We start from the raw sequence: 263,721 nt of genomic DNA, 5'->3' as shown, positions 1-263,721 counted from the left end.
CCCTCTTTCTCTCCTTTCCTCCCTCCTTCCCACTCTCACTAAAAAAAATCAATGGAGAGACTTCCGGTCAAGATGGTGACGTAGGAAAATGTGGTATCGCATCCTCCCACAACCACATCACAATTACAACTAAACTACAGAACAACCATCATTCAAAACCACCTGAAATCAAGCTGAATGGAAGTCCTACAACTATGAAATTAAAGAAGAAGCCACATCGAGACTGCAATCAAGACTCAATTACAGCCCTGGCCGGTTTGGCTCAGCGGTTAGAGCGTCGGCCTGCGGTCCTGAGAGACCCGGGTTCGGTTCCTGCTAAGGGCACGTACCTCGGTTGCAGTTTGTCCCCGGCACTGGTCGGTCGTGCGGGTGGCAGCCACTCGATGTGTCCCTTTCACATCGATGTTTCTCTCTCTCTCTCTGTTCCTCTCTCTCCCTCCCACTCTACCTGAACAAAAAATGGAAAAATGTCCTCGGGTGAGGATTAAAAAAAAAAAAAGACTCAATTACAATAGAACGGAGGATAGTCCACATGAGGGGTGCACCTCATGGGCCCAGATGGGGTGAATAGGGAGGCTGTACCAATGGATGCTACAGGACACCTACTATAATAGGCCACCCTATGAAGCTTAGGAGGCATAGCAACTCTACCTTATACAAAGAAACAAACAGAGGGAGGGCGCCAAAATGAGGAGACAAAGAAACATGCCCCAAATGAAAGAACAGAATAAAACTCCAGAAAAAGAACTAAACGAAATGGAGATAAGCAATCTAACAAAAGCAGAGTTCAAAACACTGCTTATAAGGATACTCAATGAATTTAGTGAAAACGTCAATGAACTTAGTGAGGGCCTCAAGGGTATAAAAAAAGACCAGTCAGAAATGAAGGAGGCACTAACTGAAATAAAGAATAATTTACAGCCTTGGCCGGTTTGGCTCAGCCATTAGAGCATCGGCCTGCAGTCCGGAGAGACCTGGGTTCGGTTCCCACTGGGGGCATGTACCTCGGTTGCAGTTTGTCCCCGGCCCTGGTTGGGTTGTGTGGGAGGCGGCCACTTGATGTGTCCCTTTCAGGTTGATGTTTCTCTCTCTCTCTTCCTCTCTCTTCCTCCCACTCTATCTGAACAAAAAAATGAAAAAATGTCCTCGGGTGAGGATAAAAAAAAAAAAAGAAGAAGAAGAAGAAGAAGAAGAAGAAGAATCTATAGAGAATTCAATAGTAGAGTAGGTAAAGCCAAGAAGCAAACCATCAATTTGGAATATAGGGACGCAAACCCACCCAATCAGAACAGCAAAAAGAAAAAAGAATTCCCCCCCCCCAAATGATGATAGTGTAAGGAACCTCTGAGACAACTTCAAGCGTACCAACACTTTCATCATGGGGGTTCCAGAAGGAGAAGAGAGAGAACAAGAAATTGAAAACCTATTTGAAACAATAATGACAGAATATTTCCTTAACTTGGTGAAGAAAACAGACATACAAGTCCAGGAAGCACAGAAATCCCAAATAAGATGAACCCAGGGAGGTCTACAAACAAGACACATCATCATCAAAATGCAAAAGGTTAAAGACAAAGAGAGAATCTTAAAAGCAGCCAGAGAAAAGCAGTTACCTACAAAAGGGAACTCTCATAGGACTGTCAGCTGACTTCTCAAAAGAAACTTTGCAGGCCAGAAGGGAGTGGCAAGAAATATTCAGAGTGATGAAAAGCAAGAACCTACAACCAAGATTACTCTATCCTACAAAGCTATTATTTAAAATCGATGACCATATAAAGAGTTTCTCAGACAAGAAAATGCTAAAGGAGTTCATCACCACCAAACCAGTATTACATGAAATGTTGAAGGGTCTTCTTAAAGAAAAAGAAGATAAAAAATATGAACAAACAAAATGGCAATACATACATATCTATCAACAATTGAATCTACAAACAAAATGAACAAGCAGAACAGAAACATTCTCATAGATACAGAGAACATTTTGTTGGTTGCCAGATGGGAGGGGGATTGGGGGAATGGGTGAAAAAGGTGAAGGGATTAAGAAATACAAATTGTGCTCTGAACGGTTTGGTTCAGTGGTTAGAGTGCTGGCCCGCAGACCAGAGAGTCCTGGGTTGAGTTCCCGCTAAGGGCATGTACCTTGGTTGCAGTTTGTCCCCAGCCTGGGTTGGGGTCGGGTGTGGGTGGCAACCACTCAATGTGTCTCTTTTGTATCAATGTGTCTCTCTCTTCCTCTCTCTGTCCCTCCAGCTCTATCTGAAGATAAAAGTGCAAAAAAAATGTCCTCAGGTGAGGATAAAAAAAAAAAAAGAAGTGGAAATTGCTTGTTAGACGGACAAACTTCAAAGGGAAGGGGGGTAGGGGGATAAGAAGAAATAAACCAAAGAACTTATATGCATAACCAATGGACACAGACAACAGTGTGGAGAAAGGCGGGATTGGGTGGGAGCGGGGAGGAGGGGTACAATAGGGGAAAATGAAGAACATCTGTAATACATTCAACAATAAAGATAAGTTTAAAAAAATAAAATGAAAAGTAAAGAGCTGCCTTGGCCAGTTTTGCTCAGTGGTTAGAGCATTGGCCTGCGGACCAGAGAGTCCCAGGTTTGGTTTCTGCTAAGGGCACATACCTCGGTTGAGGTTTGTCCCCGGCCTGGTTGGGGTCGTGTAGGTGGCAACCAGTCGATATGTCTTTCTCACATCAATGTTTCTCTCTCTCTCTCCCCCCACCGCCACTCTATCTGAAGATAAAGCAAAAATGTCCTCGAGTGAGGATTAAAAAAAAAAAAAAAGTAAAGAGCTAATATTTCCTTTAAAAAAAAAATCAATGGAAAAATATCCTTGGGTGAGAATTTTTAAAAAGTTAAATAAATATATATAGAAAAATACATTTTATAAAATAAGGATAAGAGTGAAAAAAAATAATGAAAGGGGAAAAAAATCCCAGCTCTGCCACTAGTTATCTGTATGATTATGGTCAAATTAACTCTTCTCTCTATGTCTATTACCTCTTCTTATAAAATGGAAATAATATTAGTGCTTGCCACAAAATTTGTTTGAAGACTAAAAGGCATTTGTATACGGTAAGTGCTCAGTGCCCATTAGCTCTCATAAGAAAGGGAGTTGCATTACTTTTGGCACCTGGATTCTTTTTAGGATTCTTACAATATTTGAGTAGTGGTTATTTTCTCCTGATATATCAAATCTATGTCAAAATTAAAATATGATGTTTCCTTAAAAAAGTCTTTCTATGTGTCACACATAGATTTCTCACCAAAAAATGATGGACATTTAGGCTGTTTTTCCATGAACATTCTTGTAGCTAAATCTTTGGTGCATTTTAAATTATTAATGGTCTGAATAATTAAGGTGGTCATAATTTGGATTAAGTTTCCAATTCCAGAAATAAAATTGATGGGTCAAAAGACCTGTGTGTTTTTCAAGCTTTTAACATATACTGTCAAATTACCACCATACAATCTAATGTTTGCCCCACACTGTGCATATGTATCATCTGATTCAACCTTTAAAATTCATTCATTCAGCATATATTCACTGAATTCCTCTTTGTGCCAGCTATTTTAGGGACTCAGATAAACAAAACACAACAAGTCTATGAGGTAGATACTATTATTAATTCCACTGCATAGATGAGGAAACTGAGACCCATGAGATGTCTTATCTACGAAGACAGGGTAGCTGTACCTTAGAACTGCTTCATCATTCGCACAAGAAAGTCACTGTAGGCTCTAGGTGGCCTCATGCTTTATTGTTCCATGTGAAAGGTCATATTTTAATTTGGGGAGTCGACTCTTTCCTCTTTCTTTCTTTTTTTTATTTTCCATCACGATACTGGAAAAATCAAATGAGGAAACATCCTGGCATATAGCTTAGGAAATAAAGCTCACCCGAAAGCTGCCAGGAATAAAAGCTAACAAAACTGTCTCAAATGAAGTTGATGTCCCACTCTTATGAAATTAGGTAGAACTGGCCCTCTTTGATCCCCAAGTTAGACTTATTAGGAAAACTAGCAAAAACCATGATAGATGTTTGGAGACATGTAGCAATTCATTCAAATCATTTTTCACTTTCCTAAATTAGCTCTAATTACAATTATTGTGTAGATAGCTTAGTGGTTAAGTGCAAAAGCTCGAGAATTAAACAGATTTGAAAAAGCGGAAAGTTTATAATAAAAATACTATTTTAATAATTCTTGTCCGGTCAAGATGGCGGCGTAGGTAAACGCGGTATTGTGTCCTCCCACAACCACATCAAAGTTACAACTAAACTACAGAACAACCATCATTCAAAACCACCTGAAATCGAGGTGAATGGAAGTCCTACAACTACAGAATTAAAGGAGATGCTGCATCAAGACTGGTAGGAGGGGCGGAGGTGGACGGGCTGGTCCCACACCCACGTGTGGCGGATAAAAATCAGGAGGACACCTCGGCTGGGAAGGTCCTTCCTGAGGACTGAGGGGTCCCAGTCCCACACCAGGTGCCCTGCTCAGGATTCCAGTGCCAGGAAGAGAAGTCCCCATAACTTCTGGCTGGAAAAACTAGGGAAACTGAGGCTCAGAAAGGCTGAGGCGGCTGGAACCCCAGGCAGCTCCTTAAAGGGCCCGTGCACTGACTTATCAGACTCACTCCCTCTAAGCTTGGAGGGGAGGCAGCTCGAGGGACACCAGAGACATACAGGGAAGAACTGAGCTGTTTGGCACTGGAGCGAGGGCTGGAGAGGAGGCTTTCTCCAGGACAAATGGGCTGTTAGAGGCCTATGTTCCTTTGGTGAGCCCTTCCCTGGGGCAGCAGACAGCCGCCATATCTGGGACTCCAGCAACCTGGCTCACACTGGTAGCCCCGCCCTGGTGACTCCCTGAGGCCCTGCCCCACCCAACTTTCAGGCCCACCAGAGCTGTTGCCACCTGCTTAACCGTAGGATTGGCCTGTCTTGGATCCTGCTTCAGGTTTTCCTAAATTCTTTCAAACATGCAGCATCTGGTCTCAGCTAGCCCCATACCTCTCGTTAAGTAATACACAGAAACAAACACAGGGAGGCAGCCTAAATGAGGAGACAGAGAAACAGGTCTCAAATGAAAGAACAGAACAAAACCCCAAGAAAAGAACTAAGTGAAATGGAGATAAGCAACCTAAGAGATGCTGAGTTCAAAATACTGCTTATAAGGATGCTCAATGAACTTAGTGAGAACCTCAGCGAACTTAATGAGGGCCTCAAGAGCATAAAAAAGGACCAGCCAGAAATGATGGATGCACAGTCAGAAATGAAGGAGGCACTAACTGAAATAAAGAATAATTTACACAGATTCAATAGTAGAGTACGTAAATCCAGGAAGCAAACCATTGATTTGGAATATAAGGAAGCAAAAAAACGCCCAATCAAAACAGCAAAAAGAAAAAAAATCCAAAAAATGAGGATGGTGTTAGGAGCCTCTGGGACAACTTCAATCATGCCAACATTCACATCTTGGGGCTGCCAGAAGGAGAAGAGAGAGAACAAGAAATCAAAAACCTGTTTGAAACAATAGTGGCAGAAAACTTTCCTAACTTAGTGAAGGAAACAGACATACAAGTCCAGGAAGCACAGAGAGTCCCAAACAAGATGAACCCCAAGAGGCCCACACCAAGACACATCATCATCAAAATGCAAAAGTTTCAAGACAAAGAGAGGATCTTAAAAGCAACAAGAGAAAAGCAGTTCGTTACCTACAAGGGAGTTCCCATAGGCTGTCAGCTGATTTCTCAAAAGAAACTTTGCAGGCCAGAAGGAAGTGGCAAGAAATATTCATAGTGATGAAAATCAAGAACCTACAACCAAGATTACTCTATCCTGCAAAGCTGTCATTTAGAATCGATGACCATATAAAGAGTTTCCCAGACAAGAAAAAGTTAAAGGCGTTCATCACCACCAAACCATTATTATATGAAATGATGAAGGGTCTTTTTTTTTTTTTTTTATCCTCACCCGAGGACATTTTTCCATTTTTTGTACAGATAGAATGGGAGGGAGAGAGAGGAACAGAGGGAGAGGGAAACATCGATGTGAAAGGGACACATCGAGTGGCTGCCACCCGCACGACCAACCAGGGTCGGGGACAAACTGCAACCGAGGTACATGCCCTTAGCGGGAACCGAACCCGGGTCTCTCCAGACCGCAGGCGGACGCTCCAACCGCTGAGCCAAACTGGCCAGGGCGATGAGGGGTCTTTTTGAAGAAAAAGATAAAATATATGAACAAACAAAGTGGCAATGAATACATATCTATCGACAATGGAATCTACAAACAAAATGAGCAGGCTGAACAGAACCATTCTCATAAATACAGAGAACATTTTGTTGGTTGCCGGGATTAAGAAGTACACATTCATTGCTAGACTGACAAAACTCAAAGGGAAAGGGGTTGGGGAGTGGGAAAAAATAAACCAAAGAACTTATATGCATAACCAATGGACACAGGCAATAGTGTGGGGAAAGGCGGGAGGGGGGCAGGAGTGGGGAGGAGGAGGTCAATGGGGGAAAAATGAGGAACATCTGTAATACATTCAACAATAAAGATTAAAAAATAATAATTCTCTAAGCTTTATTTTCCTCATCTGCAAAAATGGGTCCAGAAATACTCTCTTCAGATCTATGTAAGATCTAAAGAATTTAAGGGTAGTGGTCACCTATTCCCCCTTTTAATTCACTAATCTGACTTATGCAAAAACCAGATGGTAGACTACTACAAACTCATCCAAATATTAGCCCCAGTTGCAGCTGGTGAATTGGATGTGGTAGCATTGCTAGACAGATTAAGAAAGCTTCGAGTTAATGGTATTCAACCATAGATCTGACATACATTCTTTTAACAACCAGAAACAGTTAACTTTTATGTGGAACAGACAACAATATTTACAATCCACCTCAAGGCTAGTTAACTCTCCTGCTCTCTGTTATTACATATTCTGAATGAACTGAAACATCTGGACATTCAGAAAAACATCACATTGGTCCACTTTATTAGTAGGACTAGATGAACAAGATATGGTTTTGGAGAGCAGGAGATAAAACCCTACAAGAACTCAAGGGCTCCAGAGGATGGTCAATTAATCCTATTTTTAGGGGCTTACCACATCAGTGTAGTTTTGGGGTGAGGATTAGTGATCTGGGGAAGGTTGAAACAATCACTGCAGAGTAAAGGACATATGATTGTATCTTGTACCTCCCACCATTCAGAAGAAAGCACAACCTCTGGTAGACCTCTGCAGGCTGGAGTCAGCATATTTTATACTTGGGAATACTGATCCAACCTATTTTCTGAGTGACATGGAAGGCTGCCAACTCTAAGCAGTTCCTGGGCAGAAAAAAGCTCTGTAGTAGACCCAGGCTTTACTGCAAACAGCTTTGCCTCTTTGGACCACATGACCTGGAAGACCCTGTGTTATTAGCGTTACCTGTGATGAGAAAAGATGCCATGTTTTTATGGCAAGCCCCAAATGAGATAACTATAATTTAGAGCAAGGCCACTCAACCTATAGCAAAAAATTATCACCTTTTGAGAAACTCCTCCTGGGGTGGGCCCTGGCAGAGACGGAGCACTTGGCTATGAAACATTAAGTGCCCCTATAGCCAAAACAGACTATCACAAGCTGGGATCTGTCAGACCTACCAAGTCATAAGGTCAGGTGGGCTCAACAACAATCCAAATTTAAGATGATACATCTGGGACCAGACACAAATAGGGAAGAGGGCACAAGTAAACTGCACAAGCAGGTGGCCTAAACCCCCATGTCATTCACCAATGTTGCACTAACACCTCTCCTTCATCTCACACCTATGGCTGCATGGGGCTTCTTTATGGCCAGCTAACAAGGAGGGACAATGCCAAGCTTGATTCACAGATGGGTCTGCTTGATAAGTGGGTGTAAGCTGAAAATGGAAAACAGCTACACTATAGCCTCATTCAGAAGTAACCCTTTGCCCTAGCCAATATGGCTCGGTTAGTTGGGCATCATCTCCTGCACTGAAATGTTGCCAGTTCGATTCATGGTCAGGGAACATGCCTGGGTTGGTGGCTTGATCCCTTTGAAGGGGTGTGCAGAAGAAAGCCAATAGATGTTTCGCTCTCACATTGATGTTTCTCTCTCTCTCTCCCTTCCTCTCTCTAAAAATCAATACATATATTTTTTTTACAAAAGAAGCGAACTTGCCCGGCCAGTGTGGCTCAGTGGATTGAGCATTGTCCCATGGACTTGAGAGGTCCTGGTTCAAGTCCTCATCAGGGCACATGGCCAGGTTTCGAGACTGATCTCCAGTAGGGGGTGTGCAGGAGGCAGCTGATGAATGTTTCTCTCCTGGAATGTTTCTATCTCTCTTCCCCCTCCTCTCTCTCTAAACTATCAATAAAAACATACTTAAAGATAGTAATGAGATGGAATCTTCCCAAAGGCAATGCATGTAGGCATCTACTTTGCAGACAAGAGAAGTGGCCTGAGGTAAAAATAAATACAGATGTATAGGCAGTGGCAAAAATATGAAGGATACATATTGGAAGATTAGGAGGTCTAGAAAAGAGGGTTGTGTGGAAACAGGGTTGTATGGACCTATGGGAATGGGTACAAAGACTGAAGATCTTTTTTTAAAATCCTCACTCAAGAATATTTTTCCTTTGGTTTTCAGATAAAGTGGGAGGGAGAGGGAGAGACAGAGAAAGAGAGAGAGAGAAACATCAATCTGAGAGAGACACATTGATTGACTGCTTCCTGCACGACCCCAACCAGGGCCAGGGATCAATCCACAACTGAGGCATGTGCCCTTGACTGGAATTGAACCCGAGACTCTTTGGTCCGTGGGCCGATGTTCTAACTGCTGAGCAAAATTGGCCAGGGCTGAAGGTCCTTTTGTATCACATGTTAATGTCCACCAGAGAGCATCCATCATAGAAGATGTACTAAACAACCAGTGAACAGAGTGACTCAGCCAAGTCAGCAGTATGCCTCTGTTGTTGGCTGCTTCAGTTTTGGCACAATAGACTCATAATGGAGAAGCTATGTAGCAGGGATAGAGGTTTGCATTCACTAAGAATGATCTAGCTACTGCAACAGCTGAATGTCCAACTTTCCAGCAACAAAGATCATCATGGAGATGTCAATGTGGCATCATCCTTTGAGGAGACTTGGCAGATACTTGGCAGCAAGTTAATTACATTGGACCTCTTCTACCTGGAAAGAGAAACAATTCATCTTTAACTGGAACATCTATTTTGGGTATGACTTTGCCTTTCCTGGCTACTGGGTCTCAGTTATTCTAAAGACTTGCAGAGTGTTTGATCCGCTGACATTTGGTCTCAGATAACATCACTTTAGACCAAGGGACTCACTTTCTAGAAAAGGGGGTATAGCAGTGTGCACATGACCATGGGATCCACTGAACTTATCACATGCTGCATTGTTCACAAGCCACCGGCCTTTGGAGGACTTTGAACTTTGGAGGACTTTGGAGCTCAAACCTACATCTAAGCCAGTCAAACTGGGCCCCAAGGAGAGGACAAATTTTTAGTTTCTCCCAGCTCCAGTCCAGAAGTATCATCTCATTTCTACCTCACAAACCTATAAGAAGCAAGTACTACTTAATTCTTTAGTTCTTAGTTCTTAGTTCTTTCTGACTTGTGTCCTGTCTCTCTTCCACACATACAATAAATTCTGCATGAAAGCTATTGTACCACCACGATCTCTTGAGTACTATTGGCCAAAAGCTGCTTCCCACAGACCTCCCTGACCTGCCTGGAGGCTTTCTTAGTCAACACCTGACAAGGTATTATTGAGCCAAAGGATCTGTTATTCCTCCCCTTTTCCAAACATCTGGGCTGATGTAAAACTTCAGCTTTCTAGAGTCACAGATAAGGAATCTTGGTAGGAGGTAGGATCAAATTCCATTTTACCTCTTGCTAATCTAACAATCTCTAGAAAACTATTCTAGATCACCGAAAGGGTAATCAGCAGAATACTGAGAAATGATAAAGTTCCTCTCAGTAACAACCACTTTCCTATTGTCTCCTAACTATATCTGGCTTTCCCTAGAGGTGGTGATGATGTCATGTTGGAGGTGCCTACTGCACTCAGGCCACCTTAGGGTGGCCTCTCAGACCCCTATGCCTCTGGCTCCCCTGATTTTTCCTCTGCTAAGACCATGTTCTCAGAGGTACAAGGGTGACTGAAGGTGAGGGAAAAAGTCAGGAACCTGAAAACCTGCCCTTCCCCCTCATAACCCACTCTGCCCTTATTGTTCTGCAGATGCTGTTGTGACTGAAGTTTCTATATTAAAGAATTCTAATATTAAAAACATTTGGTAGGTCTAAAAATAAAAAGCACTTTAGCTAGAAAAATGATGCAATTGAGGCACCAACTGGGAAATGTCTGTGTGAAAGAAGCATCACCTTCCAGGATGCAGTATTCACCCTAGACCAGCAACCATGAGTGAGTGCTGTCTACAAAAAAGTAGAATACAGGCATACCTCAGAGATATTGCAGTTTGGTTCCAGACCATGGCAACAGAGTATCACAATAAAGTGAATCACATGAATTTTTGGTTTCCTGCTGCATGTTATATTTATATTATGTTTAATCTGTTAAGTGTGCGATAGCATTATGCCTGAAGAAGCAATGTAGCCTGGCCCGGGTGGCTCAGTGGTTGAGCGTCAACCCTTGCACCAAGCGGTCGCCAGTTCGATTCCCAGTCAGGGCACATGCCCAGGTTGTGGGCCCAATTCCCAGTGGGGGGCATGCAGGAGGCAGCCAACTGATGTTCTTTCTCATTGATGTTTCTATCTCTCTCTCCTTCTTCTTTCCTCTCTCTCTAAAATCAATAAAAAAAATTTTTCAAAGCAATGTAAATTATTTAATTAAAAATACTTTGTTGCTAAAAATATAGTAATCATCATGTGAGCTTTAAGCCAGTCATAATCTTTTTGCTGGTGGAAGTTCTTACCTTCAATTTGTAAAAAACGCAATTATGTATCTGTATCTGCAAAGCATCATTAAGTGAAGCACAATAAAACAAAATATGCTTGTAAATGGACCTGGGAATAGGGGGTAGAAGTAAGAGTGACTCCTCTCACCATACTCCCGGTGAACCTCTGGGAGAATTTGGGCTTCCTGCCCCGACAACTCTAGACTCTGTAAGTCTCAGAGGTCTTGGTTCACAGCAGGCAATGCTTCCACCAGGAGACACAAAAGTCCCATTATGCTTTAAGCTATAGCTGCTACCTGATCTCTTGAGGTTCCGTGTGCCAACAGACTAGCAGGCAAAAAGAGGAGTCACCCTCCTGGCAGGTGAATTGACCATGACATCAGAGGAAGCAGGGCTGCTGTTACACAACAGGACAGGGAAGAATACATTTGACATTGCAGGTGACCTATTCCAGTTTCTTTGTTCTTGTCTGACCAATTTTGAGGGTAAGTAGACAGATACAGCAACCATGATAAGACAAGCATTGTGACCGGGTCTCAGATTCCTTAGAGATGGAGGTCTGGGCCATCTGGCTAGGTAAGCTACCTAGACCAGCAGAGCTGCTAGCTGAGAGTTAGGGGTCTAGAGTGGGTAGTAGAGGAGGGAGGTAATGAGTAGACCAGCTGTAGTGTAAGAGCTATAGCTCATTCCACTAACTCTTTAATGTTTCTCCAGAAAAAGGAAATGAATCAGAATCCAGGAGGAGCTGTTCTCACATGGCATTAACTTATTTTAGGAAGCAGGGGATTCAAATACTACAGAATTGTAGTGAATGCTGTGTTGTGTGCCCCGATCTTCTCCTTCAGGACTAGGGCATGCACTCCCCAGCTGCCAGGAGTTTTGCCTTCTAATAGATGGGGCTGCTTTGTCCAAGGTTATGACCCCTCCTTCGGGGCAGCTTCAGGCAATGACTGACCAATAGAGGGGTACAAATGCCTGGCCCCTTTCTGTCATTTTCAGACTACTCTGAAGGGCCATCCTGTTTTTAGAGCTCAGGGTGACTGAGGGCTCTGTTACAATACAATGCCAGTTCATCTTCTTTCCTTGTGAAATTCTGCTGTCCTCACTCCCTCGCAAGTGTTGTTCCTCAGAGCACTGCCCATTAAATCTTCTGCCTGCAAACCTCCCCCTCAGAGTTTGTTTCCCAGGGAACCTGGCCCAACACACCGGGCACATCCCCAACCACACTAGTTAATATCAAAACCTTTCCCAAGAAGGTTGTACCAACTTAGACATTCCTACCAGCAATGCACAAGAGTTCCATTCGCTCAACATCCTTGCCAAATCCTGGCATTGTTAGGCATTTTATTTTTAGCCAATCTGGTGGGTGTGAAATGGAATCCCATTGTGGTTTGGGTTTACATTTCCCTGATGACTAATGAGGTTGAGCACCTTTTCATGGGGGTTCCTGGCCATTTGGTGTCACTCTTTGGGAACAGCCTCAGCTCCTTTGCCAGTTCCAGTGTCACAAACCTGCTCATTTAGTGCTGTCTAATAAGAGAGTAAGCCCAAATAGAATTTAAATGGCTTTCCTGAAGGCCACCAATCTGATGAATCCTTTGGTCCTCTTCTGACTTGACCTTGGGGCAGTGTGATATTTGGTGGACCACTCTCCTCACAACACCTTCTTTTCTTGACTTCCTCAACAATGCACAATCCTCTACCTCTCTGACTGCCCTTCTCTGCCCCCTTGGCAGCCTCAACCTCCTGTAAAGGTGCAGCTGTTAAATGTTGGGGTTCCTCAAGTCATAGTCCTTGGTACTCTTCTCATTTTACTCTGACTTCCTCCCTGGGCAAGTTCATGCATACTTTCAATTATGGTTACCATAGTTTTACACTGAGGATTCTCACATTCCTCTTCTTTGGCTCTTCCACATGATGTCTTAAAGCTCAATCTCAATCTATCCAAAGTGGAAATCATGACTTCCTTTCTGTTGGGAAAATTTCCCTGGGCTGAGACCAGAGAAAGAGGCTGACAACTCCAGCATTACATCAAGAATTTATTAAGGGAACTATGTAATGTATGTAATGAGGTTTATCTTAGGCAGCAGGGAGACAACATTGGGCAGGCACTAAAGGGTCAGATAGGACAGGGTAGGATGGATAGGAGTACTGGGGTGCCAGGTGAAAGGAAAATGTCTTATGTACTTGCCCACGACAGAACAAGAGCCTGTTCCAGAAACCAGCACATCTGGGGCATAGGGAAGGGGTTGGTCTGACACTCTTCTAGGGGATTTATAGGAAGCAGTCTCTGTTCTGGCTTGGATCTCACTGGATCTAGCTCCAGGGTCCAGCAGTGGTCACATCATTGAACACATAAGTGCCATTATTAGCTTCTATTCTATGGGTGAGGAAACAGAGGCACAGAGATGATAAATGAATTACCCAAGGTCACACAGCTAGAGAATGGCAGTGATAAGATTTAAACTCAGGTGGCCTGGTTCCCAAGTTTGACTGTAACCTTGGACACCACACTGTTCCTGTCAGAGACACTAAGCACTTTCCACTATTTACTTTTCTCAAACTAGTGTTTGATTTCTGATAATAAAAAGATATATGCTCATAAAAGATATACACAGGAAAGTTTAAAGAAGCAAGTGAAAAATGTTTCAAACTTTCACTCCCAGCCCTCCCCAGAAGTAGCATATGGTTCATCTTGACAGGTACACACAAATGTATGTTATAGAAAATGAGATAATATTCATAGGTAATAAAAAACAACAACTATAAGAGAATGATCTAGAGCTCACAGTTGGGAGCCGTTCAGTCGGGTTCAGACTGCCTAGATCATCCTCTGCCTGTGTGATCCTGGGCAGTTCATCTAAGTTTCAGTTTTCCCTTCTGTGAAATGGGACTAATGGTAGTCCAGCTTCATAGAACAGGCCTTAAAATTCAGGCAGATAATACCTACAGGAGAAATGGGTAGTAAATATGGTGCCTGACATCAAGTGAGCATTCAAAAAACTTTAGCTGCATTGATGATTATTCAGTGTTGATGTGTGCTCCTTAGGTCAGTGAGTCTCCAGCCCAAGGAAGATCTTAATTCTGGCCACCCAGAGAGAAGCAAAGGGTGAAGGCTGCAGAAAGTCTGAGAGCTGAGGTGAGGCCCTTATGTAACGCTGACTGTGGTCAGGGGTCCAGGAGCAGTTTAGAAAGTGAGGTGCATGGAGGGCCAAGATATGGATTATGTACTGGGGTTTGGGGTGAAGGCTGGCGATGTTGCTGGAGTGAAGACCAAACAGAACCTGCCCTCTGTTGGGGAAAATTCTCTCCTGTGTACTGAGTATAAAGCTCTTCCGGTGCTGAAATTTGCACTGCAGTCTCCTCCCTTCGAGTAAATAGGTGTTGCTATTCTGAGCAAGGCCTGTGATAAAAATACTTGCTTGGCTTTGGAGAGATTTTTTTTAAGCCACGAAAATAACAGGGCAGTAGGCTGTCTATTTTAGGTTGGGGCCTTTGGCTTGATTTCAAAGTCACGGCCCAAATGAGATCTATTTAGAAACAGGTCACTGCACACTTTGCACGCGTTGATCGTCCGGTAGAACAAGCCTGGATGGATGTACTCCGGGCCTGTTCCTGAGGGGCAACATTGGAGGGAATTTCGGGCCGTTGTTTACGCCCGAATGTAATTATGAGCCCTGGCTTCTCTCCTTGGGCCTCAGAGCACGCCCCTCTGCCCCTCCCACCCTCGCCCCCGCCCGGGTCCCCGTTCCACAGTGCTTCGGAGGCGGAGCCTGCTTGTCTGGTGTCTCTCCACTTTAAGAATCCTGGGTCAGGGTGGGGCTGGAGTATGGCAAATGTTCCCCATCTTCTCTATAAATCAGCAGGGCATGCTGTCGCGTCAGAACCAAGCAGGAGCTCTGGTTGGGCTGAATTTTTCCATCCTCGGTGTACCAAAGGGTGCCTTTGGGGACTGAGAAAGAATCTGGAGAGGATAGTGTGAGATAGAGTGGAAAAAACCTGTTCAGACTCGAGTTTAAATCTTGGCCCTGGCCTTCACTAGCTGTGTGATTTTAGGGAGGTAACTTCACCTCTCTGATCCCTTGTTTTCTTAGTGAAATGGAGACAATATAGGAAACCTTACAGGACTTTTGGGAGGATTAAAGAATCTGGAAGCACAGAGGAATTTTCAGAATAAATGGTTTATTTTTGTACTTGCCCCTAGCGGGAACCAAACCCGGGACTCTCTGGTCCGCAGGCCGACACTCCAACTGCTGAGCCAAACTGGCCAGGGCTAAATTTTCTATATTTCCAGACTTAAGGGTCACCCTATGGTAATAATGATTGCTAGTACTCATATGTTATGTACCATATGCCAGGCACTGTTCTAAAGGCTTTACATATATCAACTCCTTAATTCTTTTTTTTTAAATTAATTTATTTTTGTTACAGATGTTTCTCCTTTCCCCCCCTAGGCACCCTCTCCTGTCCTCCCCCCCCCCCCCATACACAGCATTGTTGTCTATGTCCATTGGTTATGCATATATGCATGTAAGTTCTTTGGTTTATCTCCCCCCTCCCTGCCCCCTCCTCTGAGGTTTGTCGTCTGAACCCTACTTCTTTCTATGTCTCTGGATCTATTTTGTTCTTCAGCTTATTTTGTTCATTATATTCCACAAATCAATGAGATCATGTGGTATTTGTCTTTCTTCAACTCATTCTTTATAACAATCCTGCATCATTCCCATTTTACAGATGAGACAACTGAGACTCAAAAGTTAAATGACTGACCCAAGGCCATACAGCTAGCAAGGGGCAGAACCAAGAATGAAACCTAGGCAGGTAATCATTACACTACAGTTAACTATTTTACTATAGTTGCTTTTTCTAATACAACTGATGTCTTGACATTCAGATAATGCTAATTGATAAAAATAATGACAATGACAATTATGATGGTCACAGAGTGCCAGCATTGCAAAAGGCTCTTAAGAGGTCATCCAGTGACTGTGGTCTTAACTTTCTGCCTTTCTCAGTCAAGAATACTAAAAAAAAACCAATAAAATAAAATAAAACTCTGAAAATACTTGGGAGGTAGTTAGCAAATTTGACTTTGCCCAATCAGATAGGTGAGAAGTGAACTCTTAGTGTGGTCTCTTATTATGATGGTGGCTGTCTTTTAACATGTTTGATTTAGTTTTCTGTGAATTGTCTTTTGATATCCTTTGATTATTTTTCAATTGGGCACTTGGTCTTTTCTTATTGATTTTTGGAGTACCCTTTTTATATTAGAGAAACCAATCCTTTGTCTACGCATGGAACCACAAATATTTTTTCCCAGGGTGCCATCTGACCTTTGATTTTGCTTAAGGTATATGTTACCATGCAGAAAGCTGACTTTTATGTAGTTGAATTTATCAACCTTTTTTTTTTCCTTTTACAGCTTCAGGCATTTGTATCATGTTTAGAAATGCCTCCCGAGCACTGGGGGACATTTTTTTTTTTTTTAATTTTCACACGTTTTTCTCTAGTATGCATATGGTTTCATTTTTTATATTTAAATTTTCAGTCATTTGAATTTAATTTTGGTGTAATTTGCAAGTTAGATATCAAACTTTCCTCCTTTTTTCTAGGTGCTAGGAAAACAGCGCTATGGGTCCCATTCTTCCACATGCCTGGTGTTTCCAAGTTCAGCATGGGATAATTTCTGTCCAGTTCTCCTTGGTTTCCATTTTAATAGGAAAATTTGGCCTTATTTTTGTGTGTTAGTTTCCAGGGCTGCCATAACAAAGTAACACAAACTGGGTGGTTTTAAAAAAAACAACACAGAAATTTATTCTCTCATAGTTCTGGAGGCTAGAAGACCAAGATCAAGGTGTCAGCTGAGCTGTGCTTTTTCTCAGACTCTGGGTAGAATTCTTCCTTGCCTTTCTCTTAGCTTCTGCTGGTGGCCGGCAATCTTTAGCATTCCTTGGCTTTCTGTTCCATCACTCCGGTTTCTCTGCCTCTGTTGTCACACGGCATTCTCCCTATGTGCATCTGCCTTCTCTTCTTATAAGGACATCAGTCATATTGGGCTACACCCACCCTACTTCAGTAAGACCTCATCCCTGCTTGATTACATCTACAAAGACTGTATTTCCAAATAAGGCCACATTAGCAGGTTGTGGGAGTTAGGACTTCAACATACCTTTTGGGAGACACAGTTCAACCCATAAGATTTGTTCTTCAAATTATCTAACTTCCAGCCCTGGCCAGTTTGGCTCAGCGGTTAGAGCATCGGCCTGCGGCTCAGAGAGACCTGGGTTCAGTTTCCGCTAAGGGCGCATACCTCGGTTGCAGTTTGTCCCCGGCCCTGATTGGTAGTGTGGATGGCAGCCACTCCATGTGTCCCTTTCACATCGATGTTTCTCTCTCTCTCTTCCTCTCTGTCCCTCCCACTCTATCTGAACAACAACAACAACAACAACAAAAATGGAAAAATGTCCTCGGGTGAGGATAAAAAAAAAAAATTATCTAACTTCCAGATGGGACAGCTTAAAAGTTATAGGATAAATCATAAAGAAAAACATCATTGGGGAGGAGGGGAATGGAGAAACATCTGTAACAAAAATAAATTAATAAAAGTTGAGAAAAAAAAGAAAAACATCAAGGGAGGAGGGAGGTGGGTAGAGTTGGAAAAGGGCATGGGGGAGGGGGATTAATGGTGATGGAAAAAAAATTAAATTAGTCCAGCTTGTGTGTCTCAGTGGTTGAGTGTCCACCCATGCACCAAGAGGTTGCCGGTTCGATTCCCGGTCAGGACACATGCTCAGGTTGTGGGCTTAATCCCCAGTGAGGGGTATGCAGGAGGCGGCCAATCAATGTTCTCTCTCATGAATATTTCTGTCTATCTCTCCCTCTCCCTTCCTCTCTCTCTAAAATCAATAAAGAAAAAATTTTTTAATAAAAAAATTAAATTAAAAAAAGAGAAAGAAAAACATCAAAATAAAAATGAAAGACTTCTGTGGCTTAAAAACATCCAAAATTACCACAACAATAACTATAACTACAAAATCACTAAAAATAAATAAAACAGTTTCAAAATAAAAAGGTAAACAAAAGACTAGGAACAAACATTTACAGTCTGTATATAAGATGTTAATTGCTTTCTCATAAAAAAGAATTTACATATATTGATAAGAAAAAATGCCGGTAGTCCGGTAGTCAAAGCTCATGTACAGATAAGTCAGAAAGCAGGGAACATATATGTGTTCCCTGCATAATTAATCAAAGATATATAGCTTAAAGCAGTGATAAAGTACTTTTCTTTTTCTAATAACCAGCAGAAGACAGTTATAATATTTTGTGCTGACAAAGGGATAGTGAAACTGGTGATCTCAAATGCAACTGGTGGCAGCACCCTTTTGGGAAACAAGTTGGCACTACAGATCAAGGGCCATAAAAAATGTTTATTCTGCCCTGGCCTGTTTGGCTCAGCGGTTTGAGCAATGGCCTGTGGTCCAGAGAGACCTGGGTTCGGTTCCCGCTAAGGGCACATATCTTGGTTGCAGTTTGTCCCCAGCCCTGGTTGGGTCGTGCAGGTGGCAACCACTCCATGTGTCCCTTTCACATCGATGTTATTTTTTCTCTCTCTCTCCCTCCCACTCTATCTGAACAAAAAATGGAAAAGTGTCCTCAGTTAAGGATTAAAAAAAAAAGTTTATTCTGGTAGATCTGGTGATTTGGGGATTCTGTTCTAGAGAAATAATCTAAAGTATTAAAGCTATTTGAAAAGATAGAGAAAAGGGACACGTATTAGATCCCTACTAGATGCCAGGCTCTTTACATATCTTATGTCATTTAATTCTCTCAATAACCTCATGAGGTCTATATTCTTTGCTCCATTTACAGATAAGAAAACCAAGGCTCTGTAAGGTTAGGCCCCAGTCCAAGGCCACATGGTTTATAAGCAATGACAGAGCTGGCCTTTGACCTGAGGTGATCCAGTTTTAAAGCCACTGGGCTCTCAGCTCTGCATGGCTGCTTGGGAGTCAGAGCACCCTGGCCCCTCCTTCAGACCAGCTCACCCATCTGCTGAATGTGGGAGGTAGTGGTAGGACGGTAGGGAGCAGTTTTCTCTAAAGAGTCTCTCAAATTTCTTTCTGTAAGCCCTGAACTTTTGTGAATCTATTGCTGTAAGTAAACCCCAGGAAGGATAAATACAGAAATGAGTAAGAACTGTGCAGAAAATATTAGGCACACTTCCTTTCCCCCTTTAGCTTTGTGACTTTCAGCCAAGATTAGTTTTTGTTTTGGATTTTCATTTTGGGTATATTGGTGTTTTCTTAATTAAAATTAGCTACTTATTATGTTTAAGCACCTATTTATTTATTGAACAAATATATTGTGATGTCAAAACTGCAGGTTTTTGCCCTGGCTGGTTTGACTCAGTGGTTAGAGTGTCTGCCCACAGACTGAAGGGTCTCAGGTTTAATTCCCGGTCAAGGGCATGTACCTGAGTTGCAGATTTGATCCTCAGCCCCAGTCAGGGCACACGTGGAAGGCAACCAATAGAAGTGTCTCTCTCACATCCATGTTTCTTTCTCTCTCTCTCTCCCCCTCCCTCCCTCCCTTCCACTCTCTCCAAAAATCAATGGAAAAAGTGAAGATTAATAACAATAAAAATATCCTGAGATTCACTTTGATTGGATTAAATTGGGTATGTATGTTCCTTCTGAACCAATTACAGTTACCAGGGACATGTGCAACTTTTCTTGGCCAAGTCTGAGTCACATGTTCTGTGTAACACTGACCTGTATTATGGTTGAGTTTCTTGCATATAGCTATACTTAATTTGTCTATACACACCCCTACACACATACCCACTGAGGGCAGGGACTGCGCTGGGAATCTCTACATCTCCAGTGGCTAGATCAGTGCCTGGCTCCCAACATGCAGTACATACTCAGTAAATGTTCATGGAAATAAACTGAATTGTAGATAATGGATTATGAACTAGAGAACTGAGATGTTTGTCCGTATGACTTATGCAAAACAAAGCAACACGAGCACACTTTTGGCCCCAAATATCTGGCTTTTATTCTCCCTTTGAAATCATCTAGCCCAAGCCAATGTATGTATGTATGTATATATATGTGTGTATATATGTATTTTAAATTTTTTTCTTTATTGATTTCAGAGAGAGAGGAAGTGAGAGGGAGAGAAAAATAGAAACATTAATGAGCGAGAACATCGATTTGCCGCCTCCTACATGCCCCCCACTAGGGATTGGGCCCACAACCTGGGCATGTGTCCTGACCAGGAATTGAACCAACGACCTCTTGGTGCATGGGTCGACGCTCAAGCACTGAGCCACGCTGGCTGGACTGGTATATTTTTTTAAATGTAGAAGTCCAAAGCCCATATTTAAAATGGCAATGATGGCTTCCGGTCAAGATGGCGGCGTAGTAAACGTGGTATCGTGTCCTCCCACAACCACATCAAAGTTACAACTAAACTACAGAACAACCATCATTCAAAACCGCCTGAAATCAAGCTGAATGGAAGTCCTACAACTACGGAATTTTAAAAAGCAGCTACAGCCCTGGCCGGTTTGGCTCAGCGGTTAGAGCGTCAGCCTGCGGTCCACAGAGACCCGGGTTCGGTTCCCGCTAAGGGCATGTACCTTGGCTGCAGTTTGTCCCCGGCTCTGGTTGGGTCGTGTGGGTGGCGGCCACTCGATGTGTCCCTTTCACATCGATGTTTCTCTCTCTTCCTCTCTCTCCTTCCCGCTCTATCTGAGTGAAAAATGGAAAAATGTCCTCGGGTGAGGATTAAAAAAAAAAAAAAAAAAGCAGCTACATCCAGACTGAAAGAATAAAAGGAAGGAGGACTTCACCAGTGATGTTGCTCCATTTCTACAGATCATCCATCATGCACGCATTTGTCGCCTCTCTGTCTCCCTCACTTGTCACTCACTCTGCAAGCTCCCGAAAGAAGTGAGAGGAAAGTCAGCTACTGCCTCCTTCCAGATCCAGTGGTTAAAAATTCCCATCACAGGAGACCTTCAGTGAACACATTAAAAGTTAAATTATCTTCAGTGAAAAAAAAAGATGAATATTCATTGTTTTTGAGAAAGTATGGAAAATATAAATTTTAGATTTTAAAGAATTTAAGAGTTTTGTGCCGATATTTTCCCCCAATCTCTGTAATGTAAAATGTAACCAAAGCAGTGTTATTATCAGTGCTAAGGTAGCTGTCACTGTTAAATGATTTCACTGCCTTAAATTTGACATATGATTCAAAATGGGATAGTTGCAGTGGAATTAAAATTATTTTAAAAATTGTACTTGACATGAGTTCCCCAAGGTCAGTGACCACGTAACTTATCTGTCATCCCAAGTCCCCTCACAACTGTGAGCATAGAGTAAAAGTTCAAAAGTGTTTGTTAAATCAGTGAAGAGATTAAAGACAAAATTTAGCTGTCTGTAAAATATATCAATCTAGATTTAAAATCAAGACTATTTTAAGGTCTATCTAAAGAAGTAATGAAAAAATTTCTGGAGATAAAGAGCTATGACCTTGACTTTGAAAATTTGGCATAGTGTTAATGCACATTGAAAGTTGAAAAAGGCTTGGAAATTAAGTGAATAAATACTGAGTAGTCAAAAAGGAAAACACCTTTACCACACACCAAAGAGGAAGTTATTTAGAGGAGATGATTTGTTTTTCAGGAATGGCAATGATCTAGTGTTCAATAAATGAAATTATCCACAAAATAAATAAATAAATAAATAAAATGGCAATGATAGCTCCGGCCGGTTTGGCTCAGGGGTTAGAGCATCGGCCTGCGGTCCAGAGAGACCCAGGTTCGGTTCCCGCCAAGGGCATGTACCTTGGTTGCAGTTTGTCCCTGGCCCTGGTTGGGTCCCTCGATGTGTTCCTTTCACGTCGATGTTTCTCTCTCTCTCTCTCCCTCCCACTCTATCTGAACAAAATATAGAAAGGTGTCCTTGGGTGAGAATACAAAACAAAACAAAAATAAATAAATAAAATGGCGATGATATATTTTAAATGTTTATATTCAACAAATTAATTATTTTAAATCATAATCCCCTGTTACAACCATAATAGAAATTAATGATGCTATTTGCAAGATAATTACAGGATTTATTTTAAAACTTAATTTATAGCTGTGGCTGATTGCACTTTCAAAGATAATTGCAACAATATGTCCCATCTCACACGAATTTCTGTAACAGTGTCTGATTCCCAAACCTGTCCTTTTCTGCCAATTGAAGCAATGAGAGACTGAGAAATGGCAGCATAAATGAGGTGTGGGCTGAAGCGGGAAACACAAAAGTTCAGAGAAAGGACAAACACTGTAGGTTGCATCTGCCAGAGGAGGTTCCATTGAGACATGGTCCTTGGGCTGGGATTGAAAGTCAGGAACAGCATTTTCAGCAGAGGGAATGGTACGAGCACTTCTCCAGGTGCACTGGGTTCCGCGGGCCTGAGAGAAGAACAGGCACATTTCCTGGGACAGAAGGAGTCAGGCCAGTGAAATAGGTGAGAACCTCAGAAGCAGGATTTCAACAGGAAAGGGATGCCTGTTACCAAATGCTATAAAGGCAGTGAGGGCTGGGCTTGGGAAACCCTCCTGGAGCAGCGGTTCTCAACCTGTGAGTCGTGATTCCTTTGGGGGTCGAACGACCCTTTCACAGGGGTCGCCTAAGACATAACAATAGCAAAATTACAGTTATGAAGTAGCAACAAAAATAATTTTATGGTTGGGCGTCACCACAACATGAGGAACTGTATTAAAGGGTCGCGGCATCAGGAAGGTTGAGAAGCACTGTCCTGGAGGGACGTTTTGGTGAGGAGAGGCTTGCAGGGGTGGCCATGGAGGCAGACTGTTGGGGCTTAGTGGAGGGATGGGTGAGAAAATGAGCCTAGGCCTACACTATTTTTAGATACATTTGACTCTAAAAGGGAAGAAAGAACTAGGGCAGTAATTGAAAGAGGGAAAGAATCATTTGAAAGTGCTGGTGCTTTACTTCTTCAAGACCTGGCAGACTTGTTTATTTAGGGCAGGAAGCAGAAAGTCAGGGGGAGATGTTGGAGAGGAAGGGGACAAGAAGAAAGACTCCCTGAGCACCTACTGTGTGCCAGGGCCTGTATTTTCCATTTAATTTCCTCCCAATAACCCCTGAAGGCAGGTGTTCCTACTCCTACATCATCTGAGGGAGAGGCCAAGAGTCACAGCAGTGAGGGCCCAGCTGGCATTTGAACGCCTACTTGTCTGACTTCAGGGCCCATGCCTACTTCTCTGTGAAGAGGAGAGAGGAGGGTTTTAGCTACCCCTGCATGCCTCTCCTCATCAAAACATCCCTCCAGGATGGTTTTCCAAGCCCAGGCCTCACTGCCTTTATGACATTTGGTAAAGGGCATCCCTTTTCTGTTGAAATCCTGCCTCTGAGGTTCTCGTCTATTTCACTGGCCTGACTCCTCCTGTCCCAGAAAGGTGCTTGTTCTCTTCTCAGGCCTGCAGCACCCAGCAAACCTGGGGAAGCAGCTCATACTATGCCCTGCTGAAAATGCGCTTCTCGATTTTCAATCCCAGCTCAAGCACCACGTCTCCATGGAGCCTTCTCTGGCAGCTGCGACCTACAGTGTTTGTTCTCAGCAGCTGCTAAAGTAGGAACATGGTGCAACGGTGGCAGCTCAGGCTCCTGTTGGAGGCGGTCTTTAGGCTGGAAGTATAGTCTGGGGCTGGGAGGAAGCCAGAGGAGGTGAGCCATGGAGGTGGTGGCAGAGGCCCTCCTAAGCTCTGTGTTGGCCACGACTGAGAAATAGGTGGACCCCATTAGTCTCTGTAAGTGAGGCTGCCTAGTCAGGGTTCCCATTTACCTCTGGCTCTGCAGCTGAGGAGCTAGAATGGAAAAGGATGTGGTACTGGGGGGCCTGGAGAGGCTGGCTAGGTGTCCAGGGGCCCAGCCAGCCAGAGAGCATTGCCTGAGGACTAGCCCTTGGAGTCCTGGGTGGGTAGTGTCCTGGTGGATAGTGTCACATTGAGTTTATGGGAAAGGGGGGGAGAGTGAAGAGTGAAGAAGGTGGTAGGGTTGAGGGACAGACCATTAACCCCTACTTCATCTCTTATTCCTCCATTCCCAGTCTTCATTTCCAATGTGAACCATTTCATTTGACCGCCAGGCCTTTTTATTTTTAATTAAACTTAAACTTTTTATTTATTTATTTGAGAGAGAAATGTCTATTTGTTATTTCACCTATTTGTTCTTTTTTTAAAAAATTAAACCCTTTTGCCCTGGCTGGTTTGGCTCAATGGTTATAGCGTTGGCCTGCAAACCAGAGAGTCACGGGTTTGGTTCCTGCTAAGGGCACGTACCTTGGTTGCAGTTTGCCCCTGCACCGGTTGGGGTCGTGTGGGTGGCAACCATTAGATGTGTCTCTCTCACGTTGATGTTTCTCTCTCTCTCTTCCCCCCTCTCTCCTTCCCGCTCCATCTGAAGATAAATGCAAAAATGTCCTTGGGTGAGGATTAAAATAAAATAAAATAAAATAAAATAAAATAAAATAAAATAACACTTAAAAAAAATTGATCTTAGCCCTGACCGGTCTTTCTCAGTGGTTAGAGCGTTGACCCAAAGACTGAAGGGTCACAGGTTCGACCCATGATCAAGGGCATGTACCTGAGTTTCAATTCAATCCCCAGCCCTGGTTGGGTTGTGGAGGAGGCAACCAATTGATGTGTCTCTCTCACATCAATGTCTCTTTCTCTCTCCCTCCTAACCTCCTTCCTTTCCACTGTATCAAAAAATCAATGGAAAAATATCCCTGGGTGAGGATTAACAACAACAATCAATCAACCAATCAGTAAGTAAGTAAGTAAGTAAGTAAATAAATAAATAAATAAATAAATAAATAAATAAATAAATTTGTCTTAGAGGAAGAGAGAGAGAGAACCATCAATCAATTGCCTCCTGCATGCACTTTGACTGAGGATCAAACCCACCACATTTTGGTGTGTAGGATGATGCTCCAACCAACTGAGACACATTGGCCAGGGCCATTGGTTGGTTCTTGTATGTGCCCTGACTGGGGATTGAACCTGCAACCTTGGTGTATCAGGATGACACTCTAACCAATTAAGCTACCCAGCCAGGGCCTGTTTTTTATTTTTATTTTTTATTTGTTTTCTCTGTGATAAACCTTCTTTATTATTATTATTTTTTGTTACAGATGTTTCTCCTTTTTTACCCTATTGACACCCTCCTCCACATTCCCCACACCCATCCCCGGCTTTGTTGTTCATGTCCATTGATTATGTGTACATGCATATAAATTCTGTGGTTTATCTCTTCCCTCCCCCCAACACCCCCCTTCTGAGGGTTGTCAGTCTGTACCCTACTTCCATGTCTCTGGGTCGACTCTATTCCTCAGACTGTTATGTTCATTATATTCCACATATAAGTCAGATCATGTGGTATTTGTCTTTTTCTGCTTGGTTTGTTTCGCTTAGGATAATACTTTCCAGGTCCCTCCATGTCGTCTCAAAGGATAAGAGATCTTTCTTTCTTACAGCTGCATAGTACTCCACTGTGTATATGTACCACAGCTTTGTTATCCATTTGTCTACTGATGGACACTTGGGCTGTTTCCAGATCTTACCTATTGTAAATATTGCTTCTATGAACATGGGGGTACATATATTCTTTCTGATTGGTGTTTCAGGCTTCTTAGGGTTTATTCCTAAAAGTGGGATCACTGGGTCAAATGGCAGTTCAATTTTTAATTTTTTTGAGGTAACACCATATTGTTTTTCATAGTGGCTGCACCAATCTGCATTCCCACCAGCAGTGTACTAGAGTTCCCTTTTCTCCACAACCTCGCCAACACTTGTTTGATGATTTGTTGATGGCGGCCATTCTGACAGGTGTGAGGTGATAACTCGTTGTTTTAATTTGCATCTCTCTGATGACTAGTGATGTTGAGCATTTCTTCATATGTCTCTTGGCCATTTGTATGTCCTGTTTGGAGAGGTGTATATTCAGCTCCTCTGCCCATTTTTTAATTGGGTTCTTTGTCTTCCTTTTGTCGAGTTATATGAGTACTCTATATATTTTGGAAATTAACCCCTTATCTGATGTATCATTGGCAATGATGTTCTCCCATACAGTGGGTTGCCTTTCCATTTTGATGATTGTATCTTTTGCTGTGCAAAAGCTTTTGAGTTTAATGCAGTCTCATGTGTTCATTTTTTTCTTTCTTTATGTTGCCTTAGGTGATGTGTCAGTGAAAATTCTGCTGCGTATGATGTCTGAAATTTTGCTGCCTACATTTTCTTCTAGGACTTTTATGGATTCACGGGTCACATTTAAGTCTTTTATCCATTTTGAGTTTATTTTTGTGTATAGTGTAAGTTGATGGTCTAGTTTCATTTTTTTGCATATAGCTGTCCAATTTTCCCAACACCATTTATTAAAGAGGCTGTCTTTACTTCATTGTATGCTCTTGCCTCCTTTGTCAAATATTAATTGAGCATAATGTCTTGGGTCCATTTCTGGGTTCTCTGTTCTGTTCCACTGGTCTATATACCTGTTCTTGTGCCAGTACCAGGCTGTTTTGATTACAGTAGCTTTATAGTATAACTTGATATCTGGTATTGTGATTCCACCTACTTTGTCCTTCTTTTTCAAGATTGCAGTGGCTATTCGGGGTCTATTTTGGTTCCATATGAACTTTTGAAGTATTTGTTCTAGTTCTGTGAAATATGTCTTTGGTATTTTGATGGGGATTGCATTGAATCTATAGATTTCTTTGGGTAATATGGACATTTTAATGATGTTAATTCTTCCAATCCATGAACAAGGTATGTGATTCCACTTTTTTATATCTTCCTCTATTTCTTCTTTCAATGTCCTGTAGTTTTCTGCAAATAGGTCCTTTACTTCTTTGGTTAAGTTTATTTCTAGGTATCTTAATTTTTTTGTGGCAATGGTAAATGGAATTGTTTTTTCAATTTCTCTTTCTGTGAGTTCATCATTGGTGTATAAAAATGCCGTCAATTTCTTGATGTTAATTTTGTATCCTGCTACTTTGTCAAATTTGTTTATTAAGTCTAGTAGATTTTTGATGGAGTCTTTAGGGTTTTCTATGTATAATATCATGTCATCTGCGAATAATGACAGTTTCACTTCCTCCTTTCCAATTTGGATCCCTTTTATTTTTTCTTCATGTCTGATTGCTGTTGCTAAGACTTCCAGTACTATGTTAAATAAGAGTGGCGAAAGTGGGCATCCCTGTCTTGTTCCTGTTCTTAAGGGAAATACTTTTAGTTTTTGCCCATTGAGTATGATGTTGGCTGTAGGTCTTTCATATATGGCCTTTATTATGTCCATATATGATCCCTCTATTCCCACATTGCTGAGAGTTTTTATCAGAAATGGGTGCTGGATTTTGTCTAATGCTTTTTCAGCATCTATTGATATGATCATATGGTTTTTATTCTTCATTTTATTTATGTGGTGTCACATTTATTGATTTGCAAATATTGTACCAACCTTGCATCCCTGGGATGACTCCCACTTGGTCATGGCGAATAATTTTTTTGATGTATTACTGGATCTGATTTGCTAGTATTTTGTTCAGTATTTTGGCGTCTATGTTCATCAGGAATATTGGTCTGTAGTTTTCTTTCTTTGTAGTATCATTTTCTGGTTTTGGAATTAAAATTATGCTGGCCTCATAAAACAAGTTTGGAAGTCTTCCTTCTTCTTGAATTTTTTGAAATAGTTTGAGGAGAGTGGGTATTAGCTCTTTTTTGAATGTTCGGTAAAACTCCCCCATGAAGCCATCTGGGCCTGGGCTTTTGTTTGCTGGGAGAGTCTTGATTACTTCTCTAATTTCCTTAGTTGTCATTCGTCTGTTCAAGTTTTCTATCTCTTCCTGGTCCAGTTTTGGGAGACTATGTGTTTCTAGAAATCTGTCCATTTTGCTTAGATTGTTGAATTTGTTGCCATATAATTGTTTATAGTAGTTGTTAACGATCTTTTGTATTTCTGTGGTGTCAGTTGTTACTTCTCTTTCTTTTCTGATTTTGTGTATTTGGGTTCTCTCTTTTTGTTTCTTGGTGAGTCTAGCTAAGGGTCCATCAATCTTGTTTATCTTTTCAAAGAACCAGCTCTTTGTTTCATTGATCCTTTGAATTGTTTTTTTGTGGTCTCTTTGTCATTTATTTCTGCTCTGATCTTTACTATTTCCTTTCTTCTACTTGCTCTGGGGTTTTCTTTTTGTTTGCTCTCTAGTTCTTTAAGTTGTGAGGTTAGATAGTCTATTAGAAAATTTTCTTGTTTCTTGAGGTAGGCCTGTAGTGCTATGAACTTCCCTCTCAGAACTGCTTTTGCTGTATCCCATAGATTTTGTGCTGTTGTGTGTTCATTTTCATTGGTTTCCAGGAAGTTTTAAATTTCTTCCTTGATCTCCTCAGTAACCCATTCATTGTTTAATAACATGCTATTTAGCCTCCATGTTTTCAAATGTCTTTGCATGTTCTTGTTGCAATTGATCTCTAGTTTCATGCCATTGTGATCTGAGAAGATGCTTGATATGATTTCAATCTTCTTGAACTTGTAGAGATTTAGTTTGTGCCCTAACATGTGGTCTATCTTTGAGAATGCCCCATGTGCACTTGAGAAGAATGTGAATTCTCTAGTTTTGCGCTGTAATTCTCTGTAGGTATCTATTAAATCCATTTGGTCTAGTGCTTCATTTAGAGTCTCTGTTTCCTTGCTAATTTTTTGTCTAGAGGATCTATCCAGTGATGTCAGTGGGGTGTTGAAGTCCCTTGCTATGATTGTATTGCTGTCAATTTCTCCTTTGAAGTCCTCCAGAAGATTTTTAATATATTTTGGTGTTCCTATATTGGGTGCATATATGTTTATCAAGGTTATATCTTCCTGTTGGATAGATTCTTTCAATATTATGTGGTGGCCTTCTTTGTCTCTAGTTATGGCCTTCGTTTTGAAATCTATTTGATCAGATATGAGTATTGCTACCCCAGCTTTTTTTGTCCTTTCCGTTTGCTTGAAAGATTTTTTTCCATCCCTTCACTTTCTTTTTTAAAAAATTGATTCATTTCTTAATCCTCACCCGAGGACATTTTTCAATATTTTGTTGAGATAGAGTGGGAGGAAGAGAGAGAGAGAGAGAGAGAAACATTGACGTGAAAGGGACACATCGAGTGGCTGCCACCCACATGACCCAACCAGGGCCGGGGACAAACTGCAACCAAGATACATGCCCTTAGCGGGAACCAAACCCAGGTCTATCCGGACCACAGGCCGAAGATCTACCCACTGGGCCAAACCAGCCAGGGCCATCCCTTCACTTTCAACCTATGTGAGTCTTTTGTTGTGAGGTGGGTTCCTTGTAAACAACATATAGGTGCGTCATGCTTTCTTATCTAATCGGCTACTCTATGTCTTTTTATCAGAGCATTCAGTCCATTTACATTTAAGGTGATTATTGATATGTACTTATTTATTGCCATTTTTGTTTAGTGTGGTTATATTTTTCTTCCTATTTCTTCTACTAATTACAGCAGTCCTTTTAACATTTCTTGTAGTGCTGGTTTGGTGCTAATGTATTCCCTTAGCTTTTTTTTTTTTTTTTGTCTGGGAAGCTCTTTATTTGACCTTCTATTTTCAATGATAGCCTTGCTGGATAGAGTAGTCTTGGATTCAGATCCTTGTTTTTCATGACCTTGATTACTTCATGCCATTCCCTTCTGGCCTGTAGTATTTCCTTTGAGAAGTCAGCTGATAGACTTATTGGGGTTCTGTTGTAGGTAACCTGTTGCTTATCTCTTGCTGCTTTTAGGATTCTCTCTTTGTCTTTAATTTTTGGCATTTTAATTACTATGTGTCTTGGTGTGGGCCTATTTGGGTTCTTCTTACTTGGGCCTCTCTGTGCTTCTTGAACTTGAATGCCTTTCTCCTTCACCAAATTAGGGAAGTTTTCTGTCACTATTTCTTCAAATATATTTTCTAACCCTTGCCCATTTTCTTCCTCTTTGGGGATTCCTACACTGCGAATATTACTATGTTTCCAATTGTCCCACAGTTCTCTTAAACTATCTTCCTGTTTTTTAATTATTTTTTCCTTTTCGTTTTCTAATTGATTTTTTTTTATCCTGTCTTCTAATTCACTGATCCGGTCCTCAGTTTCCTCTACTCTGCTGTTTAGACCTCCCAATGTGTTCTTTATTTCTGATATATCATTCTTCATTTCTTCTTGGTGGTGTTTTATTTTCAATTGGTTGATTTTCAACATTTCTTTTTTTTTTTTTTTTTTTTATCCTCACCCGAGGACATTTTTCCATTTTTTGTTCAGGTAGAGTGGGAGGGAGAGAGAGGAACAGAGAGAGAGAGAGAAACATCGATGTGAAAGGAACACATCGAGTGGCTGCCACCCACCCAACCGACCAGGGCCGGGGACAAACTGCAACCGAGGTACATGCCCTTAGCGGGAACCGAACCCGGGTCTCTCAGGACCTCAGGCCGACGCTCTAACCGCTGAGCCAAACCGGCCAGGGCGATTTTCAACATTTCTATGTCTTTACTCATGGTGTTGATGTCCTTACTCATGCTGTTGAGCTTCCTCAAGATCATGGCTCTGAATTCTAGCTCTGTTAACTTGCTTAACTGCTCCTCATTTATCTCATCTTCAGTAGAGGTCTCTTGTTCTTTCATTTGGCATTTGTTTTTTTGTTTCACCATTTTGGCTATCACAGTGGGCTTTGGAGTGTGCCAAATTTTCTCTTTGGGTGTTGATGTTCTGCTGTTTGTGGCTCGCTCTTCTGGGTTTGGATGAGCGAGGGAGGACCTACGTTAAATACCACTGTCAAGCTGTACTTTCCTGGTTAGAGTTGCTAGCCCAGGAATGGTTCTGTTATCCTCTAGCTTTTTGCCTGGAGGCTATCAGTAGCGGTTACTTGAAGAGCCTTGGGTTCTCAGTTGAATGAAAAGCTCCCTCAGATGCTCAGTGTAAGGGAATTTCCTGAGAGTGGGGCAGATGCTGGTTCTTAATGAGCCTCAATTTGCATTTCAATGGCCCACCTGGGTGGGATTGAATCTCTGAGGGAAGGGCCCCCACCTCTCCCCAGAGCTCTGGGAAGGAGTACGATGGCCACCGTCCTGCATGGCTGCAACTCAGCAGAAGCTCTGAGCACCCTCCAAATCCCCAGTGTCCCCACACAGTTCCAGTCCAGTCCGCCTTCCCTCTGCCAGAGCCCAAGGTGAGTGGCTGTGCCTATTTTAGCGTCCATTCTGGCTCTGTGCTGTGGAGCTGCTTGGGAGTGTAACCCTGAGGACACTACTCACAGCTAAGGCTGCTGCTGTCTGTAGGCTCCTAGCCCCCCTCTCACACTTCTGCAGTCCTACCAGGATCAAGTCAGTGTCCCTGGTTATATGGTCTTCGCAAGCTGCTTTTCTGTTGCTTTTTCCTGACGATTGTCTTTTAGTTGTAATTCCAGTTTGGTCCTGGGAGATAGTCTGTGTAGCTTCCATTCACTCTGCCACCATTTTGGAAATCCCTGTTTTTTAAATTATACTTTTAAGTGGTTAACACACTTACATGGTTCAACAATTAAAACTTATAAAGATTTCCTTTAAGAAAGACAAATAATTAGCCCTGGCCGGCGCTCAGTGTTTAGAGCGTTGGCCCGCGGACTGGAGAGTCCCAGGTTCGATTCCTGCTAAGGGCACGTACCTGGGTTATGGTTCATCCCCGGCCCTGGTTGGGGTTGTGCGGGTGACAACCAGTCGATGTGTCTCTCTCATATCAATGTTTCTCTCTCTCTTCCTCCCTCTTTCCCTCCTGCTCTATCTGAAGATAAATGCAAAAATGTCCTCAAGTGAGGATTAAAAAAGAAAGAAAAAAATTAGACACTAAATGAAAAGATATATTAAATTCAAAAGAAAAAAAACAACAACAAAGAATTATATAAATAAAAAGTTGTGCAGGGAAAACTATTTTTCCACACCTGTACTCCATCTACCCAGTTCCCACCCTCCTTGTGATCACTGTTAGTATTTTGTGTTCTTTAGACTTAATTTAAGCCATTAGAAGCCAATGTTTCCCTTCCTTTTCATAAAAAGTAGCATACTATTCACACTGTCCCTTGGGGTTTTTTTTGTTTGTTTTTTTTGTTTTTTTTTTTTGCTTTTATGCAACAGTATTTCTTGGACATCTTTCTATATCAGTGTGTACAGAGTTCATCGTTCTATCTTATAGCTGCATGATATGTCTTTGTTTGAATTATAAGCAACACAGCAAGGAAATAACCTTGTAAATATATCATTTCACAATTTTACATGTGTACTTGTAGGATAAATTCCCAGAAGGAGAATTTCTGGGGCAAAAGATATACACATTTATAATTTTGATATTGCCAAGTTGACTTACATAGAGATTGTTTCAGTTTATATACCCCAAGTAATTTATGAGAACCCAGGTCTTAATTTTTAACTGTTTTCCAAGATGACGGCACTAGGCTTTCCTACATATGACAACACAGCAGGTATTGTGCTTGACACCCCAGAAGCTGGCCCCTCACCTCCCATTATGGACTGCCCATTATGACTTGAGAAAGATTTCCTGGGTCAGACCCATTTTGTCTCTCCAGATCTCCCCTTCAGAATTCCCAGAGAGGCAATCTCTAACCCTGAGAACAGCTTGCTGTTTTCCAAACATATGCTAAATCATACCACTTATGCCTTTGCCCATATTGTTCCCACTTTCTACCCTGTTCTCCCTCCCTTCTCAGACTGGAAAAATCTGACTCCTCCTTTAAGAATTTTTTTCCCTTTATTGATTTTAGAGAGAGAGGAAGAAAGAGGGAGAGAGATAGAAACATCGATGAGAGAGAACATCGATTGGCTGCCACCTGCATGCCCTCCACTGGGGATTGAGCCCATAACCTGAGCATATGCCCTGATTGGGAATTGAACTGGCAATCTCTTGGTGCATGGGTCAATGCTCAACCACTGAGCCACACCGGCAAGGCTAAGATTAATCTTAATTTGGGGGGGGGGGGGTACGTGCCCTTAGTGGGAATCGAACCGGGGACTCTCTAGTCCGCAGGCTATTGCTCCAACTACTGAGCCAAACCGGCCAGGATAGATTAATCTTAAATGTTGCCTCTGCAGAGACCTCTCTGACCCTCCCTGGCAGAACTGATCACTTCCTCCCTCTTCTGGGTGCCCTTCCACAGAACTCAGACAGCTGGTTATTAAAGTACCTTTGGATCACCTGGTGGGGTAACTGTTTGTTTACTTGGCTCTCTCTCCAGGACTCAGTCCAGGACGCCCACACTTCATACCTATCTGTGACTAAAATTAAACTCACCAGAGAAGCAGGATGGTATGGAAAGGCCATAGGTGTGGGAGTCAAACTGGATATAACTCCATACTCTGTCCTCTTCCCACCTCACCAGCCTCATCTCCTCCCCAGTATTCTCTGTGCTCTAACCACACTGGCCTGCACTCCTTTTCCACTTCATGGCCCTTCAGTGCTGTTTCAACTGCTTAGAATGCTCTCCCCCTGGCTCTTTCTCATCCTTTAGTGCTCAGTTTAACTACTACCTCCTCAGAGAGGCCTTCCTTGAGTCTACAGGCATACCCCTTCCCATTCTATCATTCTCTAGTTATTCCCTTTGTTTACTTATCACAATCCTAACTCTTTTGTTGATATATTGGTTCACTTGTTTGCTGCTTGTCTCCTCTGCTAGACCTTGAGGGCAGGGACTTTGACTTGTTCACTATAGGGCCTAGCACACATTAGGCACAAAATTAATCTTCATGAGGAATAAACAAATGAACAGGTTCAGATCCCTGTTCCACCACTTCCCAGCTTTGTTCCTGGATTAATTACCCTCTCAGAAGGCTTCCTCATTTGAAGATCAGGCCTTTCAAGTTGAGATGAGTAATGGAGATTGTGTAAAATGTCTGATTATATGAAGAGACTTCATAAATGGTAAGTATTATTTGTGAAGTTTTTCTTTATCTGGAAAATGCACCCTTTTGCTAGGCTTAAAAACCTGGTGTTTTTCCAAAGAATTTTTATTGGAGTATAACAAATGTAACACACACCAATTACTAATATATATGTAGATACATATAATATACACACACCTATGTAACCACCTCCCAAATTAAGAAGTAGAACATTCCAACACCCAGACAAGTTTCCATGTTAGTCTTTCCCATTCCCTCCTCCTACCAAATGTTACCTCTGGTTCTTTCCCTCCTCTCTTTGACCCGAGATCATGGCATGTTCAGTCTTCCTTCAAGCCATTTCTGACTCATTTCTTTCCCCTTTTCCTCTCCTGAGACCTTCCTAATAACTCTAGCTCTCCTGACCTCTCCTATCACCAGTGGATGAAAACAGGGGTTCTATGGGAAGTAATCTCATAGGGTGATCTGATCATAAATTCCTAACTGGGCAGGTCATGGTGGGTAGTCATGCCCCAAGCATATAACTTCTCTACAAAAAGGCTTATCTTTGCCTTAAGTATGCCCTGTCCATTGTTGCTGTGCATCTAGGTTAACACACCTTTGAAATGCTCCCTTTTAGACCCCTCCTAATATGAGTCTACCCTCAAGAGTTCTACAATCTTGTAATCCAATCCCCACCTTGCTTTCTCCCTCCGTCATGTAATCTTCCTTATGGTCTCTCCATAATTTCAAATGCATAAAAGAAACTGCAAAGCAGTTATTCTCTGCAGCATTTGAGATCTTGCTCCCCGGCATATGTCATCAGTTTTGCTCAAATAAACTCATAAAAATTCGCTACAGGTTTGGACATTTCTTATGTCAACACACCAAACCAAAAGTTTCAAAGTGGGGACATGCAACGCAGTGGAGTGCAAAGTGATCCCTGCAATTCCACCTCTGAAAAAATTGAAAACAGGTTACTCAAACAAGTGCATATACAGGCATGCTCATAGCAGCACTATGCATAATAGCAAAAAGATGGAAACAGCCCAAATGAATTCATCAATGAATGAATGGATAAACAAAGTGGTATATACTTACATATTCAGCTATAAAAAGGAATGAAGTACTACATGCCACCACATGAATGAACTTTGAAAATATTGTGCTAAGTGAAAGGAACCAGACACAAAATGTCACGTATTGTGTGATTCCATTTATATGACATATCCAGAACTGATAAAGCCACCGAATTAGAACACATACTGGGTGGCTGTCAGGGGCTGGGTTGGGGAGAAACTGCTTAATAATGAGTAAGGGGTTTTACTTTTGAGTGATGGGAATGTTTTAGAATTAGATGGTGGTAGTGGTTGTACAACATTGTGAATGTACCATACTAATTGCTACTATAAAATGGTTAGTTTTATGTTATTGTAAATGTCACTTCAAAAATATTAATTTTGAAAAAATTAAGTAGCCACTCTTATTGGTCAGCTGAGAGGTTTGAATGAAGCATAGGCTCCTTAAGCTTTCTAAGCTGTGAAGTGCTGGGCAAATACCAGCTGGATCAACTGAAAGAAATGGCCTAGGGGTCAGCAGGTGTGGCTTTGTTGCTCTGCCCTAAGTAGTAATGATGATAAGAGATAGCTATAGTAATTACAGCTGACACTTTTATGTTTAATATGAGCCAGGCACGATTCCAAGTGCTTTACATCTTAAACTCACCAAAGCCTCACAATGCTAACAGGTGGGTACTGGCATGTTTTTATTGCAGATGAGGAAGCTGAGGAACTGAGAGTTAAATAACTTCCAAGTTACAGATGAGGAAGTGGCAGAGTCCAAATTTGAACCTAGGCATTTAGACTCCACAAACTGAAGTCTCAAACCCTAGGCTCTGTGCTAAATGCTTTCCCTGTTTTATCTCATTTAATTCCATGAAATAGGTGTTGCTTTTATGTTAAAGAAAAATACTACAGGCCCAAAATGTGTCACTCGTGCTAAAAGCCCAAGATACTAAACCTAGACTTAATAGGCCCTCTTCATCCATAGGCCCTCTCTATAGGCCCTCTTCTTCCTCCATGGAAAGAAGAGGTAATCTGCATAATAAAAACCCTTCTCCTTCTCTTCCCCCAAAGAAAAGATATCCCTGCCCCAAAATAATCCTTTCTTTTTTTTCACTAATAGCTCCCTTGCCCCACCCTCCTTCCTATAAAAACCTTCCATTTTGTACCCTTAGGAGCACCTTTCTAGTTGCTGTATAGGATGCTGCCCAATTCATGAATCCCTCAATAAAGTCAATTAGATCTTCAAGATTATTTTTAAAAGATTTTTTTTTATTGAACCCTGGCCAGTTTGGCTCAATTGGTTTAGCATCCTCGGTGCATTTAAAAGTTGTCAGTTGGATTCCCAAGCAGGGCACATGCTTGGGTTTCTGGCTCAGTCCCCAGTAGGGGGTGTGCAGAGGCAGCCTATCGATGTTTTTGCTCTCACATCCAAGTCTCTCTCTCTCTCTCCTTCCTTCTCTCTTTCTAAAATATAACAAAAAAAAAAATTTTTTTTTTTAAGATTTTTATTGATTTTTAGAGAGAGAAGAAGAGCAAGAAACCAACATGGATGTAAGAGCAAAACATCAATCAAATGCCTCTTGCACACCCCCTGTTGGGGATCAAGCCCCCAACCCATGCATATGCCCTGACTGATAATCAAACCTGCAACCTTTCAGTGCACAGGACACCCATAATGGGCTGAATTTTGTGTGTGCGTGTGTGTGTTTTTACAGTTATTCCTATTAACACACACACACACACACACACACCTCTCATGACTCCTCCATGTTCAATATCTTCATCTTTCCCCTGCATTTATTTTCATGTTGGTCCACATATTCCTGTAATTATCTCTTCATTTTGCTTCTATACTGCACATATTGCTATGAATATTATTTATACTTTATTTTGGTCTCTCATCACTAGGCTTTTATTTATTGTTGATTTCCCAATACTTAGAACAGTGTGTGGTGCATACTAGGCTCTTAAAAATTTAACTGAATGTTGCACACAGTAGTTGTGCTCCTGTGTTTGAATAAACATATGATACATGTTCTACTTTTGAAAATATATTAATGTCTTGGATTTTAAAAAATCAGTACATAGATCTAACTCATTTCTTTAAAAGATATGTTTTATTGATTTTATTATTTTTTTAATCCTCACCCGAGGACACCTTCCCACCTTTTGTTCAGATAGAGTAAGAGAGAGGAAGAGAGAGAGAAACATGGATGTGAAAGAGACACATCCATTGGCTGTCTCCCACAGGGCCCAACCAGAGCCGGGGACAAACTGCAACCGAGGTACATGCCCTTAGCGGGAACCGAACCCGGGCCTCTCTGGACCGCAGGCCGACACTCTAATCGCTGAACCAAACCAGCCAGAGCTGTTTTATTGGTTTTACAGAAAGGGAAAGGGGGAGGGGGAGAGGGAAAAACATTGATTGGTTGCCTCCTATATGGCCCCGACCAGGGTATGGAACCTGCAACCTAGGTATGTGACCAGAGGGGGAATCAAACCTGCACCCTTCCCAGGGAGGATGCTCCAACCAACTGTGCCACACTGGTCAGGGCTAGCTCATTCTTTTTTAACAAATAGATGCTAGAGTTTACATACTATGGCGGTAGCTCTGTTTAATCAGTTTCCTATTTAATCCACATTTTTCTGGGTGTATCTCTAATGCAAACAATATGGCAATAAACTTCTTAGCACGTACCTTTTTGTACATATTTCTCTAGAATTAGTGCCTAGCTGTATAACTGCTGGAAGGGCATCTAAATAAAAAAAGTCAATAGATAATCAGTTGCCCTCCAGATATCCATTCCTGTCAGTGCTGATTGAAAAAGAGTACACAGCAGGTTTTCATCTACTTTGGACCAGACTGGGTATTATTAGTCTTTTAAACTTTTTGCCAATCTGATTGGGGAAAAGGAACCACCAATTTACAGATCAGAAAACTGGGGCTCAGAAAAGTTTAAGGAGTTCCCCACATATCCGTAAGTGGCGGAGTAGCGATTTAATATCCCAAATGTCGGACTCCAGAGAGGATGCGCCCAGCTTGGACAATCTTCTCCGCTGAGCATCCTCGGGTACTTCTGGGCTTTGCGATGCTGGCAGGCTGGCCTTCCTCCCTTCTCTGGCCTCAGACTCCTTGGAGGCAGCCAATCGCTGGCCCTTCAACTACCGACAGCCTCTCGCCAGCGCCGGTCAGCATTGGCCCCACAGCCCGCCCCTTTCGGAAATGGCAACCAACTCTATCGCGAGACCACACCCCTTCTCCGGAAGGCGGGGCCTACATTTAGGCCAGAATGATAGATGCCCGAGCCTAGTTTGAAGTCGGCCGCCAGGCGGGTTAGCGCAGAAGCACAGAGCTGGTGGAGCCGCAGGCCGGGAGGAGGAGCACCGAGCGGAGGTCTCGCTTGCCGGGGCCGCCCGAGAGTTTCTTCATCGCGGGCGCTCGGGCCGCCATTTTAGATGGCGGGAGTAAGACGAGAACGAGCGTGAGACGGGAAGAGTTCCCTGCCGCTCTGCTTGGGCCCCAAGGAGGGCCAGCTGGCCGGGCTTTGGGGCGTGTGCCCTGAGGCGCGGAGCGCGAGTGCGACGATGCGGGGGCTGCCCGGGGCCCCGTCCCCTGGGCTGGGGACGCGCCGAATGTGACCGCCTCCCGCTCCCTCACCCGGCGCGGGGAGGAGGAGCGGGCCAGACGCTGCCGCCGGACGACGGGGCACGGAGGCGGCCCGGCTCCTTCAGGTAGGCGGCAGGGTCGGGGCCTGGATGCCAGGGGAGACGGGCAGCGGGGCCGAAGGGGTCGGTTCCCCAGCGGTCCGGACTGGGCGGCGCTGACGGAGGGGCCCCACGGCTGGTGGGTGGAGAGCCCAAGCCGGGCCGCTGTCACCCCGGTGGCGCTGGCGGGCGGGGACCCCGGGGCCCGGTGTCATGGCCGGCGAGCCGAGTTCCCACTTCTCCACTCTAATTTCCTTGTGTTTCGGGGAAACGTGCCAGCGCCACCCCTGTAACCGGTGCACATTCCTCATATTTTGGCAATGGGAAAATCCGCCTAGAGCTGCCCCGCATTGTGTTGTCGCTCAGATGGGCTTATTCCTTTTTTTTTTTTTTTTGGCCCTGGAGTGTGAGACCCGAGCTTGTATCTTCTCTCAGGGTCCGTCACTCAAGTGACAACCTTTTTAGGGAAGATGAGAGGAACTCAGGACGAGAGGAGGATATGGGTCACTGCCCCACCACAAAGCATAGGAACCTCGCCTTGGGTTTCAGGACTCTCTGGGTTACTAATGAAAGGTTTGGGATGCTTGTACTGACGGTTGGCCTCAGGATGCTTTGGAATGAAGATCGAGGGCTGTCTTTTGTGTGGAGTGAGAGCCACCAGGACGTTTCCGTTCTGCAGCTGCATCATAGGCTCTGCAGCGTTAGGCGATGCCCAGAGAGGAGTGTGGACATCAGGGGAGGCGAGGCGGCTGTGTTCATTCATTGTTCTCTTTCCAGGGCTCTGGGTGTGCCTCTGGTATTCATTCTCTGGTGGGAAGAATGATTTGATCTCCTATGTCTCCTTGAGACGTGACCGGGTTCTAGAGTATCACTTAATCTATGTAGGGATGAATTAATTCAGAGCACGTTCATTGAGTATTTCTGCCTAGTCCTTTGTGGCTGAGTGGAGGGAGTCTGCCCTCCGTTAGCCCCCAAGGCGTGAAAACAATGCGCTCTGATAAGGATGGGTTTACCAAGTGTGGGATTTTGGAACTAGTTTTTCCTTGTGGGAGTTGAAGAAGCTTGTCCACTGGAGGGGACTTTTACTCCGAGTTTTGGACTGATGAATAAGTGCTCACCAGGTGAGGAGGAACGCAGAGCATTCTAAAGTGAGGGACCAGGTGGTATAAAGGTATAGAGATATGCCAGGGTTGGGATGAGTTTGGGGAGCAGCAAATAAGTAGTCTGGGGTGCTGAAAGGAAGTGGTGAGAGATGAGGGCCTAAAAGAAAAGTTGTCTAGATTGTGAAGGATCTTTGTTGAAGATAGTGAACTAGTTTATTTAATTTGGATTATTTTAAATGTGTAGCATATTCTTTTTTCTTGCTGATAACGAATTTCCCCCTTCTCTTGATGATGTTGAAGCTAATAGTAATTGAAAAGATTTACTTTGTTAAACCCAGTTAAGAACTTTTTTGAGAAGTGCTTTACACAGTGAATAAATGAACTCATATTCCTAGGGATTCTTGCAGAAGATTCTTCTAAAGCAGCGACTGTCAACCAGTGTGCCATGGCATGCTGGTGTGTCTCAAGAATTTTTAAAACATGCAATACCTGCGGTTGCCCTGTAGCTCAGGTCGTTAGAGCCTCATCCATCCCCATACCCAAGGTTGCTGTTAGATCCCCTGTCAGGGAACATACAGGAATCAGCCAGTGAATGCATAGATAAGTGGAACAAGTATTCAATGTCTCTCCTTTTCTCTCTCCCTCCCCCCCTTCTCCCCCCCCCTCTCCCTCTTCTTCTCCCCTTCCACTGCCCCTCCCCTCTCTAAAATCAATGGGGTGGGGGGAGGCAATACTTGAATATTTAGTCAAGGGCACTGTCTCCCCCTTTTTAAAAATATGTTTCATTGATTTTTTTAGAGAGGAAGGGAGAGAGAGAGAGAAAGAGAAACATTGATGTGAGTTTACTGTACAAAACACATTTACTAAACAAAAAATGCCCACTTGCATTCTACACTTTTTCTCCTGAGTTTTTTTTTTTTTTTCCTAGTTAAATTTTTGGGGATAACATTGGTTAATGTTATATAAGTTTCAGGTGTACAATTTTATAATACATCATCTATATATTCTATTGAGTGCTCACCACTTGATGTCTAGTTGTTGCCACCTGCACCACTTCGACTGGGGATTGAACCCACAACCTGGCCCTGACCGGAATTCGAACTGGTTACCTTTCAGTGCACAGGACCATGCCCAACACACTGAGCCAGGCACTATCTCTTAGATTATCAAATTAAAAAAATGACAACAGCCCTGGCTGGTGTGGCTCAGCGGTTAGAGTGTCGGCCTACAGTCTAGAGAGACCTGGGTTCTGTTCCCTCCAGGGGCGAGTACCTTGGTTGAGGTTGTCCCTGGCCCTGGTTGGGTCTTGCAGGAGGCAGCCACTAAATGTGTCCCTTTCACGTTGATGTTCCTCCCTCCCTCCCTCCCTCCCTTTCTCCCTCCCTTTCTCCCTCTCTCCCTCACACTGTATCTGAACAAAAAATGGGAAAATATCTTCGGGTGAGGATAAAAAAAAAAAAAAAAGTAAAAGACAATAGCTATCACAATAATAGCCGGCTGGTGTGAATGAATCAAAGTTACACCTATTTTTTGTCAGACAGGCAAAAAATATATTTTTTGGTGTGCCTCAGAATTTTAGTAATTAGTTTATGTGTGCCATGAGATGAAAAAGGTTGAAAATCGCTGTTCTAAAGTCTCACAAAAATGTTGGCTTTATAAATGTAGTACACTGTACTCATACTACATTTTAAATGGCTGTTGACAATAAAAACCATGCTCCCCAGTCATATAGAAATTGGCAGGTTATGTAAAACATCTGAAAAAGTGTAGAATGCAAGTGAGCATTTTTAGTTTAGTAAATGTGTTTTGTACAGTAAACTGTTTCTTTGGATTGATTCCATGGATTCCAATTCTGTTATAAAGCTTTTAGCTTTATAAACATGATTTCCCCAAAAATAGTTGTATTGTGATTAATGTGATGTGAAAGTGATGATTATTATCATATCAACAGACTTTAGCTAACATTTCCTAAATCTCTTGGGTTGTGATGCTTATATACCACTGGAGAACATTAAGATTCTTTTGATGTTAATGGAAGGAGACTAGACTTCGGGAGGTGAGCACACAATGGAATATATAGATGATGGATTATAAAATTATACACCTGAAACTTATATAACATTAATAACCAATGTTATCCCCAAAAATTTAACTAGGAAAAAAAACCTCTTTTGGCTTGTTTTCACTCTTACCACTTCAAGGACTAAGCTGTTTAAATTGCAACAGAAGCATTTGACCCAGTTGAACATTGTATACTCGGGAAAATGAACCTGTTACTGTTTCTGTTGTAAAAGCTTATCTTTTAGGTATGTGGTGTTTATGAGTATAAATCATAGTGGAATTGCTTAGTCTTGTTAAACTCTTGTCAATACTTGAAAAACAATGTAGAAGTAGCCTTCAAAGTAGAAGGCTTAAGTGCAGTACATTAAACCATTTTATGGGATTTGGTTTAGCAGAAGAAAACAGAAGCAGATCAAGCTGGTCATTTATGATCAGTATTTAAAAGATGGAATGGGGAATGGTTAAACATCAAGTGTTGTATTACAACTACTCTGAAACTAGTTGTTTTTGTTTTGTTTGTTTAAAACATGCCATTTGTAAAATCCACAGTAGGTGGTTTGCTTTGAAGATTAAACAACTTCTTGGAAGTTAAATTTTACTTTTCCAGAAGCAGTAGATTGCTTATTAAATGGAAAATATAGTTAATAACTTCAAATTACTATTTTAAGTAGTCTGTTAGTAGCTGTGTGATTCTATTACTCTTTAATTTCAGATAAACCTTTGTTGGTAACCTATTGCCTAAAAATAGAAAAATGTTACATGAGAGAGTGCTTTTGTTTGCATGTTAGGAACATAATAGGCCATACATAATAATCCTGGTCTTGGGAGGAGTTTGTTAGCCAAACAGCATGCCTTAATGTTGACTTGCAGAAGAGAATTTTAAATATTGCCTTTGAAAGGCAGTGGACTAATGTGACAGTAGGGGGTTTGTGAAACCACAAAATCATGCTTTGACTTGAAAAGGTTGTTTTGTTTTTTAAATTGTGCAGATCATGAAAGTCTCATTTCTTCAAAACAAATGACTGCAGTTTGAGAATTGCTCACCTTGACTAAATCAATGGGAAATCAAGGAACACTGGGCTCATATAGGATGGGTTTGTAGGATTTAGGTTGTCTTATTTTGTGTGTGTATGTGTGTTTATGTATGTGTATGGGTGGATGAAAATTCCTATTTAACAAACAGACTAGGTTCAAAATGCAATACCAGATATTTGTGTTAAATTCAGTTAGTATTTCATGTATAGGGCTACATTAACCTTGCCTATAATTTTTATGAAACTAATGGCTGGGTATTTTATTCTTGCCTTAAAGCTGTAAGTAAAAATTCCTTAATTATGTATTAAAGTTTTCATCTTTAATTTTACAGTGGTTGAGTCATCTATTCCTTCATTTCTCCTGGAATACTTATATAGCGCTCAGTGATTTTAGTAGTTAACTTCAGATGTTAGCCTTTCTTCTAAAATTACTCCTAGGATCTGATTTTAACCAAGGAAAATGTCAAGTGGGTGTTGTTTCTTTGTTACTGGTTTTGGCCCAGGCTATCTGAAGTCTCTTTGGCAGATCACTCACAAAGTGTATTAATTGCTTCACATTCCAATCAGTGTACATAGTTTTTCTTGAGGAACACTTGACACATAGTTTTATTTTTAGACCAAATTCTAAGAGATTTTACTGGGTGGGGATTAACAATCCTAAAACTAGTTAAGAATTTTAAAACTTTTGTGATTTAGAGATTGTTTACATTTTTGGTTAATGAATGGGAAGCAGCAGGCAATGGTAATCAATAGCAATCAAAACCCACTATGTCTACTTGCTTATGAGGACTATCTAGATTATACCAGTGTCATTTTCTCCTCTACTTGTTGGTTTTCATTTACTGTCATTTAGTAGCAAGAGTAAGTACATCTTTATTGTTTTAGTTTAGATGTGTTTTTTTTTCCTCTCTCTTTTTTTCTATTTATTATCTTTCAGTCTGCTGTGGAAAGCAAAAGTTTTCTGATTTCTTTGAAGCTACTTAATACTAGCCATCATATTTAGACAAAGTATTTACTTTTCTCCATCCATGTACATTTCTTCTTTTTTTTTTTATTAATCCTTACCCGAGGATCTTTTTTCCATTGATTTTTAGAGACAGTGGAAGAGAGGGAGGAGGCGGGGGAGAGAGAAAGAAACATCAATGAAGAGAGACACATTGCCTCCCTCACGACCAAACCTGCAACCTAGGTATGTGCCCGTGATTGGGAATCAAACGAACCTCTCAGTCCATAGGATGACGCTCAATCCCCTGAGCAACACTGGCCAGGCTGTACATTTTTGATGGAAGAGTCAGGCTAGTTAATATTTAACTATGCTAATATATCTTTAAATTCATGAGTTTTTATTTTAAAAATGGGTATTTTGGAGGCATCCTTTTTGGCATCAGACAGCTTTTAGCATCTGTCTTTTACCTAGGCTTGGGATAGATGAAATCTTGAGTTTTCTTTGGAAGAACGTGGCTCTTGTTCTCTGTTGGAAATCTTATTAAGAAGCTCCGAGTTTCTGGGAGAGGCATTTCTCTGGATCCAGATAGATCATTCAGAAAGGAGCTTCATGTGGTACATATACACAATGGAGTACTATGCAGCTGTAAGAAAGAAAGATCTCTTATCCTTTGAGACGACATGGAGGACCTGGAAAGTATTACCCTAAGTGAAACAAGCCAAACAGAGAAAGACAAGTATTACATGATCTCACTTATTTGTGGAATATAATGAACATAACAGTCTGAGGAATGGAGTAGTCCCAGAGACGTGGAAGTGGGGTACAGACTGACAATCCCCAGAACAGGGAGTGGTGGAGGAGAGATAAGCCACAGAACTTATATGCATGTGTGCATGAACAGTGGACATGAGCAACAAAGCTGGGGCCAGGGTGGGGGTGGGGGGGGAATCAGTGGGGAAAAAGGAGAATCATCTGTAACAAAAATAAATAAATTGATTAAAAATAAATAAAAATGTAAAAAAGGAGCTTCAATTTGATTTAACAAAGTTTGTCTACAATAGACAAAACTGGAAAGAGTTCATATGTTCAACAATAATAATTAATGATTACATAAACTGGTATAGCCACTTACTGGGGCATTATGCTTTTCATTAAATATGGCATATATGAATCATTTATGGCATGGAAAATGCTGAACATAAAATTATATGTGTGGAATATAAAAACTTAATACAGTAGAATATTATTTAGCAACAAAAAGAAATGATGTATTGACATATTCTCCAATAAGTGTAAACCTTACAAACATTGTTAAATGAAAGAATCCTGTCAGAAAAGACCACATGTTGTATGATTCCATTTATATGAAATGTCCAAATAGGCAGATATACAGAGACAGATAGTAGATTAGTAGTTGCCGGGGCTGGAAAGAGTGGGGAACAAGCAAGGACTGTGATAGGAATTTCTTTTTGGGGTGATGAAAATGTTCCAAAATTGATTGTAGAGATGGATGCACAACTCTGACTATAATAAAAACCATTGAATTACACAGTTTGAATGTGTGATTTATATGGTATGTGAATTATAGCTTAAGCTGTTAAAAAATTTTAAACTTAGCCCGGCCAGTGTAGCTCAGTGGATTGAGCGTTGTTCCAAGGACTGAGAGGTCCGGATTTGATTCTCAGTCAGGGCACATGTCTGGGTTTCAGGCTCCATTTCTGTGGTGGCTGTGCAGGAGGCAGCCAATCAATGTTTCTCTCTCACATAGATGTTTCTCGCTCTCCCTTCCTTTCTTTAAAAAATCAATAAAAACATTTTAAAAACATTTTTTTAAATCTATGAAGAGGAAGAAAATATATGTAGATGTTAACAGTGGTTATTAATAGTAGACATAAGGATAATGTTCCTCTTTATATTTTCTGAATATATTGCTTTTATAATAGAAAAATACATTTAATAAAGGTAAATTAATTTAATTTATTGTATGGGCCCTTACATCACTCCAAACATTTAGTCACTGTTAGATTACATTGACAACTATATTTTTGAGTTTCTTTCAGTTACTTCCTCCTTCAGATTAATTCAAGCTTTTATTACTATTTGCATTGACTGTTAAACCTCTGAATTGAACTCCTTTTACTTTCTTTCTTTTTTTAAGCCTTACCCAAGGACATGTTTTTTAAATTTATTTTTAGAGAGAGGGGAAGAGAGAGAGAAACATTGGTCAGCTGCCTACCCTGTGCGCCCCAACTTGGGATCGAACCAGAAACCTGGGTATGTGTCCTGACTGGCTTTCGAACCCTTGACCTTTTGGTGTACAGGAAGATGCTCCAAACAACTGAGCCACTTGGCCAGGGGGGCTGAACTCCTTTTTCTTATTTTTTTTTTTCCATGCTAGTGCATTATCCCTTTTATTGCCAGCTTCACTTTCTTAATGTGCAGATTTAAAAAAATTAAGCTTTAGTAATTTTTTGAATAGATAATATAGTCACATGCCACAAAATTTAAAGGATATAGGAAGTTAGCAGAGTAATGCTACCTTCCTTTTTGTTCTCTAGCTACCCAGCTTTCTTTCATGGAGGGAAAGGTTATAGGGTAATCTTATGTATCCTTTTTATGATGATATAAGAGTATTCAAGTGTTGATGTGCTGGCCTTATTTCTTTGCAAATTTTCCAAGAGTCTCCTCTGTTGCCTATCAGACTAAGCACACAGTTCTTGCTTCTATGTCTTGCTAACATGGATTCCTCATAATATCTTTGGTGGAATTCAAAAACCATTTTTGAGTGTGTAAGTAGGTACAGGCTACTTAACTAGGTACGGGTATGGGGTGAATAAGGCAAGTTTCTGCCTTCAGTGACTTTAATGAAGAAAAACTGGCATGATTTCTTCACTTTTATCTGTTCCTCTTTTAAGAGCCATTTTGAACACCATCTCCTAAATATCATTTCCTGGTCTTTTTCTCTTCTCAGTTATTGTTATTTCCTTGAGCCCTGCCTTAAAACACTTTGCATTTATTTATTTATTTATTTAATCCTCACCTGAGGACATTTTTCCATTTTTTTGTTCAGATAGAATGGGAGGGAGAGAGAGGAAGAGAGAGAGAGAGAAAGAGAAAGACAGAGAGAGAGAGAGAAACATCTACGTGAAAGGGACACATCGAGTGGCTGCCACCTGCACAACCCAATCAGGGCCAGGGACAGAATGCAACCGAGGTACGTGCCCTTAGTGGGAACTGAACCCAGGTCTCTCTGGACCATAGGCCAATGCTCTAACCGCTGAGCCAAACTGACCAGAGCTATTTTTTTTTTTTTTCTTTTTTTTTTTATCCTCACCCGAGGACATTTTTCCATTTTTTGTACAGATAGAGTGGGAGGGAGAGAGAGGAAGAGAGAGAGAGAGAAACATCGATGTGAAAGGGACACATCGAGTGGCTGCCACCCGCACGACCAACCAGGGCCGGGGACAAACTGCAACCGAAGTACGTGCCCTTAGCGGGAACCGAACCCGGGTCTCTCCAGACCGCAGGCCGACGCTCTAACCGCTGAGCAAAACCGGCCAGGGCTATTTTTTATGGTCTTTATCATATAGTCACTTTTGAGTTTACCATTCCATTAGATTATAAGTTCAAATTAATGCTTCCAACTCAGTGTTCAATTCTCTCTTTATTGATACTTGTAAAAAAGTATTTCCTTTGAGAGGCTGAGGGACCAGGCCTTTGTGTTTTAAAAGTGCTGAATCTAACCCCAGCCGGTGTTGCTCAGTGGTTGAGCGTCGACCCATGCACCAAGAGGTCGCTGGTTTGATTTCCAGTCAGGGCACATGCCCAGGTTGTGGGCCCAATCCCCAGGAGGGGGCATGCAGGAGGCAGCCAATCGATGTTCTCTTTCATTGATGCTTCTATCTCTCTCCCTCTCTCTCTCAAAATCAATAAAGAAAAATAAAAGTGTTTAATCTAAATTACAACACTTAATAGTAGGTTTTATGAGACCTTTTATTTAAACTTAAATGGTTTGTATAAGTACTTTTTTGGTACTCTGCACTGTAGACTATATGTATTTATTGTGGTACATATTTTTTTTTTTTTTTTTTTATCCTCACCCGAGGATATTTTTCCATTTTTTGTACAGATAGAATGGGAGGGAGAGAGAGGAAGGGAGAGAGAGTGAGAAACATCGACGTGAAGGGACACATCGAGTGGCTGCCACCCGCACGACCAACCAGGGCCGGGGACAAACTGCAACCGAAGCACGTGCCCTTAGCGGGAACCGAACCCGGGTCTCTCCGGACTGCAGGCCGACGCTCCAACCGCTGAGCCAAACCGGCCAGGGCTGTGGTACATATTTTGTTAAAATGTTTGTTTACACTTCTTTTCATAGAGGACTGTATCTTAATCACCTTTGACTATCCAGAGTGGCTAGCCCTGATTGCAGCTCAATTTGTTGAATGTAAGGTGCTAATAATGGTTATTGAATTGAATTTTTTGTGTAGATGTCTTAACATCTCTGGCTGGACTTAAGTTCCTTAAAGGTGGGGCATGTCTTACTCTTGATTATAAATCTCTAAGTCTTAAAAGTTTGTCTTGATGATATAATAAACATTAATTGAATGAGTGGTTTCAGAGGTTAATCACCTGTGAATTTAGTTCCTTCCTACTGCCCATCACACACACAAATGCTTACAATTAAGAGGATATAGAGGATATATTTACTAAACTCATTCAGACCTTTGTAAATTAGGACATCTCTCTTTTTTTTTTTTTTATCCTCACCCGAGGGTATTTTTCCATTTTTTGTATAGATAGAGTGGGAGGGAGAGAGAGGAAGGGAGAGAGAGAGAGAGAAACATCGACGTGAAGGGACACATCGAGTGGCTGCCACCCGCACGACCAACCAGGGCCGGGGACAAACTGCAACCGAAGTACGTGCCCTTAGCAGGAACCGAACCCGGGTCTCTCCGGACCGCAGGCTGACGCTCTAACCGCTGAGCCAAACTGGCCAGGGCTAGGACATCTCTTAAAAGAGTTACCTTGGCTCTGGCCGATTTTTCTCAGCGGTTAGAGCGTCGGCCTGCGGACCAGAGAGTCCCGGGTTCGGTTCCCACTAAGGGCATGTACCTTGGTTGCAGTTTGTCCCCACTCCAGTTGGGGTTGTGCGGGTGGCAGCCAGTCGGTGTGAAACACATCAATGTTTCTCTCTCTCTCCCCCCCCCTCCCTCCCACGCTATCTGAAGATAAATACAAAAATGTCCTCAGGTGAGGATAAAAAAAAAAAATTGCTTAGCTTCCCCTCTATTGAGCACTATTGTAGAGTGCTCTTGAGTTCTTACTGCCAGTTCCTAAGGACATTTGCCTGCTTTAACAGCTCCCTGACTCATTGGCTCTAGTTGCTAGCTATTTCCTTCTGTATTCATAGGCTTTATACATGGAAAAACATTTTAACCAGAGAGAATGAGGGGATAAATGACACTTTTCTGCCTTCCTTGATTATATTCTGGACTGGAATTAGAGTGGGATGTGTGTTGTGAGAGTAGAGATCATGACCTTCATGACTAGTATTTATCTAGCTGTCTGACCCTACAGAATGGCCCCTAAGGTGTGCGTGTATGGGGTGGGAGAACACTGCATAACACAATTTACTACTTTAGCCATATTTATGCATACTGTTCAGTGGCATTAAGTACATTTGCAACATTGTGCAACCATCACCACTATTTATAGAACTTTCTGTCATTCCAAACAGAACCCTGTACCCATTAAACAGTGACTCCCCATTCCTCTTATTCTCAGCCTCTGGTGAACTCTTCAACATCCTCTCTTATGAATTTGCCTATTCCAAGTACCTCATATAAGCCAAATAACACAATATTTGTAATTTTGTGTCTGGCTTATTTAATTTAGTGTGTTTTCCTTTTTTTGAGAGAGAGAGAGAGAGAGAGAGAGAGAGAGAGAGAGAGAGAGAGAAAAACATCAATGTGACAGAGAGACATCAATTGGATGCCACCCTCATGACCCCAACTGGGCTGGAGATTGAACCTGCAACCCAAGCACATGCCATGACCAGAATTGAATCCGAGACCCTCTGGTCTGGGCTGATGCTCAAACTGCTGAGCCAAATTGGCTAAGGCAGAATTTCATTCTTTTTTATGACTAAATGATATTCCTGTGTGTGTGTGTATAATATTTTGTTTATCCATTTATCTGTTGATGAACTCATGCTGTTTCCACCTTTGGCTGTTGTGAATAATGCTGCTAAGAACATTGGTTTGCAAGAGTCTGTTTTTAGTTTCTGCTTTCTTTGGAGTATATGTCTAAGAGTGAAATTGCTGGGTCTTGTGGTAGTTCTGTTTAACCTTTTGAGGAATTGCCAAACTGTTTTCACAGCAACTGCACCATTATATATTCCCACCAGCAATACATGAAGGTTTCAATTTTTCCAAATCCTTGCCAACACTTGTTGTTTTTCTTTTTCTTTTTCTTTTTCTTTTTCTTTTTCTTATAACTGTCTTAATAGATATGAAGTGGCCTCAGGCTTTCTTCTTTTTTCTAATTAGATTTAATAGGCAAACCAGTAACTTAGAAGTTGGTTATATTTGCATCTGATGGACTTTTTTCTCCCTTATAAATATATTTGTATATAATATTCTTGAAAGGGATAAATTAATCACACAATTAATGACTCATCTTTTTGAAAGGAATAAAAATTTTTGATAAGTTGGTACAGCTAGTTGTTGTAACCACTTTTCTTTATATCCTTTTGCCCTTTTAAAAAAATTTATCTTTATTGCCTTTAAAAAAAAAAAATCCTCACCCAAGGACTTGTTTTTATTGATTTTAGAGAAAGTGGAAAGGGAGGAGTGGGGGAGAGAGACAAGACAGACAGACAGACAGACATCCATGTGAGAGAAACATTGATCAGTTGCCTCCCTTATGCACCTTGGGGATGGAACTGGAAACCTAGATATGTGCCCTGACCAGGAATTGAACCTGCAACCTTTTGATGTATAGGTTGACACTCTAACCAACTGAGACACCTGGCCAGGGCATATACCCTTTTAATCTGAAATATATTCAGTTAACTGGTGAAAGGTGATTTCAGTTAATCCTGGGGGTTAAGCTATATTACATGAAAAAAGTAGGGCATTGAAATATGTATAAGAAGATCCCATTTTTGTAAAGAAAAATATTTGAGTATATACTATGCATAGGAAAGACTAGATACATATATCCACAAATATTGGCAAAAGCCATCTATAGATTACTTATTTTTGCATTTTTCTAGTCCCCTTCCCATTAATTGACTGTAATCAATGTATCTTTTTAAAGATTAGTAGATTGGGAAATATAAATTACTGCTAAAACCTTTGTATGTATAACATCTGTATGGGATTATATATATGGAGAAAATCAAAGGATAATATCAGATTAATATAGGTTACTTGGTGGGATTAGACAGGAGAAGAAAGGGACGGGTAAAGCAAAGAAGGGGTTAAAAAAAAAAAGACCACTAATTTATATATAATTTAGGTGGGTTAGAAAATAAAGCAGGACAAAAGTTTAATAGGGAACTGAAGATGGGGACAGGTTGCTATTTATAATGGGTGTTTTTGTAAAGTCATTAAATTAGAAGATTTAAAATAAAAGGAAAACAAAGTTGTATAAAAAGTAAAAATGGCTGTACTCTTCATCATTAGGTTTGTTTCCTTTGAGACTTTTCCTCTACTCTCATTCCCTGTAAAATAGTGACTGATGGTGGAGATGAAAAGCAAAACTTGGGTTAAAAAAGAGTTCAGACAAAGTGACTTTAAAATGAAAATAATGAAAAACTGATTTGTGGCAAGAGTTAAAAATGAAATTGGCTACAGACATCTTTCACTGTGGAGCTGATTACTTTAACAATTGTTTTGAACTAGCTGATTTTTAACTTGTATTTTAAAATTGATTACCCTTTTAAACAGAATATTTTTAAAACTTGGGCACTCCTGCTTGTTAATATTTAGAAGGGTAGAGTGTCACATTTCTTCATGTGCATTTATGCTGGCAAGTCATCTGATGAAGTTACCAGTTTGTGGTCAGAAATTGAGAAAGAGGAGTGAGGAAACTTAAAATATTGACACACACATACCACCTTGCAGTGCATCAGAGTGCCCTTTTGGACTGGTTGGGAAACTGTAGCCTAATTCCTTTCCAAACTAGACATTTGTTTCCTAGTTTGCATGAGATGACATTTGATTTGTAAGTGTTTGAGGTTGTCTGTTCAGCAGAAACTGTTCATGTATGAGGGTGATTCCCCCCTACCTCAGTGTTGTGTGACTGATCGAATTACCAAAAAAAGAAAAAAATGGCCAAAGCACTTATTTCCTAAAGGAAATTGGGAGTAGTCTTGAAAAATTGATTATCCAGCCTCTCAGACAGACCAGGGCTGGACTGAAGAAAGGAATGAGCTTAAAGGAGAAATAAATAGTGAAGTTGCATGATAAGCACATTCAAATACAGTCGTCCCTCGTTTATTGCGGTTAATCAGTCCCAGACTCTAGCGGTTGCACCTGGCAATGAATGATTCCTGGGGTGCTCGAATACATAGGCCTACAGTCTATATGTACAGTAATTTTAATTGTAATACAGAGGTGTATAATTGGCTCAGACAACCGAGCGTGTGCTGTATCATTTTTACTGTCTCGATCAACTTTTTTTTTTTTTAATCCTCACCTGAGGACGTTTTTCCATTTTTGTTTAGATAGAGTGGGAGGGAGAGAAAGGGAGAGAGAGAGAGAAACATCGATGTGAAAAGGACACATTGAGTGCTGCCAACCGCACAACCCAACCAGGGCCGGGGATAAACTACAACCGAGGTACACGCCCTTGGCAGGAACCAAACCTGGGTCTCTCTGGACCGAAGGCCGATGCTCTAACCGGTGAGCCAAACCGGCCAGGGCTCAATCAACTTTTTAATGAATATATTTGAAAAAACCACGATAGAGTGAAGCAGCGAAAGTTGAAGCGCGAAGTAGCGAGGGACTACTATACTATGAATATTCAACCATGTTTTTGCTGTGCCCCTAAAAACTTTTTTAATAGGGCAGGCAGTTTTAGCTACCATTTCTCATATTGAATATATGTCCTTGTGAGGTTTTTATTACAGTTGAAGAAAATCTATTCTTTCATCACTCTTACAGTTTAACCATCGTCTTACAGATGAGTGTGATTCTTTTGTTTAAAGAAGCATTTTTTAAAAAAGTGATCCCTAAAGATAATAGCTTATCTTTATTGACTGACTGCTTATTTGCCAATACCTTTTAAGATTTTTTTTTTTATCCTCACCTGAGGACATTTTTGCATTTATCTTCAGATAGAGCAGGAGGGAGAGAGGGGGAAGAGAGGGAAACATCCATGTGAGAGAGACACATTGAGTGGCTGCCACCCACACAACCCCAGCTAGGGCTGGGGACAAACTGCAACCGAGGTACGTGCCCTTAGCGGGAACCAAACCCAGGACTTTCTGGTCCGTGGGCCGACACTATACCGCTGAGTCAAACTAGCCAGGGCTTAAGATTTTTTTCTTAATTCCCTTAATCTTCCCAACATCCTGATGATGTAGCCACATACAGTATGATCCTATTTTAAAGAAGAAGAAACAGAGCTGTACATGGCATTTGGTTTGTTTTCTCTTATTTTTTATATTGAATTTTGTCTTATTTCTTCTATCTGGAGAAATAAAAATAAAAATCGTTTTGAAAAAATGATTGATCCAAGCAAAGAGAGAAATATTTTCCAAAATGTTGCTTTGGTTACTTTTAGGTAGTTTAGGAGTGTGTTGATGTCATTCATAGGTTCCAAGTTATAGACTTACGGGTAAATCATCCAGAATGGCCTCTTGCAGGCTCTGCAGAGGATCTCTGGGAATATGGAAACAGCTTGTGAAGAGCAAATGAATAAGATAGTGCCAGTCTCACTCCCCTAAGTAATGTGAGAGCTAAACAAGGTCTTTCAAAATTGATCTCTACTTTGGAACCTGGAACTTAATTTTTGAAATACAGTAGCATAGTGGTTAAGAGCTTTAGGCCTTGACCTCAGAAGAACCCATCTTAGTGTATTCAGGTCATTTATGCCAGACGTAGACTATTTTGGGGGGGTTTAGTCCACACCCCAGGATATTTTTTCTGTTAATTTTTAGAGACAATAGAAGGTAGGGAGGGAGGGAGAGAGAGAAACATCGATGTGTTAGAGACACATTGATTGGTTGCTTCCTAAGCATGCCCCAATTGGGGCTGGGGATGGAACCTGCAACCTAGGTATGTGTCCTTCACTGGGAATCGAACCTGAGACCCTTTGGTTTGAAGGCTGATGGCACTCTAACCATGGAGCCACACAGGTCAGACATAGACGTTTAAAAAAAAAATGTTTTTATAAAATATGATTTTTTAGAGAGAGAGGAAGGGAGAGTGAGATAGAAACATCCATCTGTTTCCTCCTGCATACTCCTCACTGGGGATACAGCCCACAACCCGGGCATGTGCCCTGACTGGGAATCTAACTGGGACCTCTCAGTCCGTGGGAGGACACTCAATCCACTGAGCCACACCAGCTGGGCCTGACATAGACTGTTAAGGCTATTGCTACTAGTTCCTCCTCTTCTCTGCTTACAAATGAAGGAGACATTTTAGATAATATTACAACAGAATTTTAACTGGAGGGCATAGCCCAGGTTATTTTGATGTATAGGAATTCTTTTGTATTGGCTAATATTCAGAATTAGCAAGTCATAATTTTTAGTTCAGCAGTTTTATAATTGAATGGAGATTTTATTTTATCTGTATTACCAACTCTGGGGAAAAATTTTTTTGGAATGAGGATAAAAAGAATGGCTTAAAAGAAATCTATAGAATCTTCATTGTATTTGTCTTAAGTCCTTATCCATTTACTGCAGATTATAAGAATTAGTTTTCTGAATAAGAGATTATATTTTTGATACACCCTCTATTATTTAGTGTATAAGAAGAAAGTCCAAGTTAGAGAAAGCATTAGGAATGCTAGGATAATGAATTTAAAGTAAATCATTTATTATTTAGAAATGAAATAAACATCTCTTAAATATAAAGAAAAGTTTAAATTTATGATATATAAGACATGGTATAAAATGTTCCTTTCCTCCACATACAGGTCTGACATATTACTTACGAACTGTTTGAAAGTATTACAATAGTTACATCTCATAATTAAATCTGTGTTATAACAGAGTTGCAATTTAATAAGTATCTGAATTTTTAATATGTTTTGCTTCTCTTAAATTGTCACTTAACCTTTTGAACTTCACATTTTCTTTATCTAAAAAAGAAGTAGTAATAGCACTGGCTTTACTCTGTTTAATCTTAACAGTCCTGTGAGATAGTGATGAGGAGAGCTGAATAAACGGTAAAGTTCTGGAAAATAAGTTCTCTTGATTGTGAAGTAAACTTTCTGGAATCAATCTTAACCACACAGAATGCATTACTACATTCTTAGAGACTAGGTTTTAGATAGATTTCAGTCTCTTAAAACCACATTTAAATGCCAAAGTGCTGGCTACCGTAGGTATTTTTGTTCTACCACTTTAATATAAGTGAAATATAAGATAATATTTGAAGAAAAACTAAAAAGTGAGGTTTTCCAGAGTATCTAATTATAAACATTGATTTACTGAGGCATTTTTGAGGAAAATTTAAAATGCCTGTGTGTGAAGTATTTACATTGTTTGGTGTGTATGTGTGTTCCCCTACTCAGAAAAGGTCAGTAGTAAGATTTATTTGGCTCAACCTTAACCCTAAATTTATAATTGCTTCTTGACTTTTTTTTTTTATCCTCACCTGAGGACATTTTCCCATTCTTTCATTCAGATGGAGTGGGAGGGAGGGAGGGAGGGAGAGAGAGAGAGAGAAACATCGACATGAAAGGGACACATCGAGTAGTAGCTGCCTCCCGCATGACCCAACCAGGGCCGGGGACAAACTGCATCCCAGGTATGTGCCCTTAAGTGGGAACCAAACCCGGGTCTCTCTGGACTGCAGGCCAACGCTCTAACCGGTGAGCCAAATCGGCCAGGGCTGCTTCTTGACTCATACGTAGGCAGAAGTTTTAGGACTTTTTGGTTCTTGTACATCGAACTCCTGAAAAGCTTCGTGGATTACTCGGGATTTCTATAATTGTGTTTTTGTTTTGTTTTTAAACCAAAAGATAGAGTCTTCTTTTAGGAGAGAAGCTGTGTGACAAGAGAATCAATGAGAAATGTTGAGTGAGTGTTCTAGTGTGGTCTATATCTCTGGAAATTGGTAGAGGAGCATTTGTAGTCACTCATGCCTCAGATTAGGCTTTAAAGTAGAAGATGGACCTTAAAACATAGGACCCCAGCCACTTAAAATTGTACCCTAAGTACTGCTAGTTACATTTACACAGTTGTAGTCCTAACAGATTTGACTTGTCCTGAGGCTGCTTAAAACTATTTTGTATGTGTGCTGCTCCCTAGTAATATTGTACTTTAAACATAATCCTGCTTTTAAAACATTTTTATAGCATTTGGTAAACTCAAGGTTTTTGAAAAGTTTATTTTGTTTTCTAACTTGTATTTTATTAATCTGGCACTAGTAATTCATTTTTAGAAATGCCTCTGAATGCAGCAATTCCCTGAAATTATTACCAGACCTGGGCCACAGTGTGAGCAGGCCGAAAGGAATGTGTTGAGTTTAATTATCTTTTTAAAAATATGTTTTTATTGCCCTGGCCGGTTTGGCTCAGCTGTTGGAGTGTCGGCCTGCGGACCAGAGAGTCCCAGGTTTGGTTCCCGCTAGGGGCACGTACCAAAAAAAAAATTAAAAAAAAACGTTTTTATTGATTTTTAGAGAGAGAGAAAGGGGGAGAGAGAGAGAGAGAGAGAGAGAGAGAAAAAGAAAGAAACATCCACAGACTGCCTCTGCTCGCTCTCTACTGGGAATCGAGCCTGAAACTCAGGCATATGCTCTGACTAGGAATCAAACCGGTGACGTCTTGGTGCACTGGCTGGGCGAATGTGTTGAGTTTAAAATACCTTTATCACAACTCAGTGTTCTCCTGGATTATGAGCATTAGAATAAATTATACAAGAGTCTTTTGCAAGATCACTTTGAACAGTCTATTGGGAATTGTACTAGGAAATAACTTGATTTCTTTAAAAAATTTCTAACAAGCCATTTTTAACATAGTGTGGCTTGTATACTTACTACCCTCTTTGTTTTTTTTTCTTCTTCAAGTTTTTAAAATATTTATTGTTGAGAGCATTACAGATGTCCCCATTTGACTCAGTGATCCCACTTCTTTATTTTATTAATTAATTAATTTGTTTAGTTAGTTACAGATGTTTCTCCCCCTTTACCCCATTGATCCCCCCCCTGCCGTCCATGTCCATTGGCTATGCGCATATGCACACAAGTTCTTTGGTTTATCTCTTCCCACCCCTCACCACCCCCACTACCCTCTTACTTTGTTTGATCCATAGAATGTTTGCACACTTGAGTGTTCTTACCTGTTATAACCGGTTTCTCAGCCACATGGTGCTTTGTGTAGATTGGGGCATGCAGATTGTGGGAACAGTTTTCAGAACTCTGCAGACTCTGGAAATACAGTACAGCTTTTGCCTTAGTCAACAGAATGTTTGTTACTTTTCTGCTGATGCCTGGGGGTTGAATGGTCAGCACTGTGCTCTTACGGGCCATTTCATTTGTTGCCTGAGGATGGAAGTGCAATGTTATGGGAGGACTTGTACATTGCTTTAGCTGTGTTTAGACTTAAAAATATAATTACTCTTATTTCTTGAAGTAAGGAGATGAGAATCACTGGCCTCCTGCTTCTATTCTTTTTCCTCAGAGCTTTCCACTTGGGCATGTAGCATAAAACTCTTTAGCTGTCTGGTGCAAGTTGTTCATGGAAACCCTTAGGAATGTATTCCTGGTTTTAAAAAATCTGATTTACTGTGAAAGTTGAGTTTTTTTTAACATTTCTATATTTTTGAATTATTCAGGAAGGAGCTTGAGAAATTTATGTTGCACTATACAAATCTGCTAATTAGCTGTGGGCTATAAAACTTGTTGACATTCAACAGCCCCTTGTTTTTACTTATTGACAAATTGTCTTACTGAATTATTCCTGTTTATTGTTTACTCTTTATTTCACTGTATTGCTCTTTAATTATTTATTAATCTTACGCAATTACTTACTCTTTACTTCTTAATTTTACTGAGTGTCTGGTTGGTTTCATGGTGGACAATTTATGTACAGGAAGAGTATTTTAAATTTATATCAAGACTCTAAACTGTAAATAGTATAAGCTTAAAGCATTCTTGTTCTGAGAAATGTACCGAAAGTATTTGGGAATTATTGTATTTCCTTTAAACTGAACCATCCTCCCCATCTGAAATTCTTCTCTTTCTACCCATTTTGCATTGTACATGATCTTATGCATGTTTAAAAACACATTTTTACATTTCTTTAGTGGGGGCACTGTGGTTTAAAACCATTTTTTATTTTCAGCAGTGTATATTTAGGACAGATTGGATATGTGTGTAGGTGGAAAATGTTTACAGTTTCATGTGACAGAGCAGGTAAACAGAAGTGGTGCTTAGTTTTATTTTTAAAATTAAAAACTATGAAGGGAAATGCTAACAGTACTAGTAAATCAAACTTTGGAAATAATTCCAGCATAGTAGAATTTCATAATGGCTTCAGTTGGGTATTATCAGCTGGTTTTTGTCTGGGATCTGTCTGATAAATTGTTATATGACTGTTTAGCTGACTGCTAGTCAACAATTGTATTGTGCTGATTGTACAGTTGTAGAATTCCACATTAGTGTTCTAATTCTAGAGTGTAGTCTTTCAGCATCATGTGGTTCCTAAGTGACTGTACTGAAGATTTCTATAGAACTCAGCACTTGTTGGACCCAGATGACAGTATTTGTTATTCATTCAGGAAATATCTCAAGGACCTTACTATATGCTAGACACTGTTGAAGGCAAAGGGGTTATAAGAGTGAAATGAACTTTGCTTCTTAGAGTATACTGTCTAGTGGGGTAAGAGACAATCAACACTGAGTAGGCAGATACTAATACAATTTCAATGTATTAGATGCTGTAAAGTATTATAAAAACCATAAAGGTGAGTAAAGAGAAAAGAATGATGGGTAGGGGCAGTATACACTTGAATAGGATGGTCAAAGAGTTCCCCTTTGAGTGGAAACATGATTGATAAGAAGTGAACTAGCAGCAAGAAGGCCAATATGACAGAAGTAAAGTAAGAGAGAGAGAAGGGTAGGAGATAAGGTAGAAAAGGGAGATAGAGACCAGGTCATTGTGTAAGGCCTTCTAGGTCATAGTTAAAGAATTTGGATTTTAATTTGAGTGTGATGAGGAACCTATGAAGATTTTAGGAGAAGAATAATGTGATCAGAGTTGTGTTTTAAGATAACTCTGTAGAGAATAGATTTAGAGAGGTAAGGAGTGAACATAGTGACACCTGGAGTAGTCTAGGCAAGAGATGATGATTGACTGGGGTTAGGATGAAGTGGTTGGATTTTGAAGGAGGAGCTAACCGACGGGACATGGATGATTCAGTGTGGTGGGTGAGGAAGATAAAGGAATCAAGGATAATATCTTGGTTACTTTTTTGTGCTGATAAGCACTATTATAGTATCATCCATAATAGTAATATAGCTATCATATAATGTAGAAATAGCTGTCATAGATTAAGTGCCCACTACGTATCAGACATTGAGTTTTGCATTTTTTGTAGGTTTTCATTTACTTCTCACAACAAACTCTTAAATATAGTTGTGGTCATTTTACAGATGAAGAAATTAAGGCTTAGGTGTAATTTGCCCAGGTATATACAACCAAGCAGTTTATTCACTTCAGGTTTCTTTGACTTCAGAGCACATGCTCAGTTTATTTAGTCATTCAACAACTATTTGCCAAGTATTATTCTAGGAGTTAAGTTTACAGATGTTAACAAAGCTGAGTCACTGCTCTCACAGACTTTAAAAATTTATATTTTGTGTGTGAAAAATAAAAAACCTTGCCCTGTCTGGGTGATTCAGTTGGTTGGAGCAACAGCCCATACAACAAAAGGTTGCATGTTGGATTCCTGCTCAGGACACATACCTATGTTTGTAGGTTCAATCCCTGGTTGGGTCATGTGCAGGACTCTCTCTCTCTCTCCCTCCCTCCTGCCTCCCCTCTTCCTCTCACTCTTTTTTTTTTCTTAATCCTCATCCAAGAACATTTTTCCATATTTTGTTCAGATAGAGTGGGAGGGAGAGAGAAAGAGAGAGAAACATTGATGTGAAAGGGGCACATCGAGTGGTTGCCACCTGCACAACCCAACCAGGACCAGGGACAAACTGCAACCGAGGTATGTGCCCTTAGCAGGAACCGAACTTGGGTCTCTCTGGACCTCAGGCCGACGCTCTAACCGCCGAGCCAAACCGTCCAGGGCTCACTCTTGAAAATCAATAAAAATATGTCCTCGGGTGAGGATTAAAAAGAAATAATAATATGCTCAGCCAGTGTGGCTCAGTGGATTGAGCATCATCCTATGGATTGAGAGGTTCTGGTTCGAAGCCCAGTCAGGGCACATGCCTGAGTTTCAAATTCCATTCCCAATAGGGGTGTGTGCTGCTGATTGATGTTTTTCTCTCTCTCTCTCCCCCCTCTCTAAAAAAATCAATAAAAACATATTTTAAAAAATATATTGGTTGCCTAATTAGCCTCCCTTACTAAAGTCTGAGTAAGATTATTGGAAGTAACAAATTATTCCAAAATCTATATATTGTCAGTAAACAAAGTTTACTCATTATAGTAATTTATAAATCACTAAGAAAAGCTTGCCTGGAAAGCTAAGGAAGCACTATTCTATATTAGACAATTTTAATATATGTTAGATTTTTATAACACTAGAATCATCATAAGAGTTTAGAGCTAGAAGGATCATTATAGGTCATCTCATCCTTATTTTGCAGAGGAGGTAACAGGTCCAAAAAGGTAGTGACTAATTTCTAGTCACGTTTGTAGTTGGTTGTAGAGCCTGGATTTAAACTCAGGTAAGGCAAATTATGTAACCTTTTTGAGTCTTATTATCTACCTCAGAGTTATGTGGATTAAGTGAAATAGCATATAAACACCTATATGCTTAGTGCCTAGCTCATGGTAGATGCCTAAAAGATGCTGGTTTTCTTTTTCTTTACATAATTTTCTTTTTATTCAATATAAGGAAATCAGGAATATATTTGCCTTATCCAGACTGTCTATCCCCCAGCTAAGAAATGTAATCTTTGCTGAATTAGTCTTTAAGCCCACCCCTTTCCCCTTCTTTTTACTGGCATTTTAAAAATTGAATTTATTGTGGTAACATTGGTTAATAAAAGTACATAGCTTTCAGATGGACAGTTCTATAACACATTATCTGTATATTGTATTGTGTTCATCACCCTAAATCAACTCACTGTTTATTCCCTCTATACCCTCTTCTACACCCCCCTCCCCTGTAATTACCATGCTGTTGTCTGTGAGTTTTTCTTTTTTTTTCCCCTTAAGCCCTTCACCTTTTCCACCTAGCCCTGCAAACCTCCTCCTGTCTGACAGCTATTTTAAAGTCAGTCCCTTTTCTAGTATGGCTCATATTTTATTTTCCCAAAAGTTTATGCCCCTGGTCCTAGTGACAAATATATTCTAGAGAAGCAACTGAACAAGAAAACTTCTAGTATTATGTCCTGTGTCTGTTCATCAGGGTATAGTCTTATATGCCCCCCCCCCCCCCATGAGATTTGCTAAAAAAAAATAAATAAATAACAGAGTGCCATAAGGGCTTAAGACCATGTTACTTGCATGATTTGTCATGGTGGTTGTTGTATGAACACTAGCAGTGCCTGAGAAGTTTGAAGTTAAATGCATTATTTGAATTTTGATTGTACCATGTAAGAGTATGCACACTAGACCAATTTAAGGATATCTCTGTTTGTATTGTGTCCTCCCCATCCTCTGTCTGCCCATGGTTTTGCTGGTACCTGTATTTTTCCCTGAGGAACTGTCAACCTTTATTCCCTATTACATAGTCATTCCATTTTAATGACCCCATCTGGCTGTATAGAAGAGCCTGATTAGCTTAAGCCAGTCAGTAAAGCCCAGCCATTTGGACATAATAATTTGTTCACAGTGACTCACTAAAGGCCAGTGAGATGTGAAGTCATGTTTGGAGCTTCCTTACTCCAAAGAGCTTCCCCGAGAAATGCTGTTTAACTCCTTGACTTAAATGAGAACACATGTAGCTATCAGAATCTACTTGTAGTCACCCATGTTGTGACTTGGGGTTGTGGAGGATTGCCAGCCTTAGAACCAAGTGACCACCAAGGAAGGCAGTCAGACTTAGAGTGACGTCATTGAGCCTTTGAACCAAGCCTTCCTGAAAGCCAGTCTGCCTTTGGTCTTGTCAGTTGAATGAACCATTAAATTCTTTTTATGCAGTTTGCATTGTATTTTCTATTACTTGCAACCCAAAAACTTAAGTGATAGCGCTCAGCTTACCCCTAAATCACTTATACTTCACTTTAAATATCCACGAGCCTAGACTTAAGAAAATCAGCAAAAAACATACTGCCAGGTGAAATTAAATTTGTCAGCAAGCATTGGTTGAGCTGCTTATCCATTAATTTATCCAGTACATATTTGAGCTCCTGATCTGTGCCAGACTCCATGCAAGGAAAGGAAGATGAAGATTAGTTCCTGCCCTCAAGGAACTTACAGTTTAGAGGAGACAAGTCATATAGGTACATTCAAGTAATAATTAAATATAATTTTTCTTTAAGTAAGCTCCCCCAATTGCTTTACTTTTCTTTGTTTTAGAATGTGCAGTTGTATTTCATTTGTGTTTATTATAACATTTTTATCTTACAGTATATAATTTTACTACAGTTATGTAATATGTATGTACGTCTCTCCCACCTCATTTTGTTACAGTCTCCATAAAGGTATAATGGAGACATACACTCGGACTTTTTTAAATGTTGAAATCTGTAACTAGCATAAAACAGCAAATCAGAAATGAGCAAAAGAAGAACTGGTCAAAAGGTTTCTAATTGTTGCTGACCCTTATCCTGGTGATACTTGATTCTTTTTGGATCATGCATTGTTTTCAGGTGTTGCTGGAAGCTAAGGTATTGCCCCAGGAAGATGTAACTATAAATACACCCAAGATTCTCTATTCATTTTCTGGGAGTTCTTTTTCTTTTTTGGGATGTACCCTTAGTGGGAACCGAACCCGAGACTCTCTGGTCCACAGGCCTACGCTACAGCTGCTGAGTGAAACCGGCCAGGTCCATTTTCTGGGAGTTCTTGAATTCACTGAAGCTGTCAGAAGTTGAAAGTCTGAAGTTAACCTTCACACCTACCGCTAAATGATGCTCTAGTCCTCTAAGCTTACTAGTGGATATAACAACACTAAAAGGAGGAAAGAAAAAGAAAAAAAGTAAGTTCAATGTCCCACCAGAAAAAGTTGTAATAGGAGAGGTACAACTTAGGAGAAGTACAACTTTTACTGACTTTCAGAGTTCTTATGTGCTAGACTCTCAGCTAGGTATATCACATACATTATCTTAATCATTTTTCACTGGATTCAGTTACATTTGTACTGTTATAACTATTATTATCTTAATTTTATAGCTGAGGAATCTGAGACTGAGGGAGTTTAAAAGTACGTTGTCCAAGTTTAGTCAGCCAGAAAGTAGTGAAGTTGGATTTTAAACCCGGTACTTGTCTTCTTACTCAGTAAATTGTTCTACTTCTTTTATTTGTTTTAATTTTTTTTTCTTCATTGATGTTAGAGAGAGATAGAAACATTGATGAGTGAGAACATTGATTGGCTGCCTTCTGCATGTCCCCCACTAGGGATTTGGCATACAACCTGGGCATGTGCCATGACCGGTAATCGAACTGGCTACTTCTTGATGCATGGGTCAACGCTCAACCACTGAGCCACGCTGGCCTGGCTCTTAAATTTATTTTTTTAATCCTCACTGGAGGATATACTTTTATTGATTTGAGACAGAGAAGGAGGAAGGGAGGGAGGGAGAGAGAGAGAGAAACTGTGTGAGAAACATTTATCTGTTGCCTCCTGTACACGCCTTGATTCAGATGGAAACCACAATCTTTTGGTGTATGGGCCTGCAAGCCAGTCAACAGAGACGCTTGGCCAGGGGTGCTGTTCTACTTCTTAAGTAATTGATAGAAGGTTTTCTGTGTAGCCCCCAGGATGTAATAAGTAGTCACACTGTTGCTGCCACTTTGTTTGTTTATTTAGAAAATACTTTTCTGAGCAACTACTCTTCGTACCTTTAATTCTTAAGGATAGAAATGTTTTTTCTTAGGACCTTTAGATGCAAGGAACAAATTCATTTCAAAGTAGATTAAATGGCCCTGGCCAGTTTGGTTCAGCAGTTAGAGCGTTGGCCTGCGGTCCAGAGAGACCCGGGTTCGGTTTCCGCTAAGGGCACATACCTCGGTTGCAGTTTGTCCCCAGCCCTGGTTGGGTCGTGCAGGTGGCAGCCACTCCATGTGTCCCTTTCACATCAATGTCTGTCTCTCTCTCTCTCTCTCCCTCCCTCCCTCCCTCCCTCCCTCCCTCCCTCCCTCCCTCCCTCCCTCCCTCTCCCCCTCCCTCCCTCCCTCTCCCTCCCTCCCACTCTGTCTGAACAAAAAATGGAAGAATGTCCTTGGGTGAGAATAAAAAAAATATATATCCTCAGGTGAGGATTTAAAAGAAAGAAAATTAAAAAACAAAACAAAAACAAAGTAGATTAAATGTAACAGTAATATTGGGTTTTGGGAAAGGAAAAGTTCTAGGATTTATGAGGGAGTGGAACCAGGAATTAGAAAGTTCAGAAACCCAGATAACTTCTACCAAATTACTGCAGACCTGACCCTGCCTTTTTTTGGTAACAGCTTTATTGAGAGATTAATCTTGTACCATGCAGTTAATTCATTTATAGTATATGCTTTGGTGGTTTTTAGTATGTTAAGAGTCATGGAGCCCTGGACGGTGTTGCTCAGTGGTTAGAGCGTTGGCCCTTGCACTGAAGGGTTGCAGGTTCGATTCCCAGTCAAGGGCACGTACCTGGATTGCAGGTTGGATTCCTGGTCCTGGTTGAGGTTCTGCAGGAGGCAAGTAATCAGTGTATCTCTCTCACATTGATGTTTTTCTCTCCCCCTCCTTTCCACTCTATCTAAAAATCAATGGAAAAATATCCTTAGGTGAGGATTAAACAACAACAAAAAATCTGGCCTCAAAGTGGACTGACTTACTTGCTTTCTATTTTATAATACCATATTTGTCAGGGAAAGCAATCCCCAATAAGACAAATATCCATCCCAATAATACCTTCAGGTAATGGTGATGCACCACCTCAGACAAAACCTGTTAAAAACCCCAGTTTTTCTACAAACTTAATTCCATCAACCTTACTGTAGCCTTCTTACATTCCTAATGAAACTTCTTTTTTTTTTTTTTATCCTCACCCGAGGATATTTTTTCCATTTTTTGTACAGATAGAGTGGGAGGGAGAGAGAGGGAGGGAGAGAGAGAGAGAAACATGGACGTGAAGGGACACATCGAGTGGCTGCCACCCACATGACCAACCAGGGCCGGGGACAAACTGCAACCAAAGTACGTGCCCTTAGTGGGAACCGAACCCGGGTCTCTCCGGACCGCAGGCCGACGCTCTAACCGCTGAGCCAAACTGGCCAGGGCCTAATGTAACTTCTTCAACCGATTTAATTTTACAGTACATTGGGCTCCTGTATCATGGAGTTCCAGAAAAGTTTCTTCTTCCCATGGCCATTTTACTCCCATATGTGCAAATGGCCTTGGTTCCCTGGCTGGGGGTGGGGCCAGAAGAGCACAACCTTGATTGGCCTTGATTAATCTTCCTAACCATTGCCCCAGGGTATTCTTGGTCAGATTCCTCTCTTACTGAGATAAATAGAACAGGCCTGTTTGGGACCCTATAATGTTGGGGTCCCATTGGTTCACCCAGTGTCTAGTAGTACTGCATCAACACCTTTGTTTCAACTTCATAAGTGTCCTCTGTTTTTAAAAAAAAAAGTTTTTACTGATTATTTTTAGAGAGAGGAAGGGAGAGAGAGAGATAGAAACATTGATGTGAAAGAGAAATATCAATCAGCTGCCTCCTGCAACCCCTCCCCCCACTGGGGATTGAGTTCAAAACCTGGGCATGTGCCCTGACCTCTCAGTCCATGGGATGTCACTCAATCCATTGAGCCACACTGGCTGGGCGGGCCATCAGTGTCCTCTTTATTCATCTCATTTTTCATTAACCATCTGAAGACTTCCACTTTGCTGGATCTGTTGGTGGTTTGGACTTTGAACTCTGCCCCCCCCCCTTTATTTAAAGGGGATATTAGGAAGTATTAAAGAGTAATAAAGATACTAGACAGATATTTTCTTTATTGTAATCTTTGATTGATTCAATGTTATTTTATGTCTTGTTCACAAATCCTCTAAAATCTTTTTGTGAACCATGAATTACTATATGGGCCCATGCTTTAGGAAACCCCATGCTGTTAGACTATTTTTTTTCCTTATTTTTGTGGTTGACACTTATAAATGTCCCCATTCCCTCCCTACCCCTTGCCGGCATCCTCCTAGCCCCCATTCCCCTTCCCTCTAGCCACTACTAGACTATTTTTTTCATGTTGTTCAACTACCTACAGTATCTCAAGACTTAGCACAGGTCTTGCTACTCCCACTTCAAATCTTATGTGTGTGTGTGTGTGTAGGATCATGTTAAACTTTAGATGTGAGCTGTTTCCTTCCTTCCCTCCTTTCTGTCCACTCCCTCCCTTCTTTCCCTTCCTCTGTCCCCTCTATCTCCCTCCCCCCCAAAAGAAAAATCCATTATGTAGGTGAATATTGTTGATGGTAGTTGAGGCTGCTAGAAAGAATCACATAATTAGGGATTTTTGACCCTGATGCACATTTGTTATCCAAGGATTTCCCTCCCTTGGCCTCCAGGAGATTTTATTACCTTCTTTTCTGTGTTAATGCCCTAGTTTTATATTTCAAGTCTTTCTTTTTCTTAATTTATTCTTATTCGTGTAACAAATTCCTTGAGAAAGAGATCCTGAAGGGGAAAATTTCTGTAACTATGAATGTCAAAAAATACTATTTACCGTACTATCTTCACTGATAGTTTTTCTGATTATTCTAAGTTAGAGGTAACTTTCCTTCAGAATTTAGCAGGCTAACTTCCAATGTTGAGAAATTTGGTTTTTGGTCCTTTGTATTTTTTCTCTGTAAGTATATAGAATCTTGTCCTCCATTATAAAATTAGATGTGCTAGACATTCATTCAGTGGGTTCTGTTCTGGTAACTCCAGTTAATCTGATAGCTCAAGTAATTCAGTTGGGTTTTTTCCTCTTGTGCTTTGTTTTTTATCATCCATTTTAGAAGCTCTCCTAAAATGTCTGGTAATCCTGGGCAGTCTGCTTATTTTTAAAAGGATAAGGTCAAGCAGCTGATTAGAATCTTTGAGTGTTTGAGTTAGGCTTGTCTTTCAGCTTCATTTGAAGGTAAGGGAACTTATGTCAGTTTCTTTGAGCCTGGTTGCCCAGCTATGGAAGAGGCTGTTGGTCTCTGCATTAATCATTTACTTAGCATAGTTTTTTTTTTTTTTAAATATATTTTTATTTTTAATTGATTTTTAGAGAGCGGGAGAGAGAGAGGTGAGAGAGGCACATTGACTGACTGCCTCCCATACAACCCTGTCAGGGGCGGGGATCAAACCTGAAACTTGGCTACATACCCTTGACTGGGAATGGATCCTGTGATCCTTCGGTTCTCAGGCTGATGCTCTAACCACTGAGACAGATCGGCCACAGCTAGTTAGCATAGTTTTTAGAATAGAATCTATGCTGTAAACTGTACACCAGTCTAGAGACCTTCTATTTGACCTTTTCCAGGACTAAAAGGTATTGGGCATTCTTATTTAGAAGTGTTTCAGGCCCTGGCCAGTGTGGCTCAGTTGGTTGGAGCATTGTCCTGTACACCAAAAGGTCATAGGTTTGATTCCCGGAGTAAAAACAAAATTATTTATTTATTTATTTATTTATCCTCACCCAAGGACATTTTTCCATTTTTTGTTCAGATAGAGTGGGAGGGAGAGAGAGGAAGAGAGAGAGAGCGAGAAACATCGACGTGAAAGGGACACATCGAGTGGCTGCCACCCGTACAACCAACCGGGGCCGGGGACAAACTGCAACCGAGGTACGCGCCCTTAGCAGGAACCGAACCTGGGTCCCTCTGGAACGCAGGCCGACGCTCTAACCACTGAACAAAACTGGCCAGGGCTAAAAACAAAATTAATAATGAAATAAATATTTTTTAAAAAGAAGCATTTCAGAGAGTTCTTGGGAACCTAGGCTGTTGACTTATACTTTTCTTTGGAGGAGTATAAAGAACACAAAATAATTTCACTTAATCTGCTAATGGAAAGATGACTGGATATGAAATTCTTATAAAAGTTACATCCACTGGAGGTGCTTTTATCAATCTGTATCTTAGCCCTTTCTAAACTTAGAATTCTTTGTTACTTCCAAGATGAAGTAGCAGCACAACCTGCCTTTTTTAGGTTAAACCTTTCCCCTTCCCCCCCAAAAAAGAGCAGAGAAAATAGCAACCAATTTGCTTTAAGAAAACAAGCTTGACTTCTGGTCAAGATGGCGGCGTAGGTAAACGCGGTATCACGTCCTCCCACAACCACATCAGAGTTACAACTAAACTACAGAACAACCATCATTCAGAACCGCCTGAAATCAAGCTGGATGGAAATCTTACAACTAAGGAATTAAAGTAGCAGCCACATCCAGACTGGTAGGAGGGGCGGAGGTGCGAGGGGCGGCGGCAGACGGGCTGGTCCCACACCCATGAGGAGGACACCTCAGCTGGGAAGGTCCTTCCTGAGGACTGAGGGGTCCCTGTCCCACACCAGGTGCCCTGCTCAGGGTTCCAGTGCTAGGAAGAGAAGTCCCCATAACTTCTGGCTGGAAAAACCAGGGGAACTGAGGCTCAGGGAAGCTGAAGCAGCTGGTGCCCCAGGCAGCTCCTTAAAGGGCTCGCACATGAACTTACCGGACTCTCTCCCTCTAAGCTTGGAGGGGAGGCAAGTCGAAGGGCACCAGAGACATACAGGGAAGAACTGAGCTGTTTGGCACTGGAGCCAGGGCTGGAGAGGGGGCTTTCTCCTGGACAAACGTGCTGTCAGAGGCCTTTGTTCCTTTGGTGAGCCCCACCCTGGGGTGGCAGGCAGCCGCCATATCTGGGACTCCAGCAACCTGGCTCACACTGGGTGCCCCGCCCTGGTGACTCCCTGAGGCCCCGCCCTGCCCCACCCAACTTTCAGGCCCACCCAAGCTATTGCCACTTGCTTAACTGTAGGATTGTCCTGTCTTGGATCCTGCTTCAGGTTTTTCCTAAATTCTTTCAAACGAGCAACATCTGGTCTCAGCTATCCTCATACCGCTCGTTAAGTAATACACAGAAACAAACACAGGGAGGCAGCCAAAATGAGGAGACATAGAAACAGGTCCCAAATGAAAGAACAGAACAAACCCCCAGGAAAGGACTAAGCAAAATGGAGATAAGCAACCTAACAGATGCTGAGTTCAAAATACTGCTTATAAGGATGCTCAATGAACCCAGTGAGAACCTCAGTGAACTTAGGGCCTCAAGAGCATAAAAAAGGACCAGTCAGAAATGATGGATGCACAGTCAGAATTGAAGGAAGCATTAGCTGAAATAAACAATAATTTACACAGATTCAATAGTAGAGTAAATCCAAGAAGCAAACCATCGATTTGGAATATAAGGAAGCAAAAAACGCCCAATCAGAACAGCAAAAAGAAAAAAGAATCCAAAAAAATAAGGATAGTGTAAGGAGCCTCTGGGACAACTTCAAGCGTGCCAACATTTGCATCTTGGGGGTGCCAGAAGGAGAAGAGCGAGAATAAGAAATCGAAAACCTGTTTGAAACAATAATGGCAGAAAACTTTCCTAACTTGGTGAAGGAAACAGACACACAAGTCCAGGAAGCACAGAGAGTCCCAAACAAGAAGGACCCCAAGAGGCCCACACCAAGACACATCATCATCAAAATGCAAAAGGTTCAAGACAGAGAATCTTAAAAGCAGCAAGAGAAAAGCAGTTCGTTACCTACAAGGGAGTTCCCCATAAGGCTGTCAGCTGATTTCTCAAAAGAAACTTTGCAGGCCAGAAGGGAGTGGCAAGAAATATTCAGAGTGATGAAAATCAAGAACCTACAACCAAGATTACTCTATCCTGCAAAGCTGTCATTTAGAATCGATGGGCATATAAAGAGTTTCCCAGACAAGAAAAAGTTAAAGGAGTTCATCACCACCAAACCATTACTATATGAAATGTTGAAGGGTCTTTTTGAAGAAAAAGATAAAATATATGAACAAACAAAGTGACAATGAATACATATCTATCGACAATGGAATCTACAAACAAAATGAACAGGAAGAACAGAAACATTCTCATAGATACAGAGAACATTTTGTTGGTTGCCAGATGGGAGGGGGTTTCGGGGAATGGGTGAAAAAGGTGAAGGGATTAAGAATTACAAATTGGTTGCTAGACTGACAAACCTCAAAGGGAAAGGGGTTGAGGGGTGGGAAGAAATAAACCAAAGAACATATGCATAACCAATGTACACAGACAACAGTGTGGGAAAAGGCGGGAGGGGGTGCGGGAGTGGGGAGGAGGGGGTCAATGGGGGAAAAATGAGGAACATCTGTAATACATTCTACATTCAACAATAAAGATTTAAATAATAATACATTTTGTAGAACAAGTTAAAAAAATAAGCTTATGTTAAAAACAAAAATTCATCCAAGTCCCATTTTAAAATATTAAAAACATGACATTATCAACACTCACATAATTCTTACCTTTTGACCCAGTAAACCCAAGCCTGTGGTGTTAAGCACAATGCCTATATTCCTGAAGGTGTTTATTTCAAGTTCTCTGTTAGGACAAATAAGGTGATTTCACAAATTTTAAAATTTGGGGGGAAAAAAAAGTGTGATAATAAGGATAAATAACATCTAGCACAACAGTATGATTAGGCAAACAGCTATCAAATATTTAAAATTAAATTGGAAGAATAACGGAGCACAGGATTTGGATTGCAAAGGCAATTATCCATATATATAGACAAGGATTAAGGACACACCAGCCCCAAAGGCACTATTGCCAAATAACCAAAGGTCCATAGTTTAGTTAGTAGGACTGCCCCCTTCATGTGAATTAGGAGAATTCCCTTCCTCCAGGCTGATGGTATTTGTTTACTAAGTACATGGCTGAATTTATATCTTGTCTCAGAAGTTAAAACAGTATCATTTTCTATGTGTCAGGCACAGTGCTAAGTACCTTACAAACATTTTTGAACAATTTTCCTAATAATTCAATGAGGCATTATCTTCCTTCCTTTTTTTTACAGTTACTTCTTCAGTCCAGACATTCTTTGAAAACCATAATTCTATATCTATTGTCTGTGTAGTTTATTTGCAAAAAGCAGGTGAAGCAATCATTGTGTCCTCTGCTCAAAACCTTTCTATGGCTTTTTGTTTCATTCACTAAAAGGCAAAGTTTTGCCCTGGCTGGTGTTGCTTAGTGGTTAGAGTGTTGGCCTGCTCACCGAAGGGTCGTGGGTTCCATTCTTGGGTTGTAGGCCTCAGTCAGTTCCCCATGTAGGAGGCAACCAATCTATGTGTTTCTCTCTCATCAATGTTTCTCTCTCTCCGCACCCCCTTCTCCTCACTCTCCCTTCCACTTTCTCTAAAAAAAAATCACTGGAAAAAATATCCTCAGGTGAGGATTAACAACAACAACAAAAAAGGGCAAAGTCCTTACAGTGACCTACAGTGCAGTATGTTATCTGCATTGTCTCCCGTCCCCAACTGTACTCTCAGTTCAGTGAACTCTATGATCTCTTTAGTATTCCTTGTACACAGGACACTCTTGCTCTAGGATTTTCACTATTCTCAAAGGTATCTGCAAGTTGCCCTGGGCGGTTTGGCTCAGCGGGAAAGACCCAGGTTCAGTTCCCGCTAAGGGCACGTACCTCTGTTGCAGTTTGTCCCTGGCCCTGGTTGGGTCGTGCGGGTGGCAGCCACTCGATGTGTCCCTTTCACGTCAATGTTTCTCTCTCTCCCTCCCTCCTTTTCCCTCCCACTCTGTCTGAACAAAAAATGGAAAAAATGTTCTTGGGTGAGGTTAAAAAATAAAAAATAAACAAATAAAAAGGTATCTGCAATTTGAATTCCCTGACCTTCAAGTCTTGGCTCAACTGTTACCTCCTTACTGAGGCCTAGTCTGACCTCACTATATAAAGTGCAACCTGCCTCTCTTTCTTCAGCACTTATCACTAACTATTGTATTATATAACTTTATTGTTTGTCTCTCCACTAGAAGATATGTTTCTCCTGAAATCAGGAATCTTTGTCTCTATTTCACTGAGGTACCTAAAGCATCTAGAACAGTGCCTGGTGCATAGTAAGTGCTCAATAACATTTATTGTATGAATGATCAAGTGAGAAAATTGGCATGGGGGAAGTTAAGCAATTAAGCAAAAGGCCACACAGCTAATAAAGGCTGAAGGTAGATTTTGAACTGATATCCATGTATTGTGCTTCTAATATTAGAAGATTTTATTTAAAAAACGTTGTGTTAGGATGAGTAAGATTATGGGTAACTTTTTCCCTTTATCCTTCTCCCTGAATTTAATTATTACTATATCTTAAATAAAAGTGTAATTTTTAAAAAGTTACCAGAGTGGAAGGAAAGAGCCAGCTATCAGGAAGCTAGAGCAGGCAGCCACAAGGTTGAAATCTGGCACTTAATCTAAGCAACACAGCTTGTCTCACAAATGCACTGATCTTATCTCTCTTAAGAATAAAGAATGAGCCCTGGCCGGTTTGGCTCAGCGGTTGGAGCTTCAGCCCAGTCCAGAGAGACCCGGGTTCGGTTCCCGCTAAGGGCGTGTGCCTTGGTTGTAGTTTGTCCCCGGCCCTGGTTGGGTTGTGCGGGAGGCAGCCACTTGATATGTCCCTTTTACGTTGATGTTTCTCTCTCTCTCTTCCTCTCTTTACCTCCCACTCTATCTGAGCAAAAAATGGAAAAATGTCCTCAGGTGAGGATTTAAAAAAAAAAGAATAAAGAATAAAGAATGATGGTGTGATAAAACCCTGGTAAAACTTGTGAGGACTTTTGACCGTACAAGTAACCTTGGTTCCCTATCTTACTATGTAACCTAGACAATTTTATTTAACTTTTTTGGTCCTTAATTTCCTAATTGCCCAAATCAGAATACAGTAAAAGTCTTTCTCAGAGTTTTTGGGGATATTAAATGAGAGAACAAACTTCTTATGTACACACTGAAATGTAAATTCAATTTTAGCCTAGCCGGTGTGGCTCAGTGGTTGAGCATCAACCTATGCACCCAAAGGTCGCCAGTTCAATTTCCTGTCAGGGCACATGCCCAAATTGTGTGCGCAATCTCCAGTTGGGGACATGCAGGAGGTGGCCATTCGATGTTCTCTCTCATTGATATTTCTGTCTCTCTCTCCCTTCTTCTCTCTCTCAAAAAAAAAAATCAATAAAGAAAAAATAAAGATCCCTGGCTGGTTTTGCTCAGTGGTTAGAGTTTTGGCCCACGGACCAGAGACTACCAGGTTTAGTTCTTGCTAAGGGCATGTACCTCGGTTGCAGTTTGTCCCCAGCCCTGGTTGGGTCATGTGGGAGGCAGCCATTCGATGTGTCCCTTTCATGTCAGTGTTTCTCTCTCTCTCTCCCTCCCGCTCTATCTAAGGATAAATGCAAAAATGTCCTCGGGTGAGGATAAAAAAAGAAAAAGAAAAAAATTTAATATTATCATTATTGTTGCTGCTTAGTTGGTACAGAATTTGAAGAAATATTTTTTGGGGCGATATATCTTGTATAGTGAGTTGGCAGGTGTTAAAATAGAGAGCAAACCAGTATTGTTATTGTTTATCAGTGGTTCTCAACCTGTGGGTCGTGACCCCTTTGGGGGTTGAATGACCCTTTCACAGAGGTCGACTAAGACATAACAATAGCAAAATTACAGTTATGAAGTAGCAACAAAAATAATTTTATGGTTGGGGGTTACCACATGAGGAACTGTATTAAAGGGTTGCAGCATTAGGAAGGTTGAGAACCACTGGTTTAGATAGTTCAACAGGCTTTGTTAAATATTTGTGTTTTTTAATGGATGCTTGCTGTGGTTGTAATTTTATATTACAGGTTTTAAGATGGTGGCAGAGTAGGTGGATCTTTCTTGCAACTCTTTCCAGAACCAAACTGGAAATAAAAATAAATTGGGGAACATTCACCCTGAATTCCCAACTGAAGACTAGCTGAAGGGGGAGACTTAAAAAAATTTATTTTATTTATTGATTTTTAGAAGAGAGGAAGAGAGAGAACATCAATTGGCCGCCTCTTGCATGTCCCCCACTGGGGGATCTAGCCCACATCCTGGGCATGTGTCCTGACCTGGAATCGAACTGACGACCTCTTGGTGCATGGGTCAGTGCTCAACCACTGAGCCACACTGGCCAGGCAAGGGGACGCTTTTAAAAACAAGAGCAGAAACCATCTCAAAACTGCACCTGCATAACAGCTTGCACAACTTGGTCAGGACTGAGCCTCACATTGAGGCAGCCTGAGGGGAGATCCGACTCAGGAATGGAACAGCAGCAATCAAGACCCACTTACAATAGGAGAGCCCAAAATAACCCACACAAGGGATATTCCTAGAACGTCCATCTCAGGAGATCAAAGAGATTGCATCACTGGTTTACACAGGACATTGACTACATAAGGCCACCTCACAAACACAGGGAGTCATAGCAGTTCTGTCTGATACATAGAAACAAATACACAGAGACAGCTAAAATGGGGAGACAAAGAAACAACCCGCAAATGAAATAAAAGAAGGAATCTCCAGAAAAACAGCTAAATGAAATGGAGGCCAGCAATTTTTCAGACATTGAGTTCAGAGTAATGGTTATAAGGATGCTCAAGGAACTTAGTGAGAACCACAGGGAACTTAATGAGGACTATATCAGCATGAGAAAGGACATAGAACCATGAATAAGAAAGTCAGAAATGAAGAATACCATATATGAGATCAAGAATACACTGGAAGGGCCCTGGCCAGTTTGGCTCAGCGGTTAGAGCGTCGGCCTGCGGTCCGGAGAGACCCAGGTTCGGTTCCTGCTAAGGGCACGTACTTTGGTTGCAGTTTGTCCCCGGCCCTGGTTGGTTGTGCGGGTGGCAGCCACTCGATGCGTCCCTTCACGTCGATGTTTCTCTCTCTCTCCCTTCCTCTCTCTCCCTCCCACTCTATCTGTACAAAAAGTGGAAAAATATCCTCGGGTGAGGATTAAAAAAAAGAAAAAAAAAGAATACACTGGAAGGAATTTAAGTAGGTTGAATGAAGCAGGGGATAGAATCAGCAATTTGGAAGACAATGTAGAAAAAAACAATCAGAGCAACAAAAAAGAAAAAAATTTAAAAAACAAACAAAAAAATGAGGATAATTTAAGGGAACTTTGGGGCAATATTAAATGTTACAGTATCTGCATTATAGGGGTACCAGAAGGAGAAGAAAGTGAACAAGGGATAGAACACCTGTTTGAAGAAATAATGACAGAACAATTGCCTAATCTGGTGAAGGAAAAAGTCACACAAGTTCAGGAAGCACAGAGAGTCCTAGTCAAGATGAATCCAAAGAGACCAACACCAAGACACATCGTAATTAACAAATGTTAAAGACAAAGAGAGAATCTTAAAGGCAGCACGAGGGAAACAGTTACCTACAAGGGAGTTCCCATAAGGCTGTCAGCTGATTTTTCAGCAGAAACACTGCAGGCCAGAAGGGATTGGCATAAAGTATTCAAAGTAATGAAAAACAAGGACCTGAAACCAACTACTCTGACCAGCAAGGCTACCATTTAAAATGGAAGGTGAAATAAAGAGCTTCCCAGACTCCCCCCCCAAAAAAAGGCAATTCTAACTAAACTACAAAATAACCATCATTTAGAACCGTCTGATATCGAGCTGAGTGGAAGTCCTACAACTTCGAAATTAAAGAAGCCACATCGAGAGTGCAATGAAGACTCAATTACAACAGAAGGCTGGATATTTCACACAAGGGGTGCACCTCATGGGTCCAGCTGGGGTGAACAGGGAGGCTGTGCCACTGGAGCCTACAGGACACCTACTACAACAGGCCACTCTAAAAAGCTTACGAGGCATAGCAGCTCTACCTAATACAAAGAAACAAACACAGAGAGGCAGCCAAAATGAGGAGACAAAGAAACATGTCCCAAATGAAAGACCAGAATAAAACTCCCAAGAAAAGAACTAAACGAAATGGAGAAAAGTAATCTAATAGAAGCAGAGTTCAAAACACTGCTTATAAGGATGCTCAGTGAACTTAGTGAGATCATCAAGAAACTTAGTTAAGACCCCAGGAGCATAAAAAATGACCAGTCAGAAATGAAGGATGCACTAACTGAAATAAAATAATTTACAGGCAATCAGTAGTAAAGTAGGTGAAGCCAAGAAGCAAACCATTGTTTTGGAATGTAAGGAAGCAAAACTACCTAATCAGAACATAAAAAAAAAAAAAAAATAGGATAGTGTAAAGAGCCTCTAGGACAACATCAAGCGTACCAACATTTGCATCATGAGGGTGTCAGAAGGAGAAGAGCGAGCGCAAGTAATTGAAAACCTATTTGAAACAATAACGGCAGAAAACTTCCCTAACTTGGTGAAGGAAACAGACATACAAGTCCAGGAAGCACAGAGAGTCCCACACAAGATGAACCTAGAGGCCCACACCGAAACAGCAGATGGGGAAGCAGACATGTAAAAAAATAAATTACAGTACAGGGTGGGAAGTACTGTTAATATATATGTAAATGATGTAAATATGAGAAAGAAGAGGGAATAATAAATTCTTTATGAATAGGGAGCAAAGAAGGGAGGCTTTGTGAGGGAGAATTTCAGGTACTTTATCTGAAGAACCTCACAGAGGACCCAAAGCCTCAGTAGAGGCATACAGAATTCAACTGAGGGCTGCCCTCAAAGAAAGACTTCCAGAAACTCATTTTGTACATTTTCAGATTTTAATACTGTATAAAGACTGCGTCTCTCAACTGGCTGGTTTGGCTCAGTGGATTGAGTGTCGCCCCATGAACTTGAGATGTTCGATTCCTGGTCAGGGCACATGCCCAGGTTGTGGGCTTGATCCCCAGTAGGGGGCGTGCAGGAGGCAGCTAATCAGTGTTTCTCACATTGATGTTTCTTTCAATCTCCTTCTCCCTTTCTCTCTAAAAATACCAACAAAAACATTTTTTTTTTTTTTTTAAAAAAAAGGAAGGTACCTACTCTGTATTTGAAACCGTATTGGGCGCTGTTTTAGTTATACCACCAAAAGGGCTCAAAGGAGGCAGCTGAAATGGATATCAAGATAGAGCCTATCGGATTATTTAGGGGCTTGGCCTTTGACTTTTGTTATGTCTCTTGCTGTATAATTCAGGGCTTTAAGTCTTTATACTTTTTTTGTTTGCTCTTAAACTCAGCACTATTTAGAATTTATAAACCGTCTTTTAACTTAGATATAGAAACTAGGATTTATTTTTAACTTTCTAAAGAGGAACATTCACGAAGATAAATGAGATTGAGCAATTATGACAAGTGAACTGTGATAATAAAAAGACATTTTTGTATAGAAAGACAAAGCTTTGGAAAAGAATTTAGACTGTAAAAATCTAGAATTATGTGACTAAAGTGAACATATCTTCAAACTCCATTATGGGAGAATGAAGCATGAAGCCAATAAAAGGCAAACTTTAGTGAACCAATGGAACCTATATAGAGTGGGTGACTAGAGAAAGCCAAGATATTTAATAACAGTTAATGAGTTCTCTCCTTTTTCTATTATAAAATATCTATACTCTAATGTCTTCCAGAGACTGGCTTTGGGGTTAGGCCCATTGTGGCAATTTTTTATTGGAATAGTAGCCAAAGTGGAGGAAGCAGAGTAGAGTTAGGATCTAGGCTTTTGATTTCTGAGGTGTTCTTTGATACTGTTAGTGGGTGAGGAGCAAGGGGGTCTGGAATGCAGAAGAAAGCAGCTTAGAATCAGTTAAACCTGAATGCTAGAATAAGCTAGAATAATTCATATTAAATAAATTGTAAGCTTCCTAAATTATGGAATTTAACTATCACAATAAATGAAATTATGAGTATGCTGTATCTTTTCTGGTGGAAGATAAATGTTTAGTCTATAGAATACAAATTCTCAGGCTGTTTCACTAAATAACTGTTTAAGGTCAGGGAACTTTTGTAATAATAAAGCTACTGTTTTATTTGGGTTGGTATTTATTAATTTTGGGTTTTATCTTTATTTTTTCCTTTTTATTGAATGTATTGGGATAACACTTGTTAACAGAATCATAGAAGTTTCAGGTGCACAACTCCACAACAGTAAAGCTACTATTTTGTATATGTGAAGGGAGTCATCTAAAAAGATTATTTTTTTGTTCCTTGGAGTTTTATAATTGGATTCTTTTTGTTACTAAAGTTATCTTCGAATGGCATATTTAGCAATCTTATTTTAAATAACACACTTTTATGTAAGGGTTGAATACCAAGAAGTACTTTCTGCACATTTAAAATTTTTCTTGATGTTTGATTTAATTTTGATACTAGACAACATGTGTAGTGCTTTAAAGTATATATTTATTAAATATGTTTTTATTGATTTTTAAAAAAAATTTTTTATTAGAGAGGAAGGGAGAGAGATAGAAACATCAATGTGAGAGAGATACATCGATTGGCTTCCTCCTGCATGGCCCCCCTACTGGGGATCAAGCCCACAACCCAGGCATGTGTCCTGACCAGGCATTGAACAACTCAGTACATCGGACATGATCAAACCTCTGAGCCACACAGACAAATGTTTTGTGTGTGTGTGTGTGTGTGTGTGTATTTATCCTCATCCGAGGACATTTTTGCATTTATCTTCAGATAGAGCGGGAGAAAGAGAGGAGGAAGAGAGAAGAGAGAAACATCGACAGGAGAGAGACACATCGAGTGTTTGCTACCCACATGACCCCAACCACGGACGGGGACAAATGGTAACCGAGGTATGCGCCATTAGTGGGAACCGAACCCAGGCCTCTCTGGTCCACGGGCCGATGCTCTAACCGCTGAGCAAAACTGGCCAGGGCAGGCAAGTATTTTTAAATGGCAGGGACTTCCAGTCACCATGGAGCATAGGTAAACATGGTACTTGCCTCCTCCCACAAGCACATCAAAATTACAACTGAACTACAGAACAGCCATCATTCAGAGCCTCCTGAAATCGAGCTGAATCTTCAGCTCCTCATCTGTAAAATGGGAAGGCTTGGACATTAGCAGCTGCACCAGTGGACAACTCTGAGAAACTCTCAGTCCCTGGGCAAGAGAAAAATACCGACATGAAGGTTTTTCCAAAGCTAAATGTGTCCATTAAAGTCTGCTCTTTATTCTGAAAATAAATAAAAATAAATGTATTGGTGACAGGTGACATTGGTCCCAGTTTTATATTATGGAAAGTAATTTATTATTATCCTCACCTGAAGAGAGTTTTGCATTTATCTACAGATAGAGCGGGAGGAGGAGAGGGAGGAAGAGAGAGAGAGAAACATCAGTGTGAGAGAGACATATCAACTGGTTGCCACTCACACGACCCCACCTCGGGCCAAACCACAACCATGGTACGTGCCCTTAATGGGAACCAAACCCAGGACTCTCTGGTCCGCAGGCCGACACTCTAACCACTTAGCTAAACTGGCCAAGGCTGGAAAGTAGTTTACAGTTTTAGCAGTGACATTCAGTAGTTTTTCTCCTTAAATGTAAAAGTATAAAGTAATCCCTATTTAAAGCTTAAAAAATTTCTTTTAAAAAAGTTTACTCAAGCAAAACAAAATAGGGTTTTTCATAAGTTTAGATATTTTTTTCTTGACAAAAAAGTTTAGCTAAATATTATTTAAATTAGGCCTTTTGCCAGTGTGTTGGAACAGCATCCTTTCCTGGGAGGTGTTGTTTTTGTAAACTAGACTTGCTTTAAATTGTCCCTAGTTTAGTTCCACAGCTTTGGCTCTGAAGTAGTTTACAGTTTATTGATATTACAGACAAGACTGCAGTAAATATTCCTGTGTGTTTTTGCAATCCTGAGTTCAGGTCTCCTCACCCCTACCCCCCAGGATCGATTATCAAATGTTATGTGAATTTAAATATATTTTTTTTAATCCTCACCCGAGGACACTTTTGCATTTATCTTCAGATAGAGCAGGGGGGAGAGAGGGAGGAAGAGAGAGAGAAACATCAACGTGAGAGAGACATATCGAGTGGCTGCCACCCACATGACCCCAATCAGGACCGAGGACAAACTGCAACGGAGGTATGTGCCCTTAGTGGCACTGAACCTGGGCCTCTCTGGTCTGTGGGCCGACGCTCTAACTGCTGTGCTAAACCAGCCAGGGTCTCATTCCTTTTTTTTTTTTAAATTTTATTCATTTATATTAATTTTATTCTTTTTTTCCAATTTTATTTGTTGATTTTGAGAGAGAGATTTGCTGTTCCACTTATTTATGCATTTATTGGTTGCTTCCTGTTTGTGCCCTGACTGGGGATCAAACCCGCAACCTTGGTGTATCAGGAGCATACACTTAACCAACTGAGCTATGCAGCCAGAGCTTATTTTTAGTTTTCCACTTATAGTTGACATACACAGGCTGCTGCCTTTTTTTTTTTTTTTTAAATACATGTTTTTATTGATTTGTTTAGAGAGGACGGGAGAGAAAAAGAAATGAGAGATAATCGATATGAGAGAGAAACATCGATCAGCTGCCTCCTGCACAACCCCTACTGGGGATCAAACCCTCAACCCGGTCATGTGCTCTGATCAAGAATTGAACCAGGACCTCTGAGTCCATGGGGCAATGCTTAGTCCACTAAGCCACACCGGCCAGGCTCCTCATTACTTTTTAAGGAGTTCTTTGTGTATTAGGAATAACAATCCATTATAGGTGGGATATATGTGTCTTTTTAAAAAGGATCGATTACTTCCAACATAGTGAATTTTTCTTTTCACAAGAGAATGTATTTGTTTTGAAACTTTTCTTTGGAACTGTGAAAGACCTTCCTTTCACATTCAGAAGCTGATTTTTACTTTGGAGTATCTACTTATAGTATGGCTCTAAGTGTGTATGTGTTGGTGTATGTATATTTTTTTTACTTAGAGCATTTAGTCAGCAGATCAGAGCGATCACAATACTAGAAGCTAGACTTACATTTATGTTATATCCATGTTTACATTTGAGAGTACTATCAATGGGGTATCTGAATATCTCCATTGAAGACTGAGTTTGCTGCTGTAAGGTTTTTCAGAGGTGTATCCTTTAGTAAATGGATTAAGGAATACCCTAGCATAGAGCTTCTTATGATGAACAGGTTAGAGGTGTACCCATCAGCCTTGGGGCAACTAGTAGGGCCCTTGGCCTTCCTGAGCTTGTCTCCTTACCTCAGCATGCCTTTACAAATAATCATTTTGTATGAATGATTTGAAAAGGTTTGGAAGAACTGACTTAAGCCCTGGCCGGTTTGGCTCAGTGGTAGAGCGTCGGCCCGCGGACCAGAGAGTCTCAAGATTTGATTCCGGCCAAGGGCACATACCTCGGTTGCTGTTTGTCCCCAGCCTTGGTCAGGATCATGTGGGAGGCAACCAGTTGATGTGTCCCTCTCACATTGATGTTTCTCTCTCCCTTTCTCTCCCTCCCACTCTATCTGAAGATAAATAGAAAAATATCCTTGGGTGAGGATTAAAAAAATAAAATAAAATAAAGGTGTACTACCAAAAGGAGATTTAATTTACACTTACGTACTACTAGTTCTTGAAAGGTCTTGTCTATAAAAAATTATATTTTTACAGCATTATTCTGGTTCCTAACTTAATTTAGTTAATAAATATATTGCGTGCCTTTATGTTCCAGGTACTGTAATTAAGGACTAAGAATACAGCAGTGGCCAAGATTGGCAGAGTGTTGCCTTCATGAAGCTGAAGGAGGGGTGGGGTATTGGCCAAAATCTATAAACAGTCTAACATAGTAGTAATTGTCAAGAAGAAAATAAAAGGATTATTTGATGGGCTAGGCCTTTCACAGGGGTCGCCTAAGACCATCGGAAAACATATTTCTGGTGGTCTTAGGAACTGAGACACCGCTCCTCTATCCCTCTCCAGGTGGGTCTGCCCAATTGCAGATATTCCCACTTACAACATGAGGAACTGTATTAAAGGGTTGTGGCATTAGGAAGGTTGAGAACCACTGGGCTAGGGGAATGGTGTCTTTTGGCTAGGGTGGCTAGGGAAAGTGTTGCTAAAGAGATCTTTTCAGTAAAGACCTTAATGATGGGAAAAAGCCAACTTGCTTATTTCTGAGAGTTTCAGCCTTCTAGGTGAAGGGAACAAGAAGTCCAAAAGTCCTGAGGTGTGAAGCTTGGCATATTCAGAAAGAAGGAGTTTAGCCTTTATTCTGAGTCTGAAATGGGAAGGATGCATTTTAAAAATTACTCTCACTGCTTTGTATCTGTAGGTCATAGGATTTGCATCATTTCAGACTAGAGAGATGTGCAAGTGGGTCTTCTCTCTCTCTCATCTGGTTGTAAACTTCTCTATTGCTTCCTCGTTAGTTGGGGGTAAAAATTGGGAAAACAGGAGCTGTAGATGCCCCTAAAAAGTGACCTCTTGGTAACCAAGGGATAGAGTTAGGAGTGTGTCGGGAGTCAGGTTTCATTGCCAGAGATGGAGACAGTGTGTCATGGCCCTGCCACTTGAAGGCTGTGGGATCTTGTTCCACATTTCCCCCTTACAGAAATAAAATAGGCATGTAGAAGTTTTATAGTGTAATAGTAAAATATAAAAAGCAAGAAGTAGATAATGTATAAGTAAAAATTCCTCACAGTTTTGCTGAAATAATCACTGTTAATACTTGTTTATTCTAGATTTTCTCACCTTTATGATTTCCTCCCTCTTTCTGGATGAATATAAAAAGATTCACACTATATTTTTTATTTTTTGTTTGTCTTGGATAGATGTTTCCATTTGTGTACATATACATGTACTTCATTTGTCACATGGATATTAGTATAATTTGTTTAAATCCCTGTTGTTAGGTATTTGGTCTCTTTTTCAATTTCAAGGATATGAACAATGCTGTAATGAAGATGCTCGTACATATATCTCTACTTATTTATACTGCTGTAAGGTAAATTCCTAGAGTAGTATTGAATTATTAGATCAGTCTTCAGGAGCATTTCAAAATTTTAGTAGTTATGACCATATTCTGCTCTAAAAAAGTTAGGCTGAGATAGTGTGAGTAATGCCATGTTGTGATCTTGAGTAAGTCTCTAAACCTCTTTGGTTTTCTCAACTGTCAGCTGAGAATAAGAGTTAATACTATCATCCCCTCTTGGTTTAGGCATGTGATGTAAGAAAGAGCTTAGCATATAGTGAGTATTTGGACAAAAGCTTCTGGTTAAAAAGAAGAGGTTTGAATGAAATGGTATTTAATTCTAGGCCATTTCAGCTCTGACTAAATGATTTCAAGTGAGAAGTCAAAGCTGCCAGTTTTGAATCCTGACTCTGGCAGTGTGTGAGAATTTTCTCAGCTGTAAAATAGGGATGTAATTCCTGCCTAGAATATAACTGTAAGGATCAGGTTGGATAATATGAGTGGGACGTATGCAATATATACTGCCTCATAAGAGCAGGCATCTAGTAAATCATAGCTATTGTAAATAATAAGACAAAACGAGTTTCTGAACGGGAAACGCTTGAGAAAGATGGGATTCTTTGTCAGCCTCACTGTTCTCTACAGGAGGAAACAGACCTCTCATTTCTGTGTGATTGCTGACTCCCTGTCAGTGTCAGGGCACTGTGTATGTCCTCACTTCAGAGTATCTGACTTACTGTCCATTGTGTGACTATCTCTGGACTTTTATTGCAGTTTTCTTGTTGCCTGATTAAAACATATGGTTATTTTTGTTTAGGTGACTGTCTCTGCTTGTTTCTGTTTATAAACTTTGTTTCTGCACCAAAACTGAACTCTAAATGTTATGGTGGAAAGTTCATGGACTTTAAACAGATATAGAATCTGGTTATTTTACCTATCACCTTGGTGTTCTTGGGCAAGTAGGATGATTTTTCTGTGCCTTATTTAAAAAAAAAATTGTGCCTAGATGAAAGGATTCAAAACATTTGGGGCCCTTAAACAAATTAAATTAGGTAATTTATATATAAAGTGTCTAACTCATCCTTGTACTAATTTCTTTTCCTTCCTTGAAGGCAGAAAATGGTGGCTTATACTTTAAAAATAATTTCTCATAGTACTAACATGTTACTCATACTCAAGTACATTGCTCATATTTAATATACAGTAACTAAAGAAGAGAAATGTAATTGTGAAAGTATTAAACTAAAAGTCAGGAGACCTTGGCTCATGTTCCAGGTTGGCTTTTAACTGGTGGTATAACCCTTGATGAATCTTTTGATTTCTAGTCCCCATTTTGTTAATTTTTTGAGTTATCGATGAAATGTTTTATAGAAATACACTAATATAAAAGTTTTCTGATTAATGAAGCGAAGGTAACACTTATAAGAAAGTTCTAAAATAGTCAAATATATAGAATCAAAGAGTGGAATGGTGTTTTCTAGGGGCTGGAGAAAGGAGGAAATGGAGAGTTGCTAATCAAAGGGCAAAAGTTTTACTTAAGCAAGATGATGAATAAGATCTAGAGATTTGCACAACACTGTACCTATAGTCAACAGTATTGTTTTGTACACTTAAAAGTTGTCAGGAATATCTCATGTTGTGTTCTTACCACAATAGAATAAAAACAAGTAAAATTAAGTGCTTAAAAAAAGGAAAGCCCACATACTACTATTTTCACAATTTGTAGATTGTGTTGTTGAGTTAATTGCTTATGTTTTAGAATTATAATTGTTTTTTTGTTTTTTAAACCAGGTTTAAGTATTGTGTAAGCTGCATCAATGGAGCACATACAGGGGGCCTGGAAGACGATCAGCAATGGTTTTGGATTCAAAGATGCAGTGTTTGATGGCCCCAGCTGCATTTCCCCCACAATAGTTCAGCAGTTTGGCTATCAACGCCGAGCGTCAGATGATGGCAAACTTACGGACTCTTCTAAGACAAGCAATACTATCCGTGTTTTCTTGCCAAACAAGCAAAGAACGGTGGTACGTGAACATTCCTCACAGAAAATTTAGTTGTCTGTCTGCCTGTAGGGAACATTATGGATTATGTTGCCCACCTTATAAACAGGCAAAATCGTCACTGTCATTTAGGGTCTTAATTTTTTTAAAGTTAATTTTAAGCCTGGCCAGTGTGGCTCAGTGAGTGGTTGAGTGTCAGTCCATGCACCAAGAGGTTGCTGGTTTGATTCCCTGTCAGGGCACATGCCTATGTTGTGGGCCTGATCCCCAGTGGGAGGGGCATGCAGGAGGTGTCCAATAGATGTTTCTATCTCTCTCTCTCTAAAAATAAATAAAGGAAAAAAATTTTTTAAATTAATTTTAATCATTAAGTAATTTTTTAAATGTTTTCCTATTGATTTTTTTAGAGAGAGGAAGGGAGAGGGGGAGAGAGAGAGAGATAGAAACATCATGAGAGAGAGAAGCATTATTGATCCACTGCCTCCTGCACGCCCCCTACCGGGGATTGAGCCTGCAACCCTGGCATATGCCTTAACTGGGAATTGAATCAGCCACCTCTTGGTGCATAGGTCAGTGCTCAAACACTGAGCCACACCAGCAGGGCAATTTTTTTTTTTTTTTAATTTTCACTGGCGGATATTTTTTCCATTGTTTTTTTTTTTTTCAACAGAGAATGGGAGGAAGGGAGGGAGTGGGAGAGACAGACAGGCAGACAGAGAGGGGAGAGAAAAACATTGATATATGTGCCCCTGCAAGTGCCCCTACCGGGACCTAGGATCAAACCTGCAACCCAGGCACGTAACTGGGAATTGAACCCATGGTCCTTTGATGGTCAGCCCAATGCTCTAACTACTGAGCAACACTAGCCAGTGCAGGTTCTTTATTAATTGATTTTCCAGTTGCAGATTTTATTACATTATATGGCTGTGTTCCTCCACATCCCTTATTTCCCCCCAACCCTTGGCCCTTTATTATAATTCTTGTATGGTATATCTTCTTTTCTGTCTTTCATTCAAACAAATAGTACATTCTTCTTTTTTTTTTTAATATGTTTTTATTGATTTTTTTTTTTTTTTTTAAGAGAGAGCGGAAGGGAGAGATAGAAACATCGATGTGAGAGAGAAACATCTGTTGGCTGCCTCCTGCACGCCCCCTACCTAGGGATCAAGCCTACAAACCAGCCATGTTCCCTGACTGGGAATTGAACCATGACCTCTCTCTCAGTCCATTGAGCCACACTGGCTGGGCACAAACAGTACATTCTTATGGGGATATTTTTCAGATTTTCTTTGACAAGCTCCATTAGACCTTTCTAGCTAATTTTTTAAACATCATAATTTAAAAAGTATTTTCTTCTGAATGTTAAAGCAAAATGGTCACTTAAAGTTTTTTTTTTTTTGGATAGTACAATCAAGTATTTAGAAGAAAATAAAATTACATAGAAAAAATTATTTTGTTAAAGTTCATAGGCCGTGGGCAAAGCTGGAGTTAGCTTGGAAATCAGAGCATCATGTTCTTTTTCAGAACATTGGCACTAGCCAGTTATTTTATTTTTGTAGTACCAGTAGCAGATTTCTATTGGTATCATGGCAGGACACCGCCACTCATTTTTTGGATACAAAATCCCAACTTAAAAAAAAAAAAGACAGTTCAAAAAAGTTTCCTACTATTGGGGGGTAGGGTGGGGGGCTGGTTAAAACAGTAAAATAAAATTGTGCTGATTTTGCTTGGTGTGGGACGTTTGAGAAAACCTTAGTTCAAACTTCCACACCACCTCTTTTCCCACCTTCCTTTCTTTGTGTAAAATCAGTACATTGTGTTTACTCTTTGTACTTAGGTGAGGCAGGGTTCCGAGATTGGAAGGTCCAGTCTAGAGTTTTCTCAGTTTGTTCTAACAGTTCCACTCTCCCCAGTTTACTAATAAATTCCTTTATAATTCTTTTGTGAACCTAAGGAGCCCCCCAGTTATAGTGTTGTATTGAGGTACATTTGAACTTAAGGCAAAACTCAAAAAGCATTTCAGGTTTAAATAAATTTATTTTTGTTTTCTTTCCTAAAAATGAAAGTTTAATGACTGGCAAAATAAATAGTAATAATCCCCTTATATTTCAACAGTGGTGTTTCATTTGCAAAGTGATTTTTGCCTACTATTTCAATTTTCTAACTTAAATAGAGAGCCCAGGAGGGAAATGTGAATGTGAAGGGAAGCTGAAGATCATTTGTTGCTTTCTCTGGGTGTTACTGCAGCTATTTTCTCTATTCCCATCTACTATAGTTTGCCTGGGAGACTGGGAAACTTAGTTTGGCATAATTATTAAGTGTATGGAACTTTAAGACAAGCAGGCCCAAATTTAAATCCCTGTGTGGCCTTTTATTAGCTATGTCATTTAGACAGGTTACATAATATTTTGAGTCTCTATTTCCTGACCTTTATGAAATGAGGCTCATGCTGAATACTGTGGCTAATTCATAAGTAAAATGGTAGCTATGATTATTTCTGAGTTTTTCCTACATCTGTGTAGTCCTTGGCAGTCTTCATTTGAGCATAGCTGGTAGTTAGGGAACCAATGATTGGGAAACTTGATTTCTCCTACAGCTCATGAGAAGGTTCAGCAGAGAAACTTTCCTATTTCTTTGACCAGAGACGGACCATCTGTCTCTGAATAACCAGCTTCTTTCACTAGGCACCCAGCTTCAGGGGAGCACTGAAGAAAAAAGGAGGCGCTTGCTGGCCAGCACCATTAGTCAGCCATTTCTATTCATCTCCAGGTTGCTTCACTGCTAGAACCCAAAATAACTCTGATCATTACTTAGTGGGCTCCAGAAATTAGTCAGATTTAACTGATTTCAACATCTATCTCTGGGGAGTTATAGAGAGGAGAGTGACAGAGAGAATATATATCTGATTTAAATAATTTTAGAAGTAATAATTAGTAGTTGCTTATGTTTTGAATTTTTTTTCTTGTCATTTGTTTTGTAAACATATGTCTTGCTTTGACTAACTGCTGCTACTGCTTCTTCTTATTGTTGGATGAGTGACTGGACCATAGCTGAGGACCATTGTTTACAGTTAGAATCACCTGACAAAGCAGATTAAAATACAGATTCCTGGGCTTCATTTAAGATTAACTGAATCCGAATCCTTGGGTGTGTTTTGGAGGGTAGAGGCTGGGAATCTTTATTTCACAAGCCCCTCGTCTGATTCCAGTAGCAACCACATTTGAGAACCCCACTTGATTAGAAGATATTTAAATAACTATCTAGCTCATGGAGTCTGTTACTTTGAATGAAGATTAATGATATAATACAGGTATTACTTTACAGCTTTCAAAGCACTACTGCACGATATTTGATGTAGGTGATGACACTGTTAGGGTGTGTTTATCACTCTTTGTTGTCCTCATTCTTGCTGTCTTCTTAGTTCATCTCATTATATTTCTTTTATTATTTTGTTCTTTTATTTTCTTTCAGTCCTCACTCAAGGACATGCTTTCATAGAGTCTAGAGAGAGAAGAAGGGAGAGGGGAAGAGAGAGAGAAAAACATCGATGTAAGAGTGAAACATCGATTGGTTGCCTCCTACACACACCTGGACTGAGGATCAAACCCGAAACCTGGGTATGTGCCCTGACGAGGAATTGAACCCTAGACCTTTCAGTATATGGGATGACACCACACCACACCTGTCAGGGCTCAGCTTATTGTATTTCACTTGTTTTGTTTCTGAAAAGCTGGAAGTTAGTGTGATCTATTTAAGAGTATCACTTCTTCAAGAAATGTTTAAAATAAACTTGTTATGGAACATTTTAAATGAATGTTTTAAAATATTTTAAACCTTTATTTTTTTATCAATGTTTCTTTTTATTTTATTAATTAGTTTATTTTTGTTATAAATGTTTCTCCTTTTTCCCCCCAGACACCATCCTTCCTATTCCTCCCCTCTCCCCCCGGCCCCAGCATTATTATCTATGTCCATTGGTTACTCATACATGCATATAAGTTCTTTGGTTTATCTCATCCCTCTCCCTCACCCCCCTGCTCCGAGGTTTTGGTCTGAATTGTACTCCTTTCTATGTCTCTGGTTCTGTTTTGTTGATCAGCTTATTTTGTTTATTTAAAATATTTTAAATCTTTAAAGGAGATACAAAATATACTCATGTCCCGCTGGGAAGAGGCTGGGTCAGTCATGGTCATCTGTTACACTTTCACCTATTGGGGGAGCTCCACTGGAGGCACTTCACCAACACTGCAAATTTACATTCTGCTTTCCTTACTGGCCGTAGTGACTCTAGATGCCTTACATTTTGTTAACTTTATTGGCTTTAAAGTGTATAGGGCTTTTATAAAAACTCAAGATTTTAGTTGAGTTTTTTATACAGCTGCTGTTATTAGTGCTCTGGGCACTCATACTTTCTACTAGGCCTCTGAGTGCCTGCCTGGTTTTTGAGGATTGGGTACAGGGGGAGGGGCATATAATGCTAAGGCTACTTGGAATGCTGTGCACATTTATTTAAATTAGCACTGGTGTTTGTCCTTACAACAGGGCAGAATCTATACCTTCTACTTCTGCTTGCCCTCACTAGCATGAAGTGCATGTAAGACGAACATTTTTTTTTTTTAATCCTCACCTGAGAATACTATTATTTATTGACTTAGAGAGAGAGAGAGAGAGAGAGAGAGAGAGAGAGAGAAACATTGATGAGAGACAGAAGCATCAGTTGGTTGCCTCCTGCATGCTTAGGGTATTGAACCTGCAACCTAGGTGTGTGTCCCAACTGGGAATCAAACCTGCAACCCCTTGGTGCACGGACAGCGCTCCAACCAACTGAAGCCACCTGGCCAGGACAAGATGGAAATTTTTTTAAAGAAGATAAATTATTTGGTTGAGCCCTGGCTGGTTTGGCTCAGTGGTTAGAGCATCAGCCTGCAGTCTGGAAAGACCTGGGTTTGTTTCCCGTTATGGGCATGTACCTCGGTTGCAGTTTGTCCCTGGCCCTGATTGGGTTGTGCGGGAGGCAGCCACTTGATGTGTCCCTTTCACATCGATGTTTCTCGCTCTCTCTCTCTCTCTCTCTCTCTTCCTCTCTCTCCCTCCCACTCTATCTGAACAAAAAATGAAAAAATGTCCTCAGGTGAGGATAAAAAAAAAATTATTTGGTTGAAAATAGGTTGAAATACAAATTTTTTATCAGAAAACCTCATGTTTGTCTACAGATCAGATTGGCTTATTTTTCTTTCTAGTGGATGTTTATGCTTGCATGTAAATTTCACTGAGTCAGACAAATTAGAGATGTATAAAGGGAAATTTATTATTTTATCTTTCCCAACCATTCTCTCTTGATGTTAACAGCTAGGTGTGTGTATCTTTTCACACATATATATGTTCCCCGCCCTTTAACCTTACTGTTTGTATTATTCTGAAAAATATTTTTCTCCACTTAACATATCATGGACAACCCTCCCTCTGTGTCATTATGAGTAATACTGTAGTGGCATAAAATGACGTATACAGATGTCACATACTTAATTCAAGCACTCACGTATTCCTGGACAGTCTGTGTGTGTGTGCATGCGCACATGCACCATTATTAACAATGCTATCATAAATCTCTTTCTACGTGTACACTTACAGACTGGTGTCTTTATTTCTGTCCACCTTTTCAAGGGGTGTGCAGCCTGTGTTGGTCCTAAAGATGCTCCTTTGTTTGTAGGTCAATGTACGAAATGGAATGAGCTTGCATGACTGCCTTATGAAAGCACTCAAGGTGAGGGGCCTGCAACCGGAGTGCTGTGCAGTGTTCAGACTTCTCCACGAACACAAAGGGTAAGAACTCAAAAGTTAATCAGCTCCTTCTTTATACTAGTAAGGATCTCCAAGCTTCAAATAATAACTTTTCCATTAAAAAAAAATTTATTAGCCTCCTGTAAACTACTGTGTATATGTATATCCTTGTTTATCAAGAGACAAGTCAGAAAAATAAAATAATAAGAGCTTGAAATTATTGCTTGAAAACATTGCATTGAAAAATAAAATACATATTAGGTGTTTCCATTGATAGAGATAGTAATGTCAGATGGTATATTTCCTGAGAGCAAAGTTTTTGTTTGCTATAATGCAGTACACACATTAGGTACTCACAAAGTGTTTGCATTATTGTTTATAGTTAAAGAATGCTATTCTCAAGAGCTTGGCTCTTCTGTAATTTGCTCATTTATTTTTATTCAGTTAATGTTTATTTTAATTAATTAATTTTTTGGGTACGTGCCCTAGCAGGAACTGAACCCGGGACTCCCTGGTCCGCAGGCCGACGTTCCAGCTGCTGAGCCAAATCAGCCAGGGCCAGTTAATGTTTATTGAATCCCTTTAGTTTGACTGATACAGGACTAAAAGATGCAGAAGAATTTCTGCTTCAAGGAAGATCTGTAGTAGCAAGATAGAGGCATCCCCTCCAGGGCTGGGAGTAATACACCAGAATATCAGAGCCACTCATAGTTATCCATTATCTATTGTTATCTCCCCCAAAATATGGCTAAATAACCTTATTGTTTCCTCCTTGGAAAGTGCTAGTTCTTTTATTGAGCTTCAGCTTACATCTGTTAGATTTCAAGGAGTCCCCCAGTTTGAAAGTATAGCCCAGGGAATGAGTCTGCTCAAAGATGTGAGCATAAATTTCTCTATTTATGCTATTCTCAGTTTAAGAGGCAGTGTTGAAGTATGAATCATCATTATCTGGGTATAGCCTCAGTTTGGTCTCCAAGCTAATCTGTAGTACTCCTTAAATACTAGAGATTCTACCTCTGCAAGGATACAGTGAAAAGGCAGCCACCTTCAAGCCAGGAAAAGGGCTCTTACCAGAACTTAAATCTTCTGGCATTCTGATCTTAGACTTCCAGTCTCCAAAACTGTGAGAAATAAATCTGTCATTTAAGAAAAAGGGCTAGAGAGACTCTGAGACAATGAGGAGCTTGGGTCTATTCTCATCCAAGGCTGCATTGTTTCAGATCTAATCTAGGTTCTTCCTTGGATAGGCAGCACCTGAAGACTGATCAGAACACAGGCCACCCCTCTTTTTTCATTAGGGCAAAATAGAACTTCCCAAACCTTTTATGGGGAATTATATTAAGTGATCAATTATTTATTATTGGATAACAAAACAAAGGCTGGAATAGTCTTCTGGTAAACAAAGGGAGAGGTTTGCATGGTGCTGTATTATGTGTTGTTTTCTCCTTATCTTGAGAGTATTCATCATTCAGGACAATGGGCCTAATTAACGAGACAAGACATGAGATAGGAGCTGGGTATTACGTTTTACTTCAATGTATAAATTTTTCTATTTTGTATATTCTAGGCACAGAAAGAGTGGTCTCAGAGTAAATATTAAGACAGTCAAGTCTCCTGTCAGCTTATATTTATAGACTCTGAAAACTGCAGATTTGAGCCTGTTATTTATTAATAGAAAAGTGCATTTCATTTGTGATTCCTTTCTATTTTCTAGATTGAAGTAGGCAAGTGAAAATTAAATTTCACTACTGTAGCAGTGTAGGACTTTTAATAGAATTTTAATATCACAAAGTCCAATTGCATATTTACATTATCATGAGATTCTATATTTTGTTTAAACCAACCAACCTGGATTCCAGTAATAGGTCCTGTTGATATTATTGGTATTGAGTTTTTTCCGTTTAAACATTTCCCTTTCGTGTTATGTTTTTTAAAATCCTCTTTAGTAAAAAAGCACGTTTAGATTGGAATACAGATGCTGCCTCGTTGATTGGAGAAGAACTTCAAGTCGACTTCCTGGATCATGTTCCTCTCACAACACACAACTTTGTAAGTTGCAGATCTCTTCTCTCTTTGTGGCATGTTGGGTGTTTTGGCCAGCAGGAAGTTCTCAGGGTAATAAGCATGTAGTATATTGTTAGATTGTTCTAGTTATGCCATTGTTTTACAGTAAGGCAATTTAGGCTTCATTAGTCACAGATATACTTTCATTTCTAGGTACAAATTTTACAAATGTTGGAAGTATGATTCTTTATTCTATGAAATCAATTGGGGGTCAAGAAGAAAATTGTCTTTTGTCACCTTTAAATATTCAGCATAATTTACGCCCATGTTGTTGTCATTCCAGGCTCGGAAGACCTTCCTGAAGCTTGCCTTCTGTGACATGTGTCAGAAATTCCTGCTAAATGGATTTCGATGTCAGACTTGTGGCTACAAATTTCATGAGCACTGTAGCACCAAAGTACCTACTATGTGTGTGGACTGGAGTAATGTCAGACAACTCTTGTAAGGCATTATTTCTGTTTTTTTTTTTTAAGGGGGTGGGTAGGTATAACATCTTTTGAGGGTGCTTATTATATATTTGACTGACAAATCAAGGATTTGAACTTGGTAAATGAACTCTTGTAATCTAGAAACCATCTACTTCAGAAACATGACATTCCTGAAACCAATGAGTTTTAGTGTGGCATAACTCTAAACTGAGCAAGGTAGGACTATTATCTGTCATATAGAGATTGTCATACTGTGATTCAGTAATGCAAAGAACAAAGGGATATAAAAACCAAAAAGACATTCTCAGCTATTAGTTTGTGAGTAGACACTATCTTCACCTCAAAATGGACAAAGTTTTGAAATGATTTTAATGTAAAGCCTTAAAGGACATTTGTATTCCTCAGAAGACAAACCAGTTTCCAAAGTATATTTCATATAGACAGAATAACTGTCAGTAAGGTTTAAATTAAAAGTACATATTCCAAAGTGCCTTTTAAAAACTTAATAGGGATATGAAAAGTTAAAGTCTTACCCTTTTTTTGAGGGATAAACTAAGGGAACTTTTTTTTTTTACTTTTGTGGTAGTGACATTTTACTTTTGCAGAGACCTTATGTAGGATAAGTGGCACAAACTTTGGAGTCCAGCAGACATGGGTCAAAATTTCAGTGTTGTCATTAACTAATTATAACCCCCGCTGAGCTTTAGTTCACTCATCTGAAAAGAGGTTATTACCCTCCTTGCATTGTTCTTGTGAGGATTACTTGAGGTAATGTGAAATTGCTGAGCACAAGTGCTTATCTCATGGAAGGAAGATGCCCAATTAAGGGCAATATCACTTTTCCTCTTATTTATGACTTTTGGTGCTGAATGTGACTTATTCTTCATATGTTAGTCTTTTCATCTATGTATTTCCAAGATAGAATGTTTTCAGAAAAGCAGTACAGATTTATGTTATAAAGTGCCTTATTGGAGCTTTAAAAATATATATAATTTTGACATAGCCAGACATTGGGCCAGTATTTCCTAAAAACACAGAGTATGTTCATTGGCAGGTCAGTATTGTTCACAGTTTGTAGTCATTCAAACCCAGTCATTGGGTTGGTGGTCTCTTTACTCTGGGTAGCCTAAAATGGTTGAAGAAAATGTGAATAGGAAAAAGTTCAGTTTGAGGAGCTGTTAATTTGCAAGGCAAGGCATCCTGACTCTGTAAAATTACCACAAGGCTATAAACTAGTCTTTCTCTGATTTCATTTAGATTGTTTCCAAATTCCACTATTGGTGATAGTGGGGTCCCAGCACTGCCTTCCTTGACAATGCGTCGGATGCGAGAGTCTGTTTCCCGTATGCCTGTCAGGTAATTTTTTTTTTTTTTTTACCTACAGTTTTGTTTTTGGAAAGTTACACTGGGGATTTGGGGGTGGGAGCTAGGATTGAATTGTGAATACAAAAGAAAATGGTTCTTTTGCATTCTCTCCTCTCTGTGTGTAAAGCTTTTGTTGCTTTATTGGTGTTAGAGCAAAATGTAGAACTTTCTCTGTGTGGTCCTATAGTTCTTACATTCTGGAAAGTGACTGACTAGACATTTCTTCTATTATCATAGGATGCCCCTTAATATCTCATCACATTTTAAAAACCTTGAGACTTTACCTTCTTCAGTATGTAGTGAGATGAACCTCAGGGAAAGGGTCCCCAAACTATATAGTGTGATGCAATAAAAATGAAGCCCTCAACTTTGAAATGCTTATTATGGTCTTGCATTGCTAAGACCATTTCACATCTTGCTTAGTGTTATATGTGAATTTGGAACCTAAAATAAAATTTACATCTTTGTCCAAAATCTGACTTTAATGTATATATAATCATGTAATATGAAACTATCATAGAATTGTTAAAAGCAGTATATCTTAGAACAAGGAATTTGTATTGAAATAATATATAAAAATAATATATATATATTTGTGTGTGATTTTATTTTTCTTGATAATTTGAAAAGCAAGTATGACCAAAAAAAAAAAAAAAAAGTGTACTTGCTTCTGAAGATTTCACTGAAGAAACTAGGCCTCTGAGAGCATAAACATCAAATTACCTGTGAAGGCAACTTTCCAAGACAATAGAACAATTTCTTTCGGAAAATAGCCTTGAATTCATGCATGGTTTTACTTGCATCTGAACAAAACATCTTTAGAGCAAATAAAATGTTTATATTTAATGTGTGTTTTTAGTTTGGTTGGTGGGGAAGTGGCATTGGTTGAAAGAGGCCAGTGATTAATTTCACAGTTAGGTGTTGCAACCTAAAAACTGAATTCACAGTAATATACTTTAAGAGCTGATTATAGGAGGAGAAGGATGTACAGTAGATAAAATGCTGACCTTTTTGTAGACATGCTCAGCAGGTCTAATCATCTGTTAAATAATTTTCCTTAAAGTTCTCTGATTTAGTCTCTAAATTAAACTGGGTAAGTTCCAGCTAGCTTAGTAGGTAGATGCTAATCTGTTCTTTCCCAGAGATAGGTAATTTATTAAAAAGAAGGAAGCTTATAATGTGTTGTTCTTTTCACATGAATTCCAAGAGCATATATTATTTCCTTTTCAAACATTTGCATGCAGAAACACCTAGACAGAAGAAAAAAATTAAATGGTGCATACTGAAAGAAAAGAACATTTTGTAAAAGGTTATAGTGCAAGTAGAGTTTGCCACAGAGTATGTTAATGAAGTAGGTAGTTGAATGACTTTTCCAGTGGGGAGGCATGAGTGTCAGTCATGGAATTTAATTGTCTTTCTCTTCCTGGATAGTTCTCAGCACAGATACTCCACACCCCACGCCTTCACATTCAACACCTCCAGCCCCTCCTCTGAAGGTTCCCTCTCGCAGCGGCAGAGGTCAACGTCCACACCTAATGTCCACATGGTCAGTACCACTCTGCCTGTGGACAGCAGGATGATTGAGGTAATAGGGCCCTTTGGGGTGGTGATGGGTATCAGTCATTTGGGTGGGTTTGACTGTTGGTGCCAGAGAGTTTTGGGTTTCAAACCTGATAAGGAATGTTGTAGCACTTTTTTAGATCTCTGGACTTAAAAAATTTTTTTTTTCTTTATTGATTTTAGAGAGAGAGGAAGGGAGAGGGAAAGAGATAGAAACATAGATAAGAGAGAACATCATTTAGCTGCCTCCTGCGTGCCCCCCACTAGGGATTGGGCCCACAACCTGGGCATGTGTCCTGACCAGGAATTGAACCAGCAACCTCTTGGTGCATGGCTCAACCCTCAACCACTGAGCCACATGGGCCTGGCCAGATCTCTGAATTTTTTTAATTTCTTTTTTATCCACTACATCTTTAGACTGGCTGAATAATCTGGTTGGTGTATCATTCAAATGGAGAACTAAAATTTCCTGAAGAAATCTTAACATTTAAATTCATTTTTTTCAATGTCAGATTTGAATAGGATTTCAGTGAGCCTAGTGAATAAGCTACATAAAGAGTCGTTTCATTTTGGTGTGGGAAAGAAAATAATAGTAATGGAGAACTGCAAACTCTCTGAAAGACTTTAAATATTTTTATTTAGAAATCAAAGGTTTAGAGTCATAGGGTTTTAATGAGCAGGTATTTAGGGAAATGTTAAAGTGCCCAAAGCTAGTGTTTCCAAACTGCTTTTTTTCCCTTGGCTTTTTGGTATGTTCTCTTTGTTTGGTTTGCTTTCTAGTTCATCTTTAATAACAACTGAATACATTTAAAATACTTCCTTTGTTCTTTATTCTTCTTTATTTCTCATTGCTTTGGACTAGAATAACAGCCTGAATGCTTCTCCCAGGGCGTGGTCCAGAGGATTTTGTTTGAGGGGAAGAGTAGGTATTCTTCTTCATGCCTATGCTTTCTTGTCATTTAACAGGATTGCTAAGACTGTCAGACCAGTAGAGTATCAAAAATGAAACAATCATTAAGTTAAAATTTATATTTATTGTCAGACTTTTCATTTATTGGGTTAGAATACATAGGAGTAAAAAAAAAACAAAACTGTATGTGGTATTGATGATAGGTGAAATAAGTTTCTCAAGTGTGATTTTGAGGCTAAGGGTATTTAAAATTAAAAAAAATAAATTCCAACCCAAGACCAATGCCAGATTTATTCGGTTGGTACAGCATCACTATTCTATTTATACTTTGTTTAGAAACCAAATGTGTCAGTTTGGTTGCTATGCCCTGAAAATCCTTTTTTAAAAGCTTTTCAGAAACATCTGTGCTCTCTCCACATCATATGTTCTTTGAAAAACCTCAGGGACACCTGCTACTTCAGGCACAGCTTACTTCACTCAACCCTCAAATCACTTAGACATTTTTGTCCTACCAATCAGAAGTGGCAGGGACTCAACAAAGTGTTGGCTTCTGAATATGGGGTGTATAGTAGTCATTTGTGGGGAAGATTATTGTGAGGAGGTCATGTGTATATAAGCTGTGAATTTTATTTCTATTTTTATCATAATTAGCCCTGATAATCATACTATATGCCAGTTACTTTTTTCCTATTACGTGACTTATTCCTGTGTAAATCCTCTAATACGTAGAAAAAACATTAAAAGTTAAAATTCTTGCCCAGCTGGTGTGGCTCAGTGGATTGAACATCGTCCCATGGACTGAGAGGTCCTGGTTCAATTCCTGGTCGGCACATACCCATGTTGTGGGATCTATCCCCAGTGAGGGACATACAGGAGGCAGCCAGTTGATGATTTTCTCTCACATCAATGTTTCTCTCTCTCTCCCCCTTCCTCTAAAAAAAAAAAAAATCAATAAGAACATTTTTTTTTTTTTTTAAATTTCAGGAAAATGAAAATTCTTGAATTTTAACTATAAAATAAATAGCACTACTGTTGTGCTTAATCCTCTCTGTACTTTATTATTATTATTATTTTGTTAATCTTCATCCGAGGATATTTTTCTATTTATCTTTAGATAGAGTGGGAGGGAGGGAGAGAGAGAAAAACATCACGTGAGAGGGACCTATCAACCGGTTGCCTCCTGCACAACCCTGACCAGGGCTGGGGACCGAACTGCAACAGAGGTACGTGCCCTCAACCGGAATCAAACCTGTGACTCGTTGGTCTGCGGGCCAATGCTTTAGCCACTGAGCCAAACCGGCCAGGATTCTAGGTGATTCTTGAAGACTCTCTGGGTGTGGGAACCAGGCTTTACTGGTAAACTCTGAAGATGCTTTGGAGGGGCTGCCAAAGGCAGAGAGGGGCAGTTGGGTTTATGATTTTTCTTTTAATCTTGTAAAGATGTCATGGAGTGGGAGCATTCCAGTAATAGTGGTGTGAAAAAAAGTATCTTTCTTTGTGGTGACACAAAGAAAACAAAGAGAATAGGACTTCCCAGAAAAATTTCCTTTTTGAAGATGTGGGGGCCAAGTGGTTTTATATAGTTACTATTTGTATACTCTTACATGAGGATATATAAAATGAGGATTTGGGTCTTGTGGAGGGCCTTGTGATTTAAACTGTTTCACCCAAACGGTTTGTAATACATTCTAAAGATAGCATCTGACTTCTTACCTGAGTAGAGTGTAACTAGTTTCAGAGCTTGCCCTTAATGTCTGAGGAGCATTTTGTGGTGAACAAGCTGAGGTACATGATGATGGTTTCTTGTTCTATTTCTGCCATCTACTGGCATTGTGACCTTGGGCAAGTCTCTTGACATGTTCTAATACGTTTTCTTATATGTAAAATGTAGGTGTTAGACTAGGGGATTATGATCCTTTCATCTTTCTGATTTTAGGCTCAGATAAAGTGATATAGTTATTGTGCTCACCCATATCAAATCCAGCCTCTGGTCAATGTGCCCTAATAAACTCCCAGAGGAGTAAGAGTGAGCTTACCACTGAATGTCCTGCTTTTTTTTTTTTCAATCCTCACCCGAGGACATTTTTTTGTTTTTCGTTCAGATAGAGTGAGAGGGAGAGACAGAGAGAGAGAGAAACATCGACGTGAAAGGGACACGTCAAGTGGTTGCCACCTGCACGACCCAACCAGGGCCGGGGACAAACTGCAACCGAGGTACATGCCCATAGCAGGAACCGAACCCGGGTCTCTCTGGACCGCAGGCCAACACTTTAACCGCTGAGCCAAACCGGCCAGGGCTGAATCTCCCACTTTTTTTTGAGCCTCACTGGAGCAAGATCCTCAATCGTTGAAAAGGTATTAGCTGATAGTAACTTTGCTAGCCTTCTTTAAAGAATATGTTTGCTGTGTGCCTTGCTTTCTTCTGAGATAAAGAATTTGGTTTTCATTATATATGAAAAATTAACATCGGTCCTCCTAATGTTTGATGATAACAATCTTAGAAATATTAGTCAGTGACATTTGGTGAATTTACTCAAGGAAAGTGTATAATTAGACTGTTTGTATTTTGGAGGTTTTGTAATCTACTTTGTTCCTTCAAATCCTCCCCTTTCTCTTCCCCTTCCCCTTCCCTAGAAAACATCTTTTGTAGCGAAGAAAGTGACCCGCTTTCCTTTTCTGTTTCAGGATGCAATTCGAAGTCACAGTGAATCAGGTACTTGTCCAAAGGCATTTAGCAAATAGTAATGGGCATTTTCTCTTTATGCTCCTGTATCTTCTGTTGGCTTATCCATGTGTGGATTCTGTTTGTCTTGTCTATTAAGCCTCACCTTCAGCCTTGTCCAGCAGCCCCAACAATCTGAGCCCAACGGGCTGGTCACAGCCCAAAACCCCTGTGCCGGCACAGAGAGAGCGGGCACCAGGATCTGGGACCCAGGAGAAAAACAAAATTGTGAGTATATCCAACAGTATCCCCTGCCGGTTAGGGTTCAGTAAGAAAAATTTAGAAATGATAATGCTTTTAGTTTTTGGGGAGGAGACTGTAATAAAAAAACATTTGATAAATCCTATTATAAATGTCAGTGCCATTTTTGGTTTGCTTGCATTGGGAAAACTTGCTGGTTTGTTGTAAAGGAGGGTGCAACTAAAATGGTATTCTCTGAAAAACAAAAATTGGAATTACAGTTAATATTTCTGTCTTGAAAAGATATGAGAATGGAGTTGAACTTTTTTCTTTGAAATACTTGTGAAACAGACCATTGCCATTCCATGGAATATACTTAATGATCTCATTGTTTCAGAGGCCTCGTGGACAGAGAGATTCAAGCTATTACTGGGAAATAGAAGCCAGTGAAGTGATGCTCTCCACTCGGATTGGATCAGGCTCTTTTGGAACTGTTTATAAGGGCAAGTGGCATGGTAAGTTTGGGGCCTTTACTTCAAGGGGTGAAGTCAAGTTTCAGTCCAGAGAACATCAGGAGGGGTATAAGTATAAGCTGTGAGGCTCATAGCAGCACACTCCAAGGGATACTGGATTACATCTGAAGATTGAACTTAATATTTCAGTGAAATTTCATAGCATTCTTTTTAGACTCCACGATACTGTAATTGGTATACGGTTTTCAGGATAATTGAAAATTGGTGAACAAGAGTTGAGCCCTAAATGTCAGGGTCTCTTACACACTGATTCAATACAGGCTGCATGCACATGGGATAAGCTTTGAAGCTTCTTAAATGAGTAAGAGTTTGCTGCTATGAGGGAGCATGAATTTTAGAAATTTAAAGCTGGAAAGCACCTTTGAGATTTTACATGCAAGAAAGCTGAGGTCCCAAGAGAGGAACAGACATGCCTGTGGTCAAACATTTTGGCACAGAAAAGGCAGGAACCTCCTATAACTGCTTCTCTTTGCTCTGCCTTGGGATTGACTGTGGGCATCCCCATCAAATAGGGAAGACAGAGACTTAATTCTTGAATGTGTGGAGTGTTAGTGTTCTTATTCTAATGGAAACACTTTGTCCCTTGGAAGAAATGTACTATTGTAATAGCAGTAGGCATAGCCTGTGTATTTTGGCAACTAAATACTTAGCATTTTCTATCAAGTTTTTAATGCCTCTGATTTTAGGATGTTAGCATTATAGGGACTATTGCCTTGAAAATGCTACATGTTCCTAAAAAAGACATCTCTTATATATTCAGATTTTAATAAAGCAAAAAACCAAACCAAAACCACAACAACTTAAAACACCTAAAGTGCCTAGGAGCCTATATTTCTACCTTGGATGCTACCATATTATCTTTATTTGTAAATGGGCAAAAATTGAGAGAAGGGTATCACATGAATGGAGCATTAAAATTGAAGATTTAAAAAAATTTTTTCTGTATTGATTTTAGAGAGAGGAAGGGAGAGGGAGAGAGAGATAGAAACATCGATGAGAGAGAACATCAACTGACTGCCTCTTGTATGTCCCCCACTGGGGATTTGGCCCACAACCTGGGCATGTGCCCTGACTGGGAATCGAACTGGCGACCTTTTGGTGCACGGGTCGACCCTCAACCACTGATCCACACCTGCTGGGCAAATTCAAGGTTTTGAAAACTGAGAAACACCTACAATTTTATGTGTACCTTATGTTGATGAATATACTGTATGGGTTTGTCATAACAAATCATCTGATACATTTTTGGTTCTTTAAGGGACTGGCACAGGACTGAACATTTGTAAATTATATATAGGATGATTTCCTTTTCTATTTTTTTTTTTTATCCTCACCTGAGGACATTTTTTCAGTTTTTGTTCAGATAGAGTGGGAGGGAGAGAGAGGGAGAGAGAGAGAGAGAAACATCAATGTGAAAGGGACACACCGAGTGGCTGCCACCCACATGACCCAACCAGGGCCAGGGACAAACTGCAACCGAGGTACATGCCCTTAGCGGGAACTGAACCCGGGTCTCTCTGGACCGCAGGCCGACGCTCCAACCGCTGAGCCAAACCGGCCAAGGCTGATTTCCTTTACTTCTGAAAATTCCATCTAGTGTACTGGTGGCCTGCCTGCCTGTGGGTCTCTGAGAAATTATACCATTTCAGAATAGTATCCAAATAGATGTCATAGCCCTGGCCAATTTGGCTCAACAGTTAGGCCCATGGACCAAATGAGTCTAGGGTCCAGTTCTAGTCAAGGGGCACATATGTCAGTTGTGGTTCATCCTGGGCCCTGGTTGGGGTCATGCGAGAGGCAACCAGTCGATGATTCTCTCTCCCTCCCACTCTATCAGAACAAAAATGGAAAGATATCCTCAGGTGAGGATTAAAAAAACAAAAACAAATAGATGTCATAAATGTCTTGGTGACCCCTTAAGAAAAAGAATACGGTTTTGTGGGATAGAGGTGCTTGTATCTGAGATAATAAGGCTGATAGTGTAGGAGGTGGAGCAGTGAATATTGCTTTTAATGCTTCCATTAAGAGCATTTAATCATTTTTATACCACATTTCTTAAAGCCTCAGCTAAAAGCTGTGCAGTGTAAGTTGTGCTCAAATTTAAGTTTCCTCTGAATGAGCACATAATTTTTAAAGCATTACTTAGATTTGCCACAGTACTGCTTATGAGCTTATGTTTTCTCTCAATCATGTATCTGTTATAGTGTTACTGCCATAAAGACTCTGTATAATGCTTTTTTTTTTTTTTAAGTTTTTAGTGATTTTTTTTAGAGAGAGATAGAAACATTGATGTGAGAATTATCAATCAGCTGCCTCCTGCATGCACCTTACTGGGGGATCGAGGCCACACCACCTTACTGGGGATCGAGGCCACACCCCAAGCATGTGCCCTGACTGGGAATCAAACCAGGACCTCTTAGTCCATAGGCCAACGCTTAATCTACTGAGCCACACTGGTCGGGCTGTATAATGCTTCTAAGATTCTAGTTTTTTTAAGAGTCTCAAAGGTCAGAGGAGTGAGGAGCAATGGACTTTTATGGCAGCCCCTCAGAAAGCAGGCCGTGGTTTCTGAATAAAGAAGAAAATTGGAGGGTCAAGGAAAACAATTTCTAGAATGAGTGTTTTGTGTTATACTCTCCACCTCCCCTGGTTACTGCTTTTCTGGTTTCTGTATACAATGTTTTGTTCAGTTTATTAGAACTGTTCTAGTGATTTTTAAAATTTATTTTATTCTGCCTAGTAGCTATGAAAGTAAATAGAAGGGTCTCAAAGCATCTGAGACGAAGACCTCAGATCCATAAACTGAAGCCCACTTACTTTATGTGAAGAAGAAGCCCTTGAGCTCAAGCACAGAACTTCCTTTTAAGCATAAGTTTAGAGTCTGATTTGCTAGTCTCTGCTAATTACAAATACATTAAAAGGAATGAGGAGCCCAGCGGTATGGCTCACTGGTTGAGCATCAACCCGTGCACCAAGAGGTCACTGGTTCGATTCCTAGTCAGGGCACATGCCCAGGTTGTGGGCCCGATCTCCAGTGGGGGTATGCAGGAGGCAGCCGATCAGTGTTCTCATCAATGTTTCTCTCTCTCTCTCTCTTTCTCCCTTCCTCGCTCTCTAAAATCAATAAAGAAATAAATAAAATAAAAAAGGAATGAAAATAGCAGTAGAGGATGTCAGACTGATGGTAAGGGACCATCACTGACAGCATAAGAAGGCAGCAAAACCCTCAAGAGCAGATTTCCAAACTGGAGAACTGTCTTAAGCCACTTAGTGTGAGGCAAGCAGTCTGGTGTAACCCTTGTCTGGGGATCCCTATCTCAGCCTAAGGGTGAGGTTTATAACTTTCACTGAGTCAATCAGAAGAGGGGGAATGGTGCTCATTCGGTTCTGTTCCAGAAAGCAGGGTGTGTATATATAATAAGCTTTAGACAATTGCAGGAGTTAACTGGGGAAATGAATTGGTGTTTAAAAAGGTTAAAAACATTCCAAATTTACCAATGATAACAGCTCTTCTTCAGTGATGGTAAGATATCAACATCTCATTAAAAACAATAACCAGTAGGAACATGTCTTAACTTGTTTGTACTATATTTGTTTCTGACTTTACCATTAAAGGAAATTAAGAAGTTCTGGTTAACTACTTCATGTAGCTACCCTCCATAAAAAGTTCCCTGGCTGTTTACCTTTGTCATTTATATTACTTGCTAATATAAATAAGTACCAGCCTTTAGATGTTGTAAGATTGCTAGCTATAGAGGTATTTGGAGAGCAGCCTTTGTTTTGGGCCCAGACCTAATTCTATACTGAGTCCTTACTTACCCTGCCCGAAACTGATTCTGGACCTGGGCTGCGTACAGCTAAATCAGTATTCCTCACCAGAGGCTGTCCCTACTTTCCACTCCAGAGTCTCAAACAGCTTGTTAATTCCTAAGTTATCTTGCTGACAGTTGCATCTTAGTATTCATTCCTTTGCCATGCTTCCTGAGCATTCTTCTAATACCAACCATTCTTCTAGGGGCTAGGAATGAAGCAGTGAACAAAACAGATAAAAATTCTTTCTCTCAATGGAGTTTATATTCTGGTGGGGACAATAACCAAGAAAAATAAAGTATATAATGTATTATAAGTGCTAAGCAGAAAAGTGGAAGAAAGCAGGTATAGAGTGGCAGGCCCTGTTCCCAGTTTTTGTAGATTGGTAGGGGAGGAATCTGCTGAAGAAGCGGCAGGCCAGAGTGTGGTGTAGATACCTGGGGAAGCAGCAGCAGCAGGTGTAAAGTGGGCCACTCACCTGGCCTATTTGAGGAACTCAAGGTGGTCTTGATGGCCTTAGTGGAGTGGACGAGGGGAAAGGCTAACAGGAGTGAGGTCTGGGGGGTGGGGTTTATAGGATCCCATGAGAAATCTAGCTCTGGGCAATTCCTACCAGGTAGAAAACTGTTCTATATATGAGTTGGACTCTACTATATATGAGTTGAAGTCCATTTTCCTATGTTTTCCTATTGTCCCTAGCAGACTGAATGCCTATCATGGCAATTCTTGGAATATTCCAAGGAAATGGCATCATGTAGAGTCTCTGGGTTTCAGTGATAAATTGCACATAATCTGTTACTATGACTGTCCACTGTAAGCCAACTGGCAGATGGGTCGCTGTGGGGAACATAAGGCTCTGTCTTTGGTTTGACCTTGTTCAGTCTTCCTATCAGTGACTTGAATGAAGACTCAGGTATTGTGGTGACACAGAGAGTTGTGATGTATCTTTGGATAATAGAGATGAGAGCATTTGAACTGGCTGTGATAATGGAACAAAGAAAAGATGAACTTTTTTAAAAAAATTCTCACCTGAGGATATTTTTCCATTTATCTTTATTTTTTTTTTATTAATTTATTTTTGTTACAGATGTTTCTCCTTTCCCCCCACTGATTCCCCCTCCCCCTCCCTCCCTGCCCTGTCCCAAGCTTTGTTGTCCATGTCCATTGTTCATGCACACATGCATATAAGTTCTGTGGTTTATCTCTCCCCCACCACTCCCTCTTCTGGGGATTGTCAGTCTGTACCCCACTTCCACGTCTCTGGGACTACCCCATTCCTCAGACTGTTATGTTCATTATATTCCACAAATAAGTGAGATCATATGATAGTTGTCTTTCTCTGTTTGGCTTGTTTCACTTAGGATAATACTTTCCAGGTCCCTCCATGTCGTCTCAAAGGATAAGAGATCTTTCTTTCTTACAGCTGCATAGTACTCCATTGTGTATATGTACCACTGCTTTTTTATCCATTCGTCTACTGATGGACACTTGGGCTGTTTCTAGATCTTAGCTATTGTAAATAGTGCTGCTACAAACATGGGGGTACATATATTCTTTCTGATTGGTGTTTCAGGCTTCTTAGGGTATATTCCTAGAAGTGGGATCACTGGGTCAAGTGGCAATTCAATTTTTAATTTTTTGAGGTAACACCATATTGTTTTCCATAGTGGCTACATCAATCTGCATTCCCACCAGCAGTGTAGTAGAGTCCCCTTTTCTCCACACCCTCGCCAACACTTACTGTTTGATTTCCATTTATCTTTAGAAAGAGTGGGAGGGAAAGCGAGAGACAGAGACAGAGACATTGATGCGAGAGACATACATTGATTGGTTGCCTCCCGCACAACCACAATCATGGCTGGGGACCTAACTGCAACTGAGATACTTGCCCTTGACTGGAATCAAACCCTTGACTCTTTGGCCTACGAGCCGATGCTGTAACCACTACTGAGCAAACCAGCCAGGACGGAAAAGATGAAATTTAATAGGGATAAGTCCTGTTCTCTCTTCCAAAAAATGGAGGGTAGAGGTGGAGGATGTTCAGCTGACTACCAGGTCACAGTGAATCACTGTGAGCAGGCTTTGGCACCCAGTGAATCCTCAGAGCTCTGAGGTTGCATTTTGGACTGATTAGGTCCAAAATTGGTGCCACTGGGTTCTGTGACAACTGGAGCATGTCCAGAGGAAAGCTGTAAGAAAGGGAAGGACTCATGAACTAGGAACTCCTGAGAAGCAACCCTTCCTCAGGGACCATCCAGCATCTCCCCAAGCCTTCCTTCCACCCTCCCATCCTGGCCTCTCTTCTTTGAAGCTTTGCCCAGTGCATGGGCCACCAGCATTGCCATTTCCTGGCCCCACCACTCAGTTGACTGCCATATTGGATCAGTTTATATTGATAGTTTCTCGCCTCCGCTCCCTCCTTTCTATTTCCATGTCACTGTGCCTGCACCTTACCTGGGCTCTTGCAGCAGACTCCTATCCTGCAGGCTACGCTAGTTTTCTGAGCACAGCTTGTTTCTCTCACCACCCGCTTACCTCACCTTTATTTCTGGTGTATTTAGTTTGGAACAGTCTCTTTCCATTTAGTAAAATCCATCCCTTGGCTTTTATTTCATTTCTTTTAGACTTTTCTATGTCCTCTCTATCAGGAGATTTATATCTCCTCTGCACACACCCTCTCCCAATCTTGACTCAGATTGCTCCAGAATGAGTACTTATGTCAGCGACTCTTGTCTTAGTCATAAGGAACTTGAGGTTTGGGCTGCATGGTTTACTAGCTCCATCTTCCTAGATAGAAGGCAACTCTGAATATAGTGTGCATCTCCCATCCAAGGTCAGCAGCACCGTCACAGACACAGCCGTGTGGAGATTGTTGTTAAGTGGGACTTTGGCTTCAGCTGATAAAACCAGAGATCACAGTGCAACAGTTTGGGACCTATCATAAGAATCTACCAGTTAGTGCTCCCCAAAAGTGAAGTGAGGAATGCTCCAGCAGAGGTTACAAGGATATGGCATGCTTCATGTGTGGAGAAGCTGTCACCTCCAAGGTGCCATTCAGCTAACTCCTACTTTGATCACCAGAAGGCTGTGTTTTAGTAAATTCATTTACCACGAAAATCTGAGATCCTTATAGGGCTTTAAGTAATTTATTATAATTTCTATGGTAAATATACAGGCACTTCTGAAATTGGCTTCTAACTTGGTAGCACATACAAAGTTGAATTGATCCATGGATATTTCTAAGGTTATATAAAGAAGCTCACAGCGACTGACAGTGATTAACAGTAACTTGTCAGTATCATGGTTAGAAGTAGCCATTGCAGTCAGACTGGTGTTCTAATCTTGGTTCCAGCACTTTGATTTGTGTCTGTTTGACCTGAGACTAGACTTACTTGTTTTCTGTAAAATGAGGATAACAGTATTTATGTCATAGGACAACTGTGAGGATTAAATGAGGTAATGGCTTGTGAAAACACACACTGTGCCAGGGTATAGTAAGCAATCACTACTATTCACTAGGAATTCTTTTTTTTTTAATCCTCACCCAAGGACACTTTTGTGTTTATCTTCAGATAGAGTGGGAAGGAGAGAGGGAGGAAAAAAGAGAGAGAAACATCGATGTGAGAGAGGCACATCGACTGGCTGCCACCCACACGACCCCAACCGGGGCCGAGGACAAACTGTAACCGAGGTATGTGCCCTTAGTGGGAACTGAACCCGGGACTCTATGGTCCGTGGGCCAATGCTCTAACTGCTGAGCCAAACCAGCCAGGCCTCTTTTTTTTTTTTTTAATCCTCACCGTAGGATATTTTCCCATTTATCTTCAGACACAGTGTGAGGGAGAGAGCGAGAGAGAGAAAGGAACATGGATATTAGAGAGATACATTGATTGGTTGCCTCCTGCATGACCCCAAGCAGGGCCAGGAACCGAACCACAACTGAGGCACGTGCCCTTGACCAGAATTGAACCCGCAGCTCTTTGGTCCATGGGTTGACAGCCTAACCACTGAGCCAAACTGGCCAGGGCAGGAATTCTTTTTAAGGTATTGAAAACAAAGAAGCTTAATTTCAATATATCTTTGATTTTGTACAAAGGACCATCTCAGGTCTCATTGAAATGTGCCTGCTGGGTTTAACAAGTGCTTGCTAAATGGCCTCCTTCCTGGCGCCAGCCTTTTGGTCTCAAAGATTCAGTATCTGCTGGGCCATTCATATCCACCCACTGACGTCATCCTCACAGGCCCATGTTGTGACCTGTCACACATAACCTTACCTTTGGATGCCAGGCTTCAAAGGAATAGTTTAAACCAAGTCTGTTAAAGCCTGTGGGTTAGTATTTTAAAGATAGTGGTATAATCTATGTAACTTTTTTAGCCACTTGAGTAATTTAGAAGTTTGCATATTCCATCTGTGTAGGTACATGATTGAATAAGTGACTCGCTATATCTCAAAGCTAGCGTATATGAAAAATAAAGTAAGATCATTCAACTGATTGTACTGACTATAAACTAATTTGCAGGAGACGTTGCAGTCAAGATCTTAAAGGTAGTTGACCCCACACCAGAGCAATTCCAGGCCTTCAGGAATGAGGTGGCTGTACTACGGTGAGTAGAAAGCTGTCTTGCCCAGCTCCCCTGGAGTGGCAGGGGTAGGGCATGGGTGGTGGTACACAAATCACAGTAAGTGAGCTTGTACGGTGCAGACCTGTCTCTGAAGGCCTATAGCTGGAACTGGTGGTTAGTGAGTGTTCATGGTGGAGGCCTGTGGCTGAGTATCCTCCCTTACAAGTGAGAGGGAGTAGGAAGTTTCAATCTAGTTTATGTGGTTGTCAAACCTTTAGAAGAGCCCCCTTTGATGAGCATACCCCCTTCTACTGTTATAAACCTCTGGACACAACTATATTCGGTAGCCCAGATTCTATCTCTTGAGTTTTGATTTGAGGTAGGGAGTAATAGGTTCTATTTTTGCATTTATTTCCATGAGCTCCTTTTATGGTCAAATTACCTTGGCTGTGGATGTCAAACCTTCAGCTTTCAAATCTTTGAGTCACTATTTAGACTTGTAGCAGTAAGTTGAAGAGTGATGAATGCCACCAACGAGGGGTCCTGCTGAACCCTGTGGGGAGAATTGTGAGTGTACAATGATAAAGAGAATGTTCTCTCTACAAACAAAGTCAGCACTGAGGTGAATTGTAAATCATGGCAGGCTCCTTTTGATGGCTCAGAACACCAACTGGATTATCTGTAATCATGTGCTTTTGCTTTGCTAGCCACTCAGACTGTAAGCACGGGTGGTGGGTGTCAAAAGCACACAGGATTTGTTGTCAGTGGGGAAGCAGAGTAGATGTCTCTATTCTGAAACAAGATCAAGTTCAGAACCTTTTCTCCTCCCTCCTCCAGCAAGACACGGCACGTGAACATCCTGCTCTTCATGGGGTACATGACGAAGGACAACCTGGCAATTGTGACCCAATGGTGCGAGGGCAGCAGCCTCTACAAACACCTGCATGTCCAAGAGACCAAGTTTCAGATGTTCCAGTTGATTGACATTGCCCGGCAGACAGCTCAGGGAATGGAGTGAGTAGACAGCCTGATGACTACAAAGTTTGGGGTCCAAGCATCAACTTGTCCCTAAATCAGAATCAGAATTAGGAAAAGCCAAGTCTGTTAAGTGATTTCTGTAGTATTTGCACAGCTGAAAATTTAAGTCTCTGGTATGGGCTGAAGGAATGACACTTTCATGTTCCTTGCCTAAGATGAGGCTGTTCCCTTGGGGCTCAGATTCAGTTTCTAGTCACTGCCCTCAAAATCCAGCTCAGACACCCAGCCTTACAACCATGGCTGTGCCCTCTGTGGGCATCAGATGTCACTTTTTGGATAATTTATTTTTCTTTTGGAGAATGCTTACGAGTCATCCTCAGTGCCTCCACTGAACACTACCCATTTGTGTCTCTGTGCCTGACACATTTCTTTGTGAAAGGCATGTATGTGTGTGTTCTGTTCTTGGCCAGCCCAGAGCTGTGCTTCTGAAACTTTTCCTCTGAAGTGCCCTCCTTATGAGGTGGAGCAGGAACTCCTTAGACCCCACACACCTGGGAGCTTAAGCTAAGCTGTGCTTGTAAGTGCTATATAAAGTCTCATTTTCTACCTTATACTTTAGGAAATAACTAGTCATAATCACCTTTTCGGAAAAAATTAGAGATATTATTCACATTTCATAAAATTCACCCCTTTAAAATGTACAAATTCAGTGTTTTTTGGTTTATTCACATTTGTGCAACAGTCACTAATTTTATAGCATTTTCAAGATATGAGGTCTTTTGTATCTGGCTGCTTTCACTCAGCATGTTTTGAGAGGTTTATCTAATATTGTAGTATATATCAGTACTTAATTTCTTTCTGTTGCTGAATATTCCATTATATGGATATATGCTGCATTTACTTATTAGTTGATGGATATTTTGATTTGTTAAAATTACTTTTTGAATAAAACTGATGCTTAAAGAAGAGTAGCTCCATTTTTGCTGTAGCCTTACCTTTAGGGTGAGCACCACGTGGCCCCGCCTGAACCAGTGCAGGGCTATCCCCGGATGTAGATCCACTGGGAGCAAGGCCTTCAGGTAGTTTGCTTCATAGCTGTAGTTGGAAGCTACTTTCTAGCCATACCCTTTAAACTGTTTTTAATAGTTATTTTTCCTTCACAGCTATTTGCATGCAAAGAACATCATCCACAGAGACATGAAATCCAACAGTATCCTTTGGTGGTTGTTTCATTTGACTGCTCAGTTCTAATTTAGGAAAACAGAAGGGAGACTTTCAACGTTTATTTCAGCAAAAAGTGACCATGGGAGTATTTCCACAAGAGTTGAGATGAGCTTGTGTTTGGGTTACGCTTGAAATAGGTCTAGTTTTATTACTAAATTTAACTTGGGATGGGGGATGTGGTTTTGTCGTCCCCCCCCCTAGTTTGTGGAGAGTGCATGTGTATCTGGTGAGAATGTATCTATGAGCCAAATGTAAAACTTTCAAAATTACTACTTATAAATTGTCTTAAATGTACAGAAGTAGTTTCCTTAGAGATTACTTGTAGAATCAACTCTTCCCCTTTCTAAGACTTCATGTGCTTTTGTAGAAATAATGAATTAAGGTAACACTTTTACATCTCTCTCGCTCCCCCAACCTTTCTCTTTGAAAGGAGTGTGGCATCACAGCTGAGCCTTGCTTCTTGGCCATGACAGGCATGACGGTTGTGTTGTTTGATTTATGGGACATGGCTTATTTGGGGTACATGTCTGAGGCATGGAATACTTTTTTAGTAGTGGTTTTTTTGGGACCAACACATCATGCCATGAAAGCAGACAGCAGACTTTAAGGTGTGAAATTACTGGGCATCAGCAGATCACAGGTCAGCCTTAAACTGCCTGACTTCTTAACCCAGAAATTTGTTCTGACTTTGAAGTCACTGAGTGGTAGCTATTTTAGTGAGAAATGTCTTAGGACAGCATTTAGCACTTATTGAGGGAATTTGCTATTTTGTTAATTCACACGTCACATGAGGGCATAATACAGGCAGAAACTAATGTAAGGAATCAGCAGGCTGTGCAAGGCTCTGAGGAGCACCAGACGGCAGCCTGCACTCTTAGAAGTCTTGGAATTAAAGGCCAGGGACCTGGAACCTAGATGTATGTAGGATGGGGGAAGCAAGGGGGAAATGGCCTTGTTTTGGGCTGGAGCCAAATCATCTTGCATCTTGAGCATGCCTTCCGGAACAGAAGTGGCATTTCCAAAGCACTTTTTAAAACTTCAGAAACCCTAGTAAATCCAGTGCAGGAAAGACTGGGGGGCAATGGGAAGTGGAGCTGTGCCAGTCCACTGTGCCAGTGAGAACTTTGGTAAGTTTTTCAAAATTAACTTGACCAGTGTTTTGAAGCCACAATCCTTAACAAGCATTGAGATATATTTCTCCACGAAGGCCTAACGGTGAAAATCGGGGATTTTGGTTTGGCAACAGTCAAGTCACGCTGGAGTGGTTCTCAGCAGGTTGAACAACCCACCGGCTCTATCCTGTGGATGGTGAGGCGAGGCTCCCACTATGAGGATGCAAGGAAGAAGGGGTGTCCTGGAAGTCTATGTGTAAAAACGCAGTAATGCTTTGGATGATGTCAGACAGCCTGGGGTGAATTTGGGTTTTCTGGAGGAAGCTGGTGATCAGTACCATGTTGAAGCATAGCTTGGAGTTAGATTAAAGGAAGTGCTGGATTCCTAAACTCAGATGAGCCAGCCCCTGAGGGTGCTGGGTGGGGGGCTTTAGGGAATAGCTAGAGAGGGCAGAGGAAAGGACTCTCATACCCAATGGGAGGGATAGTTTGGCCCCTAGATGTGTGAGGGGCCAAGATGGTGATGAATGCACTTTGTCCCTGTAGGCCCCAGAAGTGATCCGAATGCAGGATAATAACCCGTTCAGCTTCCAGTCTGACGTCTACTCCTATGGCATTGTGCTGTATGAGCTCATGACAGGGGAGCTACCTTACTCCCACATCAACAACCGAGATCAGGTATGGGCACTGCCACTAAAAGACCTAACTGTGGAAACCCCTGGGCCTCCTGCCTGTCTGAGCACAGTTGGAGTGTTGAAAGTTGCAGCTTTCAGTGTTGTTTAATCACTCATTCCCTCAATATACTTTCCCTTAGATCATCTTCATGGTGGGCCGAGGGTATGCCTCCCCAGACCTTAGTAAGCTATACAAGAACTGCCCCAAAGCAATGAAGCGGCTTGTAGCTGACTGTGTGAAGAAAGTTAAGGAAGAAAGGCCTCTTTTCCCCCAGGTAAGACTCAGCTCAAAGGTGCTGGAACTAACTAAGCAGGAGTTCTTAATGAAAAGTAATGAGAGGAAGTATGGTGTTTGTTGTTTTTCAATAGGAAGGGGCTAGTGTTCTCCACAAGATTTTACAAGTGGGGTGAAGGCCTACATAATGACTCTTTTGTGGCTTTGTTTCAGATCCTATCTTCCATTGAGCTGCTCCAACACTCTCTACCGAAAATCAACCGGAGCGCTTCTGAGCCATCCCTGCATCGGGCGGCCCACACTGAGGATATCAATGCCTGCACGCTGACCACATCCCCTAGACTGCCTGTCTTCTAGCTGACTTTGCACCTACATTCAGGCCACCAGGGGAGGAAGGGAAGTCAGCAAGCACCACCTCTCTGCTCCCTTTCTACGGGAGTAGAGAGCTTGTTTTCAGAGAAGCTGCTGCTAAGGACCTTCTAGACTACTCACAGGGCCTTACTTCATGTTGCCTTCTTTTCTTCCCTTTCTGGTCCTGGGAGAAGGAAGCCATTCACAACGCTGGTTTGTCCTGCTCCCTACCTGCGTCCCCCATGCTCATGAGCTGAGCCTTCTCCAGATGCACCAGTGGCTGCTGATGGCAATATGTGATCTGGGACCCCAGCGATTGGCTAAATGAGTATTTTTAGGGCAAGAAAAAGCACTCTGAGAGGAAATGAAGGTAGGCAAACCAGCCCTGATGGGGGAGCACGTGGCTTTTGAATATCAGCTCCTATGAAGACTGCTTATCACCGGAAGAAGGACTTTTTTCTTCAGAGATAGTGGTGTGGCGCCAAACAGGTAGTTTTGCACATAATGCACAGAACAGCCCGGAGTGTCCAGACCACAGCCGCCTAAAGGAGTCTGCTTTGGTACTATGGAACTTGTTTGGGGACCCTTCCTTTTCTTGGAGGTCTCTAGTACATTGGGGTGGTTTTCCAGAAGAGGCGCCTGGCTTGCCCTCCCATTCTCCGCTCTCTCAGGGAGCAGTCTTCCATCATGCTGAATTTTGTCTTCCAAGAGCTGCCCCTATGGGGTGGGGCCACCGGCCAGCCTTCTCTCTCAACAGTCACATCATGTGTATGCAAGGAAGCCAGGAATACAGGTTTTCTTGATTTGGGTTTTAATTTTGTTTTTATTGCCTGACAAAATACAGTTATGTGATGGTTCCTCAATTATGTTATTTTAATAAAATAAATTAAATGTAGGCTTACTGGCTGTTTCTTCCTTTTAGAGTAACATTAAGCTCACAGCTTGAACTCTCCATTTGTTCATCCCTTCTGGAACAGGACTCAAGAAGCAGGAAATGGGCCCAGAGCCTCTGCTGGGAGTGAATTTGATTCAGCCTATACCTGTACTCTTTGTCACTAAAGAGTTAACTATAAAAATTATGCATAAAGCACTCTAAAGTAAACTCAGGTAAGAATAGACCTTTTTCTACCCACACTTTAATGCATTTTACAAAATATTTGATATCTATAGCTGTTTATAAAAATAGTTAAAGTGAGTTTGTTCTGATTCACAAGATTAGGCTCCTTCAATTAAAATCACAACTGATGACAGAGTCATGCTCAGGACCACTGCTGGGTCAGAACCAGAAATTTTTTACAGGTAAGTCTAGGTGGCTTGGGCAGGAGCCACACACAAGAGCCTGTGTGTACCAAGCCCTCAGTAGGATTACCTTGGGGGCCATGCCCACAGTGGAGAGCTAGGGACATGTTTCCTTGGAGGCACATATGCAAGGTTTCCTTCTAATCGTGGCCACATTACCAACCAGACATGAAGGGCTGTACCTCTGCTCTACCACCCCATACTTCCTGCTACTTCAAGAGCTCCTCTTACAGGGGAGATTTATACTTTGCTCACTGACTATACAGCAACAAGACTCCTACTCTGATTTGGGGCACTCAGGTAAGCAGTGCCCATTTTTTTTGTTTCTGGAAAAACAAATTTTGACCACATACTAGTTAAGTACTATGGAAATTCACTATAGGAATCATCTTAAGGGGTGAAGAATCCTTTGGTAATCTGCTTTAGGGGCAACTGCAAGTTGGCTGTGGTTTCTACAGAGCTACAGCTCATAAAGGACGAGCCAAATTCGTTTTAAAAGCAATCAATCAAAACTCAGTCTGGCCATTTAGCTGGCCCCTCTGAGGAGCAACTAAGATATCAGCTATAAAAGTAGTGATTCCATATCCCTGTTAGGTTATTTTACATCCTTCACTCTTCTCATGGCTGTAATAATGGAGACTGGATGAGACCAAGGCTAAATATAACCCCACTCAAATCCAAATAACACGCTACCTGGGGCTGCAGTAAAGGAAGCTCTGCACACCCTAGTTGGGAAAGGCTGTGCTGGTGGAGCCCAAGACGCAGGGGCGACCAACCATCTATTCTTCAGGGTTCTGATGACTCCACTCCAGACAGGTGCATGAAGAGGTCCCCAAGCTCTGTCACATCAACATCTTCAGTGTTGGGGACATGCTGGCTTTCTCGGTTCTCAATGAAATCCCAGAGCCGCACTGAATTGAAGAACTGCAAAAACAGCAAATATGCCCGGTGAGTATAAATGGCAACATGAAGGCTGGGTAGCTTGTTTATTAGAAAAAGGGCCAGGAGAAGTATCTGGAAATGCCCACAGGTGAGTGTGCCTGATTAGAGATGGCAAAGTCCTTACCCTCACAGTGCCTTCAGAACTGAGCTGTTTCCGAGGTTTCTCAGGCTCTGCAAGCCGCCCATCAGGGTATGCATGGCGATAAAGACATTTGTTTCCAAATGGGCAGGTCCCCTTGCCTTGCTCGAAGTACTTACAAGCTTTTTTTCTGAAAAGCAGAAAGAAAATATCAAGATGGTAAGAAAAATCTAGGGCCCAGATGAACCACTGCCTACAATGCCAGAACTGGGTCAACCTCATGTTATAAAAGTAGGGAACCTGAGATGTTGGGATGCTAATTTCTAAGCTGGATAATATTCCCATTGTGACATATAACCTCAGGGAGAACTGAACCTGTGTGGGAACTCCACTGTTTTGAGCCTGCAGTGCTTAAAAAGGCCACAAGGAACGTAGGCGTGATTGTTCCTTATGGGCCAGCTGTCATAGGCTCCACGGTGCTGAAGTTGGGCTACTTTCCTCAGTTCCAAGTCCCCAGTAGGACCTCTACCTAGGGAGGTGTCCCTTCCTCCAGACCAGCAATAATAGAGTCATAGGGAAAGCAGTGAATTCTAGCAGTTGCCTAAAGTTACAGGCCTCACTCCAGTTTTCCTTGTTCCCTACCCTCTTGAGCAGGGATTCTTAACTGTGTTTCAGACCCTCTCACAGAACAGTGTTTTTAAATGCATAAAACACAAGTATTAGAAAGTTAATTTTCTCCCCTAGTTTTAAATTATACTAACAGACCCCTATGTTAAGAACCCCTACTCCTGAGGAAAATTGAGAATTCCATTTCTTGTTGCTCGAATGAAATTTTCATAAACAATTCCAAGCTGAAGAAGAGGAAGAGAGCCCAAGAACCCAAAGGTCCATCTGGGCGTGTCGAAGAAGGGAAGTTGCAGAAAGAAAGCCAAATCACAGCAGAAAGGATGGGCTGCTGCTAGGGGAAGCCAGGGTATGTGATGGTGGCAGGTGACAAAGAAGGGGGACTCAGACAAGGGGATGGCAGCAAGACCAGTGGTGAGGGTCCCTTAGACCCTAACAATTGCCCACAAGGGGAAGGAACTGCCTTGCTTGCCTGGGTACCACTCTCACCAGGTCTGAGTCCAGCATAGGCATGTGAAAGGAACACCTTCCATGACCCCCTCCCCCCGAGGTCCTGAGCAGCTTGAACTGACTGCTCAAGTGGTGCATTCTTACCAGTCTGTTGGACACAGGCTTTAACAGACTCATCTGGTTCAAAATTCTCTAAAAGAATTGTTTTTTCTTCCCCAAGCCTTATCTGGTCACCAAGGACAAAAAGCCCCAGTTCACTCTCACTCCCTTTGTTCTGTGCTCTCACACACAATTACTTCTGCTTACAGAGCACCTCCCAAATCGACCTGTCTTTTCAGTTCCCAATGTTGAAGCCCTTAGGGGGTGCCATCTATGGTGCCCACCTGTCAGTCATTAATTGTCTCCCCCACCAGGTTCCAACCTCTTCACACTACCACATCCTTCTACATAACTCTTTCAACCTCAGTGACCGCTCCCACCGCCCCCCCAATACAAAATGTGTACCATTCTGTACCCATGTCATTCTATGCACCCACCCCCAACCTCCAATACACATGGAGAGGCTCTTCATACTTCACAGCTTTCCCTGACACTCCCACTCAGGTGGATCCAAGTGTTGTGACATCTGGCTTGGGCGTTTCATGAAGAATTTGTCACCAGAAAACCTGTATCATAATTGCCCTTTAGCAATTTCCCATGAAATTATATTTACCAATCTTTTCTATAGCCTCCATTGGTGCTTAGCTTGAAGGTGTCTGATGTGTAGGGGGTACTCAGTAAATGTTTGCGGAATGCATAAAAATACTCCCATCAGTGGAAACTAAGGCCAGGAAAGATCCAAACAACAAGAATTTTTGGTCAACTCCAACAGAGCTCCTTCCTACATGCTGAACCCCTCTGCCTTGCCACTCCTGCCCTCTGGTGGACACATGATAACATCACATGAAGGAAAACACCAAGCCTTTAGTGAGTGATTAATGTACAATATAAAGGAACCCATAAGTTAACATATAGTTCTGCTTTCAGTAAGCTTCTCCTAGACCAGACCTCCTGCAGATATCTAGAAACACAAACACTTTTTTTTTTTTTTTAATCCTCAACCGAGGACATTTTTCCATTTTTTGTTCAGATAGAGTGGGAGGGAGAGAGAGGAAGAGAGAGAGAGAGGAACATCGATGTGAAGGGACACATCGAGTGGCTGCCACCCGCACGACCAACCAGGGCCGGGGACAAACTGCAACCGAGGTCCGTGCCCTTAGCGGGAACCGAACCCGGGTCTCTCTGTACCGCAGGCCGACGCTCCAACTGCTGAGCCAAACCGGCCAGGGCACACTTTTTATTTTTTATCCTCACCCGAGGACATTTTTTCAGTTTTTGTTCAGTGGGAGGGGGAGAGAGAAAAACATTGATGTGAAAGGGACACATTGAGTGGCTGCCACCCGCACGACCAACCAGGGCCAGGGACAAACTGCAACCGAGGTACATGCCCTTAATAGGAACCGAACCCGGGTCTCTCGGGACCGTAGGCCGATGCTCTAACCGCTGAGCCAAACTGGCCAGGGCCACAAACACTTTTTAAAAGACCTGAAGGCACTGGAGAATGAACAGCAGTAGGAAGATTCTTCAAGAGATTAGACACCTGGAAGGAATGGCAAATAGGTGAGTTATCTTTATAAAAAAAATTGCTTTTGGCCAAGAGCAGGCCAAAACTGGGTGTGTCTATGCAGGGTGGCCAAAACTGCCATGGAAAAATCCAGTCCTTCAGGCCCGAAGAACCAAAAGACAGAGCTGGAAGAAATCAGCCACTAGAAAGTGAGGAAGCAATTCCACAAAGAAAAGGGCTGAGAGGCTCTAAATGCTGTGCATTAACTCTGCCCCAAAAAAAATGAAAAGAAATGAAGACTTGCCCTGGCCAGTTTGGCTCAGCGGTTAGAGCGTCGGCCTGCAGACCACAGAGTCCTGGGTTTGGTTCCCGCTAAGGGCATGTACCTCAGTTGCAGTTTGTCCCTGGTCCCGGATAGGGGTGTGTGGTGGCAACCACTCGATGTGTGTCTCTCACATCGATGTTTCTCTCTTCCTCCCTTTCTCCCTCCCACTCTATCTGAAGATAAATGCAAAAATGTCCTCGAGTGAGGATAAAAAAAAAAATGAGCCAAATAAACGGAGAAAGAAGAACAAAGATGGAGGCATCACAATTCCTGATTTCAAGCTATATTACAAAGCTCTGGTAATCAAAATGGTCTAATACTAGCATAAAAACAAATACACAGATCAATGGAACAGAATAGAGAACTCAGAAATAAACTCACACATTTACGGTCAATTAAGCTATGAGAAAGGAGCCAAGAATATACAATGGGGAAAGAATAGTACCTTCAACAAATGGTGCTGGGAAAACTGGACTGCCACGTGTGAAAGAATGAAAACTCTCTACCACCATACACAAAAAATCTAACTCAAAATAGACTAATGACTTGAGCATTAAAATGTGAAACCATAAACACGGGTAAATAAGATTTCACCTATGCAATGAACAAGGATATACTGTAAAACATGGTGATTATAGTTGATAACACTGTATATATAACTGATATTTGCTATCAGAGTAGAACAAATGTTCACACACACACGCTCGCACGCGTGAGGTGATGATGTGTTAACTAGATAGGGGGGAATCCTTTCACAACATATATCCAATCACCATGACGTACACTTTAAGTATTTTACTATTTTGTCATAATTACCTCAATAAAGCTGAAATTTAAAAAATTACATTTTACCTTGTGGGTTCTAGTATATATAAATATAATGTATATTCATTTTATCGTAATGCAAAAGATGGTAATAAGGAGGTAACTGCATATTATATAAGACAGTAGGCATTTTAAATCTGTCTGTGAAAAAATTAAGATTATATTACAGCCCCAAGAAAACCATTGGAAAAAAGAAAGAGGTAAGCTAAAAAGCTGTTAAGTTAAAATGGAATTCTAAAAAATATCCAGAATAGCCAACAGCTGCAAATAAGATGGATATCCATCAAAATGGTAAACAGGCAGCCCTGTTTTACACAGTTCTGATATACATAGTTTCAGTTATCAGGTGCTATGCTTTGAATGTTTGTATTCCCCTAAAATTGACATGACAGGCTTAGAAGGTAGGTCCTTAGGAGGTGATTTAAGTCTAGAGCATAGAGCCCTCATACTGGGATTAGTGTTCTTATAAAACTGAGACACCAGAGCCCCCTTGCACCTTCCACTGAGCAAGGACACAGTGAGCAGGAAGTGGTCTTTACCAGAACATGACCATGTTGGCACCTTGATCTTGGACTTTCCAGCCACCAGAACTGTGAAAAACAAATTTATGTTGTTTATAAGCCACCCAGTCCGTGGTATTTTGTTAGAGCAGCCAAAAATGGACTAAGACACCATGTACAACACGTCGAATAGAGGCCCTAAAGAAGATAAATTCTAAGACCTGGTACCTGTGAATGTGACCCTTTTTGGAAAAAGGATCTTTGCAAATGAAGTTAAGGATCTCCAGATGAGATCATCCTGAATTAATGGCAGGGTCCTAAAACCAATCACACTTGTTCTTACAAGAGACAGGAGGAGGAGAAAGAAACACAGGGAGGAATACAGGGTGGGGCAAAAGTAGGGTTACAGCTGGTTCTTTTGAAAAACAATAAAAATGTAAGAACTCTGTATTTTGTGCACTCACAACTATAAACTTACTTTGCCCCACCCTGTCCCTTATCTAACATATCAGCAAGTCTAAACATATCCACCTCTCACTACCTACACACCACTATCCTGGTTCAAACCAGTCATATCTTGCCTGGACTATTGCAATAGTCTAACTGGTCTCCCTATTTTCACCTCTGCCTCCTCTTTCAATATATTCTCAATGGATCAGCCAGAGCAATCCTTTCAGAATATCAATCAGTTCATATCACTACTCTGATCAAAACTCCTGTCTCATCCATAACAAAAAGCCTAGTCCATCCAATGACCTACGAAGCCCTAGACAATTTGCCCCTCATCCTGCCCCTGTGCCCTTGTTTCCAGTATTCTCCCTAATTTGCTCTTCTCATTCAGCCACTCCTCACTGTTCTTTGAACAAGGTAGACATGCTTCAGCCTTAGAACCTTTCAAGAGACTCTTTCCTCCATTTAGAATGTTCATTCACATCATGGCTTGCTGCCTCATCTCTAGGTCTTTGCTCAAATGTTACTATGGTCTCCCACACTAAAACTGCAACTTCTTCACTTCCTGTCCCCCATTTGTGAGCATATTTCACTCCCGAGCCCTAGCTCACCATTTAATATGTTTTTTCCTTAATTTATTGATTTTTGTTTATTATTCTTATTTTCCTTCATTAAAATGTCTGCTGTGTGAGGGCTGGGATTCTGCCTGATTTGTTTCATGCTGTACACCAAGCAACCAGAAAAGGCCTATCATATTAATCTTTAACTAAATGAATGAATGATCACAGAAGATAAGTCAATCTCAGCACCAGAAACAGGATTTCTAGGCTAGGACACTGCTCAGCTTAGTAACAAAAAGTCCACTGCACCATGGCTGTGCTCATCTCTGCATCTTCAAAGACCAGCATGATGCCTGAGAGAAGGAATAGACTCTGAGTGTCCTCAGGACCCTAAGACTACATTCTTAGGGGGAAGGGGGAGGCTCTGTAGGCAAAGACCAAAGCGAATCAACGCAGGCACCAGGATCATGCCCAAACTCAAAGCACTTACCCCATTCCCTGTTTGAAAGCTTCGATCAACTCGTTCTTTTTATCCTGATCTTCTACCCAATACACACTTGGAATTACAAACTCTGATATTACACGGCATTCTGGACAAGACCTGAAATTAGAATCAGATTAGTATGGAACAGATTAAATTACAAATCCTGTGCCCACTACACCACTAAACCCCTTTATCAAATGTATGACCATTCTAGATATTTCCTAGCCAATATATTTACAATTAAAAACATGTTTTTCTCAACAATAAAAAGATCAATCAATTTAAAAATGGGTAAAGGATTTGAACAGGCATTTCTCCAAAATGGCCAAAAAGCATAGAAAAAGATATACAATATCATGTTATCAGGGAAATGCAAATCAAAGCCACAATAAAATATCACTTTACACCTAGTGGAATGGCTAAAATCAGAAATAAAGACAGTAACAGTGTTAATGAGTATGTGGAGAAACTGGAATCCTCACACATTGCTGGTATATTGCAGAATGGTTTAGGCACTTTGGAAAACAGTCTAGCAGTTTCTGAAAATGTTAAATATAGAGTTACCATGACTCAACAACTCTACGCAGTATCTGCCCAAGAGAAATGAAAACATGGATCTACACAAAAACATGTACACTTTTATAGCAGCATCACTCATAATAACCAGAGGGTATAAACAACCCATTGTCCATCGACTGATGAATAAACAAAATGTGGATATCCATATAATGCAATATCGGGCCATAGAAAGGAATAAAGCACTGGTACATGCTATAACATGACTGAACTCTGAAGATACCATGTTAAATACTGGAACATCCCATTTACATGAAATGTCTGGAATAGACAAATCCACAGAACAGAAAGTAAGTTCATGGCTGCCTGGGGCTGGAAGTAAAGAGGGGATGGGCAATGATAGCAAATAGAGGTTTCTCTTTGAGATAACGGAAATGTTAAAAAATTAGATTGTGGTAATGGTTGTAGAAACTCTGCGAATATACTAAAAACCACTAAACTGAACACTTTTATCTCAATAAAGCTGTTATTTTACCACACAAATGTGTAACTTTAGGCAAGTTATTTGAGCTCATCATACTGTTTCCTTATCTGTAAAATGAGGATGATCGTAGGGTCTCTGAGAGAAGTATAAGTTAATGTGTGTGAATAGTTTCTAAAACAGTACACAGCACGCAACAACTTCTCAATATAAGTTAGTCGTCCCCCACCCCTGCCCCCCGAATGTAAGAATCCTGTGTTGTTACATATCGGTTATATCTTAATACAGCCTTGGGGAGGGGCTCTGTTGGCTCCACATTCCGTGTTATCAGACATGTGAAATGTTTTACACACATTATTCCATTTAATCATCAAATAACGTATTTTACAGATGGGGAAAAAAATGAAGCTTAAAAAGGGCAATAGGCAATCAGCCTAAGGGCAGCCACCTGTAACTGTTAGTACTAGCATTAAACAGAGCAGTGCCATTAACCTTCTCACAGAGATGATCCCTGCTAAGTGTCCTTCCAACACCTTGAAGCACAGCAGGAATTGTTACCATATTTCAAAGGAAAAGGCACTTGGGCTCAGGAAGGGCAATGCTGTGCCCAAGGTCATACACCCAGGGGCCAGCTCTCACAACTTATCCTCTGCACTGAGATACCTCTGGAGGACAAGGGAGGGCTTAAGAGTGGATGGAAGAAAGTCCCAAATCAAACTTTCTCCCCCTCTTCTACAGCTAAGACTCCTTGCTGTACTTACTTAATGATTGGGTTCTCGAACTGCTTGGCACACCTCCACTGTCGGATGCAGGACAAGCAGTATGTGTGATTGCAGTTGGAGAGAATCCCAAATCTCCTCTCAGAAGCAGACGCCTTCTCGAGGATCACTTCCATGCAGATACTGCACACTTTGTCCTGACTTGCCTGGAAGGCAAAGGCCTTTTCCATCTCATGTTCAAATGTTGACATGCAGATCTGAAGTAGAGAGGGAAGAGGGAAACCTTCTTAGGTGCTGAGCTGCTGGGGAGTGGGAAGAGCCAGGGGGCAGCTGCCAGGCACACTGTCACAACCAAGACCAGGAAAGAATAGACTGTGGCCACTTTAGGATTCAGGACACACGACTCTCTCAGACCACAAAAAGGACTTCAAGCCATCACTGGCCCCCCAGTCCCTTGCTTTCCTCATATGATATGGTCACCTCCAATTTACTGTTGAGACCACGGAAGTCCCCAAAGGTTAGAGGATCAACAAGGGACCACAGAGTTCACAAGAACTGCCCCCCCCCCCCCCGGTCTCCTCTGGGCACCAGCTTTCCCCACCTTAAACCACACCAATACCAGAAATGCTGAATAACCCTTAACTTGAAACATTAGGCTGGTAGTTCAGAGTCAGCGGTAAGCAGCATCACTTCTTTTTTAAAAAGTTATTTATTTAATCCTCACCCGAGGATATTTTTTTCCATTTATCTTTAGACAGAGTGGGAGAGAGGGAAGAAGAGGGGGAGGGAGAAGGAGGGGGGGGACTGGTTGCCATCCATACGACCCCAACTGGGGCTGGGGACAAACTGCAACCGAGGCACATGCCCTTGGCCTAAATCGAACTCGGGAGGCTCTGGTCTGCGGGCCGGCGCTCTAACCACTGAGCAAACTGGCCAGGGCTGCTTTGTGTTTTTTTGTTGTTAATCCTTACTACAGGATATTTTGCCATTGATTTTTCGATAGACTGGGAGAGAGGGAAAGAGGGAGGCAGGGACAGACAGACAGAGACATCAACTGGTTGCCTCCCACATGACCCTGCCTGACCAGGGCCAGGGATCAAACCTGCAACCCAGGTACATGCCCTTGACCAGTAATCTAACCCACGACCCTCTGGTCCGCAGGCTGATGTTCTAACCGCTGAGCCAAACCAGCCAGGGCCAAATTATTTAATGGATTCATTTATTCAGTAAGCAGGTGATGTACAGTACTGTGTATCAGGCATTAGAATGAAAAGAATTCAAAGACCTAGGCTCTGCCTTTGGGAGTTCACAGTGGACACAGATATAAGATAAATCAACATGCACAGCACAAAGACCTCAGCATTCTTGGGTGAAGAAGGAAGCTCTAATTCTGTACTCACCTGAACACTCCCCTGGGAAGATAATGAAGGGAGACATTCTCAACCCCTACATACCGGACCTCCTCCTCGGTTCTACACTGTAGCTGGGGGTTCCTCTCCTTCTCTCTTACCCATCTTCAGAGCCCTGAACTAAGCACAGGGCCCACTGTGAGGCGGTGCCTCTTAAACACTGGGGCCTAATGACCTGAAAGGCCTCTTCCAATACTTGGCTGCTCAGATTCTATGACTTGGGCTCTTCAAATTCTCCAGAACTCAGCCTGGCTAGACTGCAGCCACAATAAGGGAAGAAGAGTGTGTGTGTTATGTGACAGACAGACACACACATTCTAGGCTCCTGAGCTAGATTCTCTGAACTTTGCATAACTTTGTTTCTCCTTTTTTCTCTCCTGATGTCTCTTTTTTCTTTATTCTAAATAATCGAGAATAGTCACTCTGGCCGGTTTGGCTCAGTGGTTAGTGTGTTGGCCAGAAGACTGAAGGGTCATGGGTTCAATTCCGGTCAAGGGCATGAGCCTGGGTTGCAGGTTCAATTCTCGTTCTGGTTGGGGTCATGTGGAAGGCAACCAATCGATGTTTCTCTCTCACACTGGTCTCTCGCTCTCTCTCTCCCACTTAAAAAAAAATTGTCAAATGACAATAAGAAAAAGAACTTGAAAATAGGGTGTGTGTGTGTGTGTGTATAAATAAATAAATAAATAAATAAATAAATAAATAAATAAATAAATATAAAAATAAAAATAAATAAATATATGTGCCAGGTACATAATGCAGGTATTACTGGTAGATAGATGCTTGCAGAAATACCAACAATTTTGTCACTTAGTGCATTTCAAATTTCTTTCTTTTTAATCCTCACCCAAGGACATTTTCCCATTTATCTTCAGAAAGATTGGGAGGGAGAAATGGAGGGAGAGAAGTGGGGAGGGAGAGAGAGCCCTGGCCAGTTTGGATCAGCGGTTAGAGCATCGGCCTGTGGACCAGAGAGTCCCAGGTTTGGTTCTCGCTAAGGGCACGTACCTCGGTTGCAGTTTGTCCCCGGCCTCAGTTGGGGTTGTGTGGGTCGCAGCCATTCAATATGTCTCTCTCATGTCTATGTTTCTCTCGCTCTCTTCCTCCCTCTCTCCCTCCCGCTCTATCTGAAGATAAATGCAAAAATGTCCTCGCATAAGGATAAAAAAAAAAAGAGAGAGAGAGAGAAACATCAATGTGAGAAAAACACATAGATTGGTTGCCTCCCACACAACCCTGAAAGAGCCAGGGATGAAACCACACTGAGTTACGTGCCCCTGACTGGAACCAAACCCACAACCCTTCGGTCTGCTGGCCAACGCTCCAACTGCTGAGCCAAACCTACCAGGGCTATTTCAAATTTCTTAAAACAAGTTCATAAAGGCTTGTGACTTTACCTTCTCGTGAGCTTTCCTTTGCTCTGGGTCAAAGGGGTGCAGGACTTGTAACCTACAGATTTCACACATTTCCCCATGCAGGTAGACACAAGCATCCCCAAATCGGCACTCCCCAGCGGCCGCATAGGGGCACAGCTGCTGCTCGCTGCTGTAGGAACTGCTGGCTTCCAAGTGATCGAGGCCACTTCTGATTGCATCCAGGTAAGAATGCGGCTTCATCTCTGGACTACTCTGGGTGTCACTGCTTCCCGGATTACTCACCACACTGGGGCAAGCCTTTTCTTCAGCCATGCCAGAGAGATCTTAATACAAAACACACAGCAAACACACAAATGAAAACTGGCCCAACCATTCTGGTAAAGCAGCTAGTCAAAACCTAACAGATTAAGTAACTCTAACCTTGGGAATTTCACTCTTGGGAACATATAGGAAAAAATAAGCCAAGAGGGAAAAATAAAAGGAACAGCATAAAATGTTCATAGTGACATTAACTGAGAAACATAACTGGCAACATAGGGAAATAGCAAAAACCATAATATATTTATACAAAAGAATACTGAAGTTTCTATTTAAAAATAGCAAGTATGGAAATGTCAACATTTGGACCAGTTAACACTAAAATATGTATATCAAAGTGTGTGTGTGTGTGTATAAAGTCAAAGGGAATTTAGAATGTGGTCGATAGTATACAGGGTTTCCTTTATACCAGTAAAGTTATCTATCATTTTAAATCCAACTAGAATTATGAAAATCTGGAGTCTTGGGGTCCTGAGGTCAATGTTAAATTGTCCTATGGTCTCCCCTTACATCTGGAGCCCTTCCCATCACACACACACTGCCTTTTTAGAGGGGACATACTTAACTAGATCAATTACTTGGTTGCTTAGGATGAAATCTGTCTATCTTATGTCTCACAATTCCGAGATCTAGAAATTCCTTCACCTGCTGAGGACCAGCCAACAAAAACAACTTTTATCATTTGTAGCCTTCTTCCTCCCCAAATCCTGTTCCAGGATACAGACCACTCCCCAAACCCCAACATGCTATTATTACCAAAGCTGCAACCTAAAATGGCAAACACTGGCTCAGCATAAGAACTAAGAGTACAAACTGACCTAGAGGTAAAACAGCGATACATGCTCTTTATCAAAATATGTAGCTTTGAAATGAACAGTTTAGAACTGGGCAACCATCCTATGCAGATGGCAGTTACACGTTAACAAAAAAAAATCACTGTTTATATTTTGCTAGGCCAAACTAGGGGCTCAGCCCAGCCTTGGGCACAAGGCCAAATGCACCATCTGAATACTCTAGCCAAATGAAGCCCATTCTCAGGACAGATATGGTGTCTCTACATTCAGAGAGGATGGAAGGGTACTAGGTTAGCAGTCCTTTTGTCAAGAGAAGACCAGAAAGAAACATGAAGAACAAGACAAAACTGCTTTTCAAAAAGAGGCAACAAAAGGATTCTGCTCACTCACTTCGGTCTCTAAGTACCAATGTTCTTTTCTCACGTTTCCCAGGTTCATGTAAGTTAGTTTTCACAATAGGTGCAGTGAGGTCGGAAGGAGGGTGAGGACTGTGGAAGCCCGGGGAGGGCACACTGTGGGGCACGGAGCCCACAGCACCACCAGCTGCAGCAGAGGGCCTTGTGTGATCATATCTAAACAAAACACACAGCAGATTATGGACACACTACAAGCACGTGTCTCCCACACTGCCCAGACATGGAATGTCCTTCCTTCCACTCCATTTGCAAAGGTGGAAAATGAAACAATTCTTTCCCCACATTTTAATTGATAAAAGGCTTTTATCGATTAGTAAGAACTAGTGCTACATTGCTGTCTATCACCTACATTTAAGTGTCCTTATAGGACTTCAGTGAGACAGACATACTTCCCAGACCACACAAAGAAACCCTAAAAATTCCAGACAGATGTCGAACTGAAATCTGACACCCAATCCAGCGTTCTTTCGGGCAGGAGTCCCCACAATGTTAATAATGGCCAATGTAACAGCTGGAGACCAGCCTTTCTTGGGCTGTCTCTCTGGGGCACCTACCGGCAGGGGTAGGGGCAAGGTGGACCAACTTCCATTATCACCTAGGTAGCCACAGGAAGAATTGAAGGGGGCTTTGCAGCCCATGAAAGAACAAAGCAGCTCTTTATTACAAAAGGACAGAAACAGGTTTTTGAAATATTTCCCTGTTTAGAAGTTATTACGTTGCCTACAGATGTCAGTGGTAAAAAGGAAGACTCTATGCACATAAATGTTCATTGCACGGGTACCCATAGCAAAAAACTGAAAGCTGCTTACATTTCTAATGGAGGCATAGTTAATAAAATGATGGTCTGTTAAGATTATAAAACATTATAAAATAGCAGCACAGGAAAAAGCTTATGACATGTTAACTGTGGGCAGGGGAGCAAGGTATAAAATCATATATATATACCTTGAGGGCATTTTATAACTAGAGACTCATAAGAATGAGGCCTGAAAAGTGATTCTGAAGATTAGTGTTTGGGTACTAAAAATAAGGTTTCAAAATTATTTACCATGCTTTTTGTAATGTCATATTACTTTTAAATTTAAAATTTGCCCTCAAGACCCATGCTCCAAATGAAGGATCCAAATCCCTGATAGTATTCAACTCAGTGTAATGGTTGGGGGCAGTAGCGGGGTTCTTGCCTGCAACGAGTTCCATAGGCGCAGTAGCCCTTCTGATAGTACTTGCAGATGGTGGATGGCTTGCTATTGGCCAAGTCATGTGAGAACAGACATTGGTTTCCTTCCCGACACACACCATGCATAAAATACCTGGAAAGACAAGCAGAGGCATAGAACTTTTAGAAGCACATCTTGCTATATAAAGTCACTATATATATATATATATATATATATATATATATATATATATATATATATATATTTTTAATCCTCACCCAAGGACATTTTTTTCCATTTTTTGTTCAGATAGAGTGGGAGGGAGGGAGAGAGAGAGAAACATTGACGTGAAAGGGACACATCGAGTGGCTGCCACCCGCATGACCAACCAGGGCTGGGGATAAGCTGCAACCGAGGTACACTCCCTTAGTGGGAACTGAACCTGGGTCTCTCTGGACTGCAGGCCGATGCTCTAACCGCTGAGCCAAATGGGCCAGGGCAAGTCACCATATTTTTAAACCTAGTATACAACTATCTATTATGCATATATTATGTATCAAGGCTCTATTTGGCACTGCTTGATTCTATAACACAGTGATTTTTAGATGCACCACAACTGATTCAATGACAACTATTCTGGAAGAACAATGACCCCATACATTTCTATTGTAAGATATATCCCTTTGATTCAAGATACGTTACAGGTATAAAATGTGCAACTCACAATTGAGAAAATACTCTCTGAAAAACTGCTCCCTCTTTCTCACGGAGCTTACAGGATATGGCTGTAATGGAATCAAAGAGACCGGGGCCCAGGATCCAGCCTGCCCTATGAGCAAGTCACAAAACCAGCATCCCTGGGCCTTGCTACCTTTATCTATAAAAATGAAAATCACACTATCTACTTTACTGGGTTGTAGTGAGGCTCAAATAAGATAGTGTAGCGCATATATATATATATATATATATATATATATATATATAAAAGAATGTTCTGGGATGTCTAATTCTGGCACTGAAGGAGGCATTCTTATTCTGTCCATCTAGAGTAGAGACCTGGCTGAATACTCAGAGCAAACAGTAGAGACCCCAGAGGGGCATGCCTTGGTATTAATGGTAAACAAGTCCTAAAGTAAAGAGCATTTTAGATATACCTTATATAAGAAATAACCTACTGTTAACCAAAACACACTTTAATACTCTTTGAAAGACAATAAAATCCAAATACTCAGAAATACTCACAATGTTTGGCATCCAATAAAAAATTACTAGACATGCCAAAAGGCAAGCAAATGTGACTCGCCCAAAAACAGGAGAAAAGTTAGTAACAGGAATGACAGATAATGATATCGGCAGACAAGGACCTTTTAAAAAAAAGCTATTATAAATATGCTCAATATGTTGAAGGACTCAAAGGAAAACATGAATATAGAGAAAAATGGGTTACATAAAAATAACTAAATGAAACTTACAGAAATGAAAACTACAATATCTAAAATAAAAATTATATTGGATGAACTTAACAGTAGATTAGACACTACCAAAAAAGTCTCAGAAATCCTTGAAGACACAGCAATAGAAACTATCCAAACCAAAACACAAAGAGGAAGGAAGAAAGAACAGATTTTTGCTTCTAGCTATGAAGGAGCATGGATGGCACTTGCCCTTCAACATAAAAAAACTAAAGAACAGAACAAAACACATTAAACAGCTGTTTTCAGACATGGACAAAAGGCAACAGAATACTGGTTCTTGAAAGAAGGGAGACAAGGAAGGTGAGCCCCATATTCAGCTTGGCTTTCAGCCTGGATGTATATTCTGAACCTTTGTGCAGGGAGAACTCCTAGGAAAGCACAGCGGTCTTGCTGAGTTGAAGAGACAAGAGTTTGGAGTTCAAGGAGGCTGACAGCAACTCTTTGAAGTGCCCATTAACAGAATCACACATACATGATTAACTAATTCCTGATGAAAGGTGTAAAGGTAATTCAATGAGGGAAAGAACCGTCTTTTTAAAAAATTTTTTTATCCTCACCCAAGGACTTTTTGCATTTATCTTCAGATAGAGTGGGAGGAAGAGAGAGAGAGAAACATCAATGTGAGAGAAACACATCAAGTAGTTGCCACCCACATGACCCCAACCAGGGCCAGGGACAAACCGCAACCAAGGTGCGTGCCCTTAGCAGGAACCGAACCCGGGACTCTGGTCCATGGGCCGATGCTCCAACTGCTGAGCCAAATCGGCAGGGCGGAAAGAACAGTCTTTAACAAATCATGCTGGGAAGATGCTTGCTGCCTACCCTTCACAGCCTTGTTGACTGTGTCATAGCTTCTCTCCTGTTGTGACATGTATAGGAAGGACCCAGGGAGATCCAGGAAACCTAGAAATTGACTCAGTGGCCTTTGAGGATATGGCTGTGAACTTCACTCTGGAGAAGCAGGCTTTACTGGATCCTTCACAGAAGGAACGCTATAGAGAGGTTACGGGAGAAACTGTCAGGAACATGGCCTTAGTAGGGAAAAAAAAAACAAGACAGAAAGATCATAACATTGAAGATCAGTACAAAAACCAGACGTGAAAGCTAAGAAAATATATGGTAGAATCTGATAGGAAAGAGGATAGTCAATCTATAAAGAAAACTTCAGCCTTATTCCAAATTTCAACCTGAGCAAGAAAACTTCTAGAGTAAAACAACGGGAATATAGTATGTGTGCAAAAGTCTTTATACACCATTTACTCCATAATATGCATATCAGATGTCAAACTGGACACAAGCCTGAGTATCAGAATTATGAAGAGAAGCCATAAATGCAACGTACGTGGGAGAGTCTTCAGTTATCTCTAGTGTTTTGAAAAATATGAAAGAAATCACAATGGAGCCCTGGTCGGTTTGGCTCAGCTGTTAGAGCATCAGCCTTTGGACAGAAGGATTGCAGGTGCGATCCCCTGTCCCAGTGAGGGTCATGCAGGAGACAACAAATCAATGTGTCAATGTTCCTCTCTCTCTCCCTCCCTCCCTTCTTCTTTTGCTTTTGTTTTTTAATTGATTTTTTAGAGAGAGAGATAAACACTGACGTGAGAAACAATGATCAGCTGCCTCCTGCACACCCCTTATGGGGGATTGAGCCCGCAACCCAGGCATGTATCCTGGGACCTCTCAGTCTATGGGACGACACTCAATCCACTGAGCCACACCGGCCGGGCCCTTCCTTCCACTCTATCTAAAAATCAGTAGAAAAATATCCTCAGGAGAGGATTAACAACATCATCAAAATTAATAAAATAAAATAAAAAATAAATCACAATGGAGAGAAAAACCTATAAATGTGGGTAAACTTTTAGTTCTTCAACTTCACTTCAAATACATGAAAGAACCTACAATGGAGAGAAACTCTATCATTGTAAACAATCTGGAAAAGCCTATAGATATCATCAAAGTTTTCAAACACATGGGACCCACATAGGAGAGAAACATTTATGAATGTAAAAAGTGTAGTAAAATCTTCAGTTTCTCAGTTCTCTTTGAATACCTGAAAAAACTCACACTGCAGAGAACCGTATGAATATCATAAGTGACTATACTGAGGCGATGCCCTATAGTCTTTCCTTTTCTCATTTGTTTGTTTTAAATCCTCACCTGAGGATACTTTTCCATTTAGAGTGAGAGAGAGAGGGGGGGAGGGCAGGTGGGGGAAAGAGTGAAAGAGAAAGAGAGATGTGAGAGAGACACATCGACTGGTTGCCTCCTGTACGACACCAACCAGGGCCAGGGATCAAATCGCAATGGAGGTATGTGCCCCTGACAGGAATTGAACCCATGACTCTTTGGTCCACAGGCTGGTGCTCCAACCGCTGAGCCAAACTGGCCAGGGCTTTCTTTTTTAAATTATGTATTTTTAATTGATTTTAAAGAGAGAGGAAGGGAGAGAGAGATAGAAACATTGATTAAAGAGAACATCAATCTGGCCACCTCCTGCAAGGCCCCTACTGGGGGTTTGGCCCACAACTTAGGCATGTGCCCTGACCAGGAATCGAACCAGTGACTCTTGGTGCATGGGTCGATGCTCAACCACTAAGCCACACCGGTCAGGCCTATAGAGTCTTTTCCAGGTGATCAGCTAGTCTCTTCCTAGGCAACACCCCCTTGGAGGGGGGTCTTCCTCTAGATTAGACTGTACAGTAACTTGCTATAAGTCTGCTGTAGGTAAAGAAAAGGAGAGAAAGCTAGGAGGAAAGAAGGGAGGGAAATGGGGGAGGAAGGGAGAAAGGAAATGGCACAGAGTCCCACAAACTAAGGGTATTCTTTGTTAGAAACCTAAGAGGAATCTGGTCAAGATGACAGAGTAGGTAAATGTGTGATCACCTCCTCCCATGACCACATTAAAATTACAACTAAATTATGGAACAATCATCATTGAGAACCAGCTGAAGAGTAGCTGAACAAAAGTCTTTTAACTAAGGATATACAGAAGAAGTCACAACAAGACAAGCAGGAGGGGTGGAGACACAACACAGGTAGATCTCACAACCATGGTGTGGCAATTAAGTATCAGGAGGGATATCTTGGTTGTGGAAGTCCCCCCTGAGGAGCAAGGGGTCAAAGCTCCACACCAGGCTCCCCAGGTGGACATCAGTGCTGGGAAGAGGTGTTCCCATAACATCTGGCTGTGAAAACCAGCAGGGATTGTGTCCAAGTGAGACAGAGGCTGCTGGAAATCTAGGAGCTCCATGCAGTGACTCACTCATTCACTCACAGTCATTCTAAGCCCCAGTGCAGGGGCAGCAGATCTTAAAGCACCAAGGATATATGAGGAGAAACTAAATAGACGAGAGAGCAGGGGTCAGGATAGCTCTCTCCCTGATGGAAGTGCTGACAAGCGCCATTCTTTCTTTGTTGAACTCTTCTCCCACCCAGTCAGGCGACAAATCTGAGTTCTCCATTAACCTGGCTAATACCTTTTGTCCTTCCCTGGTAATTTCCTGAGACCCTGACCCACCCCCCAATTCACACACCCAGTCCCAGACACTTCCAGCATCTTTTCCACAAAAGTAGCCTGCCTCAACTTGCACTGTGGATTTTCCTAAAACCTTTCAAAGGTCCCCAAACCCCAAACAAGCAGCAGTTGGCTTTGGTGTGCCCTGTATCTCTTGCCAAGCAGCCCCAAGCCCAGCACAAGTGGTGACTGACTCAACTTTCATTGTAATTCCCATCAGATGACCCCAAGCCTGGCAAAAACATCAGCCAGTCTTGGCTTGGAACATGCTGCAACTGGCACAAATGGTGGCTAGCCTTGAGACAGGATAGTTAGATGTTAGGATAATTTTTTTGACAAGTGGGAAAAGGGAAACTGAGGCAGAGGTTAGACAAATGGGGCCAAACAATTTAAGCAATTTATAGCCAGAGAGTAAATCACAAGATCTCATCTTCCCTAACCAAGGACACTTGAGACAAAATGGTTTTACACCTCTCCTCCCTAACCAGAGTAAATAGGTTAAATCACTCTGGTCAGGAGATATATAACAGAGACCCAATTAGTGCATTTGTGCCAGCCAAACCCAAAGACAGATAAAGTCAAGGGAATTAATAAATAATAGCAACAAAAACAATTAGAATCAAATAAATTCATGATAGAGGTAAAGCTGACCAGAAAATGATTCTGATCCCTTATATGCTCATTTCGGCATATCTGCATATTTTAAAGAACACACCTGGAAAACTGATGAATAGTCTGCTGAAACCCTCCTCTAGGATTCCTGCCTTTAGAAAACAGGTAAGAACTCTCGAAACAAAGAATCCAGCGAGTTCTCCTTGGAGCATGCCTGCACCCCCTCTTCTCCGATATGAACTTTTACTTTCTTTCTCCTAAACTCTAAGGGTCTCCACAAGACTTGCAACAGGGGAGCAGTGGGCAGCAGCAGCTCATCCTGAGCTAACCTCCTGAACTTGTCTCCAAGGCACCCTTTTCTGTGACTTTTCAGTGAGCTAACAGCAGCCCCACCATGGCACACTCTGTCACTGTGACTTTCACTTCTCAGTGAGTCCATGCAGCCCAATGTGGCTCACTTCTTTCCTATAACATTTCTAGAGGGCCAAAGCAGAGCACTAACCTAGGCTCACTTCTATTGTTTCCGCTATCTTAAGCCCTTCCTTTGTTTCACTGTCTCTGGTTTTAACAAACGTACTCTCAAAATTATCTGGACTTGTGTTGTGAAATCTTTCCTTCATGAACTGAAGAACCCACACACTACTGGCTGGCCTGAGGCAGACCCACCTGGGCCCGGTCCCTTTCCAGTGACAGCCTCAGTTCACATCAGTGTACACCAAAGTGTCCAAAGCCCAACACAAGTGGCAGCTGGTTATCAGTTCACAACATAAACTCTTCCAAGTGCTTTCAAACCAAACACAAGTGGCAGCTGCCCTTGACCTGCACTGGAGCCCCTCCCATGAGGCCCCAGACCAACACTCCCAGTGGCTGGCTTCACACCACTCCAGGGTACCACCCAAGAAACTCCACAAAGGAAACACCTGAAGGGCAGACTTGGCTGGTAAAATAGCCTGCTAAAATAACTCTCAATCCATGGGGTCATCCAAGGGCTGAAAGATCATCTGCTACAGCCACTGCGAGAGCCAGTCAGGCTGAGGGTCAATCCACCCACAGACATGCCAATAGCAACCAAGACTCAATTACAACAGAAGGGCGTGCGCGCGCGTGTGCGCACACACACACGGGATACCACTAGAGCACCAGGCTCAGGTGAACAAAGAGACTGCACCACTGGACCCCACAGGACACCTAGTATATAAGGCCACTATGCCAAGACCAGAAGACACAGGTCTAATATAATAGAAACAAACACAGGGAGTCAGCCAAAATGAAAAAACAAAGAAACATGTCCCAAATGAAAGAATAGAACAAAACTCCAGGAAAAAAACTAAACAAAATGGAGCAAGCAATCTACAAGATACAAAGTTCAAAACACGGGTTATAAGAATGTTCAATAAGCCCTGGCTGGTTTGTCCCAGCAGTTAGAGCATCAGCCCATGGACCAGAGAGTCCGGGTTCAGTTCTCGCTAAGGGCGTGTACCTTGGCTACAGTTTGTCCCTGGTCCCGGTAGGGGTTGTACGGGTGGCAACAAGTCAATGTCTCTCTTACATCGAAGTTTCTCTCTCTCTCTCTCTCTCTCCCTCCCTCTCTATATGAAGATAAATGCAAAAAAATGTCCTCGGGTAAGGATTAAAAAAAGAATGCGCAATAAATTTTGGGGAAGAACAGATTAACTCAGTGAAAACTTCAACAAAAGAAAGAAAATGGAGGGAAAAAGTCGATAGAAAAGGTGAGAACAAACCAGTAGATTTGAATAAAATAACTGAAACAAAGAATCCATTAGGGAAACAACAGCAGATTAGATGAAACACAGGATTTAATCAATTAACTGGAAGACGAGATAGCAGAAAACACCCAATCATAACAACAAAAAGAAAAAAATTTTAAAGAATGAAGATACTGCCCTGGCTTGTGTGGCTCAATGATTACAGCATCAGCCTACACAACAAAGGATCACAGGTTCAATACCCAGCTGATCCCTGGCCTTGGGTGGGAGGCAACCAATTGATGTGTCTCTCTCATTTCGATGTTTCTCTCTTTCCCTCTTTCTTCCCCCACCCCACTTCCACTCTCTCTAAAAATAAATGAAAAATATATCTCTGGGTGAGGATTAACAACAACAACAACAACAACAACATAATGAAGATAGTTTAATGGACATCTGGGGCGATATCAAGCGAAACAACATTCACACATAAGGGTACCAGAAGGAAAAGACAGAGAGCAAGGGACTGAAACCCTATTTGAAGAAATAATAACTGAAAACTTCTCTAATCTGGAAATAAACATATAAGTCCAGGAAGTGCAGAGTCCCAAACAAGATGAACCCAAAGAGAAAATCTTAAAAGTTCCAAGAGAAAAGCAGTTGGTGACATACAAGGGACCTCCCATTAGATTGCCAGCTAATTTCTCAACAGAAACTTTGCAGGCCAGAAGGGACTGGCACAAAATAGTTCAAAGTGATTAAAAGCAAGGACCTACAACCAAGATTACTCTACCCAGCAATTTAGAATTGAACTTCGCAGACAAGAAAAAGCTACAGGAGTTGATTACTATAAACCTGTATTTCAAGGAATGTTCAAGGGACTTCTTTAAGATACAAAATACAAATTAAAAATACAGAAAAGAAACTTCTCAAAGGCAAACAATAAAAGCAGTGAATCAGCCAACATTCCAAACACAACACTAGAGAGTCATCAACACACAAGAGAGCAAGAGAATAAAAACAGAGAACTACAAAAACAATCATAAAAACAATAAAATATCAATAACTATATACTCATCAATAATTACTTTAAATGTAAACGGACTAAAGGCTTAATCATAGGATGTCTAACCTCCTACTAAACAATGAATGAATGGATTAACAATGAGATTAGGAAGTAAATCAAAACATAGCATGAGACAAATGAAAATACAACAACCCCCATCTATGGGACACAACAAAGCAGCCCTAAAAGGGAAATTCATAGTAATACAGGCCTACCTCAGGAAGCAAAAAGAAATCTCAAACAGTCTAACCTTACACCTAAATGAACTAGAAAAAGAACAAACAAAACACAAAGTGAGTAAAAGGAAGAAAATAATAAAGATCAGAGCAGGAATAAACCAAACAGAGTCTAAAAAAGTACCAAAACCCAAAACAAAAGGTCAATGAAACCAAGAGCTGGTCCTTTAAAAAGTTAAACAAAGTTCATAAACCTTTAGCCAGACTAATCAAGAAAAAAAGAAAGAAGGTCCAATAAATTCAGATGTGAAAGAGAAGTGACAACCAACACCAGAGAAATGGGATTATAAGAAAATACTAGAAACAATTATATGTCAACAAATTGGACAACCTGAAAGAATTAGATAAATTCCTAGAAATACACAATCATCCAAAACTAAATCAAACCAGAGATAAAAACAAAAAACAAAACTCCCAAGAAACAAAAGTCTTGGACTACATGGCTTTACAGGTGAATTTTACCAAACAGTCCAAGAAAAATTAATATCTATCCTTCTTAAACTATTCCAAAAAACTGAAAAGGAGGGAAGGGTCCCACACTCATTTTAAAGGGCCAGTATTACTCTGATACCAAAAGCAGACAATGACACTGCCAAAAAAAAAAAAAAGAGGAGAGAAAATTATAGATCTATAGCCCTGATAAATAATAGATGTAAAAATCCTCAACAAAATATAAAACAAATTCAGTAACACTTTAAAAAGATCATACATGGGGGAAGTGGGGAAAATAAACCAAAGAACTTATATACACATATGCATAACCAATGGATATAGACAACAATCCTGGGGGTGGGGGTCAGGAACAGGGTATTTATGGGGGGAAAAGGAGAAACATCTGTAACAAAAATAATTAATACAATAAAATAAAAAGATCATACACCATGATTAAGTGGGATTTAGTCCTGGATGCAAGATTGGTTTAATATCCATGAGTCAACGCGATATACCACATAGTCAAAATGAAGGACAAAAATAATTGATCGTGTTGATATAGAAAAACATTCGACAAAATCAAATATACATTTATGATTAAAAAAAGCTCACCCAAGTGGATATAAAAGGAACACACCTCCAACATAATAAAGGCCATATATAACAAACCCATAGTTAACATCACACTCAAAGGTGAACAGCTGAAAGCTTTATCTTTAGGATCAGAAGCAAGACAAGGATGTCCATTTTCACCACTCTTATTCAAAATAGTCGTGGAAGTACTAGCCAGAGCAATCATACAAAAACAAAAGAAATAAATAAAAGGCATACAAATAGGAAAGAAAGAAGTAAAACTGTTATTATTTGTGAATAACATACTATAAGAGGGAAGCCTAAAGATTCCGTGCCCACCCCCAAAAAAACAGAGTAAGTGAATTTAGTAAAGTAGCAGGATACAAAATTAATATTCAGAAATTGGTTCCATTTTTATACATGAATAGCAAGCCATCAGAAAAGAGAAATTTTAAAAATCCTATTTACAATCACAAAGAATAAAATACTTAGAAATAAATTTAACCAAGGAGGTAAAAGACCTGTAATTGGAAAAATATAACACATTAAGGGAACTAAAGAAGATACAAATAAATGGAAGGATATACCGTGCTAATGGGTAGGAAAAATTAACATCATAAAATGTCCTTACTACCTAAAGCAATCTACAGATTTAATGCAATGTCTACCAAAATACCAATGGCATCTTTCACAGAAGTAGAACAAATAATCCTAAAATTTATATAGAACCACAAAAGACACCGAATAACCAATGCAATCTTGAGTAAGAAGAACAAAGTTGGAAGTATCATCCTACCTGACTTCAAACTATATTTCAAGGCTAAAGTAATCAAAGTAGCATAGTACTGGCCTGGTCGGGTAGCTCAGTTTTGGTTGGAGTGTCTCCTCCATGCGCCAATGTTGTGGGTTCAATCCCCAGACAGGGCACATACAAGAATCAGCAAGGGAATACATGAATCAGTAGAACAGCGAATCAATGTTTCTCTCCCACTCTTAAAAAAAAAAAAAAAAAAAAGGCTGGCTGGTGTGGCTCAGTGATTGAGTGCCCTCCATGAACTGAGAGGTGGCCAGTTCAATTCCATCAGGATACATGCCCAGGTTATGGGCCCGATCCCCAGTGGGGGGTATGTAGGAGGCGGCCAATTGATGATCTCGCTCATAGATGTTTTTCTCTCTCTCCTCCTCTAACTTCCTCTCTCCCTAAAATCAATAAAGGGGAGAAAAAATGTTAAACTTCACTTAAAAAAAAAGGCATGGTACTGACATAAAAAACAGGCACATAGATCAATGAAACAGAATAAAGAGGCCAGAAATAAATCCACACCTATACAGTGAATCAATCTTTGACAAAGGAGGCAAGTATATACAATGGGGTAAAGGCAGTTTCTTTATAGATGTTGGAAAAACTGGATACATGCAAAAGAAAAAGAGACCACTTTTTTACACCATATACAAGAAGTTTAAAGTGGATTAAAAACGTAAATGTAACATCTGAAACCATAAAATTAGAAGAGAACATAGGCAGTAAACTCTTTAACATTGTTCTTACTACTACAGGGGTGGGCAAAAGCAGGTTTACAGTTGTTCATATGGAAAACAATAATTAATAAATAGTAATACAAGAATAAACTGTATTTTGTGTACTCACAACTTCAAACCTACTTTTTCCCACCCCTTTATTTTTTGGATATATCTCCTTGGGCAAGGGAAATAAAAGAAAATAAAAATGAACAAATGGTACTATATCAAACTAAAAAGGTTTTGCACAGCAAAGAAAACCATCAATGAAAAGACAACCTACTAAATGAGAGAAGATATTTGCCAATGAGACATCCAATAAGGGGTTAATATCCAAAATTATAAAGAACTCATGCAACTGAACACACAAAACACAAAAAAAACCCCAAACAATCTAATGTAAAAAAGGGCAGAGGACCTCAATACATACTTCTCCAAAGAGGACATATAGATGACCAATAGACATATGAAAAGATGTTCCACATCACTAACCATGAGGAAAATACAAATTAAAAAAAAAACAAACCACAATGACATATCCCCTTCATACCTATCAGAATGACTATCATCAGTAAATCATCAAACAAGTGGTGGCAAGGACGAGGAGAAAAGGGAACCCTTGTGTACTATTGGTGGGACTGACAATTGGTAGAGTCACTATGGAAACAGTATAAAGGTTCCTCAAAAAATTAAAAATAGAACCACCACATGACCCAGCAATTCCATTTCTGGGTATTTATCTGAAGGAATCCAAACACTGATTTGAAAAGGCATATGTACCCCTATAATCACTGCAGCATTATTTATAATAGCCAAGATATGGAAGCAACCTAAGTGTCCCTCAATAGACACATGGATCAAGAAGACTGGTACATATATATAATGGAATATTACTCAACCATAAAAATATAAATGAAATCTTGCCTGGCCAGTGTGGCTCAATGGATTGAGTGAGCATCATCCCATGTATTGAGAGGTCCCACTTCAATTCCCAGTCAGGGCACACGCCCAGGTTGCAGGCTCGATCCCCAGTGAGGGGCGTGCAGGAAGCAGCCAATTGATGTTTCTCTCTCACATCCATGTTTCTATCTATCTCTTCCAAAAATCAATAAAAATATTAAAAAATAAAATCTTGCCATTTGCAACGGACCTAGAGGGTATTAACGCTAAATGAAATAAGTCAGACAGAGAAAGACAAATATGATATGATTTCACATATGGAATGTAGAAAATAAAATAAACAAAACCAATAGATACAGAAAACAAATTGATGGTTGCCAGATGGGAGAGGGAGGGGAGATGTGTGAAAAGGTGAGGGGATTAAGAATAACAAATTGCCCTGGTCCATTTGGCTGGGCGGTTAGAGCATCAACCAGCAGGTAGAAGGGTTGTGGGTTCGATTCCCAGTCAAGGACATGTACCTGGGTTTCAGGTTTGATCCCTAGCCTCAGTTGGGGTCATGTGGGAGGCAACCAATCAATGTGTCTCTCTCAACATCGATGTTTCTCTCCCTCCCTCCCACTCCATCTGAACAAAATATCGAAAAATATCCTCGGGTGAGGATTAAAAAAAATAAAAATAAGGAAAAAGCAATTATAAAAAGTCACAGGAATGTAAAGTAGTAGGGAATATAGTCAATAATATTATAATAACTATGTATGACATCAGATAGGTACTAGACTTATCAGGGTGATCACTCTGTAAGTCATATAAATGTCTAATCACTATGTTGTATACCTGAAACTACTATAATACTGTATATCCACTGTAACTGAAAAATAAAAAAAACGCTTGAGATATATATATATGTATATACACACACACACACACACACACACACACACACACACATATATATATATATATATATATATAAAAGGCCTGTATCAAAGGGATCTTGCTATTCACAATGCTGACTTTATGTGTGCAGAAAAGAATTAACAGCAGATTTGAGCCTGCTATCAGAAAGGCATGCTTAACAAGGCTGGCTACTGCCTAGCATTTACTAGAATGTGGCTGGTAAATGGTTCTCTACAGTGATATAAAATTTCCTCTAAGTGATAAGACTGGCTCATTGTGTCTTAACTGTACAATGTAGCTTATGCTGAACATCTGCTTTCCTTCTGGGAGTCCAGAATTTGGGGAGATGCTACGTAGAGGGTGCCCAGTTTGGGCAATGGATCTCTAATGAGCTTCCCAGGACACATGTTGCTGCATTTTTGTTTTGGGGGGCAAAGTATGCTGTGTGACCTTTCATGAGAGTGAAGGTAGGAAGCCTGCACATAGGTTCCTCCAGATGCTGCCTGTTGTCTTTTCCCCTTGTGATCCAGCTGTGACTCTTTACTACATCACCGTAATATATCTTATCACTTAGAACAACTATATGCTGAGTCCTGTGGGTCTTTCTAGCCAATCTTCAGATGTAAGTGTGGTCCTGGGGATCCTGGATACACAAGTGTATTACAATACTAAACAATTTGACAATTCTTTCTGAAAAATGCTACTCAAAATCAAGATTGCAATACTATTTCAATCATCCTCAAATATGGTAATCTTCAATCTTTGAAGGTATAAAAGTTGTAAAAAAGTCAGTGTTAAGAGGCAACTCTAAATGACAAAGAGGTATCAGAATTAGTAAACTCAGATACTGGAAGAGAACAGGCTCAAAGTGGCTATATAAACATTCCACAACAATGAGATCTAACAAATACTTCATTAATGGTTTCTTTTGGAGAAACTAGACAAGATTTCCTGGGAAAAAAAACAAACAAACAAAAAACAGGGTAGGAGATGGTCAGAAGTCCTCTAGCAGATACTATCTGTTAACCAGACATGTAAGAAGAAAGATGTTTGCATTGGTTGTACATCGATGCCTTTCATAATTCTACCACCACATTCCATAAATCATATTCAGAAAATCTGCCTTTCAAATTGCATTCACTATTTCTTCCATTAAGAAAACAAATATTTAACCACCAACCAGAGCTTCTAGTTTTGCCACTTATAAGCTGGTGACTTCATGCAGCCATTTCACTTCTGTAAGTGACTGAGCTCAAATTTAAAGAGCTTCAAAAATAACTTTCAGACCATCATTGCCTTCAAGAAAGGTAAGTGTGAAACCAGTGTTATGTAAGAGGTGAAGCCAGCCCAGTCTTATTTTTATAGCATATATCACATTTCCATTCCCCAGTGACAAACACAAAACTACCTTGAACACATCCTGCCTGACCCCTGGGGCATCTTTGTCAACCACTTATAGCTACTCCTCCACATCTGTGTTATACTGAACTTAATCCGGGCCTCTCATATTATAAGTAGTGAATTTCCAACTGCCCACTCTTCCTGACGGCCAAACCATCCATCCCTTATATCTTGCTTAGAGACATGAATTGGGGGGAATATCTGGGGTAGGGAGGGGCACAGGTAATATGAGGGCTGGGAAGTATGTACCTGGAGACTCAAAAAGAGCAGGGAGATTATTTCTGGGGGACACTCCAAAGGGGTCTGTTATTCTGGGTGACCCCAAAAGACGGTTTCAGACAGTATAGCTATTATATGTTGCAAAGGATATTAAATCACTACTAGCCACAAAACCGCCACAGCTCTAGCAGTTGCTGAGGGCTGAAAAAACAACCAATCAGGTTTCTTGAAGGCCATTCAGTGGTGCCTGCCTGCAGTAAAACAATTTTGCAAATTCACCTCCAAGTATATGGGTAATTTGCATTCTCCCTGTCACCTTCCTTCATATTTTCCAACATATTTTTCCAGGCTTAAAATTTCTGGCTGTACTGCTTGTAACAACAGATCTGTCAAGGGATAAGGGAGCTAGCTAATGTTAGGCATGGTACAGGCTTGAAATAAATGTATTAGAAGTGGGGATGAAATATAGTGTAGTGGTTAAGACTCTGAAGTCAGACAGCTTGCTATGTGACCTTGAGCAAATTATTTAAATCTCCAAGCCTGTTTCCCCATCTGTAATATGTTTATAATAATTGTACTTCATAGACCGCTGTGACAGATTACAGTGAGGTTTAGCTAAGACAATGCACATAAGTGCCTATCTGTTACAGGGGTGGGGAACCTTTTATCTGCCAAAGGCCATTTGGCTATTTGTTCATGGGCATACAAAATTATCAACTTAAAAACTAGACTGCTATATTTGTTCAGGCTAATTTGGTGAGGTGTGTGATGTCAGCTGGTATTGATTTCACAGGCCTTATATGGTCCATGGGCCAGATGTTCTCCACTCCTGGGACTCTAATACATCATAAATGCTCCAAGATAGTTTATTATTATTTAAATCTTGTTGGTTAAGCATTACCATCCCCATTTTACAGATGAGAAAACTGTGGCACAGGTGGTATCAGGATCAGAATCCAGAACTGCCCAACTCTGGAGCTCAAGTTCTTCCTACCACTTACTGGAAAGGTGCCCATTGTTTTGTGTCTTTCAAAGAATCAAAAACTCTAGGCTTGACTCTCTCAGGAAACTGAAATTCTAGGTCGTCTACTAGTAGTAAGACATAGGGACTTGAGGAGGACAAAAAATTTGGTTACCAAGCTATGATAAAGGCCTGCACCAGCGACTTAAAAAAAGATTGGAAGACATAGGAGATGGTTAGGAAAAAGAATCAGCAAAAACAATCCTCAGATGAGATTTTAAATAGAGCAGCATGTCAAGGATTCAGGAGAGTTGACAAACAAAACTATGAGGTACCATTCTTGCCATTCCAGACAATAAACATACAGAGTGTCTTTGTCTGTAAGTTTGGGAATCCTAGCACTTCACATCCATCTCTTGGAAAGATATGAGTATTGGAATGGAAGCAAAATTAACACTTTGTCTTGCTGCCATTCAGAATAAGTATGTACATCACATTCCACAGTCAGGAACACAAACCACAAAACACTCTGCACTCTGACATAAACCAAAGAAACCTGTTTATGTCTGTCCTCCAAATAAGTCATACCTTGGACATTTTCTATAAGTTACTAATATCTGGAGATGACTTTAGTGAATAAGGCCCTGGCCAGATAGTTCAGTTGGTTAGAGTATTGTCCCAATGGATATGCCAAGACTGTGGGTTTGATTCCCAGTCAGGGCACATAATAGGAATCAACCAATGAATGCATAAATAAATGGAACAACAAACTGATGTTCCTCTCTCTCCCTCTCAAATCAATTTTAAAAAAATACTTTAGTGAAAAAGATGATAAAGTGAGAAAAGTTTTTCCACCATGAACATTCTAATGTAAACTTGGAACTCTTGGTAATATTGCAGTTTTTGTTGTTTTTTCCAAATGTGTTCTGTTTTTAGTTGGTCAGGTAGTCCTTATGAGGGTTGATTCCTTCATACCTCTTTGGCAAGTGAACTTCCTTTACTGCTACATATTTTTGCTTATGTTTTTCTTTCATGTGAGCATATTAAAAGCTTTGACAATTCCTGCAGAAACTTTCATTTAGCATTTCCCAACCTTATTTGGAGGCCACACAGTCTACAAGAACATGGACTCTGATGCCACAGCTCTGCCACTTGGAAGCTGAATGACACTGGGCAATCACTTTAATGCTAAGGCTCAGTTTCATGATCTATGGAATTGTCCTGGTTGCTGGATGACGAGCAATAAATATGGCTAGGAGAGTAACTCAAAGAGCATCCAGCACACTGTCACCCCCCCCACACACACACACATACACACACACACACACACACAATGATTGCGTTTAAACAGAAGTGATCCCTTCTCAACATTCCAACCCACTCTTAGTTTACATGCAACATCCTGCAGGATGCAGCTGTTTGGGAAACACAGACTAAAACTTTTAGGGCAGGCCATCTCCTGTTGCAGCAAGGAAATAACCAAGATGATGCTGATTTAAGTTCTTGTTCCTGCAATTAGATGTGAAGTGTGGGGCAAATTGCAAGTCTTTCTGAGCATAAGATTTCTGCATCTGTAAAATTCAATATTACACAGAGTTGAGATTCGATTATAAAGCATTATATAAATGTGCATTTTTTTGTGGACTCATCTTAGGAACTGTAGCCAGAATCCGTTACAGTCCACAACGATTCAGAAATTGCTCCAACAGAGGTGTACAAATATATAAAATGGAGCCACTTTAAAACAGAGCTGGAGGTGCCATCTCAGAGGAAACTGCCTTGCCTCTCTTATGCCTCAAGCCTTTGCAATGTTAAAACAGGGCAACATAACCTTTACTGAGCCCCCGTTTGCAAGGATACCAAGAAAGATATAACTAAAGACTTAAAATTAAAAATAATGTCTACAATTAGCATCACTATGTTAGCTTAACCTGCATCAACAGAAATGCCTTCCTTCTATAGATGTAATTGTTCCACTTCCCTTTCTAAATACCCCTTGTCTTTGTTTCCTAACTGAAAAACTACTAGGGCTTCTGCCTCAATCAGAGCTTCACCATTAGCAATTCTTCTTTTATTTTATTAATTAATTTATTTTTGTTACAGATGTCCCCCCCCCCCCTTGACCCCACCCTCACCCCCAGGATTGTTGTCTGTGTCCATTGGTTATGCATATATGCATATAAGTTCTTTGGTTTATCTCATCCTTCCCCCACCCTCACACTCCTCTCCTCTGAGGTTTGTCAGTCTGAACCATACTCCTTTCTATGTCTCTGGGTCTATTTTTCTTTTTCTTTTTTAATCTCAAACACGTATTGCCTCTCACTCTGAAAAAGGCCTTTTAATTTTAGGTTAACAGAGAAAACTTTATACAAATAAAAATAAAACAGACGACTTTATAATAGGCTTTCTAGTACAAGTAACCCAGTACACGTCTTTCCCATAGACACTAAGTGCAAATTTCTGATAACTGCTTTATATAAGTCATCTGGGCCTTGGATAAACTGACTGAACAGTTAATTATACAAAAATGCTAACAGAAAAAATGTTACATAGTCACTTCTCAATTATTTATACTAATGAAGAGAAATAACAACATAAACAATAGTTAAATAAATGGTTTATAACATAATAAAACTAACTTTTTTTTTTTAGCAATGTTTCCCAGGCAGGTTTTACTGAAACCGGTTATTGAAATAAAATTTGTACCCTCCAAGTATCAGTTCAATAAGACTAGGATCCCAATACTGGTAAGCCACAAGCTTTCCTAGAAATGAGGGTGTTACACAACCAAGCTATTTCTATTTCACAGGCGCAGTCACAATGTAGTCATCCAGTTCTGAATTTTCTACAACCATCCATCCATTACCGTTGTATTTCTCCACGTAAATGGGTGTCTCAGTAAGACAAGAGTATCACTTAATCTTTCAGTCTGTTTCCTGAACTGTAAAATGGGAATTATATCTGCCTAAGGATGTTATTGTGAAGTTTAAAGATAATGAATATGAAGGACTTGGAAATATGCGGAGCACTTATACTTTCAAAACCCCAACCTTACGTTATTATTTTCCGCACAATGCTTGCTTACTTATTTTAAGTTTAGCTTGCATGGAAGTTCTTCAAATTCTCAGGAAAGGAAGGCCGCCTTCGGGCCTCGGTTTCTTTGAGGCCCTTATCATCGAAACCACCTACTCCTGCGATGCATCCCATCAGTAAACCACCTTTTGGTGCACCCTTACTCAATTCCAAACCTCCTTTTCCAGCTTAACTGTAAGTTCCAAGGGCCCCTTCTCCCAGGGCCCAAGCACCGTGCACGGCCCTAGCACCGTGCACGGCCCTGGCTAGCACGTCCTTCCAGCTTACAGGGGCCACGCTTCCAACGCGCAGCACAGCCCCCGCGCTGGCTTCATCCCGGGCCTCGCCCACGAAACACGGCCACACACCGACAGGTCCCAGGCTCGGACTGCAGCGCTAGCTCCACTTTGAAAAGCCTGACCGCGAACAGCTGAGCAACCTTCCACGAATCCGCTCCAGCCTCAGTTTCCCTAGCGGCAGCTTTAGCGCGCACCAGTCGACCAGGGGAGAGGCCCCAAGGGGCCCGGCACTCCAGGACCCCGCGGAACCGCACACTAACCTGCAAGTGACCTGCTTGGTGCTCATGGTGGTCAGGCTACAGGGCCGTGGTCGCGCTGCCGCTTCTCGCTCTGGCCGCCGCCGTCGCTACCTCAGCCCTGCCCCTCCCTCGTGGTCGCGTCACGACGGCGCACGCCGCCCCTCTCGTGTGGCACCTTTGTAGCGCCGGCCGGAAACCTCGCCGCCGTCACAATTGGTTCCTACCTGGGGTTGAGGCGGAGCCGACCCTCAATCCCCGCACTCCGAGTCCCGCATTTCCGAGACTCCAGGGCGGGGCGTCGCTCGCACTGTTGTTCTGCCAGCCTTATTTCATTTGCTGTTAGTTCCTGGGTCTGCCCCTCTCCGAGGCGTTCCCTAGCGACCTCTCCCGAGGCTAATCTCCCAGCTAGGCTCCCGCCTCTCCTCTGCGCGTCTAAATCCCGAACACACCAACCTGCACCTAAATGTACACTCCCTGGGCCCTTTCTCAGGCCCTGTCTCAGCTGTTCCTGCCGGACCTCGCCTCCCAAGTAAGGAACTCCTCGGTCCTCTCTCAATTGCTCTTTTACAAAATCTCTACTCCCATCCCAAGTTTTAGTCATTTTCTTTCCAGGCATTCCTCTGCTATTTTTCTTCCGTTTACTATGGTGATAACCCAAAAAGATACTCTTGACACTTTCCTCCGGTTCTTCTCAATATCAGCAGATACAGTTGTCCAAAGCATCCTCTCGTGTCCATTTCCACCTTCATGGTTCCAGTCTGAGCAACCAGCACTCCTTGCCTGAGCCCGTGGAATAGCCTCTTACTCTTCTGGCTTCGGTACCTGCCGTCTTCTACTTACACAAAACCTAATTTTAATGATTTTTTTTTTTTTTTTTTGAGAGAGAGGAAGGAAGAGAGAAACATTGAGAAACATCAACGTGAGAGAGAAACATGGATGGGCTGCCTCTTGCACGCCCTCCACTGGGAATCCAATGGGACCTCTCAGTCCTTGGGGGCAACCTCAATCCACATGCCCAGGTTGTGGGCCGGATCCCCAGTGGCGGCCAATGAATGTTCTCTCTCATCCATGTTCTCTCTCTCCCTACTTCTCCCTTCCTCTCTCTCTAAAATCAATAAAGAAAGAAAAAATTAAAAGAAAAAGTGAAATGGATCATGTCTTTAACCTCCTTTAACCCTTTCAATGGTTTCCTATTGCTTTTTAAAAATTTCTTAAAAATTTTTTTAAACATTGAGATATAACAGACAAAACACATATGCCCCTATGAAATTCTACATATGTATACACTTGTGAAACCACCACCCAGATCAAGGAACATTATCAATACCCCAGAGGGCTTCTTTGTGCCCCTTCCCAATCAATATCTCCCAAAGATAACTGTTCTTGCCTCTATCATCACAAATTAGTTTAGATTGTTCTTGACCTTTATATAAATGAAATAATTCAGTACATACTCTTGTCTGTCTTTTTCCCCCCCACTTTATTGATTTTAGAGAGAGAGGAAGGGAGAGGGAGAGAGAGATAGAAACATCGATGAGAGAGAACATCAATTGGCCACCTCCTGCATGCCCCTCACTGGGGATCAGGCCCACAACCTGGGCATGTGCCCTGACCAGGAATTGAACCTGCAACCTCTTGGTGCATGGGTCAGTGCTCAACCACCGAGCCACACCAGCTGAGCAGGTCTTTGACAACTTTTATTAGATGCATTCCTAGGTATCTAGATGGTTTTTTGGATGATATTTTTAAAAATATCCTAATTGTTTATTGCTTAGTCCATGCTAAATTTGTATATTAATTGTAATAGTTAGTTTGTTGATTGTTTTGGATTTTCTTTTCTTTTTTTTTTTAATCCTCACCCGAGGACATTTTTCCATTTTTTGCACAGATAGAGTGGGAGGGAGAGAGAGGAAGAGAGAGAGAGAGGGAAACATCGATGTGAAAGGGACACATCGAGTGGCTGCCACCCGCATGACCAACCAGGGCCGGGGACAAACTGCAACCGAGGTGCATGCCCTTAGCGAGAACCGAACCCGGGTCTCTCCGGACCGCAGGTGGATGCTCTAACCGCTGAGCCAAACTGGCCAGGGCTTGTTTTGGATTTTCTACACACACATCATGCCATCAGAAAATAATGACAGTTATACTTCATTTTCAATCTTTCATTTCTTTTTTAAAATTTTTATTTACTGATTTTAAAGAGTGGAAGGGGGAGAGAGGTGGAGATAGAGAGAGAGAGAGAGGAGAGAAGGGGGGGGGGACATCAATTTGTTGTTCCACTGACTAATGTGTCCATTGGTTGATTCTTGTGTGCCCTGACTGATTTGAACCCGAAACTTCGGTGTATCAGGACAATGCTCTAACCAAATGAGCTACCCAGCTAGGGTGTATCCTTTATTTCTTATTCTTGGTTTATTGCATTGCTGAGAACCCTCAGTGTAACCTTAAATAGAAGTGATAATAGTAGAAACATTATCTTATTCCTGAATTCAGGGAAATTATTTAATATTTCACCATTAATGAAAATGTTAGCTGTAGGGTTTTTGAAGCTATCCATTATCAAATTAAGGAAGTTTCTTTTTCAAGTTTTCTTTGAGTTTTTATCATGAACATGTCTTGTTTTTGTGTGTGTGTGTGTGTGTGTTTTTGTCAAAGCCTTTCTTTCCCATCTATTGAGAAAACCTTATTGTTTTATCCTTTATTTGTTTAGTGTGTTGAATTATATTATTGATTTTTTAATGTTAAGTCAACCTTGAATTCCTCAGATATATCCCATTTAGCATGATATATTATTCTTTCTATAAATCATTAGAATCTAATTTTTAATATTGTGTTTAGGATTTCTGCATCCTTGATCATGAGAGATAGTGGTCTGTAGTGCTCCTTTCTTGGAATGTCCATGTCAGTTTTTGGTATCTGAGATATGCATGGGTTTGGAAGTATTCCTTCTCTTCTGTTCTCTGGAAAAGACTGTGTAATGTAGGTATAACATTTTTCTTAAATGTTTGGAAAAATTTACCACTGAAGCCATCTCAGCCTGCAGTTTATTTTAGCTTTGTTCATGTCTGTATTATATATGTGATTTTCATTTCAGATTTCTGCTCATCTTTACTATTTTTTCTATATTTTTTTCGTTCAAATTGTTCTTGTTTTCTAGCTGCTTATTCTTTTAAGTGTTGAAAGCTATAATTTTCCCTCTAAGTGTGTTTAGTTGTATTCCACAAGTTTTTATGTCATTGCTGTTGGGTTTGAAATATTTTCTAATTTCCATTGTTATTTATTCTTTGACCCATAAGTTATTTAGAAATGTGCTGCTTAATTTCCAAACTACTGAGAATTTTCTAGTTAGGTTTTTTGTATTGATTTCTATGTAATCCCACTGTGGAATTGTCTATTCTCTTTTTAGTTTGGTCAACATTTAATATTTTTTAAAGCTATGTTTTTAGGTTCAAATAAATTTAAGATACCTCTCTTCTGTTTTGTTAACACATTATGACTATGAAATGTTCCTCTTTGTGCTAGTTGCCATGTGATTCAGGTCAGTGTTATATCAGGGAAAGAATCTATTCACCTCACTATTGTGTACATAATATACTATGTAAAGATGTGTACAAAAGAGGTTTCAAAGAATGCTGGTTGTTCATTACATCAGGCTACTGTTTTCAGTGAAAGAATGTGTTGACCCCAGTGAACATGGTGCATGTAAAACACTATGTAAGAGATGTTTCTGAGAGTGCTACTTCAAAAAGGAAATGTCTTGAAATTTTTCTTTTAAAGTGTACTTTGGGCCTGGCCAGTGTGGCTCAGTTGGTTTGGAGCATTGTCCCAACCAACAGATGTTTCTCTCTCTCCCTTCCATTCTCTCTCTCTCTTTAAAAAAATAAAAAAGTAAAGTGTTATTTGTCTGTTAATATTATTACATCAGCTTTCTTTCAGGTATATTTGTTCCAACCTTTAATTTCCCCCTTACCTGATATTATTATATTTAAACTGCATCTCTTGTAAATGGCATATTGTTGATCGATTTAAAAATACAGTCTGAGAACCCCTCACACCCTCTCCCAGTCACTAACCCCCACCTAGGGTAACCATTATTATTATTATTTTTTACTGTGCTGTCAATTTTTTTTTGAGCAAGATTACTTCTACAGTGTAAAACCATCAAAAGAGAACAGCCTCAAACTAAGGATTTACTTATTGAAAACCAAAACGATATAACCTTTTACAGAAACACAAAAACAAGTGTAGGTCCCCAACTGCAAGAGGCTCACAGACTTATGACTAATTCAAGAACAGAGCTCTGATAGAAACATGAATCCAGCGCTGCCAGAGCAAGGGAACGCTGGAGGAAGTGGAGAACGTTTTCACAGAAACCTAGGGCTTTAAAGGATGAGTAGGAGCTGGCTGCCAACAGTTGCAAAATGTACAAAGGCTAGTAAAAAAAAAAAAATTGTAAGCGAGCGCAAATGAAAAGGAAAATGAAAGCTCTTTAGGATACTAGTTTATGGGGCAGCCTGGTTACTGGTTAATTCTACCCGGTTTGGCTTCTGAGGCCGTCAATCAGAATGACGTCATTGTTGATCAAGTTACTGGGGTTGTGTGAATTTGCTACCTGTGCAATCAGGAAAAGGAAGTCTGGGGAAACTGCCTCTGGTTGCCCAGGAGGGGAAAGCCATGCAGCGCGCAGAGGCCGGAAAGCCTTTAATTAAATTCAACCACTGTAGGAAATACATCTACAGCTTCAGTGTGCCGCGATGCTGCCCCCTCTGCCGGCAGGATGTGGGCTCCAGGAAGCTGGAGGAAGCACCTGTTAGCATCTCCAATCCTTTTACCAATGGGCATCAAGAAAAATGTTCATTCCTCCTCAGACCAACTCAAGGGACGTTTCTTAGGTACAGTGTTTTTTGTGTTACATTGAATTGTGCAGACTTTCCTTCTGTGTTGTAGTCACTGAAAACATCTTTATAGTGTGAGTGATGTGTGGTGGATACTTCTTTCCAGTTTTTTCTTTGTTTTGGCATTAAATTCTAAAATCTAGGCTTGTTTGTTTTATTTATTTATTTTATCCTCACCCAAGGAGATTTTTCCATTTTTTGTTCAGGTAGAGTGGGAGGGAGAGAGAGGAACAGAGAGAGAAAGAAACATCTATGTGAAAGGGACACATCGAGTGGCTGCCACCCGCATGACCAACCAGGGCCGGGGACAAACTGCAACTGAGGTACGCGCCCTTAGTGGGAACCGAACCCGGGTCTCTCAGGACCGCAGGCTGATGCTCTAACTGCTGAGCCAAACCGGCCAGGGCGCTTGTTTGTTTTATAAAAATAGATGGTGTGCATACTTTCCTGGAGTGATAAGTGCAAGGTCAAACTTATACAATTTTAAGAGAGAAAAACCCACAGTTTGAAAGTTTTCTTTACCCATAAAGAATTTTGAGCTAAGAGGCTAATTGGGAAAATGACCCAGCAGCTAGTATTATCAACGTAATACTTTTATTGTGAGTTGGTTTGTAATTTCTATGACTAACAGGTACAATGTACAGAGCATGAAGAATGTCCACTTATAGACTATTTTGCATGGAGGTGAATTGAAGACTAGAGCTGGTCTATTTCAATTGCAGACACCACCTGACTTTAAGATTTCAGAAATAAAAAAAAAATGATTGTGACTCCTTAGAGTCCCTGTGGAATTTACAAATGAAATTGCAACTGACCCTGCAGGAGCCAGGTTGTAAGGGAGCAGGGGTGCTACTGAATGATGGCATGTGCTTTAGGAAGGGTATCCGGGCACATCATCCCGATCTAGTGCCCAGAACTCCTTGCCTCCTTGAAATCTACCCTCCCATCTCTCTCATGCCCTCAAGAGTGCTTGGGATGAGAAAATTAGAGTTGACTATTCACTTCCCTGCTAGTTAATTTTTTAATCAATTTCCTTCCCATCCCTATGAGGCAGAAACGAATCTAAGTGTGTAAAAGGTGCTGCACCAAACTTTTATAAATAAGAACCCCTCATTCATGCTAACTTGAATTCATTAACTGGTTGGATTCCAAAAGCTTTTGAATAAAGTAATTAAAATTTGAAATTTATTTGCTATAACAAGGCTCATTCAATAAATCCTGAGCAGCTGTGTGTGGGAAAGTCTAAGGATGTCATGGTGAATAGCCACATCCCTGCACTCAAGAAAAGACACATGGCAGGCTTTCAGGTTGGCCCCTAATAAGATTTACTTATTCTATGATGTGTTGGTGATACTGGCGGGCTTGGCTTCCCTGAGCATCGGCAGAAGTGAGTTGGTGGTGTTGAAACAAGTTATATGTTTTGGCATCCTCCCATCTCCTTAACCCCTCAGGTCAGGATCTACAGAGTCTTTAGCCTCCTGCCCACAAGACCCTCTAAGGCCAAGTTACAAACTATTTCCTTCCTTTTCATCTAGTTTCCAAACCCTTGGGACTGGCTCCCACAATTCACCTTGGGACAATTTTATCTACTTCATAAAAGAGAGCTATCAGTGACCCAAAGGAATCCCTGGGCCTCTGATCTAACTAGGTGAGGATCCCTCAGGGCTGCCACAAAGTTGTGCAGGTTGTAGACTGCACAAAGGCATCTGGCCAAGGCGGTGGTGAGCATTGAAACTCAGTATTCCACTCACCAAGCCAAGCACCTGGGCAGGGCTGCATCTGCAGGACAAGGGGCCCCTTCTCTTAATCTGTACAAAGGTGTCATGTAGGAGAGGGTGGCCCTGCCCCTGACCCATCATAGGCATCTGCAACTTTCTATATATTTTCCCCCTTCACAGCACTTACTAATCTATTAAAAAACTTGCTAGACTAAAACTAAAAAGTCTTCTCAGGAAGTGAGAAAACTCCGAGAGAGTGGAGACTTGGTCTATTTCCTGTGTGTCACTCGCTCTTCACTTCAAACAGCAGGCCCATTGTTGACACCTGATAAGCATCTGTTGCAAGACTAAAAAATAACTGAAGGAGCCTGGCTGGTATGGCTCAGTGGACTGAGCGTTGTCCCATGGACTGAGAGATCATGGTTTGATTCCCAGTCAGGGCACATGTCCAGGTTATGGGCTCAATCCCCAGTAGGGGGTGTGCAGGAGACAGCCGACCGATGTTTCTCTCTCACATACATATTTCTCTCTCTCCACCCCCTTCTAAAAAAAGCAATAAAAGCAAACAGACTGGCCCTGGCTAGTTTGGCTCAGTGGTTGGAGCATCGGCCTGTGGACCAGGGACTCTCGGGTTTGGTTCCCGCTAAGGGCATGTACCTCGGTTGCAGTTTGTTCCTGGTCCCGGTTGGGGTCATGTGGGTGGCAGCCACTCGATGTGTCTCTCTCTCTCTCTCTCTCCCTCCCACTCTGACTGAAGATGAATGCAAAAATGTCCTTGGGTGAGGATAAAAATAAAACAAAACAAAAAAACTAAAGAAATAATTGAAAGAAAGGAGGGACGAGGGGAGGACATGCTTAGGATTTAGGCAGGAAACCAAGTTCAGTGATGCACTCAGGGAATGAGCTTGGGGGAGAAAATATGGTGAATTCAGCGCTGTCATCAGCCAACCAAGACTGTTTGTTTTTCTCAGTTTCATTTTCAAACTCTGAACCCTTAGGGTCTCAAAAAAACTCAAAGTGGTTCCAACAAGATGACCTGGGGTGGAGATGAGGGGTGACTGCTCTGAAGAAGGTGGGGCAGCCATTTGTGTCCTTGATCATTTTAAAACCTGCAACTGTTTGCTTTAATGGGAAACCAAATATCCAGACCTGTGATCTGATAAAGGAGTTGGATCATTTAAAAATAACCTGATTTATTCAACACCTCTGTGGAGGCAGGCACTCAATAGACATTTTATTCACACGGTGAGCTCACTGGGAGGCTTATGATTTTCCCATTTTATAGATGAGGAAACAGATCAGAGAGAGTAAGTGACTTGCCCAATGTCCCAGGGCTAGTAAGTGATGGCCTGGGACTGCATATGAAGGTTAAATTATATGGACTTACACATCTAATGCCCAGTCTTCGGTAAATAATAATTTCAAGAAACAAGGGATGTGCAAGAGAAGTTGGTGTAGTCACAGGTGACAAGACGAAAATGAGCTATATTAGTTTTGAAGGTAGAGGTCCACTGAGATGCATTCAGGATCCTCTCGCCCACGTCTGCCTGAGGAACAGACTGTCGTCTCACATAAAAGGAGGAAAGAATAAGGAGCTCCTTCCACAACTGACCTCTGGTGAGCTCCTCTGCCAGGCGTTATGCTGACTTTCTGCTCTAGCAGGACAGGCCTTCTAGCACACTCACCTTTAGTATAGGGGGTGGGGTTTACAAAATTCAGATCAGGGGCAAGGGGAAATTTTAGATCTCTTTGAAATGGCTTTCACTAACCTGGATACTGATGGTAAGTCTGGCATCAGCCAAGAGAGGAGGCCTCTCACTCTCCCACTTTAAGTACCAATTCTTCATGCCAGACATATGCAAATGAGAAAAAAAAATATTTGTTTCTTTCAGGGAGTATGATGGAAATTCTGATCTTCATGTTGGAATAACCAACACAAATGGTAAGTGCATGTTCATTTAAAAAAAATTTTTTTTAGCTTAAAAATTCCCAAAGTATGCCCTGGCCGGCTTGGTTCAGTGGTTAGAGCATTGACCCACAGACCAATGAGTTGCGGGTTTGATTCTGGTCAAGGGCACGTACCTCAGTTGTGATTCATCTCCAGTCCCGGTTGGAGTTGTGTGGGAGGCAGCCACTTGATATGTCCCTTTCATGTCGAAGTTTTTCTCTCTCTCTCTTCTTCTCTCTCCCTCCCACTCTATTTGAACAAAAATGGAAAAATGTCCTCCGGTAAGGATGAAAAAAAAAATCCCCAAAGTACCCAGAGGACAGCAGTATTTCTAAAGAAAAAGTGATCATACAACATTTAATTAGTAATTCTTCTGTTCTCCGGGTTCTCCTACTGCACAATGAGGTGAGCAATGCTACCCCCCAAAATGAGAAGTACTTGACTTTACAGCAAGGTATTACTAACAATACTAAGTATTTAAAAGGTCTTTCTGGAGAGATTGAGTTGCCCAAGACCTCACCTTGTGTGGAACCAGAATCTGGACCGAGGCCCTCTGCTCCTCAGTCCTATACTCACTCAGCCCACTGCAGCTGGGCTCTCACACTCCAGGGTCTCCAGGAGTTAGGCAGGAACCTCATGGATCAGTCGGGATGTAACACCTGAGCAGGTGGTAGGCCTGCAGTGGTTTGCTTTAAAAAAAACAACCATAGCCCTGGCTGGTGCTCAGTGGTTAGAGCATCAGCCTGTGGACCTAAGGGTCATGGCTTCGATTCCCGATCAGGGGCACATACCTGGGTGCAGGTTTGATTTCCAGCCCCAGTTGGGGTTGTACGGGAGGCAACCAATCAATGTGTCTCTCACATTGATGTTTCTCTCTCTCTCATTCCCTCCCTCCCTTCTTCTCTAAAATCAATAAAGGAAAGAAAATTAAAAAACAAACAGAAACCATAATTAGCTTGGCCAGTTTGGCTCAGCAGTTACAGCGTTGGCACGAGGACCAAAGAGTTGAGGATTTGATTCTGGCCAAGGGCACGTACGTTGGTTGCGGTCCTCCCTGGCCCTGATTGGGGTCGTACAGAAGGCAGCCAATCGATGTGTCTCTCTCACATGGATGTTTCTCTCTCTATCTCTCTCTCCCCCCTCCTACTCTATCTGAAGATATTTGAAAAAATATCCTTGGGTGAGGATTTAAAACAAAACCATAATTTTAAAAAACATGTTTATGTATTCATTTATTTATTTTTAAAGGCAATTTTGGAGAATCAATCACAAGAACATGTAAAGCTTTTCTTCTGTTGTTGTTAATCCTTACCTGAGAATATTTTTCTATTTATTTTTAAATAGAATGAAGGGAGGGAGGGAGGGTGAGGAGAGAAACATCAATGTGAGAGAGACACATTGATTAGTTGCCTCCTGCATGACCCTGAGCAGGGCCCAGGATTGAAACTGCACCCCAGATACAAGCCCTTGACTGGGAATGGAACCCGGGATCCTTCCTTCTGAGGGCTGACACTCTAACCACTGAGCCAAACTGGCCAGGGTAAGAAGCACACTTCAATAAAACAGTTCCTACATCAAAACTACAACTAAACTACAGAACAAACATCCTTCAGAACCGCCTGATATCTAGCTGAATAGAGGTCCTACAACTATAAAATTAAAGAAGAAGCCACATCGAGACTGGTAGGAGGGGTGACAGTGCAGCGTGTGGTGGATAAAGATCAGGAAGGCTACCTCAGCTGTGAAGGTCCTCCCTGAGGAGCAAGGGGTCCCCATCCCACACCAGGCCCCCAGCTCAGGGATCTGGTGCCAGGAAGAGAAGTCCCCAGGACTTCTGGCTGTAAAAACCAGCAGGAACTGAGGCTGAGGGCGGCTGAGGCTGCCGGAGCCCCGGACAATTCCTCTTAAAAGGCCTGCACACGCACAGACTTACTCAGACCCACTCCCTCTGAGCTCCAGCATGGAGGGGAGGCAGCTTGAAAGGCACCGGAGACATAGGGGGAAGAACTGAGTTGTTCGGTATTGGGGTGAGAGCTAGAGAGACAGCTTTCTCCCGGACAGATGTGCTGGTGGAGGCCTTTGCTCCTTTGGTGAGCCCTTCCCCTGGCAGGTGGGCACCATATCTGGGACTCCAGCAACCTGGCTCACACTGTTTGCCCTGCCCTGATGATTCCCTGAGGCCCTGCCCCACCCAAGCTGTCTCCAGTGACTTTACCATAGAATTGGCCTGTTTTGGCTCCTGCTTCAGATTTTCATAAATTCTCTCAAACAAGCAGCACTGGCCATAGCGAGCCCCATACCTCTCGCTAAGTGGCCCCAGGCCTGGCACTAGAAGCAGCCAGCCTTGGTTCACAGCTTGGCTTTGCCTGGGCACCTCCAAGCCCAGCACAAGAAACAGCCATCTGCAGGTCACTTTGTAGCTTATGCCTGGTGGTCCCGGGTAGAACACAGGCAGTGGCTGACCTTACCCCAGAGCCAGCACACCCAGTGGACAGCTTCAGACCACGTTGAAACACCACCACCCAATCACCTCTGTAAGTGACACACTTAAGGACTAGACTCAGTGGGTACCAGAAGTAAGTCTTGCTCTGTGTGTTGGGTCCCTGCACAGCTGATCATCCAAGGTAGTCAGAGGTCAGTGGGCAGTGGGAACAGCCAGTCCTTGCAGCTGATCATCCTGAGTAAAACCTTCCCATTGACATGCCAACAGCAATCAAGACTCAATTACAACAGAAAGGTATAAAGTCCACATGATGGGTGCAACTTGAGGGCCTAGCTGGGTGACCAGGGAGGCTGTGCCACTGGACCCTTCAGGACACCTTCTACAACAAGCCACCCTCAGAAGCCTAGAAGACACAGCAACTCTACCTAATACACAGAAGCAAACACAGGAACGAAGCCAAAGTCAGGAGACAAAGAAACATGTCCCAAATGAAAGACCAGAACAAAACTCCAGGAAAAGAACTAAATGAAACAGAGATAAGCAATCTAACAGAAGCAGAGTTTGAAACACTGCTTATAAGGATACTCAATAAACTTAGTGAGAATTTCAAGGAACTTCATGAGGACCTCAAGAGCATAAAAAAAGGACCTGTCAGAAATGAAGGATGCACTAACTGAAATAAAGAATAATTTACAGGAAATCAGTAGTAGAGTAATTGAAGCCAAGAAGCAAACCATTGATTTGGAATATAAGGAAGCAAAAAACACCCAATCTGAACAGCAAAAAGAAAAAACAACCCTCCAAAAATGGGGATAGTACAAGGAGCCTGTGAGACAACTTCAAGTTACTAACATTTGTATCATGGGGGTGCCAGAAGAAAAGAGAGAGAGTAAGAAATTGAAAACCTATTTGAAAAAATAATGACAGAGAACTTCCCTAACTTGGTAAAGGAATCAGACATACAAGTCCAGGAAGCACAGAGAGTTCCAAACAAGATGAACCCAAAGAACACACATCATCATCAAAATGCAAAAGGTTCAAGACAAAGAGAAAATCTTAAAAGCAGTAAGAGAAAAGCAGTTACCTACAGTGGAGCTCCCATAAGGCTGTCAGCTGATTTCTTAAAAGAAACTTTGCAGGCCAGAAGGGAATGGCAAGAAATATTTAAAGTGATGAAAAGCAAGGACCTACAGCCAAGATTACTCTATCCTGGAAAGCTTTCATTTAGAATTGATGGCCATATAAAGAGTTTCCCAGACAAGAAAAAGCTAAAGGAGTCATCACCACCAAACATTATATGAAATGTTGATGGGTCTTCTTGAAGAAGGTAAAAAATTTGAACAATAAAATGGCAATAAATACATATCTATCAACAATCGAATCTACAAACAAAATGAGCAAGCAGAACAGAAACAGACACATAGATACATAGAACTTTTTGTTGGTTGCCAGATGGGAGGGGTGATAGGTGAAAAAGATGAAAGTATTAAGAAGTACAAATTGGTTGTTAGACTGACAAACCTCAAAGGGAAGTGGGGAGGTGGGGTGGGAAGAGAGAAACCAAAGAACTTATATGCATATGTGCATAACTAATAGACACAGATGATAGAGTGGGGAAGGCAGGAGCCGGGTAGGAGAGAGGAGGAGGGGGTCAAGGGGGGGGGGGAAGAAGGGACATCTGTAAAACATTCAACAATAAAGATAAGTTAATAAACATAAATAAATAAAACAGTTCCTTTGGCCAGATTTAGCTCTGAGGGCACGGAGTCTGCAACCCCCGAACCCCGAACATCCTTGTCTGCAGGAAAAGGGCTTGGGTAAGCCACTTGCAGGAGCTGCAGGCTTGGAATGGTGAGCAAGGCCAGCCAGGTAAGACATTGCTCACTTCCTTGAGGCAGGAGAAACTGACACTGTGAACAGAAATCTGGGACTAGGTTTTTGAACTCAGAGTTACCCACAAGAACAGTAAAATTTACCACTAATCTGATCGCTGGAAATTTATTGCTGATTTAAGGAAACAAAATAGGCCCATTTTTAAAAATATTATTTTAAATTTTGGTTAATCCTCACCCGAGGTTATTTTTCCATTGATTTTTAGATAGAATGGATGGGGGGAGGGGGGGAGCAGGGGGGAAGGGCATCCATGTGAGAGAGACCCACTGATTGGCTGCCTCCTGCAAGACCCCAACCGGAGGAGCCGGGGATTGAACCTGCAACTCAGGTATGTGCCCTTGACTGGTAATTGAACCCTCTACCCCTCGGTCTGCAGGCTGATGCTCAACTGCTGAGCCAAACCAGCCAGGGCCAAAATAGGCCCATTTGTAAATAGAGAACTTCAACAAAAATATTTGGAGATGATTATCCTGATGCCTATTATTGTCTCTGTTTCCTGGGGGTGACTTCAGAGTGCTGAAGAGCAGGGAACAAGAACTGGGTTTTCCTGAAGGAATTGCTTTGCAGAGAGCAGGAGAGGCACGGCCGCAAGACCCTTTCTAAATCTAAGTGGGCGGCTGCCTCCTGAACTTGATCCTGGAGGAAGGCGGTTCTAGAGCCTCTCATGGCCTATTGGTAACTGGCAATAATTAGAAAGTGCAACCTGGGTTTCTGATATGTAAAGTTACCATAGTGGCTGCTGCCATTTTTCTGACATCCCCTTTTCACAGAGGTGCATTTTCCCTCAAGCTTCAGCATGACTGACTCTGGTTTTGGTTGTAGGAGTTGTCTATAATTACACCATTCACGGTGTCCAGCGAGACGAGGCAGGCTGGGAGCAGAGTATAAGTATCCCATTATTGCAGCCTGGCATGTTTGGACTGATGGACCAGTGGGACAAATACCTGGAAGACTTCTCCATCACAGGGGCCTGGCTGCCTCACAGGTACAAGGCTGCAAAGACCACCTGCTCCCTGGCTCTCATTGGCCACACAAGTATGATCTCAACTCACAGAGGACTCTTAAGCCGCATTTAGTGGAGCCCATACCAAGACAGTAATAGCATCTGTAACAGAATCAAACGTTGATTTACTTTGGGGTTTCTGCAGAGGTTAGTCAGCACACATTACATAATAGAATCAGAGCATTTTAAGAACCGAAAGGACCAGAACTTAGAACTCTAGTTATTGGACTAGGTATTTTTACATATTTAATATTTTAAAATAACATGTACAGCAAAAGCCATGATAGTATATTCCCTAAAACAAGCAAAAAAAAATTTAAATAATAAAAATTTATAAATATTTTAAGGTCCTTTTGTTTTTGGCAATTTTGAAATTAATTTCTCAATTCCTTGGTCTCTTAACACTTTAGATATACAGCATACTTGTCAACTTAAAATGTTTTCAGGCTACCCTTGAAATGAATTTAGACACTGTGAAATATCCTAAAATGTAAGATATGAAATCCTGCTCCTAGAATCTAGAATTTCAGTGAAATTAAGTTCCCCCAAATTTATATGCACCTTCACTTACCACTCTGAACATTTAGTCGAGTCCCATCTGTACTTGAGTTGCAATCAGAAACAGCCCAAGGTGCCAAGTGTCCCTGCACAGGCTGGGGCCCAGCTGGCTGGGGGAGCCCAGCTTCCATTATGAAAGGCCTTCAGCAGCTTCACAGCTTGTTCCTGGGCAGCTTTTAAAGCTAAGGCTTCTCTTCTCCATGTCCTTGTTTTGAAGGTATGAAGAAAACTGCCACAACTGTTACAGTTACACCCTTACATTTATTAACTGCATTCTGACCACTGAAGGTAAGGAGCAACTGGACAAGTATGAGTTCACGGAGAAATTCGTGGTCCCAAGGACCAGGAAGGCTTCTAAGTACATCACACTTTACCGGGCAATAGAAGAGCGTGGCTTCTACGTGATCGACCACCCGGGCCAAGAGCCAAGCCCTCCTCCAGGAAGTGGTTTGTGCTGAGAGTGCTGTGTAAGTGCAGAAGGGACAGGACATTTGAGGGGGAGGGGTGTTACTACTATTAATAGATAATAACGATTCTGAAATACATTAAATTGTGGTTAATTTTGAAAAAGTGATAGGGCTTTCCTTTAAGCATACTTCAGCTTACTGCAGTATAAGAATTTCCAAAATTAATAAAAATTGCCCTGGGTTTTCAAAATTCTTGTCATAGCATTTCGGTTTTCAAACTGAGAATCCATGTTAAAGCATAAAGTGACAACATCTTTTATTCCCAGAACAATGAAAACTCTTCCTATAAATTAAGTAGAGCTAAGTAGATTCACCTTTCAATGTGAATCCAGAAGACGGGGAATTTGTAAGAAGGTGAGCAGATATCTGCAATTTATGAAGTAATGAATATTTTCACCTCAGTGTTTTTCTTTAAAAAGCACGGGATAGCCCTGGCCAATTTCGGCCTGTGGACCAGAGACTCCTGGGTTCGGTTCCCGCTAGGGGCATGTACAAAAAAAAAAGCATGGGATACATCTTGATGGTCAACAACAGGGGGAAAAAAGAAAAAGAAAACAAAAAAGAGACAGTCTTATCATCTAAATTAGGAAGCGGGCATTCCTGAATTAGCCTTTCTAATCCATATGTACAAACTGGACTGGCAGTTCCTCAAAAGAGGAACACCAGTTGGTTTCCGTCTCATTTCGACTGACCTGGCCTGAGGAGATGGAGGGGCTGGGTTTACTATAGCACCTTCTCTTCCCACTTTCAATGCAGACTTCAGAAAGGACCCAGTGAAGGCTTGTATTGTTTCTCTAATACTCAGAAGAAGAAAGGGAAAAGCTGGGATGAGCAACTACAAGGTGATCTTAACAAGCATGTTAGAATTTGTATACCCAAATAACCATGGAACTTTAAACAGAATCATCAAAACATTTCGGAATTCCTCTTTGGAACCTGCTTCCAGAAATCACTGTTTTTGACCAAATGTGATATACTACTCCATCTCATCTTATTCCCCAGCCGGCACCAAGTGATGTCTCACTTCTTTTTTTAATTATTTTTTTCCCTTTACTGCTTTTAGAGAGAGAGGAAGTGAGAGGGAGAGAGAGGTAGAAACATCGATGAGAGAGAACATCGATTGGCCACCTCCTGCATGCACCCCGCTGGGGATCAGGCCCTCAACCTGGGCATGTGCTCTGACCGGGAATCGAACCGGCGACCTGTTGGGGCATGGGTTGTTGCTCAACCACTGAGCCACACTGGCTGGGCATGCTACTGGCATCATTTTACAGACAAAAAGGAAAACTGAGGAATGACTTGCCTGAAGTCACACAGTGGCAAAACCAGGGTTTAAAGATGTTTGACTACAAAGTCCATGCACTTAACTCCTGGGCCACCTGGTAACCTGAAAAAGATCAGTGGCACCTAGCATGTGCAGCAATAGAGTCAGAAATTGTCGCATTAGAGAATATAAAGAAGAAAATAAGGACTTTGCTTTCATCAACATTCAAATACAAAGAGGAAGAAAATAATATATCATAAAACAATTCAGATAAAATAAGAATTGTTAACATTAGGAATGCCCATTTCATGCTGCTTTCTCTTAGTGCTGCATCCCTTGCTTTTCAAAGCCTCAACAGTCCCCATTCCCTATTTTAGGGGCTGCTCTTCAAACTGGAGGTGACACTGGCAGTAATCGACCTATTATTTCTGCACTTCAGCAGGTTATAAATTCCCTACTCATAAAATCACTATCACCTTCCAGGTTTTACCCCTAATAAAGGAAATTAAGCACCTAATAACACCAATAGATGGCAATATTGCTCTGTTTTTTAGAATTATAAACTGAGAATCCAACTGTTTCATTTATCATACTGGCCAAGTGCTAACTGAAAGACGAGGAGATTCAGCATTGGCACCAGCTCTGCTTCCCAGATGAAGTCTCAGAGTTCTCCCTGGCATCTCCTCAAACGCACTTCATCTCAGCACTTAACACTGCCCAGTGCACACAAGTGGTTTCCATCAGTGTTCATGGAATGGTTCTCAACCTGTGGGTCGTGACCCCTTTGGGGGTCAATGACCCTTTCACAGGCATCTCCTAAGACATAACAGTAGCACAATTACAGTTATGAAGTAACAACAAAAATAATTTTATGGTTGGGGTTCACTACAACGTGAAGAACTGTATTAAAGGGTTGTGGCATTAGGAAGGTTGAGAACCACTGCTCTGTGGTGTGCATGGATTACTATTATAACTAGTAAACTCCCCTAAAACAATACTTTTTAAAAACCCCACAATGGCCATATCTAGCTTCCTTTGTTTGGGAGGTGCCTACTACCTCATCTCCCCCGATCTTCAGAGCTGTCTTCATGACTTGACCTCAGACTATTTTTCTGTCACTTCCTTCTCCATTGTGTTACCTACCAGGGCATAAACTAGGCTTTTGCAATCCCTAGAGAAAATGGTTATGGCAATGCTTACACTTTTGGTTTACCTGAAAGGGAAAAAAGTATACCCACCATGTGCCAGATCCTTTCATATGTCATCTCATTTAGTCTGCAAAACAAACTCAGCAGGTAATGATCATCCCCATTTCACAGCCGAGGAAACTGAGGCTCAGAGTGATCAGGCAACGTTCCCAAGGTTGCCGCTGTTTTTTTTCCTAGGCTAGACTTGGAGTTTGGACCAAGTTTTCCTGATTCCACTGTTTCTCTTCTACTCAGAATGTACATTTACGTTAGAAGGAAGATCTACCTTTGCAATACTGTTTCAGAATATGTAAACATTCCCAAAACTTTAAATACTTAAGGCTTTTCACTTACAAGAAGTTAGATCGAATTGCTTTGAAATAAAAAATGTTGCCTCTTAGTTTAACAATTTCACAAATGTGCTTTTTCATATCATGTGCCCTTAAAAAATTTTTTTTTCTTTATTGATTTTAGAGAGAGAGGAAGGGAAAGGGAGAGAGAGATAGAAACATCGATGAGAGAGAACATTGATTGGCCGCCTCCTGCATGCCCCCCACTGGGGATTGGGCCCACAACCTGGGCATGTGCCCTGACTAGGAATGGAACCAGTGACCTCTTGGTGCATGGGTAGACGCTCAACCACTGAGACACACTGGCCGGGCTCATATCATGTACTCTTAAGTGAGACATTCCTATATTTCACAAAATGGTAACAAGACTTAAATTTTTTTTTCAGCATGTGTGTGTGTGTGTATGTGTATCTCAAAGATTAATCTAAAATGATGGGTTTAAATATTTCTCAATCAATTTTAGAAACAGGCCTGTTATAGTTTTAAGGAAGTTAACATTCATGGGATAATTATTTGAGTCTGTAATCAGATTTTTAAAAATTCATTTTGGTTGGTAAAATCACAAATGGAAGGTGGGTGGTGGGGAGGAGAGATACTTCATTTCTTTTTAACCCAAGTATTCCCCTACAAGGGGAAAACTAGGTTAAAAACCACATTCAAGTAAATGATAGCTTTAAAAAAAATGAAAATGAAAATGCTCTAACTATAAAGGCAAAATAATTATGACAAAATAAAAACTAATCAATAAGTAACAATAAGTAACAAGGAATTTTCAGACTAGTATACTATGCTCAAAATCATAGGGAAACCTAACCTAACCAACTGCCTAAAACCATTTCCTATTCATGTTGATTTAATCCCTACAAAGTGTCACGTTTGACCCGATTACCTTATAGAAGTGAATCGCTGTATGAGAGAACTCAGGACAGTAAAGGCACAGATGTCACCATTTCCCCCTCACAGTTTGGGGTTGAGGTCAGGAAACGTTAGCCTCTAAAACTGAAGCTAAGAGAATCAACATACAATAATCAATTGCACAAGTAATAACTGCCTTAATAAATGACAGGTAACTGGTTCTTAGGACCCGAGTGCTTCCTCCTTCCCCCATAATGAATCATCAGAGCTGGCAATTACTAAAAGTACTCTATAAGCCAGGCACTGTGCTAACAAGCACCTTGTAAGGACCAGCCCACATAATCTTCCAGCAACCCTCTGGGGTTGATAACATTTTTTTTGTTTAATTGAGATTCATATTACATTAACCTATTTTAAAGCAAAAAACTCAGTGGCATTTAGTACAATGTTGTGCAATGACTTCTATTGAGTTCCAGATCATTTCATCACCCCGAAAGGTGACTCTGTACCCACTAAGCAGTTGCTCCTCAGTCCTCCCTCCCCACTATCCCTAGTAACCACCAGTCTGTGTTCTGTATCGATTTACCTATTGGGGGTATATAATTGGAATCAAACAATATGTGACATTTTGTGTCTGGCTTCTTTCACTTGGCATGTTTTCCAGATTCATCCCTCTTGTAGCTTGTCAATACTTGTTTTTGTGTGCGGCTGAATAGCATTCCATTGAATGTGTACATTGATAACATTAAGATCATTTGATAGATGAGGGAAACGGAGGTTAAGATTGCATAGCTAGTAAGTGGTTGAGATGAAAATCTGGGTCTGACTTCAGACCTAGGAGCTCTTAGCCCTCCAGCCAATGCCAGAGAGACCAAGGGATTGTTGAAACTTAATACCAAAACTAGTCATAAATAGTTCAAAAATCCTGAAAACTGTAAGCTATGGACTCTAACCTGAGAAGGCAGTGCCTTAAAGGAAGGGCAAGTCCACGGTTCGAGAACCACACACGGGTCCCCCGCTGCTCCCTGGGCTGGTCCAGCACTTCCAACAGGGACTGCCTGATTCTGGCCGCAGAATCAGCTAAAGGGAACTCACTCACTCCAGGGACAAACAGCCCTTGCCACACAGAAGGCCCTCTACAAAGTCCTCTCACCTCTCTGCTTGCTGTGCACCCAGTGTTTGCATTTGTTATCAGATGAGCCGAACTCCCACAAACACATTTCAGTTCTCAACCCAGATATAGCTTTGAACATGGACACTGTGTCTTCTCAGTCTCTTGCCACTTTCGTGGGTTTGAGTCACTCCTTCCAGGGAGGGAGGGGAAACTCCTTGAGTCAGGTGTTTTTTGAGTTCTCCTTTATCCATATAACCACAATGAAGTAAATATTATCATTGGCCCCATTTTGGAAGTATGAAAACTGAAGCTCATAAAGGGTAAGTTGCCTAAGGTCACATAACCATTGAGAGGCAGAGCTGAGATCTAAATGGGTCCTTTCTAGAAGGCTCATTCCACTACCTAGCCTTCAATAAAATTATCTCCAGGGAAACTAATTGAAAGCTAAGAACCACACATTGCTCCCAGGTTCTTAACCTTGGATCCACAGATGGTCCTCATGGACTCTGTGAACCTCTTGAAGATGTATGCAAAATTACATGCACAAGCAGGTTCCTGGTGAGAGAGATCTCAGGCTGCACCTCAAGCTTTTTTTTTTTTTTAATCCTCACTGGAGGATATTTTTCCATTGACTTTTTAGAGAGAATGGAAGGGAAGGAGGGAGAATGAGAGAGAAAGAGGGAGAAACATTGATGTGAGAGACACATCAACTGGTTGCCTCCCACACACACCCCGACTAGGGCCAGGGATTGAACATGCAACCCAGATACGTGCCCTTGACTGGGAATCGATCCTGAGACTCTTCAGTGTGCAGGCCGATGCTCTAACCACTGAGAAACACAAAGCTAGGGCAAGCACCTCAACTTTCAAAGTGGGGGACCACCACTCAACTGTGCCAGCACAGATCTAGCCCTGCCTGGAGTGGAGGGCAGCCTTCCCCTTTAACCTCCAACTGGACAAGCCCTACTGGGGCTGTATTTCTGACTTCACAGGGTTTTCTAGGCCGGTGTCACTTCAGCTGTGGAGATCAAGTAAAGGCACTGAATGCAGGGGCTCTCAGGCCCAGTCCTCCACTTGCACTTCTGATGATGGCCATATCTGAGCCTGAAACCTTCCTCCCATGGAGGGTCCCACCGCCTGAACTCAAAAGGCTGTTGTGGGATAAACAAGAACATGGGTGTCTGCCCCATCTCAACATCCACTATCTGAATATTTACTGTAACAATTTGCAAAAAATGTTACCCTGTATTGGTTATCCAAATAAAAAACAACAAATATGTAAGCATCTGCAGCAAAATCATTCAAGCTGTGTCTGGACCAGAAAGGACACAGCACACGCTGCTGTCTTAGATAACCGATGCTTGCGCTGTTTGGACATGTGGTCTATTAATTTCCCGACTTTATTAAGGAAAAATCTGTTACAGAAGTGGGAAGCCTGTGAATAAAGTAGGTTTTAGAGGCCTAGGACATACTAGAAACAAAGTTGGAAGTAATAGTATACCGAGAAAAGTGATCCTATAAAAGACAGAATCCTGGCCAAGGTTTCCGTCTTTTTTTGTATGGTTTTTTGCACTAGGCTGACAGATTATAACTTGTGAAAAATGTTTCCACAAAGTTTCACCGTGTGCTATTTTTAGTGAAATCCTTGTGCAGCTGGTCAGCCTGATGCCATCTGAATACATGCTGGTATAGTGGGTGGCTTTGAATACGTTGCAGAACTGGGAAGTGATGGAGGAGAGAGGATTTGGTGAAGGATTTCAGTTTTAAAGCAAGTCTGGAAGGTTTGAGAGACTTAAGAACTATGTAAGCCTGATGCTTGAGGGGTGTGGGTGAAGTAACCTGCTCTCAGAGAGGCAGTAAGCATTTCCCCCAGTGAAATGCAGATTCTCCTGAAGGTGGTTTTATCACAGAGTAGATTTCTCAATAAATTTGAGCTCTTTTGCAAAACAAATGCCATCTGGTATATTTATTTCAGAAGGTAAGAAAAGTGCCAGGACTTAATACTTCCCAAGATAAGTTAATACTGCTTTCAGCTGGAAACTGTGAGGGAGATGTAAACCAAAACCTTTGCTGGTGTACCATTCCAGAAGTCCCAGGGCCCACAGGCAGTGCTGGAGTGTGTGGTTTACTGCATGGTGTTCAAACTTACACTCAAAGATCCTCCATACAAGTCTTCTTTGATTAAAGATGCTTTGGACATTCTTCTAGAGCTTTCAGTTATAATATCTGTGTGGTCTTTTGGCTTCTCTACATCTTTACTGTAGCCTTTATACCAAGGAGTCACCACAACCCTCCATGCACATTAGCTGATGACAAAGTATCTGAGGTAGTGTTGATAGGAGGACCGAACTTGCGTGAAGGATTCATGGAAGAGTTTTTACTGTAAAGGCATTTGATGCACTGATTAGACTTGGAAAAGAAGTGTCACTACAAATGAAATAGGAAATAGGAAAGAAATGCCTCCTGGCCCTGGCCAGTTTGGCTCAGCGGTTAGAGCGTTGGCCTGCGGTCCAGAGAGACCCAGGTTCGGTTCCCGCTAAGGGCATGTACCTCGGTTGCAATTTGTCCCCGGCCCTGGTTGGGTCGTGTGGGTGGCAACCACTCGATGTGTCCCTTTCACGTCGATGTTTCTCTCTCTGTCTCTCTCCCTCCCACTCTATCTGAACAAAATATCAAAAAATGTCCTCGGGTGAGGACTAAAAAAAAAGAAAAGAAAAAGAAATGCCTCCTGGAATTTTTTGCCAACATTAAAGGTTTTGAGAATGTGATGATTCAAGGCAAAGTCTTTCATTTAGCTTAGGAGCCTGGAGTAAGCAAAGTAAACAGTAAAAATGTTGAAGAACTATTAGCCTCACTAACGAAGACCAAAGAACTTACTAAGAAGCTCTTTCAAATTGATGGTCATTATTGGTCTGAGGCAGGGGAGGAAAGGGAGCTCCTTTATTTGAATGCCAAATCTTTAAAGTGTAGAGCATGAAGACATGATGATTTTGTTGCGAGAGAGCAGGATTATGACGTGAACAGAAGCACCTCAGCAAAACAGAATTATAGGCAGAATCTTAGGCTGTCAGGAGCTCTAAGATCAAGCATCGAGGGAAGGCAAACAAATGCCCACTTTGGTTTGTTTTCATCTCAGCTTCGATCTACTCTGTAGATGTTAACCATCTACTCTGGAGTATTTAGTGCCAAGGACAGGACTGTCTGCTAGTGTCATGAGTTTGGACAGCAGATGAATCTCAGACGATCGTTCCTTCACCCCTATACTGGCTCTGTCTTGCTCATTCCCTCCAGCCCATACCCTTTTCTTGCCTCCAAATACCACTCCTCAGGCAACTCTTCATTGGGATCTAACCAATTTAGAAAAGGCTTTGTTTACTGTGTTTACTAAATGTTAATTGCACTCATTATGTATCTCCACACATTATTTCATCACCTATTTTTACTTTGCAACAAGTTCACTGAAGCACGGTGCAGTTTTTATCTAATGCTGCATAATACTGTTGTGTATACTACACAAATTAGCCCACCAATTAGGTCACTGACCAACAATTAGTCAATTATTGATACAGAAATCCTTGTTAAATATTAAATGGATTGTTATGTGCTTGAGTAATTGGTTGAAGTTCTTGGACAAGCAGAGACACATTATTTTTCCACTTAAAATAATGGAACATAGCATCCTGCAACCCCCAAATCTGCTTTCCAGCACTCTTTCAGGAACAGATTGGATGTGGGGAACAAGGGATGCCTGTGTATAAAAGTCGGTATACTCCTTGGTATAAAGTGCTGCTTTGGGAACTGTAGAGTGCCACATAAATGTAAACTATTATCATTTTCAGGTAACATCAGAGTGAAACAGAATTTCCCTGCTGCGGGACTCATCTTCTTGGGACCTGAGTATCCAAACTCCTCACTGAATAGAAGCTGAAGTCCCAGCACGGGGCTCTTCTTCTCCACTGTGTAATTTATCTTTTAAACCACTAACAGTTTTCTGGCTCTTTAAAACTTTTAAATTAATGGCCAATTACAATAAAAGGACTCTTTATCTCGCCCTGAACTTGGCTTATATTCACCAATAAATATTTGTTGGTGAAATCAGAAATCTGAGGTTGAATTGTTAAAGTTCATCTTGGTCACTCCTCTCTCGTGAAGAAACCCAGCGGCTCAGAATCACCTCCTGTAACCAATCAAAACAAAACAGGCAAATGAATTTCAAAAAACAGAAACGAGAGAACATGCTAGGCATTGCAGCTACATTTCACAAAAAGCTGTCTATATAATGAGGATACCTGTTCCCATTCCTTGCACCTGAACATTTGGAAGAAATGTGAATGTAGCAATATAAACCTTACATGAAAACAGTATCTATCATAACCATGCAAAGATTTTGAAAGCTAAACTTGCCTCAGCTGTGGTATTCTACCAGCACTACACAGGGCTAGGAGTGCTGGCACAAATGCTCGAATTGAACATCAAAACCAAGTCTAGGACGGCGCTGCTATGTCCAGGTCAGCCCTGAGAGGGCAGAGTGGGTCTGGATTGGCATTTTATGAAAAGCTACCCTAGTGCAGATGGCAGGACAAATTGACAAACTGAGGGGAGGAGGTGCTGGGGCCCTCAAGCAGGTCTGCAGTGGGATGGGGCAGGGAGACAAGGAAGCGCACGATGCAGGAGAAAAACAATGAGGTGTTGGCTGTCAGGGCAGGGTCAAAGACAGGGCGAGGGATGGAAACAGTGAACACTGGGTGACTGGCAGCCCTGGCAGGGAAACTCAGCTCAACACAGAGTCCCAGAAGCCAGACGAGAAGTTCAAGGAAGGAATGTCAACAGTGACACTTGTCGTCTCTGGGAATGAGACCGAGGAGAGGGCCTGGCCTGGCCAGGAGGTCCTAGGCCATCTGTGAGAGCAGTTTCAGCTGAGAGGTGAGGACAGAAACCAGGTCACATCACAGGTAAGGAAGTAGCAGGAATTAAGGGGGAGTGGGAGTGGGTTTAAGCAGGAAAGACTTTCTTTACCAAGGCAAGATGGATTTCATTTGTTATCTTGGGAGCACATGTTCAAGAGGACAAAATATAATGGACAGAATCTTTGGGAGGACATGAATGATCTGAGTTTACGTACCTGAACTTTAATTCTTTTCATACATTCTGGTGACTCCATTTCTTTGTCAGTCATGGTAGAGGGTTTAATCAAATAACACAGCATGAGTTCCTATTGAGAAATGAAAAACAATCTCCATATCCCCAAACATAATAGTACAAATCTGAGTTATCACCAGGAAACGCAGGCAGTCTCCATTCCTGCTCACTGTGCTCCTGGAAACATAACACAGCACATCAGTGTCCTCCTGGGAACACCAGAGCTGGGCTCACATTCCAGACTAAGGACCTGCCTTTTAGACATTGTTGGAATATCAAGAGAATGCAAATAAAGTAGACATACTGGTTATAAACATATCATTGAAAATATTAAATATATGTTATAAGTCTCAAAAAGTGGGCATAAAAACACTAAAAACAGTATAGACTCCTTATTTCTATAGGACAAAGCTACTTTTTAAAAAAAATTAATAATTTTCCTTTATTGATTTGAGAGAGAGGAAGGAAGAGGGAGAGAGAGATAAAAACATCAATGAAGAGAGAACATCAATTGGCCACCTCCTGCATGCTCTGCACTGGGGATTTGACCCACAACCTAGGCATGTGACCTAAGCAGGAATTGAACCATCAACCTCTTGGTGCATGGGTCAATGCTCAACCACTGAGCCACACCAGCTGGGTAGACAAAGCTACTTTGTTGTTGTTGTTAATCCTCACCCAAGATATTTTTCCCATTGACCTTTTGTTTTTCAGACAGAGTGGGAAGGGAAGGAAGGGGGACAGGGGAAGGAGAAGGATGGAAGGAGAGAGGGAGGGAGGGAGGGAGGGAGGGAGAAAGACAGACATGAGAGAGACACATTGATTGCCTGCCTCCTACACATGTCCCGATCGGGGCTGGGGATTGAGTGTGCAACCTAGGTATGTGCCCTTGACTGGGAATCAAACCCATGACCCTTCGGTGTGTGGGCCAACTCTCCAACCACTGAGCCTAACCAGGACTAAAGACAGCTGTCACCTGGCCCTTCTGGACTTTACAGTCTCAGCTCCCACCACACCTCCAGCAGCAGTGGGACAGAGTGGGAGGGGACCTACAATTCATTTTAGTTAGCAAATTACTGCATTACAGAGAACACACAAAGATTTCATCCTTTATAGTCCTGGTGACTTCCCTCTTTTATTTTAATCCTCACCCAAGGAAATTTTTCCATTTTTCATCTTTAGATACAGTAGGAGTGGGAGAGAGAGAGGGAGAGAGACAGAGAGAAAGAAAGAAACATCAGTGTGAGAGAGACACATCGACTGGTCGCCTCCCGCATGACCCTGACCAGGGCTGGGGACTGAACTGCAACCGAGGCACGTACCCTTGACCGTAATTGAACCACTAAGTCAAACCGGCCAGGGGTTCTCTCCTATCTTGATGGCAGCAGGAAACAACATAGCCAGGCAGTAAGCTGGCTCTGGGTTCGAATACCAGTTCTGCATCTGAGCTACATGATCATGGGTTTCTCACTCAACATCTCTGACCCTTCAATTCCACACTCTTAGGATAAGGTAATAGACAAGTGGTGAGAAAACATGTAAAGTGTTTAACAATAAATATTAATTCCCTTCCTGCCTTTTCAAGGGAGCTGTGAACTTTGAAAAGAAATGTCTATGTTCAGACTCCTTTGTGAATGTGTAGGTGAATTTTGAGTGTGCACTGGCTGTGCTTACCAAGGGCACCCCAGAGAAGAAAGGCAATGCCCACCGACACCAATCACTACAGCAAATTTTGAAGCTCAGTTCCTGGAGTTCAGAACCAGTTGGTCGTGGGAGGGAACATGGGGGAAGGAAAACTTCTAGCCCAATCTCCCAGAACTTCACTGGTAGAAACACTTTGAAGTTTCTAGAAATGACTGTTCTATTTCAATTACATTTAAGAAAAAAAAATTCCAACCATTTAAGTGACAGGTAATACCAGAGTTGATGTTGTTACCTTGGAAACATTCACCGAAACTCTGCTCAAGGTAGCCAGGGACTTCCAACTGAAAGGTCTTCGAAGAGAGCCCTCAAAATGGTCATCAACTAACTCAATAATGACAGAGTAACTGAAAAACACATAAAGGGTGTTTTAAAAATAAAAAACATAAAATCAATCCATTAAAAAAGAATAGCTTGTCCTACCAAGAACAAAGATACAGAAAAAATAAATATACAGCATCTGATCCTAAATTCCCCTAGACCGCTACTGAGAAAATATTAATGAAAAAAACATGCACATGCCCTGGCCAGTTTGGCTCAGCGGTTGGAGCATTGGCCTGTGGACCAGAGGGTTCTGGGTTCAGTTCCCGCTAGGAGCACGTACCACAAAAACAAAACAAAACAAAAACCATACACTTTATGCTATAGACTGATTTCAATACATATACCAAAAAAAAGAGAAATACTTCTCCCAATATAAAAGCTGAGACTTCACTCAACCATTTAGATACTAATACCGACTGATATTAAGATGAACAATTACTACATAAATTAACTCAATGGTTAACACTAAAGGACAGATTATCATAATCTATTTATTATTTTATATACAGTATAACAACATTGGTGTATAAGGCACAGACATACAGTATTTATCTTTATCAGGCCAACAGGAGTGTGATTGTTTCTGTGGGACTGAAAATTAAAGTGGAGGCCAAAAATTTCATGTCCCTTTCAGCCATTAATTTATTTTAAAATCACTCCAAACCTTGCATGGTAAAATGGAGGTCCTTTCCGATACAGCACTGCAAATTAAAAGAAAGAAAATGTGTAACCACTGAAATAAAAATCTGTATTATTACTTAAAAGTTTTTCTTCTCCACAGAGACATAAACACTCAATTATCTGTAAGTGGTAATCTGCAATATGGCCCTGTAGTCTATTTTTAAAACCCAAACTGTTCATCCCTCAGAATGAAATGCAATTAGTAAAGCAAATCTGTTGCCGAGACCCGAACATCCTCCTCCCACCCTCACCCCACAAATGAGTTCCAAAGTCAAATACTCTTGTCTTGCCGCTTATCTTACACTCTCTGGCGTGAGAGCCTGAAAGTGTATCAAGAATGTGGTTTGCCCCTGGCCAGTGTGGCTCGGCGGCTAGAGCATGGGCCCCAAGCACCAAAGGGTTGCAGGCTCAATCCTTGGTCCTGGTCGGGCGAGTGTGGGAGGCAACCAATCAGTGTGTCTCTCTCGCATGGATGTCTCTCTTCCCTCCCTCCCTTCCCCTCTTAAGAATTAATGGAAAAAATATCGAGTGAAGATTAACAAAAAAAAAGAAAAAAAAGAATGTGAAGTTTGTATAAAGTGGATGAACATTTTGTTATTCATGTCCAGTCAATAAAATTCAAAGTGTCTGAGCTATTCTGGCCAGGTACTGACTTAGGTGTTGGTGCCATAGAGGAACAAGGCTCATGTCTATTTTTAAGAAATTTAAAGTCAAGTGGGGGAAAAGCAATCACATAACCATACCACTCAGAGATGGGTCTGCCCTACTACAGTAGCACCCTCATGCATGAAGGATATGTTCCAAGACCCCCAGTGGATGCCTGAAACTGTGGATAGTACCAAACCCCTATATACATGTTTTTTTCTTACACATACATGCCCATGTTACAGTTTAACTTATAAATTACACACAGTAAGAGACTAATGACAATAACTAATAATAAAATAGAAGCATTATAATGGCTTTAGGCCATTATTAAGGTAAAACAAGTGTTACCTGAACGCAAGCACTGAGATATCCCAACAGCTGATCTGATAACCTAGACAGCTACTAAGTGACTAACGGATGGGGACTGTCTACAGCGTGGAGACGCTGGACAAAGGGATGATTCACACCTTGGGTGGGAGGCAGCAGGACACCGAGAGATTTCATCGCGCTACTCAGAAGGATGCACACATTGTTTATTTCTGGAATTTTCCATTTAATATTTTCAGACTGCCATTGACCACATGTGACTGAAACCAAGAAAAGTGAAAAGCCAGATAATGGGGACTGCTGGTAATTCAACTTGTGGAGGTCAAGAGCTGCTGCCGAAAGCATGGGGCCAGGGACTCTGCCACCTGGTCCTTGGAACTGCACAGGGAACCCTTTGGAGGCACAGTCTGTGAAACGGAGGCGAACACCACACACCTCACAGGAGCATAAAGATTAAGTAAGATGAGAGCAGAAAAGCCCTGAGGCAAGGTGCCTGGTCACCAAAGGAGCCAGCAGCCACGGGAGCTTTTGGGAGGGAAAATAAAGAAAGGCTCCCGTCCTAGCTGGTTTGGCTCAGTGGTTAGAGTGTCGGCCTGTGGTCCAGAGAGACCCGAGTTCGGTTCCCGCTAAGGGCATGTACCTCGGTTGCAGTTTATCCCCGGCCCTGGTTGGGTCGTGCGGGTGGCAGCCACTCGATGTGTCCCTTTCACGTCGATGTTTCTCTCTCTCTCCCTCCCACTCTATCTGAACAAAAAATGAAAAAAATGTCCTCAGGTGAGGATTAAAAAAAAGGCTCCCCCTTGGTTTCTAGTCTCCTTTTTAACAGTCAGTGATCAAGGTCAACAAACTCTGCAGCTGCACTTGATTTGAGATCCCTATCACTGGTTCCAAATACTGCTCCTGGAATGAAATTTGATTGACAAGATTTATTCAAGGAAGAGTTTCCCTGATAAGATGTGGATTTCATAACGGCCCTTTGTCATGAGTCATTAGCTCTGTAAGCAGAAACAACTGTTAAGAGAATGTCCTGGATTTAACCCGTGTTGGCAGTTCTAAGGTATCTGTGATTAGGTCACTAGCCTTCAAAACTAAAATAATACTGTTAAAAACCAGTGGCACTGAGCAGCTGTGTCTGAGAAGGGGGAAAGTTTAGGAAGCCATTCCTTCCATCTCAGGCTAGCACTGCTCATGAACCCCTGCTAAAGCAGGACCTGGGAAGACACACCCCATGTGGCTGCTGGGCCAGAGGCCTGGTCCCACATTAATTATACAAGCAGCTCCAAGAGCATGATATGCCCCAGCTGTGGCAAAGGCCTCTGGGGAGTTGGGAAATAGCAGTTGATTTCTTTTCTTTTTAGAAAATCTGCTTGTCCATTCTTTCATTCATCCTTGTAAGGCAGTTTATTTTTAAATTAGAAAAGTTCTCTACTCAACAGCCACAAATATGGCTTAAGTATAGAAAATACATAAAGTATGTATAAGATATGCTTAGAAAACACTTAACAGAGGCCCCATTCCCCTGTAACTCATTTTTAAAAATAAAGATGTTTTATAAAGGAGGTATTGTTTTCCATGTTATATGATGAGCAAACAAAAGCTCAGAGAGATGAAGAAACTTGACTGAGGTCACACACACCACACACCTCACAGGAGTATAAAGATTAAATAAGCAGCAGCCCTGGCTGGTTTGGCTCAGTGGTTAGAGCGTTGGCCTGCGGTCCAGAAAGACCTGGGTTCGGTTCCCGGTAAGGGCACGCACCTCAGTTGCAGTTTGTCCCCGGCCCTGGTTGGGGTCGTGTGGGTGGCAACCAAATGATGTCTCTCTCACATTGAGGTTTCTCTCTCTCTCTTCCTCTATCTGAAGATGAATGCAAAAAAATGTCCTCGAGTGAGGATAAAACAAAAAGAAAGAAGAAGAGCCGGCTGTGAACCCAAAGAGTGCTCTTTCCATCACCCCATGCCATCTTTCTTTTTTTAAAAGATGTTCTTATTGAGTTTTAGAGAGAGAGGAAAGGGGAGGGAGAGAGAAACATTGATGGGAGAGAGAAATACCAATAAGAGAAACATGGATCTTGCCTCCCGGAATTGAGCCTGAAACCTGTGCATGTACCCTAACTGGGAATTGAACAAGGGACCTTTCAGTGTACAGGATGACACTCCAAACAACTGAGCCACACTGGCCAGGGCTCCCCATGCCACCTCTTAATGTGTCATTGCAGCCTTTTCCACTGGAAAGTCTACTCAAATTTCACCCATATAATGAGAAAGTTGGAGAAGACCAGCCAAACATTTGCACTGAGTGGCTACTCTTTTTGTATTTTTTTTTTTAATTCTCACTTGAGGATATGTTTTTATTGGTTTTAGAGAGAGGAAGAGAGGAAGAGAGGAAGAGAGGAAGAGAGAAACATCAATGTGAGAGAGAAACATCGAATGGTTGCCTCTTGTACATATCCCAAATAGGGATCGAACCTGACTGGGCATTGAACCTGTGACCTTCCAGTGTACAGGATGATGCTCCAACCAGCTGAGCCACCTGACCAGGGCCTGAATGGCTATTCTTACAGGAACACAAAAAGGAGAACAGGGCAGGAAGCCAATGAAGAACAATGAAACAGGCACATCACTTATTTAAGCAACGTGACCTGTGGCCAACACAATTATCTAGAAACCTAGCAAACTAATCTCAAGCTAATCCTGATCATTTCAGTGGTAACTCGGAGTTAGGATACTTGTACCTGAAATCCAGGCATGGAAGAAATGGAATAAACCATTTATCTTAGAGAGATGGGTGATCCCTAACCTTAATTTTTTTATTGTTGGCCCCCTTTGAGAATGTCACAAAAGTTATGAACTCTTGACGCAGAAAAAAACACCAATCTACAAACACAGTGTTGTGAGTAAAATTTCAGGGGCTACAGGCGGCCTCCTGAAGACCATCCTATGAGTCTAGGTTAAGCATTTAACTTTAGAGCATTTACAGATTTAAAAGATTGAATTGGCTTTCTTTGAGCACTTAAAAAGGCTCAAAAACATGGAACAAGTATGTGACAGAGCTCAAAAGACCTCAAGGGCCATGACTTCTCAAAGGCCCCTCAAATACCTTGAAATTTTTGTTTCTACCTCAGTAACAATTCTGGAAAGTATCCAGGAAGCACCTTCACTTGGCAGATGAGGAAAGGGACTTTCAATTAGCAGAATAACATCCAAAGTCTCTGCCAGGCCCCACGTGATCTGGCCCCAGCCGAATGCTCAGACATTACCTCATGTCACTCTTCCCTGAATCTCTAAGTTCCAGACACACTGTCTTTCTGTTTTTCCTGAGACCTGCGAGCTTATTCCTGCCTCGGAGACTCTGCACCTCCTGTTCACTTTATCTAGAGTGTTCTTCCCCAAATTCTCAAGTGGCATGCTCCCTCACTGTGATGACATATTTTCAGAGTGCTTTGCTGACCACCTTTACTAACTTCCTGTACTCTCTACCCCTTTACTCTGCTCTATTTTTCTTATAGTCCTTACCAGCACCTGAAATTACATTATGTATTTATTTGCTTGCTTGTTTGTCTCCTTCTCCAGAAAGTAAGTTGCTCCAGCAAGGCAGCTTTGTGTTTGTCTTATTCACCTCTGTATTCTTGGTACCTAAAAAGACCTGGCCCACAGGAGACCCTCATAATTCTCTGTGGAATGAAGTGCTCACCTGGCTCAGACTCCTCACTTTAAGATCAGTGAGGGAAGAACTGTGTAGACGTTCCTAAGAGTCTAGGCTCCAAAATTCAAAGTCCAGCTCTGTCAGTTACTGGCCCTGAAAACTGTTAGGGGCAAATGACCCTTTCTCCCAAAACTGTAATCTCCCTCTCAGAAAAGTGAGGGTAACAAGTATCCATTGCACAGGATTGCTATAAAGATTAATGAGATAATGAATGTAAAACACTTAGCAGAATGCTTGGCACATACTAAATGCTCAATAAATGAGAGCTGTAATTATTATTATAGTGATTACTTTTCATTGCCAGATGAGGCAACTGAGGCCCAGAGGACAAGGGACTGCCCTGTATCACACGATCACATGGCTAATGAGAGGTGGGGGTGGGGAGGGCTACAGAACTCTTTTCTAAGATTACAGAGCAGACAAGAGGAAAAGCCTGACTTGGGACTTCAAGCTTCTACTCCTGGGCTTTCTCCTAGATTGCCTTTTCCCTCATTCTGGACACACCCTAGACCCAATCCAAATATCCAATAATCTAGGCCAGAGGGAAGAACCTTTTAGAAAAGATGAGCAATAGCACACATAACCAAATCTGATTTTCATCCTAGGATCTGAGGCAAACCCTGGTTCTCACACCTACCAAGCCACGAATTACTTACGTAAATCTGTTCCGTACTTAAGTCCCACTTTGGGCACCCAGCCCTTGCTTCGGAAGTAATGGTACGCCATGTAGGTAGTCCTGAATGTGGGCTGAACTACGGTGAAAACTTTCCAGAGTTTCACAATCGTTAAAGGCTCCTAAAGTTATTGAACAAAAACAGGCATTATTGTGTACATATGTACTCATTCATCCTTCAGCCCGTGAATCAACATCTGTGAGTGTGAAGCTGAAGCAGTGAATGAAACAAACACAGCACCCATCACAGAGGAATTTAACTAGAAGATTTAGACCCGTGCTGTCCAATGACATGCCTGAACACAGATGTGCTGCAAGTGTCAGTACACACGGAATTTCAAAAGCTTAACATAAAAACAAAAACAAACTATCTCAATAATTTTGGATATAGTGGATTAAATAAACTATGTAATACATTATATATTAAACTCACCTGACTTTTTTAAAAAAACCTTTTTAATATGGCGACCAGAAAATTTTAGATTATACACGTGGCTCCTGTCTGAGGCTCCCATTACATTTCCAGTGGACAGCACTGCTCTCAAGGACTTGGGAGAGGCTGCCCAAGACAGTGACATTCAAGATGAGAAGGAAGTAGCCAAGTGAAAGGGGTGGTGGAGGGTCCAGGAAGAGGTGGTGCTGGTGGCTGAGAAGAATATTCCAGGCAGAGGAAGGAGTGCATGCTGGGTGCTCTAATGGAACAAGCCCATAAGGGCAGCATGTTAAAAAAAGACCCTAAAGAGTAGCTACTGTATGTTAGGCCATGCTCAGAAAAGCCACAAATAATTTTGTAAAAGCTTTAAAAAAATGCTCCATTTTGTTTTTGAAACTGGAGAATTTGTAATTAATAATCCAACTGCTTATGAGAGAACTTTGTTTCTAATACAGGACTTGAAGAGACAGAATGGTACAGTTCAGAGAACATTCTGAAGTATCAATACAAATACAACAGAAACTAGATAGGTTTGGCAAGTTTTTTGCTTCATTTCAGTGCTTAGTAAAATGGCCAATTCTTCAGTTGGTTTAGGGTTCAGTCACTCGTAAAGATTTGCTCAGTTGGCTCAGATGAAGATTTTAATACCATAAATATGAGTTAGAACTGTGTCTTTTTTGTTTGTCCTATTACTTTTCTGGAGTTGTTCCTAAGGTGGAAGCTCCATGTGTGTGTGGCCTTCAAATCCCACTGCGAGGAAACACTCAACCCCTCCTCTGAGAAGCAAGTCTGGTAGAGAACACTGAACTTCCAAACTGAATAGCCCACCATGTTTCAGATGTTGAGGCTTCTATGTAGCAGCTGGAATGTTCCGACAAATTTCAGCTAAGGCCCAGGAGAGGAGGCAGGGTGGGCTAAGAATGGCCACCATCTGGAAAAGTGAGTCACTCATCAGCCAGACACCCATTTCCAAACCAATAGAATACTTGTGAAAAAGATTTATATAATTAGAATCTGATGAATGATAAAATTATGTGCTTCCAAGAACAGAATAAAATATGCTTTCCTTGGTCTATTTACTGTTCTGCTTATATTTTTCTTTTTAATTTTAATTTCTTTTTAATATTTTGAATATGTATTATAATCACATGGTTCAAAATTTAAAAAGTACAGAAAGTGTACAGTGGAAAGCCTCCCACCCATCTGTGTACCAGCCCTCCACTTTCTCTACCAGAAGGCGAGCAATGGCATCGACTTCTATGGGACGACCTTTCTTCTAAGGGAAGCAGGCTACTGTACAAAATCTTGGGCTTTGGAGCTACCTTGACCTTGAGTGAGTTATTTAATTTCTCTGAACCTCAGTTATCTATGAAATTCTTACCGGATGGAAGTAAGGATTAGAAATAGTGCAGGTAAAGCACCTTATACACAGCCTGAAGTAGTGCTAAACACTGGAAGCTTTTATTTTTATTGTTAATTTTTAGTACTGTCCTCACATAGATTTCCTGGCCATTATGTAAGATATTGCTCATCTCCAGCACCTCTGGAAATAAAATACAATCTAAAAGGGTCAAGGCTCGCTTTTGCCTGAACAGTTCCAATTCAGGACCCAAAGCTGAACTTAGGGAAGAAGTCACTTCCTATTTTATGTAGTGAAATTGTATTGAAACAATTTAAATTACTACAACGCTTCTAACATCAGAAAAATTTAAAGTTAATTATATCTAAATGAAACATCTTACCTTTTCATAGTAAATACTTAGACATCCCAGAGCATAGACCAGGAAGAAGGCCTAAATCAGAACAAGCAGAAAATGTTCGTTCACATTGCTGAAAAATTATGTTACAGACTGATATATTTTACCCTCAAATACAAATTCATGTACTTGAATCATCAAAATGGTCCACATATTTTTAACAGAAACAGTTCATATAATTTTCAAGGATTAGCCCTGGCCGGTTTGGCTCAGTGGTTAGAGCATCGGCCCACGGACCCAGAGTATAATGGGTTTGATTCCGGTCAAGGGCATGTACCTCAGTTGTAGTTTGGCCCCAGCCCTGGTCAGGGTCATGCGGGATGCAACCAATAGATGTGTCTCTCTCTCTCACTTCAATGTTTTTTTTTTCTCTCTCTCTCCCTCCCTCCCACTCTGCCTGAAGATAAATGTAAACAAATAAATAATCTAAGAAAATATGAATGTCACAAACTGGTTTAAAATGAAAAGTACCCACTCTCGCCAATTTTACTCAACATTGTACTGGAAGTCCTAGCCAGAGCAATTAGGCAAGAAAAAAAAATAAAAGTCACCTAAATTGAAAAAGAAGAGGTAAAACTGTCACTATTTGCAGATGACATGATATATATAGAAAACCCTAAAGAATTTACCAAAAAAATTCCCACAAAAAAACGATTAAAATAAATAAATTCAGCTAAGTTGTAAGATATAAAATACATATAAAGAAATCTGATGAGTTTCTAGACACAAATAAAGAACTATCGAAAAGAGAAATTTTAAAAAGCAATCTCATTTACAATTGTATCAAAAAGAATAAAATACCCAGAATACATTTAACTATGGAGGTGACTTGGTAAATGTTGACAGATATAATCCACATAATAATGTACCTTGGAATCCTTGATAATTTTTCTTTTCTTTTTTTATCCTTACCCGAGGACATTTTTCCATTTTCTGTTCAGATAGAGTGGGAAGGAAAGAGAGGAAGAAAGAGAGAGAGAAAAACATCGACGTGAAAGGGACACATCGAGTGGCCGCCACCCACGCGACCCAACCAGGGCCAGGGATAAACTGTAACCGAGGCACATGCCCTTAGCGGGAACCAAACCAGGGTCTCTCTGGACTGCAGGCCGACGCTCTAACCGCTGAGCCAAACCGGCTAGGACGGAATCCTTGATAATTTTTAAGAGAACAAAGTGGCTTGAGAACTACAACTTTAGTATTACCCAGATCCAAATCTGGAGCTTCTCTGAAGATAAAGGTGGTTGCTTGCTGGTCCCAGTCACCAGCCATCACTTCCTGCCTGGACAAGGCTTCTCTGCTCTTACTTAGTCCCTTGCAGTCCCTTCTCCACAGGAGCCAGAGCCCTCTTCTTAAAACATGAAGGTGTGGCTCTCATGACTAAAATCCTCCAAAGGGCTTTATTGCATTCTTGCTTCCCACTATCCACAACCCCTCCATGTCTGACCACCAGTCTCTCTAGTTGTCTTGGCTTCACTTCTGTCTCACGAACACACTAAATTCATCTCTGCCTTTTAACTGCTATTCCCACATCTGGCATAATCTTCCCCAGACTCAAAGGTCACTTCTCAGAGCCATCTTCCCCAACCACATGGTTTAAGTAACCCCATCCTGATTGTTTTCTTCAAAAGATCATTTATTTTTGTCTGAAAATAGCCTTCTTATATGTGTTTCTACAAATAGAATGCAAGCTCTGTGAGAGCAGAAAGGTCTAGAAAGGGGTCTAGCACACTGTGGATGCTCAATGCTTGTGCTGAAAGAATGAAGAAAGAAGTCTCTGGATCCTGCCCTTGATTTAGGCCCAAACTGCCAGAGCCACTAACAGCAGGTCCGGCTTTTTCAGATCCTTTCTCCTCAGCATGGACTCTACATCCTATTTCCTCTTCCAGCTGCTGGTGACAGCCTTCCCAGGTGTCCCACAGTCTTATTTTCACCTTTTCCCTGCCCATGGCCCAATACTTATTAATACAGAATTTTTTTTTCTCAGAGGGACACCAATGGTGGCCAAAAGGTATAATGGCAAAGACAAAATTGGTTCCTCAAACAGCCACCTCCTTTTTCCCTTTCATTCTCTCACTTCGTGGTTCAGAACGGTTAACAGGAGGAATGAACTTTGAGATATGACAAATCTGGGATGGAATCTTCATTAATGGCCAGGGCCTTGGAAGTCTCAATTAAACTCTATCACCTCACCTATAAAATGGGAATGATAATGCCCTCTTAAAGATTTAATGAGATTAAGTCCCGTAAAGATTTAAAAGGCTATGCAAAGCACCTAAGTCCTCAATTCATTTTAGTTTCCCAACCTTTCTAAAAACCATTTAGATACTATAGCCTGGAAAAGTTCAATCCAATTTTTTCTTAGCAAGAAATTCCTTCCTGGTATATGTCAGAAGTTAAGTTCTTCAGAAAATTTCCATTATTAGCAAATATATATTTCCCTAAGAACTGATGAAACCAATGCCTCATTTTAATTGTTCTAAAATGGCTTTTGTTAATCAACACAAACTGTTCTGAGGCACTTATTACAGATGAAGAGGATCTTAATTCAACTGAGCTGGTTTTATTTAGAATTAAATCATCAGTAGAGTGGGGAGGTCTGTGGAGGCTGGCAGTTATGTCCCTTGAGATCTCATTAATAAGTTTTTGCTTTAATAGTACTAATAAGATAGAGGGATGAGTTTAACAATTATTTTAATGTCATATTACTAAATCTACTTAGGGCCCAAATCATTATAACAGAAAAATAGTTGTCAGTAACAGATCTTTGAGGAGCAGATCTTTACTTTTTTTTTTAATCCTCCCTCGAGGATATTTTCACATTAATCTTCGGATAGAGCTGGAGGGAGAGAGGCAAGAAGAGAGAAACATCGACTGGCTGCCACCTGCACAACCCCAACCAGGGCCGGGGACAAACCGCAACCGAGGTACATGCCCTTAGCTGGAACTGAACCCAGGACTCTTTGGTCCGCGGGTGACGCTCTTACCGCTGAGCCATACTGGCCACAGCGAGGAGCAGATCTTTAAATCAGCTGTGGTATTTAAATCACCATTCCCAGTCCCTAAAAAGAACTGCTTTGAGTCACCACAGCTTGTGTTCCTGACATTTACAGAAATACATTCAACTGTACAGTGGTGCATCAAACATGAGGGATTCTTTCAGAGGAAATCTGCCGAACAGAACTGAGAGCACAGCCAGGTTTAACTGCGTGCTCCTTGAACACTCCTGCAATACATCTCTGGAATGTTCCCAGGAGCCAAGCCGCTTCCAAGACTGCAGCACAATCTCATCTGCTATCTCCTACTACTCTTGCCTTGGGAGGAGTGCTTGGGAGGAGGCTTTTTGTCATTAAAAGTATTAACTGGTCACCCACCTGGAACAGTAAGATTGAACCCCCATTTCTAACAAATTTCTGATACTCTCTCCAGGCCCACTGCTGCTGCCTACTGGAGGTGAGAGGCCCTCCAGCCCACATTCACAGATGCCAGCTCTGGTTCCTGCCACGGCCCTACATCACTGCCTGCAATGCCCCGGTGCCACCACGACCAGGTCAGACCACTACTCGCAGATACGTCCGCCAGTCTAGCCCTCCTGTGCTGTCACTTCCAGCACTGAGCTGCATGAGAGAGCCCACGCTGCCCCTGTGTCCATCTGGCAATAGCACCATCTGCAGATATCACCAACTCTATAACATCTTTCCAGCTAGCATGTGTCCCTTTAAACTCCACCAGTTTCTGGGCAAATTTCATACCTCGTACACATCCATTTAACAAATCATTATTAAGCTACTAATAGATGTCAGGCATTGGGTACAAAGACAAAAGAGGAGCAACACTGGGACAATATATATATATATATATTGTGCTCATCATGCTGAACTGGAATTATTTCGGGGCTATCTTTAGCACCAGAGCCATATTCTCTTTACTTCTGTATTATTAGTACTTAGCCCAGTGCCTGGCACATAGTAAATACCCAGCGGATATTTTGGCAAAATACTGATTGCATACACCTGAAATTGAAGAAAAAGAAAGAAAATACATACAGAATACATGATATCACTATATGTTATACAGAGGAGACTGCATTTTATTTTATTTTAATTAATTAATTTTTAGAGAGAGAGAGAAAAAGGGAAAGAGAGAGAGAGAAACATCAATGTGAGAGAGAAACATCGATTGGCTGCCTCCTGCACACCCTTCACCAAGGATCAAGCCTGCAACCTGGGCATATGCCATGACCAGGAATTGAACGAGGACCTCTCAGTCCAGGGGACAACGCTCAATCCACTGAGCCACACCGGCCAGGCCAGGAGACTGCATTTTAAAATGAACCATTTTTGTCTGGCGGGTGTGGCTCGGTGGTTGAGCGTCAACTCATGCACCAAAGAGGTTGCCGGTTTGATTCCTGGCCAGGACACACGCCCAGGTTATGGGCCCGATCTCCAGTGAGGGGCATGCAGGAGACAGCCAACTGATGTTCTCTCTTATCTATGTTTCTATCTCTCTCTCCCTCTCCCTTCTTCTCTAAAATCAATAAAGGAAAAATAAATAAATAAATAAAATAAACCTTTTTTTTTTTTTTTTTATCCTCACCCGAGGACATTTTTCCATCTTTTGTACAGACAGAGTGGGAGGGAGAGAGAGGAAGAGAGAGAGGGAAACATCGATGTGAAAGGGACACATTGAGTGGCTGCCACCCGCACGACCAACCAGGGCCGGGGACAAACTGCAACCGAAGTACGTGCCCTTAGCGGGAACCGAACCCGGGTCTCTCCGGACCGCAAGCAGATGCTCCAACTGCTGAGCCAAACCGGCCAGGGCTAAAATAAACCATTTTCTTACAAATTTCCCAGATTCACATTTGTTGGATTCATACTTTTAAAAAATAATTTTTTATTAATGTAATATTGCATGCCAACTTAAATTTTAAAAAAATACTGATTGTGCCCTGGCTGGTGTGGCTCAGTTAGTTGGAGCATCGTCCCATGCACTGAAGGGCCTCAGGTTCAATTCCTAGTCAGGGCACATACCCAGGCTGCAGGTTCGATTCTTGGCTGGGGTGCGTATGGGAGGCAACTTATTGATGTTTCTCTCTCCCCCTCCCTCTCCCTCTAAAATCAGTAAAAACATATCCTCGGGTGAGGATTAAAAAAAACAACAACAATGATTGTGAAAGAGAGTTCCAATTAGCTACTAAATCGCTTTTACAAGTAACTTAATAATGATGATAATGACAAGAATAGCAAGTACAAACACTTATTGAGCACTTACTATATACTAGGCACTGTTCTGAACCCCATTACATGTATGATTTAATCCAGAACATCTTATAATTAAGGTGTTATATAACCCTTATTTTAGAGAGGTCAAGCACTAGAGAACGGGTATCCACAGTGCTGTCCTATAGAACTTTCTGTGACGATGGGAATGTTCCACACACGTGCTGTTCAATACAGTAGCCATAATCACATATGGTTGTTGAGTGTTTTAAATGTCACTGGCACAAGAAAGAAATAGAATTTTGTTGATGTTCAATTTTAATTAGTTTAAATTAAATAGCCACATGCAGCTAGTGGCCACTGTACCCAATAGTAGACTAATCTGTCTAATTTGTAAAATGAGATGAAGTCAACAATCCAAACATCCTTTCCTACTCTGAAAGTCTATTCTTTGTTCCACTGGCTTCACTGCAAGGAAGGAAGCACTGAAGGAGATAAAGAGACTATGGGGGCACAACTACTTCTCCGAACACATCTGTGTAATTACTCATGTGGATGCATGGAACAAGCACTCCTTGACCCCTACATATACATCAAGAGCTGTGCTAGGTATTGCAGAAGCCATCCAGGACAGGCAGGGGCGCTCCTGGAGCGGAGGTATACCATGGACATGAGACTGAGGAAGGGCTGCTATTTTCAATGGCAGAAAGGACATTTCTGTGCACAGTATAAATATAAGCAAAAAAGGAAGGACTAAATGTCATGTGAACACAGGCTAGAGGAACTCCAAATCTGAGGAAAAACATGATGCAGTTGTTAGAAAGCTACTCTTTTAGTCAACTTTTGAGAAAGCAGCTGTCGTCTTAAATAGAGAGCACATATTAATAATTCCGCAGAAGGAAATACCTAGAGTGCCTTTAATAATTAGCAATCTTTACATAACTTGAAGCACGCATCACAGCTTATTAGAAGTTGGTGAAACTCCACAAATACACTAAAAACCACTGAACTGTACACTGTAAATAAGTGGGTATGGTATGTGAACTCTATCTCAATAAACTATTTTTTTTGGGACCTGGTAAAAATTAGTAACATAATATTTGGCCAATATGAAATCTTGATAAAAAGAAGTGCTTAGCCCTGGCCGGGTAGCTCAGTTGGTTAGAGCATTGTCCCAATATGGCAAGGTTTTGGGTTCAATCCCTGGTCAGGGCACATACAAGAATCAACCAATCTGCCCTGGCTGGTTTGGCTCAGCGGTTAGAGTATCGGCCTGTGGTCCAGAGAGACCAGGGTTCGGTTCCCGCTAAGGGCACATACCTCAGTTGCAGTTTGTCCCTGGCCCTGGTTGGGTCGTGTGGGTGGCAACCACTCGATGTGTCCCTTTCACATCGATGTTTCTCTCTCTCTCCCCCCTTCCCACTCTATCTGAACAAATAATGGAAAAATGTCCTCAGGTAAGAATTAAAAAAAACAAAAACCAACCAATTAATGCATAAATAAATGGAACACAAATTGATGTTTCTCTCTCTCTCAAATTAAAAAAAAAAGAAGTGTTTAGACAAACCTTTGTGGAAGGATAAAGAGAAGGCCCTCAAAATGCACATCTTCGAATTGATGAAATGAAGGCTAAGCAGTGAAAGTTAGGCAGGCTACTTTGGAAGTTGCCTAGGATGATCTCAATACTTAATTGTGATACTCAATTACTGAATACTCTCTTACTGAATTACATACGGAACTGCATTTTGAGGTAGACTCATCTATACAGTGTTGCCCAGTCCCAGAGACCAATAGCTGAAAAGGAAACAGGCTGGAAACATACCTCTTCTAGGCTGAGTTGCAAATACTCAAAGATCCTATATGGATTTCTTCTACATATTAATCTCTCCTTTTGTGCCAACTAAAGAGAAAGAAAGAAAATACACACAGAACAAATGGGAGCACTACATGTTATACAGAAGAGACATCATTTTAAAATGAACAACTTTCTTACAAATTCCCAAATTCACATGTGTTGGATTCACATTGTTAAAACATAACTTTTTACTACTTATATGGAAAATGTTTTTTCTACTACTATTTTGCCTTTCTTTTTGCCCCATGCATACTTCCTGTAATGATCATTTGTTTGATTTTATGTACCCTTTTTCACTATACCTCACGAGCATGTACCTAGGTTCTTAATGAGATGTTGTAAATCTCACTCAGAAGGCTAGATAATATTTCTTCGAGTGGGTGTTTCACATACTTCTTAATCATTAGATTGCTGCTCATTTTTAGCTATTACAGATAATTCTAGGGCAACTCTGACAGGGCATCCCTTAATGAAGTGGCTTTTAATCTGCTTCCCAGGGCTTCCCTTGTGATGGCTGACTTCCCCACTTGAGACCCGTCCCTCGGCTATACTCAAGACTATATGCAATCACCACTGCATTTCTTTTTCTTTTAAAAAAACATTTTTTTTTCTTTACTGGTTTTTTAGAGAGAGGAAGGGAGAGGGAGAGAGAGACAGAAACATCGATGAGACAGAACACTGACTGGCCGCCTCCTGCATGCCCCACACTGGGGATCAGGCCTACAACCCGGGCATGTGCCCTGACCGGGAATCGAACCAGTGACCTCTTGGTGCATGGGTAGATGCTCAACCACTGAGCCACACCGACCGGACACCACTGCATTTCTTTTTCCCCCAAACAAGGGAGTATTATTGGACCTGATTTAATTCACAAATATTTTAAAAGTTAAGTTATTCACAAACTTTAAGGTTTTAGTTGAAACAGCCCACGACTGCTGAGCCACCAGGGCAGGACCCAGTGCCTGCTGGTTCCCTTGGAGCATCTGTAGTGTGGCGTCCTGACTGCCTTTCACATAAGTGAGTGTTTAATGTGGGCCTGCTATCAATTCTAAGTAAGGGACATCCAATTAGCCAACATCTCCAGATACAGATGGCTTTGGAAGAAGTGATTTATTTTCTTCTACTTACTTCCTCATTTGGGGCATCTTCCCTCTCGTTCACATCACACACCACTTCCTCCACCAGCACGTACTCATCAGATCCTCCCTCTCCAGCAGAGATGAGACCTCCTCGTTGGCTGCTGTCTTGAGTGCCACACTGGGGAAGGAGAATATCTTGTTTGCTACAATGGACTTGGGGCAAAGGTACAGTGACCTCTAAGAGGTGTTCATCCAAGCCATTTGCAGTTAGTGGGTCATGCCCAGAGCCCTCCTGTAGGCAGTCTGATTGCTTGCTGGGATCCTCCATATCATCTGACTTTCCTGAGTCCCCGTTCATCACAGAAAGCTTCTCTCTATCCACTGTGGCTTCCATTTTGGAAACTATTTCAGAGTTCAGCTCATCATGCAAAGGAAGCTCGTTGTTCCGCTGTGTGCAAGGACACTCAAGTGGTTTTGTGTAATCTTCAAGGATTCTATGCACTGTATTCTCATCCTGCCCCTGTCTTTGCATGAGCTTTGTGGCCCATTCTATACTACGCTGATACCTGCAAAATAGAAATAGTGTTAGTGACAACACTTGAATTTCAGAATTTAAAAGATAACAAAGCATGTAAAAAAGACGGGAAGGTAGTATGCCAAAATGTTTAGGGTGGTTTTTCTCAATAGTGGGCTATAGGTAAATGCTTTCTTTATACTTTTCTGTATTTTCTATGTTCTGCAATGACATGTATTACTTTTTGTTTGCTTTTATTAGAGAGCTTCATTTAACTTGCTGAATTTGAAAAAAATTAATCTCAGTTTAACAAAGTATGAAAATTTATGGAATTTAAAATTGGTGGACCAGCCCGGCCAGTGTGGCTCAGTGGCTGAGCGTCAACCCATGCACCAAGAGGTCACCAGTTGGATCCCCAGTCAGGGCACATACCCAGGTTGTGGGCCTGATCCCCACGCAGGAGGCAGTCAATCGGTGTTCTCTCTCATTGATGTTTCTATCTCTCTCTCCTAATATCAATAAAGAAAAAAAATTTAAAAAACAAACAAAAACTGGTGGACCAAATGGTTTTGGTAAATATAAAAAGAAAATGACCATCCTTTGTCAGAATTTGTTCTGTAATATTTTCTTTTTATCCTCACCTGAGGACATTTTTGCATTTATCTTCAGATAGAGCAGGAGGGAGAGGGGGAGGAAGAGAGAGAGGGAGGAAGAGAGAGAGGGAGAAACATTGATGTGAGAAAGACACATTGACTGGATGCCACCTACACAACCCCAACTGGGGCTGGGGACAAACTGCAACCAAGGTATGTGCCCTTAGTGGGAACTGAACCCGGGACTCTCTGGTCTGTGGGCTGACGCTCTAACTGCTGAGCCAAACCGGCCAGGAAAATATCTGTAATATTTTCAATTTTATGCATCATGTTTTCAGATATATAGATCCCATTTATAACATAAAGAGCCTTTGTTTAGTATTGGTAAGCAAAAATGAAAATTTTAATATATCACCCGGCTAGTGTGGCTCAGTGGTTGAGCGCCAACCCATGCACCAAGAGGTTGAAGGTTCAATTCCCAATCAGGGCACATGTCCAGGTTGTGGGCCTAATCCCCAGTTGGGGGCATGCAGGAGGCGGCCAATCGATGTTCCCTCTCATTGATGTTTCTATCTCTCTCTAAAAATCAATAAAGAAAAAAAGTTTAAAAAAGAAAAATTCAGTATCTTCCACAGTACCTCCTAATGTCTCTACCGCATGTGGAAAAAAAATGATTGTGGTCATATACACAGCCAAGCATTCCAATAGAAATGACCCCTTCTTCCATAACACATTTTAAACTATACTTTAATGAGAAAATACATTCTTAGTTTCTTAAACTCAAGGCAAGCCCTGAACTATTATTCCCAGTTACAAAAAGTTACAGTAAGACAACAGGGTTCTGCCCTGGTGGAAAAGCATCGGCACCTAACAATGCGCTGGGATGCGTTCATGGAACGTGAGACCACTGCCACATGTGAGAAGTCCGATCAGCAGAAGGCCAAAGACACTTTTGCCTCTACCTACAGCAATTAGTGTAAAAAGCACCCAAGACACATGGCTTGTGAGAAAACAGATGTAATTTTATTCTTCACCTTGAGTAATTTTGTGTGTGTGGATGACTGAATATGTCAAAGCTTATAAACTACTACACTTAAACAAGGAAGACGGCTCCTGCTGTATTTAAAAAGGAGATCTATGGTTGCTTAATCCTGATTCATCAGAAAGATCTCCAAGTTGACCACATCCTGTTTATCCTACATGGGAATGAACATGCATTCCTATATATTGGGAACAGTCTCTTAGATTTATAAATTAAAACCTGCAAGGCTACTTTAACACTGAAGCAGCAGGATGATGCACTGACTACATGCAGGGACTCCTGCATCACATTTCATGCTCAGCCCTGACTCTGTCACTTATAACTGCGTGACAGAGCCAATTAGTTAACTTCTCTGCTCTTCAATTTCTCCACCCGTAACACGGGGAAAATGGTACTACTACCTCATGTTCTGTTTTACTTTTTATAATCAGGGCAAAAAATGTAGCTGTCCATACCACAACAAGATGTCTTTCACCTGTATGAAAAGTATGGTCACTGATGCACACCGTTAAAAGAACTTTCACTGGAGAGATCTAAAAAGAATCTTTGCTCTTCATAACACCTAAAGCATTAGTTCTATGCTTTTATGGGTCTATGAATCTTCTTTATTTGAACACACATTTTTGTGTCAATGTGTATTTTTCTGGGGAAGGGATCCTCAACTTTTTTCAAATTCCTTGACTCAAAATATGTGAAAGAACCACTGAATTAAAGATTCAACAGTTCCCTTTGAGCAGAAGATTTGGAATTGAGAGAGAGAGCGCGCACAGACAAGTCACTGCTCTCCTCTTTGCAAAAGAGTGATTAAGATAGATATGAGTTCAAACCCCCACTCCATCATGTTCTTGTGCTAGCTACGTACCCTCCTCTCTGAGTTCTTCCTCTGTGAACCAGGGATAACTATACCTACCTCATGGGGTTGTTGCAAAGATTAAAGGAGACAAGACATGTAAGGTACTCAGGACATAGTAAATGCTCAATAAATATTTGTTACTATATGATTGTGGGGTTTTTAGGGAGATTTGAAAAATAAAAACATTTTGACTCAATATATGTCTCCTTAAAAATGCAAAGAACATATTAACGAATGAAAATGTGCACCATAATTAATGCTCTTTGAGAGCAGGGGCAGCCATGTGGGGACAAGTGCTGCACCACATCTGGGTTCTGGAGTTGGCTCTTCTGTGATTCTCAGCTAGGCCCCTTAGCACCTCTAGCCTCTTTTTGTTTTTCTGCCAAATGCCAGAATCGCGCCTGCATTTCTGTCTCATAATGACCTTGGGTGTTCATTTATGAAAGCGCAAATGAGACTGGCTGCAAAAGTATGTAGAAGAAAGCCTCTGAGTAAGACTGGTGATGAAAACAGCCGGATGCACAAATGACTAAGACAAATGGCACATGGGTCATAGAACGGGTGTCCTCTAATTGGCTCGCAATGCTTTCAAAAGCCAAACCCTACTGCAGTTAACCCCAAACACTGCTGGGGAAACTGCAGGAAGAGAAAAACGGAAGTCAACAAACACGAGGAGGAGAGTGGCAGAGGAAAAGGTGGCAGCAGTTCTGATTAGAAACAGTAATGAGACTGATGAAAAGTAGACCCATTTGAGAGCAGCAAGAACACAGACGGTACCACGTGAACATTCCTCAGCTACACATGTTTCTATGCCTTGAGCACACCTCTTCCATTTCCACAGAATGTCCTTGTCCACCATCTTATTAATTAATACCCATCTGTCACTGGAAGTTTGCAGAAAAATAATTTTGAGTCAGTCTGTTTAGGTCCAAGTACTTAAGCAAGGTACTTAACCTCCTCGGGTTGTATCCTCAGCTGTCAAAGACAGATAACAGGACCTACCTCACAGGGGTGATGGAAGGACTTAAGGAGACAATCCATACACCTGTTATTAGCATGGTACCTAGCACAAGGAACAAACTCAAGAAATGCCAGCATATGAAACAATGTTATTATTCTCATTACCTGTCAGTTCCTCACTGGCTCTGGAGCTAGACTTCCTGGTTTAAACTCATGTAATCTTAGGCAAGATAACAGCAGATTCCCCACACCTACACCTACCTGAAAATTTCTTAAGAAAACAAACTGAGATGATACAGGTATACAGACAGAACTGGCACTGCTGGAGCAATCAGTACCCACTGGCACTAGTGATGGTGGTGGTGATGTTGGCTACCACCAGAAGCTACCACGAGGCATGGAATGATCCTCCCCTGGAGCCGTCTGAGGGAGCATAGCCCTACCGGACCTTGATTTTGGATTTCTGGCCTCCAGCACTGTGAGAATAAATGTACCCTAGTTTGTGGTACTTTGTTATGGCAGTCCTAGAAAACGAATGCAAGGGTCAATAAAATGCTTGGACTATTACACTGTAGAGCTTACAAAGGGAAAACCTTCAGGTAGATGACAATCTCCCCCATCCAGAACCTTTCATATTCAAACTGGCTTGACATCATGCCATCTTGACGTTACTGCCAGCCTGATCAGAATGTAGTTATGAGGGGTGGGCTTCCCATCTATTTCTGAGTCTTAGTGTTGGTTGCAGCAACCTGCCTATACTGCAGCCCCCCTGGGATGGAGGTTCTGCCAGGTTCTTGGCAGGCCTCTCCCACAGACTGGGACTCCATCCCTAGCCCCAGTGTGCAGTTTTAGCCACAGCAGCCATTGAAACCTCCCTGGTGCCACTGCCTCCCGGACACTCCTCTGGCCATGGGGTCACTGGGCATGTAAATAAAAGGAGCTACCAGGTTCTGCCAGTACATGCAGAAGCAAGAGGAGAAACCATTGTAGGCCTGAGTAGTTTTAAAAGGCTTCCCGGGTTCGGCCAGTGTGTCTCAGTGGTTGAACGTCAACCCATGCACCAAGAAGTCGCCCGTTTGATTCCCAGTCAGGACACATACCCAGGTTGTGGGCCTGATCCCCAGTAGGGGGTATGCAGGAGGTGGCCAATCAATGTTCTGTCTCATCAATGTTTCTCTCTCTCTCTCTCTCTCTCTCATTTTCTCTCTCTGTAAAATCAATAAAGGAAAAAAAAATTATAAATAAAAATAAAAAAATAAAAGGCTTCCTGGAAGAGTTGCAACTCGGGCTGCATCTCAGGGATGATGAGGATTTATTTTTATCTATCTATCTATCTATCTATCTATCTATCTATCTATCTATCATCTATCTATCTATCTATCTATCTATCTATCTATCTATCTATCTATCTCCTCACCTGGGGACATTTTTGCATTTATCTTCAGATAGAGTGGGAGGGGGAGAGAGAGAGAGAAACATCGATGTGAGAGAGACACATTGAGTTGCTGCCACCCACACGACCCCAACCAGGACCAGGGACAAACCACAACCAAGGTACGTGCCCTTAGTGGGAACCAAACCTGGGACTCTCTGGTCCACAGGCTGATGCTCTAACCACAGAGCAAAACTGACCAGGGCTATTTAATTTATTTTTTAAATATTATTTCTTTATTGATTTTTTAGAGAGAGGAAGGGAGAGGGAGAGAGAGAAACACTGATGAGAGAGAACATTGATTGGCCACCTCCTGCACGCCCCGCACTGGGGATTTGGCCCACAGCCTGGGCATGTGACCTGACTGGGAATCGAACTGGCAACCTCTTGGTGCATGGGTCAATGCTCAACCACTGAGTCACACCGACCAGGTGATGATGAGGATTTAGATGGATGAACATCAGTCAACAAGATCCTACTGAGACCACTAAGTGTTGGGGCTGCCAAAAGGAACCAGGCATGGCCCCTGCTCTCCAAGAACTGACATACTAAATCTAGGTGTATGATGAATGGTATAGTGAGGGGCACCAAAGCAGACTCCGTGGGAACTGGAGGAGTGACCCCCCCGCAACTCAGCAGAGAGAAGGGTGGTGGTGAGGAGAGAAGCTCTGAGAGAGTGACGAGTAAGCTATATGTGGCATGTGCAGGAATAGCCAGGCAGTGTGCGTGTCTGCGAGGTTAGGGAGAACCGTTTCAGGAAAGCGAGGAAAGAGGTCAGGGTGTGTATGCCCACACAGCACAGGAGGCCAGTTAAATCCAAGTCTAAGCATCTTAGCACTTAAAGACATATGCATTACAGGGTAGTTGTTCACATTTGGAAGAAATTAAACTTACAAAGGATTTGGTTTAGAATTATTAAAAAAAATAAACAATACATTTCAAATATGATTTGATTCACATTAAATTCAGACAATTTTCAAGGACACACCTATTACAAAAAATAAAAAATAAAAGGCAGGGACTACCACATCAGAAAAGGTTATCTAAAAAATACCTGATGTAAACCATAATTTTTACCAAGGCCAAAGTTCACCACGACTTACTTCTTTGACGTGATTATAGGCATATTTGTCTTTATATCTGTAACAAAAAAGAAGTTCTATTAATTCAGACAAGTTTTCCTTAAGGGAAAATAACACTGAAAACCTAGAAAAGACTAAGAGAATTTCAAAATTTATAAAATCATACACCTAGAAGGTTGACTATCTAACCATCAGTGGCAACATGCACTTTATATGACATCATTCCCAAAGCCATGGCAGGCGCAGCTGACCAATCAGTGATCTTGCTGGGCTCAGTTGTGACCTTGGAATCCTTCTCAACTCAACACTCCAGCTAGGCAGCCATGGCATGCAAGAGGAATCCTTTCTGCCATCTCTGGATGCTCATGCCCTCAACATTCAGATGAGAATACCAAGGCCCTACAGTTACACACTTTGCTCCCATTGCCCAGTGCTCCATAAAGCATCTTCAGTGAAAACTGTGCCTCTAAGAAAGGGCTGTTGCCCTGGCCAGTTTGGCTCAGCGGTTAGAGCGTCGGCCTGCAGTCCAGAGAGACCTGGGTTCGGTTCCCGCTAAGGGCACATACCTCGGTTGCAGTTTGTCCCCGGCCCTGGTTGGGTCGTGCAGGAGGCAACCACTCGATGTGTTCCTTTCACGTCGATGTTTCTCTCTCTCTCCCTCCCACTCTATCTGAACAAAAAATAGAAAAGTGTCCTCGGGTGAGGATTAAAAAAAAAAAAAAGATATTTAAGAAAAAGAAAAAGCTGTTAAAGTAAGTTTCATGGTGGTGTTCGGGTGTGGATATGGCATATCAGGATGATGCTCTAACCAACTGAGCTATGTGGCCAGGGCTTTGGGTGTGGATTTGGGAGTTCTGGGCTCTACTTCTGCCTCTGGGCATCTGGCTGGAGGAGTCTTTCCACCAAAAATGTTTATTGCGCCCCCTAATGGTATGGGTTTTATTTATTTATTTTTTTAACAAATTAAGTTTTTGTGTTTTTTTTTTTATTTTTTAGAGAGAGAAAGGGGGAGGGAGAGAAAGAGAGAAACATCGATGAGAGAGAACATCGACTAGCTGCGTCCTGCATGCCCCCCACTGGGGATTGGGCCCACAACCTGGGCATGTGTCCTGATCAGGAATCGAATGGGCGACCTCTTGGTGCATGGGTTGATGCTCAACCACTGAGCCCATGGACCGAAAGGTCTTGGGTTCGATTCCCAGTCAGGGGCACATACCTGGGTTGCAGGCTTGATCTCTCACCCTGGTCCGGGTCGTGCAGGAGGCAACCAACCAATGTGTCTCTCTCACAGCGATGTTTCTCTCTCTCTCTCTACCCTCCCTCCCTTCCATACTATCTAAAACTCAATGGAAAAAATCCTTGGATGAGGATTAACAACAACAAATTATACAAAAATCAATGAAAAGCATATCCTTGGGTAAGGATTTAAAAAAAAAACATCCTTTCTAATTATGTTTTAACCTGCTGATATTGGTTATGTTAATTACCATATGACTTCCCTAGAGAAAACACTAAAAGACTTATAAATTAAAGAAGACCGCCAAGTGAGAACTATACACATTACTATGTCTTAACAAATACATCAATGTCATAATTATTGTTGTAAATTCTAATTCTAGAAACAAAACTCATTTTGTATACAGGTGAGCAGGTACCTAATTATCAGTACCTTCCCCATGCAAAGTACTCTTCTAGGCAATGCTTAACATCAGAGAAGCCTGAATACCCTTTTGATAATTCCAGGAATGAGATAAAACACATTTTCATCAATTATAAGAACCATTTTACCTTTATTAAAATTATCCTATTTACTATTTTTAGCAGTAAAATTACCAGTGTGCATATTAGTTCTTCACTAGGATTTTACTATATAATCTTGCGGTGGAAGATCAAAAATGAAAGAAAATAATAGTTTGCTCAAAGAACTGAATGATGTATAAGTTTACCTTTCCACTTAGCAACCAGCTTAGGATCTGAAATTGTGAAGCTTGGACGGCTTCTAGACAGGATTCCTTTTCCAAAATAACCCTTTCAGGAAGAGAGAAAATAAGTTAATTCACCTTTAGTTATCAATTTTTTAGCTGAGGGAGAATCACTATTTGAGCTAACAAGAAATTTATTCCACTTTGCACAGCTTTACATCTTTCCTCTGATTAATGAATACTAATAAAGATCTTAGCATTTTATCTCCCTGACTGAAGAGTGCTAGTAAGTTTTTAGTACACTTCGTTTGCCTCATAACTAATGATTTCAGTCTAGGTCTGACCAGCTGAAGGCAGCAGGGCAGGCAGAGGCAGTGATTCTTCTTCGCATGGGGGTCAGGAGCAGTGTGTCTAAAAGCAGGAGCCTACCAGGTACGAAAAGCTTCCTGGATTCCCTTGTACTCCCTTCCTGCTGATTCCAAAAACAACACAGACTTTTCCCCCTCCCATTTCTTAATTTAAGCCCATAGAAAATTGAGAGAACAATAAAATGAACACCTTTACCCTCACCTAGGTTTAACAATCAGAATAAGTAATGTGCATAGCACTTTACAAAGCCCCTGTTTGACGTTACGTGTTGTGAGTGAGGAGAGACTGCCTTTGGCCTAGACCTCCATCTCACCAGTGTCAATGCCACCCGCTGTAGCCCACTTCGGGAAAGTGGCTAAAACCTATATATTTTGTAAAAACATCGAGAGAGAGCACATTTATAGACAGGAAGTGGATCGGTGGGTGCCTCAGGCTGGGAGTGAGAGCAGGGATTAAGGTCAAAGGGTGTGTGAGGAAACCTGTGCTGATGGGAAGGCTCCGAAATGGGATTGTGGCAGTGGTTGCACAATCACTGAATTCTACACTTACAATGGCTGAATTTTATGGCTGTAAATTATACCTCAATAGAGCTGTTTAAAAAGTGCCCCAGTAATGAATTGGCTGGGGGAGGGGATGGGGGGTAGGGAACAAGCTACCAATCACAACCCCAACCTATTATTAATGGAAAACAGCAAAAACTACAACTTGTCCTCTTCTAAGAAGAGGTACCCAACTAGGACAGAGAGCAGGTAAGGAGCCAGAGTACATGCTGAAGCCTCATCTGACCTGCCCATGAGCCAGAACAATATGCTACTCTGTGGTTACCTTGGGGATGGAACAAGAGTAAGATGGGGATTTTTACCCATTAATTAAATTTCTGTAAATTGCTTAATTTTTTTTTTTTTTTTTTTTTTTACTACAGTGAACATGTATTGCTTTTATAACCGAAAGACAAGAAAGGCCAATGTTACTGGCCCTACTTCACTGCTGAAATGTGGGTCCACGGTGGGGGAGTTATCCTCATGAAATATGGCTTCAGGGCACCTGAGTCAAATTGCAATGTTCCTACATGCGACCAAACAACCGGAAAAGAATATGGGTCATTTATGCTTTGTTTTGGGAATGGATGGGGAGAAGAAAAAAGAATAGCTGGATCCAGGTTGTCATGAAGTAGCCACGCCAGGGCCATCTGTGCTTACTTTCTCATACAGCTGCTTGATATCGTCTGCGTTCTTCACAATTACACTGTTGTTTATCATTTCAGCACGAAATATTCTGAAGTCTTTCTGACCAAAAGGGATGGGAAACGGAGACTCATAATTCTCACACACTCTTCTTTTCCTCTTTGGGGCATGAAAAACTGCTTCTGCCATTTTTCAAGTGCAACTGTTCTTTAAAGAGTATAATGAAGAGAAAGAAACAGTCAATCAATAACTACACTGATAAAAAATGCAAGTATATTTATACTTAGGCTCAGAAAACTTTGTGGTCTATGGGAAAAATATTTATAAGGCAGTAAACTAAAAGACAGTCATGATAATATTTTGTAAAAGCAGTGCAAATCTCAATCACCTAGAATATCTCAATTAATTCCCACAACAATGCCCAAGAAGTAAGTGGCAAAATTTCTAACTGCAGTTGACAAGACTGAGGCCTAGTGCCATGCCCTAAAAGTCACAATGCTATGCAAAAGTCTCCTGATAGCAAGCACAATAGGATTTGCCTCTTAGGATTGCTCCCATTCTTTCACTCAGCCAATAGACATTCACTGTGTATTTATCAGGGGCTCCTAATATCAGAGGTGCTGGGGATATAAAGATAAAACTGAGACACCCTGTTCTCAAAGAATTAAATCTAGTGAGCACTTCATTTTCAAAAAAAAAAAGGACCTTAAAATACATTCCAAACATTATATCAATCATCTTCCAATTTTTAAGGTAAACTAATTAATAAAAATGACAGTAGCAGTTCCAAATTAAGAAGGGTACGAGGGCCCTGGCCGGTTTGGCTCAGCGGTTAGAGCTTTGGCCTGCGGTACAGAGAGTCCCGGGTTTGGTTCCCGCTAAGGGCACGTACCTCGGTTGCAGTTTGTCCCCGGCCCTGGTTGGTCGTGCGGGTGGCAGCCACTCGATGTGTCCCTTCACATCGATGTTTCTCTCTCTCTCTCTCTCCCTCCCGCTCTATCTGAACAAAAATGGAAAAACGTCCTCGGGTGAGGATAAAAAAAAAAAAAAAAAGAAGGGTACGAGGAGGCACTCTAATGCCAGAGTGCCAGGATAGAAATCAGCTTCACTACTTCCTAGCTGTGTGATTGTGGGCAAAGGTTATTCTCTCTGTGCTTTGGTTTCTTCAGCTGCAAAATAAGAATAAAAATAAACTCTATATTATAGTGAAGACCCATGAAGTGCTTAGAAGAGTACCTGGTTCATACTGAGTGCTACGCTTATATTCACTGTAATTATCATTATGGGGTGAGCACTACCAACATCATTATATAGATGAGGAAACTGAGTCAGGTTTGAGAGATTAAACGGCCCTGGAGAGCTGGGCACTAGACCAGTGCAGGTCTGCTGAACTCCAAAGTCCATGCTCTTCTTTCTAGGTTCTGCTGCAAGCACCGGTACCATCCATCCCCCTTTGTCTGAAGGCTCACTATTTTTCAAGGTTAGAAGCTAAAGGGTTAGGAAGAATCGTGGAATTACTTACTGTGCACCCAGCGCTAGGAGGGAGTAAAGGAAGCTGAAGTCAGTACCTCTCCCTTCCAGGCTTTACACTCAGCCTGAGACAAAACAAGCACCTCACACACAACAGGCTGCAATTCAATAATGGCTAAAGGAAGGAAGTAAAGTTGAGTGTATTGTGAGATAAAAACATAGAGCCATGGTAGATGCATTTAATTTAGGAAAACTCAACCATATGCAAGGGGAAAAAAATGTAAACAGTGCAGGAGGTTGGGTCAGCCACTCCAAGCAATGAGCAGACACCCTAGAATCTGCTGCTCCCTTAGTCCTGGGTTTAGACTGGATTTAAACTGAGAGTGTATCTGGTTCTTGAACATACAGTGGAGCTGCATCACACAATTAAACTACATGGCTCCAAACCCTCACAAAGAAAGAAGTACAATTGATTATTTAGGTGCTTCCTGCATTCAATACCAGTATCCCACTGGGCAGGGGATGTAATCAAGCCTGACGGAGCCAATGAAGGTGCCCAAAGCTGAGAAAGGAAGGTGAGTGGTGTTAGGGCTCATGATCACTCAAAAATAAACAAAAAAAGATTTGTCCAGTGTGTGATGTCTTTACGCACCCTTTCAAAGAAGTTGAAGAATTAAATGAGGACAAAGAAAAACATAGACCAAGGAAGAGTTAGAGAAATTGATAAATCAGTTACATAAATAACTATGAAAAATATAAGAATCAGCAAGTTAGAACCTTCATAGAATTGCCAAAGTATTCCAAGCAGCAAAATGCTAGAATAATTTCTAAGATCCCTCAATGCAATCACATACTGAACATGACTGCACACATTTTACACACACACACACACACACACAATAGCATTCATAACAAAACTATGTATACCACATGTTAACGGGCAATTAAGAGATTTTCTTCCAAGGGCATTTTATCTAGATTTTCACTTGCTGACCTATCCCTCAACCCGTCAACTACTGCATTTACTATTCAATTGTAGAAGTAGCAATTTATTCTAAAGCTTAAACAATGCTGTGTTGGCTTTTCTGAGGCAGGACATTAATCTCAACTGAGGAACTTTCTAGGGATTTCCAGGAACAATTCAGATTTTTATGAGATTTTCACTTAAAAAAAAAATTTTTTTTTTTCCTTTATTGACTTTAGAGAGAGGGGAAGGAAGAGGGAGATAGATAAAGACATCAATGAGAGAGAACATCGACTGGCCACCTCCTGCTTGCCCCCCACTAGGGATGGGGCCCACAACCTGGGCATGTGCCCTGATGGGGAACTGAACTGGCAACCTCTTGGTGTATGGGTCGATGCTCAACCACTGAGCCACACCAGTCGGGCAGATTTTCACTTTTATAAGTTAACCTCTGGTTAGTATTTGACTTGTATATATTACATTTGGAATATTAAAAAAATATTTAATGACTAACTTCAAGAACTTCCAATTTAAATTCTCTCAAACAAGCGGTAATGAAAAGCTATGTTTTAATTTGCCTGTTTTTTTGTTTTGTTTTTTAGGATTTTTTTCCCTTTGATTGTGAATGTACCCCTAAAAAGTAATACTGAGCTATGACACTTGGTGGCAAGAACTCTGTACTATAACCCAAGTGTGTGTGATAGATTTCTTGCCACAAAAACAAAAGTTTTTCACAAAACCTCCAAGTCCGGGATCTAGTGTCATCTCTGCCACGTGACAGCATGCACATCAAGAATTTGGCTCATAGTAGGCCTTCCATATATACAAAGATGCCATTATTATCGTGTGACCTTCACAACCTACTTAAGCTCTCTAAGCCCAGTTTCTTCATCTTTGAATTGAACAGGACTAGGAACACAGCCTGGAAGTTACTCAAATGTTAACCACAGAGTAACCACATGACCCAGCATTTTACTCCCCAGTATAGATGCAAAAAAAGGGAAAACATGTTCACGCAAAAATTTGTACATGAACATTAACAGCATTATTTATGAAAAAAAGGGAAAACCGCCCTGGCCGATTTGGCTCAGCAGATAGAGAGAGCATCAGCCCTTGGACCAATGAGTCGTGGGTTCGATTCCGGTCAAAGGCATGTACCTCAGTTGCGATTTGTCCCCAGCCCTGGCAGGGGTCATGCAGGAGGCAGCCACTCGATGTGTCCCTTTCATGTCGATGTTTCTCTCTCTCTCTCACTCTATATGAACAAAAAAATGTAAAAATGTCCTTGGGTGAGGATAAAAAAAAAAGTGAAAACCACCCAAATGCCCATCAACAGATGAATGAATACAAATGTGGGATACCCATATAGTGGAACATTATCAGCAATAATAAAAGAATGAAGTACTGATACATGCTACAATGTACATGATGAACCATGAAACCAGTAAGTAAAATAAGCCAGTCACAAAAGACCACATACTGTATGTATAAGACCATTAATATGAAATGTCCAGAATAAGAAAATTCATAGAGACACAAAGTAAATTAGCAATTGTAGGTGCTGGGGAAAGGGAGAATAGTTGGAGTGACTGTTAATAGATACAGGGCTTATTAGGGTGAGGACAATGTTTAGACAGCAGTGATGGTTGCATAACTTTGTGAACATACTAAAATCACAGAGTTGTACATTTTACAAAGATGAATTTTATGGTATGTGAATGATCTCTCAATAAAACTGTTATTTAAAAAATTCAATAACACAAATTAAATGATCTCTAGTTTCATACTTTTGTAGAAGAGATGTCTTGTGCTGAATTAGGAAGGCAAAGGGGAGAAAGGACTGAATTCACTACTCTCCAAATCTGCAATAGGCATTTAGGAAATGTTTCTTTAGCACCATGACAGGAGAACAGCATGATGGAAGATGGGGGATGTGAGTAAAGTTACAAGAGGTAACCATCGTTGGTAGGTACAACATGCTAGCATTGACTGTGCTGTATGCTGCACAGGTAGGCAGTACTATCCTGATTTCACAGACAAGGAAACTCAGGCTTAGAGAGAGCAAGTCATTTGCCCAAAGCCTCATTGTTAGGGAAGAGGTGAGATTAGTAAGGCAGGGAGAAAGGTCATGGTAAGAAGACTGGACTAGAAGAGGACCCAAGTCTGTAGCACACACAGATGTATAAGGAGTTTAGGATGTGAAGGCTGGTTTAGACTTGGAGACAGTGCATGTTATGACAACCGAAAAGAGATTAAGATAATTAACCTGGGTTGGCATGTAACAGTGTCTCTCAAGCTTAGTTGCCCTTAGAATCACCTGGAGAAAATAAAAACTCTTAATATCCAGGCCTTACCTGCAATTACATCAGAAACTCTGGGATGGAACCCAAATGATTCCAACATGTAGCCAAAGTTGTCAACCACTGGTTATAGGATGGCCTATTCAAACACACTTATACCCAACAGCCCCTGTTGTACAGATGAGGAAAGGGACTCCAGGCTGAATGCTACGTACCTGAAGGAGGTTGTTACTTTTCCTTTCTCAAACCTGGGCATACCTGACTCCAGACACCAGCAGTGTTAAGTATATTTACTTTTCTATTAAAAGCAGGGCTTGTTCTTTATTCTTCCCTTGAGCAGATAAGCTAACACCTTTTAGGTACTCAATAAATATTTATTCCAAACAAAACAAAGCAAAACCAAAAGGGGAAGGTAGCGACATTTAATTTTCAATTCTCTGGGTCCACCTTGCCTTAACAAGCCCGGTTAAAACCTCCCACCCAGCAAAGTTCACCTCCCAATTAAAAAAACAAAAACAGAAACTCTTGAAACTCCAACTGCTTACCCCCCTGGGCTAGGGGAGGCAGGGATAAAAAGGGACAAGGCAAACACTCCTGCCTCTGGGGAGCTTTCAAGTCAGAACCTAAGACTAAAACATAAACAAACAAGAAACCTTTGAAGGCTGTTGTGAGGATTCAATGGGTAATTGTGCGACGCCGCACAGTAGTGGGCCTACCATGGTAGATGCAACTGCAACAAATGATGGCACACAAGCCACAACGTGTTAAGGGCCCAATAAATTCGTAACTCTGTCTTAACTTCCCCCTTTGCTGGTTTCCCTGAGTGCCTCACCCCCCACTCCCAAACATCCTCACTATTGGCTGAGGCTCCTCTCGGACAGATTGGTCGGATGCACCTCGACATCCCCAGCCCTGGTAGGTTGCATGAATATTTCCAGAAAGAACTTAGAAAGAGAAGTACGAAGGGCTACAGGTGCACGAGGACGAGAGGAGTTAATTCCGGCAGAGCTAGGAAGCCTAGCTCCTCCTCCTCCCGGCCCAGTCTGGTTCGACTGTGGAAGCCGGGGAAAGTCTCTGGGCTTTTTTCACTCTCATCCTGGAGAGCTTTCGGAGAAAGTTGTGTCTCCTCCAGCGGCGAAACCTCGCCCTTGCTCAGTGCGCAGGGGCCACCGCGCCTAGCGGCCTGCGCTTCTCCCGCCCCTAGCCCTGGAGCCTTACCTTCAGCGACCCCACGCGCTCACTGTTACCCCGACAACGCCGGCTAGGGGGCGGGCACCGCTGCCGTCAAGTAGTGCGGCCGCAAAGTTGGACGAATGCGCAGCCGCAGAGCCCGTGGGCGCGCCCGCCGGGTCTTCGCGGAGCGCGCCTGCGCACTGCCTGAAAAAAAAGTGATGGGTTTTGTGGTTACTGCTCACCCCTCGTGAAGTGTAAGGCAGAGGCGGCACGTCCTCTTTCCTGTCCTCCCCGGAGTTATGCGGCCGGCCTCCTGCACGGTTGCTATTTTCGTTTAATTCTCACGACAATCCCTCATGACCCATTGTACAGAAAAGCGCCAGTTACTTGTCCAGTGTCACATGGCTTAGGAGATAGTGGAGCCAAAACTTGAATCCAGGGCTAAAGACTTAAGAGTCCTCGCCCCTGGGGAGATGGGACGCTTGAGGCTAATGGACTTTATTACACGAGCCCGGCCCTGACGCTGATCACAGCTTTCTCGATGAATACGTATGAACTGCAGCACACAGTTTGTAAGGAAGCGCCCTCTCGCAGACAGCTGACCAAAAGCCACCGTGCACTGGCTGCCCTGTGCAGTGTAAAGGACAACAGACCAGGAGTCAGAGCTGCATTTGAATCCCCAACTCCTCCCTAATTGGCTGTTTTGAGTGAGGGTGACTTAACCTTTCTGAGCCTCAGTTCTCTCTGCTGAAAAATAGGTCGTCAGGATTATGTGGGATGAGTGAAACAAAAGTGCATTGGGAAGTGTAAAAGTTTCTCCCAACCTGGTTATTTTAAAGGAGGCCTGGTAGGGAATCCAATACATACATTACCAAATATGAATTCCAGGGTCCCTAGTGCACACAGCGCACATGCTGGGCAGTTGGGGAAGGTGGGTGACAGGGAAGTGTGGGGCTAGATGTGACTTGTCTTTGAAGTTTGAATCTTTCCCAACCTTCTCATCCCCAGGCCTTGGAACACGCTGCTGCCTCTACCCTGAACGTCCTTCCCCACTCTGTTTGCAGTAGTAATTCCTGGTGACCCTTTAGGTCTCAGTTCAGATAGCTCTTCCTCCAGGAGACTTCCTCTTGCCTCCCCAGGCAGGCTTGGGTGACTTTCCTCTGTGTTCCCTGTTTCCTGGTCCTCCTTAACTGGACTGTGAGCTCTTGGCAGAAAGAGCTCAAGACACCATGTGCCTTAACTGCTCAGCTAAGGAGTTCAGATTTTAGATAGGCTGAAATCAGAATAGCTTCCTGTTGGAGTGTTGCAAAAAAGAACTTCAGCAAAATTTAGAGAAGAGTGGTATCGGGATGGATTGGGCATGGAAGAAGGAGCCGTGGGGTGGTTGTAATATTGCACCAGAACATACCAATTTAGGAAATACTGATTTTAGAATTAAAGGATTTTAACAATGAAAGGCAACTCATAGGTTGTCCAGTTCAACTTCCTTATTTAACTGATAAGGAAAAAGATGCAGAGGCACTCCAAGATGCCAGAGGTAGCCAAGCAAGTCAGGGGGTTGCTGAAATTACAGTCAGTCCCCTGAAGCTCAGCACGATGCTTCATATTCAGGGCCTTGGGATCCCCACATAATTGGAATCTCAGGTAGCGTCATCTGGAGCTCTGTCCATATAGAGGGTCCAGAGTAGAAGTTACTGAACTTACTCCCTAAAGATTTTCTCTCGATGTTTTTTAAATCTTTTGTTATGGTCTTTTCAAACATACACAAAGTAGAGAGAATTATCTAATACAGTGGTTCTCAACCTTCCTAATGCTGTGACCCTTTAATACAGTTCCTCATGTTGTGGTGACCCCCAACCATAAAATTATTTTCATTGCTATTTCAAAACTGTAATTTTGCTACTGTTATGAATTGCCATTGGAAATATGTGTGTTCTAATGGTCTTAGGTGACCCCTGTGAAAGGGTTGTTTGATCCCCCAAAGGGGTCACGACCCACAGGTTGAGAACTGCTGAAATAAATCATCACGTACACAATATTCAGCCTTTGGTATCTTGTTTCTTTTACACTCTCCATACACACACCTTTATCCCATTGCTTGAGTATTTTGTTTTATTTAAAAAAGTAAGTTTTATTGATATTTTAGAGAGAGAGGAAAGGAGAGAGAGATAGAAACATCGATGTGAGAGAGAAACATTGAACTGTTGCCTCTTGCATGCCCCCATACTGGGGATCAAGCCTGTAACCCGGGCATGTGCCTTGACTGGGAATCAAACTGGGATCTCTCAGTCCATGGGCTGATGCTCAATCTACTGAGCCACCTGGGCCGGACAGGGGGAGTATTTTAAAGTGATTCTAGACATCATATAATTTCACTCAGAATATTTCAGTATGTATCTTTAATCTTTAAATTTTATTACACACTTATATACATATATAATGAGAATTATTCCAGTAGTTCTATAGAGTCACCATGAACACTGAATTAGTGACTACTGAGCCATCACTTCTAGGGGAAATAAAAGGTTAAGTTCCTGCCAGTCTCTGGCCACATTTTCATCAACTGATCAATACATAACTGTTTTATGTGTGTTTCTGTTTAAAGAGACTTCATTTAATATCTACTGTTGTGTTGATTCATTAACATTGAACTCATGGCCAATAGCACTATAATGAATGACTGAAGAAAGCTCATCTAACACTTGTATTTTCCACATAAGACACATCATAGCCTTCTTGGTTTAGGAACACTAGACAGCACTTCAGCACTCTTTTTGGAGTCCATTTCAGACAGTAAAATCATCAGAAAGCACAAAAATGCGGCTAGGTGGCTCAGTTGGTTGGAGCATCCTTCTGTACACCAAAAGTTTGCAGGTTTGATTCCCAATCAGGGCACCTACCTGGGTTTCAGGTTCCATTCCTGGATCTGGGTGTGTAGAGAAGGTAACAGATCAATGTTTCTTTCTCTCTCTCTCTCAAATCAATAAACATATCCTCTGGTGAGGATTTTTAAAATGTGGCACTAAAAAGACTGATGAAAAGCAGACTTGTTTATGGTATGAAAGCTGAAACAAGAAGACAGTATCATCTGTTTATTTCAACTCAGAATGTGCATATTAGGAGACATATTTCTCCAATCTATGCCTGTGTATGTCTGTGAATGACCAAGCACTGTGAGTATTGATTCCGGCTTTACAAATAAAATTAGCCAGTAGGTGAATTTGCAAATGCAGAATCCGTCAACAATGTGTGTGTGTGTGTGTGTGTGTGTGTATCTCCATATCATTAGTACATCTAACAAAATGAATAATATCATTTATCTGTGAAATGTTACACAGAACCTCCATGACCACCATAAGGATTTTATTGGGCGTTAACATGTGCCGCCACTTTGCATCCTATCTTAATTAATACAGCCTTGTGAGATAGGGGATCTCACCCGTTTCACAGTTGAGATTCCCTCCCTCACCCAAGGTCTCAGAACTAGGAAGTAGTGGAGGCCAGATGAAGTGCCAGATCCAGGAACTATGGGGCTTGCATTTATTTTAATCCATCACTGCTGGATCTAAGAGGACAGGGCATTGACAAAACACAGCTTTAAATATGGAAATACAAAAATGACGTTAAGTGTTGGTGTGAAGTCAGGAAAGACCGGAATGGGCTGAAGGACCCAGATGGCTTCCTGGAAGATGTGGCCTTTGAGCTGAGCCTGGAAGGAAGGTGAGCTTCGGGAGAGTGGAGAGGCGGAGGGCAGGTGAGGCCTGGGGCACAGGGCCAGTCCATGTGCCAGGCAGGTGTGGACTTTGAGGTTGCGGAGCAGGAGGGGTTGGGCCTGGCGGGGCTGGAGGTCGAAGCCAACGATAAGGTCCGATAGGCAGGGCGGGGCCGGGTTGTGCGCGCGCTCGAATTCCAGGCTTGGTCTCTGGACTTTACACCGTAGACAATGGGGAGCCACCGGCGTTTCTGAGCAGGGCAGGGCGGCCCCAGTTGTCACCCCATTGTTTTTTTCTCAGACTGGGCCGACCCCTGCAGTATTTCAGCGAGTCCACTAGATGGAGATATTTTAGCAAATTTAAACCACAGGGCCTCTGCGCACACTGCGGCGAGGAAAACACACCGGGATCTTGCAAGGCCTCCGCGTGCGTTTACTGGCAGCGTGCGCAACATGAAATGCAGGGGCCGTGAAACCAAAATCAAATCAGGGACATAGTCCAGCTTTACCCTGCCGGTGAACCTCAGGTTATTTCACACCTTTGAAGGAGAAAGGGTTCCCCGTGAATAGGAAAGGGCAGTTTTAACATGTGCACTGCATACATTATCTTGCATTTAAGCCTCACCACACCCCTTCAAAGTAAGTGCTATTATCTTGTTTTATCGGCGAGAAAACTGAGATGCGGAGGGATACATTGGTCCAATTATTTATCGAACTGACCGACACCAACATAGGGAGGGAAAAAAGTCAATACCATGTGGTAAGAGGTTGGCTGGGCAAACTCCGAAGGCATTGCTTTGCTGGGCCCAGGGTCCCTTTTGCAAAGAGTTGGGCATTGCCTTTAGATCCTACTTTGGTTGCTAGTAAACCTGTAGCATGAATGATGAGAGCTACTGGACTACTACCATGTGCAGGATTCCAGGTGGCTTTTTAGAAATTGTCTCAATTCTCTCATAATCCAGTGAGGTAGGGATTATCACACACCTATTTTACAGCAAGAAACAGATTTAGAGAGGTGAAATGAGTCACCCAAGGTCACAAAGGGAATAAGCACCAGAGTGGAATTGGATCTCAGGTATGCCTACTTCTGCCCTGAGACTAACAATAACACACTTGACTTCTGGGTAAATTTCCTAGATAAATGTAGGCATAGATGCCGGAAGAGACACATGTATAGATTTTTTAAAATCAAAGAATGGTGGTTTGTAATTAAGAGAAAAAAAAAAAAAAAGGAAACAACATAAATGACCATCCCTAGAGAAAAGGACATATAAAATATGTTATATGGCCCTGGCCGGTTTGGCTCAGCGGTTGGAGCGTCGGCCTGCGGTACAGAGAGACCCGGGTTCGGTTCCCGCTAAGGGCACGTGCCTCGGTTGCAGTTAGTCCCCGGCCCTGGTTGGTTGTGCGGGTGGCAGCCACTCGATGTGTCCCTTCACATCGATGTTTCTCTCTTTCTCTCTCTTCCTCTCTCTCCCTCCCGTTCTATCTGAACAAAAAATGGAAAAATGTCCTCAGGTGAGGATTAAAAAAAAAAAAATATATATATATATATATATATGTTATAAAAGGTTCAGAGTGGAATGCTATGCAGTTAAAAGGAATAAATTAGCTCATATACATATCAACATGAATAGATTAAAAAACACAATGTTGGTGATAAAGGCAAGATGAAGAACAGTATGAATCCTATGTATCATTTATGTAAATTAAAATGCACACAAAACAATACAAAATACTGAATGTATGTATAGGTAAGTTAAAATACAATTAACAGGAAAGCTAAGCACCAAATTCATTAGTTATCTGTGGGACTTAGGTAGTAGATAAAGGGACTTTAGCTTTATGTTTTCTTTCTTTCTTTTTTTCAATCCTCACCTTACAGTGTTTTTCCATTTATCTTCAGATAGAGTGGGTGGGAGGGAGAGAGAGAGAGAGAGAAACATGGATATGAGAGACACATTGATTGACTGTTTCCTGTATGACCCCAACCAGGGCGGTGGACCAAACCGCAACCAAGGTATGTGCCCCTGACTGGAATCAAATTTGAGACTCTTTGGTCTCCGGGCTGATGCACCAACCACTGAGCCAAACTGTCCAGGGCATCTTTCTTCTTTTTATTTTTTTTTTATGTTTTTATTTGAGGGGTGGAGGAGAGAGAGAGAGAAAAAGAGAGAGAGAGAGAGAGAGAGAGAGAGAGAGAGAGAGATCGATTTGCTGTTCCATTTATGTATGCATTCTGTGGTTGTTTCTTGTATGTGCCCTGAGCAGGGATCCAATCTGAAACCATGGCATATCTGGCTGACACTCCAACCAACTGAGTTACCCGGCCAAGGCTTGTGTTTTATTTCTTTAAAACACACACACACACACACACACACACACACACACACACACACACAACCCTAGAAGCAAATATGGGAGTGGGAATATAGATGATTGTTAAATTACCTGTTGCATTTCTTTATCTGTTTTAATTTTTGTATAAGATGCTTTGAGCAAACAAATAAATACAAAGACAGAAAACTACAAAAACCCAAATAATCTTTTGATTAGAAGATGGGGGTTGCCAGTACTCTGGGATGGCCTGAGAGGAACACTGATTTTAGCACTGGGAAGCACGGGCCTAGACTCTGTTGTTATGGGAATGTGGCTGGTGGAATCCAACTCCTGGCATTCCACAAAAGGTCCACCACCTGTGACTGCCCTCCCCACCGGGGAGAAGCAAGTGCCAGGTAAGGCTGTGGGAACCCCACAAGGAGGACAGAGAGGACCAGGAGGAGGTGCAGGGGCCCTGGGAAAGATATACCTCCACTGTGGGAGCAAAATGGCTGGACGTGGCCACACCCTCTAGCTTCTCTTCCTCCCTCCTTTTCATCATTTTCTCCGAACTCATTTAACGTGGTCCGTGAGTGGCTACACCTACCTTCCAGCACTAAGTGCTCCAACCAGAAACTAAGGGCAATTCTCACTTTGCGCATCTCCCCCAGCCCAGGTGACTAGCATATAAAGTCATGAGTGCTAACGTTTTTTGCAAACTGTTAATTGATACAAAGAAATAGAAATAAAGCCTTACTGCTTGTTCTCTTTTTCCTCTTCCTTTACATTTGTCATATTACACAAATAATGGATACATACAAGCACTTGACTTGCATTGGCTTATTTTCCCACTCATTTATTACTCAAAACAGTTCTAGTAGTAAGTACATTTATTCTCCCCCTCTGAAGGTGAGGAAAGTGAGTCAGAGCAGTTAGGTAATTTACCCACGGTTACCCAGCTAAGAAGTGACAGAGGTAAGACTTAAACCCAGGTCTGCCTGACTATAGGGCCTCTGCTAATATAGTATGTATTAATATAGTATGTTTTATGATCTCTTATCTTGTCCTAAAAAGGAGGTATAGAGAGTCTTTTGTGTTTTGTTTTCTCTCTCTCTCTCTCTCATAAAAATCTTCTTTGTTCCAAGTTGCTTTTGTCTTGTGTGTGACCCTCATAGGTCCCCTCCACTGAGCTCAGGATCATAAACCCTGAGGGGTTGAAGAACTCTTTGGTTTGCTCACTAAAGAGATGGGAGAATGGGCCAACATGGCCTGAACCTGGCTTTCCTGTTTGCCTGGGTACATCCACCTCAGATGTCAAAAGGTCTGAATTCCAGGCAAACCAGGAATAATGCCCCAGTCATCAAATTTGAAACCAAAATTCAGCAAAGACATGTATTTGCTGCCAGAAAGCAAATAGCTTTTTCTTTACTTTCTCATTTTTTTCTCCCAAACAAAACATCCTCTTATGAAATATGTCCAATTTGCAATATTTACTTTCCCTTTATTTAATAACAGGAAAGGGTTTGCTGGACTTTTGTTGATTTTTGCATTTCTTATTAAAATTCTTAAGGGGGTTTTGGGGGAACTTAATCAGCAAAAACGAAGGAGGAAAAAAAAATCTCATCTGCATTCCACAGGCCTTATTAATGGAGGAAACTTGCTGTTTGTTTAAGAGCATTTTCTGATGGGAGAGGCAATCATCACGTGTTCCAGAGCCTTCCTCTGACTCTTTTTCTTGACTGTGCTGCCTTCTCAGCTGTCTCCAGAGCTCTGAATTCCTTGTTCCAAGCTTTCTGCCCAAGAAGACGGAGCTGGGGTTTATGCCACACTGCCAGGCTGGGAGGGAAGCTGACATTTACGGAACATCCCAGCACAGTTTTCTGCACTCATGATCTCACTGCACCTCTGATCAGCCCTCCTGGTAGCCCTTATTTGGCAGATGAGGCCTACAAGGATGAAGTCCCTTGTTCAAGCTCCCTTTCCTTGTAGTTTATATTTCTTGGGATTAAAAGGAAAGAATTCCTAGTATTCATGGAGTCCTATATCCAACTGAGTCCTCACTGCAACTCTGAGGCAATGTCCAATTTTTAAGACTCAGAAAGGTAAGATGACTTGCTAAAGGAGAGTTGCAGAGCTGGGATTCGAGCTCTGCCTCTCACATCCACGTTTATTCGCTCCACCACACCCTCTTTGGGGCCGACAGTGGCATCATGTTTCTTGCAACGAAATACATCTCTCCTCCCAATTAAAAACCTCTCCCGCTAAGAGGTCTTGGTCTTCCCATCCTTGGTTCCAGAACTAGACTGCACAATAACTTCAAGGACTTTGTTTTATATTTTCATGCAACCATAAATAAATAAGTGAATAAACAAACCAATAAATACCTAATATAATTATTATGTTTATTTCTAGAATAGTGCCTTCTAGAGAGTAAGTCTTAATAAATAGCATCACAAATAGTCATGTCCCAATGCTCTCCTTCTACAGAGAAGGGAACCAAAGTCTAGAGAGAATAAAAAATTTGCGCAAGGCCCTGGCAGGCCAGAGCCCAGAGACCAGATCTCCGATCCTCTCTGCATGGTGCTTCCCCATGAGCAAGTCTACGACAGTGACCTTGTTGTTCATCCAGCCCCTACTACATGTGGCACCATTCTGGATGGAGATTAGGACATCCAGACAAACCAAACATGATATTTGAGGTCAAAGTTTCAAATTTCAAGGGTTTCAAGAAGGGTGGGGCTCAGGAAAGACTTCAGGGAGGAGTGGACATTTGAGTTGGCTCTTAAAGAATGAGGAGGAATTGGACAAGTCAGGGAGGGCATCCCAGGCAGAAGGCCCTCCCTGAGCGAAGACCTGGAGGTGTGCACACGCATGGCCCATTTAGGGCCCATCCAGCAGTCTTCTGGGGAAACAAAGCAAGCCTGGAAAGGAAAGTTGTTTACTGTGAAGGGCCTTGAATGCTGGCTATTCTTGGGAGTTTAAATTTTATCCCATGGGTGGTGGGGACACACAAGGGTTGAAGCAGGGGAGTGACTTGGTCAGATCTGGTTTAGGAAGGTCACTCTGGAGGCCTGGAGTAAAGTGGACCAAGGGCTGAGGGCCACCAGGAAGGAGGCTGCTGCATGTTCCAGGCCAGAGCTACCCAGCCCTTGCCCACCTAAAATCCTCTTTCTCCTCTGGTCCTTGAATGAAATATGTCCTGTCCTTCCTGCTCCAAGCACTCTCCCAGACCACATACCTACCTGGAGCCACCCTTTCTGGTTCCTCTAGTTCTTATTCTTTGGGCTATGCCATCTGCGCCTTCCTCTCTGCTCTCAAAGTCCTCATGGCAATGGATGTGAACCTAGTAGAAGTCAGAGACCCTGGGAGAGGCTAAGGTTAGGCTTAAAGACAGTACCAGTACGTGAACATTCCAGATGTGGGCTGCACTGCAGACACCTGGAGCTGCTCGCGCTTATGGAAAGGGGCAGTTACAAGACAACGAGGGAGGAGATACCCCACAAGGTATCAGCTACGCTTTGTGAATCCCCCACAATGGGAAGGCAGTCCAAGGAGACAAAGGAACTAGGAATAAAGATGCCTTGAGCGATCAAGCATACAAACCAGGAGGGAAACCTAAATGAATGTAGTAATATTTCTCGAGAAAGAATGTGTTCATCTGAAGAGGAGTTGCGTAGCCAGGGAGGCAGAGAAAAGAGAAAGAACGAGGATGCGCTGAATGAGGATATCGTGATCCCAGTGGTAGGTCTAACTTGTCCTGACACCATTAAACCCTGGAATCCCATGACCCACTCCTCCCTTTTTTCATTCTGTGCTCACCAAGCACCGTTCTGATTAGAATTTGGCTTCCCCTGGGGTGTGCCTACAGGGAGCTGGTGTGTTGGCTGGAGGAGATGTGTATCCGGTCCCTTTGGCAGTTATATTTCTTGTTGTAAATTAGTAAATTGGGAACAGACAATTCGCAGAAGCAATACAAATGACTAATAAGCACATGAAAAAAATGTTCATCCTCACCAGTAGTCAAAGAAATGTAAATTCAAACCAAAACCGAGATTGTTTTCTACCTATTAAATTAGAAAGAATTTGTTTTTTTAAGTTAATACATATTGCTGGGAAAGGGGAGGTGCAAGGGGCACCCTCATGCGTGCTGATGGAAACATAGTGCTGCCACTGGGTGGGGCACCTCTTGGTCCCACTGTGCATGTTTTTAAAACTCCTATGAATAGAGCCATACAATCTCAACTGCCTGGAAGGAATGGTTGGAGAGGTCTCTTCATGAATTTGTCTACCAAATGTTTTTTCTTTTTTTATCCTCACCTGAGGACATTTTGCATTTATCTTGTGATAGAGTGGGTGGGAGAGAGGAGGGAAGAGAGAGTGAGAAACATTGACATGAGAGAGACACATCAAGTGGTTGCCACCCACACGACCCCAAATGGGGCCAGGGACAAACTGCAACTGAGGTACGTGCCCTTAGCAGGAATCAAACCCGGGCCTCGATGTTTCTGGTCCGCAGGCCAACGCTCTAACGCTGAGCCAAACCAGTCAGGACTTGTTCACCAAATGTTTACTGAGCACCTATTATATGTTAGGCTTACAAGACACCATGTGGGGTAGAAGCCACATAGAAATCTTATCCTAAATACATAATGGCCTCAGACTGAGAGGGTGGCTAGAGGCTAGTTCTGGGTGGGCTGGAAAAGGAGGAGATAGAAGGGAAGGTGAGGGGGAGAAGAACCTTTTAAACTGTATCTCTTCTTCATCACAATCCAGTTTTCCCTTTAGTTCCAGGTTAAACTAAGGTTCTTGGTGGAACACCAGGAATTTCCTAGAGCAGAGGTCTTTAAGCTGTGCCCACTCCTAGAGAGTCCCATTGAATTGATCTGGAGTGGTCTAGAGAAAGTATTTTTAAAAAGTATCTTAGACCAGCCAGAGTGGCTCAGTGGCTGAACATCGACCCATGCACCAAGAGGTCATTGGTCCAACTCCCGGTCAGGGCACATGCCCAGGTTGTGGGCCAAATCCCCAATAGGGGACGTGCAGGAGGCGGCCAATTGATGTTGTCTCTCATCGATGTTTCTGTCTCTCTCCCTCTCCTTTCTTCTCTCTCTAAAATCAATAAAGAAAAAAAATGCCCTGGCTGGTTTTGCTCAGTGGTTAGAGCGTTGGCCTGTGGACCAGAGAGTCCCGGGTTCAGTTCCCACTGGGGGCATGTATCTCGGTTGCAGTTTGTCCCTGGCCCTGGTTGGGGTCGTGTGGGTGGCAACCACTCGATGTGTCTCTCTCACATCGATATTTCTCTCTCTTCCCACCTCTCTTGCTCCGCTCTATCTGAAGATGGATGCAAAAATGTCCTCGGGCGAGGATAAAAAAAAAAAGAAGAAAGAAGTATCCTAGGCATTTCAAATGTGTAGCCTGGGTTGAGAACTACTGAGAAAATGGAAAATAAACTCACAGAGGTCGCCGTTAAGAGCTCATGCTACCAGATCAGGTTCAAGGGCCAGTCACTTACTGCCTGGGTCCCTTTTTGAGCCTTGGTTCTCATTTCTGTAAAACAGATTAAATATCTGCCACGTGTGGTGGCGAGGGTTAAATGAGGCAATGCACGAAAAGTGCTTGCCAGTATTTGATGATATTCATGGTTATGATTGTTATTGATCAGCCAGATACCATCCTATGTGACGTCTAGAAGGAACAAGGGACATTGCACTCCCAAGGTTTCTGAAAATTGCACAGGAGGAAAACTCCGAACTGAAACAGCTCTGACTGTTTACCTGATGCTTACTGTGAATTGGGAGATGATCCCCATGGCTTTACTTGAGCTCTAGAAATTCTTGTCCTAGCTGACTGCAGATGGGGAAACAATGTAGATTCTAGCCCAAGACGTATAATATAGGAAGGGATGGAGTTTAGCAGCATCAGGACTGAGCTGATATTTCAATGCCAAGATTTACTGGCCTTACTTCTGTGAAGACAGCAATTTAGAACAAGAGCCCTCAGACCTAATTATGCCAGATTCCACCACTACTAGCTGTGTGACCTTGGGTGAGTGACTTCACCTCTCTGAGTCTCAGTTTCCTTGTCTCTACCATGGGAATTATACTGGTTTCTGCCCAACTGACTTTGGGGGAGGGTTAAATGGGTTAATACTGGTAAAGCTCTGAGCCTGGGATCTGGCTTATGTTAAGGCCTCCACGAATGGCCACCATATGAGCCTCTTCCAAGCCAGGAGGGGTCCTTCCCACTATAGTGTGATTGCCTCGTGGCACTTACCCCGCAGACACAGGGATTGGGGGTATAATTGCTTATGTGTGTCTTATGCAGGGCCTGGCCTGATTCACCCATTTCCTTCAGTTCCATGGTTCACTGTTACATTCGGCCACTGCTCAGGGAATGTGTGTGGAACTAAACTGACCTCTCTTCCTTCCCAGATGAGGAAACCAAGGCTCACAGAGGGGCGATGACAGGGTAATTGAGGTCATGCACTGGGGGCAGTGTCCTGAGGCCACTGGCTGAGACAGGAATCTCAAAGGGGGCCCACACATGGGTAGAGAGGCTGGGGCCTTCTTCGGTAGTGACCTTAAATGAGGGGGATGGAGGAAAAGGCAACTGTAGACACCCCCTGGGGACTCCCACCAGGGGTGGGTGAGTCTTTGCAGGTGGCCAGAGGACCTGGGTGAGCAGGGGAAGGGGGACGGGTTGAGAGAGTAAAACTCACCCTATTACGGGTAGGATGACTCATCTGTGCCAACAGGCTGGTGAGACATAGAGAAACTCTGGGTACAGGAAGATCAGATGGGATAACGCTTTTGAAAGTTCTTTGAAAATGGTAAATTTGGTGGTGGTGGGGTCAATGAGAACATATGTAATAATGTCGACAATAAAATAAAATAATTTAAAAAATGGATAAAAAAGAAAATGTTAAATCAACTTAAGAGCAGGGGCTCTGACTTCAAATAGACCTGGATTCAAAGTCCACTTCTGGAACTTTCCTGTGACCTGGGACAAGTGGCTTAATTTCTTGGAGCTTCAGTTTCTCATCTGAAAGGAGGGGGCGATGTTAGTAACAGCCTTAGTGGGTTGTTCTAAGGATTAGATACCACAATGTAGATAACGTGCGAGGCCCAGAGCCTGGCACGTGGCCATCCATGAGAGCCACGGTGATGGCGAGAGAGAAGTTCGGAAGAAGGAAGTTCTTTCTCACTGTGTCTTCTATCCAGTCCCTACCCTTCCTTCCGCGTGGCCTGATTCTCCAGACAGAAAGGCCTCTCCCTTCACATGCTTTCGGCATCTTATCTAAGCCTTTCCCATAGCACTTATCACATGAGGCCTGGCACTCGTTGCTATTTAATGAACATGACTTATCGTCCCCAGTGGCCTGGGTCTTACTCATCTGTACCCACTGTGCCCTTGACCCCCTCCAGAGAGGTGTCAGTGAAAGCTTGTGGGCTGGTCAGAAGGCAGAAATAGCAGCCGGGTGGTAGCTGTCTTGGTCTTGATACCAGAAAAGAGTATGTTACTAATGAAGTACAGAGGAGAAAGGAATGTGTAAGTACATTAGAAACAATCTACAGACTTCTTTTGATTGGTACAATTTAACTCATATTTTTTATGAGTATAGTTTCCTGTTTGTTTTGTCTTCAGGTTGTGATACGAATTAAATGAATGAGAACTTCCCATACAACCCACAGGACGATAAGTCCGCCTGAAATATTTGTTAAAGAGCCAGGCAGGGAAAGTTGGCTCCAATGTAGAAAGCCCTATAGCTAGCCACCAGCAAAGGCCAAAACAGATAAAAAGAAAAAGAATCTACTCCCAAAGATCTGAGAATTCGAGAGCTGGCACATATGTGCCCCGTGTGACATGATCTCCCTAAGCCACAGGTTGGTCTCCTCTAAAATGGAGGAAGCAGTGGGGGGTGGGGTGGGATGGGAAGAGATAAACCAAAGAACTTATATGCATATATGCACAACCAATGGACACAGACATTAGGTTGGCGAAAGCAGGAGGCGGGTGGGAGCGAGGAGAAGGGGGTCAATGGGGAAAAAGGGAGACATCTGTAATATTTTCAACAATTAAATAAATAAATTAAATAAATAAATAAATAAATAAATAAAATAAAATGGAGGAAGCAGCCCTGGCCATTTTGGCTCAGCAGCTAGAGCATTGGCCTGAGGACCGAAGGGTCTTGGGTTTGACTCCTGGTCAAGGGTACATGCCTGGGTTGCAGGTTCAATCCCTGGCCCTAGTTGGGGTCATGCAGGAGGCAACCAATCGATGTATCTCTCTCCCCTCCTTTCCTTCCACTCTATCTAAAAATCAATGGAACAGTATCCTCAGGTGAGGATTAACAAAAAATAAATAAAATAAAACACAATGGAGGGAGCAGAGTTAACCTTGCAAGGACATTGAGGGGTTTGATGATAATGTGTGCAAAGCCTCCCAATGATGCCAGCTAATCTTACCATTACTACTTGGCAATGACACAAATTTATTTTTTGGACTATCACATGAAGTTTGAAATGAGTTGTATCCAAGAAAATGACCTGCCTAAGGGTGAGCCCAACCTAGTATCTTTTAAGTGGATAAACCTTTCAAAATCAAGAGTTTGATTTTGAGTCTATTAAATGGGAAGTGGAGTAGAAGCCACAGAGGGGTGGTTGTCAAAGACGAATCAAGCAGGGTGGGATCTTGGAGAAGCTAAATGCTTGGCTGCCGGGGTTTTCTTCAATAAGAAAGTTCAAGAACTACTTTGAACAGGCAACTAAACCTAGGCTTTGTCTGCTGTCAATGACAAGGAAAAACCACCAAGAAATAAAAGCACTCATCTTCTAAATAGTCATTGGGCTGAGAAGACTTTCCTTTCTTCCTTCCCTCCCATCTTCCCACCCATCCTCTCTCTCAATGCAAAGCCCCCTTTCTGCCTGGTAATTTTCCAAATTGAACTCTTCAGGACAAATACCCGTGGTGTTTCTCTTTCCTTCTCACCTGTCCCAGGGTAAGTGCCCAGCTCCTCTGCTCCTCACCTGAAAATCGTGGGCTGAAGAGTCCAGTTCTGGCTGTCTCACCCCCAGACAAGCCCTGTGTCCTCCTCACCCTCTGCTTTCTCCAGGTTCAGGTGCAATAGGAACAGGTGGCACTTCAAGCCCCTTGGCTCTGCCACTGTGACCACATGAGGCCACCTGTGGCTCTGGAGCCTGACTGACCGGAGTTCCCATCCCACTGGGTATACTGAGGGGTAATACTGGAATGTCTCCTTTTGGGTCAGGGTGGGGACTAAATGAGACGTTATACCCTAAGCATCTTGATGCTTGGGCTGGCACACAGTAAGCACTCCATAAATGTCCTACTCTTGCTCTTACACAAAAGTGGGTGCAGTAACACATCAGACCAGTCTCACAGTGACGTGGGCCCACCCCAGGGTCCACCCTCTGCCAGTTCAGAAATGTGGCAGCCCTACTTGCCATCGTTGTGGCATCTCATGGTGTGACACTCGAGAAAGCAGGGGGTACAGCGGCTTCTAAAGGAGCTCCTTCCAGGTCAGCACTGTGTCTCCCTCACCCCTTGGGTTTTCAGGGGTCCCCCACCTTGCTGCAAGGGTGGACACGTCAGGCCATGCAGGTCATGTAAATGAGGAAATCCTGTGTGTCTAACAGGACTGGAGAGCACATGCCCAGCCTACAGGCACAGAGACCAAATAATGTTTTCAAAGGCTGCCAAGACAAACAAGATTCCACAACCTAATTCAATCTGCAGGTCTAAGTATGAGATACCTTGTGCTGCGTGCTGCTTGCACCGGGCTTGAGTCACGGTCCTCATCACCACTATGTATGTATGTGTGTGTAACAGCTTAATTGAGATATAATTCACATACCAAACAAGTCACCCTTTTAAAGTGTACAAATGAGTGTTTTTAAATATATTTGCAAAGTTGTGCCGCAATCACTACATTCCATTTTAGAACATTTTCAGCACTCTGAAAAGTAACTCCCTACTTTAGTAGCTAATCCTCCTTTTCCTCTCCCTCCAGCCCCTGGGAACTACTCACTTAATTTTTGTCTTTATAAATTTGCCTGTTCTGGACATTTCACATATATGAAATCTTACAATATGTGGTCTTTTGTCAGTCATTTTATTTTGCATAATGTTTTCAAGTTATAACATCCATCAGTACTTCATTCCTTTTTTTTATGGCTAAATAATATTTCATTGTATGGCTAGACCACATTTTGTTGATTCACTCATCTGTTGATGTACATTCTGGTTGTTTTCAGTTTTTGGCTTATATGAATACTGCTGCTCTGAACATTCATGTACAAACCTTTGTGTAGACACATGTTTTCATTTCACTTTTTAAAGTACCTGGGAAGCCTTGGTCAGTTTGGCTCAGCAGTTAAAGCATCGGTCCACGGACCAGAGAGTCCCAGGTTCGGTCTCTGCTAAGGGCATGTGCTTCGGTTGCAGTTTGTCCCTGGTCCAGGTTGGGGTCATGTCGGTGGCAACCACTCGATGTGTCTCTCTCTCACATCAATGTTTCTCTCTCTCTCTCCCTCCTGCACTATATGAAGATAAATGCAAAAATGTCCTCAGGTGAGGACAAAAAAAAAAAAAAAGTACCTGGGAACGGGTGGCTAGGTCATATGGGTCAAAGTGTATATTTAGCATTATATTAAACTGCCAGAGTGTGTTCTCAAGTGTGTATTGTACCATGTTGCATTCCCATCAGAAGTGTATGAGTGATCTAGTTGCTCTACATCCTCACCAACACTTGCTATGGTCAGTCTTTTTAGTTTTAGTTGTTCCGATGGAGGAACAGAGGTGTCCAGTAGTTTTAATTTGTATTTCCTTGTCCTCATTCTGAACCACTATGGTCAGCTGGCTGGCCCTGTGTGGGACACAGTATGAGGAGAGGACAGCACCAGCCCTTGAGGGGTCCCCAGTCGGCGTCAGGGGTCCCAGTTACTGCATTAACCTCTGTTTCAAAGGTTGTCTCCACTGATCCCTCCAGGTAAACAGAAAAGAGTAGATGTAGGAAATGGAAAGTTTGTAAAATCAGAACAAGAAAAGAAAGAGTGTTTGGGTGGGTGGGAGGGGAACTGGGCAGGGGCAAAGCAGAGAAGCTGACTTAGCAGTGTGCAGGTTGGCTGTCTTTGTTTTTTCAGCACATTGGAATCTCCTGGCTACTAGTCTTTTATTTCCTCTAATTAGCTTTCCTCACAGACGGCAATAGGTCAAGATTTCTAGGAAGTGCTCCAGACGATTCTGCCTGACACATACATCCCAAGTTCATTCATTCTTTTTTTTTTTATCCTCACCCGAGGACATTTTTTATTCATTTTTTGTTCAGATAGAGTGTGGGAGGGAGAAAGAGAGAGAGAAACATCGACGTGAAAGGGACACATCGAGTGGCTGCCACCCACACGACCCAACCAGGGCCGGGGACAAACTGCAACCGAGGTACGTGCCCTTAGCGGGAACCGAACCCGGGTCTCTCAGGACCGCAGGCCGACGCTCTAACCGCTGAGCCAAACCGGCCAGGGCAGTTCATTCATTCTTTAGGGCTGAAATGCATCCTATTTCTCAGCCTTGGAGCTGACTTCGAGGCTGGCAAGAGACTTGTACATCTTCTGGAGCTTTAACTTTTCATTCCCTGCTTTCCCTTCAATATCAAAGAAGCGTATTATTTACAAAATATCTCTATCACCCAGAGAATATCTCCCTGGGAAGAATTAAACAGTTACACATCAATAATTTTTTAAAATGCAGGCCATGTATCAGCTGCCATTAGTGCATCAGCGACTGCAGACCCATTTGGAGTCTATCTGGTAGAAAAATAAGTTACTAAAACTTCAAGGAGAAGTTGGCTCCCTTGAAGGACACTTAGTTGTAAATCTGGGCACCATCAGAGATTCCTTAACAGCAACAACCCACACAGTTGCCATTTCTGGGAGGGCAATTTTCTAATTGTGGTATCAAAAATGTAAGAGTTCAGACCAAATTCCCAGAAATCAATTCCTAACCTATTAAACTCGTGGTCTCAAGTAGGAGATAGATCTATAGAGAAGTAAATGATAAGATGGCAAGGAAGCTGTTGTGACAGAGAGGTGAAGGGGCACTGCAGAAGCACAGAGGAGAGAGCAACTGTTTGGAGACTGGTTTAAAAAAAGGGGACACTGCCCTGGCCAGTTTGGCTCAGTGGTAGTGTGTCAGCCCACAGATCAATGAATCACGGGTTCCATTCCAGCAAGGGCATGTACCTCCGTTGTGGTTCGTCCCTGGAGGCAACCAGTCGATATGTCCCTCTCACATTGATGTTTCTTTCTCTCTCCCTTTCTCTCCTTCCCACTCTATCTGAAAATAAATAAAAGATATCCTCTGGTGAAGATTAAAAAAAGGGGGCGGGGATGGACACTGGAGTTGGGCTTTGAAGGATGAATAGAAGTTTGTTGGAAGATAACAGAATGAACAAACTACCCATCAGAAAAACATGCATAAGGCACCAACATGTGAAACATGGCAGGTTCAGGAAACTGCGGATCCTTGAGTGAGTCTGGAGCATAGGATGGGTGAGAGAAATGATGAGAGAGAAGCTGATGGGCACAGCAGAGGCCAGACTCCAAAGAACCTTGACAGCTAAGATAAGGAGTGTGACCTGATCTGCGTATGTCCTTGAGAGAGCATCCTAGTCACCACTAGGGGACTGGATGGACAGAGCAAGGCTGGGAGTGATTTCATGGGGGCTCCAGTCAGTGCTAGGCATGGCCCCAGGACGTGTGATGTGCCAGCTGCTTGCCAGGTCCTGGCACTGGAACTCAACTGACAGCACTCTCAGGGGAAGCTATCGTCTGCTTCAGCCTGAAGGAGGGGTGCCTTTTGCACCACCAACAACCCCTTCCCAGTGGTCACCCAGCTCAGTCTTCACAACTGGAAAGGAGATGTTGACCCTGTTCCTCTCTCAGCACAGTCTTGGGACACCATGTATCACTCTAATTTGAAGATGGAAAAATGGCCAGGGCTCGATTGGAATTGCAACTCAAACACTGCAGGCACTGTCTCCTTGGTACCCAAACACCTCACAACCCAGTGTCCTAAGTCTGGTTGACAATTCAGCTCCTCTAACAGTCACACCACACGGGGGAGGATTAGTTATACACCTTGCTTTTCCAAAGGAGGAAATCAAACTATAGAGAGGGGTGAGGGGTGCCAAAGCTACCAGGATTAAGAAAGGCAAGATGGCTCTGGCCTGTTTGGCTCAGCGGTTAGAGCGTCGGCCTGCAGTCCAGAGAGACACGGGTTTGGTTCCCGCTAAGGGCACGTACCTCGGTTGCAGTTTGTCCCCAGTCCTGGTTGGTTGTGTGGGTGGCAGCCACTCGATGTGTCTCTTTCATGTTGATGTTTCTCTCTCTCTCTGTCTCTCCCTCCCACTCTATCTGAACAAAAAAATGGAAAAATGTCCTCGGGTGAGGAAAAACAAACAAACAAACAAACAAACAAAAAAGGCAAGATGAATACCCTGCCCACATTTTTTTTTAATTAATTAATTTATTTTTGTTACAGATGTTTCTCCTTTTTCACCCACCAATTCCCCCCTCCCCGTCCCTCTCCGCCATGTCCCCAGCTTTGTTGTCCATGTCCACTGTTCATGCATACATGCATATAAGTTCTGTGGTTTATCTCTCCCTCACCAGCCCCTCTTCTGGGGATTGTCAGTCTGTACCCCAATTCCACGTCTCTGGAACTACCCCATTCCTCAGACTGTTATGTTCATTATATTCCATAAATAAGTGAGATCATATGATACCTGTCTTTCTCTGTTTGGCTGTTTCACTTAGGATAATACTTTCCAGGTCCCTCCATGTCGTCTCAAAGGATGAGAGATGTTTCTTTCTTACAGCTGCATAGTACTCCATTGTGTATATGTACCACTACTTTTTTATCCATTTGTCTACTGATGGACACTTGGGCTGTTTCCAGATCTTAGCTATTGTAAATAGTGCTGCTACAAACATGGGGGAACATATATTCTTTCAGATTGGTGTTTCAGTCTTCTTAGGGTATATTCCTAGAAGTGGGATCACTGGGTCAAGTGGCAGTTCAATTTTTAATTTTTTGAGGTAACACCATAGTGTTTTCCATAGTGGCTGCACCAGTCTGCATTCCCACCAGCAGTGTACTAGAGTCCCCTTTTCTCCACACCCTCGCCAACACCTATTGTTTGATGATTTGTTGATGGTGGCCATTCTGATAGGTGTGAGGTGACACCTCATTGTTGTTTTACTTTGCATCTCTCTGATGATTAGTGATGTTGAGCATTTCTTCATATGTCTCTTAGCCATTTGTATGTCCTTTTTGGAGAGGTGTGTAGACACATTTTCTTACTTTAATTTTTATGTCTGCTCCCATTGTGCAGATGGGGAAACCAAGGCTCCAAACAAGTAGATTACATGTAGTAAGAGGGCTGTCCATCTGGGACCTGGCAGATACTCCAAGCTGCCTTCCCAAATCTGAATACAGACTTGGAGCTAGATCTTTTTCTACAAGCCTGCTTTGCTAAGCACTGATGGAGACACAGGCCTCTGGAGACGGTAATACTTTCTGCATCGACATGGCAGATGGCTTGCAAAATACCACTGTATTAAGAGGGGTTTTTGCAACATAGCTCTTGTGAAAAGGCAAAGAGGCCATAGTGTTTTGGGACTTGTGTTATAAAAAATAATAATTTTTGCTCCTTTTGACAAATAATTCAGATCTTGGGCAAGCATCAGAACAGCCAGGGCATGCTGCCCTTCCCCCACGCCCCCGTAGCACCCACTTCCTCCCGGGCCCAGGAGCGAGCTGCCTGGCTGCTATCTCCCAGGCCACTGCTCTCCAAGCCACCCCAGGTACCCGGAGTTTGTTTTATGGATGGGTCTGTCGTGAGTCAATATGATAATGTTTCCTGTGAGAACTTTATTTCCCTGCATTGTTTGCAAAGTCTGTGTGTGTGTGTGTCTGAGCACGTACTCCTAATCACTGTGCCCTGGTTACAGGACACCCCTGGGGGTGGGGGTTGGGGCCCAGGGGGACCAGACGTGGGTTGTTACCGTCCCCTCTGGTGGCAGGGAGAGGTGGGGTGACTCACATGCTTAGGTCTCGCCGCCAGCCTGTAATGGGCTGGCTCTCCTCTTGCGGAAGGTCATTTAAATCAGTCATCTCTCGCTGGGGCAGACTCACTGTGGGCCCAGGCCACACCGGCTGCACCCACCCCAAAGGGCTGCACCTGCTCATGGCCCGCTGGGGCCTCCTGGAACACTTCTAAATAGCCTCTTTAGGGGAGGAGATGACCCTGTCCTTTAGGCCCTGCCTTTGTAGATAAGGAAGCCCAAAGAAGTTACATGACTAGGTTAAGCTGAAGCAACCAGTCAGAAGGCACTTGGTACAGCAAGAAAGCAAGGTCGTTGGTGCTAGCTGGTCCTGGGTTCAAATGCTGACTTTGCCATTTGTTGCTGGGCAAGTCACTCTGTTGGTCTCAGTTGTCTCAACTGCCAAATGGGGTTAATGATACCTTGCCGACAACGTGGGAGCAGTCAACAAGATAATAGACCTACACCACGTGCCACACCGGAGTTTGGACAGTAGACTTTCTTTCCCCATTTCCCCTGAAATATAAGTTGGATCTGGGACCAGGAGGCAAGTGCGATATGGCAAATGCCTCAGAATTTGGCCTGGTAGGACCTCAGACCATCAACACACCTTGCTCAGAACCGTTCTCCCCCGACCATTTAATCAAAGCCTCCTGAAGTTTCCCAAACAGAAAGGAAATGGCCCTGGTGCCAAGAGATGGCTATTAGCATTAGTCAGGAGCTTAGCAAAAAGTTTTTAAAAAAGAACAAACTATAAGTTGCCCAGTTTTTCTTAGCTTTATAGCCAAATGCTCAGTTCTTTCTCTGTCCCTTCCCTCTGTGGCACTCAGGGGTAGTCCCTACATTCGTAATTTTGAGCTTACCTGCCTGGTGACATCTCCTTTAATTCTTTCAACTCCCATTTCCATCTTTTGCTGTTATGGAACTTTCCAGTGGACACTGGGGTTTGTTTTAATCTGCACAGCACTTATCTCCCCTTTCAGAATTGGAACCCACTTTTGGTTTTGAGTCACCCCACTTCACTAAATGCAGTCTTCATAGACAGTCAATAGAAGTGGCCAACTATTTTTGTCTAAGGGAGGGCATCTGACCCCAGCCACACCAATCAGATGGTTAGAGCTGCTTCATCCCATAGAGGTTTTCTAAACAGATGAGCCAGGTCTGCTGCCTAAACCCCAGGAAAGGAGTTTGATAGATGCTTTCCATGGCACGATCTGTGAGCCTCTCCCCCACACCTTCCCAGTGAATTTTGTTTGCCCTAAAGTTACAGTTGTTCTTTGTTACTTGCACCGAAAGCGTCCTAAGTAATACATGGTGAGCATAAAAGCACTGATATCTTGCTTCCTCAACTTGTTTCATGAGCAGGACTAAGCCATTTATTCATTCACTCATTGTTATTCAACAAACCCTTACCAAGTACCTACTCTGCACCAGGTTCAGGCTGGGAGTTGGAGGTTCAGAAATGAAAACCCATTACTTGTTCCAAGCAGTCCAAAGTCTGAAATGCCCTTTAAAAAATATACATCACCCTTCAGTCATTTCTTCACTTATTCAACAAATGTTCAGGCTACTACTATGGGCCAGATGCTGTGCTGGGGCTGGGCTGACAGTGTAGAAGATGGAATCCCTGCCCACACATCACCTATAGCAATTGCACATAGTGTGAGAAATGAACTCAGAATTCCAGAAGGTCAGAGTGTGAAGGCCATCCAGAATCTACACAGTCCAATGGTTTTCAAACAATCTGGGGGTGAGTATCAACATTTTATAAAATGTTGTATAAGTTGCAGCTTTATTGAGGCATCATGTATATACCATAAAATATACCCATTCAAGGATTTTTAGAAAATACATGTTGTTGTGTAACTATCACCACAATCTAGTTTTAAAATGTTTCCATCACCCTACAAATTTCTTTCATGTCCATTTGCAGTCAATCCGTGTTTGAAACATTCTATTTTTTTTTTTTTAATGCTAAAGCCAAATTTAAGAACCAATGATCTGTTCTAACCCAGTTACTTTACAGATGGGGAAATGGAGGCTCAGAGGAGAAAGGGCCCACCGAGGACATGTAGTGAGCACGTAGCATTGCTGAGATTCAACTCCAGAGCAGCCTGATTTCCAGACCCATGTTTTCTTCACCCATGGGAGGCAGTACAAGTAGTAAAGAATTCATGAACCATACAGTGTGAGCTCAAATCCTGGCTCTGCCATTTATCAGCTGTATGGTAATGGACAAGTTGCTTAACCTGGGCCTCAGTTTCTTCATTGGAAAATATAGAGAGCAATAATGCCTATCTCAGAGGGTTGGTGTGGATTCTACGAGATTATGTCTACAAGGCACTTAGCACAGGACTGGGTGCAGAGTCAGTATTCAGGGAAAGTTGGCCAATAATGATCATTTCACCACAGTGCTGTCCCCCAATTTGCCCTCAGAAATTTGGAAGTGAAAAAGGCAGTGTTTAAACAAAACCAGTCCAGGCCCCCAATGGAAATGCATGTACAGAGGCAGCTTTCTAAGAATATGGTGCAACATCCCACCCTGGGGCATCATCACTCTGGTTGGCAGATGGAGCAACTGCCGGAGGCTTGCTCAAGCTGCCGCGGACACAGCCCGGAGACACAACGGCTGCTGTTCCTTCCTCCCCAGGTTCAGCATTTCCCAACAAGCCCGCAACAGACACATTGCATCAGCATCCAGGGAGCCTGGCTCCCTTCCCCCTCCCGCCCAGAGGAACCAGATGTGTGATTCTGGAGGACAATGAGGAGGAACCCAGCCCTGCCCTCCTGCCCTGCCCCAGCAGCACTTCTCAGCCATCTATGAAGCATCTGAGCCGCATGGAGATGGGGCAGGGCACCCAGGAAGGAAGATGACTTATCACAAGCCGCATGCTTTGTGCTGTTATCTCCATCAGCGTAAGAAGGAAGCTATTAATATCATGCCATTTGACAGTTGAGGAAATTGAAATTCAGAGAAAGGGGGCGTGTACCCTGGTAGGAAGTTCCAAAAACCACGTGGGCCCAAGAAACGAGAGGTGGGATTAGGTCCAGGTAATACTGCTCCTATGAAGCAGTGGTGTGTGTGTGTGTGTGTGTGTGTGTGTGTATTTTAGCACACACACATTAGACATATTTAGACACACACACATTGGAAACAGTTTTGGCTGTGAAACTAAGCAAATATGACTTTGGGCAAGTTGCTTAACTTCATTTGGGGGAAAACATTGCCTAATTTGCTAGGTTGTCACAGAGATTAGAGGTCTCGTATGTAAAATGCACCTAGTATGGCATCTAGGTGTTTTCCGAGCTCCTCCTCAGTGCAGGACTTCGAGGATACTTTGCTAGAACAACACCGCAGTCCCACCAAGTTCCAGTCTATGCGAGGGACAGACAAAATCCTGTAGTAATGGAAGTTCGATTTTGATGAGGATTAGAATAAAAGTCTATGGGAGAACTAAGGAGGGAGCAGGGGAGGGTTCTGGCCTTGACAGCTGGAGAAGGCTGTGTGGTTGGAAGTCAGGGTGCGAGAGGGGGAGGTGGGAGGTGACCAGAGAGGCTAGAAAAGCCAGCTGAAGTCAGACCGTGAGGGTCTTGACTGGAGATTTTTAACTTTATCATGTATGTCAAAGGGAGCCACTGAAGGTGTTTGAACAAGGGAATGTCCCAGCCAGAGGGGCCTTGATCTGATGGTAGCTACACTGGAGTAGACAGGGAAAATGGGTCTCCTTCAGGCTGCTTCCCTGGGCTCCCTGACTGAATGGAAGAGTAAACACTAACTGAGCGCCTGTATGTGTTAGAGACCTGCTGAATTTATAAATGACTTGTAGTGCTTTAGTGAGGTGATTACTCAGTTACAGAGAGCAGGTGATAATTTGGGGAGCGAGGAGCACTGTTGAAACCCCACACTAGTGAGAGGGGCCAGCCCCCAGCACAGAAGGAAACAGAAGTACCATAGAACAGTCAGAGACACAGTCAAGTTCAGTAGTGGGTGCTTTATCTAGGGGCAAACACCTGTGCAGATGCCATTCTGTTACAGCTCATAACAATGATACTGGCAGTGAGCAAAATTCACCGAAGGTCTGGACACCCTGTTTGCCAAGGCAGGGAATTGCTCATTTTGACGCTAATGTGAATGAATATGCAATGAGCACATACAAACATAGTGACAGACACAGTTCCTTCCTCTGGGTCCTCCTTGGCTATCTGAGACAGACTCTATTATGCTCCAACTAAACCAGATCATTTGGGGGAAGCCACAGGTGGGCCTGGGCCCTGAAACGGCCACTCTTGCTCTTGAGGTCATTGGGTTAGTATTGTGCATCCATCATCCACTTTTACTTACTCCAGACATGCCCCCACCCCACCTCTTTACCACCTGGTTTCAGGTCATGTTGGCAGATGCTGCTGTCACTGACCAGGAAACTGGCCGCCAGCCTTGGGCGTGCCAGGAATCCAGCTGTGGAAGATGACTATGAAGCTTCCAGGCTTCCCCCCTGGTGTTTCCAGAAACACCAGGTTTACCCTTAAGCTCAGGCCAACACTTGCTGCTCTGGCCCTACAGATGCATCCTAGGAGGGGCCTCTATTTTGTATTGGTGGCAATAAGGTTTGGGGACAGATGTCCACTGTCTAACTTCATATCTCTCAGTCAAGAGTTGCTCACGCTTAGCCCTGGCTACTTCCTTCTGGGCACCAGCAAGGACAGATACAGACCCTGACCCCATGGCGCTCAAAGACCAGCCACACCCAGCTCATGCCGCAGTGGCCCGAGTCATCCCCATCTGGGGGTCCTAAGGTCCATGATCTCACAGCCTTAGGCATTCGAAAGAGGAGGAGGCCACTGAAGGCTGGGATAATCAGGAAAGTAAACCCAGAGGAGAAGAGCTTGAGTAGGAGAGAAGATGTTATGAAGAGAGGGAATGGTAAAGGCTACAAAAGAGAGTACTCGCACTCCTGCTTGGTGTAGGAGTATGTCTCTGCTGGCATATTAATTTCTGACTTGTTTAATGTAAAAGACTCAAGGCAGAAAGCGAGGTATCATCTCTATCCCTCCGCATTAGCTTTCTTCCAGAATATAATTTACCAACTGTTCCCCCCTTAAAGCCTGTGCTTCCAGGAGTGAGGGCACTGGACAGTTTTGGGTGAAGAAGGGTTCAAGGGTCAGAGGGAATAGAAGTGGCAAAGAAAGGGCTTTGTCCAGTGAGTCAGGGTGGGGGGTCTGAGAGGTGGCCTGGAGGTGGCCGAGCCACTGAAGGGTACGTCGGCACAAAGGCACATGGGGGTAGACACTGGAGCCATGGTCTTCCAGTTACCTGGCTTATAGGGGTGGAGCCGCCTGCCTCTGAGTGGCCAGGGAGTATTGCATGGGCAGCCACTAGAGACTGACCACTAGAGGCTCCTTTTCAACTTTCTAGTTTGCCCCCTCCCTGAAGACATACTCATCTGATTTAGAAAATAATACATTTACTTTTACTTCATTCTATAGGCATTGAAAAATTGTTTAAGAATAAATCACTTGGGAACATTTGAACTGGGCAAAATAACCTTTGGACTGTGCCAAATCCACATTTTCTTACAAACAATTGCTTGTAACATTAGCAGGAAAGCAGGCATCCTGACCACAGGACTATTGATTGTGGACACTCTTTCTGAAGATAGAATCAGTAATCAGCCACGTATTGCTAAAGAATAACTCAACTTGCTAGCACCAAACGAAATTTCTTTCCTCTATTTATGTAATCATTTCCTTTCCTTTTCTCATAAAAACCCATTTGCCTTCACTCTGTAATTTGAACACAATTTGAGTTTCTCTTTGACTCTGTGCCTCTGAATTGCAATTCTGTGATCTCAGATAAATGCTTGTTACCTCTCAAAAAATGAAGAAGGAGGAGGAGGAAGAGGAAGAGGAGGAGGAGGAGGAGAAGAGGAAGAAGAAGAAGAAGAAGAAGAAGAAGAAGAAGAAGAAGAAGAAGAAGAAGAAGAAGAAGAAGAAGAAGAAGAAGAAGAAGAATCACCACCAAATATTGGCAGTGGCAGTGATGTTGATTTTTGTCCTTGTGTCATCCACAGTTGGTACTTTGTCCATACTGAAAAAAAATTATTTTGTCATAACATATTTTAAATATGATGAAGCAAAAAAGAAAAAAGATGAAGCAGGTTTCTAAGCAGTACTTTGGTTTTTAAAAAAATGTATGGCCCTGGCCGGTTTGGCTCAGCGGTTGGAGCGTCGGCCTGCGGTCCGGAGAGACCCGGGTTCGGTTCCTGCTAAGGGCATGTACCTTGGTTGCAGTTTGTCCCCGGCCCTGGTTGGTCGTGCGGGTGGCAGCCACTCGATGTGTCCCTTTCACATTGATGTTTCCCTCTCTCTCTCTTCCTCTCTCTCCCTCCCACTCTATCTGTACAAAAAATGGAAAAATGTCCTCTGGTGAGGATTAAAAAAAAAAAAAAAATTAAAAAAATGTATGTATGTATCCACTTAGATAAAAAGTTTGGGAGATACTAATGGCATTTGTCTCTTCATGGTCAGGTTGTAGGTGATTCTTTCTTTTCTTTTGAGAATTTTTGTGAGTTTATTTGTGCCATCTGACAACATATGCCAGGGGAACAAGATCTCAAATGCTCCCAAGATTCTTTATTTCTTACTTTAAACTAAATAGAGAATTTCATTCAGTTCATTCAGAAAAAAAGAAATGAAATATTTTTAAAAGGAAGGTAGGGAAGGCCCTGGCCAGTTAGAGCATCATCTTGATATGCCAAGGTTGCAGGTTCAATCTCTGTACAGGGCACATACAAGAATCAACCAAAATGAATGCATAAATAAGTAGAACAACAAATAAATGCTTCTCTCTCTCTCTCAAAATCAATAAATCAATATTTTTAAAAAGAGAGAGGTAGGGAGCCACTCCCTTCACCTCACCCCAGCCCCTCCTGGATAAATAAGAAGGAAGGACATTCAGGCGGGGAGGGGGGCAAAGGCCTGGAGGGAATATGGAGTCCAGCTGGGGCTGAGCTGAGGACAGGCCCCACAGCAGCCTGTGTTGAACAATGAGGTTGGGCTGGTCAGGGAGAGAGGGACTGGATTCCAAAGGCTGTCCATCAAACCCTCATCCATCCCCACATTAGCATTGCATCAAACTTTGGCGAAAGCATCCTTATCTACTCCTGCAAAGTATACAGCCCTGAGGCCTGATACGTGGAGGGTGAGCCTCTCATGCGTCATTTGACATGAGCCTGGATTGTGATTATTCATTACACAGGCATTTATAGGCCTTGGGATGCAAAGATGAATGTGATAGATTTGGTGGAAAGAGCATGTGCTTCTTCAGATAGACCTAGATTAGAGTACCAATGCCGCATGTGGCTGTGCAGCTTTAGGTAAATTACTTAACCTCTCTGGGCTTCAGCTCATCTCTCTGTAAGAATGAGGTGAATGCCACCTGTCCCGAAGGAGTCTGTCACCCAGGTTAGATGGGGATGACATCATATGCAAAGCCCCTAGCATGGAGATTGGTACATGATAATTGCTCAATAGAGGTCCTGCTCCACTGCCCTTCTCTTAAGTCTCTTGCAATTTACTTACTCAGAGACAGAGGAGAGAGGCAGATGGACAAAAGAATATTTACTCAACAACAGTAATAATGATAGTAATAATAATGATGATGACCTACCATTTATTAAGCATTTTCCCCTGTGCTAAGAGCATAAACAGTGTTTTATTCTCAAAAGGATGGGGTTATCATTCCTATTTCACAGAAAGGAATTTTAAAGATAAAAAAGGCCAAGTAATTTGTCCAAAACCACACAAGTAGAAAGTGGTAGAGGTAAACTTGACTCAAGATCTGCATTGCTGTTGGCTATAAAACTATATTCTTCTCCAATCTGATAAATGCCAACACAGAGGTCTGTCCAGGGTGTTAAAGAAACACAGAAGGGAGAACATAGTGGTGAAAGCCAGAGGGATCGAGAGCAGTTTATCAGAGGTGGTGAAATTTGTGTGGATCCTTGAGCCATCTGTAGGAGTTCATCAGTCCTTGGGTTCAAGAAATGCAAAGTACGACGGTGACTGAAGGGTTTCCAGGCTCATGTGGACTTCAAAGTCCCTGCTACAGAGTCCCTGGTCCTCCATCTGCCTTTTAGAACAGCAACCTAAATTGATTTAAAAACACCCATTGGGGTGATGAGTGTTTTCGAAGTGCTTCCAACACCAGGCACTCCAGAAGCATCAGCTCCTTGAATTCTCACAGTGACCAGCAACTTGGAGATTCTCACCCTATGCTAGGTATGAGGAAATTGAAACACAGGCCAAGGGACTTGCCCGAAGCTACAGAACTTGAAAGTGGCAGATCAGGACCTGAATGTAGCTTTGTCAGCTACCTGGCCCCATTTTAACCCTGGGCTACACAGTTGCTGCAAAAGTCATTTTGCTGTGAACGCAAATAAAGGGACTCCCACCAACCATGCATCCTCAGTGCGGAGAGCCCCATCTTTAGAATGGAGGTGGCAGTCTGGGGCAGAGGGGTCTGAAAGTTGTGTAACCCTGAGTTTGAATTCTGCCTCAGGCACTTAATAACTCTGCAAACTTTGGGGTCACTTCCCCTCTCTGGGCCTCAGTTTCCCTATCCATAAGGGGGAGTGATGATATCTCCCCATCCCAGAAATGCTGTGAAAATATGAAATAATGTATATTTACTGCCCTGTTCTGTAGCTGTCACTGAACAGATACCTAATGAAAGTTTGTTGTGTTTGTATCTAAGGAGCCCAGCATTGTTTACTGGGGCCTCTAAATGGCAAACCCTTGACCCAAACCATTGCACAACACTGGTCATGATCATATGAGTCTTTGCACCAGAGCTCAGATCCCCTGCGTCCCCATGGCCTTATCCTAAGATGCGGAGCCCCATGAGTGTGGCAATAATTGTCTCACGTGGTGGCTGCCCTTCTTGCAATGAGGAGTGTGGAGACAGCCAAGACCTCAGTGGTGTCACCACCGTGTGCTCCATCCCAGAGCGGGCCTACTCTACTTAGGGATTGCTAAACATGGCCATGTGTCCCTGGCACCATTCAGAAAACTCATGCCAGGGCTGGAGATAGACATGGTCCCCAGAGCCCACCATTGGTAGGGGCACAGATGTTCAACCTACCTTCTCTTCCATTTGTATATCTTCTACTCTGTAAGACAATGGCCTTAAGTGTTCAGAGAGACGGGTTCAAATTGAGGTTCCACCAATTCTTAGCTTTGTAACTATGAGCAGCTCACTTCCCTTCTCTGACTTTAGTTTTCTCATTTGTGAAATGAGGTTTATCATTCCTACAGTTCTAGGTTGCTGTTAAGATGAAATGGCATGAAGGATGTGAAGGTTCCAGTGCAAGTCCTGGGTGCTGAGTATGTGTTAGTTTATACCTTTTTCTCTCTGGACTTCAGTATTTCACATCCAACTTGAGACGTGATGGCCACTTGGAGCCTTTCTAGCTCTCTGAGCCTCTAGCTTTGACCCAAACTGAAACAAGTCTTGCGTGGTATTAGCCATTGGTCAGAAAACAGGGCAGAATCAGCTTAATGTCACTTGGCCCCTCAGCTAGAGGCTCAGAGCAAGCCATAGAGAGGCCTAGGGCTTCTTGCTCCTAGTTTCCAAGCAGTAAGGAGCATCCCCTTGCAAGGCCAGAATAGGGACTCAGCAGGATCTCTGCCCACCATTAGGGTGTATGGATACTCTCCTGGGCCATTTTTAGCTACTATGCTTATTCAATTTCTGGTTCTCTTGAGCACCAGCTTGTACTGGCCTCCCCTATTCAATCTCTATCTTAACTTTCCAAAAATAAGATAAATTCTTGGGGGGAGGTGCTGTGGGTCAGGCCTTGTACATTGTTAGGGCACAGTCAACATTCACCAAACACTAACTGAGTCATCTCTACATGCCAGGCTCTTTGACACTTTGCCCCCCATGATACTAGCCTCCTGGTATTCACACCCCTGTATAGTCCCCTCCCACAGTGAATAGGGCTGACCTGTGTGACCAATAGGATCTTGTTGAAATGATAAAATGTGACTTCCAAGGCTAGGTCATAAAAAGCATTGTGGATTCTGCCTTGCTATTTTGGATCACTCACTCTGGGGAAAGCCAACTGCCATATTGTAATGACACTCAAGTAGAGAAGTTTATGTAGCAAGCAGCTGAGGGTTCCTGCCAATAGTCATGTGAGTGGGCCATCTTGGAAGCAGATTCCATGGCCCTATCAAGCCTTGAGATGATGCAGACCCAGCTGACATCTTTATTTATTTATTTTAAAATAGTTTTTTCTTTTTCTTTTTCTTTTCTTTTATTTTATTTTATTTTTACTTTAAAAAAAAAATCTTTATTGTTGAATGTATTACAGCTATTCCTCATTTTTCCCCCAATGACCCCCTCCTCCCCACTCCCGCCCCACTCCCGCCTTTTCCCACACTGTTGTCTGTGTCCATTGGTTATGCATATAAGTTCTTTGGTTTATTTCTTCCCACCCCCCCAACCCCTTTCCCTTTGAGGTTTGTTAGTCTAGCAGTGAATTTGTACTTCTTAATCCCTTCACCTTTTTCACTCATTCCCCCAACCCCTCTCCCATCTGGCAACCAACAAAATGTTCTCTGTATCTATGAGAATGTTTCTTTTCTGCCTGTTCATTTTGTTTGTAGATGCCATTGTCCGTAGATATGTATTCATTGCCATTTTGTTTGTTCATATATTTTATATTTTTCTTCAAAAAGATACTTCATCATTTCATATAATAACAGTTTGGTGGTGATGAACTCCTTTAACTTTTTCTTGTCTGGGAAACTCTTTATATGGCCAGTGATTCTAAATGACAGCTTTGCAGGATAGAGTAATCTTGGTTGTAGGTTCTTGCTTTTTATCACTCTGAATATTTCTTGCCACTCCCTTCTGGCCTGCAAAGTTTCTTTTGAGAAATCAGCTGACAACCTTATGGGAACTCCCTTGTAGGTAACTAACTGCTTTTCTCTTGCTGCTCTTAAGATTCTCTCTTTGTCTTGAACCTGTTGCATTTTGATGATGATGTGTCTTGGTGTGGGCCTCTTGGGGTTCATCTTGTTTGGAACTCTCTGTGCTTCCTGGATTTGTATGTCTGTTTCCTTCACCAAGTTAGGAAAGTTTTCTGCCATTATTGTGTCAAACAGGTTTTCAATTTCTTGTTCTCTCTCGTCTCCTTCCGGCACCCCCAAGATGCAAATGTTGGCACGCTTGAAGTTGTCCCAAAGGCTCCTTACACTATCTTCATTTTTTTGGATTCTTTTTTCTTTTTGCTGTTCTGATTGGGCGTTTTTTGCTTCCTTATATTCCAAATCAATGGTTTGCTTCTTGGATTTACGTACTCTACTACTGAATCTGTGTAAATTATTTTTTATTTCAGTTAATGCCTCCTTCATTTCTGACTGTGCATCCATCATTTCTGACTGGTCCTTTTTTTATGCTCTTGAGGCCCTCACTAAGTTCATTGAGCATCCTTATAAGCAGTATTTTGAACTCAGTATCTGTTAGGTTGCTTATCTCCATTTCGCTTGGTTCTTTTCTTGGGGTTTTGTTCTGTTCTTTCATTTGGGACCTGTTTCTTTGTCTCCTCATTTTGGCTGCCTCTCTGTGTTTGTTTCTGTGTATTACTTAACGAGAGGTATGGGGCTAGCTGAGACCAGATGCTGCTTGTTTGAAAGAATTTAGGAAAACCTGAAGTAGGATCCAAGACAGGCCAATCCTATGGTGAAGCAACTGGCAACAGCTTGGGTGGGCCTGAAAGTTGGGTGGGGTGGGGTGGGGCCTCAGGGAATCACCAGGGCGGGGCTACCAGTGTGAGCCAGGTTGCTGGAGTCCCAGATATGGCTGCTGTCTGCCGCCCCAGGGAAGGGCTCACCAAAGGAACAAAGGCCTCTGACAGCACGTTTGTCCTGGAGAAAGCCCCCTCTCCAGCCCTCGCTCCAAACAGCTCAGTTCTTCCCTGTATGTCTCTAGTGCCCCTCAAGCTGCCTCCCCTCTGAGCTTAGAGGGAGTGAGTCCGATAAGTTCGTGCACGAGCCCTTTAAGGAGCTGCCTGGGGCTCCAGTCGCATCAGCTTCTCTGAGCCTCAGTTCCCGCTGGTTTTTCCAGCCAGAAGTTATGGGGACTTCTTTTCCTGGCACTGGAACCCTGAGCAGGGTGTTTGGTGTGGGACAGGGACCCCTCAGTCCTCAGGGAGGATCTTCCCAGCCAAGGTATCCTCCTGATTTTTATCCGCCACACGTGGGTGTGGGACCAGCCCGTCACGCGTCTGCCCCTCCTACCAGTCTCGATGTGGCTGCTGCTTTAATTCCGTAGTTGTAGGACTTCCATTCAGCTTGATTTCAGGCAGTTTTGATGATGGTTGTTCTGTAGTTTAGTTGTAACTTTGATGTGGTTGTGGGAGGACGTGATACCGCGTTTACCTACAGCCATCTTGACCGGAAGTCCCCTAGTTTTATTTTTTCAATTATAGTTGACATACAATATTATATTAGTTTTAGGTGTACTTTGGTGACTAGGCATATTACTAAGTGATCATCCTGATATATATCATACCCATCTAATACCATACATAGTTATTAGAATATTATTGACTATATTCCCTATGCTATACTTTACATTCCTATGACTATTATACTGTAACTATCAATTTTTACTTCTTTTTTAAAATATATTTATATTGATATTTTTTATAGAGAGAGAAGGGAGAGAAAGATAGAACCATTGATGTGGCAGAGAAACACTGATTGGCTGCCTCCTACATGCCCCACACTGGGAACTGGGCCTGCAACCCAGGCATGTGCCCTGATCGGAAATTGAACTGGGATCTCTCAGTCCATGGGACGACACCCAATCCACTGAGCCATACTGGCAAGGCGAATTTGTACTTCTTAACCCCTTCATCTTTTTCACTCATCCTTTCAATCCACCCTCTTCTCTAGCAAGTGTCAAAATAATCTCTGTATCTATGAATCTGTTTATGTTCTGCTTGTTCATTTTGTTTTTTAGATTCAATTGTTGATAGATATGTATTTATTGCAATTTTATTGTTAATACATTTTATCTTTTTCTCTTTCTTCTTAAAGAAGACCCTTTAACATTTCAAATAATACTGGTTTGGTGGTAACAAACTCCCTTAGCTTTTTCTTGTCTGGGAAGCTCTTTATCTGTCCTTTGATTCTAAATGATAGCTTTGCTGGGTAGAGTAATCTTGGTTGTGGGTCCTTGCTTTGTATCCCTTCGAATATTTCTTGCCAAATTCTTCCATTGAGAAATCAGCTGACAGTCTTATGGGAGCTCTTTTGTAGGTAACTAACTGCTTTTCTCTTGCTGCTTTTAAGATATTCTATTTAACTTTTTGCATTTTAATTATGCTGTGTCTTGGTGTGGGCCTCTTTGGGTTCATCTTGTTTGGGACTCTCTGCTTCCTGAAGTTATATATCTATTTCCTCCATCAGGTTAGGGAAATTTTCTGTTATTATGTTTTCAAATATGTTTTCAGTTTCTTGCGCTCTCTTCTCCTTCTGACACCCTCATGATGCAAATATTGGTATGCCTGAAGTTGTCCCAGAGGCTCCTTACACTATCCTCATATTTTTAGATTCTTTTTTTTTTTTTTGCTTTTCTGATTGAGTGTTTTTTGCTTCCTTATATTCCAAATTGCTGATTTGATTCTTGGTTTCATCTACTTTACTGTTGATGCCCTGTAAATTATTCTTCATTTCAGCTAGTGTATTATTTATTTCTGACTGGTTCTTTTTTATGCTTTCCATGTCCATTTTTATGCTATTGAAGTTCTCACTAAGTTCACTGAGTATCCTTATAACCTGTGTTTTGAACTCTGCATATAGTAGATTGCTTGTCTTCATTTTCTTTAGTTATTTTTCTGGAGTTTTGCTCTGTTCTTTCATTTGGAATATATTTCTTTCTTTCTTTTTTTTTTTTTTATCCTCACCCGAGGACATTTTTCCATTTTTTGTTCAGGCAGAGCGGGAGGGAGAGAGAGGAAAAGAGAGAGAGGGAGAAACATCGATGTGAAGGGACACATCGAGTGGCTGCCACCCGCACGACCAACCAGGGCCGGGGACAAACTGCAACCGAGGTACGTGCCCTTAGTGGGAACCGAACCCGGGCCTCTCTGTACCGCAGGCCGACGCTCCAACCGCTGAGCCAAACCGGCCAGGGCTGGAATATATTTCTTTATCTCTTTATTTTGGCAGCCTCCCTGTGTTTTGTGGAGCTGCTACATCTTCTGGGTTTGGTAGAGTGGCCTAATGTTGTAGGTGTCCTATAGAATCCAGTGACACAGCATCCCTGTTCACCCAAGATGGGTACTCCTGGTGCATCCCCCCTCCCTGTGTACAGCTTCCTGTTGTAGTTGAGCCTTGATTGCTATTGACACATCAACAGGAGAGACTTACCACCAGGTTAATCAGCTGCAAGGACTGGTTGCAACCATTGTGGAGGATCAGCAGACGACCATCCCATGGAGCAGGACTTACTTCAGTGGGGCTCTGGTGCCCGCCCCCTTGAGTGTGCCACTTGTGGATGTGGTTAGGTGGTGCTTCAATGTGGTCTGAAGCTATATACCAGGTGCAATGGGCCTGGTGCCTCCCAGGAGGTGCAGGCCAAGGTCAGCCATCACCTGTATTCTGCCTGGGGTCTCCTGACATGAACTACACAGTGATCTGAAGATATGGCTACTACTTGTGCTGGGCTTGGAGGTGCCCAGGAGAGGCCAAGCTGTGAACCAAGGCCCACTGCTGCTAATGCCAGGCCTGGGGCCACTTAGCAAGAGGTATGGGGCATGCCAAGGCTAGGAGTTGCTTGTTTGAGAGTTTTTAGGAAAGTTTGAAGCATTAGCCAAGACAGATCATTCAAATGGAAAAACCACTGGAAACAGCTTGGGTTGCCCTGAAAATTGGGTGGGGTGGGGTCTCAGGGTGGGGTAAGCATTGATAGCCAAGTTGATGAGACTCAGATGTGGATCCCACCTGCCAACTCTGTGGGGAGAGGGCTCAGCAAGGGAACAATGGCCCCTGGCAGCACTTCTATCTGGAAGAAAGCTCCCCTCTAGCCCTCACCCCAGTGGCAGACAATTCAATTTCTCCTCATATGTCCCTGGTGCCCTTTAAGCTGCTGCCCCAGCATTGGAGCTCAGAGGGAGTGAGTCCATGGCTCTTTAAGAGAAAAGCCTGGGACTCTGGAAGTACTCTGTCTCACTCAACCACAATCCCTGTTGGTTTTTAAAGCCAGAAGTTGTGGGGACTTCCTTTCCTGGCACTGGAACACTGCGCTAGGGAGCCTGGTATGGGTCTGGGAACCTTCATTCCTCAAGGGGGACCTCCACAGACAAGATATCCTTCCTGATTTTTATCCACCACACACGAGTGTGAGACTGGCCTGTTCAACATCTCAATCGCTACCAGTCTTTTTTTTTTTTCTTTTTTTTTAATTATTTATTTATTTTTTTGTTACAGATATTTTACCTTTTTTACCCCATTGGCACCCCCCTCCCCACCCCACCCCCGCCCCGTCCCCGGCTTAGTTGTCCATGTCCATTGGTCATGCATACATGCATATAAGTTCTGTGGTTTATCTCTCCCCCCCCACCCCCTCTTCTGAGGGATGTCAGTCTGTGCCCTACTTCCATGTTTCTGGGTATACTGTATTCCTCAGACTGTTATGTTCATTATATTCCGTATATAAGTGAGATCACGTGGTATTTGTCTTTTTCTGCTTGGCTTATTTCACTTAGGATAATACTTTCCAGGTCCCTCTATGTCGTCTCAAAGGATAAGAGATCTTTCTTTCTTACCGCTGCATAGTACTCCATTGTGTATATGTACCACAGCTTTTTTATCCATTTGTCTACTGATGGGCACTTGGGCTGTTTCCAGATCTTAGCTATTGTAAATAGTGCTTCAATCGCTACCAGTCTTGATGTGGCTTCTATATATCTTTAGTTGTAAGACTTCTGTTCAACTAGATTTCAGGAGGTTCTGAATGATGGTTGTTCTGTAGTTTAGTTGTAATTTTGATGTAGTTGTGGAGGATTCAAGTACCACATTTACTTAGCTACCATCTTTTTTTAGTCATTATTATTATTTTTAATTAATTAATTATTTTTGTTATAGATGTTTCTCCTTTTCCCCCCATTGACTCCCCCCTCCTTCTCTCTCCCCACTCTGTCCCCAGCTTTATTGTCCATGTCCATTGTTCATGCATACATGCATATAAGTTCTGTGGTTTATCTCTCCCTCACCACCCCCTCTTCTGGGAATTGTCAGTCTGTACCTCACTTCCACGTCTCTGGGACTACCCCATTCCTCAGACTGTTATGTTCATTATATTCCACGAATAAGTGAGATCATATGATAGTTGTTTTTCTCTGTTTGGCTTGTTTCACTTAGGATAATACTTTCTAAGTCCCTCCATGTTGTCTCAAAGGATAAGAGATGTTTCTTTCTTACAGCTGCATAGTACTCCATTATGTATATGTACCACTGCTTTTTTATCCATTCATCTACTGATGGACATTTGGGCTGTTTCCAGATCTTGGCTATTGTAAATAGTGCTGCTACAAATATGGGGGTACATATATTCTTTCAGATTGGTGTTTCAGTCTTCTTAGGGTATATTCCTAGAAGTGGGATCACTGGGTCAAATGGCAGTTCAATTCTTAATTTTTTGAGATAACACCATAGTGTTTTCTATAATGGCTGCACCAGTCTGCATTCCCACCAGCTGTGTACTAGAGTCTCCTTTACTCCACACCCTCGCCAACCCTTGTTGTTTGATGATTTGTTGATGGTGGCCATTCTGACAGGTGTGAGTGACACCTCATTATTGTTTTAGTTTGCATCTCTCTGATGATTAGTGATGTTGAGCATTTCTTAATATGTCTCTTAGCCATTTGTATGTCCTGTTTGGAGAGGTGTCTATTTAGTCCCTCTGCCCATTTTTAAATTGGGTTCTTTGTCTTCCTTTTGTTGAGTTGTATGAGCACTCTATATATATTAGAAATTAACCCCTTATCTGATATATCATTGGCAATTATGCTCTCCATAAAATACAGTGGGTTGCCTTTCCATTTTGATGATTGTATCTTTTGCTGTGCAGAAGCTTTTGAGTTTGATGTAGTCTCATGTGTTCATTTTCTCCTTTGTTTCTGTTGCCTTAGGTGATGGATCAGTGAAAATTCTGCTGCATATGATGTCTGAAATTTTGCTGCCTACATTTTCTTCTAGGACTTTTATGGATTCACAGGTCACATTTAAGTCTTTTATCCATTTTAAGTTTATTCTTGTGTATGGTGTAAGTTGATAGTCTAGTTTCTTTTTTTTGCATGTAGCTGTCCAATTTTCCCAACACCATTTATTAAAGAGGCTGTCTTTACTCCACCATATTCTCTTGCCACCTTTGTCAAATATTAATTGAGCATATTGCCTTGGGTCCATTTCTGGGTTCTCTGTTCTGTTCCACTGGTCTATATGCCTGTTCTTGTGCCAGTACCAGGCTGTTTTGATTATAGTGGCTTTGCAGTATAACCTGAAATCTGGTAATGTGATTCCTCCAACTTTGTCTTTCTTTTTCAAGATTGCTGTGGCTATTCGAGGTCTTTTTTTGGTTTCATATGAACTCTTGAAGTATTTGTTCTAGTTCTGTGAAGTATGCCATTGGTATTTTGATGGGGATTGCATTGAATCTATAGATTGCTTTGGGTAGTATGAACATTTTAATGATGTTAATTCTTTCAATCCATGAACAAGGTATGTACTTCTACTTTTTTATATCTTCCTCTATTTCTTTTTTCAATGACCTGTAGTTTTCTGCAAATAGGTCATTTATTTCTTTGGTTAAGTTTATTTTTAGGTATCTTAATTTTTTTGCCACGATGGTAAATGGGATGGTTTTTTCAGTTTCTCTTTCTGTGAGTTCATCATTGGTGTACAAGAATGCCATCGATTTCTTGACATTAATTTTGTATCCTGCTACATTGCCAAATTCATTTATTAAGTCTAGTAAATTTTTGATGGAGTTTTGGGGTTTTCTACATATAGTATCATGTCATCTGAGAATAATGACAATTTCATTTCCTCCTTTTCAATTTGGATCCCTTTTATTTTTCCTTCCTGTCTGATTGCTGTGGCTAAGACTTCCAGTACTATGTTAAATAAGAGTGGCAAAAGTGGGCATCCTTGTCTTGTTCCTGTTCTTAAGGGAAATGCTTTTAGTTTTTGCCCATTGAGTATGATGTTGGCTGTAGGTCTTTCATATATGGCCTTTATTATGTCGTGATATGATCCCTCTATTCCCAGATTGCTGAGTATTTTCATCAGAAATGGGTGCTGGATTTTGTCAAATGCTTTTTCAGTGTCTATTGATATGATCATATGATTTTTATCTTTTATTTGTTTATGTGGTTTTTCACATTTATTGGTTTGTGAGTATTGTACCAGCCTTGCAACCCTGGGATGAATCCCACATGGTCATGGTGAATAATTTTTTTGATGTATTGCTGGATTCAATTTGCTAGTATTTTGTTCAGGATTTTGGCATCTATGTTAATTAGGGATATTGGTCTGTAGTTTTCTTTCTTTGTAGTGTCTTTTTCTGGTTTTGGAATTAGAATTATGCTGCCCTCATAGAACGTGTTTGGAAGTCTTCCTGCTTCTTGAATTTTTAAAAATAGTTTGAGGAGAATGAGTATTAGTTCTTCTTTGAATGTTCGGTAAAATTCCCCCATGAAGCTGTCCGGGCCTGGGCTTTTGTTTGCTGGGAGAGTCTTGATTACCTCTTCAATTACCTTAGTTGTTATTGGTCTGTTCAAGTTTTCTATCTCCTCCTGGTTCAGTTTTGGGAGACTATGTATTTCTAGAAATTTGTCCATTTTGCTTAGATTGTTGAATTTGTTGCCGTATAATTGTTCATAATATTTGTTAACAATCCTTTGTATTTCTGTGGTGTCAGTTATTATTTCTCCTCTTTCATTTCCGATTTTGTGTTTGGGTTCTCTCTGTTTGTTTCTTGGTGAGTCTAGCTAAGGGTCCATCAATCTTGTTTATCTTTTCAAAGAACCAGCTCTTTGTTTCATTGATCCTTTGAATTGTTTTTTTGGTCTCCATGTCATTTATTTCTGCTCTGATCTTTACTATTTCCTTCCTTCTACTTGCTCTGGGGTTTTCTTTTTGTTTGCTTTCTGGTTCTTTAAGTTGTGAGATTAGATAGTCTGTTAGAAATTTTTCTTGTTTCTTGAGGTAGGCCTGTAGTGCTATGAACTTCCCTCTCAGAACTGCTTTTGCTGCATCCCATAGATTTTGTGTTGTTGTGTGTTCATTTTCATTGGTTTCATTTTCATTTCCTGGAAGTTTTTAATTTCTTCCTTGATCTCCATGGTAACCCATTCATTGTTCAATAACATGCTATTTAGCCTTCATGTTTTCAAATGTCTTTGCATGTTCTTGTTGCAATTGATTTCTAGTTCATGCCATTGTGATCTGAAAAGATGCTTGATATGATTTCAATCTTCTTGAACTTGTAGAGACTTAGTTTGTGCCCTAACATGTGGTCTATCTTTGAGAATATCCTATGTTCACTTGAGAAGAATGTGATTTCTGCAGTTTTGAAGTGTAATTCTCTGTAGATATCTATTAAATCCATTTGATCTAGCACTTCATTTAGAGTCTGTGTTTCCTTGTTAATATTTTGTCTAGAAGATCTATCCAGTGATGTCAGCGGGGTGTTGAAGTCCCCTGCTATGATTGTATTGCTGTTGATTTCTCCTTTGAAGTCCTCCAAAAGATTTTTAATATATGTTGGTGCTCCTATATTAGGTGCATATATGTTTACCAAGCTTATATCTTCCTGTTGGATAGATCCTTTCAATATTATGTAGTGGCCTTCTTTGTCTCTAGTTATGGTCTTCATTTTGAAAGCTACTTTATCAGATATGAGTATTGCTCCCCAGCTTTCTTTTTCCTTTCCGTTTGCTTGGAAGATTTTTTTCCATCCCTTCACTTTCAACCTATGTGAGTCTTTTGTTGTGAGGTGGGTTTCTTGTAAACAACTATATGTGAGTCATGCTTTCTTATCCAGTCAGCCAGCTACTCTATGTCTTTTTATCGGAACCTTCAAACAATTCACATTTAATTGATATATATTTATTTATTGCCAATTTTGTTTAGTGTGGTTCTATTTTTCTTTCTATTTTTTGTATTAATCACAGCCATCCTTATGGCATATCTTGCAGTGCTGGTTTGGTGTTAATATATTCCTTTAGCCTTTTTTTTTTTGTCTGAAAAGCTCTTTATTTGGCCTTCTCTTTTGAATGATACCCTTGCTGGGTAGAGTAGTCTTGGATTCAGATTTTTGTTTTTCATGACCTTGATTACTTCATGCCACTCCCTTCTGGCCTGTAGTATTTCTGTTGAGAAGTCAGCTGAGAGCCTTATGGGGTTTCCTTTGTTGGTAACCTATTGCTTATCTCTTGCTGCCTTTAGGATTCTCTCTTTGTCTTTAATTTTTGGCATTTTAATTATTGGCATGTGTCTTGGTGTGGGCCTGTTTGGGTTCTTCTTACTTGGGACTCTCTGTGCTTCTTGAACTTGAATGCCTTCTTCCTTCATCAAGTTAGGAAAGTTTTCTGTCACTATTTCTTCAAATATATTCTCTAACCCTTGCCCATTTTCTTCTTTTTTGGGGACTCCTATGATGCGAATGTTATTATGTTTCCAATTGTCGCACAGTTCTCTTAAACTATCTTCCTGTTTTTAAATTATTTTTTCCTTTTTGTTTTCTGAATGGTTGATTTTTTTCTACCCTGTCTTCTAATTCACTGATCCAGTCCTCAGCTTCCTCTACTCTTCTGGTCAGTCCTTCCAATGTGTTCTTAATTTCTGCTATGTCATTCTTCATTTCCACTTGGTTGGTTTCAATGTTTCTATATCTTTACTCATGGTGCTGATGTCCTTACACATTCTGTTGAGCTTCCTCAAGATCATGGCTCTGAACTCTACCTCTGATAATTTGCTTAGCTGCATTTCAGTGATCTCATCTTCGATAGAGTCCTCTTGTTCTTTCATTTGGGATTTGTTTCTTTGTTTCACCATTTTGGCTATCCCAGTGGGTTTTGGAGCTGCCAAATTTTCCCTGTGGGTGTTGGTGTTCTGCTGTTTGTGGCTACCTTTACTGGGTTTGTATGAGCCTTAGTGGGCCCATGTTAAACACCACTATCAAGTCTTACTTTCCTGGGTAGATTTGCAAGCCCAGGAAAGGTTCAGTTATCCTCTAGCTTTTTCCTGGTGGCTAGTATTCTCAGTTACTCAGTGCCTTGGAATGTAACCCTGGTGTTCTGTATTAGAGAATTTCCAGAGGTTGGGATAGATGCTGGTTGTTAATGAGCCTCAATTTGCATTTCTTTACCTCACCTGGGAAAGGCTGAATCTGAGGGTGAGGGCTGCTGCTTTTCCCCACAGTTTTGGAAGTAGCACACTGGCCACCATCATTTGTGGCCGCAACTCAGCAAAAAGTCTGAGTGCCCTCCAAATCCCAGGTGTCCCCGCAGAGTTTCAGCCCAGTCAGCCCTCCCTCTGCCGTAGCCCCCAGGTGAGTGACTGTGGCTATTTTAGCGCTCTGTCCAGGCTCTCTGTACTGTGGAGCAGGCTTGGTCTTTATTCCCCAAGGGCACTGCTCACAGCTAAGTCTGCTGCTGTCCTTGGGCTCCCAGCCCACCACCGTCTCGTGCCTCTGCAGATCCTACCAGTGTCCCTGGTTATATGGTCTTGTCCTGCTGCTTTTCTGTTGCTTTTTTCCAAGGATTTGTCTTTATTTTAGTTGTAATTCCCATTTGGTCCTGGGAGATCCTCTGTGTAGCTTCTATTCACTCTGCCTCTATTTTCACATCCTCTTAGCCTATCTTGTGTGCAGCTGCGTTGCACAGGCCTTTCTGGTCCCCCCGCACCCTGCAGGTCCCGTGGGTAACTGGATCGCACAGTCCCTGCTGGGTAGCACGGGCCTCTCTGGTGCCTCCGCACCCTGCAGTTCCAGCAGGCGGGCAGCTGGATCGCACCAGTCTCTCTCGGGCTCTGGCTTCCCGCAGCACTTGTGAGCCACTAGATCACACCGGCCTCTGTGGAGCCCTAGGTCCCGCAGCTGGCAGCTGGGGAGTGCTGCTGCCCTGTAGGGCTCAACTCCTGCTCAGCTTTTGCTGTAGATTTTTGGGGATGGGTCTCAGCTGCTGGTCTGTGCTTCTGTTGCCTGGGGATGGATGTCCGCTCCCCAGCCTCTGTTGCTGGGGCTGTATCTTGACTCTGATCAGGCTGCTACTGTGGGGGATGGTGCTGGGCTCCTGGCTGTCCCCGGCTTCCACGACCAGCACCTTGGCAGCTCCACTACTGTGCAATGGTCTGTGTTGACAAGGTGTCCACTGGTCCGATGGTGCCAGGTGCCCTGGTGGGCTCAGGTTGCTGGGCCCTGGCCGCTCTCAGGGAAGACCCGGGATCTTCCAAAATGGTGGGACCTCCCCGCGGTGCAGGGAGAAGCGCCCTGAAGCGCCACTTACTGCGGTAGTCAGCTGCTCCTGTCCACAGCACAGGGATCTTCTGCTTCGGGTCTCTGCACTGCTCGGGTTTGGTCGTCCACCTTCACGTCCACTCTCACTCTCTCACACACTCGCTCACTCTCCCACACTCACCCTCCCTCTGGTCCTGCCTGCCACCATCTTCACTTTTCTATTTCTCTACTTAGATACCCTCTTGACTGGAAGCCCTTAGTTGACATCTCTTTTATTTTATTTATATTAATTGTCATTTTTAAAAAAATCATCACCCAAGGACATGCTTTTATTGATTTTAGCGAGAGAGAAAGGAAGAGGGAGAAAGTGAGACAGAAACAACGATGTGAGAGTGAAACTTTGATCGGTTGCCTCCCACATGAGTCCCGACTGGGGACTGAACCCACAACCTGGACATGTGCCCTTACCAGGAATCGAACCCACGGCCCTTTGGTACATGGGACGATGCCCCACCAACTGAGCCACACTGGTCAGGGTCCCAGCTGACATCTTTTCTTTTTTTAAGATTTCAAAAATAGATTTTTAGAGAGTAAGGGAGAGGGAGAGAAAGAGAGAAGCATCAATGTGAAAGCCACATCAATTGGCTGCCTCCTGCACGCCCCTTACTGGAGATCAAGCCTGCAACCCGGGTATGTGCCCTGATTGGGAATCAAACTGCAACCTTGTAGTGCATGGGATGACGCCCAACCAACTGAGCCACACTGGCCAGGGCCCCAGCTGACATCTTCATGCCACCTCATGAGACACTCAGAGCCAAAACCTTTCAGCTAAGCCCTCTCCATATTTCTGACCCACAGTCACTCTGTGAGATTAATAAGTGATTATTATTGTTTTCAGCCACCAGATTTTGGGGTAATTTGTTATGCAGTAGATAAGTGATACATCAGTGTACAAGCTGATACATCAACACAATTAACCACCATTCCTTCTTCTGGGAGATTCCAACTTGCTCACGACCCCCAGTGCCCAAAGCATGATGTTTCTTTCTGCATGGAAGTTTCTCCAATTGTGGCTCACTTCCCATGTCTTTCAGGAACACTTGGGTTGTGTGTCTACAGTAGATTGTTGGGGTTCACAACAATAATGTTGAGATGTCCTCAGTAACATTAAGAATGCTGCTTAAAATAGTTCCCCAGCGTGAGAACCAAGGGTTCCAACCTGCTTCCAAGAGTTGCTGAATTGTCAGATGTGCTAGTCACTGTCCATCTGCCTCTCTAGGTCCATGCCCCACCTTTCTCCTCAATGCTTTGCACCATGGAGGCTGACCTGAATGGCTTGTTTCAACAAACATCCTTGCCTTCTGTTTCCCAGACTGAGTCTGTCAATGGACACATACGGAAGACCAGAGGGAGAAGGAGAGAGGGATATGGGGCTCATTTCCCCTGTTTCCCTTCCTGCGGGGTCCCTATGAGCCAGACACCTTGCTGGACCAAGGTCATTGCTCCCGTCAGGCTGTGCTCTTTCCACAGCTCTGTCTCTCTCCAGGCTGTGGTAACTGCTTTCTCTCTTTGTCATTGTGACTAGCCCTGGGTTATGCCCTATCCCTGTGGTTTCTCTACACCCTGCCCACGCCTTTGTAAAATAATCCCCTATTAATCTCTCCTCAAATCATCCAATCTGAATGTGCCTGTTATTTCCTGGTGGGAACTTGACACAATTCTGTATGTGTTCCATGCCTTATTGTGGATGGAATAACTCAAATTTCTCTCACGTGACTGTAGTGGTCATAAGCTATTTGCTCCTCCAGAATCCATTCCCTTTCTCCCTGATTTTATTTGGAGATTTTCTCACCTTCCCGGCATGATGGAGGTAGGGTTTCACTCCCTGCTTCAGGTTTGGGTGTGTGATGTAGGGAGAAGCCCATTGGCTTTTTGCATTCTTCGGGAAACAGTAATTGGTTAAGTAATATATCATGTGACTTTGGTTGGTGTGATCAGGTTGAAGTTCTGGACATTGGTATATGCTACCTGAAAAGACCAACAGTTCCTGGTCTGGGGCCTCCTGGACATCTATGGGGTGTCAGAGCTTCATGGGTAGAAGTGCAGTGTGGGAAATTGGCTCCCTCCCTTCTCTGCTGACTTAAAGATGGTGTGCTCTTGGGAAAATTACTTGGCAATTTTAAGCTTCACTTATCTATTCTTTTTTTTTTTCTTTATTGCTTTTTAGAGAGAGAGGAAGGGAGAGGGGGAGAAAGATAGAAACATCGATGAGAGAGAACACTGATTGGCTGCCTCCTGCATGGCCCCACTGGGGATCTGGCCCACAACCTGGAATCGAACCGGTGACCTCCTGGTGCATGGGTCAATGCACAACCACTGAGCCACACTGGCCAGGCTCACTTATCTATTCTTAGAAAGGGGTATAAGAGTTGTATACGAGTCTCACTGGAACAGAGATGTTATTAAAACAGCTCTTTTAGGTTTTACCTGGAGGCCTCTTTTTTCCTAGGATATGTGAAGAGATTTAAGTGACAGGGAAGAGATTTAAGAGACAGGGAAGAGATTTACGTGACAGCCTCCTGCTGTACTTGGAATTGCACCTCCCTTCACTGAAGTCTCTGTTTCCCAGTTGGAATGTTCAATCCCAGTTCACAGGCTTCTCAGTTTCCCACGGCGACTGGCTTTGGATGGTGCCATTCCTCTGGCTCAGCTGAGGTGCCTAGGCTTGTCTGAATCACACCTCCCCCAATGCACATAAATTATTACCAAAACCTGATTTTCCTGTATTTTCAATAGACAGAGATCTCTGAGAAGAGTGGGAGCTGCACCTATGAGGTATTCTAGGTACGAGCTTTAATGGCTGGTTTGGCTGGCTGGAGAGGGGAAGCCGGGTGCTGCTTTATGGGTGTCCTCCTGGCCTAACCTGTCCTTTAAAGATTACGAGTCCTTGCCCCCAGCACCCTCTGCAAACAGCCATCTGGCTGCACCAGGCTTGATGAAGCAGGACAAGGAGAAGTGAAGGACCTTGCTTGGCACAATTGCTCTTCAGGTGTCTGAAATACACCCCTGTCAGAGCTTCATTTCTTGGGGTTAAATAATGCTCTATTCATATTTCCCTTTTAAAAACGCAAATGTTGGAAATACAAGAGGCCTTTTAGAATCTAAATTCTGCCTCATTTCCTACTCTTCTTTCCCATGAGCCCAGTGTTCCATCCTCAGTGGACTACTCAGTATTTCCAGAACCAGACCATGCTTGGTCACACTTTTGTGCCCTCACCTATAGCTTTCCTTTGCCTGGAACCCCCTTCCACACTTTCTTCACTGATGGACTCCTATTGGACTTTTAAGACTCAGCTTGGGGGTTGCCTCTTCCATCTCCCAGGCTGAGTTAGGGGGTCCCCATTGTGTATCCATAGCGTCCTGGACCAAGTTGCATCATTGCCCATATCACTCTGACTGGTAACTGTTGGTTTACTTGTCTGCCTCCCTTACTAGACAGTGCATTTCTTGAGGCAGAGCCCATGACGGGGTCACCCCCAGTGTGCCTAGCACCCAGGATGTGGCATACAGTAGGTCGCAGGGCCTTCTCACTGACTGTCTATATGAATGTGTGAATGCCACGGTCCTAACTCTGGCTACTGTTATTGCTACTCTGGTGACTTAGTTTGGGCTCTCCCACAAGCAGACCTTGAGTAAAGATCTGAGTATAAGTGGTTTACTAGGAAGGTGAAGAGAATGCTAGTAGGGGAGTAAAAAAGTGAGACCTGGAAAAGAAGTCAGCCAAAAAAAGTGTGTTCTCAAACTAGTTACCACTGTGGAGGACTGGATCTGAATCCCACCACAAACTCTGGGGATCAGTATAGATTGTACCCTACCTGGGGAGTTGGGGAGCTTTACCCCACTCCCATCAGTCTTTGACTGAGCACTGCTCCTGGCAACCACCCTGGCTGGTTTGGCTCAGCGGCTGGAGCATCGGCCCGCGGACCAGAGAGACCGGGGTTCGGTTCCCGCTAAGGGCATGTACCTTGGTTGAAGTTTGTCCCCGGCCCTGGTTGAGGTTGTGTGGGTGGCAACCACTCGATGTGTCTCTCACACATCGATGTTTCTCTCTCTCTCTCTCTCTCTCTCTCACCCCCTTCTTTCCTCCCTCTTCTCTCTCTCAAGATAAATGCAAAAAATGTCCTCAGGTGAGGATTTAAAAAAAGAGCCTGGCAACCCAGTCAGGCAAATCAATGCAGCGGTTGGCAGCTGAAGTCAGGCTGTGAGCACTTGAGTGGCAAGGGCGAGAGATATGGGTAGGACAGCAACAGCCTCCCAAATGGTCTCTCAAACTCAGCTCCCCCCTTCCAATCCTGACTACGTACTTCTTCTCGAGGGCAGTGATGGTCTCATTCATCTTTATGTCCTCAGCACTCAGCAACAGGGCCTCAGGGAAGACGCTTGGTGGTATTGAATGAGTGAGTGAACGAATAAGGAATTGAATGGAGTGGCTATTGGGTTAGCAACTTTCTTACTACCTGGCAGCGAAGTTGAAGGGGTCTTGAGATCCCTGGAAGCTGAGAGAACAGAGGTGGGTGATAGGGCCAGGGCAGGAGGGATGGAGGTGGGCAGTAACTGGGAAAAGGGAAGACTGCCCTATGGCTTTGAGACTGGCTGGCCAGGTGGATGTGAAGAGAGACTCATTTCATGTGTTTTATGGGGTGGGGAGGCTCCCCTGCTCATGCCTCAGTGCTGTGGGAATCAGTTTCCGCCCTGGGCCTGTGGGGTTGCGTGACTCCTGGAATGCTGGGCCCAGGGTGTGGAGGCAAGCAAACGCCATTAGCCCTATCAGCGATCTCCCAGTGCAGATATCGAAGTTTGAGGAGGCCCAGCTGGCTCTGCCTGACTGTAAAGAGAAGCGATTGAGGCGGGTCATGGGGAGGTGGCGGTGATTAAGGGAGGTTGAGTCTCTCAGACTTCCTGTCCAGCAGGTAGTGGCGACTTGGGGAATGAGAGAATGGGATATTAGTCATAGTGTAAACCCTTTCTGAGCTCATAAAACCTGGGCAGAGAGTTGGCTTGGGCGCCTCCCATAGCTCCAGGGAGAAAAGTTGATTCCCTGGGGTAGAGTTGTGGAGTCCTGGGCTTATCTTCCGAGTCTAGAGTGTGGTCTTTAGTCTTGGGTGTACCTGCCCTGAGGCCTGACTCAAGGAGGCAGGTGGAGACAATAGCTATAATGATAGTAACAGTAGCTCAGTGGCCACATCACTTCTAGTTTATAGTGTTTGCAAAGCACTTTCTCCCCCCATGATCTCATGTGATCCTCCAAGCAGCCTTGCTAAAATGTAAAAATTTAATGTAAAATGGCTATTCCCTCCATTTTATTGATGAGAAAATCAGGGCCCCATGGTTTCAGGCCTGAGGAAAATGGGGGTTGAAAGGAAACATACCTAGGGAATCAGATCAGGGGGCTGAATTTCACCATAGCAAATAGTTTTTTGCTCTGGCTGGGGTGCAGGGACACAGGTTGGGGTGAGGAGAGAGGTCTCCTGGGCTGGAAGCTGGAGGCAGGAGTCTACAGGAAGAGGAATCTAAGAGTGAAAGGACTCGGATCCTGGGCCCCGCCCTGTCTGGGCCACTGCTTCCTCATAGTAAAACTCTTGCTCTAAAAGAAGAGACAGGAGTTCAGGGGAGTTTTCTGTTGAGTTGCAGGAGAAAATAAAGTCCTATGAAGGAGTCAGAGCCAGACACACTTCTGAATGGGTGTGTGTATGTGTGTGTGTGTGTGTGTGTGTGTGTGTGTGTGTGTAGAGCCTGGATTGAACCACCCAGAGATACCCATTTAGACAGGTCTCTAATCCCAGTTTGTAAAAGTGATAGTACAATGAAAAGAATACTCTTCATCTCAGATGGTCACTGCACAGGAGACATGAGCTGACACAGGTCCTTGCCCGTGGGAGGCTCTTAGAGCTGGTAGTTGAATGGAATCCTATTTCTCCAACCATCTCTAGCATGTAGATACCACGAAATATCTGGAGAACCAATGGAAAAGAAGACAGAGGAAGTCAAGCCTCCAACTGACCTTGGTGGGAAAACCGGGCCACATTTTAGAATATTTTTTGGTCTTCACTTTGCCATCTGTGTCTGACCTTCTTTCATCACTCTTACCGTCTATCTAACAGCCAACTAAACCCCTCACCTGGATGTCCAACAGGTTCCCACCTGTTATTCTATCCTCAAGCAAGCCCTTATCTCATTAATAATCATGTCTTTGTCCTGCCCTGCTGTCCAGTCAAACCTCAAGAATCACCCTGGAGTGCTCCCCTCTCTGACCCCCACATTAAGCAGACCCTGCACTGTTTCCCAAACCTGTCTGCTCCTTCAGACCCCATTGCCAACGCCCTTCCTTCCCTCATGCTCCATCACCGCTTGTCCAAAAGACTGTCATAGCATCCTAGCATCCCACCCCCGTCAAGTCCTCTCCTTTCTGTCTGGCAGAAGGATCACGAGAGTAAATGTATCTGATTTGCCACTCCCCGCTTAAATCTCCCATACTCTCTGCTCCCCCTAGGATAAAGTTCAAACCTCTTCATGAGTCCGTATAGGCCCCAACCCTAATTTTGTTGTTGTTGCTAATCCTTATCTGAGGATATTTTTTCCATTGATTTCCAGAGAGACTGGAAGGAAGGGAGGGGAAGAGAGAGAAAAACATTGATGTGAGAGAGACACATCAATTGGTTGCTTTCTACATGCACCTTGACCGGGGCTGCATGTAAAACCTGCAACCCGGGTATGTGCTCTTGACCGGTAATCGAACCTGAAACACTTCGGTTCATAGGCCAACACTCTAACCACTGAACCAAACCGACCAGGGCAGCTAACACCCTAACTTGATTCCATTCTACTGTTCCAGCCTTTCCCTTTCTCCCCAACACCCTTCTGTTCCAGTTACGCCAAAATACTCATCCTTCCCAACATGCCATGTGCCTTTGCACATGAGCCCCTTGCCTGGACGACAACCCTTATAAATCCTCAGTCCATCTCAAATGTCACTTCCTCTGTGAAACCTTCCCTTGACCACGACCTCAGAGTCAAACCTCTCCTGTACTCCTACAGCAACAAAAACAGAGTGCTCAGGTTATCTGGGAAATTTAAGACAACCAATTTTGATGTCAGATTTTATGTGCATTTTTCATGGGAAAATCATGGCATGTGCAGTCCTCTGTCTTCACATTTATTATGGTAAGAAGACAATAATTAACCCACATTTGCTGAGTCAAAGGGCTGTGTGCTTTCATACTTCATCTCACTTTTCCTCACCATAACTTATGAGGTACGTATGATCTTTCCCAATTATAAAAGAGGAAACTGAAACCTAGAAAGGTTAAATGGCTTTGCCCAAGGTCATACAGCCAAGACATGGCAGGGTTGGGGCTTTGAAGCCACCTGCCTGCCTCCAGCCCTTCCACTTGTCAGGTGGTGGAGGCACTGCCAGCTTATATGCCCACCTCCTGTAGGAGAGTGTGAGTTCTTTGATGGTGTGAGTCATGCCAGGCTCACCTGACTATCTCCAGAGTTGGGGACAGAGAATGTCAGTGATCATTTGCTGACACTGAGCTCAAATCTGTTCCTCCTTTCCCCTCCCAGGCTGACCACTGGTGACTCCCTATGGAGGCTCTCTCCTGGGCTCTGTTTTGGCCAGATTTCCTGTATCTCAACCATGCAGGGAGCAGGGTCATGGGACTCAACGTTTGATTATTAGCTGTGTGATGTTGGGCAAGTAGCTTCTTTCCTTATAGGACACTAGTCCTGTGCTTCTCAGAGTGGGGTACATGGCCACTATCTTAGGGGGTACTTGAAGCCATGGAGAAACTATAGCACCCTTCCCTGGAGGGACTCTTTTCCCTTGAAGTTTTGGGGTAGGTAGAAATAAATGAATTTCTTAGGGATATTTTAAACAATTTAAATTTTAAAAATATATATTTGGGGGACTAAACTACAAAGCTTGCATTAACTTTCAGGATAAAACATGCATGGGCGGCTCTGGGCTATACTTCTCAGGTCTCAGGGAATATGATGAAACTATGTGGGAAGCACCCAATAAGATTGTGCCAGCTCCCAACTACTGGGGCACCCTGGCTAGGGAGCCTAGGGAGATACTGAATGTGTCAACCCTCTCTCCTTCTTGCCCTGGTCCCCTAGGTCTGCTCCTATAGCTAGTCAAACACAGTGGGAAGAACTGTGGCCTTGGAACTAGACAGACCTGAGTTTGAATTCCAGAGTGGATGTTTTACTATGCTGTGACCTGAGACTTAAGATTCTCTGTTTCCTTTTCCAGTGTATAGGCTTACTGATACCACCTCTCCTCGCTGCCCCTGCAGGTTCATCCTCCACCCTTCTCTACCCTGCCTGGTGCCCCATAGGCTGAACCCTATGGATTGTGTCCATGGGCTCCGGTAGGATTTGGCCGGTGAGAGATCAGACAGAGAATGGGAGGAGAAAGAGGATGGGATAGTCACCCCCCAGTTGTTCTCTGCTGTCTGGAGGACAGCAGTGACGGTGGTCCTCAGTTCCTCGGGTCAAAGCCCCTCTTCTATGGCTACAGCTCTCTGGGGTTCTGTAACCTTTCCTTCCTTTGCCCTCAGTGAGTAGGGCTAGGAAAGGTTTTCTGCCGTGGCTAGCCTCGGGGTGCCTTCCCATCCTTCCCTGCTTTCCCTTGCACCCTCCCCCCGCTTTGTAAATACTCCCTGCACAACACTCTCTCCAATGGTCCCTTTTGAGTGAGCCAGTTATTTCCTGTGGGACCCTAACCTATAAACAACCTCCCTGGGTTTTTGGAAGGATTAAATAAATGGCTGCAAAGCAGTTTATAAGTAAAGCTTGTACTTGGTGTTTGAGAGGAATAATGACTAACTTTGGGGACCGAGTTGGGAGACCGGGGAGGAAAGAGGCAGCCCTGGCTAGAATCTTCCCCGAAGGAGGCAGCTCCTTCACCAACAGCCGTTCCCCACCCCAGGGCCCTGGGAGGCCTGGCTGGGGATAAGCTTTTTCAGGGCACGGTTCCTGTGGCTGTGGCAGCAGCGGCAGCATCACTGATAACACGCTGGGCTCCTCGGAGGCTGTCCTGGCTGCAGCTCATTTGGCAGGCTCAGGAGGCCAGGGAGCCCCAGCGCCTGGCTGCCAGAGTGCTGACTCAGCACAACGTCCCTCTCTCAGCAGCTTGGCTTGGGTGGGAACCAACCAGCCACTCAATGGCCCCTCCCCTCCCCTTGGAGGCGTTGCCCCCTCTGGCTGGAGCAGCCCCAGGCCCTAATGAGTGTTGGCTGTCGTCCTGTCCAGGCCCAGGCCCGTGGAGGGGAGAACGCTCTCAGGCAACAGAGAACACAGGCCTCTGATGGTCAGCCAGAGAACTCTGTCTCTCTTCCAGCCTCCCCTGGAGGCTCCCAAGGTACTGGGGTATTAGAGCTGAAGGGCAGAACAGAGCCTCTGGCTGTGTGGACGGGGAAACTGAGGCCCAGAGAAAGTGATTTCCCAAGGGCCGCAGCAAATCACTGTCAGAACCCAGGCCAACACCAGACAATTCCTCACAGGCCGGAGTCTCACGGTTTCTTCTCTGGTTGAAGACATTGATCGCCAATGTCCCAGGTCAGGACAAGCGCCCAGCAAATTGTGTCAGGTTGGAGGTACCTGTCTTTAGAAGAGATGAATTGTTTAGGGGCTGTAGGCATGTCACTTATGTATGATCTCTCATCCTTACAACCCTACAAGGTGGGAACTGGGATTTTCACCAACTAGATGAAGAAGCTGAAGCCGAGACAGGAAGCAGCTTGCCTGAAGTTGCACAGCTAGTAGGTGGTAGAGCCAAAATTCAAACTGAAATCTTTCATAAGTTTATGCTCTATCAGGCAACAAGTCTTTGGTTCTTCCAGAGACAGCAACGGAAAGTAGAAAAGAGCCCGAAATGGAGTGGGTGTCCCCAAGCCCCAGGCCAAGCCTAAGCTTTGCATCTACTTTTTCTTTGTGTAACCTTGGGCTAGCTCCTTCCCCTCATCAAACCTCACTTTCTTCTCTGAACAGTGGTGATCAGGCCCTGCTTCCTTTATGTGATACTCTAGGAGACATGCAGGGTGTGTCTCATCCTCGTTTTACAAATAGGGAAACTGGGACTCACTCCCTTATTCATGATGAATGAATTAGATGTAATTTGCGGAGGGATTTCTACATGCCATGTACTATGTCCCTAGAGAGGAAGGTGACTTGCCCAAGGTCATATACTTATAAAGTGGCAGAGTTAAGCCTCAAACTGACAGTGGATGCTCTCATGTGCACTTCATGGCCCCTAGTATTGTGGAGAAGTGGTCAGAGAATCAGTTTTCCAACTCTTGCAGAAAGCCACTTGGATTCTCTGAGCCCAGCCCATGGCACTGAATAGATCCCAGGAATGACACTCTCCTGGGAACTTTTGGCCTGGAACATATTTACAAAACTCCAGAGGGGATGGAAATATCCCAACCTACTCCCTACAGACCCAAATTAGCAATTTCTTATTCTTCATAACCCCTCTGGAAATGTAAACTATGTAATATCAGCCTAAAATTAGGAGCATAAGTCACAAGAGAAAAGTCCCACTACTTTTGGAGAAAATGTTTTCTTAGCCTCATCCCTGCATTTGTTCTAAATTAGAACACAGCAGTTGTCTATCAAATAATTATTTTCTCCTAATACTTATGGATTGGGGGCAAAATACTTTCGAGAGAACATATTTTTACTGTACTGCCAAATACTGAAATCCAATCCCTTTTCCTGATTTGAATCTACAGGATATTCAGGTGAAGGTCCAGAAATCTTGAACAGGAAGAGTCTGTTCCATGGGCCCAGGATGCCTTCTTTAATGAAAGATACTTTAATAATAACAATGGCAATAATGTTCTTTGGTCAGCACAGATTGACTGGTTAACATGTGCCAAGAAACTGTGTGAAGTGTTTTACAACCACTAATACATTTAATCCTCATGATAACCCTGTAAGATGGATGTTATTATCCCATTTTACATATGAGGGCAATTAAGGACTAAAGAGGTTAAAAGATTGACCAAGAGTCATGTGGTTATAGAATGAGTAGGTGATAGAGTTAGAATTTTAACCCAAATAAGACTAACTCTAAAGCCCACACTAGGATATTGTCTCCCATAATAGTTGTACCTACTGTGTGCTAGACATAGTTCTAAGTAATTTATATAATAATCTCTTTTTTTAAAAAATCCTCACCCGAGGATATTTTTCCATTGATTTGCAGAGAGAGTGGGAGGAAGGGAGGGAGGGAGAGATCATATGTGGCCTTGACCAGAATGAAACCTGAGACTCTTGGTTCTACTGACCAATGCTTTCTAACTGCTCAGCCAAACTGAGCTAGGGCTTTAAAAATTTTTTAAATATGTTTTTATTGATTTTTTGTTGTTGTTGTGTTGTTGTTAGAAAGAAAGGAAGGGAGAAATAGAAACATTGATGTGAGAGAGAAACATCTATTGGCTGCCTCCTGCACACTCCCCACTGAGGATCGAGCCTGCAACCCAGGCATGTGCCCTGACTGGGAATCAAACCGGGACCTCTCAGTCCAGGCCAATGCTCAAACCACTGAGCAACACCAGCCAGGCAATATAATAATCACTTGATTGTCACAATAACCCTTCCCAGAACTTTGTTCCATTCCTTTCCTTTACTCCCCAGTGCAGATACTCATACTAGCTTCAAGTCTGTCACACACTTTAAGATTCTTGTCAAACTGCCAATCCCCCTGGTGGCAGTGTGAGTGCTGACAAGAGTGCGTGTGTCATACAACGCCTTTGAAAAAAATAATTCTAGTAGACTCCTAGGACTGTGGGCACTTCTTGTTCCTCAGGGTTCTCATCAATCTTTTAAGCTTGAATTTTCTAGAATTCTATGAAAACTGCAGGGACTGTCTGGAAATGGGTGTAGGATGGACGAGTTTTGATATATAGGAATAGAAATGACCTTGCCATGAAGGCAGAACTTTGTAAGTTTGGAGGTTGTGAGGCCCTGGCTCCTAAGAGCAGTCGGGAATGAATAGCAAGCAGGGGAGGGGGCCACGGTTCTTCAGCCGGCCAAAAGATTGGGTCCAAAGATTGTAAATTGATTGAAGAGTATGAGGTGAGTCACAAACCCCAGGGTGCAGGAACAAGCATGTGGTATGTGTGACCTCAGGGCCAGAACTAGGCCTACAAAATGGAAATCACCAAGGGGTTGAGAAGGGAGAGAGCTTCCTGACCCTTTAGGTATTTGTTCAGGGTTGGACAGCCATTGGAAGCATTGTAGAGAGGATCTGACTTTTAGAGAGCTGACTTTCAAAAATGCAAATTTGATCCTGTCCTCTTCTGGCAACATCTACCAGAACCCAACTGCCTATGAATACTGTCCAAGGTAGCTCTTCACTGGAGACTGAGGCCCGTCACAATCTGCTGCTGGCTTGGTTACATCACTTTTCACCCTCTAAGCTATCAAAGCCATACCTAACTTCTTGCTTTTTTTTTAAAAAACATATTATGCATTGTTACACTTCTGTGTCTACCCACATCCTCTGTGATTCGTTTTTCATATCTACAGGCAGTTCACAGCTTGGGCTGAGTTGTAATTATGCATCTGACTTCATCAACAGACTGATACCCTTGAGGGCAGGGCCTAGTCACACTCATCTTCATG

General features: G+C 42.2%; 5 protein-coding genes and 1 long non-coding RNA gene across 19 annotated transcripts; 3 read left to right on the top strand and 3 right to left on the bottom strand.

The window, feature by feature from the left end:
- Window positions 1-38,399: 38,399 nt before the first annotated feature.
- RAF1 (Raf-1 proto-oncogene, serine/threonine kinase) lies at window positions 38,400-114,684 on the top strand. Of its 8 annotated transcripts, XM_036267175.1 has the most exons (19): window positions 62,946-63,366; window positions 83,239-83,330; window positions 85,089-85,321; window positions 91,008-91,120; window positions 93,025-93,127; window positions 93,426-93,583; window positions 94,828-94,926; window positions 96,367-96,520; window positions 97,358-97,417; window positions 100,091-100,118; window positions 100,228-100,355; window positions 100,705-100,822; window positions 109,171-109,255; window positions 110,051-110,227; window positions 111,355-111,401; window positions 112,605-112,723; window positions 113,074-113,205; window positions 113,342-113,476; window positions 113,650-114,405. In XM_036267175.1, exons 3-19 carry the CDS (start codon window positions 85,115-85,117, stop codon window positions 113,791-113,793), a joined length of 2,007 nt encoding a protein of 668 aa, XP_036123068.1. In that variant the 5' UTR covers window positions 62,946-63,366; window positions 83,239-83,330; window positions 85,089-85,114; the 3' UTR covers window positions 113,794-114,405. The 8 variants fall into 8 exon arrangements, with proteins under 8 accessions (XP_036123065.1, XP_036123069.1, XP_036123070.1 ...); XM_036267172.1 differs by lacking the exons at window positions 62,946-63,366; window positions 83,239-83,330 and adding an exon at window positions 38,400-38,736 and having other exon boundaries at window positions 113,650-114,684; XM_036267174.1 differs by lacking the exon at window positions 83,239-83,330.
- Window positions 44,437-70,924, bottom strand: LOC118633346. The gene is made up of 3 exons (XR_004960177.1): window positions 70,881-70,924; window positions 57,382-57,469; window positions 44,437-44,496 (listed from the first exon to the last, which is right to left on the bottom strand). It is a non-coding gene; the product is annotated as an uncharacterized LOC118633346 (long non-coding RNA).
- Window positions 109,079-148,363, bottom strand: MKRN2 (makorin ring finger protein 2). 3 transcript variants are annotated; one of them, XR_004960175.1, is made up of 10 exons: window positions 148,262-148,363; window positions 129,139-129,267; window positions 127,932-128,113; window positions 126,451-126,752; window positions 123,687-123,901; window positions 121,935-122,045; window positions 116,153-116,297; window positions 115,780-116,010; window positions 111,187-111,438; window positions 109,079-109,766 (listed from the first exon to the last, which is right to left on the bottom strand). XR_004960175.1 is itself a non-coding variant. In XM_036267180.1 (8 exons), the coding sequence occupies exons 1-8, from the start codon at window positions 148,285-148,287 to the stop codon at window positions 115,873-115,875; spliced, it is 1,248 nt and encodes a 415-aa protein (XP_036123073.1). In that variant the 5' UTR covers window positions 148,288-148,363; the 3' UTR covers window positions 114,886-115,872. The 3 variants fall into 3 exon arrangements, 1 of the variants encoding a protein (XP_036123073.1); XR_004960176.1 differs by lacking the exon at window positions 111,187-111,438 and having other exon boundaries at window positions 109,082-109,766; XM_036267180.1 differs by lacking the exons at window positions 109,079-109,766; window positions 111,187-111,438 and having other exon boundaries at window positions 114,886-116,010.
- On the top strand, window positions 130,389-132,576 carry LOC118633479 (zinc finger protein 124-like). The gene is given in 3 exon segments (XM_036267421.1): window positions 130,389-130,398; window positions 131,467-131,698; window positions 132,474-132,576. Coding segments are annotated over 3 exon segments (345 nt in total).
- Window positions 148,364-152,885: 4,522 nt separating the features above from the next.
- Window positions 152,886-186,868, top strand: MKRN2OS (MKRN2 opposite strand). Of its 4 annotated transcripts, none has more exons than XR_004960168.1 (7): window positions 152,886-153,132; window positions 156,746-156,795; window positions 161,960-162,122; window positions 162,916-163,165; window positions 171,775-171,895; window positions 176,995-177,212; window positions 186,754-186,868. XR_004960168.1 is itself a non-coding variant. In XM_036267165.1 (5 exons), the coding sequence occupies exons 1-4, from the start codon at window positions 152,915-152,917 to the stop codon at window positions 163,154-163,156; spliced, it is 672 nt and encodes a 223-aa protein (XP_036123058.1). In that variant the 5' UTR covers window positions 152,886-152,914; the 3' UTR covers window positions 163,157-163,165; window positions 171,775-171,967. The 4 variants fall into 4 exon arrangements, 2 of the variants coding, with proteins under 2 accessions (XP_036123058.1, XP_036123059.1); XR_004960169.1 differs by lacking the exon at window positions 152,886-153,132 and adding an exon at window positions 156,359-156,470; XM_036267165.1 differs by lacking the exons at window positions 176,995-177,212; window positions 186,754-186,868 and having other exon boundaries at window positions 171,775-171,967.
- On the bottom strand, window positions 172,038-201,635 carry TSEN2 (tRNA splicing endonuclease subunit 2). Of its 2 annotated transcripts, XM_036267162.1 has the most exons (11): window positions 201,447-201,635; window positions 199,903-199,984; window positions 197,978-198,014; window positions 191,530-192,046; window positions 190,369-190,446; window positions 183,310-183,360; window positions 181,118-181,256; window positions 175,764-175,800; window positions 175,011-175,122; window positions 173,058-173,147; window positions 172,038-172,112 (listed from the first exon to the last, which is right to left on the bottom strand). In XM_036267162.1, exons 1-11 carry the CDS (start codon window positions 201,618-201,620, stop codon window positions 172,053-172,055), a joined length of 1,377 nt encoding a protein of 458 aa, XP_036123055.1. In that variant the 5' UTR covers window positions 201,621-201,635; the 3' UTR covers window positions 172,038-172,052. The 2 variants fall into 2 exon arrangements, with proteins under 2 accessions (XP_036123055.1, XP_036123056.1); XM_036267163.1 differs by lacking the exon at window positions 190,369-190,446.
- Window positions 201,636-263,721: the final 62,086 nt, after the last annotated feature.

Source organism: Molossus molossus, unplaced genomic scaffold (genome assembly GCF_014108415.1).
Source record: "Molossus molossus isolate mMolMol1 unplaced genomic scaffold, mMolMol1.p scaffold_m16_p_18, whole genome shotgun sequence".
Classification (NCBI taxonomy): domain Eukaryota; kingdom Metazoa; phylum Chordata; class Mammalia; order Chiroptera; family Molossidae; genus Molossus; species Molossus molossus.
The sequence above is the reverse complement of the archived record's forward strand: the minus strand, read 5'-3'. Positions and strand labels throughout refer to the sequence as shown.

Bases quoted from the DNA above. Each gene is read 5' to 3' on its own strand.
- RAF1 (XM_036267172.1), top strand. From the start codon at position 85,115: ATGGAGCACATACAGGGGGCCTGGAAGACGATCAGCAATGGTTTTGGA. The intron at 96,521-97,357 runs GTAATAGGGCCC...GCTTTGGACTAG, and splicing joins TGGACAGCAGGATGATTGAG to AATAACAGCCTGAATGCTTC. The intron at 113,206-113,341 runs GTATGGGCACTG...ACTTTCCCTTAG, and splicing joins ACATCAACAACCGAGATCAG to ATCATCTTCATGGTGGGCCG.
- MKRN2 (XM_036267180.1), bottom strand. From the start codon at position 148,287: ATGAGCACCAAGCAGGTCACTTGCAG. The intron at 126,753-127,931 runs GTGAGTGAGCAG...TTTTGTATTAAG, and splicing joins ATTGGTACTTAGAGACCGAA to ATCTCTCTGGCATGGCTGAA. The intron at 123,902-126,450 runs GTAAAGTCACAA...TCTCTACTTCAG, and splicing joins AAAGGAAAGCTCACGAGAAG to ATCTGCATGTCAACATTTGA.
- MKRN2OS (XM_036267165.1), top strand. From the start codon at position 152,915: ATGCAGCGCGCAGAGGCCGGAAAGCCTTTAATTAAATTCAACCACTGT. The intron at 153,133-156,745 runs GTACAGTGTTTT...TGTTTCTTTCAG, and splicing joins ACTCAAGGGACGTTTCTTAG to GGAGTATGATGGAAATTCTG. The intron at 156,796-161,959 runs GTAAGTGCATGT...TTTTGGTTGTAG, and splicing joins TGGAATAACCAACACAAATG to GAGTTGTCTATAATTACACC.
- TSEN2 (XM_036267162.1), bottom strand. From the start codon at position 201,620: ATGGCAGAAGCAGTTTTTCATGCCCCAAAGAGGAAAAGAAGAGTGTGT. The intron at 173,148-175,010 runs GTAACAACATCA...ATTTCTCAATAG, and splicing joins TTTCGGTGAATGTTTCCAAG to GAACTCATGCTGTGTTATTT. The intron at 172,113-173,057 runs GTACGTAAACTC...GATTGGTTACAG, and splicing joins TGAAAAGAATTAAAGTTCAG to GAGGTGATTCTGAGCCGCTG.